The 288,358-nt window shown below is 38.0% G+C and overlaps 5 protein-coding genes across 21 annotated transcripts; 4 read left to right on the top strand and 1 right to left on the bottom strand.

Annotated features, from left to right (window-relative positions):
- The first annotated feature begins 86,593 nt into the window (after positions 1 to 86,593).
- col8a1a (collagen, type VIII, alpha 1a) lies at positions 86,594 to 93,790 on the top strand. 5 transcript variants are annotated; one of them, XM_088913658.1, is made up of 4 exons: positions 86,594 to 86,891; positions 88,227 to 88,232; positions 88,792 to 88,808; positions 89,526 to 93,790. In XM_088913658.1, exons 1-4 carry the CDS (start codon positions 86,594 to 86,596, stop codon positions 91,419 to 91,421), a joined length of 2,217 nt encoding a protein of 738 aa, XP_088769784.1. In that variant the 3' UTR covers positions 91,422 to 93,790. The 5 variants fall into 5 exon arrangements, with proteins under 5 accessions (XP_088769784.1, XP_088769782.1, XP_088769783.1 ...); XM_088913656.1 differs by having other exon boundaries at positions 88,224 to 88,232; XM_088913657.1 differs by lacking the exons at positions 88,227 to 88,232; positions 88,792 to 88,808 and adding an exon at positions 89,111 to 89,119 and having other exon boundaries at positions 89,512 to 93,790.
- A 7,656-nt stretch (positions 93,791 to 101,446) lies between these two features.
- LOC148835744 (protein jagunal homolog 1-B) lies at positions 101,447 to 103,605 on the top strand. The gene is made up of 3 exons (XM_088913450.1): positions 101,447 to 101,596; positions 102,010 to 102,114; positions 102,629 to 103,605. Exons 2-3 carry the CDS (start codon positions 102,026 to 102,028, stop codon positions 103,089 to 103,091), a joined length of 552 nt encoding a protein of 183 aa, XP_088769576.1. The 5' UTR covers positions 101,447 to 101,596; positions 102,010 to 102,025; the 3' UTR covers positions 103,092 to 103,605.
- Positions 103,606 to 114,800: 11,195 nt separating this feature from the next.
- LOC148835743 (adhesion G protein-coupled receptor G7) lies at positions 114,801 to 128,624 on the top strand (the record flags this gene model as incomplete). The annotated part of the gene is made up of 15 exons (XM_088913036.1): positions 114,801 to 114,936; positions 116,124 to 116,240; positions 117,726 to 117,835; positions 118,889 to 119,038; positions 120,226 to 120,320; positions 122,111 to 122,244; positions 122,699 to 122,812; positions 123,841 to 124,001; positions 125,011 to 125,163; positions 125,320 to 125,432; positions 125,610 to 125,944; positions 126,331 to 126,412; positions 127,118 to 127,276; positions 127,739 to 127,895; positions 128,158 to 128,624. Coding segments are annotated over 15 exons (2,205 nt in total), but the record flags the coding sequence as incomplete, so codon positions are not given.
- Positions 128,625 to 130,738: 2,114 nt separating this feature from the next.
- On the top strand, positions 130,739 to 193,010 carry tfg (trafficking from ER to golgi regulator). Of its 5 annotated transcripts, none has more exons than XM_088915014.1 (8): positions 130,739 to 130,939; positions 138,238 to 138,451; positions 139,360 to 139,443; positions 159,861 to 160,007; positions 166,990 to 167,157; positions 168,887 to 169,030; positions 191,437 to 191,526; positions 192,047 to 193,010. In XM_088915014.1, the coding sequence occupies exons 2-8, from the start codon at positions 138,268 to 138,270 to the stop codon at positions 192,442 to 192,444; spliced, it is 1,215 nt and encodes a 404-aa protein (XP_088771140.1). In that variant the 5' UTR covers positions 130,739 to 130,939; positions 138,238 to 138,267; the 3' UTR covers positions 192,445 to 193,010. The 5 variants fall into 5 exon arrangements, with proteins under 5 accessions (XP_088771140.1, XP_088771139.1, XP_088771138.1 ...); XM_088915013.1 differs by having other exon boundaries at positions 130,740 to 130,903; XM_088915012.1 differs by having other exon boundaries at positions 130,740 to 130,919; positions 192,044 to 193,010.
- Positions 193,011 to 194,910: 1,900 nt separating this feature from the next.
- Positions 194,911 to 240,591, bottom strand: LOC148835741 (target of Nesh-SH3-like). Of its 9 annotated transcripts, XM_088915000.1 has the most exons (26): positions 240,419 to 240,568; positions 230,891 to 231,070; positions 225,835 to 225,903; positions 223,833 to 223,965; positions 222,305 to 222,337; positions 221,113 to 221,300; positions 220,077 to 220,186; positions 219,144 to 219,189; positions 217,483 to 217,563; positions 216,776 to 216,850; positions 214,211 to 214,438; positions 212,992 to 213,066; positions 211,360 to 211,545; positions 210,540 to 210,596; positions 208,228 to 208,314; positions 205,924 to 206,019; positions 204,739 to 204,807; positions 204,390 to 204,503; positions 203,898 to 203,987; positions 203,593 to 203,805; positions 202,826 to 202,934; positions 200,915 to 200,994; positions 198,882 to 198,911; positions 197,537 to 197,695; positions 197,006 to 197,128; positions 194,911 to 196,210 (listed from the first exon to the last, which is right to left on the bottom strand). In XM_088915000.1, exons 1-26 carry the CDS (start codon positions 240,495 to 240,497, stop codon positions 196,095 to 196,097), a joined length of 2,826 nt encoding a protein of 941 aa, XP_088771126.1. In that variant the 5' UTR covers positions 240,498 to 240,568; the 3' UTR covers positions 194,911 to 196,094. The 9 variants fall into 9 exon arrangements, with proteins under 9 accessions (XP_088771126.1, XP_088771127.1, XP_088771130.1 ...); XM_088915001.1 differs by lacking the exon at positions 222,305 to 222,337 and having other exon boundaries at positions 240,419 to 240,591; XM_088915004.1 differs by lacking the exon at positions 208,228 to 208,314.
- Between the last annotated feature and the right edge of the window lie 47,767 nt (positions 240,592 to 288,358).

The raw sequence follows: 288,358 nt of genomic DNA, 5'->3' as shown, positions 1-288,358 counted from the left end.
CTTACTATGTGAGTGTTCATTGATCGATCATCCCTTCCAACCATCAGAAATCAAATTGCTGCACAACTGTTCCTCTATCGTACAATTCACTAGAGGTGCAGCCATGCGTGAACTTTAGCTGTTCTCACTTATGTGAAAGCTTTGTTAATTTGTTTTTAGGATTTAAAATACCCAGATATTAATCTCATGCAAGCAAATAAAATGAACAACACAAAGTGACACTTTTGTGATCACACCAGCTTTGTAATCACAGCTTTATAATCACTTACATACATGACTTGAGAAGGCATTGTGCTAGGAATATTACAGCACAGGGCTTTGAAGGCTTTCTCTAGCTAAACCCCTTTTGCAAGTGAATAAAGCCATGGATAACTCTCTAATCAAAAACATTCATCATGCGTTCGTAATACTTGTTCCCACCGGAACTCTGAAAAATGTATTAGAATCTCCATGGCAACCGCGGAGCCTGTCAATCAGCAGAAACTGTCAATCAGCCGGTTGCCTTGACTACGACTGCTGGGGGGAGATCTGTTACACCTGTGGGTAATTAATTACCATGCCTACCTCATTGAGAGCAGGCTATTTAGGTGCTCAGGTGCTCTGTCTTAGAGTTTGATCTCAAGTCTTGGTGTTCCTAGTTCCAATTCAGCCTCTTGTTTTCTAAACCGTGTTTTGCTTCGCCCTTGCTTGTGGCCTCCCTGTGTGCTTTGTTCCCGTGTTTTCCTGGCTATGAATTTGGTTTTGCTTGCTTCGACCCCGCTTGTGGATTTTTCTGGAGCCTTCTTCCTGTGTTAACCCTTGTTATTAACCTGTTAACACTTCTCACAACGACTGCAACAGGTCTCTCCCCAGTTCGGCTACCAGGAGAATATGTGGAGTCCGTCGACGTCTTCAGTAAAGAAAACATGCACAACCTGCCCTCACACCGTCCCTATGACTGCCCCATTGCTTTGCTGCTACTTATTTGCCCTCTGGCCCCTGGAAATACAAGCTTTGAATGAGTACGTAGAGCAGAATCTTCAAAAGCATTCATCGTCCTTTATCTACACGTGCAGGTACAGTTTGAACATGAAACCCTTCGACCCTGTATTGACGACCATGGACTCATTAAGATCACTATCAGGAATGGCTATCCCCTTCCATTGATCTCGTTGTTGGAACAAGCTGGTCAGGCCGAGGTATTAACCAAGGCCGACCTCCATTCTTGCAGGGGCAGAAAGTGTGGTTATCAACAAAAACATCTTCGCTTTTATTGGACCCTTCAGGATCACGGAGCACATGACACCGGTCACTTACCGCCTGGCTCTGCCTTTCTGTCCTGGGATTCCACGTCTCTCTGATGAAGCACTAGTCCTCTCTCACCTGCTTCTGCTGGACCTCCTGGCCCTGCCCCTCCTGGCAGTCTTCAAGGACCTGTGCCTCAAAGGATCCTGGACTCCCGACTGATCCAGGATACTGTCCAATACCTTGGTCCATCCGAGAGGTGGCGGACTTGAGAAAGGGGCCTGGGTCCCCACTAGAGAGCTTACGGCCCCCCAGCTGGTGAATACCTGCCATGCTCAATTTCCTGGAAAACACTTTAGAATCTCCATGGCAACTGACAGGGCCTCAGCTAGACCTGTCAATGTGCCGTGGCTTGGTTGCTGTGCTGTTGCACTTATATTCTCTTCACTGTCTTGGACACTGATGTAACCAAGGCATGAGCTCTGGTATGACAGTGTTTTTATTGTATATATAAAGTGATGTACAAATGTATGTTTTATTTCATTAATTCAAATAAATTACAAAAATAATATGGTTTTGTGAGGGGAGTGAAAAAAAAAATAAACATACTTTTGGGAGACCTGCACAGTTGTAGCAGATTGTTCAGATGGGAAAAGTTAATTTGTCAAGGGGCAGTCATATTAGCCATACAAACTGCAAAGGAAATAAACTTTTAAGAGCAAAAAAAGGTGTACATTTAACAGTGCGATCTAGTGAAGAAAAATATATAAAAAAGAGAAAACAGACAATAAGGAGTAGACAAAACAATTTGCAGGGTATTCACCAACTGTTTTGAATTAGACTTTTAAGAAATCCCAAGCTGTGGACCAGCACACAGACAGGTTTACCTACAGATACAACCAGGTCTAAATAAGGGAGTCTGCTACACCAAGAGAGCCAGGTTAAATACCCTAAGCTCTGCCGCAGGGTCTGTAGCCTGACACAAAACTGTAGAACAGATCGGAGACAGAAAACAATAAACCCCACAATGAAGAATTATTGTGGATCCACAATAACAATAGGTCATACGTACCTTTATAGAAAATACTAAACACAAGTGACAAGAGCAGAGGACAGCACCCAAAACACAACTAAGATAATCAGCAATAATAACAACTACAAAAAAGAGCTAAAATGTTATTTTGTCTTAATATGTGCTCCAGGACAATGAATTATGATAAAGAAATCAGTGTCAACAATACGGTGTACACAATATATGTATTTGTAGGTGTGAAGGACTTCACAGAGATGAAGCCATGAGGCAGCACTTCTTCACCGCTCAAGGACGGGTGGGATGAGGAATTTAGGTGGTTAAGAGAACATTGTGGGATTAAAACAGTACCAGGCACAGGCAGAATTACAAACCATTACAGACTATTTCTTTCCAACTGGGCTCAGGCTACATGCCATTATTATTCTAATGTCAATAAAAAGAAAGTTAGTGGAAGCCTGGAGATGGTAGACCTCTAATAATATAAATCAAAAATGTATTTTTTTTTACCTAAATCGCACTTGGCAATATACAGTGCGTATTGCACAAGTCTTGTGGTCTCATGAAGACAACAAGGGATTTTTATTTTTTTTTTAAACTATTTATTCTGTATTCTAGAAAATATAGTCTATATTAGATATTAACCTATCACAATGTGATAATTTATTATTTTAGTTTGTTAACATTACACAAAATATTTTGTATATTTTAGTCTTTCTCATGAAATGCACAGGATCACATGCATCACACAGAATATGTTCTCGGTTAGAATATAGGTGGTACTCACTGTTTAGTAAAGTAGTTAAAATTCCAAATTTAAGAAGAGCTCAAGTGGAGTGTGACTTAAGAAGCACTTCAAATACATTTTTTAAGTAGAAGAACGTCACAGAATAATATTTTAGCCCTATAAAAATGTTGACTAACTAAACTGTGTGGAAGGTTTGTGCTATAATTGCCATACATGCATGATATATATATACTGTATGTATTAAGAGCAGAACATAGAAAGATTATATAGAAAAGGGTTTCTGGAAACATATAGATATTTTTAAAAAGATTATATCTTTTCCTATGCACTAATTCACAATATAAGAACAGAATGCTCACCAGAGGTCAGTGTTGTGCAAGTATCACAAGGCCAAAATCTTTCATCTAACATAACAGTGGTCTTATAGACAGCCTGTTTAACTACCTGATTTAATCCCAGACAGTAACAAAAATATTTTAACAACATATTCTGTTAAATATCAGGTGTTGCATTATTTTAGGATGAGTCTTATCTTTGAATGTCACTTGAACAAGCCACAGACTACCATGTAAAAATCTGTGAAAAATCTTCCATTCCAAAGGAATGAACAGCCTGAAAATGGATAGTTGAACAATGGCAAATGTGAAGACTTATGATTTAGCAAGGCCCCCAAAACACCAATGGAGTCTTACTACAAAGGTGAGAAACGAATTTGCTTACTATGTACAGTATATATATAAAGTGAGATGCTGCATCAGTGTGCAAGATGCAAATGAACACAACGAATGTCGTAAAGTAAAAAGAAACAAGAAATAATAATTGAAACAGATTCTTTTTCTTGCTTTTCAAATTTTATATTTAGCTGCATTGATACTGAAATCATTAATGAACTTAAACAACACAGGATAATATTATCTTTTTCTTTCTTCCCTTTCAAATTCAACATACCAATGATGTACAGTAGATGGGGAATAAGTTACCACAGAACTGGAGAAGCAAAAAACAAGTATGTAAAAAGTTAAAACCCTAACGACTGCTTCCCAGGAGACTGAGGCTGTCTGACATGGTGGACACCCTTCAACCACACTGGGAAGAGAAGATACTGTATGAAGCTCTTCCCATGCTCCAGGATGCTACAGGGATATGAGTGGAAAGATGGATCTTTCTCCAGAAGATAAAGGATAATGGCACCTCCACGGAGAATACACCGTGGGCTCCTAAGAAATAAAACAGGGAAATTAAGGAAAGGAACCGTTTGTCAATTGACAATTTTAATTACTGATACAATAAAAAGATTGATTATAATGACTTTCAATTAGTGACGGAGAAACACTGCCAATTGAGCATATTGCCAATTCTATTGACCTTGCTATGTTTATGAGATAAAAGTTCAAATACTAAAATCCCCCAAAATATTTCCAATCTCTTTTCCTCCTAGTTATGGTAGATTAATACAGTTAATCTTGCTGAAATTCAAAAACAAGATGTTTTTATATAATCTTCTAATATGAAAATGTCACATATCCTTCAGATTAAGCAGTAGTGTATAACATTAGAATATTTTTTTAAATCTGTTTTTTACCTTTGTGTTTTCTGCAATTCGGTTAGATCCTAATGAATGTGACATAGAGGTTATTGTATTAGCGTCTGTGAAGACAGGCTGGCAGGCAAGATCAGGAGTAGTGCTGAGCTAACTAGCAGTACAGGTAATGTGGACAGGCAGCGCACAGTGCAGCTGGGCAGAGTTGAACAGAGAAGCTGAGCCACACAGTTGGGAAGGACAGAACAGGGAGCTCATGGTGCTGCTAGGAGACTGACGGGAATCCAGTTGGCAGACAAGTTCTGTTTTAAGATGAAGGTGTCAGACTGATTCAGGCAAGGAGCAGAGAGTAGTACTGGCAGACATATTAGTGTGAGAAGCACTTCAATTCACACGTTGGAAGCCCAGTGACAGAGCGTCTGACCACGGACAGGACAGGGTTTAAGTATCCTGGAGCTCGTGAGTATTGCAAAACGTCTTTCAGGACCCTATGCAGACGACACAATCCAGAAGGGAGTGAACACACACAGGGGGGAGACAAGGAACATGGCTGGTAGATGAATAGGGGGGCGTGGTCCAGGCGAACAGTCCAAAAGGGAGTCCAAAGGGAAATCCGTGGTGTGGCAAATGTCCAGAGCCGGGTGATCAATCCAAGACGAACAAGCCAAAGTTAAAAACCGGAGTGGGATCCGGCGAAGGGTCAGGAAAAAAAAGGGGAAACGGAACCAGGCGCTCCAGGTCCCAGGTTCGGCTGGTTCAGGACACCTAGGAAGCGAATGCCACCAGAGCCGCGGACGTAGGGCAACTCCGTGATAGGCAAGCCTCCGGGCGTCCGTGTTCCAATGCAGAGCCCAGAACAGAGTGAGCGTCTGGCTTATAAAGGTGGGCTGGAACAGGGAGCAGGTGCACAAAATCAAGTAAAAAGTGAACGAGCCGGAGCGCCCTTAAGAAGGAGGGACTACAGTCGTGACAGTGAGGTAGTTACCAGGAGACAGGAAGCACAGACAGCCCTCCTGATCGAGTTCTCACGGCACCAAGAGGTGTTTGACTCCACATGCCATTGAGACTGGGGTCTGCGAGCTCTGGCTTGCCTAGATGTGACACTTATTCCATTAGATGACGTGTTACTTATGTCTATCTTTATCAGAAAGCCTTATATTCCTGGTAAAGATCTCCACAAGCATGGGGCAAAATGAGAGATTACATCCACTTACAATATGGGGAAAAAATGAAGCAATTTAAGACTTCTTAACATATAACACACAGCAGACATAATAAAAAATATCTAAGATCTTCCACTAAAAAATATAATTATCTTTAATGACCAAAATTACTGCAATGGAAACTTTGACAATAAAATCTGGAAACAAATCTTGGATGTTTCCTTATACATTTTGTATTGTTAATTAAATAAAAAAGAAAGGCATAGAAGACACACATAAGAATTATATCCTTGCTGTGAAGTTCTCTGTGATAAACCAGGTCTGTAATATCTGCAGCTGAAACACAAAGGCATTCACACATCCCTTTTTGGATTGACTGATATAAATATTTTGCTGATAACGAAGATTATCAGATCAGTTTAACAATTAAAGACATAATGTGCTGCTATGAAGAGGATTCGCAGCAGGATTTAGAATTTGTGGTTATTCTCATCTTAAGAATCACATAATACTACACCCACAAAACGAAAGTAATGTGTAGTTCATCTCTAAATTTGATCATTTTAGAAGAACCAAAGTTTTATTAGGTGTATTTAAAGCAAAAAAAGTCAAGAAATGTGTGACAAAATCCCTTTTTTGTAGAAACCCATGTTGTTTCTCTATTTTGTGAATATATCTGGTGACTGATTAATTCACAAGCATGTTTTGCCAATTTTCATTAATGTTTCCTATTTCAGTTTCCTTAATGAAGTCACAGTCACACCCAACAGCCCTACCCTATGTGGTCCTGAGCTCACTGAGTGCCTCTGGTAGGACAATCGCGGTCACATTTGTGTAATGATACAATCCAGATTAGAACTTGTGACATCTGGATCATAGATGGATCATAGATCTCAGTTGCTGGTGGAGCCACTTAGGAGCCCCTCTTTCATGATCTTTTCATTTTATAAAGTGTTCTTCTATGAATTTGACATCAGCCTTAATGAGCATGAAAAGCACAAGAGTCTATTGTTTCCGAAAATATGTCATCAGCACAATTTTGTGCAGATTAGATCTTATCATTTTTGTGTTATTATATGTTGAATGATTAACAGAAAGTTGACAAATCTGTTTCAGGCTTCAGTGCATTAGATGCACTGGTGTGCATGAGTCCGTTGTTGTAAATGTTGTAAGTGAATAGATAAGTACATAAATACATACATAAAGGTACAATAAATCTAATTTTATCACATGCATGTGTCTTAAGGGTATCTGTATTATAATTAAGTCATAATTAAGATGCTAGCAGGTCATCAGGCCAGGGTCCCTGGTTTCTATAGAATTAAGAAGACCAGAGGGTTTGTGAATTCTCCCTTGGATGGGACACCTATCCATCACAGGGATTACTCCCCAGAAATGAGGATTCCCACTCATACAGCTGGGTGGACTGATGCCACTGGGATAAAGTACCTCATTCAAGAGTATAATAGCCATTCCACTTAAACCCACACCAACCCATACAGTGGCTTACCCACTATACCATGCCACCCCCTCTTTAGTCAGATGCTATATTCTTATGTTTCCAATGTATTTTTGGACAATTTTCAAATAAACGTCTTTGAAAATCCCACACTTATTTTGTAAAGTTATGAAGACATTTCTTAAGTAATGTGTATAGCAGGCAGATAATCTTACAAGGCCGCTTTTCAGAATTATGGTATTTTTAAAACATTTAAGACATTTTAAGTCATTATGCTGTATATATGCAGTGAATGAACATGTGTTAGCTCGTGTCCTTTCACAACACAGGGAAAGGAAAATGTTTTCTCTGATCTTGTTGCACATATAAAGTCAAGTATACAGTATACAGTATGTACCTTAGACAGATCTCATTTCATCGTTATGGTTTCAATACGATGCAACCTCTATGTCATGCTGATGAGCCCTAATGAAGGCAGAAGTGTCTGAAGCTGAGTACTTTGAGTTTACGTTCACAAAAAAGTGGAATCTGAAATCTGTTTAGGTGGTTCCCTTTCCCAGCATTTTGAAACAGTAGGCAATGACACTTCCAGCATCAAACATTTTATTACCATTCTTACATTTGAAATAAAGAAAGGTTAACTGAATACACTGGATGGATTTGATTAAGACCACATGCTTGTTATTTAATATTGGAAAAAAAGAGAGATTTAAAAGCAATTGCTTTTTAGACATTTGAGTATGTTGCCAAATCCAGGTATCAATGAAAAATAGTTTAAGCAGTTTCAAAACCACCATAATTTTATTGTCTGATTGTCTGAGACTTCAGGCAAATATACTGCAGAACTTGCCTGATGTTTGGTGCACTTCTCTCTGGCTGCAAGTCTAACCAATTAAAGAGACCTCATATTACCATCCTGGAACCACACACATTAAATAGCTAGTAGAATGAACGTAAGGTTGATGGTAACACATCTCAGATTTTGCCTACTTTAATGACTATTTTATCAACTCTTTTATTTTAGTTTTTCATAGGTTTCATGACTTTACTCTCAGGTTTTTGGGAAGCTATTTTCCTTCTTTAAGACAAGAAATTCCTTCTTGCAATGATGGCCACTTCCTTAATGTATTCCCTATCCTCCAGTTTATTCCTGATAGAAGTATCGGTAAAAAGTAATAATAATTAGAAATGTTTAAAACATCTTTACTTTTGAAGCTTCAGGGGAGACAGAACAGATCTAGGTTTGGATTGCATACTGTATCTACACGTATGTTTCACTGTTTCATATATGCTTCATGTACACTCTTGACTATCCTTTAATCACACTTTAGTGTGACCGTAGTGACACTGTATTATATTTCTCTAAGTCTGACTGCATAAGACAGCCAACAAACAAGAACACCACAATTTCAGTTCACTAGGGACAGCAACAACCAAGGATTGAATGCTTTGGGAATGTTTGGAATACCGGGTTAGATAAGTTCGGCTCAACCTGCTTGGTCAATGGGTTAAGGAGCAAGGGGCAAGGAGGAAGCTCAAACCCCATTCAGACAGAGTGAACCTACAGTAGGGGCAGCTGCAAGGTGGAGATGGTGGAGGAGGAATGCTTTTGCAGACGAATGCAAAGGGAGGCATTTTTCAGTTTGGTATATAGAGCTAATTTCATCATGATGGTGATTAGGTGCAGCTGTGCGAGGTTGACGCGTCATTGTTAGCCCTCCCAAGCTTCAGTTAATAACTCCCATTTATTGAAGAAAGACACACCACAGCGGTGGATTATATGTGAAGCCTGGCAACTCCCTTGCTAAAAATGATGAAAATGAAGACAGAGACTTTTTGGGGGGGAAGATATTGAATTCAATTTGCTGAAACACTGGCCAAATTCTGTCAGCATTCTGCCAAAAGGCTTGGCCGGAGAAAGTTCTTCTTTATCGGAGTGAAAGAAATGCTGTAAATCCACTTTCTTAGGGCTGCAGTATTGAGGAGAAACAGCGTTGAGAAGGACTGGGGTTAGGGGAACAAAGGAACAACAAATGGAGCCTATGGCTTCTTTGTGGTTTTATAGGCTGGCAAACAAATAGTCTAACTGTAGAACACATAGGATTTCACATTTAGGATTCCACTGTATGGTTCTGGACAGTACTGAAGCGTGACTCTTGCCTCACACCTCTTGTGTCCTGTTCGATTCCAGCTTGTGTAGAGTTTGCTTGTTCTAACCTTTGCAGTGCTGGGTTTCACTGGGTGCTCTGTTTTCCTCTCACTGTCCAGAGACACGCTATATCGGTCAAATTAGATCTCTAAATTGTTCCATAATTGCCTGTCTGAGTGTCCTGGACTGACATCTCATCCCATTGTCCATTGTCTGCCACGTTTGGCTTCAGCTCACCATGACCTTGCATTGGACCAAGTCATTATTGAAAATGGCTGCTTGTTTGTTTCCCTGTTCTGTCTCACTTGCAGTCTTAAGTAAAGAAGAGGTCTTGATAATAATTCTTGATGATAAAAGCAATATGTTTAAATTTAAAAGCACTCCTTAAGACATTAAAAATAACTATTTTGCAACAAACATTTAAGAAACTCTAATAACACAATGAATAAATTCAAAACAAAAACATATCCAGGCAGCTACCGAACCATTTGGATCATTTTGTGCTAATGTGCATCTTACCGATTTTAAAGAAACTGACAACTCTGGTGCTTGCAACAAGGTTATTAACAAGATCTTTACAAGATCCTCACCTATCACGTAGAAAAATAATGTAGAAGAACTTTATATCAGTTTTGGAGAGCGTGGGTTTTTGTACTCAACCTTTTCTATTTATCATGAACGCTGCACAGAGCACAAATTGAAGCATGAAATGCATTTTGCCAAAAGGAGAAGCCTTATTAGCTAAACATTTGTTATCCTTATCTTGTCATGGGAGTCTTTCTTCCCAGTGTCACGGAAGCCGGATCGGTCTCCCGTTGAGAGTGATGTTTTAGACCCTATGCAAGGCGGTGATTCCGGAAAATATCCAAGGAAGTTCAAAGAGAAGTCAGGAAGCAGTCCATAAGTCCATTGCCGGGAGATCCATCAGGAGACACAGACGAACAGGAACACAGATGAGACGAGAATCCAGGAAATACGGGGCTCCCTTCCAAGCCCCGGGCTCAGTGGGTCAGGGAGCATAAGCAGGCCTATGCTCACAGGCTATGGACGTGGGGTGACCTGGTACTAGAAAAGCCATAAAACTACCTGTTACGTTCCACATCCCTCCTCTAGAGGGCGCTCCTACCCCTTTCGGTTTTGATTAATTTCTATTATTTCCTGGTGCGTCTCGTTTGCTTTTTGGTTAAAAGCCTAGCCTCTCTGCAGTTCTGGGCTCAGTATTGGAAGATGGACGCCGCAAGGCCTGCCTATTTTCCGGGTTCTCCGAAGGCAGGCCTTTTCCCTGGCGTCCTGACCGCCTGGGTCCGGGATGCAGAGTACCTGGTTCCGTTATGTTTTTAGTTCCTGTTCCTGTTCCTGTTCCTGTGCCGGTTCCGACCCGGTTCCCCCTTTCAACCGTTTGTCTTGGATGGATCTCCTGGCTCTTGGATTATGGACTGCTCCCCGACTTCCCTTTTGGATTTCCTTGGACTTGGTTGCTACCTCATACCCCCCGTGCGCCTCCTCACTACAGTCACCGCCCCCGTCTTGTCAACCCATCCTAACCCCGTTGTACCTTCCTCTGGTGTCTTTTACGAATTATACCGTCCGCATAGGGTCTTTAATAACGCACTCCACGGGAGTTAAAACCGGCTGTCGTGACACTACCGTGTACCAAAGCTGAGCCCCAAAGGCAGGAAGGGGTAAATGTAAATAGGAAACCAAAACACCAGGAAATAATGCAGGTAATAATTAAAAGGGCTAACATGAGGAGGTTGGAGCACCCCCTGGAGGAGAGGATGGTGACCATAACACCCAGGAGTAATAGTGTAAGTAGGTGTGTCACTTTCTAATGTGCTGCCTGACAATCAATATAATACAGTATTTGGTAACATTTCATTTGAACATAAAACTATTAATTTGGAATATGTAATTTGCATTATATACTCACTTTTTTTCTGTTTCCAACACTGAATGTAGAATTATATGTAGACATAGCTCTAAACAGTTATGCCTACTAGGAATAACCCTTACATATACAGTATTAGCTCTAGAACGGTATGTTCGCTTCTGAACAACTTACATTTTTTAATACCATAAATGCAGCAGAATTGGCACACCTAAGCATTAAAAATGCAAAATTTGAAGACATTCACCTTTTAAAGGAGAGCTATAAAACAGGTACCTCAATGAATAGGTTAAGTGCTAGCAGTCAGGCTGAAGAGGAACACCATAATAAAGCATGTCAGACTAAACATTTACACTCTGTCTGCTCCTCCAAGAGTTGATTTCTTAAGTGCTGGCAGACAGTGGGATAGGAGCTCTGTTGCCTTATGCTCTGCCTAGACCCTCTCCCTTGGTCCTGTCAAATACTGTACTTCCTCAGAATGTACTTTTTGTTTAATTAGCAGAAAATATCAATACCATAAGGCTTGGTTCAAACAATATGCTTTATTCCAGAATTGCAGTCTTACTGAGTAGAATGGTGGTTTTGGTTTTTATGTGGTGGTGGGGTTGTATCTTGGAATTTACAAGGATACTATAACAATCTCGGGGATAGTCAGCATTAATTTAGTAAAGGTAGGTCTTGCTTAACTGCTTTACAAAAGTAAAAAAGCAAAAGCAGTAGTAGATACAAATATGGTATGGTATATTTAGATTTTCAAAAGGTCTGTTCTCATAAAAGGTTAATCCTCAAATTGAAGCTCATAGGTATTCATGGAAATTCAATGATATGCATTAAGAAATGGTTAGTGAAGAGACAACAGAGGTTGCAAGTAAGGGTTGAATGTATTCATTGGGGTGATATATTTAGCAGAATACAACTTGGATCTGTGTTAAGATCATTGCTATGTTATCTTAAATTTATATCAACGATCTAGATTCTGGAATACTAAACTATTAAAACACATACAGTACGTGAGGATTAAAAAACATTGTAGACGCTACAAAGAAATTGAGAAAAGATGTAGATAGAATTCATGACTGAGCAAATACCTGGAGATTAAATATCATGTAGGGATGTGCAGAGTGTTACAGGAAGTTGAAAAACCATAAACTTTAAATGCAAAATGGGAAACATTAAACTTTAAGAATCTAAATATCAAAAATACTGTATATACTGTATGTGTTTATGTGGAATAATCATTTTCATCTTCTAAACAATGTGGAGAAGAAATAAAAAAGCAAACATATCCTTATGAAATATAGTTAAAATTGCATTAATCAAGGAATTAAAATTGTGCAATGCAATATCAAGCTTATTTAGAAGAACATATTTAGAATATCATATACAGTTTTGGGCACAGCCACACAGAGAAGATATTTCTGCTCTGGAATCAATCCAGCGTAGAACAACCAGGTACATTCCCAGACTTAAAGGAATGTCCTACTCTGACAGGCTTAAAGAACCAAATATTTTTAGTCTCAAACAGAGAACACCACAAGGAGACCCGATTCAAGTATTCAATGCCACAAAGTTAATTAATTAGATAACCCTGTGAATTTTAGAATCAACAATGAAAAGTGAATCAGAGGACGAACCTCTGAAGAGTTAGTCCATGTAAATGGGCAGAATGGTCCCTTCGTATTTAAAAATTTTATATGTTCAATGGTGCATAAATCTATCTAGGGGTGAGATTTCTAAAAGGGATTCTGAAGATGTTTGACTGAATAAATGTGTACAGTATCATAGTTAATAAGTCCCTGAAATTGTATCTATCATCTTCTGGAATTCATTCTCCCATGACATCGAGTGGGGTAATGATCTCTTTCTGGGAGATATCCTATCCCAAGCACAGTGCTAACTCACTCTTGCATTCCAGACAATATTTCAGTAAGGGGAGGTGAAAAAGAAAATTCTTCAATCTCCAAACATTTAGACTCAACAACAGATCAGACTAACTCCTGGCAATATACAGAGAGCCTTGTAATAATAAATTAACCACAAAACAGTTTATGACTGTTATACCAGTTCCCAGATGAACTTTTTTTTCCTCCTTCTTACAATCATTTTTGGTGGCTGGAAACTTCAACACTATCTTCTTAATTAAATGCCCCTAGTCTCTTCATTCTCATTAACCCATTGGGGATCAATGAGTATAATCTAATTTTTCCAGATACAGTACATGTAAAGTGAAAAAAGCTGGGTGAAAACACCCAAACAATACTTATTCATGTTTTGTTTCTTTTTCAAATGGAGAAAATTATTTTATATTTTATTTTTTTCATGAACTACTTCTAAGACATTTATGACCAATTTTTTCTTTAGACAGATACTTTTTATTGGACAAAAATTTTGTATAGCCTTCAAATGTTTGGGAATACAACAACATAATTACGTGGCAGATTTCAAAATTATTTATTATTATTATTATTTCAAAATTTAAAAAAATGAATGATTTTTTTCTGGATGAACAGAATGTCATTATAATGTATCACCTTTTTTAGTATGCAGTAAAAAATGATATAGAAATAATTAACAGTGCTACAGCATGGTAACTTAATATTATCCCATTAAAAACATTAACAAATGTAAGTTTTTTAAAACAATAATGAGTGGATGGTCTTATGCCTATCCAATAATAGTAATAATATGGATTTAACTGTAGTCTATTAAAAGTACAAGTAAAGGTTTATTCCACGCTGAAAAGAGAAGAAAAGAAACACAACGTTTCAGCTGTGGAGCCTTCTTTGGGTGTGGTTTTACAGCCTGCACATGCTGACGCAGCTACCTACTTGAACTACTTCAGCCTATTAAAAGTTCCTTCTGAATTCATTTGTGATCTCTTCATAATGCTATCAGATGATCATTTTCAATACTGGATTATCATTGTGCATTACGGATAAAAACTGAGATTTTTAGACTTCAGTTTTGTTCCAGGATTTCACAGACCACCTTTGTAAACTGGGGATGTTTGGAGAGACTATGTTAATGTTTCCATAAATAAACAGTGACCTCTCTTGTAATGAATTTGAAACAAAGCCACCCAGTGACTGATGTGTATTTTAGCTGGTGGTCCTTCTTCAGAATGATATTCAGTGTGATCTGTACAGAAGGAAATGTGATGTTTGGTTTAACATTTACTTTAAGCACATGTCTTTGATGCTTCAGAGACTTCTATGAAATCTAATAATAAGCACCGGACCTAGTAAATTAGGGATGACCTTAAATGAAGTATAGAATTATGCTTGAACTAAATATGCTGTATGTTTACACGGTTTGACTAAACTAAGCCAAACCAGAACATAAAGATCACATTCACTTGTTTTACAACTGATTTACAACTGATACATATGGATGGCATATACATATAAAAAAACACCACTGTCGAGAATAATTCAACGATGAGTACATTTGCTTTAATCTATATACTGATTGGTGGACAAACTGGAAACGCTTTTAAGAAAACTACTCATGAATCTTCTAGTGTAGATTTCAATGTGTATTCAAAGAAAGAGTTTTTTTTGCTTAGTCAACATGTACTAAAACAAGTGTTACAATATGTGGTTAATATATTCTTAAGCTTGAAAAATTGTAGGATTTCGAGAAAGTGGTTTCTGTAGAACATAATATATGTTTTGAAAAGTGGATATTTTTGTATCCTTAACATAGCTTAAAAACATCTTAGCCAGATTCTATATTGTGATCAAAGCTAGACAAAATTTTACACAGAAGCAAAAAGCGTAGAAAAAATGACCAAAATAAAAACAGAAAAATATTATAAATATTATAAATGAGAGGCGGGTGTTGGTGTTTTGGGCAATTGTCTGCTCACGTAGTTGCAAGTAAGCTTATTTATCCAAAGATCTCACCCGGCCATGTCTTCAAGGTTCACAGGGAACTGGCTTGGCAGTTTGTTCTAGGCACCCACCTCACCAAAAACTTCTACTCTCCAAACATGTACTCTCTTACCTTTCACTTGTGCCCTGGCTTCTTTGCTTCATGACAACAGAAAACAAAAAAAAAACACCTGCTGGGTTCGCTTTGCCAATGCGTTTAAGATTTTGAAGATCTGTATAAGGCCTGCTTGTATGCCTCTGTGCAGAAAACTGTGTAAGACATTTCTTTTAGATCTGGAATTATTCTAGATGGTATTTCTTGAACCTCTTCCAGTAGCTGCAGTATCCTTTTATAGTGTAATGACCAGAACTCTACACAGTATTCTCAGTGAGATCTATCGAATGACCTTAAAAGTACTAACGAATTTTAAGTGTAGTCTTTTTACAACATATTCTGAGCTACAGTATTTCTTGACTTTTTAATTAGCTTCCCCGGATTGGGCAATAATGAGTCAATATAAGCAATTCCCTTTAATAGGTTGCTTTCTCAAATTCAGTGTTTCTGAATTTATATTAATAGTGTACATTGTACAGTTTTGTTGACTTATGTATTGGTCCTTGTATAGATTTTATTTAATTCACCAGGTTTCATTTGTCTTGCGTAATGCCTATGTCGTTTGTATATTGTTTTATGACTTCACAGTGTTCGTCACCTTTGGAGTCCAATGTCATTGGGAAACCTTAGAAATTTAACGTTTCATTGAAGTCACTGAACTACTATGAAATCATTGAAATATCTTACCCAATGGCAACTTAAACTTACAGAAATGGATCATTTGTAAAATTTTGCCACTAAGTTTGATAACAAAACATTTTGTAACCTTTAAAATGTTGAGAGAAATAGATTAAAACAATTCTACAATTATTTGCAGTGATTTTTTGGTTGATAGAGTGCTTGAAATTCAAATATCAGTGCTTGAAATTAAAAAAAAAAAGTAAATTCTGGATTCAAAGCAATATTCTTGAATAGTAAAAAATTGATCAATTGTATGCATTCTGTCATTATCAGGATGTAAATAAGGACAAGCTCTATCTGAAGATCTTAATAAAAAAAAATATTAATTGTCTTACGTCTAGAGAAGGACACTAGGAGATTCCCATGTATATCTGAATATTCCAATCTCAGTTATGGTTTGTTCTATTAGGATGTATACAGTAAGTCTGACAGTACTGTTACAATGCTGTCTTACTATGGAAGAAAGAAGTGTCTTGCACAAAGCAGAATTCTCAGGAAAGTTAAGAACTGTCTGATTTTGCCAAGAATGTGAATTGAGTTGAAAGTGTAACTGAGGTTTCCGATGCTTGGTAAAGGCCACAATGGTCACAGGCCAAGGAAAATATTTTGTGAACTGCAGAATTCAAGATTGTATACAGCATATATGAGACATACCGTGGCTATAGTTACCTGGCACAGCTTTATCACACATTATGTGAATGGTCATGATAGTAGTCCTGAAAGATGCCTGCTCTAAAACATTAGGTAAAAATTTAGTGTTTCAGTGTCAATGGCCCTGTGGCAATTGAAAAAAAATGTGGCATGATCAAAGCCATCTATCAAGGATAGCAAGAATTTTAGAAAATATCAGAGGTCAAGTCCCACAGAAATCCTGAGTTGTTTTAATCACAAGCAATATTTAAGTATTTAATTTTGAGCTGAGGATTCTATGTTTTATGTGAATTGCGAGGGATTAAAAAAATAACACGTCTTTGGGGAGAAACTGAATTGAGAATTGAAGTCTAAGATGTACAAGCAAGATTATTTTTCAAGCTGTATGAAACGTTTTTTGCAGGCGACTCCTTATATTAGACAGCCATAATAATAAATATGACATGTAAAATCAAATAAAAAAATAGATATTAAAGGTTAGTGCAGTCTTATTATTTTAGATTTCTGCCAGAATCTCCATTTAAGTATCATCTCACAAAAAAGAGCAAGCTGAATACCGTAAATGGTTTCAATTATGGTTGTTGTTGGAGGGAAATGTCTGAATGGTGTCTGCCCATTGGACCGAGTTTGCTTTAGCTTGGTTTGGAACAACACATGGTCTGCACAGTGTCTGAAGATACCTCAGAAGTGTCTGATCTAGAGAGGGTACTTGGATGGCAATGTGGATATCACTGTATTTAATCAAGCCTTGAGGGCTTTATGCCATTGTTCCTTCAACAAACACTTGGGCACTGTGTGCCAATCAAAACTTTGTTCTCAGTCTCTTTTCTAATGGAGAGTGCAAAGTGAGATATCAATCAAAGCTCTCCAAATATTCAATGGGGCTTTTATATCTGCGAAAGTATTCCCTCCTGGAGACAGAGAGTGGAAGCCTAACAGTCTGGTATGTTGGCTTTCTTTTTGTCTCACTGCTTGCATGCTATACATCATCAGCCAAGTCATAGGTTCCAAGCACAGCAGTGTTTTCAGTGAAACTAAAAGGCATTGGTAAAGCCTAATCAAGGTACAGGACAGGTCAAGGCACCTGACATTCAGGGTGGAGGTGAAAAGTACATGTGAGTGGGTCATCAGTTCAACATATGTCTCCTGTGGTCTCATATAGCACTTACAGTTTCACTGGAAGTGGAATAGAAACTGCAGCTCCTGTAGTGGATGTCAGTTATACACTGATGTTATGTGTTAAGAAAGCATGACATGTACACCAATAAACAAGTAATAAGCAGTCTGGTCAAAATGTCAGTCCATTTTCGATTCTTGGTAATTACTCGCCTGGGAAATGTAACAGATATCAGGTTGTCACCTGGGCATTCAGCCAAGTATTGTTTTTAATGGAGCCTAATCAATAAATTGTGTGCATCTCTAAAAGCAATTGGAGAAACAAATACAGTATCTCCCCTTTGGACCTCACCTCCATTGGAGTCATTTGCCTTAAATGTAATGTTCTGAAATTAGATACCTGTAGTATTCCAGGGGCTGAATTATTTTCTATGACCTTTCTTGCATTCAGAAGAATGCTTTTGTTGATTTACACTGAGTCTTGGAGGAATGCAAGGAATTATTTGCTTTGTCTGTCTCAGCGGTTCTCCTGGCCCGTTGGTGTTTGGTGTTTCCCTTCTGTCCATCTCGAAATTTATGAATTTGTATTTTATCTTGTCCATCTGTCACCCTGCCCTTCTGGTACTAAATGTCAGGCTGTAATAGATAAATTTGTCTGGTGAAAACGTTTTTCCAGACATGCAATTTTGGAAATGTTCCTGCATTTCTACAGTACGTGACAGTGTTGAGTGTTGCTTAACTGCTGCTGATATACATGATTTACCTGCAAATTGATTTGTCCCTGTTTTAGTGGAGCATAGACTGAGAAAAAAATTAAATAAGAACGAACTCTAGATTTTTTAAAATTTTCAGGTATCTGTGAGCTAATTCGAAACCTGATAACCATTCACTTAAATATACAGTATGTATTGTAAATACCTGAACTCATTTTCTACAAAATACCTTAAATCATAATAGAACTGAGTCCTGCAGAACCTGAACCAATTCAATTTTAAGATCAGCTTAAAGAACACATTTTACAAAAAATTGGGAACACATGTAAGTCATTAACCAACTGAGTAATTAATACCTTCAAATAAGGGAAAGTATAATCGGGTTTCGGGTAAGTGATCTGTGATTTATTGAATTTTACAAATCACCTGCTTAGAAGATCACAAATTGCTCAAAGACTTTAAAAATGGTTTTATAATTGTTACCTTTAAAATCCTTCTGGATTGGAAGTGGGACCAATTCTATGTTCAGCAAAGATCACAACTGTATATTGTAGGACTCTCAAGCTCACATGGGTAGGCACCCTCACCACTGCCACCTCAGGTAGGCCCCCCCCCGTGTTAAAAAAGCTCTGACATTTTAATCGAGGCCTTCAGAGCAAATTGCTCCTAAAACAGACAGACTGAAAATCTGCAGGTTTCTTTTCATTTGATCGTCAGCAGTGCAGAGTTCTGCAAAATGATCACCCTTTTTCATTGTCTAGACTTCAATATGCATTTCTTCCAAAACCAATTAGGAATGAGTGTCAGAAGCTAGTTTCTGGGGTGAGGGTACTGTCCAAACACAAATGGGACACACATTTATTTTGACAGCAAGCTATGCTATGAATGTGAAAAAGTGTGTAGTACTCTAGGTTGCTGTCAGTTTGTTCATAGGCCATTAATTGCTTAAAATGATGCTATAAATAAATGGGTTTTACTAGTTGAAATAAGGAATACCTTTAGGAAGCCCATAATATGCAAGGACAGAGTGTAATGTCGTCTGGACTCCAGGGTAAACAACCCTACCCTTTTGAAAATCGTGATGGAATTTTTAATGGCCAAGAATTCATTACCTCGGTTTAATGACTCACCTGAAGGCACCTTCCTGGTGACAATACAGGAGCGTTTTTTTTTTTCAAAATCCTGGTCCATAGGAAAGAGTATCAAGTGATGGGGCACAAACACTATTTGTAGAAGCAAACTGATTTTCCTTGGGAGTCTTTCATTCCAATACTAACCAGACCTTGCTTAACGTCTCAGATCTGAAAAGATCAGGCTAGTAGATATTAGTGCTGCATAATGCTTCACAGTTTTTCTAAGAAATATATTACCCTGACATTTTGACTTTTGTTTACTTACCACCTTTTTTTTTACATACACAAATCAGATCAACAGTGGTCTAATTCAAATGGTTCTCAACTCTTTCTCGTTAAGTTCTTCCAGTTTCAATTCAACATACCTGTAAAATAATTGTGAATAAAGATATTATAAATTAAAATACAAAAGAAGAATTGCAGATTCTTCTTCTCTGCACCCACTGGCAGTTAAAATCTGGTGTCCATAAAAAGGAATTTGACTACAAAGTGAGCTTTATAGAAAACATTTCAAGATCATTCTAGATCCTGTATATTTTAGTCTTGGGACCAGGGCAGCTGATGTGCCTTTTGTTTTCTAGATTTAAAGGGCTCTTTTTATATTATGTGCAGTGCTCAAAGCCATCACAGAGCTACAGAGCTTGTTAAATCAATGGTGCTACGAAGTTTAGCTGACCCTGTAAATAGCTCTCGTTCTGAAAGCTACTACACATGCAGTATATGTAGTATTTATGTACATACTATAAAAAAATGTACACCTAAAAAAAGAAGATAGTCAACTCCTCCGTTGTAGACTGTCCGTCTTACTGTGTACGGTTCTCCCCAGAACCTCACGAACATTCTTCATCCAGATGCTGTATATTTAGATTTCCAGCCTGCGTAAATTCTTTGTATAAACTCAAGGGCGCCAAATACATAGATTAACGAAATTCTTTATAAAATGTTTCACTTCTTGGAAAAACAACAGAGGTATTAAGGGAAACTTTGAGATCATTTTGGCTTTTGTCAAAACATTAAAAAGTCATTGATTTTTTTTTTCATTTTACATTTTTGCTGTCCAGATACCATAAAAACTGCTCACTGTGTTTTACAGAGCTCCACCAGTAGTTGCAAAATTTTAAAAAGGTTTCTGATTGTAGACAAGTTCAGCTTTGTTCCAAGCTTGCTTTATGTCGCCAAGTGAAAACTTGAAAAGGGGCATGGAATGTCTCAGAAGTACTCTATTCAGAAATGTATGCCTCCAACATTGCCTCAGATTTAAAGGTAATTTCAAATGTTTTTTTTCTGAGCTTTGCCATAATAAAGTTAAAAAATAAGAAATGTGTTGGCAATAAACAAAAGACGGAAGAAAAAATGAACGATATTGAAATGATACAAAACAGATTTTCTGTCTTAAAAAATAGCATTTAACAAATAAACTTCCAATCACCAGTGATATTTCCAAGATTAATAGACCTGACAATAAGGAACGTGTTTAATAATCTCCAGATCTTCAGTAGAGACCAGCAACCATTTCTCTAACATCACCACCTGTCTTTGGCTCTGGTGATAGGCAAACATGGTTACTTATTCATAAACGTTATTTGTGTTTGAAGCTGTTATTTTTTTGTCATCTGTTTCCAAACGTTTTTGCAAAATAAATTTTCATTTGATCCCCTAGGAAAATGTTCTTTTTGGGGCGATATATGTGTGTCCCAGTCAAAACAAAACAATTTTCAACAGCTTTACTTTCCTGGTATTGTTGTACATCCTTTTTGCATTCCACAATGCATTACATTTTGCTAAAAACACAACTTTTTAGAAAAATGTAATAAATAATATAATAAATAATCCTTACACTTATGCAGATCTGCACACTCCATTCAAACCACTTTACACATAGTAGTGATTTTCCACCACCACCAATGTGTAGCTCCACCTGGATGATCTGACGGCAGCCATAATATGCCAGTACTCTCATTACACATCAGCTATCAGCGAGGAGAACAGAGTGATAAGTCCAATTCATAGATTCAATAATAGGATTATTAGGAGGCCATGACTGGTAAAAGCCAGGGAGAAATTTGGCCTGGACACCAGGGTAACACCTCTACTCTTTTGAGCTTCAGTGGGTTGCCAGCTGTGAGTTACAGGGTGATATACAGTAGCTGCTGTTATTTCACATAATGTCTTTTTCTCTTCCCTTCTTCTCTGCATATTGAAGTAGCATTCCTGATTCAAAGTGTCTGACTAGAGGAGATACATTTTCCAATCAGTTGTTCAGATGTATTGTAGATTATATACTAGTCTGATGATTTTTGATCAAATTGTCTCACTTTTGGAAAAAAATCAGCACAAAACTCATGGATGAAATGAAATATTAAAATAATTTCAGTACTGCTGAATTAAAGAACAGGTAGGAATAAAACCCTTCCAGTGATCCTTGAATGACATAGGAACTTGTCCATAGAAGTTCAGGCTACAGCTCAAGAAGGATGAGTCAGATGTCTGGATTTACATACAAAACAGTCACATGAATAACTACTGTACATGATTGACAGAAAATTGGGTGAACATTTCAACACTCAAATATAAGATGCTATTTTGTCGCCATGGAATTTAGCATTTATTCTATAAAAGTATATTTGTAAAATTACTTTTAGCAACGTGCTGGGAAAACCATATTAATTACATTTTCAGTAGAGTATATTTACCTATGTATATTTAACCACTTTGTCCTTACTAACAAGAACTACAGCATGTAAACACTGAATATACTGTGCAGTATTAGTATTTTCTAAAATTCCTTTTTAAATTAAAGATGTTTAAGTCTAGAGTTAGAAAATAGATGATGTAATATGTGACTATACACAAAAATGTAAAGTATGTCTTTTTTATTTATCAATTAACTGTAATTTATAATTAGTTCAGGTGGGTAGCAGCGTCAGCATGCATAGGCTGCAAAGGAGCAAGTAAGAGGTTTATTCCATATTGAAAAGAGAAGAAAGACAACACAACGTTTCGGCTGTGGAGCCATTTTATGCTGTATACTACTGTTGTACCCGTGGAGTTCTTTGCAGAAACCCAAAGTTTAGCAAACGACTAAAAGCAGAAATGAGTACACCTGCTGGTAGCTCCCTATTCTAGGAGGTGCTAATTTCGAGGAATTTGAAAAGCAAATACAGTTTTTCTCCTTTCTCTGAAATTTACAATCTCGCTTCCTGCCACCTTCAGTGGGTTTCCATGGAAATTGGCACAGATGCAATATGAGAAGAAGGAAAGAAAAACAGAAATATCTCCAAGAAAAGTATCTTTCTCAGCTTGTAATGGGTTGAGTTCCATGTTACTAATGACCAATTTCGGGATTCATTTAGTGCAGAGACAGGTATGCCACAGAGTCAGCTGGGAGCACTAGGAATGATTAGACGGTGACACAATGTCTTTCATTTTTATTTGCATATCCCTAAATTAGACTGCTGCAACTTTAAATGTGTTCCAATCAAAATGAATGGCTTTCCACTAAACAGTATATTCTCCAACGTATTAAAACACTGCGAGCGACCCAGATGGCGAGCAGCAGTGTAATGACTTAGTCCTGGGATTATGAAACCAAATTTACATTCATCGCTTCATCACAGGTTTTTGAAAGTGTTCATATGGAAGAATGAGAACAACATGCTACCAAGCTAAGGACCTGATTCCAGAGTCAAATTTCTTGTACAGTATATGCTGAAATGATTCTAATATGAGTAACAATCCAATCATCTGCCTTTATTATCCTTTTATGGTGACTAGAAGAGTCCTTAAAGTTTTTTTTAATTGAAGTTCTGGAGGTATGACAGTTCTCTTTCACATCTGCTACTCATGACGATATTTCCCGAAAAGCTAAAAATACTATAGTAAGTTTTTCTCTTCCTTTCTGAATCTCTCCTCTACACCTTCATTCACCTGTGCAGCTGCCCCTTGACTAACCCCTCACTCTGCCTGGGGGTCCTGATGTCCTTGTCCTACAGCCAGGAGGCTAAACCTCAACTACACAGGTTAAGCGGAAGCTTATTTTATACTTATCTTCTCAAAAAACACCCCTAAACTTAATTTTTTAAGAATTGTTGTGCCTTGTGCAATTATAGAAAATTAAGGAATAAACTTAATGATCAATTTACAAAGTCCGTTCTCTTAAAAATGAAAGTTGATTGAAAGTGAAGTTCGCAGTTTTCGCCTCATGCAAAAAGGAACAGACCTTAAAGAAATCCTGCAGTCCTAGGCTCTCCTTTAACAATGACCAGAGCAGGAACACACAGAAAGGATGTTAATATACTGCAATGAGAAAAAAGGCCTTACACCAGCATTAATTAATTAAAAATCAGCATTAATTTTTAATAGAATTTACAAAACACCTAGTGTGAAAGCCTACAACAAATGGATAGGTCTAGCAAAATATTTTGGTATGGCCCTTAACAAACTAGCATTTTGAAATGTAAACAAACTTTACTATATATAATATATAGATTTTGCTCTTTCATTCTTCCTTTTTCCATTGCTTTAACTGAACTTCAGCACGCAGCTATGGAGCTATACCCAAGAGAGGAGGTTATTTGCATACTTGTTGACCACAATATTTGGGGTCATTAATGAAACGAGGTTGAGTTAGAAGTACTGAATGAATTACTCCCTCTGTCAGCATTGTTAAATCGAAAATCGCAGCAAAAAGTGAAGTGTTTGAAAGTGAAAAATTTACAAGTTAAAAAGTGTCACTGAAACATAAAGTAACGCTTAAAATGATTTATTTAGAAGACAACTTTTAAGAGGAAATTGGGTACATGTGGAGCATTATACAACCCATAGGAATCAGTACACTGTTTTGGGCTTACAGGTCAGCTACAGGAGGAGAAATGAATGCTTTCAAGAGAAGAAAGTGAAAGAAGTGCCCCTGACCCACTCTTTTGTTGCTCTTTTTATTGTACGTTATGGTTTAAATACACTGTTGCAAGCTTAATTATTTTTTTAAACGTGCTGTCAGGCATGCTATGAAACGGAAAATAGGATTTGTCATCTTTTCCATTAAAAAGAAATTTCATGGCCTTGTATTAACAGGATATTTTCTCAATCGAGTCTTTCCTGAAGGCATATTTACAAGGAGCGTAGGAACATGAAAAATACACAGTGAGGTAATCTGTCACACTTTCATTTCTGCATCTTGATCTGAATATTATTTAAATGTTAATGTGTTGTGACATTAGGCAATGTTCTGTACACTTTCCCTTAATTAGTGTTTTGAAATACTTATTGAGTAAGGAAAATGTATAAGCACTTTGATTTTGTGTATAATTAATAAAGAACAAATGAGGACCAATGGAGTGACCATTGGAGGATTTTCCAAGTATAAACCACCTAAGAAAATACAGACCGATGATCACTTGATGCAGAAACAATTTAAACAGTTATGCTTAAATATGCACATGAAGCAGCTAGGACCAAAGACACTAACAAATATAGAATATTTCTTAGAATATTTCTAAGAGATTTGAAGTATATTATAGAGATTTTGTCATGTGTTTTCTAATATGCTAAAAAAGTAGATCTAACGTATCATTTAGGACCTCAGGTATTTACCAGACTTTCTCTAATAATACACACTGTAATAGCTTTCTTCATTTGTAGGTTTGATGCTGTGAGATATGCTATACTGTATGGTAACATTTATTCCTGCAAAAAAATGAGTGCAACACTACTGCTTAAAAGGAAAACAGATGCATGTATGTGTAGCATGTACAGTTTTCCTTATTTTCTAGCTCATAATGTGTTTTGTGGAAGTGGAAGACAGAGGAGAGTGTAGAAAACTCTTTTTTCTTGAGCAAAACACAATGAAGGTCTACCACCAGCAGATGGCACACTCCCAGCTCTTTCAGGGCACGACAGACGTCGGGCAGAAAACCTTTGAATTCAATGAGAGAATACGGATGAAGCAAAAATATACACCAATAGGCAATAAAAGCCATTGATATTTGTATGTTTACACATGTTAAATGATGCAAACAACATAAAGTATTCTTTGGAACAAGTAAAGGTTTATTCCATGCTGGGAACACCTGAAGAAGGCCCCACAGCCAAAACTTTGTGTTTCTTTTCTTCTCTTTCAGCATGGAATAAACCTTTACTAATTCCTTTGCAACCTGTGCATGCTGATGCAGCTATGCATTTAAAGTCTTCTTTGTGAAATTGAAATAGAAGAACAGCACGTTGGTAGTTCCTATCATTCCCTTGTTATTAGTGAATTTGTATGACACCAAACCCACACCAGCTTCTGATGTACTGTATATGAATTCCCAGTTGTTCTTTTGAAACTAATATGAAATGGATTCAATTTCTAAACTGCTTAAGTTTGTGTTAAATGCATGAGAGTTTTCAAAACAGATTTTCTGCCTTCCCTTCATATGGGAAGTATATACCTCTTGCAGGCCTTTTCCACATAATTGGATGAACTGAAAATGTTTGACCTGGGTCAGTAGTGAGCTGAGAACCCATTCCTTACATCTCTTCACAGCCATGGGGAATCTCTTGATCTCCAACCTCCTCTCCCACTACTCATGCAGCGGTTGTCTCGTTATCACAGTGATATGTTCTGTAGCTGAAAAAACAGTCATAGCATGCTGAATTGCATGCTATGACCTAAACAGGTGTCACACTTTAACTAGTCTTATTTAATACGTATTATGTTTTACAATATATTTGGTCTTGATGGACAACAACAATTCCAAAGGTAGTAAGAGGCATCTATCCTGATTGACCTAGCAAAACAACTTCAAATTATATCCTGTATCTCTTCCCTGCAGGCGTATGCTTGCATTCAGAAAATACAGTGAACAGCAATTTGCAAGCTGCAGTTCCAGGTTTACAGGGACAAGCCATTACTGGGTTAAGGGTCTGTGAGCATTTTGTTTCTTAAATTGATGGGAATCATATTCACTGTAGTAGCACAACAGCCATCAGTAAAGCTTCTGTGGGCCTACTGTTTACACATCAATGTGAAGCTTCCCTTGCAGTGGAAATTATGTTCATTCATACGCTAGGTCAGACCAGCCAAGGGGAGCACACTCTTGGGAAGTATTATCACACCTCATTGCCTGTCAGACTATAACCTTCCATTTGATTTCCACATTCCTCAAAAGCACAAGTTCAGAAGTCAAACAGTGATGTTACTAACACCTTGATGCTACTGGTGGATGATTAGGCTGTATTTTCCATATCCTTTGGCTGTCCGTTCAGTCATTTCTTACACGTTTTGGTTCTTCTCAATTTGAGCTTGGAGTGAAGGCTTTGGATCAACTGCTGTGTTGTGGAATTCCCACACCTGGGAGTGTGGTCTCTACTGAGCGATTTCTTATTGCTAAAAAAGAACCGGTTTATACAACGGAAGGCATGCCAAAATACTTGTGATGTCTGTAAACTGTACAGTACCTCCATGACGTTTTATTAGTGACCGATGATTGCTGTTTGAATTTACACTAAATTTATTAGAAATTCAAATTAGGGTGTGAAATTCTAGGCCAGGTTCTTTTTACGATTTTACACCATACAGATATCTTAAGTGACTGTGACAAGACTGTACCCTTTTTTGAGTAATATTTCATACAGCAAATTTGCAACCAACAAAGACTTTAAATAAAACTTCAGTTAGGTCAATCTGAAATTTAAGTAATCTTTTTTTTTAAAATAATTTTACTGACAATTACAGTAAGAGCCACATCACTTCACAACAAATTCACAAAGTTATCATGACAATGAAAACATGTTTTTATAGCTAATGCATTTACATTTTATTGAATAGATAAGACACAGGTAAATTAATTAGAAAGATTAACATTCGTTGTTAACAGGGTTGATCAACAGGGAGTCTGTCGTATCTTCGCACGAGGTGGGTGTGGAACAATGAACTGTGTATTAAAAAAAGTTTTACGGCACATGACACTATCGATCTGAAACCTTTCTCTCATGCTAACTCTCCGAACTCTTCCCATTCTCTCCAGATCTCCGTGGTTTTTCTCTGTAGTTTTCTGGTTGCCAAAACTATAACATCCGTGTGACTCCTACAACCTAAGAAAATGGATAGAGACACCCGGTGGACTATTACATGTAATTACAACATTTATACATTCCTAGATCACTTTACTACAGAGTCAACTGTGAAAGCCAAAAACCAGGAGCAGGCGTGGTCTCTAAAATACAAGTACAGTATTTCTGAAGCTGTCTTGTGGGATTCTTTCTCATTCCTCTTGTAGAGTCTGGACAGGCATTTCCCTGCTCACCCGTCTCTGAACCCTAGATGCCACATGTTGTGCCAGAAAAGCGTTGGTATTTGAGTGGAGTATGTGGTTTGTCCCGCTGAAATGTTGTCATGTCAGGATGAGCCCACAGGAAGGGCAGCAAGTGAGACTCCGGGACTTGATCAAGGTAGCACCATACACTCCGGCTGTTGTCCATTATCAATGGTGCACTCGTGGCGAGAGTGTACACCCCTGCTCACTCCATCACTTCTGTCCTGCTCAGGCATGCTTTGATATGGCCTTGCAGACAGTACCCGTAATTAGCAGTGCAGCCAGATAATTTGTAGATAACAACCTATAACCCTCACTTATCAACTTTTGGTATATCAATGACACTCTAATTACTGTCATTACAAGAAAATATAACATTTTTTTGCACTAATGAAATGAAACACATAACATTTCAAAACTAATAAAGGGAATAGAATTTTATTAGGAGTTGGTGATTATTTTTTTTCTTGAAACCAACAGTATATTTTAAAGCAGTACAATACGCAGAGGCACAAGTACGGTACATCTCAGATTCCAAGGTCTCAATACAGCACAGCAGCCAGAATGAAAAACACTGTTGTTCATTTCAGCCAGTTTTAGATCGTGGAACTTCTTACAGCACTGCCATATTACCAAGCACTCCCTCTTAAGCAAACATATTGCAAACTACCTCATTTACAGCTTCCCTTCATGTTCTGCAACTACATAAAACTTACACCTCAGAAGAAATATCAGTGGCTGCCTCTGTTGTTTAACCTTAGCTGTCTAATGGAATTCTGACTTATTCACCGACAGGAAATGTAACAGGATGATAATTGCCAGTCTTCATGAATGGAATTGTGCATTTGGTTAACCCAGTAATTGCTCTGGCCTTCACAAAATGGGGTCATTTACTGTTTCCAAATGCAAATACAAGGCAATATGCATCTTTTGTGCATAACACAAAAATGTGACATTAAATAGACCGCTTTTAAAAGACAAAAACAAACTACGAATGATTCCAAATTTGGCTCAACACAAGTACCTAATGTATTCAATGCACTCCCAGATTTGGATTCGGTATCTAATATATTTCCTACTCATAGTGATTGTAATATGTATGGTATTGAAACCCAAATTGTCAGTTATGCTTATAAGTCAGACTTAGATGTAAGGGAAAACAGTTTTATTGTACTTCAACTCATAAACCCATATCCCATACAGTACAGGTTTGTTCACAGTAACTCTTTATTCTTCCCAGTGCTGTCGTAGACTGTTCCCACAGTCAGAGAGTTTGTGTGGTGTACTGGCATGAATTTACTTTAGCATTCCTTCTCTTGTGAGTGCATGTGGGGGTCTTAAGTGTATGATCATAGGACTGGCTGGGAGCGTGCTGTGGAGCACTGGGATTTTTAAACCAGATGAAAGATGGAACATAAAAGCAGGTTTCATTCATTCCTGATATTTCAACAACTTGGCACTGGCTATCCAAATGTCAAGTACAAAGTATAAACATGCTCACAGTTTCAATAAATCAGAAGCATTGTTTGCCTTATACCAGATGCACGCTAACTGGCCAAAATATCAATAACACCTTTGGCTTATTTTCCTAAAACAAATATTTTGTTAATAAGCTGTTCCCCGACAGAACACTGCATTTCTCAGTTGTTTTAAAGCTTTTTATAGCTTAGTTTTCCTCTCGAAATTTGTTTGTATACCCATTATATACTGTATCAAGGCTGAAGGAAAACTAAAAAACAGTTGTTTGATGGTAAAAAAGTTAAACATCAAATCTAGTTTTTAAGAGCTGATTTTAGATTTCCATGAGATCTCTTCTGGAGCAGAGGTTTAGTGTATAAATTTAATTTCGCCACATAGTCAAGTAGAACTTGAAGTGCAATTGCATTGCATTAATTGCATCCATCTTCTTGATTTTTTTTTCATTTTTGTAACTTTCATACAAAAATCATGTAGATAATGTTACTGTATGTACTTCGGTGACCTCTGTCTGAGTTGTAAATGCTGAGGAAAGTTTGGCAGGGAGGAAGCATAACTACAGTGGCTCCTCCTGGCAAGAGTTGATACAGCAAGTTGCATAATTTGTAGAAGAGCACTATTGATCACCTTAAAAGGCTGTATCTCCTACTTTGCCTTTAAACTTTAAAGGTTAATTAGTGAGCACAGCTTATATCTCTCATTGGGACGCATTCAGAGCTCCCAACACAGATTTAAATGAGTATAACAACGACATTCGCAATAAAATAAAAGATAGATCCACCGCGTTCAAATCGGGGGACAAAGAGCTGTACAGGGAATCACGGTATGCATTAGAGAAAGCCATAAAACGTGCTAAATGTTACAGAGTGCGGCTTGAAACGCAGTGCGCTGACACCCGGAGGCTGTGGCAGGGATTACACTCAATCACAGGCTACAAGGGCTGCAGCCAGGAGATCCACACAAACAACACATCCCTGCCAGACGAGCTGAACCATTTCTATGCTCGCTTTGATGCTCTGCTGAGAAGACCCCTAGTGTGCAGGGTGAGTTTGTTCTGAAACTCTCAGCAGGACGTATAGAAGACTCTGAGCAGGGTGAAAATCCATAAAACTGCAGGGCCTGATGGGATAGCACCCTGCATCCTGAGGACATGTGCAGCCCAGCTGACCACAGTGTTTACGGACATCTTTAATTCCTCCCTGTCACAGTCCATTGTCCTCACCTGCTTAAAAAAAAACACTATTGTTCTACTCCCCAAAAAGGCAAAAATGATGTGCCTAAATGATTACCGCCCAGTAGCATTAACATCTGTGGTGATGAAATGCCTGGAGAAGCTGGTGTTGTCACACATTAACTCCTCCATCAAGGAGTCCCTGGACCCCTTGCAGTTCGCCTACCAGAACAACAGATCAGTTGATGATGCTGTCTCCCTGGCTCTGCATACAGCCTTGGAACACCTGGACACTAAGAACTCGTATGTGAGAATGCTGTTTGTGGACTACAGTTCAGCATTCAATTCCATCATACCCAGTCAACTGGTGACAAAGCTCAGGGGATTAGATCTGTGCAACTCTGTCTGCTGGACTTTCTAATTGAGAGACAACAGGTGGTGCGGATAGGTAATAAAACATCAACTCCACTCACCCTGAGCACTGGAACCCCACAAGGCTACTGTCTGAGTCCAAGGTTGTACTCCCTGTTCACTCACGACTGCACAGCAAGACACAGCAACAACCGCATCATTAAGTTTGCGGATGACACCACTATAATAGGTCTGATCAGCGATGATGATGAGTCCACTTACAGGGATGAAGTCATACAGCTGCTTAGGTGGTGTCATTGCAATAACCTCGACTTGAACGTAAATAAAACGAAAGAGCTCATAGTGGACTTTCGGAGACACAGGCCACACACTCACGGCCCACTCAGTATTGATGGAACAGAAGTGGAAACAGTCACCAGCTTTAGGTTTTTGGGAATTCACATCTCTAACGATCTAACCTGGACTGTGAACACTGACTCTATCTTGAAGAAGGCTCAGCAGCGCCTTTATTTCTTGAGGTGCCTCAAGCGATGGGGGACGCCAGTACCTGTGTTGGTGAACTTCTACCACTGCACCATCGAGAACAACCTCACCAACGGGATCACCGTGTGGCGCGGCAACACCTCTTCTCGAGAAAGAAAGGCACTACAGAGAATGGTCAATATGGCCCAGAAGATCATCGGCTGTGGTCTCACCAAAATTAAACAGCTCTATGAGGACCACTGCCGTGGTAGAATTCTGGTCATCACAGAGGACAGTCACCAACCCGGGCATGAGCTCTTCACCCTACTGCCCTCAGACAAGAGATACAAGAGCATACAGACAATTACCACCAGATTTCTCAATAGCTTCTATCCACAAGCAGTGTGATTGGTGAACACATTTAGTCATGCCCCTCAGAACACACCTATACCATCTAACTCATTATGATTTCTTATTTATTTATTGCACATCTCCAGTCATTGTTTACACGTCTGCATTGTTCACATTCAAACTGTTTGCATGTTTACTTGTATATTGTCTACTGTTTGTTTGTATATGGTCTTGATGCACTGTCTGCACTTTGTGTTTTTGCGCTTGTTTTAACAATCGAGAGACTTTCTGTAAGAATTCCATTGTACCAGTACATGTACCGGTTACATATGACAATAAAGTTCAAGTTTAAGTTCATTGATGACTGCGTCGGTGCCCCCACATGCTCTAACAACCAGCTTGAGCACTTTCTATATCATTTCACCAACTTCCACCCATCCCTCAAATATACAGTTAACATATCTTCCACTTCTCTTCCATTTCTAGACATCAACTTCTCCATCAACTACCCTTGACTCTCTACTTCAGTTTTTTACAAACTCACGGATTTACACAGCTATCTCCTGTATAGCTCATTTCACCCCAACACACTAAAAACTCTCTCCCTTTATCACAGTTCCTTCGGCTATGATGATTATGTAGCGACGATGCTGATTTCCAGAACCAAGCTCTCAAAATGTACTCCTTTTTCACCAACAGAGGATACCCCAGCAGTGTTATTGGTAGGGCCTTTGCCAGAGCCAAAAACACCCCTCTGACCATCAACTCAATCAGGAACTCCCGCCGTAACAACTGCATTCCTTTGGTGCTTCCCTACCACCCCAACACACTTCCTATCCCCAGGACTATTAACGACAACTTTTCCATCCTACAGGATGATCCCTCCATTGGGGCCCTCTTTTCTGACCGCCCCATCATCTCATATCTCCAACCACCTAATCTGCGTAACCTCCTTGTTTACAGCTCCCTTGACTGCCCTCAGCAACCATCCACACCAGACACTTTCCCTTGAAACAGAGCTTGCTGTATCACCTGCAAGTACATATCTAACACCACACTCAATCAAGGCCCCTCAGGACAGTTCCGGATCACCCAGATGGCATCTTGTACCTCCAGCAACCTCATTTACTGTATCTCTTGCAGTAAATGCCCAGCCATCTACATTGGAGAAACAGGAAGGAGACTCAGAGACCGCTTCAGAGAACATGTTAGGGCTGTGAAGATGAAAGATCTCTCCGAGCCCTTTGTTTCTCATTTCACCTCTGACGGCCACGACCACTCTAATCTCTCAGTCTGTGATCTCAAAGACAGTTTTCCGAACTCACACATCAGAAAGACTACAGAAACCAAAATTTACTTCTACTTTTCTTCTACTTTCTTCTACTTTTCTTCTAAATTCTCTCTATTCATTGTAGGTTTCATTTCATACTTCTCTTCACCTATCCTGACTTCGCACCTCGTGATTGGCCGCTCTTTCTGTCCCCTGCTCCCGCCCCTCGCTCCTCCTCTCTCCCAGCTTTTGTTCTCCCACTACATTACCTTTGCTTTCTGCCCTGTCTTTCTCACACCTGAAGAAGGCTTCACGGCCGAAACGTTGTTTTTTCTTTCTTCTCTTTTCACCATGGAATAAACCTATTACTTGTTCCTTTGTATCTCTCATGCCCACAGTATTGTTTTAAACTCACAAAAGTGAAAGTGTTTTGTTTTCCACAAAATAACAGTTGAAGCTGAAGAATCCCAGACATAAAGGAATCCATGTTTATTACTTCTTCAGTCTTGATATATTGTCTATGTTGTGCTGCCCTGTTGGCCTTTAAATGGAATGATCTTGGTCACTGAGAGGTGGGGCTTTTCACATAAGACAAAGAAGAGTTCCATTGCGCTAATTTACAGTAAGAATGTCTGTGTTTACCTAACGTAGCCTACAGCTGTAGTTTCTATGGTACCCTGAAGGTGGAACCTAAACTTTAGCCCAACTTGAAGTCAAATTGGCAATTAATTCTCAGACGTTTTAAATTGGGGTGTTTGCTTTTCTTTTTTTTAAATTCATTTATGCTTTTGCACTTCTTGTGAAAAGCTTTCAACATACACCCATCCTCATCAATACGTTTTGATTCAAAAGATTTCATAAAGTCCTTCCATATCCTTTCCATCTACATCCTTTACAAAAAAAGGGATTTTTTCACAGGGTCTGTTCCTTGACTAGCTCATTCCTGCAGTGCTTTATCTGTCACTGGAGGACACGTTTCACTGAAAGTGTCAAGACAGAGGAGAACAAACTCAGACCACCCTGTCAGGGCTCTGATGAGAAGTGACCTCCCGAACAGCAGGTTGAGAGACAACCACAGATTCTTGTATATCAATGTAAGGTTCGCAGTTATTTTTGTCTGAAGCCTTATGGTAATAAAAGACCCCAATCCTACTCTTTACCAGAAAAAAAATGAACCTGATGGCGTTAGAACCGAACTGAATCCACAGTAAACAAAATTAATCTAAATAATAATGGTAAAATAGCAGGTTTCAAGGCCTCTAAAGGTTTTCTAGACGAAAAAGAAAGTTAATATTAAATATTATGCCAATATTAGATTTTTCATTTTATACTGGCATTGCCAAAAGCTTTTTTTTTATCTCTCATAAAGTATTAACTTGATTAAATAAAGGATCATCATTTTAAAATAACACATTATTGACAATGAATTACTACTTTTTACTGGTAATTTCAATAAATTCTACTGATAATTGAACTATTGAGTTGGAAATGTCCTCATTGTCAATTCCTCATCACCATTTTTGTATCACTTATACTTTAAATTGAGTAAAGTATTAAAATGAACTTAAATCAGGATACTATCCCTTGAAACAATAAGGTGATGTGATGTTTTTTTTTTATTCGCACATGCGTTTTTATTTATAGTATTTTAAGGATTTTCCCTTCCCGAAGAACTGTCAAATAAGAAAGCATTTAAATATATTATAAACTACGTTTTTTTACCTACCAAACACAGCTGTGGGTCCGTTATTGTTTTAATACCACATAGTACAGCCCTTCTGGAATGTTACAAGATGTTGATTCACATGGAATTGTGGGATATGTCCTTAGAAGCCTTCGGTCTTAACTGTGTCACCAGTGTGTGAAAACTAGGATTTATTTACAAGCTTGCTGTATTGGGAGGTCCCCATTTAGGTCTATACCTTGAAGTAAACATACAAAACTAAACAATCCCTCACACTAAGCAAATTCCCTGCCTGACCTTACTCCTGCCCACTGTCACATGTTGTTGGACTTTTTTCCTTCACTCGAAACACATCTTTCTCCTCCTCTTGCTTTTTTGTTGTTTTTAAAGACACATTTTATGTATACATTTTTAACAGTGAACAGAAAGAGGAAAATAAATACATGTTCTGCTCAACCGCTCTTCATCAGGTTTACAAAAACCATATGACCACATGAGAGTGCAAAAAAGCACACTAAAAAATCACTGATTTTCACGAGAAACAAACTGACAAGCATGTAAATAACATTTAGTATTTTGAACTTGTCATTAGGATAAACTCTCTGACGCTACTGCATAGTCACTTATTTTTTAGTATTTTCAAGCACTGGGCAAATCCACTTCAGTACATTTCTGAGGTAACAAATTAAACACTTTAAGTGCAAGAGGTCACCCTCTGATGTAAAATATTTTACAATATAAACATTTTCATCTTGTCAGAGATGTCAGAGAACATTTGGTTATAAACATATCTGTATTTTAAGGCCAGTAAAAATCTGATTTCAGAACTACAATATTATACTGCCTCTGACAAATTACATTGATTGGGCTAATTGAGTAAACTAACCAACCTCCTGCCTCATACAATAAGTCCCTAAATCTGGAGAATGGATTGATCTATAATTTCTGATGCTTCAACTTAATATGTATGGAAATATATTAAATAAATTGGAAAAGACCCCATTTTGAAAATGAAAATGGCCTAAATTAGTAGATACATTTAATAATAATTAAATGTATAATTTAAAAATAATTTACTATTTCACTATTTCACTACAGCATATCAGAATGCGCTATTTAATACCTAGCCATATTATAATTCTAATAAATGAAAAAGAACGTTAATTTCCTACACATGGTAATATATAAACATATGCAGTGTATAAAACATTTTTATACGTTTTTTTTTCTTACAAGCAATGAGTTAAACACATAAATTACATCATCTTTTATGGCCAATAATACAGATGATGAAGACATAGAGACTGTGTGGTTAAATTTATTCTCCGGAATACAGAGTTATATACAGTACAAATACTTTGTTATGTGCATCAGCTGAACATCCAATATCTATTATTGAAAATGGCATATCTGTTACCCATTGCAGTATCTGGAGCATGTGGGTATTCTTTTCTAGGTTTGCACATTGTATACCTTTCCCTATTCTACAGGATATAACAAGATGTATTTTAGGCTGTGCAAGTCGAGTGTAGATCCCACCTGTCTGGGATGTGGTTAGTATGAAATAACATTACACACAAAATTCGACATCCAGACACTCTGCACTATAAAGTACACTTTTGACTGTAAGTCCTCAAATGGATGAATAGCAATTATGGTATGCATTACAAGATGTCTTCCTGGCTGGAACGCAAGCAGACTCAATGAGGCAGTTCTTGGTAGGTGAAATTTGTGGAGTCCTGACTCATGCTCTATTAATGGAAATACTTTTCCTAGAACTTATTTTACTTTTTGTACTTCTTCGTTTTCTATAGGGTCGTTTTATCACTAAAAAAGTACTTGACAAAAAATATCTGGGTTTAATAAGGGCCTGTAGGATGTCTGAGGCAAGTTGGAGAACTAAGTCTTTTGCTTGACTTCCCCAGTCTTGAATTGAGACTCACAGAGGAGTTGATGAACCTTATAGTGACAAGTTGAATGACATGGAAAAATTCACTGTGATGGTTACAGAAAAAAAAATGAATCACCAGCACTCATCCAATACTGCTAGCAATACAATGAAATTCAATGACAACAGTAGAAGAAATTGAAAGAAATAACGCAAATCATATTTAATACTTAATACTACTCCTTTTCATTTAAAAATGTGTAAAAGCATATAAAGCATAAGCAGATCAGAAAGGGCTAAATCACTGAATGCATTCTCCTCATACTGCAATGAAGTTGACTTACTGTAGCAAGACATTCCAATAGCCTGCTCACACTGCACATTCTTTCACCTGCAGTGTCCCCTTGAACATCATTCCTTAGGATTGTTAAAGATGCTGTGCAATTGACTGTGTTTGAAGTGTTCTTTCACTATGAACACAAAAGTTATAGTAGCTTTTAAATTGCTTGGGATTAAAAGGAGAGTATAATCATTTAATTGAAAAGAATCTGTTTTAACATGGTAAAGACATCACCTGGTAACTAGCATTAAATGCTTCATAAAGTTATATAATATTGAAAGAACTGCTGTCAGATCACTTTACATGAAACAATGCAATAAAATAATGGTGATTTTTTGTTGGTTTACTTCCTAGGGTCAGCAAGTGATCTAGTTCTTCTTGAATTTTAATAACAAACAATGAAACAGATGTGGAGCCCTTCTGTTGGGCAAGCAAACTTCAGTGGAACATGCCTTTTAATTAGGTCTGCAGTGTTACGTGCTGTTCGCTTGCTAGGGAATTATTAGAATTCTCTGGATATTCGGGACAGTTTCCCCACAACCTAAAGCATAGCACAGAACAGTTATATTACCGTTTCACTTTCAATCAACACTACCTTGACACTAACAAAGATTTTTCCTTTAGGTTTTCATTATTTTTCTGGCAGTACAGTGTGTGTTAGATTTTAGAGCCACTTGAAATTTAGTTGAAAGGACTAGTAGATACGAAATACAAAATATGTATAAAAGACCATTTGCAGACATTACAGGTGGTACAGACAAAGAAAGCCTTTGAGAGAGTGGCTTGAAAACACATTACACTTAAATTTCAACAGACCCCTGACAGAACCACATTACAACAGAGACTATTTCAGTCATAACACTGCTTGGTGAATAAATTAGTACACAGCGTAAGGTAGTATTTAGTTGGCCTCAAATCAAATTGGTCAAGTTTGGTGGTTTTAAATTAATTGTTTCCAAACTGAAGAGTATCCCAGTCACACTACACAATATAAATACCGTAGCACAGATGTTATCTGCATTAGGATTTGCATTGCAATGTGTAGTGACATATCACAGATATAATGGTAATGCTCAATTATCTGTAATTGTGTAGTAGGTGGAACAGCAGTGTATGAAAAACTGAAGATTATTCTTTGTAAATGGATTAAATAATATGTTTCATAACATTTTAGACAATGGATCTTAATTTAATTAGAAATAAATGTAAAGCATTTAACACAAGGTCAAATTTCTTTCTATTCAGCTAAAAAAGGGAATTTTGTCTGACGTGTCCTTCAACAAATGGCTTTGAATAATTTAATTAAATTTTGAATTGTTGTAATAAGTTGCGTACAACATGAAAAACATGTCCTGTTTCAGTCAATATCTTCAGTCGTGCTTACAATAAAAGTTATTGGATTGAAATAAATAATGTCTGAATTCTAAATACAGGCAATTGGAAAGAGTTTTAACACTAATGTATTTAATATGTTTGAACTGTATTTTTTTACTGAAGAAATTCCGGTTTGTAAAATGATGTGCTAAAGCTTATAAAGCTGCATTTATCACATGAGCAACCCCCCCCCCCCCCCCAGAAATTTTAGAAATAAATACATGAACTTTACAAAAAGTGATAATTAATATTCCAAGTCTGATTTTCAAGGAAACAAATTTATTTAGCTACCAAAGTTATCTGAGTTAATAGTAATAAAAAAATATTTAAACAATGAGTACACAGCTGTTGTTTCAATACATGGGACTAAAAAGTGCACTTTGGCTTCACAGTATTATAAGTCAAGATCTGCGATGCCATACTTTTTCTGCACATAGGTTATGTGTTTAAGTCAAGTTTTGCTTCCAAGGGCAGTCATTACCCTCTCATTTCATCAGTCTGCCATCTGCCCATTTCTGTTTAGCTACATGTTTTTCTGTCCATGGTAAATCTGCATTTCTATTACAGATCTCAAGATGGACTTCATGCCAATAAATGTCACCATTAAATGATTAACATTATTTATGGGAGCTCCAGTGAAAAACAGAAGAAGGTGGATTTGTGCAAGCATTTGTCATGTCCGGGATAAATATATTTATATGCAGTTAGGGAACCATTAAAGCCTGACAAATCTGGCATTTAGTGTTAACCTGCACAGCTGAAATTGTGGGTTCCACTGAGAATTGGAGAACAAGAATATAATTTAAGCACTTGCAGTCAATCCTGTAAATATGACTACCTCTTCCATACTTGTGTGATTTCACTTCGAGAAGACAGGCCAACTTGCAGTCCGTGAACTAAACTTATGATGAGTCATTAGAACTCATAAGGACATGGATCTCAAGTGTGATGTCATTAGGGAGTCTGCATATGACAAACTGCCTGCAGATTCAATAAAAAACTTAATATTTTTTGTTCCTTGTGGGCGTATTCTTGACACAATAAACTATGCATAGTAATAAACTCATATGCCATTTTTAAATTTACACATGGATTTCACAAAATGAACTCCCTATGTGTTTCTGTGAAGTCTGGGAGTCAAATATTTCACTTTCTTCTTTTCATAAAAAAACTGAAACAGGAGCATAGCACAGTTATTATGATTTGAACTTCAGTGATCGATCAATCCTGTATCCTAGAGAACACGTGATATTGTTGAATCTGGAACACTCATCGAATGAGTTTACTGCACCTCATTTTTTCAGACACTCTCTAGAGTGCAATGAGTGCATCACTCGTGAACTTCCAGGTAACATTACCAAGGTCTGCCAAAGCTGTTTTGTAGCTATGAGATGGCTTTAAACATTTAATATGCAAAGGTTCACAGTAGCAAAGGACTTCAGCAATAGTAAGTTAGGTTGTAGTAGTTGTTTAAGTTTAGCATTATATAATGTGTAAATCAACAGTAAACAGGCAATTTCATTGATAGCAAGGTATCTCTGGTGAAATGGTAGGTAGATATAAACTGAACAATCTTTCCACAGTCAAAACAAATCTAAAGAACTTTAAGTATCCATTCAGAAAATATTAATCTGATTTCTTTCATAGTTTTAGCTACACTAGCGTTAGCTGATTCAAATATTCACTGTTGACAAAGGCTGCTGTAGAATCAGCTGTAAGACATGAGCCAGGTAGGTAGGTTAGACCCCCAGTACTCACTGGGAAAGCAGACTGAGTGGACCTGGGAGCTATAGTATCTGGAAGGAATTAGAGCAAGCTACATTGCTTGCCCCTACCTGGGATTGAACACAGGACCTTCAAGTCAGGAGTGAGACACCCTTCCCATCTGAACTACCACACCTCCAAGACACATGCCAGGGCGCATGTACAGTAAGTGGGAGAACAGGAGGTATTTCTTCACACAAAAGGTTGTGGGAGTCTGGAGCAAGCGGCCAAGCCATGTTATTGAGGCCGGAACACTGGCTTCGTTCAAGAAATGGCAAGATTTGATCCTAGGCTCAATTTACTGTGAAACGCACAAATGAACTTGATGTGCCAAATAACCACCCATGGTTCGCAAACTTTATTTACTTCTGTAGACAAACTGCCACTCCAACCTACCAAGGTCCATGTTTCTCAATATAATCCCTGCCTATTGTGTATGAGTATGCCATTTAAAAATGGGAATCGAATAGCAAGCAAGTACCTGAATAATACCAGAAACGGGCTAGCTGTTGAGCTGTTATGTGTGACTGTTGATCAATTGGTTGTTTAATCTAAAACATTTCAGTTGGTTGCAATTATGCATGACTTAACGTGTACTCTCTTGGGTTCTATTACAACTGGCAAATGCTTTTTTTGTGAATCTACTACATGTGGTATCTGAGGTCAGAGTACTATGTGCGGAGTCCCATATTGTAATACGTACAAGGACAGAGGAGCAAAGGAATCCAATACGTTTTGCCTACCATGGGAAAAAAGGACAAAAAAGGACTATAATAGTTATAGCCTCAATGCATCTTTCTAAGTAATGCTTTAGAAGGCTGTCGTTTAGACAGAGAGGCTTGAAGCCCCTGCAAGAGCTCAAGAGACCCAGTTCAAATGTTAAAGGTCACAGAAAGTTTGATCGGCAAGCCAACAATAGCCAATGAAAAAGTTGTGTAAACAGGTGGTGAGATAGCAAAAGAACTGGTTTATGAACAAAAAAAACAAAACAAAATGAATGACCCAGAAGCTCCCACGAGGAATCCTATAATCTGAGGAATGTGAACCTGGATGATTGTCTAAAAACACATTGTGATGAGCCCAGACTTTTTCTCCCCGCTTCTTCACAAAAGAGGGGAAAAAGCAACTCTGTCTTTCCAGCACATTCACTCCTGGCTATAGAGTCAGTAAAATGTCTTCTGGTTTTCATTGCAGGTATTAACTGAATGAAGATTTGAAGTTAGGTGTAGTGTCTAACCTGAACCTGTGGCTCTCCAGGAGCTGTAGAAAATATCAGTGCTGCAGATCCACAGTATGTATAAAAGCAAACTAAAATCACAAAAATGGTAATAGTGAAGCACAACATTTTCAAAATAACATGTATTTTTATTGAATGAGTATAAAAGATGTGAACTGCGTTAATGACATTATCGGTTCCCACAATGGAGTTATGGCAAACAATAATAAGACATTATATGGATTTGAAATAGTGTTAATTCCTTATTTAGAAAACCCATTTTTAGAGAACAAAAGTAACAATTAAAATTGTTTTTCTCTAATGCATATCCAATATTTAAATGTCAAAGGACACAGTACTCCAATGGGAAATCCTGCCGGTGTCCTGTACTAAAAAGAGAAATTGGACCTTAACTGCAAAGTCTTCATTAAGGTTTTAACTAAACAGCAGGAAGAAAAGAGAACAGCAAAGTAAACTGTCTTTCTCATTATAGGCCTCATTATATGTGCTTTTGACACACTTGTTCAAATGCATTTGTGCCAGCATTCTCTCACAGTAAACAATTTGGATGCTGCTGTTGGAAAACAAATCCTGAATGAGGAGAAAAAGCCAGGAAGATTGAAAACGTTCTTGCACAGACACAGCCTCCTGGGAAGATGTCAAGATACAGTACTTCATCCAAAAAGGTGTTTTAGTCTCAGTCGTTTTGCCTTGAGAAGCATCCCTAATGGTGTTTCTTAAATCAGACCAGTCAGTTAATTTTATTAGCCATTTAAATCTTTCAGCGATTGAGACTAGGGGATTTGGCACAAGTCAGAATAAAGAGAAATGGACTTAACAGTGTTTTCAAATGGCACTCGAGTGAATTGAAATACCAGTGAGCAAAGCAAGGCAGGAAACACATTTCCAGGTACATTGAGTATTAACATCAATAATCATTCCATAAATACAAACAGTGGCATTATCTCTGCTTTTTATCTATGAAAACCCAATAGGAATATGCAATATTTTTTAAAGAAAATAATAATCTGAAAAAACAATTTTAACTGTTGGCTACATTTTATTGTCTCCTTTCTGCATTAATTTGTCGAGAGAAAAGTCTTTGAGCAAACGAGAAGCTCTTTGTTACCTCAATATCGGCCCATATTGTATCTGTCTGTGTTGTTTTCCACTGCAGCTATTAATCAAATCTCTTTATGTAGGAAAACAAAACATGATACTTTTATTTACATGGGGGAATCCAACAGATGCAAATAATTATTGTACTGCTTTTAATCTTAGAGCATGCAAATAATGTGGTACTGTATAATTAGTAAGAGAACAATCAAGGCTTTTCCTGAAATTATGATATATGGTAATCTAAATATCTAGAAATGCATGTTTTTATTAGTATGTTTTGTGTTTTTAATTTGGAAAACCTCAACAAATACTTTCCAAGTTACAATATGCGGGAACTGTGGCCTTCATTAAAATGCTGATATAAATCTAAATATATATTGGAGAGCATGAATACTTCTGCCATGTTCCAGACATTTTTGTAAAAAACACACCTTCACTTTACAGGGTTCCTGAGTGGATAATTGTGCCACGGTCTACTGCAACCTAGACTCATACAGTGAAGTGCATTAATTCCCAAATCAAACTTAAAAACTCCATGTCAGTGTTCCCTGAACTTCCCTCACAGTGTTGCCATTGCAAAAGAAAATTAGCTTTACCCAAAAATGGAGAAGAAGAAATATATTAAACGAAAGAAAATTCTTGTCATTTGTGCCTCTGTTAAGTGAAAAGTCTATAAACCTACTTCCTGTCTATTAAAAATAATAGTGTCTAGGATACACCTCTAAAAAAGTACTTATTTCAGTTTTCTGCTGCAGCTCTTTTCTTGTCCAGTGCAAGCTTATGATTAAAGACAATAATAAATTAATCAGAAATAGGTTGTCCAACACTCAATGGAAAAAGTATCAGAACTTTTTTTTATAAAAACATACTTGTCGATTACAGTAGGTAGGTTTTTTCGACGCTTAGTACATTAGTCCAGACAAGTAAGTAACATTAATCACTTAAGATTTGTGCGTACTAGTAAATAAACTGTAGATTTATAAATACAGCAGCAAGTGAAGCATCTAGGGTTAATTTTGTGATAATTTACTTCATATTTCAACAGATATGTAACTATTATTCTTTAATTCTAAAGATAAATGCATTGTTCCATAACTATATAAGTGATGAGTTCCTTTGATGCTCAGTATACAATTCAGCACCTTTAGGTATTCAACAAAACCACAGGCTAGAAGCTGGAACTGAAAAGAAAATTGATTTGAACAGGAAAACAATGGTAGACTGACACTTGCTGCTTTCCTAGCAGGATACAACAGTGATTGACTATCACATTGCTGTTATTTAAACGTAAAGGCATCACAGTGGTACAGTGTTTAGTGTGGCTGCCTTGCAACACTGGGGCCCTGGGTTCAGTTCCATTTTATCTGTATGTTCTTGCTGTGTTTCAGTGAGTTTCCTCCAGGCACTTTGGTTTCCTCCAACAGTCCAAAGTCGTACAGCTCTTGTAGGTTAATTGGTTTCTGGTAAAAAAAACTGGCCTTGGTGCGATTGTGTGTGTGTGCCTGTGTGTGCCTTGCAATGGACTGGCGTCCCATCCAGAGTGTATCCTGCCTTGTGGCCTTTGCTTGCCGGGATAGGCTCTTATGATCCTGTACTGGAGAAAGTGGTTAGAAAATGGATGGATGGTTGGTAAGCCTATCCCAATACCAAATTGTTAGCCAGTTTGTTTGTCGTGGTGATTGACTATGTCCGCCCTGAAAAACTCTGTAATGTTGAATTGTATGACATGATTGTGCTGCCTTGCTTTTCATGGACCAACAAAGAGCACAGAGAGATTTATTTTCAAAACACTGTCTATTCCACTTAAAATACTTCCATGTTAATTTTTTTTTCTTCAAAATACTACATATTCCACTCAAAACTGTGAAGTGAGAAATATATTATCACCTGAAGAAGGCTCCACGGCTGAAACGTTGTGTTCTCTTTCTTCTTTTTTTCAGCATGGAATAAACCTATTACTTGTTCCTTTGCAGCCTACGCATGCTGACGCAGCTACCCACCTGAGAAATATATTAGTCTGAAATGGAACAAAACATTCCATTATAAATTGCTAAACAATTGTTGAACACTCTTTTTGTTCCAGGTGGTGGTGTATTCATTTTGTTTCTATTTTTTATAGTTCTGGTTGTGATTCAGACCTCTGTTGTATGTCCTGTAATTTTGTTGGCTTCTGTAATAACTTCTTTAGGTTGTCTAAAACACAATAGTTTTGAGACAAATGGTATTTCTCAGACAGTTATGTGAAACAAAGTGATTTGCTTGTAAATGGGATTACTTTATCATTTATTATGTTTTAGACTTATATTAGACTGATGCATATTGTATAGTTTGTTATTGGCACTTGACATTTCTTGATTTTTTAAAAAATATGAATTGTGGGGCTCCATTTTGATAATTCTTTTTTTACAGATGTTTTGTGTTGAACTGGATTCTTGGCACCACAAAACGGTCTGGCTATGTTTATATTACAAATATGCACAAAATCCATTTCACAACAGTCAAATGAAATAAGAAGTCAAGTTGTTTAAGAAGCACGTGGACATTCTTGTTTCCAGTCCGTGAGTGTGGGATTACAATTTTGGGGGATTTTATGTAGCCAAACGTTCTAAAGCACAATGTATTTATTACCACAATAAAAATTATATTACCATTTCAAATAAGTAAACCATCTAGGAGGTTACAAACTAACCTTTCATTATGTGCTACCATCCTACAAAATCTTTCTATAAACTCACTCTCATAACTTTGTGGTGACTTCTCGATAGTCATTGTACAGTATATTCCATCAACAGACATTTGAAGATAAGAAGTCTTTTCATTCTCCTGATTTTTGAGGCTAATCACATTTCCTGTGTTAGTCTTGTAGTGCATTTTAGGTAGCAAAAGTTTGTTAAGTCATGTCTGACATACTGGAATTCCATTTCTAATTGCTTTATAATTGATCTGTTAACCTTTAGGTGTGGTGCAATTATGTTAGTTTCAAGTGTAGCTTTCAATTCCTGAATTTCTGATATTTGGTATTTGATATTCGGTATTTTTAACTGGGGAAAAAACTGCTACACTTTTGCTTGTCAAGTGTACAAATATTTATTGCCGCCATTATAGGCTGTGTTGAACAGGTTGTTCTACATCGAACAACCTGGTTCTTTCAATGTTTTCCTTCTTTGATCATAAAAAATTCTATGGTAATGTTCTAATACAATATTAGCCAAAAACAATCTGTTTTATGTCATAAAAATGTAGTCTGTCAGTTTTATGGATGTGCTGTACAAGGAGGAACAAATGATGTTAATGACAAGAAACACCTGACAATGAGTCAATTTAATTTCTTTGGTAAATGTGACAGATAGGTTATCTCAATACTTATTGTTGGATGATCATATATTAAGGAGTTTTTTAAAAGTCTGATGCAGGCTGAGAAATAAGAACATTTTGTGATTTTTCTATCAACATGTACAGAACATGTTTTGAGGTTAACTGTGAGAAGTATAATGCATTTATCTTGAGAATTGTGAAGCCAGTAAGAATATGAATAAACATCATGTGCTTTAAGCAACATAACAAAAAGTTATGTAACAGTGTCCAGTCTGGTTAACCACCAATTATTAGATTAAAGACTATTAATCAAACAACAGGAAACTAGTATTAATTATCATGGTTCAAATGGCTATGGTTTTGACAAAGTACCAGAAAAGTATTAGGCTGGAATTCTAAGAACAAGTTTTATAAAGCAAACCACAGGTTGTTGTAACGGTGTGGTAAGAAAAATATGTAATATAATCTTGGTTTTACATATTGACAGACAATCAAAGTTGTTTTTTCTTACCCTTACTCTTGTTCCACTGGTGTCCCTCAAGGTTCTGTGCTGGGTCCCTTGCTATTCTTGCTATATAACTATGCTTTGGATTATCTCGTCTCCTCACATGGATTATTATATTACTTTTATGATGATGCTGCTCAATTCCTTCTTTTATTCTTTTAAGTGATGCTTATGTCTCCTCCCATATACCTGCCTGTCTTACACACATCTCTTCTTGGATATATACCTGTCAAATTTAACTGCACCTCATTTTTTTCTCACCTCTTTTTATCTTTTCCTTATCTCTTTCCCTCATGATTGCACCATCACCTACTTTGCCAGAAACCCACTGACCCATCCCTCTCCTAATCTCAACACATTTGCTCTCTGGCACATTTCACCAAAAACGTCTGGAGCAATGTTTAAGAAATCCTCCATTTCCTTACCAATCATTCCATACAACTCATAGCCCAGGCCCTATCACTGTCCCATCCAAACTTGTAGCTGCCTTTTTTGCCAGCCTCCTTGGTAATTAGATCTTTCCTCTCCAACTCATTCAGTGAGTGTGGGTCTCCTCGCCGTTTCTCTTCCCTCATTGTTTGGCTCCCTATTGTAGTGTACATCTGTTAACATTACTTCTTACCTACTATTGTCTCTGCTCCTATCTTCAGACTCTCAACTCCTACTCTCAGCTTTCTTGAATTACTCACAAGAGTAATTCCTACTCTTCCCCTCTCTTTGCACATGTCTCTTAGCCTGCCAGATTTTCTGGACACCTTCTTTGTTCTCACATTTCTGTTCATTCTTCACCCTCACTCCTCAATGGTGGAAAAAACTACTCAGAGAGATCAGAATTACACAATACATGCTCTAGACAATCTGTTTAGACAACTCCCGAAATTTCTCAGCTGTCAGCTACATCCTTCAGTATCTCTTAGTCTCTATCACAGTAAGGTTTTCTCAAGCCAGTGATGTAACTTGTTATTTACTATAAATATGGAATTCCCATAGGATGCTTACATTAACCCTACTTGTATACTGTCATAGTCTTTACTGTTTCATTTTATTTGCACAGGTCTTTCATTACTGCTCAGGTTTGTGCTGTTTTAAAATTTTATTTTTATCTTATTTTATGATTGTTTCTTGTTCTTACACAATTTTTGTATATACAGTAGGTCATCCAGGGTAAGAGCATCTGCTAAGCAAAAAGTGTATTTTCTTAATTACTTAAGAAATAAATAATAATTTATTGTGATCTATTTATTAGTTTCATGCAAACTTACATTAATCCCAATTCCTCAATGTCTATGAAATACAACACCCTCAGCAATGCAATTTGTGAGATAAGGGCTTGTGTACCTAATATAATTATATCATATTCTAATGTGATCTGAATCACAGGATCTAGGAGAAGCTTAGGACTAAACATTAAAGTTACAACACACTGTAAAATGTTGTATAACATAATATCCAGAGTATATGAAGCTGCAATTAAATGAGAAGAGTGAAAAACAAATATCAAGGTGGTCATACTTTTCATTAAGCTGTTGCTTATAGAGTATATGTTTTACACATAGGATCTATTTAAAAATGCTTTGAAATACATATTAAGCATTCCATGCAGGCTGTAAAGTGGCATGACTTCTCAATATGATTTTTTCAGTATGCAATGCATCCATAAAACACTAAAATGTTCTATAATTTCCTTACTAATCAGAATAAAAAAATATCAGCTGTATTTCTAATCAGCATATTAATTGTTCCGATGATAAAATCAAAACTGATGGCTTGTTACAACAAACCATGCTAATCACCCCTGATGAACATTTCCAACTTTTACACATTGAAGTTATAAATCATGAAATGTGCCAAACACCTCCAATGTATTTGAAGCATCTTTCCAGTTCTAGATATCCAGTGACCAGAAAACAAGGATTTGACTGAAATGTGGAGTGTTGGTATATTGTCAAAAAAGATGCAACAATTTCTAGTTATCTTTGATTTTAACTTAATTATGGACAAATAATCTGTTTGCTGCTTGCAGACTTTTTGGAGCACTTGAAGAACAATGGATCACAGCCTACAAACATTCATAATCTTTATCTCCCAACAGCCCAGAGAACAAGCAACCAATGTCAATCCTGTTTTCCACACAAACGTCTTATATCAACATTTTGATCTTTCTGCATTTCATCATGGACATCAACATATTTGTTTTTCAAATGATGCAGAAACCTGCTTAGGCTATGAACTAATGCCTGTTTCACAGTCGTTTAATGACAGATTTTTTTCAGACTGATTTAGGCTACAGCTGCTTTTCTAGAGCCAACCTGGAACACACTGAACCATGTCTGAGAAGACCATTATTCACTTTTATTGCAACGTTTCCCCAAAAACCATGCATGCACGGATACCTAAATACACACAATAATCAAATACTTCAGAAAATGGCACAAAAGGTTCTGACACAAAAGCTCAAGCCTCTGAACATTTTACCAGTCAATGATATGATTCCATGCATAGACATGTTGCATTGTTAACAATGGAGATATAGACCATGAAACATGTTTTTTGTTGACAGCGATACTGCATATGTTTTGGCCAAGTTATATGCTTGTTGAACATGCATTATTAAAATGGACAGGTGCGGACTATTTGTGGAGACATTATGCACCTGAATAAAAATTCAAGTATAAGTTATGCAAAGTAACTGACAAGAAAGACACTGGAATAACAGATCGCTGCAAATATCCTCCAGGATTCCTTTGTTTTGAAAGAGGTTACAGAAGATTCTAAGAGGTGACTCATAAAATAAGGCCAAGGGTAGTCTCTGGTTCCTTGTAAGGGCAACTGCATGTGTTCAACATAAAACAAACACTAGCAGAACACAAAAGAACTCATAACTCCATTAAAGCCCAAACTCCACTCAAAGCAACACCCTGTCTATCAGCTGAGACAAGTAGTCTGTTTCCTCAATGCCTTCATAAAGAAATATAGAAGCCTACATTAAGAAACATTTATGTACCAACATAAAACATTCTGGTTTAATGATTCCTTATGAACCATAGGCACTTTTTTTTTGCCAACAACCATCCATGTTCACATTTCAGTTCAATTAACAATTATTCAATTACTCACAGCTTTCACACTACTTGTAAGCTGATGCGTCCGAGGCCCCCTAGTGTTGGCCCTGTGGTCATTACAACCTCTGAGCACTTCAACTGAAGACCATCAATCCACCATGAGACTCCTGCCCTGTTGCTTTGCTTTTCTTTCAAGAAAATACTTTCTGCACTGTGTTTTCAGTGGTATTAGACATTAAAAAACTAAAATTAGAAATTGAAAAAAATGAAAGTAGAACATTATTCACTTCTAATGCCTGTAAGCTTTTTTCAGCCTTGGCTTGAACCACTGTTATGAGCTGAAAGTAAACAGTGGGCATGACACTTGCAAGTGACACAGCTCTTCTGAGCTTCTGGGCTCAGCTGTTGCATACAGCAATGCGTCACAGATGATCACCTTCAAAATATCCTGTCTTTAATCCAGGAATGCATACGACAGACAAGCAGAAGCCAATAAATTCTATAGCAAGTGTTTCAGGCTCAATTCATGGGGAAGGGTCCTGATTTGGTTGCACCTGAGCTCTCAGCTACATTGTTGGTCTATTTGCATTATTTAGCTGCATGGTTAAGCTCCTGACTTGGCTTGATAAAGGTGATTTATAGGCAACTGTAATTTACAATTGAAGTTAATAATGTATTTTGTAAGCAATCAACTGTATAAAACCTTAGACAAATCCTATGTAGGTCTTAGAAAATAATTAGGTTAACTGTTTAATTGACTGCTGATAGTTGGGGGAAAAGTAACTAAAAAACTAAACCAGGGGGCTCCAACCCTGGTCCTGGAGACATCCAATGCAGTAAGGTTTATAGGTCACTATTAAATCCCCAAGTTCGAAATAATTCTAACAAGGTTACTGTGACGAATTATACAGGTTATGCATAGTTTAAGTAATCCTGGAGTTATTGGGAGCTACATTCTGAGTAGGCCTACTCTTCAACCCTCAAAGGTCAAAGCTCTCATAACTAAACATATTACTTAGTTCATGAAGACTGTTTTCAGTCGTTATATACAGGTGCCCTATAAAATTTACTATAGTAGATTGGGACTTTGCAGAACCAGCAATGTAGAGCTCTTTGTTTGAGTTTGAGACCCCGTTTCCTAAAAACACCTTTATCAAGCCAAGTTAGGAGCTTAACAATGCAGCTACATAAAAAATAAGGAACAAGTAAAGGTTTATTCTATGTTGTAAAGAGAAGAAAAGCAACATTTCAGCTGTGGGGCCTTCTTCGGGACAGCAGAAACTTTGTGTTTCTTTTCTTCTCTTTTCAGCATGGAATAAAACTTTACTTGTTCCTTTGCAGCCTACGCATGTTGACGCAGCCAACTACTTGAACTAAATAAAAAATTGACCAACAATGTTAGTGGGAGCTCAGATGGAACCAAACCAGACATCACCAGGAACCTTCCCCATGAATTGAGTGTATAATTGGACTACATTTTACACAAGAAGTCTGGAAATACTATATTCCTACGTATATACAGTAAATGGGTTACCAGCAACTGTACCCTCAAATTCACCATTGGCTTGAAAGTATGATTCTCGAAGTTTGTGTCACGCTGTATTTAGTGTCACAGTGATTTTAAATCCATGAAAAACAAGACTAGACTAAATTATTTCAATTGTTTTCTTTTTATTGGACAATTTACCTGTTATTACAGGCTTTATTTCTTGGCAGTTTAAATTTGCCTATGAAACATATTAAAAGAATTTTACTGTACGTGAATGCCAGTAGGTCTTAGTTCAGTTTACTAAGGACTTTACTTCCACAAAGCTGACATTTGTTATAAAGGTCTTGATCATTATGGGTTACATATCTACAGATTTAAAAAAAACAAGTTTGTGGTGTTCAATTGGGCAAAGCAATGAAATCCAGCAAATCTGAACAAATTGGAGGAGCCACTGGTGTCTACCTGATGTGAAGATGGTAGACATACATTTTTGAGACACGAACTAAACAAGCTCAACTAAATACTGTATACTAAATACTAAATACTAAATACTAAATACACAACAGACATTCAAACGTGGCCAGAGAAAATAGGAAAGCCACACTGAACATCCAAGATTATATCTTTTAAAAAATGTTTTAGTTCTAGATGAAATGCAAACAAACATAAGTCTGCAATAAAAAGGACACTCATTACAAAAGAATCTTTAAAATAAACAAGAACCTCACAGGGAGTATATGGCAGACAGCAACATTGCTACACAAACACAACACTTTAAATAATGGATAAAATTTGAACCAGCTGTGGTTTGTGTCCTTATGACTTCACTTCAGCAAGGACTCTGCTGTCCTCAACATTTGCCAGTGAAGACAGAGGGCCCAGAGTGTCATTCTCAGATGTACCATAAAACATCACAGCCACTGCATGAATTGAGGCAGAGATAAGTAACTAACATTTTCACCTCAGATTATGAGCTGGAAATCAAATACAACACATTGTAAACCCAAAGAGACTAGTTTTAAAGCCTCACCCCAAACGGAAGAAAATCATTTCCTTGAGAAGAGGAAAGGTTACACAGCTCATCTCGGTTTTTTAGAAACTAATTCAAGGGTTGTTAAAACCAGAGTTTAAAACTGTTCTCCTTTCAGTTGTGAATTCACTCTTTTTAGGAATTGCAGTGCCAGAAATGTGATGGTTTATGGTCTCTCCCCACTGCCCCGTGTTTAAAGAATCCAGCTCCCTTGCCTAACACTTTCACAGCCTCCTTCTCCACCCCACTCACACCCCTTTTCATTTCCCTCGTCTGCGGTGTCTGCTACAGTGCCTGCCTGCCTGCCTGCCTCTCTCCAGGTCTACCTCTTCGACTGCCCATCTCCTAAGAAGGACTGGGAAGCTCCACCCACCTATTCATAAAAGCCAAGTACAGGCTGCCAGTTACTGATCAGACCGCTTTCCCAGTTCTCTGCTTGCAGTGATTGCTCCTCTCACTGGAGCTTGCACAGATCAAGGTAAGCACCTTTTTTTTTTTTAGTTGCCACCCCATGTGTTTCACAGAGAAACCGCCGTTTGCAATTGGATGCCCCAAAATTCCACCTGTTCCTCTTCAAGCTTTTTGTCTGCTTTCCATGTGTCTTTTCTTCCCAACTATGAAAAAGAGATCTGACTGATCAGCCTCTATACCAGGGTTGCCCAGGTAAGGAGATTCAGAGCTGCTTGCAATGCATTTCCATTTTGAAGACCTAAAGACAGTGCCTGAAAGTGTGCTTTATTCGGGAGTTGAGGTCAGAAATCACTTTATTTTTTGTTAACCGCTGAAAGCTGCTGTGGTTTAGTGTGAAAGTCATGCTTGAGTCGGAACTTGCTGGCAAGAATGTGTTCGTTTCATCTGAAATACCAGTATCCTCTGAGTGAAAAAAGAGGGTTTCCTTGGAGCTCTTTTCAATGACAACATTTATTTGTATGGTGGTCTAGGAATTCACAAATAGATGGCATTGTGATCTGTAAGCTATTGTGTTATGGGAAAGGAAAGGGTATTTAAAATTGCAGTCAGTAAAAAACTGATTTCCTGTACCATGAGTGTAATATGGATAGACATACAGTATTAGAACTACGCAGACTAATTAGTGAATCACCTGCCAATGTTAAAGGGAAGAATAAGAGATTCTCTAGAAAGATAAGAGAGCCTTTGCTTTATTAGATAATAAATTGATCAAGTGGTAAACTTAATTATGCAATACATTTTAATCAAATTCTTGCATATGTAGATTACAGATTTGATTTAATTTTATTGGTATTTTTATGTATAGTAAAAAATCAAGAATTAAAGGTAGTCTTGAATATGAGCAATGAGCCAAGATGGACCGAGATTATCACTGTCAAAAGGGTAACTACTGCAGTTGCATGTAAAATGTAAGCCCATGCCAGTATTTTTAAAATGTTGATGATACTGTATATAATTGCCATCACATGTATTTGCTGTTGTGTTTCTCTTTGCTGCTCGTAACAGTGGAGGTTTTGATACTATTGTTTTTCTTAGCCTCTTGACATAAATTACAGAGGCATGGCTGTCTCCCCTCTTTGCTTGCCAGAATTACATGGCATGTGACCTCATGTGTCTACGGAATGATATCTCTGTACCGGTTCACTAGAAAAAAAAAAGTCCCCTTTCGCATTCTTCTTCCACAAAGGTGCTTTTTTTTAAAGGTGCAGAATTTGAAACTTCAGTGTGGTCTCCCCTCAGCTGCACTTTCTCTGGGGGAAAGTCAATTTCCTCAGGAATTTTGCAGCTAAACCTTAACATGTGCAGCGTGTGAACTGGGACCAGTGTTCTGTTTGGTGCTTACAGACAGTATGGGTGTTAGAATCTTGAATAGTACCCTCCTACTGGATACCTCTGAAATGCTGTATCTACATATGGAGTGGATCAGAAGATTCTTGGAGACAGCACTGATCTCCCTCCATCAATGCTAATTAATTGGCTGAAAGCAGTAAACAAAATCTCTGTATCTAGCATGTGGTATACACAGCTTTTCTAGCCTGTGACTGCTTCATGTTACTGCATTAATATTGAAATGAATTAAGTATAGCATGCCTGTTACAGTAGGGGATCTGCACTATGATTTAGGGTATGAGAGAATGATTTTTGATAGAAAGTTTTATCTGTATTTAAAAAGATGCAGCTCTTCTTTTCTTCTGTACTTGCAACTATTATACAAATGCCTTTGAATAAATATATAATGCATCCAGTCTTAAGAAACAATGTGGCACACTTTTTTGAATTCAACAGTGATTCACAAAATTGCACAATCAGTCTTACAGGTTCTATTATTAATCCAGCAAATATCCTCATGCATCTTTGAGATTCTTAAAAACTGGTACATTGCATAATATACATATTAAATATTCTAAGAGTTATAATCTTTGGTATTCCATACTTTCTTAAATCATATTTTGTTTCACATACAGTTGTGTCCTTAGAATTTAACAAATGATGGAAAGAAAAATATTTTTGTGAAAGTCTATATGATAATGTCCCTTCATTTTATTCCTAACACAGTGCTCAGAATTCTCACTCTAATTAAATATATATATATAATAAGGGAGAAGCACACACAGGTTGTAATCAAAATAGATTATGTAGGATTCTTATTTTGCAATTCCAAATTATTGAGCTGCTTTTTGTAAGCAAATGTTTAAGTTTTATTATTAATTACACTCCTATATGTTCAAGGTTTATATAGAAGTAAGATTACCACTTCTCCCTCAGCATAGAACAGTTAAAATATCCTGTGTTTGGTGTAATTGATTATTTCTATGACGTTCACTATAACCCATTCTACATTATTCCCCATCTCATATTCTAGCATATGAAAAATGTCGACCTCATTTTAAAATTCTTCTGCCAGAAATATGACATGTTCCATGACTGCCTTATCGTGGATATTCAGTGAATTCTGGAACAGTGATGGCTGTCTCCACAACAGTCAGAAAAAATGTATAGCTGATGCTATTTTCAGCAAAGTTGCATTGCATAAAATCTAATTCAGTTCAGTGAATAAGCAGTACAATACCTAACTTATATAACAGTTCTATTTTCTGTCCTGTCCTTTCTTTCAAGACTCTGACACGACCACACCACATCCTTAACTGATCAGCCTGGATAGCCAAGGGAGATAAAAAGGTCATAGTGTTAGAGTGATAAACGTGAAGTACTCTTCTCTAGCTGTGAATCAGTCCTACATGTATTTTTGAGACAAGTTCAGACAAACTTACATAAATTGAATTTGTCCAGTGTTAGTTTTACTCTCAAGGAATACTGCTCCACATGCATGGATATATTACCAGACTGAAATGAGTTTACAGAGAAACAGAGTAATACCATCAAACTCCATCAAGAGCTGCAGACAGTTTGATTTCTTTTTCAAAACTCGGTATCAAAACAAAAGCTGCATGCATAGTTTTCATGCTTTGAAAATGTTCTGCTTGGTGGTAAAGCATACGCAACTTCATCTTGGGGTTTCAATTAATTTTACAAAGTTAAGGCCTGTCCAGTAAGTGCTATATTTTACTACTTATTTATGTATCTAAAAAGTTGAGGCTTTGTGGCTCAATCTATGTATTTACCATAGAGAGTTGTCTTGTTTCTGATTAGTTGCCAATAATTCTTTAAAGAAGTTAATTATAAATAAAACCATTCTTAATATTCCTTTCAAAAAGGCTATACTCTCTACTAAATCTTAAATGTTGGCAAAATAGGTTGTTGTTTTTTTTTTCAAAATACAGTGGTCGACAATAGTCACGTTTTACAATTACCTGATAATCTCTGAAAGGAAGTTTGGGTTCTGTTAAATTTTGTATCTCAGATATTACATATTTTGCTTTACTTTGCAAGAAGCTGAAAAGAAAACCATGCATTTCAGGCATAATCTCCATTCAGACAAGCTTTTGGCCCATATTAACCACAGTTCCTTTTCCAAGAGCTAAATTCCTAAGCGGGAAACAGGCATCTGGAGACATGATTGATGGAACCACAAGTAAGCGGTAACAGCACATTCTCAAGATCGAGCTACTGTTACCATAATATATTTTGTTGCCAAAATTGTATTTTGTTGTATTTTATTATATTTCCCACTTCCTACATCTTTATGATTATTTTAATATCTTTTTGGGTTTAAAGTTCTATTTTATTTTGACTTCATACTATAAGCCTATCAGCAATTTTCACAGTGAGCTTTTTTGCCAGTGACACATTTCTCATGTATTAAAGACTCAATACCAGACACGAATGATGAAAAAACAATATTTATATAGGTCACGCAGGATTCTGGTATATATTGAAATTAAACATATGATACCCATTCCCTTATATAGATTTTGTATTGTATATATAATATTCTACAGGACACTGATAATGCTTATGTGTGAAAGAATGGATAGAATGAAATAGGAAAAAAATAGGAAAAAGCATTTTTTGAGGACCTAACCTGTTTGTCTTAAAGTACCCTGAATGCTATGAAGTCAGTCTAGATTTTGGATTTTATTGAAACTGAGAGAGTTGTAATTCACACTGATCTTTTGCTGGAATGCGATAAGGCATACTTATCCATGTGCTACCCATTCTCTAGAAGTTCCAAGAGTCAAAATGTCTTTGTTAAAATAAGAAGAGATTTTTTTTGGAATTCAGAACAAAGAAACCAGGTGAGATGTGCACAGCCTTGTTTTACTGTCTTCAGCTGTGTTCTTGGCCCTGTAACAGTAATATTACCAGAACACTCTTCATAGTGTCTGGTAAGACTACTGTAGAGTATTAAATAATAAAATGAGTAACCAAGTGAGTATTGGTTTTGATGTTATATGTTATATGTTTTGATGTTATATCTTGTCAACATATAGAATTCCATTAAAATAAACATTATTATCTTTTGCTGAGTTATATTTGAACAGTTAAATTTTGAACAGCAAATAATATTAATGTTAGTATTCAAATTATTTCATTTTCAGCAACAATAAATAAAAATATATTCCTTCATCTAGGGTTTCTTCTTGATTTGATAGCTAGCAGTGCTCACTTGCTTTTCCTGGATGTAACTCATTTCTTAATATCTCTGATCCGCATGTCGCTGCCATCAAAGCTTTGTCAAGAGCAGGTTCACATTTTTACATATCTCACAACGTAGCACTTCCTTGATCCAGTGGCAGCTTGATGGCCGACAAATCTCCCAAAAGTACAGGACCACGGACAACTGTCGAGTATGTGTCTTAGCCGAGATCTCCGTGACGTTGTCACCCATTCCAGTGTCGCCCAGGGGGCAGCCGCCTTGGTGTGATGGCGGCTGGCTTCACTGGTTTCTCTTCATGCCCACTTCTTGACGAAGACTTGGGGGTTTTGAGGATTTTGATGAAGGCCACTCCAGATGGAACCAGGCATGGAAAACCTCCCAGCCGTTCCCCGCCTTTCCTTGATGATTCACACTGAGTTGGCCGGGCGGCAGTGTACCGAGAGCTCGGTGGCTGTAGCCAGCGCTCTTCAGCTCACCCTCCTCTGCCGTTTGCGTGTCAGGGTTGGTGTTTTCAGCCTCTCTTCCACGCTCCACCAGTTTGTAACTGTGGGTAAACTATAGTCACTGACACGTGCTTTCTCCGTCGAATGTGATTTTATCACACTAAGATTTCCTAAGTGTGCTTTATATCTGCTCTGGCTGACGCAGGTGATGACTACAATGACTCAAAAGATTTATTTTCTAAATAACACAACTCCCCAGAACAGGGTGGCATGAAAGTAGTGTCTTGGTAATGTGTATGTGTGTGTGTGTGTGTGTGTGCAGTAGGTACTATATGTTTTTCCTCTGCTCATTTGGGGTTTTCACCAGTGGCTTTTAATTGGCTTTTTATGAATCCAAGGCCCTGTGGTGGAGTGCTGTTCTGGCCAGGAGGAGATCAGTTATATGTTCTTAGTCATTGTGCTGCTGGGGTAGCCTCCTGCTTGCTGCGACCTTTACTGGGTTAAAAGGCTTGCTGATAATGACTGAATGGACATTTAGTGTTTAATCACACATTAAAATATATTAACATTTTGTACAACCTATTTAAAAAGCCTAGGGCTAAACCACGCCAAAACTATTTCTGGCTGCAAAATTGTATGAATTAAATATGAAGCATTTTCCTTCCCTTCAGGAATTTTACATATAAACAGAAAGTTTAGTTTAAAATAAAACTTTAAAAATAAGCAATATATAGAACATATTTATAGTGATAAGGCTTTTACCTCATTTTTAATCTATAAGTGATACATACAGTATAAGTGGAAAATTATTTTAGTTTTTTTAAGATGGTGGCTCCTCGTTTTTAGATTTATTTTAGATATGGACTTTTTTGCAGTGTGAAACTATGGGTTCTCTGAAAAGGGTGGAGACCAGGAATTTCCTGGACAGCTGCATTAACTTTCTTTTCACACCCCTCCACTATATTAATACAGCACTGCTTTCCACCCATTTTATGTAGCTTTAAGATTTTAAGATACTATTTAATAAAGGTAACAGCAGCATAAATATTAAGACAAATTTACTGGGGTACATAAGACAGTTACAGTTCCATCTTTTCCATCTATCCATCATACCTTTAGCATAAAAAATGTTTAGGAATATAAGAAAAGATACAAAGAAATCTTGCTCATTTTGATGTAAAGTAGTTAAGTGAAGATAAAATTTCATCCAGCCATTTCTTCTGTGTCTCAACCACTTGGCTGGGATGTTTGTTCCAGCAGCTGACAGTCTTCGCACTGTTTAAAAAAAGTGTTTCCTATTCTCTGTCCCAGTTAGGATTCCCTGTTGCCACGGAATGGGGAGCCCTAAATGCAAGAACTACTTTTGTTAGGTGGCGTAGTAAGAAGCAATTATGAGGGTGCTAGGACCTTTTTTCACTTTCCACAGGTTCTTTTTATGTCCCAGAACCACGAATACACCCACAGATCACACAAAACTGTTAGCATTGATTAATGCAACCTTGTTGTCTTAGTATTTTCAAAACCCTGTCTCCCCAACATCCAGAGCTCATGACACAAAACTCTCTCCAAAGATTCATCCAAACTCTTCTTCTCCAAAGACACATTCCAGATCAGCACAAGTGCCCATGTACCCCAGTTATCAGAACAAATGTCCCAGAAGAGTGCAGTCCAGCAGTTATGTCCTCTGTGTAGTTCTTTCTGTGGTACTTAGGCATCACCTTCAGTCCCAGGCGTCATGAACAAGGTGTCCCTGGTCTTCCCCTCTCTACCCTGTTTGTCTCCATGTCCAGTTTAGGGTAGAGGGAGGAGAAAGACAATACTGGGGCTTTCCTCTTGTGCTCTCAGTCCCTGGTGTTTGAGTTGGGTCCTCTCCTGGGTCCAGCCACTATAATCTCTCTCGCAATCCATCCTTCTCCAAAGTCCTGATTTCTCTCATCGGGCTTTTCCAAGCCTTCTTGACAAGCGCCCATGACTTCTTCTGGGGGGAGGGGTAAAGGCGTTCCTTTGATGTCTGGGGTGTGGGCAGAGCTACCAGCTCAGGGCTCATTGAGGAGCGAACCCCCTTCCTCGTCACAGGCGTAAACATCACTTCTGAACAATGTATTATTGCCCAAAATCTATGCTAAGAGGGCCTTTGATCAGAGCAGGAAACTGGAGAACAAGAGAACAAGGTGCAAATCTGCATCAACACTTAGGGTGACACTGGTCCTTCAATGCAACTTAAGAGCTATACAGACATCTGTCGCTCCACACCCATTATATCACTGTGTGGTACTATTAGGTTCCAGCTGTGACACTGCGACCTTGTTTTAGTACTGAGTATGCAATAGTCCAATGGGTTGACTATTTTGGCCTGTCTACTCTAAATCTCCTTTGTTCTAGATTGGTCTGAAGATATTTAGCTACTTCAATCGGTCTGTATATAAGATTCCACAGAAACCAGGCATCATTCTTGTTGCTCTTCTTTGAAGGCATCCTTTGGGTATAATATATTATTTCTGGTATGGTGACCAAAACTGAACACAAAATTCTAGCGGGCATCGAAGAATCTCTGTAGTCATCCAGATTCCTTTCCAGTTCAGAGTGACCCAAGTGATGCATGGGTCATTTTACAGTACAGTTATTTTAAATGGCATTGCCATGTGTCCACCCGATTCTTTTTTGTTTTATAAAAATCGTCTTATAACTGTTTGGCTTCTGTTATTGTGTTTACGCCCTGTATTTTCTGTATCTACAAATTTACTTGGGCGACTATATGAGAATCTAAATCATTAATACGAATCATAGTACATACATACAGCATAAAGATATAAACAAGAAGTGGCCAGTTGGCCCATCTAGCTCTAGCATCTAGACCCAATATCTAGATCAGAAAGAGCAATGGGCCTTAAATGAAACCATGTGGTACATCATCACTTACATTAATGTACATCTGTCCAAATAGAGTTTGCCTATTAATATATTAATTAATTATTATTGCCCATTATTGTAGCTCTTTTTCCTATTCATTAACCAGTTCCTAGTTCCTGATACCTGTGTATACTGTACATTACCTTAGATTTCTACAGTCCATGTGAATAAGGGACCTTGTTAAAAGCTTTCTACAAGTCTGAATATACTTTGCATTATGTTGCATTATGTTTTAATGCAATCAGCTGTCCATATTGTTTATTTGAGGAATTATATTGAATAATCTATTTTATCTGTTATATCATTACCTTCTTTTTCTAAATCCATGTTTGGCTTTTGATTTTGAAATGATATGCAGGTATGTAAAAGAGGTAGTCAGTCTGTATAGTGAACTATTGAGTGCTTAGTATTGTAGTGAATTCGGGTTCCTGGGGTTTCTGCCCTTGCCGCTCCTGCCCCAGTTCGTCCCCCACCTCAGGATCGAAGCCGGGTCTCCGGCGTCGCTCAACAGGGATGTTGCTGGCTGAGCTACAGAAGGCCTTCGTCAGCCTGGGAAGCCAACATCCCTGTTGTGCGCAGGAGAGGGCGGTGCCGTCACTGCGCTGTAACCGGCTCGTACAACCTGTATGTTGGCCGTACGTTACACTCTCTCCAGCTTAATTTTCACCGTCCTCGGTGAAGGGCTATCCCATCCCGCCGCTGACACCAATGTAGCGAATTCGGGTTCTTGGGCTTGTGCTCTTGCCGTTCCAGCACCAGTCCGTCCTTCACCGCATGGACTCAAACTCAAGTCTCCGGCGTCTCTGGGGTATTACTGGCTGAGTTAAAGGAGCCCCTCGTCAGCCCGGGTGGCTAACATCTCTGTTATGCGCAGGGGAGTACAGGGTGGTGCTGTCACCGCTTTGTAACCGGCTCGTACAACCTGTACGTCGGCTGTTTCATTACGTTATAAATACTTTGATATTATTTACAAATTGTTACATTTTCTTACATTTTCTAAAAAGACCCCCTAAGGCTGAACATGAGGTAGTGAGGTTAGAAATGCACATAGGGTGTCTTACAAGGTTCAGTGTCACCAGTAAATAAAATATACATTTTCCTTTTTAGAATTATATTTCTCAGCTGACAGATGGCATCAATACTCCTGTGTCCTGGAGACACCAACTATTCAAAAAGGATTCCCATTCCTATCAAAGCCAAGCCTTCGTACAATTAATACTACAGTATTTCACCTCAAGAAACCTCAGACAACATCTGCGCCTCTAAAGTCAGTGCCAACCAAAAAGTGTCAATGTAGACCATATGGCAGTGTTGGATATGTAATAAAGCAGAGATGGAGTTTAGTTACAGTAAGTGCAGGCATCACTTTACCTTAATTAAGGAAGGAAAAGTTTGCTTTTGGTGAAATAAATGCCTATTCTTTTTCATATGTTTGTGTTATTGCCAAATAACTATAAAAACTTTACAAATAAAAGAGAACAAGTGATGCAATTTGTCCATTAAAATTATTTTTAGAAGCTAATGCTCCTTTATACAGTGACAATATAGCAAGTAACTTTTATTTTTAAGTATTTATATTGAATGTATATATTTACATTAGTTACATTACAGCTAGTACAGTCACCTACAACTTCCTTCATACCACTGGAAAAATGAGCCTGAAAATTGTTTAAAAACAATGTGCATTAGTATTTGTTGAACAAATACACGGAAATACAAAAGACTTCAAACTGTTTACTCCACAGTTTACTGCACTGTTTTGAAGTGGACCCTGGAACAAACTTCTCCATCTTTAGGTTTTCTTATGGGGAATAAATTAGTTTTTAATTTACGTGCTTATAAATTACAGTGTATTTTTCAGCAGATGCATTGTGTAATGTAATGTAAATCGAGAACTTGGAGAATTCAAGTCCTTTAAGGTCAGCAGCAGTATTTTGAATTTTATTCTGAAATAAATCCATTGGCAGCCAGTGCAAAAGGGACTGTAAATTTAAGGGCCGAATTCTAGACTTTCATGATTCACTGATAAATTGCGTATCAATGGGACAGCGAACTGCAAAATGTGAATGCGTAAACATGAGAATAAGATCAAAGAAGCTTAGGGTTCATTTCATTTCAGTGATCTATTCAGACAGCTGCAGATAATGTTCTTGATGCAAGATGGGATTGATTTCTTTCCAGTAATCATCAAGTGTTGCTTTTTACTACCAATACATTTGAATTAAAAGCCACAACTGACATCAACATGAAAAGGAATTTCACTTTATTGGATCACTTGTTCAGAGCTTCACACCTTGAACTTTCCACTCACTCATTACTTCAAATATTTCTTTTGCCAGTTGCACGTCTGTCTGACGTCTTACCCTTTCTGAGCCACCATGCTTCGACGCATTGACTTTGAATGGCTTACCAGTGCCAATTTCAACAACCAAACTCTTTCAGACTTCCCTGGATTGGTACAGCGTTTTTCACTGACCTTGAGAATCCTGACCACCGTGTTTAATCCAATTGAGTGCTGCTTCTCCAGAGTTATGCGGATTCACATCAAATCCAAACCCAACCCTCTTTAAGCACGTTCACCACCTTCCACAGTTAAGGGTTCTGTTTCTGTTATTACAGGGTTCTCATTTGTTATACTTTCTTACCCTTTTTCAAACACTTTTATTTCAAGGCCATGTGTCCAGAACCATCTCTCTCTGGTCAATGTTGAAATGCCATTAAGCTACCTGCAATCATTTCATTTCGCTCTTAAATGTTTGCTTTGTTAACCATACCTTCATTCATATCCTATTTTTAGTTTTTGTAACTTAAGAATTGTACGTTAGCCTTACGGGATCTTTTGGGAGTTCCGACAAACCTGTCCCCCTGGGTGGGCTGCTGTTCTCTTCAGTCAGGTGAGCTCCCCCAAAAACTCACTCGCGATTTTAATCGCACCCCATCTCTGCCATTCATAAGATTTGATCAAACTGACAAATACTGAAAGTGTTAGCTATTCTGCAAACGCAAAGACAGACTTTGGTAACTGTGAGAAACAGAATACTGTATAGAAAAACTGTAAATTCTATCAAAGAGTACACTTACTTTTGTTTTGTTTTTTCTGAAGCATGACTCGTTGCCCACCAGATATTTGTTGTGTAGCATGTTAGTTAGAACATTATTGAAATCAGCAGGTACTATCTCTTCACCAATTCATTCCCTCAATAAGGTCAAAGATCAGACAAACTAAAGGACCTCTGTGCCACTGTGCCACTTCTACACAATTTCAGATTTGCATTTTATTGCACGACTATCGGGGTGGCATGGTGGTGCAGTGGTTAGCACTGCTGCTTAATTGCCTTCTGGGACAATTGGCCCTGGTGTGAGGTGTGCATGGTTTTGTCCGTGTGTGCCCTGCCATGGACTGGTGTCCCATCCAGAGTGTATCCTGCCTAGCAGCCATTGCTTGCCACGATATGTCCCAGCTCCCTTGCATCCCTTTATTGGATAAAGCAGTTAGAAAATGAATGGATGGAAGGATGCATGTCTGCTTTGCTGCTGTAATTTGGACACCTACTGGCGTCTTCTGAGGCTTCTGTGGAAAAGAAAGTGGATTACAGATAATGTGAAGAAATAGAAAAGGCATCTTGTAAAGACCACATCAGAAGTACTTTGAGGTAATCTGCTCATGCGTAAAATAGTTTGGTTCTGTGCATGTATAAATCCATACAACTCACATTCCTGAAAGACAAATAAATCTCAAATACATCAGTTCTATTTTTTTGTCTGGCATACAGTATATAGGGCAGCACAGTGGTGCATTCATTAGCATTACTGCCTCTGAGCACTGTGGCCCTGGGTTCAGTTCCAGACATGGGGTGCTCTCTTCGTGGAGTCTTTACATTCTTCCTGTGTTGGCATGAGGTTTCCTACCACAATCCAAAGACCAACTGGCAGGTTAATTAGCTTCCAGGAACACTCCACTTTTTGGAGTGAGTTTGTACTGTATGATTGTGTCTGTGTGTGTGCCCTGCCATGGACTGGCATCCCATCCAGCGTGTATCCTGCATTGTGCCTCTTGTTTGCTGAAATAGGTTCTGGCTGCCCTGAAACCCTGAAATTGGGTGTACAATTTGTGTTACATTCCGGGCAATAAGCTATGATTGTGAGTATCCTTTTCAGCAGCTACTGTATGCTTATTTAATAAGTAAGTATGGCAAGATTTTCAAAGCACTAACAAACAGTATCAGGCAAAACAAACACAGCTGACCATACAATAAGCAAGAAACAAAATAAGAAGTTTATATACAGTATACTATTGTGTTATTACTCTTGTACCTGCATTGCACTTTCCAGTCCATTTAACAGAATGAGATTCAGATGGTCAATGTTGTGGTCTGGAGCTACGTCTCTAAAAATGAAAGGCAAGGAAGTTCCTTAATTGAATTAAAATTGGAAGAGGCAAGTTACATTTCATCCTCCTGAGCAAGTGCATTCTCAGACAAACACAAAAATTCAGACCTGATGTGCAGATATAGCCTACTGGAAAATGTGTCAGGCACAGTAACTATTCCAAGTGCTGTCTTCTCACAGATGCTGTGATAGTTTAGAAACACTCATACTGTAATTCAGCTGCAGCAAAGGGAGATTCGTCTTCAGGCAAAAATAAATATTTTTATATGTACCTGAAACTATGAGAACTTGAATTGATGAATAGGTCGCTGATTGTGATTTATGTTACTGTCTCTAATACTGTATAACAAATTGCAAATCTATTAAATTGCAAAAATCTGATTTGTGTTCTGGGAGAGAAATATAGAAAAGGAACCGGTTTTGGAAGAAACTGTTTGACAGACTCGCCTTTCTCTTCTTTTCATTTCTTCCACATGTTCATTGCACTGAATCTTGTTCCATTCCTTCTCTTTATTATTTCCGTGGGATAATATTTTGAATTTAAATCTTATACTGTCTCATTAAAAATTGCAATACCGCAGCTCTTTACCTTTAACACTATAACATTATAACACTATGGCAAATCCACCCCAATGGCATCTGAACCATCAGTTAGTGGTCACAGATGGTGAAAACAGAAATGATTTTGCATGAGCTCTTCTGAACCCTCATTAATAAGAAGCAAGATTATTAATGGCACTTCAAAAGGGCAGCTTATGTTGACAGTAGACATGTAAGCTTTCATACACACTCATGTATACCACAACCACTATTATAACTGTTTCCATGGCATGACAAAAATAATAAGGGTGCTTAAGTTCAACCTGCATACCATCTCTAATGGATGCATGGTTAAGTTACCCTATTTGTTCCAGCTTACTTCATTGGAAATTTCTCCTGATAAAGTAAATTAGTTTCAGGCCCTCAGTGGTATGTTCACATTTGCCTTCCTTTAGTTACTCTGTGTTCAATATTATATTGCAGGGAGAGGTCCGAGAATAACCCATATTGCTACATTATATCCTAGCTATGAGAGTCTGTTTTTGATACATAATTTCCTTGAATTTGAGAGATTTGGCTTCTTGTTTAATAATTTCTAATAAGCATCATAGGCACTAGGTAAATTATACGCCATGCTTAGTTAAATGAGTTAAACGTGAAACAAATGTCCATTTTGTCTGAAAAAAAAATACAAACTATAGTACACGTGTATGCATTTTCTCATTATAATGCTCTGTTAGCTTTTATTTAATTATTCTCCTACCTAGAAAATGCCTTTTTTCTCCAGCAAGACCATTTCAATTAAAGCTTTCTTTCCAATTGTATGCAATTAGTCTCCCAAAGGATACTCGTTTCTTTCCAACTTGAAAAATATCTCACAAAGAACTGTAATAAAAGAATGATAGAAAATGACAGTGCACATAAAATGCAGCTAGTTTTATCACACTTGCCAGTGACAGGATAGCATAAAGATGACTGTGTTTTTAAAATACCCTAGTAAATACTTATTGTATGCATCTAGAATTATTATATAAATAAAGAGTTTATATATTTATTAATGATTATAAATGTGTCCATTGCAATGGGAATAGAGGGGGAAAGCCCAACAAGGAAAAGATGCAGTGTAGGGATTAATTTATAACAATTTATCAGCAAGCTAAAACATTAGCAATTACATTATCAAGACAATAGAATTTCTGCCTTTCACTGAACTCTGGACTTGTTCACAAAGTTCTAACAAGACCCATATAATAATATAATGCATTGTATTTTTTACCCACTTCCAGTGATGTCAATAATATTTGTGTTTACTGTATATTGTGTTTATGTTTGTACTGTATATGTTTTTAAGGTAAATATGTTAAATCAAAACGTAAATGCTGAAACCGCTGAAACGGAAATGCTTAATGCGGAAATTGATTAATTTTCAAGCATTAAATGTGATTTGTATGTTGACTGAAATTAAATGTTGGTTGTATAAGTATCCTTTCCCCTTTTCGTTTGGCCAACCTATATCATATATATTATTTTACAGTATGTCTTCTAGCACACCAAATTAACTTGACAAAGTCGCAGATAAGTGTGCAATAATAGTGATTCACTAGATTTTGGAATAAATATGCCGGTTTCTGTAAGGTCCCTCATTCGGATAGTGAATTTCAAATGAAAACTCAACAATGAAGACTAAGATTTCAAAACATCTCAGACATAAGGATGTTAAGAGCCACAGATCAGGCGTATACACATTTTTAGCAGCACTGACTATCCTTTTGAGCATGGTGAAGTTGATTATTAAGGAATGGAAGGTTCATTATACTGTCCAGTCACTGCCTAGATCACACTGTCCCTCTGTACTGAGCAGCTGGGCAACAAGGAAATGAGGCCAATGTCAACTTTCAAACAGCTAAAAAGTTCAATGGCTGCAACAATATCTTGATCACTCCACAAATCTCACCTGTATGGAACAACCAAAACCTATTATAAATCCTGAATGGAGTTTGCATCAAAGCATTTAAGAGATTCTGCAAATCCATAGCGAAAGGTTTTGTGATTAGACAAGATAATGACGCAAAGTTCAATGCCAGTGCGACACTGGAGCTGTTTAACAAGATGAAAATGAGAGGTCCTAAAAAAATTATCATCTGCGGCAGAGGTTACAGATTGCTCTCCATGTATGGTTCTCAACCAACTGAACAGACCCTGAGGAAGTTTGCAAAGCAGAATGGGTGGCTGCACCATTCTAGAGTTTAAAATTGGTAGCGACATATCCAAAACTACAGCCCGCTACAATTGCACCATGTATTGACTCAGGGGGTGAATACTTATGCAATCAACGTATTTTTGTTCTTGATTTTTCTGTGCAGTTGTTACTGATATTTAATTTCCTTCACCCATAAAAGTGTTCGGTTTGAGTGGGAAAGTTTTCATTAAAAAAATATTCACTCGAAAATGTACATACATCATTTGTAATTCAACCAAATGGAACATCATTGGGAAAGACAGAGCTTTTTTGTACAGCGCTGTACATTAAATGATTGCCCTTTCACTTTGCTTTTGTTCCCGTGCTTCTAGAAAGTACATTGCAAATAATCTGAAAATAACGTCATCATCCTGCAGTTTCCAGGTATGACTGATGATATCAGACATCAGCAAAATGCCAACATATTAATGAGTTGGATGCAGAAAATTCCGACAGGTTTGATTGTTTCAAGGTGTTCTTCACTCTGGGATTTTTCCACATAAAACGGTGGAGAATGAATTCTTCGAACAAAGACAAAGCCAGACTTCATGATGTCTACCCACGCTTTTTTTTTAAAGCCAAATTGGCCCAAGTCTGCCTCACTGACAAACAGATCAGAATGGCCGAAGGCACCTCCAAGTATAATCAGCAGAGCCATGATATCATCAATGTCCTCGATGATTTCTGGAACTGAATATAAAGCGCTCAGCCAAAATGGAAATATCTGATTTAGTTTTGAGGTACTGTAACAGATGCTCTTTTTTCACCTTGGAGTCTGTCGGTCATTCTCAAAGACAGGGTTGTGTCAATGCTGGGAGACCTATTCCAATGTGATGTACCTGCGATCAATAGGTTTGCCTTCCAGACTTTCTTTTTATACCCTTCTCAAGCTTCTAACGAAAAGTGAGAAATTATTTGATGTTAAAGATTCCATAGCTTTAATTGGATTGAAGAATGTGACTCTTCCCTGGGTGGGAGGCTGATCCATCACAGGGATTACTTCCCAGTAATGCTCCACTTACACAGCTGGAGGGACTGGACAACTGGTGCAACTGGTGTAAACTAACTTGCTCAAGGAACATCAGCAGTGTGCGCAGCAGGGACATGAGCCCACAGCCTGGTCAGCTTTGAGTCCAAAGGCTTACCCATTACGCCATATGGCTGCTTATGTGGAATGTATCTTGTAAATGTTATTGCTTTGAAATAATGCCCACTGGGCATCCCAAGTGGCTTGTGTAAGAAAAGTTTTCTCCTTGAGAACAAACTTTTAATCACCACCACAGCCTGGAAATAACAGGCCCGAATGCAAAATGTGCAACCCTGAGTCCTAAGGCTGGAGCTCTCGTGGTAGCGCATGCTGTCATCGACCAACTGTCAGGGGGAAAGACGAAGAAGCGGGACTGGATAGGGAGTTGTGCAGTCATTGCAAGCTGCAGGTGTCCAATTAGCACTTCTGTTTCATTGAGAAGGAGTAAAGTAGTTTTCCAGCAGGTGTCTCTCTAGGGAAATCCTCTGCTAAAATGAGCATTAAAGCAGCTGAAAATCCCAAATTAGACTGCACAAAAGGGAAAAAAACAGAATGCCAACTTTAAAAAAATAGACTCCATGTTACTTAAAATGTCTGATTTTGACTTACCAACTCCCATCTAAAAAATTTATTTTATTTAATTTGAATACTTAATTCAGAATCTTATCACAACTTTATCATCCTTTGGACAGAAAAGACGGGACACAGAAAAATACTGTTCACTTGACATTAGTGCAATGAAAAGGCTGTGAACTAATTAAAAGCTTAATCAAATTAAAGGTTAATTGAATTGGCTGGTTTAATTAAGGCAGCACATATTGCCCCACACTAAACATGAATCAGCACATTGATTAAGAGAACATAATTGGTTTTAAAATGAATTAATAGATGCCAGGCCACTTATACACCCACTGGGAAAGATGGACAGTATCTAGAGCTTGTACAGCAGCTCGGGAAATCCCTCCCAAGGTGGGGAATGTGCAGAAAAGCAGCTCCAGCTTTTATACTGATCTGTCTCTCACCCACATCTGGTTTCTGAACTCTGGACAAGCTTGCTGTTGAGCTGCTGCGTAGGCAGACATTTTTTGGCCCAGTCCTCAGTTTTACAGAGTTGAGAGACAGGGTGGAGCATTCCTTCACATAAAGCAAAGGATCTGTGTTTCGCTTTGTTGTCCTGGAGAATACGAAGTGTTTCAAGATAAAATATAAATCAGCATCAAGTGAGAAGGCATGAAGGAAATACAAACATAATCCATAGTACCAAAAACACTTCTGGCTAGAGACCAGTCTTACAGGATGTAAGACAGTCTTTATCCCACTATTTGCCCACCTGATACAATTCTAGGTAAAATGGCTTTTGTTATACTGTAAGCCCTATATTATCCAGTTTGGCAGCCCTGCTTCAGGAAAATATTTTTTAGTTCAAATGAAGAGCATATGTTATACAAACCTATTTGACTGCAATGCAATAAATTCTTGGGTTTTCAGGCATTTTTAGGCCAACTTTCTCATAGCTTTAAAGGACGGTAAGAACCCTAGGCTGCGATTATGAAACATTAATACCACGTTCTCAGTTACTGTAATTCTATTTGAAATTAATTTCTGATTACATTTTTTCAGAGAGGACATTGGTAACCTTTTTAGGGATTGCATGATGTTCTGTAAATTGAGACTCTGCTACCTTTCAGCTCAATCCTGAAGATTCCAAAGGTGGAGAGAGCAGACCCTTTGAAGGTTTCTGTGTGCGTCAGTCTTTTCAAAAATGGAAAACATATTTTGAATCGTCGTATTACAAGATTATTTAAGGCCATTAGTTTCTAAGCAGCTGAATTGTGTTTTTACGAGATTATCTGAATGTTATTTGAAGGTTTCTGGGTTTGTAGTGTAAGATATTTGTGAAGGCTGATCTCAGTCAAAGCTGGCTTTTGGAACAAAATGTTTGATATTCTATACCTAATGTCTGTAAAGTTTGCAAAAGCTCTAGGAACTACAATTGGTAATCCTGAAAGACAAAATTGAAAGGGTTAGGAGACAGCAGCGTTTGGCATGGTGCACAGCAGATGAAACCCAAATGTTCTATAGTCAGATTTTCCTGTCTTACAAGATCAGTGTGAAAATAAAACATGTCTGAAGTCAATGATTATTTGGTCAAAGCATTGATATCCTGCCACAAAACTGTAAGATATGTCTGTGGTCAATACAGCTTTTCTTTTCCTGCATTACATTCTCCCATTTAGGACAAAATGCTGACATCTTGTTTTGCCTGGTTTAGCTGTTACTTGAGCTACAAAGAGAAAATATACAGCTCCTCCAATTTCTGATAGGCTGCAAAAGTTAAAACCCAATGGATGTCAGATCTCCTGGCATAACTTGTCTTCTAAGTGGGTGAAAAACACAGCAAATCATCACATTTGAAACACAAGTGTCTGGAAATCAAATAAAATAATGTGATTCTCTTCAGAACAAATATTCATTTGTCCTTATACACATTAGGAAAAGATTTACTGGGACACTGACAAGCACTGAAAAAGTTTTGCTTTTTTTTTGCCTCACTCCACTTGCTGTTTTCTGTAAATATTTTTTTTTTGAGAAAAGTAAAACATTTTTGCCTTGTTTATTTTTTATTATGGAATCCAATAAAAATTTAGTTGTGAATGTGCTCAACGCTTTGCAATTCAAATTATTTATAATGGATGCTAGATTCTTACATGACGAGAACTACTTTTAGAGTCCAGTCAACAAAGTAATTCTAAATGACAATAAATTCTCGCTTCTCAATCTGTAAATCCACCAGCTGAACAGAATTAAGGAGAAAGAGTTTCTGTGTTTCTAGAAAATAGTTATTCTATTTCCTAATGTGCACTGGTGCATTTTCAAGGGATTCCAGTTCCAATGTTGGAATTACCCATGTGTTTTATACCAATGGATTAGTGAGCATTCTAAGAGTAAGACAGGCATGAAACAATCATCACCAGGTTTTAACAAGGGGGTCATGTAATGATGCAATCTACCAAGCTCTAATAGAATAAGCTCTAATAAGCTCTAAACAGCTCTAAAGCTGTTTTTTTAAAATACAAAAGCTGTGAAGTGCTATGACAATGTTGAGCAAACGTTACAAAATGCAAGGGTTATTTTTTTCTGAACTTCTTAAATTGACAGCAACTAATGTTAATGAGTTAGGCCTGTCTTTGCAGGGAATTGTTATCTGTCAAAATGCCACTGAAGGCTAATAAAGGCCTATGGTATTGTAAATAGACACACTGGGTGCCGTGAGATACTCATTGAAGGGCGCATTCTCACAAGGGTTTGATGACCAGAAAGTCTGGGTACAAAAGGGCTTCATAGTGTTAGATGATGTTGGGGGGTTTAGATAGCAGCTTCTGTGGGCTGTGGTGATTTATTGCTTTGATTTATAAATCTTTTTTAATAGAGCACTGTCCTGTATCGTTCACTGTGGGGCTTCCCTTAGGCCTCCTTCATTAAGAAAGAGGTCTGTCACAATTAACCACTTGCTGATGATTAGTGAATGGTCATTAAGGGAAAAAAAATCCTGTGAAATAAATAAAGTAAATACACTGATTTACTACTCTCATTTACTACATATGATTTAGTACAACCAAAATAAATAATTACTAAATTGCTAAAATATATCACTTTCTATTTGTTATCAGTATGATAAGCAATTTGTAAATGTTCCTATACTTTTGCATAATTTGTCTATTCTGGTATAATGATGGATGTCAGAAGTGTGCCCTTACAGTATGTAAATATGATGTTAAGTTAAATTACTGGGGAAAAAAGGAACCAACATTGTAGTTCTTTCATGATATTTTTATATTTTTTGCTTTTTGGATTTAGTGAAAGTGTATTTTTGTTGCTGTCACTTACATTAATTCTAGTCGAAAAAACAAAGCTGTGGTTGAAAATTTAGACATACTCTACAACTAGATTATTCTTTGATGTCTTAAATTCTTACTGACAATACCATTTTGTAAGTTTAATAAGATTTTTCATTAAACATTTCTTCACCACTTTAGGGTACCTGATCAATTGATTATTAATGACCATGAAATTAATATTAAATTATGCATATTAAATATTAATTCTTAATAATAAAAGGGATAGAGAAAGGAATGCATCTGTGATGCAGAGTTTCTATTCCAAGACGCCTTGCCTGTACATCTCAACAAACAGCACTACATCTGACTGGGTTTATAATTTTATTACTGATATATATTTTTTTATCAAAATCTTTTTACCAAAACAAACAAATTATCATGAGAAAAACTCAAAATACAAACCTCCTCATTTTATTTCTACAGGTCTTACGAAACAGACATGATTCTGTCACAGTATACAGTGACAGTTTGAGTTACAGTCACTTGAAGTTAACTGGGGTCCGTATTATTTGACTCATTTTGTTTTGTACAACCTTGTTGTACAACTCACTGTGACAACTTGACGTGAGTTGTATGTCCAGGTAGGCTATCCTATTATAAGACAGTCTTGACATGGATCAGCTTTTGTCAATACAAAGGAAATATATAAATACACAAAGCTTGTTCATAAAAGCACAAATTTACTCTTACTGAAGACATGCTGAAAGTAGTTTTATCAGATCGGAAATAATTTCAAGTCCATGTGAGGCGTTGAGGCTGAACACTTGACCAAAGAACAAAACCTGCATATAGGCATTTTAAGATAAGACTGTTGTAATAATAATAATTGCTTACACTTATATAGCGCTTTTCTGGACACTCCACTCAAAGCGCTTTACAGGTAATGGGGACTCCCCTCCACCACCACCAATGTGCAGCATCCACCTGGATGATGCGACGGTAGCCATAGTGCGCAGGAACGCTCACCACACACCAGCTCTCAGTGGGGAGTAGAGCAGAGTAATGAAGCCAATTCATAGATGGGGAGTATTAGGAGGCCATGATTGGTAAGGGCCAATGTGAAATTTGGCCAGGACACCGGGGTTACACCCCTACTCTTTTCGAGAAACGCCCTGGGATTTTTAATGACCACAGAGAGTCTGGACCTCGGTTTTATGTCTCATCAGAAGGACAGCGCCTGTTTACAGTATAGTGTCCCCGTCACTATACTGGGGCATTAGGACCCACATGGACGGCAGGGTGAGCGCCCCCTGCTGGCCCCATTATGTTGAGATGGATTTCTGAGTGCAGTATTTTCTCAGGATATTTTTGTAATTATTTTACTGTTATTAAAATTATATTACTTATTCTTATAATTGGTATTAGTGTTATTATTGGTAATACTTCTATAACATGTTCAGTGTGTTTTTCATGTTCAGTGTCAAGACTGAAGAGATAACCAAAACAACCACAGAATTTTTCTACATTTTACTCATAGCATGTGAGTCACTGTTAAGTAATTAATTTAAGACTTCTTTTTCATGAATGAAATCTGCTCCTGCTGTAGTAAAATATAAATGCAAGTGTTTAATACCTTAGTGTATCTTCTGAGTCAGTATCCTCTGCATGGCCTTCAGTATTGTACTGTATATTACACACAGCTGATCATAAGAAATTGTTAAGACCAGTTTATTCCTCATTAATTGTCAAAAGAATGGATAAGGATAAAAATCTTTGCTTTGGCCATGATAATCAGAACCTTTTGATTGTTGATTTTGATTGATTGTCTTTTGATTGACTTGACTGCTTTTCAGTAATTTTCTAAAACAAAATGTTTACCTAATAAATTGGATAGCACTATACTTCTTCACCTGAAAAATTCCATTTTCTGCTTTACTAGTTTACAGTAGGTCTGAGGAAGATGAAAGAATATTTTTTTTGTAATCTCTCCTCCTGAAGTGCGGAAACTGCTGATCATATTTTCATGCTTTGTCAGTGATTGCATGTATGTATATTGCCAGCACTGGTTCCTTTAATGTGATGAACTGAAGTTCTAACCAGGAAAGGCTGGGAGACAGAGTGGAATTGTCTCACACTTTCACATCTGGAGTCAATGTTTCATTGTGAGAATCACAGGCACGGTCAGTTTGGTGGTTTTGGCTTAATTAGACTTGGATATTTTGTTGCACCACATGATTTCAATTTGGACTATCTACTTTATTTTTTTTTCTCAATGATCATATGGCATAGATTTGCCTAACCTTTGTATTCCTCTGTGGTGCTGTGTGTTGATATTCTGAATTCTTTCAGAACCCTTTCCTGAAAATAGTCATCAAAGATTAAACCATGTACATTTCTTACAATTACAATACAGACGACTTCACTTAATAGTTTTCATTAGGCCCCACCACCACCCCAGTCATTACACACTTGTTTGCAGTCATTCAAAACAAAACATGTCAGTGTCTATTTCCAAAAGCCAAATTAATTTAGGAAAGCCAGCAAACACAGAAAATGCATCATGATTGGTCTTTTAAAGCAATTATGACAGAATAAGCAAAAAAGAGTGAGAGAACCATTATGAACCTGTGAAAATAATAACATGGTATGCTTTGAAGTAAACAATGAAACTGTACAGGTAGAGTTCAAAAGGTTTACAATTACAATGTGTTAATCTGACAGATCAGACCATAAGGGAGTTTGATTTTGCTTAAAAGGTTCTAAAGCTCTCCTCCCACTTCATTAAAACCCGTTCATCCATTATTAGACAGGCACATATTCTTGGTAAGGGTAATTCCAGACATACAGTATAGACGCAAGGTGACCAAATGAACATGACTTCAGAAAGTAGGCACTAGGCCAAAATCCAAACGGGGAGAAAATGTCGAAGACCAACAGAAGAGAATCCTCTAGTTTAAAAAACTAACCCAGCTCTTGGCTGCAGTGCTAACTGCCACACCACTGCGCCACCCTTCACCAAAGTCCTTTCTGGGGAAACACTTTTAAAACTGTTTTTTAAAATAATACACAAAAGCTGTTCAGCGAAGCTGTATTTTTATGTAGAAAGTATGTAAGCAAGGACTTCAAAAGTGCAAATACAGGACCAAATCTCAGGCCAGCGCAGATGGCACAGGACTGTTATAATTGCCACAAATATGGGAAAAGTACAAGTATATTAGAGGGGATCATTAATCATTATGACAGATCTGGCCTAGATTAGGAATATAGCCAGCTTTTTAACTTACTCAACAAATGAAACAGATCGAGGAAAGACAAAAATGTCAAAATAAAAGCAACCCCCCCAAAATAAAACTTCTTAAGTTATGATCATACTCATCATAGTGGTAGAAAATGATAGGATATACTCCTGAAAATAATTTCAGTGTGTCAGTACATAAAGGAGTATTGAAAGGTCTAGTTATCACCTACCTGTCTTTATGTACAAGTCTTGAATTCAATACGCTACAGCATGCACTGTGGACAAAGACTGGGGGAAATTGTGTCTTTTCTTGACTTGGTACATTTGCATAAGATATCTGAACAACATTCATTGGATGATGTGAGTAAAGGTCAACTGGTTCAGAGAGGAAGGACCAAGTAAGCCATTTATTTTTTTTTCTAAGATCACTTTATTGGCAATATACAATTTCTTGTATTAGGAATTCATCTTTTCGCATACCCCAACTTGCTCTCCATGAGACAAACAGACAGGGAGAGAAGCTTGGGGTCAGAGCTTAGGGTCAGCCATTTATACAGCACCCCTGGAGCAGTTGGGGTTAAGGGCCTTGCTCAGGGGCCCAACGGAGTAGGATTCCTCTGCCAGCCACAGGATTTCAACCGACAATCTTCCAGCCACAGGCACAGATCCGTAGCCACAGTGCCACCGCACCGCCCATTTAAGCAGTAAGGACCTTCAGGCTCCAACATTTGCAATTTTGGATTAATTTTGGATTAAAACTAGATGTTAGTGACATTAATCATATAAACTTACATAACTCTGGCAAGGGTCCATTAAATTAGTTTTCTTCTAGGTATTCTACAGGATATAGAATAGACTTCCAACTGGTAAGACCAGTTACCACAGAAGAAAGATGAAGCCCACAGGATGCTGTGTCAATATGAGTTATACATTCCTGCAGAATTAAATACAGCTTCACCTAGAATTGAAAGAGAATCAGTTTAACACATTATATGCCAATATATTTGTTGGTTGTGGGTCAGAGCAGCTCCACGTTCAAGCATATGTGTGTTAGTTTACATGCAAGAAAAGGTTTTATGTTGAACAGATAATAACCAAGGTGCTGCTCCAATATGAAATAGTTAAAACAATCTATTAGATTTCTGATATACTGTAAACACATTAGAAAAGTTACAAAAAAGGAAGACTATCTGACCCATCTAGCCCATTCAGTTGTTAGTAGCTACAGTAATTGATCTCTACCAGTTGTTTCTTGAAAGAAGCCAGAGTATCAGCTACTGTACAACATGGCTGGGTATCTTGTTACAGAATCCCACACCAAAACATACATATAAATATGGCAATTTACAGTAGCTAAATTTGTTTATCCCCCATTTTCATAGTGACTGTGAGGTCCAAGTTTAATTTCATGCATTAAAGTGCCATAAACACAAGCTGCCGGAATGGTGTCACAGTTGCTATGGAATTGTCCTGGTTGACTATTGAATCTTATCAATTTTTGGCTTTTTTCCCATTGCCCACTCATGCATGGTTTCTTGCATGGAAAATGCCTTGGTTTAAAAAAATCTCTTTTTTGTTGCGGTTAGAGTGGATTACTGCATGGATGAGGCAATAATACGTCAGCAATTGGAACCGCACTGAACCAGTAACATCAATGGCTCAGGCTGGGCTGCATGATCCACTCATTGCAGGTTCAAGCCTGCAGGTTCATGTCAGTAGCCCACTGTGACCACGTTTCCTCAAGTGGCAGCATGTCCCTGCATGAAGGAAGGATTGGCATTACTCAAACAGCTAGACAATTAGATGAACTGATGAGTGAATGGATGGATGGATTGCTGGAAGGATAGATAGGTAGAGCTTTCTTGGCTGTCAGTAGCTCGACGATGCTGCGACTGGTACGATGCACGTGCTCCAACTGACCCTGAACTTCCTGAACGGGAGGGCATGGCCTGTAATGTGTTAAAAAAAATAGTGGCTCAGAGGCGGTTCGATTGCAGGACTCTGGCTATACATTCTCATTCTCCCCTATGTGCTGCTGAAAGGTTGGTAGTTGTGAGAGGAGAGATGAAAATACACAGCTGATGATTCCAAACTGGGTATCCTTAACAAAAGCGATTGGAAACAAATGTTGAAAAGAAAGTAAAATGGAGCAATGTTGCGTGAGCTCTCTTTTGGCTTTAAAAATTCTTATTTTATTTTTATTTATTCCACATGAAGTGGTATTTTACAAGGGGGTAACAAGCAATCAGCAAACGTATTTCAATATTTTGAAACCGGATACCATATCTTACATTATTTTTTGTCTGGAAAGAGTATATACCCTTATCATGATGGGACTTGGTATGGAAAATACTTAAAACATTTGATTCTTTCTTTAATACTCATTATTTACAAAGCCTACAAGTACGATAAGCCCTTAACAGAAAGAAGCATTCCATTATTTCATTGCAGTTTATCTTATTAAAAATATTTACTTGTATGACTACTCTATGATCATGAGTATCAATTCTGGCCTGGGGTGCCTTCTAGGTGAAGTTTTCTCTCTGTGGGTAAATGTGGGTTTCCTCCCATCTACCAGAGATGCTGGATAGGTTCAATGGGTCTTTATTGGTCCTGTGTGTTTGATCTGTGATGGACTGGAATCACATTCCTGATATTAAAGACTTCCTGATAATGGATAAATGGATGACCTTACCAGGGAAAATGGTATGGTTTCTAGAATCTGTTGTCTTGAGCTCTTAGTGTAAAATAAACGATTAATAATAATGGTGTTAATAGTTTCAATAATTACATTCAGGTTTCAGGATCAAGTTTGAACTTGCATATCTTACCGCATAGCAGCGGTCATATAATGAACAATTTGCTAAACCGTCAATATTGTCTCAACATATCACATTCTAGCAGTTTAGACTCCATTCTACAAAGTTCCATCATGAAACAAAGGTCTATATCGCTGTTCCCGAAGTAGACAAACTATTATTAAAATCTTTAGAGATACACTAACTCTAAAGATTTAACAAAGAAAGAGTTTTCTTGGCATAGTAGCCTTGTCTTTTATGAAAGCTACAAAGGTAATAGACGTTTTGTCTTTGAAAGAATAATGTGATTTAGGCATGCAATGCATGGATTGTAGTACTGTATGTATAGCTATTTCTGTGCTAAAATATTCTCAGAATATTTTGTAGCCATTTTGTGGTGTTAAAAATGCAAGTTTAATATGTTAAAAGTAATGGAGTATGACCACAGAAGGTTATAAAGATAATTTGAACTGAATTCCAAATTCTCACAAATGTGTGTAAAGATGTGTTTCTGATTCCCAGCTCCAAAACTAAATAGACCTTTTATTTATTTGTGTATTCTTTGTCTAAAGCAAACACAACGTTAGCCTTTTGAATCCTTTAAAGGGTTATGGATAGCTTCATTAAATCACACATAAACCTTTTTTTTCTTCCAGGCTTAACACATTATATTCAGACTACCACTGTAGTATATGAGCCAATCTAGGATCTGTGTGGTTTTCTGATGTAGACTCTTTTAGAGGTGCCATATGCAGACAGCAGTCGCAGCTGTAATTGTTGCTGTCAAGTCTCTGGCAGATACTGCATAGCAGAGCAATTACAAAACCTTATTACAAAATGGGAACTATTCGCAGTAACCAAAGTTTGAATTTCAGTAGCTTGTCTGTAACAAAAGAATGTATGGTTGTTTGTATTGGTTACATAGCTATTTAAATGTTACAAATTCTAATCGGAAATATTAGAATTTGAAGAATCTTAAATGAAGCCATATTTTTATTTATTTCACACAGACAATATAGTATTGGACTAAATTCTCGTCAGTCTTGTCTGTTAATAAAACTAGTAATTCAACCAATAAACTATGACTGAATGACATGCAAGCACATGCAACAACAAATTAACTATTCCAAATTACTGTGGTGCAGAATGTTGTTTAGAAATAAATAATTCTAATGACAAACTAAAGTAATTTTGTTTCTTTAGATTTGCGCTAGACACATGCCATTTACAGAATTTACAGTATCTAAGTTTGGTTGACCATTTTACTTAAAAGTTAATTTTATTCTGTTCTGAATGCAATTCATTTATCCTGAAAGAACTGTGTTACTGAAATGGACTTTTCCATCCCCAAAATTGTGCTATACCTTTAATTCTAGGACCTACCTCCTTGTGGTTATATTATTTTGTGTGCTTTACATTAAAGGAAAATACACTTGTTATAAATAATAAATATAAAAATACGGTATATAGTACAAAATAAATATAGTGTAACTGGATTATGTTAAAAACAATATAATTTCAAAACGGCATTCGTAACACCAGAATGTACAGATTTTTAATTAGACATACTGTACGTTTATGTAAAAAACAGGTAACAGGTTTATTCCATGCTGAAAAGAAAAGAAAGTGAAACACAACGTTTCGGCTGTGGAGCCTTCTTGAGGTGTGAGAAAGGCAGGGTACACAGCAAAGATTAAATAGCACAGGAAAACAAAAGCTGGAAAAGTGGAAGAGGATGGAGAGGGGAGAGGCAGAGAGGCCACTCAGGAAGTGCAAAGTGGAGAGGGGTGGAGATCCTAGTCCCCTTCCAGTTTCCACAACGTAGATAGCTGGGCATTTTTTTCCAAGAGATACAGTAAAAAACATATTCGTATCTTATGCATACTAAGTAGCGGGGTCCCCTCTACAGGACAGCTTTGGTATTGCAACCTGTTAAAAGCTAAAAAATAACAGCAGTATCTACAGGACAATTTGCGTATTCTGGCTATAAAATATTTCTGAAGCACTTAATTCAAATCCTTGTTGAGTGAGCGGTCAAATAGTATTTAGTACATAATGTCTGTTACATTGTTAAATATGTTTTCATGGGTAATATTTGTAAAAGATAAACATATTTATAGTTCTGTAAAAATACCTGTTCACTGACCCCAAACGGCTGAAATGATTCTGTCTCTGGCTGTTGACAAAGAGTCTGAACCATTCTTTCTCAGATACTTCAGTGCTATATTTTGAATATTCAAATGAAGACATAAATTGTACATCAAAATGGAAATATAACATTGCCCTGTCGCTATTATATAGTTATAGATGATAAAATATGTGCAATATATCTTTTAAAACTGAATCCATTTAGTGTCAGAAAGTCTGAGTTTCTTTCATCCATGTCTTAAAATATAAGTAAATGGAATTCAAATAATATTTGCAGTTCTTGCAGACATATGAGCTTTCTAATTATTTTTTGTCCGGTGTCTACTGTATGTACAGGTTAGTTTCGTTTATAAAATATGAACTGAAGCAGTTTCAGAGTTTAGGCTTTGCCATTTACAGTACGTTGTATTTCATGGTCTCCTGCTAGGTGTTTTCAGAGACATTCTGTTGGTGTGGGTATTTAACAGGGTCTAGTTTGCCCTGAACGGACCCTTTCACCTCCAGCTGTTGAATGTTACATTCTTCTGAAAAATACAGCCAAACGAACAAAGAAGCCGAGCAACAAATATAATATCCGAGACGACTGAGGAAGGACAGGAACAACAGTGCAGAGTGCACTACAGTACCAAAAGATTTAAAAAGGTAGAAAGATGAACAGATGAGAGGAAAACTGATGTAGCCAAAGTGGAAAAAACTCTGTGAATTTTCTTGAGGCAACAATGACACTAACGACCAGCACTGTTAATATCCATCTGGAGGAACTTTAGGTGGCATTCATTTATTTTAAGATTTATTTTAAAACGTACCCAGGTTTAAGCATCAAATTCATTTCATATTTTTTGGGTGGGATAACAACAGTAATTTCAGCATTCCAGATTGTCTCTCAAATTCTAGAAATAAGAGTGGGTTTATAACTCTAAGCACGCTTCCCATATTGTCTTTTGTTTCTGTGTGTGAGAGAATGAAATGAGCCTGTCAATGATGCAAAACAAATATGTAGGGAAGGCTGACATGGATGTTAGCAGGTGTAAAATATTTCTTGACATAGAAAAATCCCCCATAATCCTTCCTTAACATTAAGAGAAAAAAAGATGTATAGATGGTTTTTGTCAAATTTCTTGGACATCCAGGAATGATTTTGGTTTACCTAGTATTTTTTTTTAATTAACTGCAAAATATTAATACTTCTAATCAGGTTCAAAATGGTTTATAATGTAGGGAATTGAACCTATAATAAAGTGAATCTTACATGTATTATTTTACTTTTATTTATTAACTATAAAAGACCTTATGAAAATCTATATCCATTATTTAGTTAAATTTCAAATAATTTGGACTGACCTCTGAGATTTAAATGTTACTCATCAACCACGTAGGTTTTTCTGAACAAAAAGGATACGTTTTCATAAACTAATTTTGGGCTGCATTTTCAAAACTGAAATTTATGCTGATGTTGTTAAAACCCAAAAATCAAAACTAGTGGTATGTGAAAAATGTGAAAAATAGAGACATAGAAACAGATGAAAACTTCCAGAGGTGTATGAACACTTGCAACTATTAAATAACCATCAGGGAGACTATAAATTAAATTCCAAAGTCAATGACTTTAACAGTGTATCAGTCGATGTTGCCAGAAGTTCATGTGTCCACAGTGTCCTTAGTCTGGATTAATTTCCTTACTGCTTCTATTAAGATCATTGCAGCTTTCTTCCTTTCTGCTAAATTCATAAATGCATGAAAATGCAAGAACGTCTATAAATCTACCCATGTGCTTTAGCAGTAGCTCTATGCTGTATACTGTATGTCACCTCCTGTAGTTACAGTCGTAATTCAATTAGAACTCTTATTGTTGGAGTTTTGTACAAAGGTAAGGATGGCCCTAAAGCAGCACATAAGCACCTGAAGTCCTGCAGAAACTACTAAAAGATCATCCATTGAAGCACAGCAAATGTGGAGAAGATACCCTTTTGTATTTACAAGTGACGTTCTGGTCCAAGCAGTTTAACTTTTTTATTGATGAGTACCCCAATTCCGGACTTTGTCTAATTCTTCATCAATGTGATGTGGAGAAGAAACGGATTGAAGGTGTATGTGGCCCAGCAGAGGGAACCACAGCCTGTGGTGAGGACGAGGCCGACAGGACCTCCCTCTCTTCACGAGGAATGAGCCAGGGAGCCGCAGAGAGGGTGAAGATGGGGGGAGGGAGAGAGTGCAAGAAAGGAGTGCAAATCGGGGGAGGATTTATGAAAGAGATATTATTGTGTTGGAAAGCTGGGGGGGGGGGTAGATTGCTAATTTGGCCTTCTCCCGAACTTCTGTTTAAAATCATTATCTTGTGTGGCCTGTACCGGCACCAACCACTTTAATGTGCCAAATAAAATTCTGAAAACCTTCAAGACAGCCATTAAATTAGATTCTAGTCAAATACCTTAAATGACGTCTATAATTACTTTGTGGTGCTTTCAAGCAAAATTAACATGAGAACAGTCACAGTATGCTGACACAAACTGGAAACACAGAACTTTGTTAGGATAGTAACTTTGATCCATTATATGCACCAAAACTATGAATCCCTATCTTGGATGGTGGTACTGTTTTGGTATATCTAGCAACAGAGAAAAATGAGCAGAAATCAGAAATGGAATTAGCATTTTGTCCGTTTAAATACAGTATTAAAAGAAAGCTTATTTGAAACTGCAATGTACAGTACATTATTTTTTCAATAAACAATCTTAAGATACATAAGGATAAATATGTTTATAGGCACAATTTTTGCTTGCAGATTTTGTTAATATTAGTATAAAATCATAATCATGTTCAAAATTATCATCATATGCTTGATGAAATGATCAAGAATGTTCATATTTATTTTTCTAGTTGAATTATTTCTGAGAGGGGATTGAGAGGTAAAACTAAACCAAATTACAACATTAGGTAGTAGTAGCTAGGCTTCTGAACTCATAACCAGAAAGCTGATGGTTCAAATGTGTTGTACTCTCGAGCAAAGCACTTCATTTGGATTGCTACAGTAGAATTGTCTGTTGTATAAATGGGTAAAAATCTAAATCACTTTGGAAAAAAGCACACACCAATTAATGTAATAATAAGCTTTGATCTGATTTTACTGGGTGGGATATTTTGGGATGTCCAGTGTGCTGGACATGTCCATTCAGCTGCTGTATATGCAGAATCTTTTCTATACTGTCTTTTCAAAGAATTATTAAGGGAACAAAACAAGTTGAAAAAATGACAAACATTGTAATGGAAGCTCTCTGCAATGAAAACCTGGTAATATGTTTTTAAAAATAACTCATTATCCAATTTTAAAAACATGTCTGTTTTGTCTGATGCGACCTCAATAAGTATATCACTCAAAATACAGCATAGCTCATAGTCCATTTGACAAAATACAGACGTCCCCTAACACCAGCACTGAACAGTCTGATGGTAATGTGAAAAAATGTAATAGATGTCCATTCTGAAAACAATTAAATAGCATGTTCACTGATGCCTAGAACTGCAGTGTCCAAAGTCGTTCCCACAAGAGGGGCACAAAGACACTTGGCTCTAATTTCTTAACCTGCAACATCTGGCAATTACACTAGCTCAGTCTCGAAGCCTCCATTATTGAACAGAACAGATAATGACCTTCTTCGGGGATGAGATCTGGCATCTCAGGCTGACTTTTCTTCTGTACTGTAATTTAAAACCTCCTCAAAACAAAATATTTTTATTAAAGTAGAAAACTAGTGTCCTTGAGAGAGTGCTCAACTATCCAAGTCTGCAGTTTTTGGCTGGAGTGTTGAAACGATAGCCTGGATGCATATTTGCGAAAAGTAAAATTAATCTTCATTTATTGCAAGGTCATTTACATAAATCACATTTTTATTGGTACCCTTGAACAGTATGATATCAAATATTCAAAGCTACAGTGGTAGATCTTTCATTTGATCTTTTTAAAAGAACATTTTGACTCAAGGATTAAATCCAATAAAACTTGTGATTATCAAAGATCCAAAACATTTTCTAACCCCTTCTTCCAATTCAGAGTCGCGAGGGAGCCAGAGCCTATCCCAGCAAGTTTTAGGAGCAGGGCAGGATACATTGTGGGTGGGTAGACAGACACAAATACACACTCACACCAGGGACAATTTTCCCAGAAGCCAGACAGTATGTCTTTGGATTGTGGGAGGAAACCCACATGAACACTGGGAAAACATACGAACTCCACACATAGCACCCCAGGCCCAGAAACATCCAGAGCGCCAAGGCCTCTATTGACTTTGGCCTACAGTATATGCACTATATAATTAGAATTTCAGGTATTATTGAAAGGGATATCTTTGAGAGGAAATTGGTACAAACGTTTTATTCACTGCAGTACTAAACCCAAACAATTATTATGTCCTACTGTTAAAAAAATGATTGCTGATACAATATACAATGACTAGGCACTATTACAGTTATCTGCTGTGCAATTCAAGGCCTATGAAAGATTATGAAAGATATAATAGTGAGTAGTCATGAATATAAGGGAAAGTTCTGGCATGATGTGTTATTACAGTGCCCTCTGCTGGTATGGGGCGGTGGTGCACAAAACAACTGGAAATGTACGTCAGGCCAAATAGTCATATTTGGATCGCTCAAACTGTATTTTAAAATATCTCTAATATTTAGTGATATATCAGAATCATTCCTATTTAATTTCAGAATCTTTAAGCTTCCCAGTCGTCATGTTTAAGCCAATGAACTGGCTTCTTTCAAGAAACAGTTGTAAGAGATCCTTGGATCAAGTAGCTACGAACTGCCAAACCGGGTCAATGTTACCATACCTGTAAACATTTTGAGAGATCACATTTAGCATAATTTAAAAGTAGATTCTCAGGCTCACTAAAACATGCAGTGTCGAAATCCATTTGTCTTAGAAGTCGAGCGAACTAATTCAAAACCAACATAAATTTAGGATTTAGGACTCATTTGTTTACATTTTAAAATGATCCTGTGATTCAATATTCAATAATTCAACTTTTTCAGAAAAACTATTGACCGATACTGTACGAATTAATAATGACCTGCATTATGGTACAGTGTCCACTACAAATACCTCATGAGACATGGGCTATGAAGAAGCTTTACAAAGCCTTCTTAACAATTACAGTATATGTGAAAGTGAAAGGGCGAAGTTTTATACAACGGTATAACCCATGACACATAAAAAAGTGTCAGAATAATTGAGTATCCCTTTTTGTATTCATTTACTGAGGAAAGGTCCTTTATTTATAGTGAAAAAATGTAGAGCACTTTTGTCATTTTCGCTGGCCGATGGAAGTTGGTTTGTACGCAGCCAGTGATGAACTGACCCCTGGGCTGCTTTGCTCTGTTGAAGCGGAAGCGATTGAATAAACAGCCGCCAGCAGCCTGAGACCACAAGCACAGGGCAGTTCCTGTGCGGACACTCTGCTCTCCTCTGCTGCTTGATCTCGTCAGCCGAAGAAATGTTTTTTGTTTTTTCCGGGCGTTGCGGCCTTTCTCGTACACGCACAGTATATGTATATACGTTTACGCAAGACCGTGAGAAGTTATTTCGAGAGTGAATATTGTAACGCATACAATATTCGACAGGCACTGTGTAAGAGCCGGCTTACCAGTCACCGCCCTTCCCTGTAATAGCAGGACCACAGCCGCTGGGCTGTAGCGAGATCTCTCTTTAGCTCACCGGGCTGGGTCCCTGTTGAGTGACACGGGAGTCCTGGGTTCGAGTCCCCAACGGTGCGGGGCCGACCTGTGTAGGCAGCAGGCGAGGGCGCCCACTTGAACCCCGTAGCGTTACAAGATGTTAGGAACGTAAAACAGTTTTTCCAAGTTACTTCCCAGGAGTCAGTTCGTGGCAGACTTCGTATCATGGTCCTTAATAAGTGACTATATTGTCACTTTTTTTAATGAGGTTAAGCATGTCGAGTAACATTACAAGAAAAATCTTTTTTTTAAATTCAAATTACATTATACACTGGGTTTACTGCTATGTTTCTCTCTTTATTTTGGCATACAGTTGTGCGATGGACAATGTTCTTTTAGATATTTTGATATCATGTACATGGGCTGATGGTGATTAATGTACATGTTATGTAACATCATGTCATCAAAGATTGCTGTGCGAACATCATGACAGGGGCTGTTCTATGTACACCTCTGCCTCTACCTATCGCAGTTTGAAACCGGTAAACATGAAGGGGAATTGGTGGCAGTTTCACTAGTACTTGTGTACTAGTTGAAGTCTCTGTCAAGGGCTAGAGAAATTCCTGACAATGTCTGTTTACTCTCCCCAGGTCATGGCTGTACCAGTGCTCCCTTCACAGCTCCTGGCTGTGGTTCTTCACCTGGCTCTGCTCCGCTCTGCCTACTCTGGAGCTTATTATGGGCTAAAGCAGTTGCCCCAGCAGCACCAGCCCCTGCAGCAGTTACCCCACATCCCCCTGGGGAAAGAAGGCATTCCCATGCAACACCTGGGGAAGGAAATGCCCCACATGCAGTATGGGAAGGAAATTCCCATGATGCCCCAGTACAGGAAGGAAATCCCCCAGATACCCATGCATTTTGGGAAGGAGCTACCAAGAAAAGAAAGCAAAGGTAAGCAGGAAAACGCTGCACAGCAAACCTGTTTCACTACTGTATTACAGTAGGATGAACTACAGAGGAATTCAATGCAAATCTAGAGGTTATGCTTTGAATGCAACATGTGTCAAACATTTATGAAAAGGGAAAAACAAGTCCAGATGATTAAAGGAAAGGACTGAAGGACAAGAAAGGTTATAACTATTATCAGCAGCCATATCACCATGCAATTCACAACTGGCAACCCACTTAGTGTGGCCAGCAGAGGGCGCTCACCCTGTGGTCTATGTGAGTCCTAATGCCCCAGAATAGTGACAGGGACAATATACTGTAAAAGGCATCATCCTTCGGTTGAGAAGTAAAACCGAGGTCCTGACTCTCTGTGGTCATTAAAAATCCCAGGGTGTTTCTCGAAAAGTGTAGGGTTGTTATCCTGGTGTCCTGGCCTTTACCAATCATTACCTCCTGATCCCTATCTATGAATTGGCTTCATCACTCTGTTCTCCTCCCCACTGATAGCTGGTGTGTGTCGAGAGTACTGGTGCACTATGGCTGCTGTTGCATCATCCAGGTGGGGCTGCACACTGGTGGGGGTGGAGGGGATCCCCATTACCTGTAAAGTGCTTTGAGTGGAGTGTCCAGAAAAGCGCTATACAAGTGTAAGGGATTATTATTATTATTAGATATAAGAAATATATCTTTCTATATACTGTATACTCTATTTATACAATATCCATCACGGTTACATGTTTTGTTAATATTCAGGCTGGAAAGAGAAATTGTTTGAGACAAGAAAACACCAATTTCATGCCACATAACTTTCACGAGGACTAATGACACCCAGGATTCAGATGTGTTTGAGATGTTTAATGGGTGCTTAAGTATAGAGAGGTTTGGCTTAGGCAGCTTGGCTGAGGGCCTGCCCCCTGCCCACAGGGCAGGGAGGCTGGGACCCCCATGCACTGTGAGGATGAAGATGGGGTGGAGTTGGGAATTTTGTCTGTCATAAATGTACTGTAGCTCCAAGAAATAGCTTGGGAAATGTATAAGATTAAGAACAATCGGGGTGCGACTGGCCTGATTGTCATCATCCCTCTGGAACTTCAGTTAAGACATTCGATTCATTGTAAATCCAGGAAAGGTCTGTTGTGTTCACTACCGAGATCTTATACTCCTCCTACCACTTCAGTACTTTGCAGCTCAACTTTGCACCCCATTTCCAGCTCTCCTGACTAACGAGTGTTCAATGAATGAGCAAAGCACTCTCAGCACAAAGACATTTTGGGAGATGCTTAAACAGAACGTAATATTTAAGAAGGAATCAAGGGAAATTCAGAATCTGTGAAGGAGATGTACGTATCGCTCTTATACCACCAAGCTTCAGAGTTGACATATTTAAAGTGATTGTAATTTTTGATTAAACAGTTTCACTCCTCAATAAGGAACTGGAGACATACAGTATCTCCAGCTGTATTTCCTTTGTTGCCTGAAACCCAAAGTATACAAAAACCATAAACAATGGTGTTTCACCTACATTAAAAAAATGGAAACCATGTTTCTTCATACAGTGGTGGAAAGCATCACAAAAAACACTTGTTCTGTGACAAAAATCACATTTTTCAAATGACAAACCAAGCCATCATATAGAAGGAATTCACAGTGACCTGAGAAGAAACCAGCAGTGCTTTTAGAGCTATGATCTCAATTATCAGAAAGAAAAATCTGCTGATCTTGACAATAAAAATTGAGCTTCCTTGAGAAAAAGTTCATGTGTAAAGCTAAAACCAATAAGAATACAAAATCAAGAAACACCCTGGGATTTTTGATGGCCACAAAGAGTCAGGACCTCAGTTTTACTTTTTATCTGAAAGACAGCACCTTTTTACAGTATAGTGTCCCCATCACTATACTGGAGCATTAGGATCCACACAGGTGTTAAGGTGTGTCAAAGAAAACTCTTAATCAGCACTTAATTATTGCTGTATCCACCTTCAAAGTTGCTGGTAAATGCTTTACCTTAAAATTAGCTAGCAGTGTTTATGCAATAGACCAGCTAACACCTCAGTTATATGTCATATGGAAGGTGAAGAATGTATGAATATCAGCAAGCCAAACTTGAATTATAAAGCATTTAAGGAATTAAAAGCCTGGTTAAAATTTATAGAGAAATAACAGATTAAATTGTGAGAAAAAATCAAATCAATATAAAGTTTTGTCTTGCGTCAAGATATAAGATAAAGGTAGTCTTGAACTCGTGGTTTGAACATTTCAAAACAACAGCCTGTAGGACAGGTGAGTCAAACATAAGGGCCTGCATCTGGCCTGACAAATTAATTTGTTTGTCCCACATAGCAGTTACAATCAGAGTCATCATTATTTGTATTTTAAAAGGATATATTGTGCTGTAAATACCATAAAACCTACAAATAAATAGTAATATGTAATGATTATGCCTTGTGTTTTTGATCATTTATGGTTTGTATGGCCTGCTTGGAGTACATTTAAATATAATCTGGCCCACCTTAGGGTGTGTTTGACCTTACTGGGAGCAGTGCAGATCCTTCGCTGTGCGTGATCATGGATCTGAAGTGAAGGCGGCACGAAAACGCGCTGTTGCATTATTTTTTTTCCGCAGAAATGCTGCAAAAGGGTGAGAGAGGTGCCCCAGGAGATGTGGGACCACGGGGCCCTCCAGGTCCTCAGGGCCCCCCCGGACAGCCGGGCCACGGCTTGCCAGGACTCCCAGGGAAGCCCGGCCCCCCGGGTCCTCCAGGATATCCAGGAATGGGCAAGCCCGGCATGCCAGGAATGCCAGGAAAACCAGGAGGAATAGGCCTTCCCGGGCCGAAGGGTGAGCCTGGTCAAGGTGGAGCCGAGGGGCTTATGGGGATGCCGGGACCCCAGGGGCTTCCCGGCCCGCCAGGTTTGCCCGGCATTGGGAAAGCAGGTGGGCAGGGTCTGCCAGGACAGCCGGGGCTCAGGGGTGAGCCGGGGCTCAAGGGGCCACCAGGCCAAGCGGGGCTGCAGGGACTCAAGGGTGACAAAGGGATTGGTCTGCCTGGACTGCCAGGTTTGAAGGGCCCAGCTGGGCCACCAGGCCAACCGGGGCCAATAGGTCTCCCTGGAGTAGGGAAACCCGGGCTCAATGGGCTCCCTGGGGCCCCAGGAGGACAAGGAAAACCAGGCCCCCCCGGAGAGCCAGGTGTACAAGGGCCGCCCGGGCAAGCTGGACAGCCAGGACCTGCTGGCTTACCAGGAGCCGGTAACCCGGGCCATGACGGATTACCTGGCCGGCCAGGGATTCCCGGGGGGAAAGGGGAGCCGGGCCCTCCTGGTTTGCCGGGGGCTCCTGGGCTACCCGGGTTTGGCAAGCCAGGATTTCCTGGCCCAAAAGGTGACCGCGGGTTAGATGGCTTAGCTGGTCCTCTGGGGCCCAAAGGAGAAAAAGGCCATGCAGGACTCCCCGGGGTGGTGGGTCCCCCGGGGGCAATCGGCCCACCTGGTTTGCCTGGTCCCATGGGTCCACCGGGAGGTATTGGCTTCCCGGGTCTGAAAGGGGAAGAAGGTGCAGGGGGACCTCAGGGGCAAATGGGTCCCAAAGGTGAACCGGGCCCTGCGGGACTTCCAGGCCAGCCTGGATTTCCGGGAGAGGCCGGCCAGCCGGGTCCCAGAGGGTTACCGGGGCCTACGGGGCCTAAGGGGGAAATTGGCCACAAAGGCTTGCCAGGCCTTCCAGGTGTCCCTGGCTTACCTGGGGTGAAGGGGGAGGCGGGGCTGCCGGGAGAGCAAGGCCAACAGGGCCCCAAGGGTATCCCTGGAATAATGGGCCCTGGTGGTCCTCTTGGCCCTCCAGGGCTACCGGGATCAAAAGGAGAGATGGGGCCGCCTGGTCTGCCGGGCATTCCCGGGGTAGGAAGGCCAGGGCCCCCAGGACCTGCTGGGCCGCAGGGGAAGCCAGGAGCCTATGGGCCTCCAGGACAACCTGGGCAGCCTGGGCAGCCAGGCCCCCCAGGTCCACCTGGTCCCCCGGCACAGCCCCCAGGCGTCGGCCAGATAATGGGCCCAGGCTTGGATGGTGTGAAGACCCCCCCAGGAGGGTACAAAAAGGGGAAACACGGGGAGGTCATGGGCGGAAATGGGGGTCTCCTGGAGATGCCAGCCTTCACAGCCGAGCTCACGACACCATTCCCGCCCGTAGGATCCCCAGTGAAGTTCGATAAAATCCTTTACAATGGCCGACTCAGTTACAACCCCCAGACAGGCTTCTTTACCTGTGAGATTCCTGGAATTTACTACTTTGCGTATCATATCCACTGCAAAGGTGCCAATGTCTGGGTGGCACTTTACAGGAACAGTGAACCAGTTATGTACACGTACGATGAGTATAAAAAGGGCTTCCTTGATCAAGCCTCAGGAAGTGCTGTTCTCCCTCTTCAACCAGGAGATAAAGTGTATATTCAGCTGCCTTCAGAACAAGCAGCAGGACTCTATGCTGGCCAATACGTTCACTCATCTTTCTCTGGGTACTTATTGTATCCAATGTAAAAAAAATGTACACATTCATGCATTTTTTTAAGTAACTTGTTTTTATACTGTTGAAAGCTACGGTGACAAGTGCACAGTTTGGACCGGCTCTTGCAATGTAAAAGTACAAGTGTGAGTTCAAAGGTTCATGTATGCGAAGTGTCTTATAATCATGCTACTGGGTACGTATTTGCAATATCTCAAACTTGTTCCCCTCCCATAATAAATAAAAATAAACGTGAAATATTATCATGAAAGCTATGTTATAGGTTGAGTTCACACATTATAAAAAAAACAGCCACATTTTATGTGGATTTCATGTCATTCCTAATCCTGGTGTTTAGTCATCTTCAGCATACAAATAAATCAGTAAAAATTATTCTTGAAGTGTTTTGGGAAAATCACAGATTGCACTGTCGTGCAATTACCAGCATATGCTTCTGTGTTAATTTGGCAGCTGCACTCAGAAAAGATTGTAATGAAAAAATGTGAAATGAAAAATTGCAAAACTGGGTTTTTTTTAGATAGTAACGTACAAGAAACAATGTTTTGCGAAGGTTCTAGGATTAGTTTATAAGAGACCATTGAAATAGAAGACATAGCTATCAATAGAGAGGTACCTTATGTGGTACGCATAATGAATAAACGAGAATCTGCTAATTATTTATTTAAAATAGTTTTAAAAGACTTTCAAAAAATGGTAATCATAAGCAAGAACATTTAAAGTTTCAATACAGGGTACAGGTGAATGTTTTCTTTAAAATAGGAGAGACTATTTACAAATCGGAGAGGCGTTAATGCGAAGTGAACTAAGTACAGGAAAAGGTGAGCTATTGAAATGATGAAACAATGATTTGGCTTAATGAAAATGGAGAGTAACGGGATATCTAAAATATACCTAAGATCCCAGAAGCAGATAGACATGGCTGTTTTTTTCAAGAGCTCAGGTGAAGGAGCCATTTCATAGTGCAGAATAGCTGAGAATCTTAATTTATGCCGGCAAGCGCCATCTGTGATTTTATTTGCAGAAGTAAAAACATGTGTCTATACCGGGTCTCTCTCAGTCTTCCCATCTCAATGTATTATCTCTAGGGTCAAAGCTACAGTAAGTGGTGTGCATCTCGTGGTCTGATGTTGCTTGGCGGAAGTTAGTTACTGTCTTAAGACACCCATACTTATTTTTGGCAACTGTGTTAAGAAAGGCACATTGAGGACACAATTTTACATTTACATTAAATATACAATAACATTTGCCTTTCAAATATTTTGTCTTATTTTATAATAAGACATAATGTATTATACACATACAACACTTTTTTTTTACTCATTGTAGAAATACTTTCTCAATACTGGATTAAAATAACCCACTATCAAAATGATAAAAACGTAGCCATAATTGCACACTGTATTTATTTCATACTAGTCCTGTTGATTTTTTGCCAAATTTTCAATTGCACTATTTTTTTCACATACTGTATAAAAGGTATCAGCTAAAGGCAGAGGAAACTTCCATAATTCCTCAGCACTGTAATTCGACGGAATATTCAGTGTTTCTGTTTCACGGTATAGTAATGTTTGAGGAAATGAATTAATAAAATCATCCTATCCCATTATGCACAAAAAAGAACTCTCTTTCACTTTTTGTCCTCAATGATCCAAGATAAATAATAACAGCTTTCAATTAGCTGGGAATTCAGACGGAACTTTGCTAGGGATTTAGACATTCCCTAGTACCTCTAACAAGAATTCCTATGAGGGAAATCACAACAGAGTTTAGAAGTAATCATTTCCTCGGAATTACACTGTTCTGCAGTTCACGACCATACCAAAACCAGCTACCTATTTCTGATTATAAATGAACCCCTTTGGTATGGACCAAGATGGCATAAATACAAAAGGCTACCTACACCAAGTTACATAGTGGCATGTGCTGACTGCTGTTGTCAGGAAGGTGTGGAAGTTATGGTGGGCAGATATTACTGGGTGTGATGGGAGTGATGCTGGACTGGTAACGCAGAGATCAGAGTGTATGGGGGAGGGGTGGGTTAGGTCATGTGAAGGGAGGGGTTGTTTTACTGTGCCTAGAGCAACAGAAAGGGGGAATAATTTTTACAGTGATACGAAACAATCCAATATTCTAATGAAAGCCGCTAGATCTGAAATGGATTTGTTTCAGCTTTTGTCTCTGTAATTTATTTGTTTGACTACTGATTGCCTAAATTTGTATATGAGCATAAAGGCAGATGGGCCTCATGAAGAAAAAAATAACCATGTATAAATTCTTTTTTTTTTTTGTCTGACAATGGTGCTAATCACATAACCAAGTGGAAAACTAAGTTTAATGTTTGTTTCTTGTTTTGGTTTTTTTTTAAATAAAGGTGAATTAAAAATGAATGATGTGCATTTTTTGTTTTCTTTCGGTCTTTCATTTCTGTGAGAACAGTATGTACCATAACAACAAGGGAGACTCTTGAAATAACATGATTTGAAAAACTTTTGAAAAGTCATAGAACTAGAAGCAGAATACAAGGAAAGAAGTGCACTTAACTTTGGAATTCATTAATCTTGTCAAAAATCATGGCTTGGTCTGGCCATGAATAAATTCTGAATCCAATCTGAGATCTGAATCCAATCCCCAGATTAAATAATGACAATTTTTTTTAATGTTGCACTGGAATGTCTATATCAGGCTGTAGCGAAGCGTTCTTCCAGAACCCTATGCAGACAACACAATCCGGGGAGGAGTGAGGAAAACACAGGGAAAAGGCATGCAAAGGGGCTGGCAGGAAAACAGGGGGCGTGTTCATGGTGTGCTGGTGTTCGGGGGGGTGTGGCCGAGGCAAACAGTCCAAGGGAGCCCGAGGCAAATCCACGGGTGTAGCAAAAGTCCAAGACCGGGTAATCCATCCTGACAGACGAACAGAGTTGAAAGCCAGAGCGGGATCCGGCGGAGGGACGGGGGAATAAAAGGGGGGTCATGGGACCAGACGCTCCCTAATCCCGGACTCAGAAGGTCAGGACACCGTGATGAAGCCTGTGCCATCAAGTCGCTCCTGGACTCGCGGATAGGCGGGCTTCCGGGTGTCCATCTTCCAAAGTTGATCCCAGATTGGCAGGAACGTCTGGCTTTTATAGGACGGGGGGCTGGAACCGGAGGCAGGTGCGGGAGATGAGTATAAAACAAGGAAGGGCTGGAGCGTCCTTAAGAGGAGGGGTTTACGAGCGTGACACAGGGACTCTCTGTCATTCTCTAGGGATCTGGAAAGGTTTTTCCAGTTGCTAAGTACTGGTTTTAAGAAATCATCACTTTTACTGCTTTCACGAACCCTTGAAGGGATTTCTTGACACATACAGTGAATGCTTCATCATTTCACATTGCATCTTCATACTAATTACGCATTTTGATGGAGCCTAATGTTTAAATTGGATTTCTTGTCTTGTTTGGTTGGTGAGTGATCGTATCTAGTGAGATTCAGTGTCTTCTTACTACCTTTCTGGCCTCAGTCCTGTTATATACTGACTTGAAAAAATATATGGAAACCAGTGAGGAGATAATATGACTACTAGTGCTGTACCTGCACTGCTGACAGACAGAAAACTACGGAGCATCCAGCAAACTTCTCTCCCCCATTTTTCATTGTAAAACAAAACTCCGCATTCACTGGTAAATAAAACAGGAACAATGAAATAAAGGAATAAACAGTATACGAGTCAGTGAGTTGATGTGATGAAGATAGAAAGGAAATGTTGAACTTTGGGAAAAACTGATTCTTCATATGAAGGTAAAGTCAATACCAGAACCACAGTGGCACATGGGGCCAGACTCCAACTCGGTGTCTGTAGCACCAATAAGACTGCAGAGCACCTGACTTCACACCTAGGTAGAAACTGGACTGGAGCAAGTGGGAAAAATTCCTAATTCAAGAGTACATCCACAGTGTCTATGGTAGGGTCTTAAATCCATAATCTTTAAGTTTTGAGTTCAATGCACTAAGTCTTGATTAAATAAAATAAAATCTTATCCAGTCCTATCGCAGAATGAAGTTCTCCGCCATCAGGGACTGGGCATAAGTCAAATGCTTTTCTACATTTGCTTTAATAAAAAAAAGGCTTTGTTGTGTACAGGTCCTCGTAAGAAATGCAAAACTCAGGTCTAATGGATTAAATCAAATACTGTATGTTCGTTTGAACACAATCACAGAAAATCTGAATAAAATACCGATCCAAGAACCATGAATTGTGTTCAAATACCAAAAATGGCACCGTCAAAGAGCAAACATGATAAGACCATTATCGAGTCGTGACCGTCCTGGGTATTAACACGAGCCTGGCAGAAGTGACGCCTGGACTCAATCAGCCTCCGACAGACTGCTGAGGGATTTTCCACCACTCCTCCTGTGGCAAAGGTTGGTCGTTAGCAGTTTCCTTTTGTTGAAAGCATTGGCTAGGGTAACGCCTCAACACGGATTTTGTGAAGTCATCCAGCAGGAATTCTAACTCTCTGTGGGCCCACCGCAAAGATCCCATTTCCAGTCTGGCTTGCAGGAATGGTAAAACTGTTGACTGAAGGACTTCATCAATGCATTCTCAGCACTAGGATTCCCTCAACCTGAACCTGAGCTGTCCTTGCATTAAAGGAGATTCATTGCTTGAACAATGCCTATGGAAGCCTGTTTCCGCCAGGGAGTAAAAAAAATATGCGCTATGGTATCTCGCAATTCCGACTTTGTATCTCAGAATTCCGACTTTAAATCTCGCAATTGTGATTTAAAATCTCAGAATTACGACTTCATAGCTCGCAAATACGACTTTATATCTCACTGTTGCGACTTTTTATCTCACATTTGCGACTTCGAAATAGCCCACATTTCATTGTCTGTCCTTTTGTTATTGTAACGGATTTGGGTTCTAGGGCTTGTGCCCTCGCCGCTCCCACCCTAGTTCGTGCCTCACTGCATGGGCTTGAACCCGGGTCTTGCCAGCTAAGCTATAGAAAACCTATATGGCCGTTCTGTTACACTATATTCATAAATCGTACAGTATCTATAGGCCCATAAGACTTGTCTTGTCAAGTGCCCTGATAAAAATCAAATTACACTAATTTTTTGGAATCCCATTTCCACCAGGGTGGGCTTTTTAAAAAAGTTTTTATTTAAATACCAGAAATACAAAAAAGGAGACAGAATATTAAAAAAAGATACAGAAATTGACACTTCACATCCAGAGGAATTCACAATTATTAAAGCTGAAACTTATACTTTTTACATATTTCCATTGTATGTCTTGCCTTTTGATTCTTTAACTTTCTAATATAATTTAAGTAAAAAAGGAATTGTACTTTAAAAGCATTAATAGGGGGAGCAGTATTAGACCATTTACTTTTGTGGATGAAGTATTTCGCCAAAATAATTAACAGATTAATAATTAGAACATATCCTTTATCCAAATCAGATCTAAATATAAACATATAAAATATCAAAATCTTTAAATTTTAAAGTAAAAGTTTAACATTTACCTTTAAATGTTTGACAATAACATTTTGCAAATCTATCCAAAACAATTTTGGATATACTGTATGCAATTAACAAATGAATGTAACAAAGATTCCTTCTCATTATTACAAAATACACATAAGTCATCTTGTTCATGTTTAAATCTAGAAAGTGTCAATTTAATAGGATAAAATCTATGAACGATCTAAAATGAAATTTCTATAACTTTATTTGTAAGACAGTATCTATCAGCAATTATCCGACTAATTTCCAATGTATATCTCTAAACATAGCATTCCAAAAGGAGACACAAGAAGGTATAAGGCCACCGTGGGCTTCTTTTGCCAGATGAGCAACCTGGCCTGGCTACGTTCATTGCTGGCGCCAGAAGTGACGTCAAAATTGTTAGATACGAAGTCGCGATTGCGAGATATAAAGTCGTAAATTCGAGAAATGAAGTCGGAATTCTGAGATTTTAAGTCGCAATTGCGAGATGTGAAGTCGTACTTCTGAGATTTTAAGTCGCAACTGCGAGATATAAAGTCGTACAGTACTTCTGAGATTTTAAGTCGCAATTGCGAGATACCATAGCGCGTTTTTTTTTATCACTCCCTGGCGGGAACCTGTTTCCATAACAACCGTGATGCACGCCGCTGAAGTCCTTGCGTGTGTGTTTTGGCGTGACGTTTTAATGGGCCGCTGTGTTCGTTAACTGCCAGCAGGCGGCGCGAGCGAGTCAGCTTTTCGCCCAAGGCGCGGGAGCGTCAGTTACAAACTGGACTTAACGGCCGGTGTGGCCGCGATTGTGGAGAAGCGCTGCGGCCTTAATTACCGAACTTTGTACATTTACAGGTAAGCTGACGGTCTGAATTTCATATAAGTTGTGTAAAGACATTAGAGTCACTTGGGTATGTTTACTTTTTTAGTTTTTTTTCTCCCACTTAATTGAAGTGTCTGTTTAAATTTTTAATCTGACGGGTCAGGATATAACAAAGGAGTGGGAATTAACCAACTGAGTAAGCGTTGTTGTGACACATGACTCATGGTCAAATGTTAAACCAGTTGCAGAGTGTTAAAGAGTTGTACTTGATATTTTTGAATCGGGTTGTGTGTACATTTTATGAGGAAATTGGGCAAGATTCCACAGGAGGTCTAGCAATGGGCATTGAAGCGATATCATTTTATACGGAAACTACAGAAGCGCATTGCCGCCATCAAAGAAAAACATATTTCACGTGGTGACTCGTAATTAACAATTAGATCCTGTCATTGCATGGTGTTGTACTAGGCTGTCAATACAATCAGTGGTATCTCTTTATTATTTAATTCATCGTAATAACGAGGTACCATAGGAAATGTATTGTAACGCTACGGGATCGGGTCGGGGGCTCGAACCCGGGACTGCCGCATCACTCAACAGGGACCCAGCCCGGTGAGCCAAAGAGAGATGTCTCTACAGCCCAGCGGCTGTGGTCCTGCTATTACAGGGAAGGGCGGTGACGTCACCGCTCTGGTAAGCCGGCTCTTACACAGTACCTGTCGGCCGTAAGCGTTACAGTATTTTATCTTGATGGAAGCAACGCGCTTCCGTAGAATACAGTCGGTATTGGTTGGTTAACAAGTTCAATATTTTATTCCATATAGCATGGAGCTAAAACGTGCTAGTGATGGTACAGTGTAGACGGACATAGTGGGAGATGTTTAACTGTATGTTTATGAGGAAGTAACCGATTATAACGACAAGAAACGGCTGTGGTAAAGCGCAGCAGCTTTAATTATCAGTCTTTGTAAATGTACAGATTTACAGAAACCTAAATGTGTGAAAGCCTGGATGGACACGTCTTTTCATTCCTTAAGTGCAACAATAACTCTCACCACAATGACCCCACTCACCTCGCCTTGCGTTTGGAAAGGACAAAGCAGTATTCATTGGTAAAGAAAACTCTTAACTCTGCTGCTTGAGCGCTTATGCACGAACTTTTAATAAAAAACAGACCTATTCACATCACATAAAAGAGCTTTGCAAAGGGGAGGGCGAGAATGAAACAATCTTTTAACACTATCACAGCAATATACACGTGCAACATACACAAAGGTTTTCTTTATTGTGTAATGTGACTGGAAATTATGGATTAGTGCCTTCAGAATTTATAAATCATCTTGTCAGCTCTTTCCTATAGAAACCTTTATGTTTTGAATTACTTTGTGGTCCATTGTTAAGATTAGGGATGTTACTGTACATTGGTAAAAACACCAATTGAAGTATTACACACCAGTGAAATATTGCCTGACCTTAGTTCCTCTTTTGTGGGATAAGTTTTGCAATTATTAAGATGCAGAATAACCCTGGGGCTCCCAGGCTTCCCTTGTTCAGCAGGATGTTTTTCACTGAAGGAGCAAATATATGAGGCAACCAATAAAGACAAATGTGTTGATCCATTCAGGCGTTTGATTATGCCATGTAATGCACAGGTGAAAGAGCAGTAACCTTGAGTATTCTACATCACATATGTTTTCCAACCATTGGAGGCCTAATTCTGTGTGTCCCAGACGATTTCACACAAACAAGAACAATCACTCAGTACTTGTTTTATTTAAATTCTGCAGCACAAATTTCATTGGCACTAGCTAATGTAGTTGTAGGCAGACACTTCTAAGATGGCAAAGGAACACATAAAGGTTTATTCCATGCTGAAAACAAAAGACCACAAGATTTTGGCTATGAAGCCTTCTTCAGGTATCACATGCGTACTGACGCAGCTACTGTACGTACTTGAACTTCTTCAACCTCTAAGACAGGCCAGTTTCATCATCATCATCATCATCATCATTATAAATTTAATTTGCAGTCAGTCATTAGTCATCCAATAATTTCTGGAAAATGTCATAATAATAACAATCACAATATAGTATATTTTACTAATGGCTGGTAGTACTACATACTATATTATGAGTTCATTTTTTCTGTTTTTTTATGCTATTTTTTCATGCTATTGAATGCACTACCTGTATTTTATGAATTAATAGAATAGAAACCAAATTTTGAAAGACTTTTCATAGGTAAAACTCCATAAAACTGATTTCTGATCCTGCTAATAGTCAAACCTCCTAAGAAAAGGTAATCAAGACTGCTGATTTGATCAAATAGAATCTCTGGTATTAGGCCGATATATCAATCAAAAGTAATATTAGCAAACTTAAGACCTGGGCAACTGCAAAAAACAAATACTCCATACGTGTTTTTAATGGTTTTAAGATATCACAAAATACCACTTTATAACAATATAAATTAGGCAAAAATGTTCCTTACCAATGTTCCATACTTTTCCTTCATTACTTCAATTAATTACTTTTACTTTAGAATATTTGTCCTATTAAAAAACTTCTAAAATCAAGGGGGTAGGAGATGACTTTAATAAAGCATAAAGTGGAGACCAATTATTTGATTCCAAATTAAAATAATCATTCCTTGTCATTCTATCCATTCATTTATCTCAACGTGTATGTTTAGAAACATGTTAAGATTCTAAAAAAGGTTTACCAAAAGGTGCTAGGACAAGTGTGATTGTCAAATTTTTTCCTATATTTTCTTGGGGGGAATGTAGACAGTAGTTTCATAACCCTTAACTAGCACAAATGTTAGCCTAACTAGTCTTACTCTGTGAAATCAGTCTTTAAGTCTTCACACCCAGTGTGCCTCAGTGTGAGTTTAATATATACAGTACAGCCTTAATCAAAAGACTATAAATATCACACTACTTGCTGCCTATCTAGTTCAGAATTTAACTAAAACAGTTATTTACTTCTTAACTTTTCATGTCGTCAACTGGTTAGACAAGTTATGGTATACTGTTTATGCCTCCTGTTTATTGAGTAGCTCCATGGGTGCGAGCAATCGTGGTTGTGACATATTTTTCCAGCAGTTCAGTAATGTGTCTGTCTATTAATGTTCAGATAATATTCACTTTGGAGTAATAACACTGATCACGATTTTAGCGTTTTAATATTAGTCATACTATAATTGTAATGCACTTACACGAGGAAAGGTGTTTTGTTCAGTAGAAAACCGATACACACTCTTTTACTGAATCTCTTCGTAGTAATTGTTTTTCCAATGTGCAGCTACCAACACCAAATTTTTAAACAATTACATAAGTGCGCTATTTGAATAGCTTGTCAAATTATTCTGAAGTATTTTGACGTGTTACAATGTCGCTGTTTCAGAGTGAAAACAAATCCCAGATTTTGACTGGACATACACCGAACCTAGTCCCTGAAGATGTACAAAATCAGATTAAAATGTTTAAAAGAGTTTGTAATTAAAACATTGTTAGTTCATGTTGTGTGTCGTCTGTGCATATTTAAAAATAATAGAAGCATGCATATTTGCTTTTGAAATTATGTACAAAGTGCTTGTTAAATCTACTGTATATGCTACATTTTATGACGATCCCTAAAGTGTTTCTTAAATTGTTATTTCACAGACCATCCCTAGCTCCAGCGGAAGTGTCGTCACTGTCAGACAGCCTTATGGCCAATCAGCGACTGACTTATGTGTTTCCGCTATCCGCATGCCCAGAAAGTAGTTTTTTTCTGGAGCGAATTGGCTAAAAAGGAAAACAAGGTTCTTGTATTGGTTACATATGTATAGTTTATGTCACCGAATTATTTTTGTTAAAAATATCAGGCGAAATTAAAGTAACAGTAAGTACAGCAGCAGTTTTATTAACTAGTTAACGGTATCATCCAAAACAAGGATGCACTGATGTTCATTCCAGTTATATTTACAGCATGAAAATCACGTTGTTCATGGATCATGAATTAATCAGTGAAACAGACGCATTCTTTCCTTTTTCTCCGCGTGGTTCTAGTCGTAGTTAGCATGGGCTGAAAATCACACACGTTTTCTGGATTTTTAGTATTTTATGTAGAGGTCCCCTTTTTGTGCTTGGTCACTTCTCATTGAAAATAACATTTTATCATTCTCTAGCATTATAACTCTCTTAAGATATATATATTCTCCTATCTCGTTTTGTTCCTTTAGTTTAAAATGCTGTTGTCTTTGAAAAGAAAATTACATTTTTTTGAAAAAAGGCTGTATCTGCATGCTTTCTCAGCCGACAGCTCATCGCCATGGCTTCGCGAGCAGGACCCCGAGCTGCAGGCACTGACGGGAGCGACTTCAAGCACCGCGAGAGAGTAGCGTCGCACTATCAGGCGAGGTACACTCATTGACGCCTCGAAACTCACCCAAGCACTGCTAGAAGTACATTTTAACATTAATAACGCCTTGTGTGTACATGTAAACGGAGGGTATGGATGACTATTATTTTCTGCATTCATTTTATAGCGATATTTTTTACATTGTTTACTTTATGCATAACAACAGGATCCATTGCAATAACTCTAATACCGATCATGTCCGTATCTGTACGTTTTTCATTTACCAACAGATTAAGATGAGAGAGAGTCTTTATTATCCCCGAGGGGGTAATTTGTTTTATAGCACCAGTGTTGGTATACAGAAGGACAGAAAAAAAAACACGACAACATCAATACACATATATATTTCCATATAAAATCAAGTGTTAAGTATGGATATGGCTACAGGTATGAATGAGAACTTAAATCTATTGTTTTTGGAGTTGGGGAGTCGATATGTGCGTTCTGATGGGAGTCATAGGAATTCATTCATGTGAAGAAACGGGGGCATCACTGTTTTTTTTTCTTTGACAGTGTTTCCCTGAAGTCAGAAATTCGGAAGTTGAACTTGGTCCATGTTCTGATCTGGGTCCTTGTGGCAGCACAAGTGATTGTCAACTACCTCAGCCTGGTGTCTCATGATGTGGTGGCAACTCCATACCAGTGGGAGTACCTGTACCTTCTGAGCATCTTCCCCTCCATCTTTAGCTTCATGTCCATGCCTCGTAACAACATCAGCTACCTTGTCATCTCGATGATCAGCGCTGGGCTCTTCTGTATCGCACCCCTCATCTATGGGGCAATGGAGATGTTCCCAGTAGCCCAGCAGCTTTACAGACATGGCAAAATTTACCGCTTCATCTTCGGTTTTTCTGCTGTGTCTGTCATGTATCTGGTCATGGTGATTGCAGTACAGGTGCATGCCTGGCAAATCTACTACAGCAAGAAGCTTTTGGATGCCTGGTTTGTCTCCACTCAGGACAAGAAGAAGAAGTAAAAGGATAAACAAGGGCAAACCTAAGGCAAATTAAAAATCTTTATTTATTCTTTTGAAAGAAAAGACAGTTTAGTAAAGAGGTACACCATGTAGATTTTACTATGTTTATGCCATGAGATGTCCTACCCATCATCTTACCTCATTAACTACGTAATAATCCAGATTTAGACACTGATCTGTGTCTGAAAGTAAGCATGCACCAAGGATTGACAGAAGTTCAAACTGGGGAATTCTGGCTTGTGTTATGGCCACTCTCGTTTATTTAAGACTACGGACATATGAGACAGGACAATTCTATTTGTTTAATAGTTCCCTTTTTTATTATTGATACAGTTTGGAGGACTGGTGAGTGATGTTTGTGAATACCACATTTTGCTGAGGGTAATGAATTTATGTGTCTGAAGTGAAGCAGAGATAAATAATTTTTCGTTTGAGATACATCTGGTGTATACACAATGTGATGCTCATAGTGCTACTGTATTTTCAACCTCAGACAATAAATTAAAAAAAACAAGACGTCTTGTGTTTTCTATTTGAATATTCCAGTAGTTTCCTTAGGAAAAGAGATTGCTGCATGTAAACTCCTGTCTCAAGACTCTCCTCTGCTACTAACTCTTTGTTACACCCGTGCAGGTTATTATTCATCTTGTGCTCTGTAGGTATGATGAGACCTAAAACCAGATCCCTATTGTAAATGACTACCACAAAAGTTGTTCTATGTTGTTCTTATGCTAATCTGAATATATTGCTTTGTGTCTCCTAAAGGACTTATTGTAACTGAATATCATGTTTTTAATAATGCAGTGAACTACCCCTTTTTGAAAGTCCTTAACTATTTTTTTACATGAATTCAACATTCCTCCTTTCATTGTCCAAAGGAAATAACATGTTTCTGTATTGGTGCCCTCAAGAGACTGTCTTACAAAGCACACGTCACACATACAGTGTGCAAGGTATTTGTGAGCACCTGGTTTGATGTTACTAAATAAAAAAACTGCTTTAAGAGCAAAAAAAACCCTAGATGCATAATATGTGCATAGGTGAGTTCTAAAATTCAGCATGTTGTTGTTATGTTTTTTACTTTTCTTTCTATTGTTAGTCACAAACTGAATGAGGAAAACTGTGCTTTGAAAAAATAAGAAAAAAAAACTGAAGCAATTTGTTGAGGCTCCTCTGCATCAATAATGTGTTTGTCTGGGACGGAGGAGAAGTTCCTGTTCATTGAACACTTCTCTACTGTTTTCTAGACATGCCTTTTCTGGGTACTTTGTACTCTAGCTCAAACTTAAACTTATTGGAACAGGACTCAACCCTTTTTATCTTTAATTGTAGTTATTGCATGGGATTAATTGATCTCTATGAATAATTTAAAGAAAGATAGGGATTATAAGAAGGGTCCCTTTCTGTGTTACTGTATTGTTATTTGATTTCATAGACAATGTCCCCACTTTCAGCAATCACTGGTTCTAAACAAAACTGAAACCTTATTTACTGCAGGTACAAAGTCCATTAGTTAATTTAAAAACAGAGAACTAAACTGCGGAAGTATTAAATAAAGTTAAAGTGGGTAATAGAATTCCATTGTTATTCAAACTCTGCTCTGTGGTCAGTAATACCTATATTCTGCTGCCTAATGGCTGAAGAAATATGGTTTGTGTTACTACCTGTGTTCTTCATGAGGGGTAAGAAATTGTTTCTTGATTTCATCTAACGATACTTTGCAGTCTATAATGTTATTTATGGTATAGCTTCAATGATGTTTCATTGTAATTGAACCAACATATTTTCCTTTGTTATATAATGGAACAAGTAGAGGTTAATTTCACATTGAAAAGTAGAAAGTAAACAAAAACACATTTTGGCTCTTCTGTGCTTTGTCTTCTGTCTTTAAACTTTTCAGCGTGGAATTAATGTCTACAGCTCGCACAGTGATGTAGTTCTCTACTGAGAACTACTAGTTTACATAATAGTGTTCAAATGGGGGATTACGAAAACAGTGAAAATCAGGATTTGACCGAGCTGTTTAGCTGTTAAGTGAAATAATTATTTATAACACTGAAGAGATGAGAGCCGCCCGGGAAGTGAGATAATAATATAATTTCTTGTTTTTCTATTTTTTTGCAAACTATGCGGTCTAGTGGCTTGAAGTATGCTTTGTGCTCAAATATATATAAAGATGCTGCCTGTCCTTGGTCAGTAAGATAAAGGGCATGTATTTGGTTAGTTGGCTGTATGCCCATAACATGAAGAGAACTAACTGTTGTCTAGTCTGCAACTTAGATATAATTAATTGGCATGTGTTGCTGTCTTATAATTTGTTTAGAATGTGTCACAGTCTTTTTGTTTTAAGGTATAAAGGACCATCTTCAGCTACTTAATTTTAAGTCTGGTGATTGCAAGCCAGACTTCCATATGCATATGAAATAAAGAGACCTCTGCTTCACAGACACCTGAACTTTGTCATTTGAATGACACAACAATTTGGCACTGCGGAGCAGGGTACTCCCAGCTGAGGGAACTCTGACAGAGAGGTGGAGAGGAAAAGCTAGGCGGCCGCTTCTAAAAAGAGATAAGGACTCCTCTTTTCTAAAAAGTCCCTTATCCTCTCCATGTTGCTGTCGAGGGTTTTTCTGAAGCTGAAGCGAGTACAAAAGAAAAATGAGTTTATGGTGTATGTGTTTCTAGACAGCTGTTTTGTGAAGTTGGGGTAGAAAAAGAGGGATTGCTGAAGGAATGAAAAAAATCCTGGTATGAAAAAAAATCCAGGTGTTGTATCCTGGTCAGGTGTTGTTTCCTGATATGCGGAAAAATCCAGGCGTTATATCCTGGTCAGATGTTGTATCCTGATATGGGAAAAAACACAGGTGTTGTATCCTGGTACACGACTGCAGTACGGCTGAGGGTAGTACCTCGAATTGTACTCGCAGAAGAGCCGAGGGTGGTAACTCGATTCAAGTGTGTTATTAAAGCCAGGATTTGGAACCTGGTCCATGTTCCCGAATTGTGATAGTTCGTCAGTTTGTCTCGACTGGGGGATTCTGCGGGGCGCATGGGAGACGAGAACATGGTTTGGTGTGAAAAAAAAAAATATTATTGGAGGTGTCTGACTGGGTGTCAGAAAAAAATAATAAATTAGATTAATGTAAAGTGAAACTTAAAAAGAAATATGGACTGTCAGACGGAATTTAGGCTGAACAGGAATGTAGAAAAGTGTATGAACAATGAGCTAAAAATAAACAGAGAAGGGTTTTATTTTAGAGGAATATTTGAAAATTCAACAGAGTATCATAGAGAAAATGGAATGGGATGACACACAAAAATTCCTGACGGAAAAGCTAAAAGCAATGGCTGAACGAAACGAAGTTATATATGCAGAAAAAGAAAAGGCAAAAGGAGAAATAGAACGCCTTAAGAGAATGTGGGAGAAGGGTGGGAATTAGTGTGGAGATTTTTGAAAGAGCATTACCCACCGAAAAGTGATTACAGAAAAGTAACAGCATTTTTACAGAAAGGTTTATAACTATGGATAGTATACTCGGGGTTAGCCGATGAAAAGGAAGTGAATGAAGATACACAGTAATAAAACAGATTTACTTGAGTGGGTTAAAACTGATGTTGATAAGAATGTACAACTGGTGTTGAACCAGCAGACCGAATGAAAAGATTTAATTGAAACTTGTAAATATGCTAAATGAAAAATTGTAGCAATTTATATAGACTCTATATATACATTTGGTGTATGCCACAATTTTGGATGGCGGTGGAGGAATAGGGATTTCCTCAACACGGCAGGGACTCCAGTTAAGAATGCTGGGTTTGTCTCTGAACTGTTAGAAGCTTTGTAGCTACTGACTGAAGTAGCTGTGGTAAAGTGTAAATCACATAATAAAGAAATGTTTCTGGTAACTCGAGGGAACAACTTTGCAGATGCAGCTGTCAGGTGAGCAGTCCTGGTAGAGCAGGAGTCTGAGACCCCTGTGAGACCTCTGTTGGTGAAAAGGGGACAGCTACAGGACATTCAGGCTGAGGCCTCTAAAGCAGAGAAATGGACATGGTTAGAAAAGAATGTGGGGCTGCATGATGATTGGGTGTGGTGCTGCCAGCTACAGTTCAGGTGCAGGTGCTGCAGCACATAAGGCTTGCTCCTGAAGAACCTTTCATGCACTGGCAAATTGACAATTGTAAAGGGAAAACCTGGGCTCTTATAATCTGTTTTCCCAGTGGGTTGCTGCCACTGCCTCTGTGTCTACCAAACACTTGATGACAGAGATAAGCCCTCGGTGGGCATGGGTAAATAGTTCTGCCTTTAGTCTGAGTGTAACTTAAATGTATTAGAATGGAACGAACCGTATGCTCCCTGCTATAATCACAGTTCTATTCCATCCTCTATTAGGGTGATAAACAGGTGTTTAGGTGAGTGAAGAGTAAGTGTATTCCAGACAATTCTGAGCACATAAATGACTTAGCACAGCACATCTATGATGATGAAAAAAAAAATCATAATTATAATCCAGATGATTGGGGCATTGGTGCGTGGCTACAGTCTGTGCTAGGAACATGGAGAGGGTCTCTGGTTCAATACATATTTGTGGGTCTGGTATTTTGGACCGATGCTGCTGCTTCTGTGCTAATTGTACGCCCTGAAGGGATCACGGAGGTCAAGAATGATTTCATGGGAAAGGTTTCTAGATCTCTTATCTAGTGGCAGAACCTGATTGGTAGAACAATATGGTTCTAAGGGGGGAATGAAGAGATAAGAGAGCTGCCCGGGAAGTGAGATAATAATATAATTTCTTGTTTTTCTATTTTTTTGCAAACTATGCGGTCTAGTGGCTTGAAGTAGGCTTTGTGCTCAAATATATATAAAGATGCTGCCTGTCCTTGGTCAGTAAGATAAAGGGCATGTATTTGGTAAGCTGGCTGTATGCCCATAACATGAAAAGAACTAACTGTTGTCTAGTCTGCAACTTAGATATAATTAATTGGCATGTGTTGCTGTCTTATCATTTGTTTAGAATGTGTCATAGTCTTTTTGTTTTAAGGTATAAAGGACCATCTTCAGCTACTTATTTTTAAGCCTGGGGGTTGCAAGCCAGACTTCCATATGCATATGAAATAAAGAGACTTCTGCTTCACAGACACCTGAACTTTGTCATTTGTATGACACGACACCCAACAAAGTGATGTCTAGAAATATACCTGAGCGGTTGGTATAATTAGAGGCACGTGAATTCTTTGTTCTCTGGCACAGCTTTGTTGAGAGGAGTAATAATCCAGGCACACTTTATAACCATAAAGTAAATCCTGTACATGTGCACAAGTCTGTAAAATATCCTGGTGCTCGACTGCATTCATTAATCTATCTGGGCTACTAGTTACACATATGCTTATTTATTGTGTTTAGATATAGTTGCATTTTAAAGTACCTGTGTCAGGCTATTGTTAAGCTACTTTTCAGGCCTTCTTTTATGGGTTTCATGTTCTAATTGTGCTTTTTCTATAGGTTCAACCAATGATATAATCCGTCTGAACTTGCTTGCCTTTACTTCTTCATCTTACTTTCTGTCTGCCTCTTCTTTTTCTACTCCCATCATATCCTCCTCATCGTTCTCTACTCCCTCTGATTCTACCACATCACTGCCCTCACAATCTCATCTGTATCAGTCTATCACACCAGCTCGCTCTTACTCTTCTTTCTCTGGCTCTACAGCATCACTGCCCTCCTTCTCCCTTCCCTCTGTAACAGCCACCTCTGACTCTCATCCCTCTGATGCTACAACACCACTTCCTCCCATGTCCACTGTTTCTGCCTCTACCCCACCAGCCCACTATTTCTTTACTCCCCCTGAGACTCCAACGTCACTCTCTCCTCCCTCTTCCTCTGTTATAACAGACACCTCTTTCTCTCCTTCCTCTGACACTCCAGCAACAACCCCTCCTGTCTCTACTCCCTTTCTTTCTACTACAACAGCTGCCTATCCTCCATCTCCTCCCTCTCTTTCTGCTACAACAGCCTCTACTGACTCCTCTTCCCCTGAGACTCCAACATCACTCTCTCCTGCTTCTTCTCCTGCTATCACAGACTCCTCTGACTCTCCCCCCACAACCCTCTCTCATCCACCTGAGTCTACACCACCATCCATCACTACCTTTCCTACCTCTGCCTCTACCCCACCAGCCCACTATTTCTCTACTCCCCCTGAGACTCCAACGTCACTCTCTCCTCCCTCTTCCTCTGTTATAACAGACACCTCTTTCTCTCCTTCCTCTGACACTCCAGCAACAACCCCTCCTGTCTCTACTCCCTTTCTTTCTACTACAACAGCTGCCTATCCTCCATCTCCTCCCTCTCTTTCTGCTACAACAGCCTCTACTGACTCCTCTTCCCCTGAGACTCCAACATCACTCTCTCCTGCTTCTTCTCCTGCTATCACAGACTCCTCTGACTCTCCCCCCACAACCCTCTCTCATCCACCTGAGTCTACACCACCATCCATCACTACCTTTCCTACCTCTGCCTCTACCCCACCAGCCCACAATTTCTCTGCTCCTCCTGAGACTCCAATATCACTCTCTCCTCCCTCTTCCTCTGTTATAACAGACACCTCTTTCTCTCCTTCCTCTGACAATCCAGCAACAACCCCTCCTGTCTCTACTCCCTTTCTTTCTACTACAACAGCTGCCTATCCTCCATCTCCTCCCTCTCTTTCTGCTACAACAGCCTCTACTGACTCCTCTTCCCCTGAGACTCCAACATCACTCTCTCCTGCTTCTTCTCCTGTTATCACAGACTCCTCTGACTCTCCCCCCACAACCCTCTCTCATCCACCTGAGTCTACACCACCATCCATCACTACCTTTCCTACCTCTGCCTCTACCCCACCAGCCCACAATTTCTCTGCTCCTCCTGAGACTCCAATATCACTCTCTCCTCCCTCTTCCTCTGTTATAACAGACACCTCTTTCTCTCCTTCCTCTGACACTCCAGCAACAACCCCTCCTGTCTCTACTCCCTTTCTTTCTACTACAACAGCTGCCTATCCTCCATCTCCTCCCTCTCTTTCTGCTACAACAGCCTCTACTGACTCCTCTCCCCCTGAGACTCCATCACTCTCTCCTGCTTCTTTTCCTGCTATCACAGACTCCTCTGACTCTCCCACCACAACCCTCTCTCATCCACCTGAGTCTACACCACCATCCATCATTACCTTTCCTACCTCTGCCTCTACCCCACCAGCCCCCACTTTCTCTGCTCCCCCTGAGACTCCAACATCACTCTCTCCTCCCTCTTCCTCTGTTATAACAGACACCTCTTTCTCTCCTTCCTCTGACACTCCAGCAACAACCCCTCCTGTCTCTACTCCCTTTCTTTCTACTACAACAGCTGCCTATCCTCCATCTCCTCCCTCTCTTTCTGCTACAACAGCCTCTACTGACTCCTCTCCCCCTGAGACTCCATCACTCTCTCCTGCTTCTTCTCCTGCTATCACAGACTCCTCTGACTCTCCCACCACAACCCTCTCTCATCCACCTGAGTCTACACCACCATCCATCACTACCTTTCCTACCTCTGCCTCTACCCCACCAGCCCCCACTTTCTCTGCTCCCCCTGAGACTCCAACATCACTCTCTCCTCCCTCTTCCTCTGTTATAACAGACACCTCTTTCTCTCCTTCCTCTGACACTCCAGCAACAACCCCTCCTGTCTCTACTCCCTTTCTTTCTACTACAACAGCTGCCTATCCTCCATCTCCTCCCTCTCTTTCTGCTACAACAGCCTCTACTGACTCCTCTTCCCCTGAGACTCCAACATCACTCTCTCCTGCTTCTTCTCCTGCTATCACAGACTCCTCTGACTCTCCCACCACAACCCTCTCTCATCCACCTGAGTCTACACCACCATCCATCACTACCTTTCCTACCTCTGCCTCTACCCCACCAGCCCCCACTTTCTCTGCTCCCCCTGAGACTCCAACATCACTCTCTCCTCCCTCTTCCTCTGTTATAACAGACACCTCTTTCTCTCCTTCCTCTGACACTCCAGCAACAACCCCTCCTGTCTCTACTCCCTTTCTTTCTACTAAAACAGCTGCCTATCCTCCATCTCCTCCCTCTCTTTCTGCTACAACAGCCTCTACTGACTCCTCTCCCCCTGAGACTCCAACATCACTCTCTCCTGCTTCTTCTCCTGCTATCACAGACTCCTCTGACTCTCCCCCCACAACCCTCTCTCATCCACCTGAGTCTACACCACCATCCATCACTACCTTTCCTACCTCTGCCTCTACCCCACCAGCCCCCACTTTCTCTGCTCCCCCTGAGACTCCAACATCACTCTCTCCTCCCTCTTCCTCTGTTATAACAGACACCTCTTTCTCTCCTTCCTCTGACAATCCAGCAACAACCCCTCCTGTCTCTACTCCCTTTCTTTCTACTACAACAGCTGCCTATCCTCCATCTCCTCCCTCTCTTTCTGCTACAACAGCCTCTACTGACTCCTCTTCCCCTGAGACTCCAACATCACTCTCTCCTGCTTCTTCTCCTGCTATCACAGACTCCTCTGACTCTCCCCCCACAACCCTCTCTCATCCACCTGAGTCTACACCACCATCCATCACTACCTTTCCTACCTCTGCTTCTACCCCACCAGCCCCCACTTTCTCTCCTTCTTCTGACACTACAACAGCACCCCTTCCCTCCACTCCTTCCAGCGCTGTCACTGCCACGCCCTCCCTCCTTCCTCTCTCTTCCACTCTCTCTGCCTCTCCGTCATCTTCTGCTGCCCCTCACATTTCCACTCCTGACGCTCCATGTGAGAACAACGGGACATTCCTGAATGGAAGCTGTATTTGTCAAGGTGGATCATATGGGGATAAGTGCGAGTTCAGTGAGTATGTACTGTAATTCTATACGTGTGATTCCATGCTGAGCTATTAAGAGAGTATATTTGTATATACTTTTACCCAAATTTATAATTGCAGATGCACAGTTACACTTTGCTGTGGATTGCCTAGTGTGATAAATTAAACTAAACTTGGTGAAGTGTTTTTTTACATTCCTTTCCTAGAGACTGATTTTCACCAAAATGCTTTGTGATGCCCCCCCCCCCCTTTTTTGCAAAGTATTTGGGCTTAGCTGAGCTCGCACAAAAGTGGTACTGTATACACTTTAGAGCAGGAAGGATTGTCAACCCCTAAAGCTCAGTGCAACCGTGTTGTAAATTATTGTCAGAATTCCGGCGACTGTCGGTCAAATTCAGTCACTTGAATTATAACAGGAATTTACAATATGGTTGTATTGTGCTTTAAGGGGTTCACAACCCTTCCTGCTCAAAACCGTGTAGCAATTTATACTGTATATCTTTCCATTATCTTTTTAGAATTGTATAATATTAAACTTTCCAAAGAACCAAACCTAATCATACTGCACTAATTAGAAAGTAAGTACACTGAAAAGTATTGCATTAAACCAGCAGTGATTCATTTTCCTGAACTGTGCATTTCTTAAGCCAATTAATCATTTTTCATATATTTTTGGATTATTTATTCTTTCTTTCTAATGGAACTGTTTCCCCCCAGTATAGTAATACATGATAACATATTTCTGTTTCATTTCATGTTATTAAAAATTGCGTAGGCTATCCTTTTCTAGAAGCACAGTGACGTGAGCACTGCCGAGATTCTTTTGTTAAGAATCGCTTTAAGGGCACCCAAAGGGTTTTGTAGGACAGTATCTTATTTCCGTTTTACACCATCGATGAGTGTCGGAAGATTTTCAAAATAAATTTCCATCATCGAATCTACTGGCCTTGTATGATCAACAAAAATTAAATCTGTACGTTCTTTTTATTTTAAGCAATCCTCTGGGACGTTTTATTTGTTCTAATTCCCAGTATTTTCAGCCAATACAGTCTGTCATTGAGCTAATCTATTATGCAATATTTATGCTTGTTTATATCTACCCCCTCTCTTTCTACTATAACAACCTCTATAGCCATCTATAGACTCCACCCAGTTTTTTATGTTTGTTAATGTGTAAAAGAATGGACTGCTGTACCTGTGAACACGAAAGTGTTTATTGATCTGTTCACGATGTCTGTGGGATACAGGAACGCAAGGCTGTCGATAGGCACACTATTTGGAGTAATTACTGCGGCAATCTGGGTGGCGTTTTGTTGGCAATTTTATGAAAGGTTCAAGCCAGGTAAGGCGTGTGTGAGATGGTGTGGAGGAGACTGGCGTAGTACTGTTATAGTACTGTCAGAAAGAGAGCTCAGTTACATCTGTAAAATGGTTCCAGTTGTTAAGCATATATTTGATAGATTTTATCACACAGTAAAATATAGCTTGTATGTAGCTCTTTTTGAAGGAATACAGATCATTTTGTTTGAGATAAGATCAATACCAGGAGATTCCAAACACAGAAATTAAGAATATACAGGTCTACTGTATATGAACTAATTTAAACAATTGATTGTGAATTGTGTTTTTTTAATATACTGATATTCAACAGCACATTATACTTTCTTGCAATCTTCATAATATCATTTTTTACACAGCGAATGTGGTTAATTTTTTAATTTTATTTTATTTCAACTTTACAGTATGCAAACATAAAGTTATAAACATCTTATAGCTTTACTTCTGCAAGAAAAAGACTTTGGAAGACTTGTGCTCACTATATGCAACATCTATTGAATTATTAACATTAGATGCAATTAGAGGTTTAACTGTAAAAATTAGTTTTAACACTCATCAATGACTGGTCTTTCATGGTTCCACTTGTAAAAACACATCATAACACATAAAACAAATCTATAGGCTATTTTATCCAAATCCTGGTATTGCGTTTACTGCTGCATTGTGCATTTCATTAATGAATCTGTAGGATGCCATGGTAGAACAGTAGTTTAGGACTACGTTCTTGGTCTTGTGTTTGAGTTTAGATTGGGTTACCTTCTCTGTGGAGTTTATATGTCCTCCCTGTATCCTTGTGGGTTGTCTTTGGGTACTTAGGCTTCCTCTAACATTCCCAAGTAATGCTGAAAGGACTGAATTGTCAGTGTGACTGAATTGTCCCCGTGATACTCCAGTCTTCAGTGTTGTGTGCTGTTCCATTCTGTGCTCTATTCTTCTAGGACAGATTCCAGCTTGCTGTGACCTTCACCAAGTGGCGTGGCTTTCTGATACTGGAATATATATATTTTTAATTCTCTTACAATTCACGATCTGTACTTGAAAATGATTTCTGTTGTCATAAATAGTTTTATCAAGAAGCAGATGATAAGACTGTCAATAAATGTCCTGCTGTGGGACAACATGCAAGGTTAAACAGGCTGCACACATATTGTTTATTTACTGTAGATTACCTACAAAAACTTCCAATTTCTGTTGCCTCCAAGATATCATTTTAAACCATTTATAAATTCGAGCTTGATTTGTGAAGAAACCAGAGGACATTGCAACCCTACAAAAGATGGTTTTGCAAACCTTGCTATGACTGAATTAGAGATAACGTAAATGTTGTCTCAGAAATGCATCTTGTAAAGCCAAAAATAATCTTGCATGTTCTCATTAATCATTGTGTTTGTTTTTCTTCTTAGACTCATCTACTACTGTAACATCTTCTACTACAGCATCTCCACTCACTTCTCCCTCTACCACTGTAACCCTGCCATCTGCTCTCTCTACTTCTGTCTCAACTCTCTCTTCTTCCACTGCCTCTTCCACTGCCTCTCCTGCTACGTTGCCTGCTACAACCCCCCCTTGGTGTGAGAACAGTGGAAGATACCAAGATGGGATCTGTGTTTGTCCTGATGAATGGTACGGGGATAAATGCGAAAAAGGTTAGAATTTTGATGTGTAGAAAATGTAACCTCATAAACAAAATACAGGGAATGGTTTTAATTATATCTGGAAGAAAGGTTAAAGAGTGGGGTTCATGCAGCTTGTCTTGTAGTTAGTAGCTAATTGATCCAAAGAATTTGTGCATGTATTTCTTGAAAACAATCAGGTATAACAGCTTCAACAACAAGAAGCTGTGCAGCTTCTTCTGTCTGACAGATGTACTTGCTGACATTTACTAACAATTCCAACACATTTTTCTCCAGGTACAGCTCATATGAGAAGTAACTGTCCCACATCTAAGATCACACAGGATTCTAGCTCCCCAGCATTTCAGTAACTGAAATTAAGAAGAATATAGTCATGCATCATGATAGTCATTGTCCAGGATTAAAATTGTCTCATTTATTGCATTTCTACATTCGAGCCTGGGTGCGGTTTCAAAACACTGTCCTGCTTAAAAAATAAAATAACAACCTTAAAGAAGTTACTTTGAGAAATACTTTTTATTTTGTCAAAAGACTGTTTATTGTTACATTTTCTAAATCATGTAGGGAAAGAATAAAAAAGGCAAACAGAATGTCAGGATACTGTATAAGGTTAAACGTGTAGAATTTCAAGGTCAAGGGATATTACTGTAGGTTAAACTTGAACTATGTACTAATAAGACCTCATTTGGAACATTGTGTATAATCGGGTTCACCACGTTACAAAAAAGATATCGCTGTTCTGGGATCTGCCCACAAAAGAGTACAAAAGCGACCACATGTAATCCATTAAAAACTTGAAAGAGTATCCTGTAATGATAGACTAAAATAATTTAGTCTTTTAACAGAGAAGACTACGACGGGACAGAATTCTCACTGACACTGACGCACCAATGGATTTAATCGGAAACAACAGTGAAGCACAAATGTTCTTTCTCAGCATTAATACAGGAAGTTTTTGCTATCCAGGCATGTCGATTATGCTAATTTGCAGGCTTCTTCCAAGAAGAGACTGGATGAGATCCCTGGATCAATTAGGTTCTAGCAAACAAACAAGCCAGATGAGCCAATGATGTCCTCTTGTTTGTAGCTTATGTTCTTATAAAAACATTTATAGTTAAAAAACGAACAGCGTGCTTGTTTCATCCAGTATTATGAGGTAACAACATTTTGAGCAACACTCTTGTGTCTTCTTCTGTTAGCTTTTTTCTGCAACAGTAGTGTTGTCAATTCTGCTGGTGAAATCCTCACGTTTGATGCAATTGTGGTTGGCTGGTTTGGTTACTCCAAGGAGCAGTGTGGAATAGGAACACCTAATGGTATGTGCACCTCTTTATAAAATGTTTCTATTATAAAATAGAACAGTAAAGCACAGTGATAGTGCTGTATGATGAGAGTTAATTAATTGTGGTAAGCACCTTGCAGAACATATGAATGTACACTCAAGCATTGTAAAAGCAAGGTAAATGATGTTAAAATGTGTAGGAACAAACGTGGGAAAACTGTGAAGTAGTTATGACAAATCACTAACTCTGCAAAGCTTCCTTTGTGTGCATTTGTTTTACTGTCAGTGAAATAGTGTAAGCAGGTGACAACTTATACGCGCATTCACACTTTACGATGACGTAATGTGGCAAGAAGCAGTTCCTTCCCAAGAAAAAATACACATTAAATACGTTATTAATATTATTACTACAATATATTTAAATTAAATTCCAGACTTGAACCTTATTGAACATTTGTGGGTTGAAATGTGATAATCTGTGACATTGAGGGCTCAAAGCCCAGTGAACAGGCACATGCCTTTCAAGTCTTCATGACAGGAGTTGCACAGAATCCTGTTGTTGAACAGTGTTAGCCATTTAGGCAGGATTAGGAATTACCCATGTCTGTCTGAACTATAATCACCCTACTCCCCATCTCGCAACCTTCGGTCCTCTAATTCTGGTCTCCTAACTGTCCCCCAAGCCTGTCTACACTCTATGGGTGACAGGGCCTTCTCCTGTTATGCCCCTAAGCTCTGGAACTCTCTCCCCAAGGATATCAGAGAGTCACCTTCTCTAAAATCCTTCAAATCCAGACTCAAAACCTTCTTCTTTAGAAGAGCCTGTGCTTAACTGGTTCCACTCTTTACCCCTCTGCTCCTACTGTATTTAGTACCACCATCCACTGTCTCCTCTGTGTATTCTCATCGTGTTTATCTTGTGTATTTTTTATTGTTTAATTGTTGTTGTTGCTGTTGTCATTCACCTATAAAGGTGCTATATAAAGTAAAGTTTATTATTATTATGTCATGCCATTTAAAAAAATAACAGAATGCCTACTACAAGAAAGATTTTGTGATTTTCCTGATAACTTTGGGAATTTGTTGCACTTATAAGGGATTATAACAAACAAAAGAAATTATAAAAGAAATTTCACAAAAAACTGTCATTTTTTGTTAATAATGTTAATGTTAATGTTTCTTTATTAGCCCTATACAATTTCTTGCATTAGGAATTCATCTTTTCGCATACCCCAGCTTTTCTCCATGAGACACAGACACACAGACAAGGAGAGAAGCTTGGGGTCAGAGCGTTTTTAATGCATATTTGCATTACTGTACAGACCCACTTTTTCTTTAGTTTATATAACTGCAATATTCTATGTGCAGAGAACACATTACAAAGGTATAATGCTTAATCTAATGGGTTTATTTCACACATTAACATAAAATGACTGTAGTATTTTCCTAAAAAATGTTTAATCCAAGATACATCGCATCAGAATTGGAGCTACTTTAAGGCATTATGTATTTGTTCTAGCTGGTATTTCTAAGGCATCTCGGAGATGTACAAATACTACTCTGGGTCCAACATTAGACAAACCCATCTTCGTGAGCTGTAGTAGGACCCTGGGTAGCCTGGCAGAGCAGGTAAGCAGCGAAAATCCCCCTGCAGAGGGGGTTTTGCAAGACACAGCACAATTCCTATGCTTTATTTGCCCTGTGAATAAAACATTTACAGGTATTGGTAGTGTTTGTTGGGCTTTTTATTTATGCACAGCACATTGTGTAATTAAAGATGCAATACTGTACACAAGAATTACGTTAAATAATTTTGTTGTTTTGTGTGTTGTAGGCATGACATTTAGTCACCTAGGTCAGAATGGGCTTTACATCTTGGGTAATGCTATACCGTGTGCTGTGAAATTTATGTACTTGTTAATACAAAAAAAGTACAATATCTTTTATTTTAAAAGCCACATTGACATGGCAGCTTTGAAATAATCTGGCAAGATAGGATACAAGAACCAGACAGGATATGACAGTTGTTAATTAAAGTTGTTAATTTAGTTGTTAACAGTTAACAACTAACTACTAAACTAAATTAACAGTTGTTAATGAAATTCATGCCCTGTGAGGTATTAAAGCCTGGCTAAAGGAATTATACGATAGCTGGGGTTTATTGGGTTGAATAAAACTGTGGAAGATTAATGTTTTACCTGCTTGCACATTTTCATGCTTTTTGAAGAAAGAGATATACTGTGGGTTGTGCTACAGGGTTGTAACTGAGCCAATTAATTAGGGAGTAGTCCAAACAGATAAAAAAACTGATATGCAAAGGAGATGTTTATTGCACTGTAAGAGGTTTTACAGTTTTTAACCTATGGACTAGATTTAGAAAAAATGTTGAATGTGTTGTTGATGCTTTTCAGTGCGCAATATAAATGCTTCTGAAGGCTGGAAAACAGAATTTATCATTGTGAATATATATTAGATTTGTATTCATCTCGTGACACTATGACAATGAATTCCTTCTTACAAATAAATAGTCTCCAGAGAATGATCTGTTAGAAAATTAAATTTTCTGAGTATTGGAACTATTAACAATATTATGTTAGTTACCAGTAGGATTCAACGAATCAATGGATATCTTATCTTTTTAACATAAAAATAACAGTAGCGATTCTTGATTTTTCCTAAAAGATCAAAAACAACCAGACGGATTTGCTGGAGATTGCCAGCAACACTCAGATTATGACTTCCCAGCCTGAGAAGTTAACTGCTCAGGAGATCTCCAGTGCAGCAGAGATCATGAGGGTGATTCTCAATGCCTCCACCACAGCCTTCACTGAGGTAAAGACATAGGATTGAACACAGAGGGAGGCAGGGAGAAGGACTGATGTTTGTACAATACGTCCATTTTTCTCAGACCTACCTGAGCTAACAAGTTAAGCTCTGACTCACACTGTTGTCCCCACTCTGCCAGCACTGCAATAATGAGAGGCTAAGGCAACACGGACCTATCTACTGTAGCTACCACGTTACACAATAGTCGATAATGTAGAAGAATATGACTTTACATTGAACAGGCATTATTTTAAAACCTCTTCAAGTACCACATATGTGCAGTGCCTTCTAAAAGTATTGGAACAGCAGAGGAAAAGCTGTCATTTATGTTTTGCAGTCAAGAAACATATTTCTTTATTATGACAATTATCATAATTACTGTGATATTCAGGAATGTGATTATGTAAATAATGTATATTTTATTTTAGGGTCCATATATTTCATCACGTTAGAACAGAAACATACTTTGTATTCATCCCAGTGATTTTGCGAGGCCCAGAGTCCACCACAATTAATTTCAGTTAATTTCAAAGTAGAAAAGTTGGTATTGTGTTGCAATAATTTGGGGGAATAACTCTATGAAGTACACAAAGCTTTAAGCTCACCAAAGCAAACTCTTTTAAAGATGCTTTGCCATGCCTTTGCTACAGGCATCCTGAGTTCTTGTCCATTACTGAGAAACTTTAATTTTTTTCTTCAGCATGTAGAATGCATGCTCAATTAGATTTAAATTACACCTAGAGAGTCCAAGGATTTCTGCTTTTTTTTCTACTGATGCATTGGCTATATGGTCTGGGACTTCTGTCATCCTGTTTCGTGCTGCACGGTGAGGTGACCACCCAATACATTTGCAAGTATTTTCTTTTGCAGAATTAGACAAATTTATTTTGTTTATCAGAATTAATTCTACTTCTGCCATCATTTGTTCATCAACAAAGAGCAGCCAGTTCCCTTACCCAGGTCATGATATTGCTCCTCCTTCATTTAGGTCAAATATAAAACTGCTCAGCAAGTAATAAATGAAAAGAGAACTGTTAATGTCGAAGGGAGTTTATTCATGTCAGGCTACTGTTTTTCTTGATGATGTCACAGCTAAATAGTTGGACATTCCTGCAGCAGTTTCTTTGGAATTAATACTGTGTTTAAATTAAATATGTATCATAAACGTGGTCTGGAATTTTTTATTGTTTTAGGATATAGCTGTTTTTGCTGTGACCACTGTTAGTCAACTACTGAATGCAAGTGATGCTGAGTTGTCATCAGACAGCGTTATGAAGAACCTAAACAGGTATGTTACGGTCAGAACATGGTAACAATTTGAACTGCAAAATGGGCAAAATACTAGCGCACCTCTGTAGCATTGTAAAAGATGGAATTTCCACATGTCTATGACCACAGACAAATGAAGGTGGAGTAAGAAAAAAAGAGAAAATCACAAAAGGGAGTAATTGAAAGAGTTTTCAAAATTATTTTTTTTGATAGATTTATTTATGGGTGTCCCAAAGCTTATGCTAAAATGTCAAATACTTTATAATATTCTTGCAGATAATGGGGGCAGTTTTAGCTGGGATTAGCTTGTTTGCACTTCTCATCTTGATTGCCTTATATTAAAGGTCTGGAAAAATGTGTATTGTTGTCCCATATTTTCATCTGGGCCTTGAGACTATTAAATCTTTATTGCCATATTAAATGATAAATAAAGGTTTATTCCATGCTGAAAAATGAAGAAAAAAACACAGCGTTTCTTTTCTTCTGTTTTCAGCATGGAATAAACCTTTACTTGTTCCTTTGCAGCCTACGCATGCTGACGCAGCTCCCTACTTGAACTACTTAAATAATAAATGATAGCTTTTAAATGAGAGATTTAGTCATATAAATCTTTGTATATATTGTTTATCTATATTTTTAATTGAACAATACACATAAGTTCAACTGTGCATTAATACATCAGCTTAATTAAGCAGTAATAATTTACCAAACTACATCTTTAATTGCTTTTAATCAACCAAAGCCTTCGCATAAAATTAATAAGAAATACAGTATAATCAGGCATTGGGTGAATTATTATGAAAGTTAAAATGCTATATACTGCAGCATATTAAGATATTTAGTTTAATTACAGTTATGCTGCCATAAAAATCATAATGATGGCTGACATATTTATATGTTTCCAATGATGCTACTTTGGAACTTTTTATTGAACTATTTAAATCTTTTCAGAAAAAACAGTGAAACACAAACCAGAAAATGCATGTGAAAAATACATAGAAGTAAAGTACATTTAAACCAAGAGTAGGGTTGTTTTTTTATTCATGGCGTTGTAGAAAAGAGGAAGAAGCAATTCAGGCATGTTGCTGGTGTCAACCCTGGCTTCTTTCAGGAAATCCGTCCATGTCTTAATGGGGAATCTTGGAATCATTAATTATCAAGCAGATGCTTGCTGGGTTAAATGGCACTTTCTCATTTGTAACCTTTCTTATGTTGTTTTAGAAATAAATTGATTATCACAGAATGAAATACTGAAGAATGTTTATTTAGCTAAATAAACTGAGACTTTAATTATGTGAAATGACATGCAAAATTGTTTTAGATGTCTTTATTAAATAAGTTATGTGATGTTAGATGTATTACTCTAAACTTTTACCTGTCTCTGCCCTTAATATATAGTCTACTTTTAACTTTAATCCCATTCTTAGCCCTAACCTGAGCCTTAAACCTGAACCTCTGTCTAGTCGTAAGATTTCTATTATCCAGAATCCAAAGCTTCCTTAGAAATACTTTAATTTGCTAATTACCAAACAAAAACTAAACACATAGAAAGGATAACTGTGTTGCACTCATGAAAGAAGAAGTTGAGGGTGCAGTGATATTTAATATGTAATGATGTAAAAACAGAATTTGCAACATAGCAATAACAGGGAGAAATTGTTTGAGCTTGTTTGAATGTTTTAGTGGTGCTCTTTCCTGATTATACAGTCATACTTTACTTATTTTGCCTCCGGATTTATGTTTCCTTCTCTAGGTAATTGCTTTCTTTTATTTTTAAAACACCGATCTTGTGTTTTTGCTCACCTGCAGCTTAACAAAGTCATTGGAAGATTTCTCTCTGGACCAGCATAACATCTCGCAAGTGGTTCAGCCAAATGTGGCAGTGCAGTCTCTGAATGTGACTATGGGCTCCACACAAGGGGTTCAATTTACTGCACTTACAGGTACTGTAAGTGTCACAGTATAGTCACCTCTGACAAGAACCTACATCTCCCTGCTGCACCAAACCTGAAGCTCAGCATTGTAGGCAGAAAATAAATCAGGTCATATTTTTTTAATAGTGTACAGTGTGCTATACAAAACTAGCTGTGTTACCACCTAGTATTCTGATCTTGTCACACCTCAGAAACCAAGCAAGACTGGGCCTGGTCAGTACTGGAATCGGAGATGCTGCACTATAGTACAGTACTGTACTGTAGTATAGTTTATGACATTTTCATATCTTTAATGGCATTCATACGAAAGTAAAGTATGCCTTTTTCAGGGAGCTAGTGGGTATTTCCATTTGTTGTAAAAATGAAGTGAAAACACTCCAGTGCAAGTTTCAGTTCCAGTTGAAGGCAGTGTTAATGTGTCATGGTGATCTTATCAGATGAACTATTGCTTTTTGTCTTGTAGGTGACACAAACAACTTGGTGTCAAACCGCATTATACTCAACACAAATGCTACCCACCTGAGTGTTAACAATAAAACCTCTGTAGATGTCCGAATTTTTGTCAATGTTTCTGCAGGTGAGTAAAGAAGAAATGCATACTTGGAAAGAATATATTTTCTCTTCTAGAGTCTACAGATTCTGAAATGATTTGAAGAGTTTTTGCAGTAAAGCCCTATCTTGGCCAAACCTGCACAATAAATTGGAAAAGTCACTTTTATTATGGTAAGGATTCTATTTCAAAGAGCGCCACATAACATCTAAAAATTAACCTATGAAAAGCTTAAGCAGACATAGAAAGGGTATGTTCTCTAATCAAATTGGAACAGGAACTCTATCAGACCAATTTACAGTAATTACTATTAATAAGAATTTCTTGCATTTATAGAGTAGTGTATGTAGTGTAACTCAGGGGTCTCCAAATCTGTTCCTGAGAACCTCAATCCAGTTAGTTTTACAGGTCTCTGTTTTTAAAGATTGTGATAACCTGTAAAATATTTATAGATTAAGAAAGTAATTTGTCCAGTTAAGATATCTTTAGTCCTTAAGGGCTGGAGAGTACTTAGATTTCACTCCTAAATAATTGCAAGGCATCTATAATGTACCAACACTACGTAGCAGAACAGGTGGAGGACTAAGAAATTATTTTATCAGTTGAATTAAGGGGGGTTTAGTTCATTCAGACTGTGTAAACTCAGAGTGGATTACCTAGGACATCAGATTAGCAGTCCTACTCTTATGAGTTGTGCCACTGGATCTTTAATGACAAAGTAGTTAGGACCACAGTTTAACTGAATATAACAATAAAGGGTGACACCTCTATCAGCAGAATATCCTCTCATGTGAGTTTGAAACTCCAGACTTTGAAGTGCAGAAAGAAGCAAATAAAAAGTCTGAACAAGCATGCAGATAAACTGAAGACAACAGTTGGTGCAGGTCACTCCGGGCCTTGTTTTGCTTGCAAGATCTGACAAGATCCGGCTAAAAATTAATAATGCTGATGACCAGATTTTTTATAACAAATCAGGCACTATGCCTTGATCAGAGAACATATAGTCTGAGACGTTTAGATTGGTGTCACTGAATATACTTCTCTCTTCTCTGTAGAAGCAAAGATGAATGGGCAGATTGGCTTTGTCCTTTATCAAAACGACAAGTTCTTCAGATCCAAGGTTTACAGAAGCACCTTCAATATAAGCAGGAGAGTGATCTCAGGAAGTGTCAAGGGAGGAAAGATTAACCATGTAGATCTTCTCTTCAGCTCACGTGTAAGTTTTCTCTATTTCACTCATTCTGTTCCATAGAAAAATCATGTTCTTCATTGTTCTTCTTTTCCATTGCCAATTATATAACTGGCATTCAAAATTATAGGTAGTGAACAATCTGAGGTGGTCATCCCTCAAGACACTGTCAAAAATGGAACACAGCTGCTTCTGAGGAACTGTCTTCATACCCGTTAGTTAAAGCAAAATCTAATTTTACTGATGCTAATCTTTTTCTCTGAGACAACCTGTTGACAAAGTACAGTTATGAGATTAAACCACATCAGGTCAAATAAGGATTAATTAAGAAAACAAAACTTAAAAGACCCCTGATATATGATATGTCACATTCCCATCCCAATTAATGACTGCAGGTGAAGCTTCCAGGCTGACTGTATTATTGGTTACTGCCTTTTAGGCAGAATCAAGACAGCTCAGCCAACAAAATGCTACCTGAATAATCGGAAACTTAGTTTGTGAATTTGAGAGAAAATACTGGCATGTAAACGTATAGTAATGTATTTCTTGAAAATGCCATTGTAAAGTGTTTAGAGGTTAACCGTTAAGATTGCAAAAGAATGAGAATCTCTGTATGACCAATTTTCAACATACACACACATTATTTAATGTTTCGTAAACCTACAGTATAACAATATGGCAATATCTTCTTACTCTTTGATCAAGCACTTGTTCCTCTGGAAAAAAAAAGGAATTGTGTGGTTTGATTTGTGGTGTTTTATGCTCTGAATTGAAATCATGATGACATAAGATAGGCCACAAATCAGTGGAAGCCATTCAACATATGTTGAATGTTTTTTACTTATTTATCCAACAGAGTCTTCTAAATGACAATGGAGATAAAATTCACTTCCTGGTCTACTTCTCTGGAAGCAGGGTTGTGGTCCATTCACAGTGCAATGGGCAATTGATAGTCTTATTAGTATTCAGAATGTCTACAAACTGTTCTTGTTGGTCAAAGCCTTAGAGCTTACACCTTTGCCTGGTGTTTGTGCAGACTGTCCCCAATGCCACCCTGCATGACCATGCCTGTGTATTCTGGGACTACGATCAAGAGGTTTGGAGTACAGCAGGCTGCACAAAGGGAACAGATGAGTTTGGGAATCTGAGGTGCCAATGCAATCACACCACTAACTTTGCTGTACTAATGGTAAGAACGTTGCTTTCTGCTGTTTATCTCTTGTTAACTTTTCAAGGTCTTCAGCAACATGCCAAAACATCCCTCAGGTTGAATAACTTGACATGTCATGAAACTAAAGCACAGCTTTGCACATTTAAAATCAAATCTTATTCCACTTTTTTATAGACTTTCAAACACGATTACAAATATTCAGCACCATTACAGTGGATAACATTCATTGGATGTGGTCTATCTATTGCAGGACTTTTTCTGACCATTGTAATTCAAATAATAACCAGGTAAGCTCTTTCTGAACTGTTTTTTGATGATAATAGTGCATTATATTATAAAACTTGTAATTTTGAGTCGCATTACAGTTCACCCAAGTATGACAGTTTTCGAAATTATTTTGGATTTAAATGGATTAACAGGACTGAACTGTATTTTGTTTAAATTTGCGAATATTCATTCCGCAGGAAATCTCGTAAGGCCACCCCTACTCTGCTTTTGGTGAGCATCTGCTTGTCAATGCTCATTTTCAACATAGTCTTTATTTCCGGCATCAACAATCCAAATGCCAATAAAACGACCAGGAGCTCGAACACCAGTGAAAACATCCTGCTGGACTCGGACATGCACATTGACAGAGACGAGGGGCCGTGCACAGCTGTAACAGCCCTGCTCCATTATTTTCTTTTGGCTACTTTCACCTGGGCTTTGCTCTATGCTATTCAGATGTATATCCTCCTTGTCGACATCTTCAGACACCCTCCGAAGCACTTCGGATTGATCATGACAGCGATTGGCTGGGGTAAGTAAACTCTTCACATCAATGTCATTGTTGTGCAGTTGCTAAAAAAACATCTCTTGAAGAAATTCAGTATTAAACTGCACTTTTTTACAGGCTTCATTTAATCATGCTTTTTGTGAGATGCTTTGCAAAGAAGCCTTTACCCTCTGATTTGCAAAGATTATTGTGCTTCATCTCAGGAAATGTTTTTTTCTTTATTCGCTTTTTGTTCTTTAATGCATTGTCCAAGTGTCCAGTATTGTGTTTTAAAACGAAGTTTACAAAACTTGGTTGCTTATGTCATGCTTTATAAAAAACAGTAATAGAATGAGTGTAATTGTAAATAGTGTATCACACCATGGAGAGAAATGCACTTTTATTCTCAAAAATAATGTAATTCTGTATAGGTTTCCCTGCAGTGGTGGTGGCTGTAACATTAGGAGCACTATACAGAATTGAGAACCCTTTAAACTATCGCCAAGAGGAATTGTGAGTAAATTTGATGCTGGGTATTTCTAGTGAGTCGCAAAGGAATCATGAAACAGGTTAAAGTTTGACTTGAGTCATGTTTACCTTTCCCTGAACCTAAGAAAAGTAACTTTTCTTGTTTAAGTTGCATATGAATGTGCTATAAGGTTGTCAATCAACCAACTGCACAAAATAATTCCGTTTGTATATACTTTAAAGTACAAAGTTAAGACAGTAAGTTTTTGGAAAGTTTTGTAGAAAACACTGTACAGTCATACATTCAGTTGTATTCTACACACAGTAAAAAATGAAAAGGGAACATACTTTTGGAAACTGACTTTTTAAAATTTGAGTAGTTCTTTGTCAGGGTATTGCGTTCTTGTATGAGAAAGTTGTGTTGTGCTGAATGTTGTGAGAAACAGATACAACAAATTGTAATGAATAATAAACATATTTTGTGAAGGCATTGGCCAAAAATAAAATCTATGTACAGTTCCTTTGTTATCAGAGGAGCATATCTGCTGCTATTCCAGTTGAAATTAGTTAATTATAAGCTGTGTAGAAAATGGCTGTATATCTGAGATGTCAGTGACAATTAAGTTTAATTAATCATATTTAATAAAGTACACCACGGTTGTTCATCCAAAAACACCAATACTTTTGTACGGAACTTTAAAGAACAGTTTTTTGTACTTTAAAGTTTGTGGTTCAACTATTGTTTTTCAGCTGCTGGCTGGCTGCTCTGGACAGTCAGGGAAGATTTGACATCAGAAAACCAATGTTATGGGCATTTCTTCTCCCAGTGGCCTTAATCCTATTATCCAACATGGTAATACTGGTCTGTGTCATACTCACTTTGTGCAAGAACAATCCTGCTTTAAAAAGGTATTTTTCATTGTGGCAACAGCAATAACCTTGATACTGTATTTTGGATACAGTGATCTAGCCTTTTCTGTAAATACTGTATGTTAGTAGTTTTATTGAGTTTGGGTAGCAGTGTTAAATGACTGAAAATCATTGTACTGTTACAAAACCTCAATTTCTCCCATTTTCGTCTCTTGGCGCTTTTGCTAATTGATCTTTATTCTAATTAACAAAATAGTTGACAGTTATTTGAAAACTTAAAAAGAAATGAATCTCACCTCTGTTACTGTTACTAGTTTTTAAGATGTCTAAGAATAAAAAATCACTATTTGAACCACTGTTTCATTAAAATAAATAATGAGCTCAGACAGCGGAATTTATAGGGGAGCCCATCGTTTTAAAGCTCTTGGATTGGACCTGATTATAGTGGAATAACCTCCATGGAACAAAACCATAATCATATGAATGCTCTTTTTTTGCCAGCACAAAGAAGAATTCTTACCTGAAGAAGCTGCTCAGCAGTCTCTCTATTGCTGTGGTGCTGGGTATATCCTGGGTGCTGGGCTACCTGATGTTGATAGACCACCAGCAGTCCCAGAAGGTCTTTAGTTACATATTCTGCATTCTAAACACCACTCAGGTATTTAAACATAAATCATATATATATTTTACATCTGTAGCAAAATTTACAGTGGGAATAACAAAGTAATATTTAAAATGTATCACTAAAATATATCAATATTTATCAGAAAATAAAATACTTGGCTCATCTATTTACATTATTGTAATACAGATAATAATTTTAAATTACACTCTTCCTGAACTGTCTTTTTGCAACTACTACAAATGTAGATTAGTAAAAATCTAAACAAATGCATTTCACTGACTTCTTTTCACTACAGGGGCTACAGATATTCTTTTTGTTTGTGGTTCGAACACCTTTCTTCAGGAAGAAGGTGTCAGACATCTTTTATTCTATCCCTGCTCCTGAAATTCACCTGCACTCAAAGACGTTCATCTTGAAGTACAAACATCAAGGTTATGTGGGAAGATACAAGAAGACTGATACTTCCTTTACTTCTGTTTTCTAAATTCTGTTGTTTAAGTATCCCTTTTCCCCTTTTTTTTCTTAAAAAAACTAAGTGAGTTGATTTGGAGCTGACAGTCCTTAGCTGAGTATATTCTCCTATTTATTTCCTAAAGCCCGTTTGTCTCTTGACTACCTGCAGACACTGTTTACTGTAATAAATTATTTAACATTTTCCATAATATATGTGCAATAGAACTATTCTTGTCTATGCTCTCTTACTTTTTGCAATTTAAGTTTCATGTACCACATAGTGAATATGAAGTGTTTGTTTTAAGAAAATCTTAATGAGTGCTTAAGAAAAAGAAAGATATATAATAATATGTTTTAACATTTTGAAATATCTATTTAAATCATGTTTGTCCTTAGCCTTTTCTAGGAAACAGTTTATAAACAAATGGACAGAGTTGCTGTTAGTTGTTTACTGTAATTATGTAGAATAAAACTTTTTGTGTGTGGTATTTTGTCTAACCTGAAGAGGGATATGCTGCACTATTACTGTCACCTTTAAATGTAGGGCTTTTGCTTTGTAGCTGACTGTGCCACCTAAGAATTTTAAGGTTTCCAGGACCCTTTTTATCTCCAGTGACATGTTCTTTTTATCTCCCAGAACCACCAGTGCATCCACAGACCGTACAATACAGCTGTGCTCCATAATTACACCTTTGATTACAGTTTATCAATCTACCCATCATATACAAGCATCCCCATTGCACAGTTTCTGTAACTGACTAGCACAGACACAGACAGGTTGTGCAGCAGACATTTCACCACAGAAATGTTCCAGCATTATCTGCATGCAGAGTTAACAAGTAAGTTGTATTTGTAGGCAAAACCGTCTCGGAGTTGAGAGCAACACCTCCATGGGATTAAAAGAGAGGCTTGTGAATACAAGCCTGTTTACAATTAATAAGGTGGTTTCATGTCAGCAGAAAGTTTGGTTACATCAAAATATGGCGCTGCGCATACCTGGATATTTCGTCTATTTTGTGATGGAAATTGGAGGTTTTACAAGTTACTGTGCACATTTTACTCTCATTGTGGTCTGAAATGCAGTCATTGACGCTGATTCTTTCTAATACAGAAAATATAAAAATAGTAGCGCAGTTCCCCTTTAACTGCTTGGAGCTCATCGATCTGCTGGCTACTGTATGTACATTAGGCTGTTGGCCAGGGGTACCGATGCACTGTGTATTCACAGGTTGCTCTAGCGCCCCCTCACCTCAGGAGGAGGCCCAGTTAGACCTGTCACACAAGCCCACGTCACCTCTGACCTGGGTGGTAATTAAAGTGTCTGGGCAAGGACCTTTGACCAATGGGAAGACCCAAAACAAGGAAGCCAAATGTATCAGCCTCACTGACACACTGGCGGACTTTAAGTCAACATAGTCCTTGACCTCGGTTGACCCCCATACCCATTTATTCCATTCTATGACAGAGATTTTGAGTACCACCTCTTGCAGTCACTCTGATGATCTAAAATGTTGTGATTATGTGTTTGAACGAGGTTATTAGGGGGCGGCATGGTGGAGCAGTGATTTGTATTCCTGCCTCACAGTGCTGGGGCCCTGGGTTCAGCTCCTGGGTGCAATCTGTGTGGAGTCTGCAGGGTTTCCACCCACAGTCCCAAGACATGCTGGTAGGCTCATTGGCATCTAGGAAAGTGGTCCCTGGTGTGAGTGTGCGTGTTTTGTATCGGCGTTTGCCCCCTGATGGACTTGTGTCCCTTCCAGGGTGTGTCCTGCTTTGTGCCTGTTGAGTTGTTGAGTTGGGCTCTGGCTCCACTGCGATCTGTCCATGTTCATAAGCCCCTTTCTGTGTTATTGTTACACATGGTTCTGTGCAGAGAAAAGTCACAGTTCCTGCAGTATTGACTCAAAATAATGAATTAACCTTTATTGACCCTGAGGGAATTTGTCTTGCACATCAAAAGCTAATAAACATGTAACATATAGGGCAATAATACAACGCAACAACATAACAATGCCATTATACAAAACAGCCTTTGACAACACTGCTCAGCCAGAACTGAATATAATCAGTTGTACCACTTCCGAATGGTTAATAGTAACGTAAAATATATCACAGACTTGAAAAAAAAATCACATCTTGGAAAAAATAGAGCCGTAAAAGTTGTGATACGACCGACAACTATGATGAACATTTCTGCAATTTCTTAAATTCATTTTGGGCTGAACACCTCAGAAAGAAAAGAGACTTCAGTATAAACAAAAGTAATTAATCACCCGCTTTGGGTGTGTTCTTTTAAAACTCTTTTTGTTTTGTTTTTTAATGAGGCGAAGGAAAGTACAGAATGTATCCATAAATGTGTCAGCCCCCCTCCCGAGCAGAGCGCTCCTGACTGCAAAGCCTGTGCAAGCCGTGAGTCTCCTGGATCACTTTGTCGCTTTGAAGTCTGGGAGACCGGGGGGCGCAGTGCGGCTGCGCGGCTCTGTTTGCCACGTCCAGTTCAGCTGGAAAGATTTCCTGGTGTGAAGATCTGAAAGTTGGCCCTCGAGAAACAGCAGCTACACCCGGGCGTCTGCAGACCACAGGCAAAGGTCGGGGGCATCACAGGTCTTTCATAAACCCAGCTTGTACGTCCTCAGCTTTTACACGTGAAGAAAGTCAACGGGGTGTGCACGCCAGGCGATCTCTCCCTGCGTGCGGTTCATGTGAGGCGTGATGTGGCATGTTTGCCGTGTTGTCACTTTTACGCGAATTTGTAACAGCCAGCTCAGTCAAAGATTTCAAACCGTGCAGTGTACTCGCCGTTGGTTTTGAAGGTTGAGTATGGCTTCTTGTTGTGGTCCAGCTGTAAATCTGGTGTCATACGCCGCCGGTAAGAAAATGAAAGGCGTGGGACACCTTTTTTGCAGGAAGTGGATTTGCCTTCAGGTCGCTTTTGTGAGCCGTGTGTTTCTGAGGGGGTGACTATTTGGCAGACGTGAATATCCTGTAGTGACACAGGGAAATACAGGCCTCTTGTTACCAGCTGGAGAATAGAGAGAATCTGGGGTTTTCTTTCGTTGATATGTTTTGTCCGGTGCGTGTGCATACAAATTTACTTTGTAAAAACAAACATATTAATATTTCGTTCTATACGTATTCGAATAAAGAGTGCTGCAGCTGGAGATGTGAAGTACAATCAGACCATCTTCCTCTCTAAATCTCACCGGTGTTGTGCAACTCGCATATACTTTATTTTTTATTCAGGTGTGTTATATAAGCGATGTTTAAAACTCATTGGCACTCTGGTGATGATCAGATTTTAAAATTGATTTATTAATGTTAGTTTTTATATCAATATTGAAATCCCACCTTAAAAGCCGGCTAGATGCTGTATTTGAAACAAAAAAAAACTTCAGACATTCAAGAAGTACTGATGGTAGCTTCTTAATCACTTTGGAATTGTTCAGAGGGACGTCTAAATACTGTAAATGTGTTAATGTCGAAATCTTAATTTTTTTAAAAGGGTTTACAACATGTGTATTTTAAATAGAAAGGGACAAAAAACCGCATAAACAGTTAAACAGTCCGTCTTTATTTGAAATGCATTTACCCAGAGATGAAATGCCCAGTGATAAATTTACTATTTATCCATTGTTCTGCATCAGCCACTTTAAATCTCCATATTCTGCGTTATCATCGTGTAGCTGCTGAGTCACCAATGACAAAACAAGACGTGTAATGGTGTAAAAGGTAATAGCTATAAAACAAGTGTGATAAAAATTACTGACAGGCAGAGCTGAAGGCTTATGTTGATGTGGAGAGAAGATTCGAGCTTTGGTCTCTGTACCGTTACTTTTCACTTTGTTAAAACGAACTGGTGTTGTGAAAGGTTGTGCTGCAGCAAGGCCAGCAAAACTAATGTCCTGGGTCGTTCTGTAACTCCCCTCTTTTCATGAACTTTACTACTCCACCCTTGCAGTCTGATTTGAGCAGGTTCTGCGGTGACAAAGTTGGAAACGCAGGACACTTGTGAGCTGTAGCCAGTTCTGCAGGTTAACACAGGTTGAAGTCGAATTGTGAACAGGGCAGCAGCTGTAAAGTTGTTCTTAAAGTGAGTAACATTGCCCCTGTCTGTACTGTATCTAGTTTTGTAAACTGTACATCAGCGGGATAGTATTTTAAAATACTAGTCCTATATTTTTCTCAGAGCTGTCACAGTAGGGTACGCTCGCCACATCAGCATCTCGAGAATGGATGGGTATGAGAGGGTATCTGTCTCATTGCTCAGTTTTCCTTTTCTGATAATTAAGTGAGCTACCGATTACATCAAGCCGTTGTTTAATGGATCGCATTGAGTCGGCTTCCAAAATGTGTCAGTGAATGTGAATTTTCCACGTTTCCACAATCATGTACATGCAGTGTCTGCCGTTTTCCTACCTGAATGCTCCCAGCCTTATTTTCCACATTATTTTCCTTAGTCCTTGAATTGCGGCTGTTCCCGAGTTGACCTGTTCGGCACCTATCGGGATTTTGAGCACCCGAATCAAGTTCCCTGGATGTTCTTTGTTCCGTTTGAAATTTCAGTAAAGCTGGCGACATCATTTTGTTGTTGTTTTTTTTTAGTTGGAAATAGGGTGATCGGTCAAGCTAAATTAACTTCATTTCTGATGGCAGTGGTACTGTTGCTCTTGGAATTTTGATCATTCATCCCTTTAAACACGCTTGAAACTAATATACAAGAAACTGGTGGAGAAGAAAGTCATTGTAAGAAGATTAAAAGTAGACAGACTTTTTTTTAAATAATCCAAACTAATCTAAGTGGACATGTCTAAAAGCAAAGTTAAAAGAAAGTCACTATAGAAGTCGGTGTACAGTATAAAATACTTAAATACAGTATAAAATGCCATATGGAACACTGAAAATTGTTTAGCTGCTCACTCATTTACATCTGAATGCTTCAGTGATAGCTGTTCAACAAGTCAATTGGCATGCTTTCTGTCTTCAAGTAGTCGCGTGTAAAGAGTTTCACACGGCTTAGCTGAAACGTCTGTTCCCATCAGTGAGAACCAACAGATAATGAGCTCTGGCTTAACCTGACAAGCCAATTCCCCTTTGACACTATCGGCCATTTGCCTGATCTTCTCTGCACGTTGCAGTTCCCACAGAGATTGTCTTACGCAGAAGTGCCACGTAGCAAATTCTGTGAAAGTATTTCTTGTTTTGAGCGACAAACAGGCCACGTGTTTTGCCTTTTAACTACCTGTTAGCCTCTTCGTTGAATAGCGTTGTCTTCTTCAGTAGGCAGACCCGATGGCGTATCTGTTGACAGCAGACTGCGGGGTGCTTGAGACGACCTGACTTTCTTTTCTTTACGTGACTGGTGAAGATATTACCCCACTACCTGCTGTTCTTCTCAATGTTCATTTCTGCGCACTTTTTTTTCCCCTTATTGAAATATAGTATTCTTTAGATTCAGTTTTCTTGCTTTATCTGCTGTAGACTCTGGAAATGAAAAAGTTTATTTTGATGATGCCTTTTTGCTGGTTTTTAAAGCATCTTCATTAGGAATTTCCTCACTGTCTTGGAATTGGGAAGTATTTTTTTACTTCTTTCTGTACAGGCAGGTCTCAGATAAGCTCTTGTTGGTTGCTGACGTATACTTGTATTGGGATATTTTTACTGCAAATGTCAGTGTACCCTTATACAATACACTCCCAGAGCACATTGCATGTAAACTGCAAGTAAGAATTTAACAGTTGGGTGCAAGATTTTTTCAACAGAGGCTCCACTGTCAAAGCCTAACACTGACTTACATTTTTAATGGATAGTTAACTTTGTGTGCTGTGGTGGAATATCTGTAAATAAGCATCTTTCCCTTATTGTTATAGGGAATTCATTAATATATGTGTATGCACGGTCCCGAATTTCTATTTTTTGGCACACCAGAGAATTTGCACCCAAAACAGACCCACCGTAAAGGCCTCTGTCTAACCATAACTTGAAAACCTAAGATTGATAAAGATGATGATCATTTCCAAATTCACTCCAGCTGGGCTTTCCTTATTAAAAATGTTTCCCCCACATATGTACTGGGGTGAACTGCACTTGATAGAATATAGATTTGTGTCTCAAATCCCATACATGAGACACCTTGGGTGTATGATCTCTACCGAACTTCAGTTTTTTTTGGCCGATGGTATTGCATGTGGTCACAGTCTGGTTTAATACCGCAGCTCTTATTTTATGGTGACAGCTAGAATAAAACGTGTCCTTCCCTCCCATGGTACAAGATCTCATTTATTCTGGCATTTCCCTGCGATCGATGTAAATTACAAATCGGTTCTGTTTTTATTGATTCCAGTGTGGTAATTGCTGGACATTAGAACTGCACACCCCTTATTCATCAGGGAAAACCTGACAGTAATGCCTATAGGAAGATGTTTGTAAGGTAGTGGAGTCATGAACAAAGTGGCAAACAGTTATTTACATAATTTGACAGACACCAACCCGCAACATTTACTCCTGTTGTATACAGATATTTACAAGGTCTGTGAGTACCTGGTCCTGTCTTTTAAAGAACCATGAAGCACATTTTCAGCTTTGCAGGGAAGGCACTAATAGCGCAGGGAACATGGGGATCATGTTCCTTACAGTATAAAACCCCTAATCCTGGCCTGAATTACACTCTATATGGATCCTAAACAAAAAAAGAACCTTTCAACATAAACCCAATACAAAATAACAATATAAGGCAATGATTTCCTTACCCTGTTGGATAATGCAAAAATGGAAAAGCAGTCCAGACATGGCCAGAGGACAACACCTGCTTTCCCAAGATTGGGTTCTTCATTGCATTGGAGCCAAATTCTCAGAATTATTGGGGATACCCGTCTTTAAATGTATTTGCATGAAGTGCATCCCTGACCCCCCACCTTAATTATTGGTAGGAGATGGTAAAACATTCAGATCAAACATCATGTGGTTACGTTTACCATTTCATTATGATAGATATGTCGACTACGGAGTCAAGAGTTATGCCGACAAGCCTTAATAATTATTTTCTCAGTCCTATGGTAATCTTCCGAACACCAACAAAGCAAAAATCTGTTCACCCTTACTTAATTATAATAATAATTGATAAGAAATACAATAAAAGTTCCATGCATTATTAAATATTATTAAAATAGGAATAGTAAAATTGCCTGACCACCTTGGCTCTAGAGTGACTGCCTGCATCCTAAGATAAGAGACAGCTATTGAGCTCCAATCGGCTTAACCAAATGCTCCCAAAATGCCATTGTTTTACCTTAAAGATAAGAACTTCTGTTGGGCACCTTTAATTTCTTGATAACCCAATTGCACACAGCAGTATTCATGGATGCTGACGTAGTTCCTTTGGATACAGACACATTGTATGCAAGTTACACCCCTTGCCCAGTATATTGAGCTGAAAGAGTGGCACAGTGTTTCTGATCTTATTCTGTACTCATTTGTGGAGATCCTCAAAAACCATGGGCGATCAGTGTGAGTTGGAAGAGGATCATTACCCAGATTGTATCTTTATTCCCCAGGGAGCAAAAAGCATCTTTTTTCATATGTGGGAAGGGCCAAATATGGCTGCTTTCTAAATGCAGCTCTCTTCAAGCTACTTTTCTAGAGAAAATCATTCCTTGTTTTCTGGCATTTCTCTGGTTGTATGATGACTCATTGCCTGATTTATCTCTGCGTCACAAGTTGATTTGACTGTGTGTATTACTGCTACTAAGAAGGTCATTCTGCTCTGACATCCTTTGTATGTATAGCAAAATCCTCTTTTTTTATATTTCGGGGTGAAGGAAAGGGTTAAGAGCACATTGTAGCTTTTAGTTGTCCGGGCAGAAAAACTGCCTGAGGAGTAACAGGAGCAATAGATAAGGTTATGCAGCACTGAAATTGCGCCGGGCTTAAAAAATAATGTTCAGGGGCTAGTAGAGAGTGGATGTCTGGAGCTGTAAATAAGCTCTTTGTCCTGCGATATCTTTGCTTTACGCTTTACTGCACAAATATGTTAACTATTCCTTTTTGTGCTTGTTTTTGTAGCTGCTTGTCTATATAAATGGGAAAAGTTACAGCTGGTACTTTGAATAGCCTGTTGCTCCTGTGGCAATTCCTGTATCCATACACAATAAACTTACTGCGCCTTTCTCAGTGAACCCGACTAAGATAATTTCTTTTCTACCGGGGTTAGAAAAAATCTGCATTGAGTGCATTTCAAACCACAATGAAAGTAAAATTGTGTAAAACCTCCAATTTACATCACAAAATAGATAACATTTCCCAGTATTTGCAGCTCCATATTGCCGTCGTAGTCTGCGATTCACGATAAGGCAGCAAAACTTCCAGTGATGCGTTATATACAACCAGGCTTGTGAATACGTCTCTTTTAATCCATTACCAATATCGCTCTAGACTGTGAGACGGTTTTGCCGACAAATACTATGTGTCATGTCTGCATGCAGATCACATTGGAACATGCCTGCAGTGAAATGTCTGCTGCACAGCCTATAGTTTTTCACTTGTACATCACAGTACATTAGTCATTACAGTGACTAGTGAGCAGGAAGGGCCGGCTTAAGTCACAGTTCTCACAAAGTTGCGCTCTCATCTGTGGCGAGACCAGTGGTTTGCAACAACATGGCGACCATACAGGACTTTCACAAAGTTCACAATTTTTTGCTTTATTCAGAATTTGTGAAATTGGGACTGCAGTTCCCCTGTAATAATATTGCGGTTTACTTCTGCCATCTGTAGGCATAATGTTATAAGGGAGTTTTGCTGAAGATTTCCCTGTCATTTCAACCTGCATGCAAGTATACAATAGAAATCTGCCATTGATTGCAAGATCAAAGTGGATCAAAGTTTTTATTGAACTTGATCCACAGTCTGTAAAATAAGAAGCTGCTATTCCTTTGAACTGTAAAGTTAGTGAGTGGACATTTCCTTTCTGCATGTGCCTCAAAGATAATAGTGCTAGGTTAAGGCCTTTTGATTGCATTGTTTTCTTATTAGCATGTACAGTACCTGTATGTATAACTGCTATAACTATAATAGGATATAACTATAATAGGATGATACATTTGGTCTGCTTTTGTCTTTTAAATGAATCAAAATTAACAGGGCTCATGCATTATATCTGTCATTGGGAGATTCAGTCCTTAGAAAAACACAAAAGAAAGTGAGACATTTAATCTGATGTACATGTAAAGAGGTGGGATAAAGAGTGGTTAGAAACTCTTGTTTTTGTTGGAAAGTAAGTGTAAAAAATACAGAAAATGTTTTTGGAAAATGAAAGGAAAATATCTCGTGTTTTAAACTGAACTAAATGTTGCAGCAGATTCTACCGTCTAGAAACGAAGACATCCCTTCCTCTCTTTACTTTGTCCACACACATCTTGGAGCGAGGGGATTGTAAGTACTGTATGGGTCTCTTCCAGTCACACCTTTCAGTGCAAGGAGGGATACTCATTTTTGTAGGTGTCTGAAGATAAGAATGCAACTATCCATCTCCATCAGGGTTTGAAATTGATGGAATGTGAAGTACTTATTACTACTGTGCTGATGTGCTTCTTACTGCAGACTGCTGGATAGGACTTGAGTTTCTAGGACATCGTGCTGACGGAAGAGTAGGCCGTGACACAAACGATGTGTGCCTGCATAATCGCAGACCTCATCTCCACCTGCACAGCAGCTGGAAAAGAAGAAGGGAAGCCTCGCTGCTTTGACTACCCTTTGCAATCCCATGAATATCCAAAAATATTTTGTTTTGAGCAAACATAAGGAAACTGGTTTAGCGACAGTGCTAAGACCCTGATATCCAAATGCAATGCTGATGGCAGGTGCGAGAATGGTCCTCCTCTCTGTGCTGTTGTAGCTCACCCGGCGTGTGTCCGTGTGTGTTCTCCAGGAGCGCAGGCAGGCTGAAGAGGGGAGCACCATGAACGGACAGCTGGACCTGAGCGGGAAGCTGATCATCAAAGCTCAGCTGGGGGATGACATCCGCCGCATCCCCATCCACAACGAGGACATCACCTACGATGAGCTGGTGCTCATGATGCAGAGGGTCTTCAGGGGCAAGCTGCAGAGCAGTGACGAGGTCACCATCAAATACAAGGATGAAGGTACTCCTGACGTTTCTGAGCCGTTGACCACTGGTCACATGTTGAGCTCCTGTTAACCTCCAGGAAGAGGCAGGCAGTGTCACAAAGTAGTTTCATTTTGTTTCCTTAGGTGCCACATGCATGCTTTTCGTAAGCCCGGTGTATATAAAAGCCAACCACCTGTGTAACAACTAAAACGGTCAATTCAGTAATAACGATGCTGTACACCTTTGTTCTTGGTATCCAGTTGTGTTGTACAAAAATTGACGTTAATGACTCGCGAATGTTAAATCTGTTCTCTTTGCTTACAGTAGCTGGGTGGTGGTTTGTAAGAGTTTAAATGGCGTGTTTGTGTCCTGCTGCATGAGAGGTTCTGGGGTAGAAATCTCCAGGACCCAATCAGGGTGCAGGGGGAGAGGAAAGCCAAGCAGAGGGAAATGTTATTCGATCCACCTGGTCTTGTATTTCCAATAGGAATGAGCAGCATTGACAACCGGTTGACTGAATAAATCACACTGTGTCTGGGGAGGCAAAGTGAGGCCTCGCGTGTTGACCTGAAAAGCGTGATGGCAATAACGGGAGGGTTATTAATGAAGACGTTGCTTTTAAAAACTAGGCTGTCCGTAAAACAAAGCAGCGACCAAGTGCTAAGTGTTGGTGCGAAAACGCCTGTATCTGAGGTTTTTTTAAATCTCGCCCAGTGTTGGCACAAGAGATATCTTTGATCTCAGTACTCACAGAACTGCAAAACCGGTTAGTTTGTTCCTGGTAAATTAAGACTTCACATGTAACCTTACTCACAATACATTAAACCTTTTAATCTGTGGTTCACGGTCTATTGACACTGCTGCAAAAACTGTGCTCGACTACACAAGGATTGCACTGCGCTTCTTTAATTTTCTGTCTTTATACCTCATGTTTCCTTGCAGACGATGATCTAATCACCATTTTCGACAGTTCTGACCTCTCCTTTGCCATCCAGTGCAGCAGAATACTGAAGCTCACTCTGTTCGGTAAGCAAGAACTAGGACATTTACATAATGAGATATCTGATTTTGCCACTGGAGGGACCCATAACTCCACTGCAAACAGAGTACTTGAAAGCTTTTTTTCAAATGGCAAATTCCTTTATGTAGAAGTCACTGAATGTCCATACTTTTGAACGTTTACACATTGAATATTTAATATTTACATAGGAGTTATTAAAACTGTTTCACACATGACTTTTTAATATACCACTTCTTAACAAGCTTTTCTTGAACTTTTCAGCTAACTGCCTTAACTACGGTTGCAGTGCCTTGTGCGAAATTACTTTTAGAGGAACCTTTCCGAATGCATGAAATTAAGATTTGGGAGGTAAATAAATGTTGTGAAATGATTGTGAATCATGCAGTGCTGTATATACGGGTAGTAGTTTACACTGTTCCTTTAATGGCAGGTGGTTTTCAGAGTACTTTAACAACAGAACCCAATGGCTCATCATTTGCCTTTGAAGTCCCTTCCTTTTGTCTTTGAAATGCTACAGAAATGGCTTCTGTAGTATTAGCCTTCCAGTCACTTAGAGTAAGGATGAAAAGATTTTGCTTCAATAGAATTGGTGTCTGTCGTCTGTATTAATCACCGAAAATTACTGGGAGGGAATATAGTGACTGCGTCTCCGCCCCCCTTCCTCACTGCTACACACGCTGTTTAAATCTGTACACTCAAACAGAAACCATATTCTGCCAACAAGCTAGAGCTGTCTTTCCACTGCAGGCCCTGTGCTTGATGGAAACAAATATCTTGCTTAAAGCGTCAATTCAATAGAGACAGCTTTTGTTTTTCAGTAGCATCTGTGTGCCATTTGTATTCTTGCATTTTTGGTCTGACTGTAAAATAGTGCAAATAAATAGCTGTTATTGCAGTGAAGGCGTGGCATTTCATTTGTAGCAATATGTGCAGTTGTTAGTATTTTAATTCCTTGATTGAAACATTTGTTCCAGGTTAATAAACCAGAGATAGATAAATGGGAAAGACTTATCTCTGGATATAGTTTGCATAAAGACAACAGAATTTAGCATTAGTTTTCTTCTGTGTAGAACAGACTATATATGAATATTTATATATATTTCTTATTGCATTTGAGTGACAAATATGTATATAAACGTTTCGTAAGATAAAAGTTTCGGATCTAGACAAAAAGACCATTTGGTATTGACTAAAACTACAGTACTTTCACGATCTTTAGAGTTTTCATCTTTCAGACAGCAGCTTTGTTCCGCTATCAGAACCTGTAGGGTTGATTTAATTTTTTGTTTTTCCATTACGAAGTTTACCCCAGTTATCTTGAAAGCTAAACTAGTAAGTTTTGTTAATAGAGCCCTGAAGTTTGCCAGGTAATCAAGAAATCATTATACCTTAACCTAAAGTTGCTGAATGTTATAGCCCATTATTCACAGCTTATGACTGACTATGAAAGGTGCCACAAAAGCTGAATCTAGCACTTCCACAGTAGTGTCCATTATTAAGATGTTTTAGGAAAGAGGGTGCAATTCTATCTTCGCAACACAGGTTGAGACAACTGTAAATCACAATGGTAACAGCTGGAGATCTACAACACAAACTGGCATTTTAAGCATACAAAGTATTGAAAACTGAAATTCAGTATCTCCCTCATCAATTCAGTGTCATTTTGCTTGAAATGAGCCTCTTCTGAAGGCGAACCATAAAAGAGCCATCTCAAATTTGCCAGACTACACCAGGGTCATAATTTGAATCATATATCATGGTCAGATGAAATGAAAATTGATCTTGATCAAATGCATGATCGGCATTTTGTTTGGCATAAAAAAGGTTGAAACTTATGTTGAGATAACATGCCTACTTAGAAAGGAGGTTGATTATGTTTTGGGGTTGTTTTGCATCAACGGGCCCCAGAAAATCTGCTATGATAGGGGGAGTCTTAAACTCCAACGTTTAGCAGGACATTTTGGCCAAACACCTTGTTTCTACTGCCGAGAAGCTCAGGTTTCACCGAAATTGGACATTCCAGCATGACAGTGATGTAAAGCATACTTCCAAATTGACAAAGAAGTGGTTAACTGCACATCAAAAAAAGTTCTGAGCTGTTTGTCTCAATCTTCAAAATTCAGTCTAATCAAACGTTTGTGGTTTGAGCTCAAGAAGACAAAGAGTATGAACAATCTAGAGCAATTTTGCTTGGATGAATGTTCAGAAATCTCCCTCAGATTTACCCAAACCACATAGAACACTACTGGAGGAATCTTTTCAGTCTTTTGCCTGCCAGAGAAGGATTTACAGATTGTCAGCTATAGGAGTGTGACCCTCATGTTTTCTGGAATTAAATTAATTCTGACAAATATGACTGTGCTCTATCTTTGGCTTTGATTTAAGTCTGCTACTAAGATTAAGCTATAACAATTTTAGGAAAACAGAATACAACATGTTGTTTTTTTCGTATTTCATCAGAGAGATGGATAATTCTGCAGGGCAGTACATATCCTGATATTTAGTTTGCCTTTTTTGTTGTTTCTCCTCATTGTCTAGAAGATGAAATGATGTGACACCAATGTGTCTTTTTCATAAGCAGCTTTGCCAGGATATTCCACTTAAGAAACCTTTCAACCATTAATTTCTAACATTTTATTCAAATGTGTTTTGATTTAGAAAACTTCCTTTTGTTGGGTAGAAAAAAGTTAATAAACTGCAGGTGCTTCACATATATAAAAAGCAAAATGTTTATTTTTTCTGGTGTATGTATAGTATGCACTGTACATTAAAATGGCAACATATGTGCACTGACTGCTTGGATGTAATGTTTTGGGGAAGAATTTGTTAAATTATTTTAATACTGCTAAGCAGGATATATCCTTAAATTATAAGCACTCAGGGGAGGTAGGCTTAACAGACATACCAGCTTTTTCTTGAAGTGTTTTAATGTTTAATGTGTGCATCATGGAACTATTAAAATAATTCCAGTTCTTATTAGTAAGGTTTAATCTCTGATTGTTAGCAACTTGAGTCAAATGCTTCATGACTATTTTTCTAAATCTGTTGAGGAAATTTGTGACTCAGTTGCTGCCATATCTCGGTATAGGCTTAAGCATACATCAAGAGTGTAGGTTTGTCTTTGGTTTGCTGAGCAGCCTCATTAACAGATCTCCAACAGATATGTTCACATTTTTGTCTGTATGTTTTTGACTGATATTTAGGAATTTACATATTACATATTGGGCTTTTGCCTTGATATATCCCTGTGGAATATTGCCTCTGTCTGGGAAACCTTTTTCTTTCAAGAATAGTACAGTTGATACAGTACATCAGCTTGCATAACCATGATACTTTTTTTAAAGCTTGGGTTTTTCTTGTACAGCGTGCAAATATTTGATCAAATACCTTTGTTCAATTCTGCTCTCTTAGCCTATTTAAGTAATTATAGTTTTTTTTCCCCAACTTCCGTGTCAAGACAGGAGAGAGAAGCGCTGGTTTGGTGCGCTCAAGTATCACCTACTTATATCGGGGAAAATGTGCAACTGCAGTAAAAGTGCATTTCTCACACTGAGATGTGATTTTTCCCTCTCATCCCTTGTCTCAGTGTTGTGTGGAGGTTCTGGTTTTCAGGTAAGGAACACATTACAGTGTGCGCCAGGTAATGGCCATATCCTCATAGTGTAGGGATTTATCCTGCTTTATTATGATTGTTAACATTCTCGCAGGAAACTTTATTAGTATTATTGCGGCAAAGCGATTGCTGCTCCAGCTGTTCGCCGTCTGACGTCACTAGCATTTTTCAGAGAAAACCTTTTTTTCCAAGCCGTCCTGTACAGCTGAGAAACAGAGGACAGCGCTCGGCAAAAGAATCTTTGATTTATCTTTGCCTTCGGCAATTGCAGAGCTTCTAGAAGTTAGGACCATAACAGTGCAAAACCAAAATAATTGAGTAAAGAGATTTTGAGGTCACTCCTATAGCAACCCTCCAGAGCTTTCCATGGGCTGTGATGAATCTGTTCAGATTTTTGTTGAAAAAACTTCATGACATCATACGGCAGTCCTTGAAGAATGCTGCAACAAACGCAGCTATATAAAGCAAACCTCATTAAAAGCAGAGTGGAATCAACATATTCGTACAACTGTTATTACAGACCCCAAACTTTTAACGAGCACCGTTTTTGTCAACAATTTGACAGCGTAGGATTAACGTTCTTCTATTGCTGCCATAAATTTCTGAAGTCTATTTTTTTCCTCTTAGTATGCTCTCAGTACTAAGTACACTTGTACTTAGGGGAATGCCATCTCCCTATTGCAATAAGCTTTCAGGCTCTGCCGCTTCATAGTTTTGTCTTTCTGTAGGTTTGCAGACCACGATTCCTGTACAGTCTGGGGCCATCATAAATTAAAAAAATAAGAATTTTAGTAAACGGGTTCTGTTTACTACAATTTGTACTAGTTAAAATCTCGCACCTCATTTTGTCATGTAAGCTGCCACGTTACACCCCTACTCTTCTCGAGAAACGCCCCGGGATTTTTAAGAACCACAGAGAGTCAGAACCTCGGTTATAGATCTCATCCGAAGGACGGCACCTTCTTGCAGTATAGTGTTCCCATCACTATACTGGGGCAGTGGGACCTACATAGGCGGCAGAGTGAGCGCCCCCTGCTGGCCCCACTAACACCTCTTCCAGCAGCAGCCTTAGTTTTTCCCAGGAGGTCTCCCATCCAGGTACTGGCCAGGCTCACACCTGCTGAGCTTCAGTGGGCTGCCCGTTGTGAGTTGCAGAGTGATATGGCTGCTGGCCATAAATGTAATTGCTGCACAAATCAAGATGGCCGCCTCTCTGATCCTTGATGTTGCTGATATATGACCTTTACAGCAAAGTACTACTGTTCAACACTTCCAGCTTGTTACTGTTACTTTATTTTGTTTCAGTGTGACTTAGAAGTCTTTGAAATTCCTTACATTTTGCTAGTTTCTCCTACTGACACTAAACCATTTTCCCTGCAATTTTGTTTAGTTTTGTCAAATACTAGAAGTAATTACAATATGGGAGTCTGAGATAATGGAAACTCGGAACAAGTCAAAGTCACTTGCATTTCCTTGCATGGCATGGCATCAGCAAGAAGCGTTTTTAAAATTTATTCCATGATGTTTGATAGGGAAACAATTTTCTAATCAGTGGATTACATCAGCCTGTTTATTTTGGAGGAATGGGATGATCGATTAGGTTGAAAGACTGCCTACTGGAATCGGTGTCTATAGCCACTTTGTTTTAGCTCATGTCATTTAGGAGAAAGCAGATGTTTTTTTTCACTGATATGTGCCTATTTTCAGTTTTATTACTCATTTTTAACAACAAACTCCTACTTATTCCCCGACAACACAATCATCTTTCCTGGAGTTTCAGGAGTTCCTGAAAAATTTTACCAACAATGGAATTTACCCACTTGTCTTAAACACGAGATCAGTTCTGGTAATGCATTGCATTCTCATCACTTGTATGTAATAATTAAATTGTCTGGGAAAAACAATTAAAAAAGCCTTATATTCACAAAGTTAACTTGTAGGATAATTATTTTTGTTTTTCTATTCAGATTGTGTTCAAGTGGTTTCTGTTAAATGCTCTAACAGAAGGTACAGTGAGTTGTGTAGGACTGATCAGCAACAATTTTATATTGTTATGCAATAAAAAAATAACATAAAGGGACCTGCGTATTTAATGAAATAAAGATATTGATCAGGTGCGTTTTTGGCCCTTGTGAGCATGCCTCTTAAGAGATTTCTGTTGGCAGGCACCCACCAAAATCAGTGTTTTGTGTCCAGATTCAAGTACAGATGAAAAATACATATGCTGGAGATTCTTGAATGGATTCTGTATTTGGATGTTTTTTTGGTTTTAAAAGAAGTGTTTCCCAATAAACTCATCGAGCCCAAGCATCTGGAAACTATTATCAGTTAGCAAGAATAAGCAGCAATGTGACACAAATCACTGCCTCTGCTGCCTTTAAATTATTTTATATTTTTAGAAAACAAAATTAATATGTGCATTGCAATCTTAATGACCTCTGAGGTACGGTCAAGTCCTTACTGAGTGAAGCTCTGGGAATAAACCCCTGGACACCTCATCATCTCAGGTTGAGCTCTGCTTTAAGTGATGTATTCACTTCAGTAATGTAACATCTTAAAATTCAAGAAAATGCCTATAAGTAATAGTTGCAGTTCAGATCTTGATTAAACCATTAGTTATTAAAGACATCGCATGATACACGAGCAGCACAAGTATTGGACAAACTATGCTTCTAAATTCTCAGTTTTGCAGTGTAGATGAACCCATGTGATACATCAGCCTTTAAACTGAGTGGAGAGGACTTCTAGACAAGCAGAGTACAGACATTCAGTAGAAGAATGTGGAACATGTTGTGTGTTGTAGTGCTTCTTCTCTGGGAGTTCTGTAAGACACTGGGTAATCGATTTCACATGCTGAGGATTCTGTTCTGTGTCGCTGTCATTAGTTTTTGGCTCTGGAACTCAGCTTATCCATATCAATATCATAGCCAGATGTTTCTGTTAAAAAAAGAATATCTCCCTCTTTGTCCATAAATTTATCCAAATTCATCCTCCAATGCATGGAGAAGTACATACGAGTGGTCTTCATTTATTTTTGTGTGTAATTATTATATTGCTAATATGTAAAATCAAATGTTCTGAATTAATTTATTATCAGTCATGCAAAACTTTATAACAATTTTGTTTTCACTAAAACCAAGCATAAAAATGTAGCATAAAATGTGGAAATGTGTTAAATCCAGCAAATATGAAATTGAATGTCTTGGTTGTTTTGCAGTTTTCTTCTGTTGTTTTGGTGAAGGAAAAACTAAATTTTAAGACAAAATGTAGACTTTAACTGGTGCTACCCTAGTTTTAACTGTTATGTTTTTTTAGTTATCATGGAATAAGATAAATATTGCCAGTTGTGGTTTTACTGAAACATTCTCAAAACGTTTACTGTGTTTACAAGAAAGTTGGCTAATTTTGAAGCGCAGCTGAGTGGGAAGTAATTCTCTGTTTAAGAGAAGGCCCTGAAGGATATTCCTGTACCTTTCTTTCTGTTCATGGTGTAGGCTGTATATGATATTACACATTAATGTAATTCAAACTTGTTGGTCTGTAATTACTTGGTTCCGTTATCATTTCAAGGGTGGGCCACTACTTTAGTCATTCTTGAGCTGCTGCTGCTGGAAGAGTTCTTGAACACCTGAGTGAAGTACTCATTTACTGTGTCAGCCATTTCTTTTTCATTTAGTCTCCATAGTAGTATTCTACTGTAAAAGTAGGCCTGCTTTCTTGTGAAGCCAAGAAGGCTAAATTTACGTGTATTTGCTGCAGTTTCTACCCTCTTGCTTAGTTGCATCTGGGGATAATCTCACCCCTCAGTAATTTAATGTTGTTCAGTAACTCCAGTAACTTAAGAACATAAGAGGATGCCACCGAGAGGAAGCATGCCGCTCGTCCAGCACATTTGTTTGCTGGTAGCTGAGACACTTCTCAAAGGAAGCAAGGGTATCAGCATGTACACTGCAGTATCATTGGGTCGCGTTTCCCGGCTGCCCTGTTTGGAAAACATTTCATAAGTCGCATCTCGTTTTGATTATGGGTTTGAGAAGTGAGTTCTTTGGTTACATGGATAAATGAATGAAACGATCCTTTAATCATTCCTAATGATTCCCTTCCGAGATCATTGATTTTAAAAAAAGAAAAAGATATGCAGCCGTACGTTTCTCCCCTTTTTTTTTTTTAGATGTGACTTGTGAGCTTCGAGATTGTCTGCTTCGGATTACTTCACCCTGTCTACAGTCCTTTCGGTCTGCTTTGATGCAACAATCTCTCCTTTTTCCTCTAGCCGGGTGATGTCATTTCCTTCACTGTCATGGATTTGCTCTATCAGTTGCCGCTATGCTATCCACGCTGGTATCGGGGAAAAAGAGCTGTAAAGGAAGTTCTGAAAAAAGTATGCTCCAAAACCCCTTCGCACACATACTGTCTTGAGCAAAAAGCCCAGCATGTGGCTAGTAACCTCACGTGGGAGAGCGTGCTCAAGGCATGTGTGGCTGTAATGTGATTTTTTTTTTTGGTCTGCTTTGGTTGACAATTAATGGTACACCATGCCACAGCAAAAACATGATAAAACACTGGAATTAGTCTCTGTATCGTAATTAATACCCCGCTAACAAACCTGAATATCTGTCAAATGTGAAACAGGGGAAAGTTTTTGGTTTTCACAGTCATGAGATGGAGTTCCAGAAGCATATAGCTCATCTGGTATGAGTGGTTCTCCAGCCGCCAGAGCCTTTAATGGTACTTAAGTCCTCTGACAGTGAAGGAGAGGGTGACAGACAGCAAAACAGTCTTGTCAGTCTCGTGGATAAGGGTTTTGTTTTCCTCTGTTGAGGAATTCAAGTTTATGGTTTCAGCAGAGGGCTGTTTGAGAACATGAAACAGATCCCAGCAGGCTGTCATGTACAATGATGCATCTAATGTACATGCAAGTCAATTTTTTTAAAAGTCTTTTATGTTTTGCTAGTTGAGAATTGATCCCCCTGTACTGTAAATTACCCTCCAAGGTTTTTTATGTTTAAAAATGGACCATAGTCCGTTTATTCTATGCGATATTCGTCCAATATTTGTTGGATTTTGTATGCCACTGTTAGAGACGATTTTTTGACAAATGATTTTTGATTTTGCAAAAAAGTTAATTTGGTATTCCAAATTTTTGCATTTTATAAATTCCGGTTATACGCAATATAATTACAAACAGCAAATGAGTTGGGTGTGAAAATATGCAAACCTGTCGTTTTACCTGTTTTTTTTGTTTATAAACACTCATTTAGAAGTCATTTTTAAAACTCAGTGTTCTTTAACGACTGTATTACAAAATGGGGATTGTGAGAGCTTACAAAACAAATTAGCTAAAGGGATCTTGGAAGAAAATACCCTGTTACCAGTTAAACTAGAAGTTGCAGGCCTAAATGGCTTTAATAAAGATTAACAGATACTTTAATTTCCAAGGTTAGATTACCTGCCCCCCTGTGCACTCAAGCGTGGTGGATCAACAGATGTAAAGTCAGTTTCAAAGAGTTCAGTCATGAAAACTAAATGAATCATCAAGCAGCATTTGCGAAAATGCCTAGTGTACATTTTGTGTAGACTGTTAACTCTTTCGTAAGTCACCTTTATTGAAGAACCTTATTAACTTACAACCACAATGCATATGCTGTGCTACAGGACAATCTGAATCTCTCAGTCCTGTTCTGCACTCACTGTGTTTGAAAAGAACAAGGTGATTATCTCTGATGGAGATGCCGAGTGAAATAGTGAAAGACTAAATGTGAAAGATATTATTATCTGTTTCTAATAGTTGTTTTATCTTCAGGTTTCACTACTGTACATTCGAATTCCAAATTATTCTGACAGCATTAGGTGCAGTATAGTGTAAAGCAGTTTTGCAGATTGTGTTGAACCATGTAGTGTACTATATACATCATTACAATGTGATTCTGGTAATGTCTGAGAAAACAATGGCCGTGCTTATTACACATGCTGTGTTTTATTCCATGGGGGACATAACAAGGAGTTTTGTGATGCCAACTCTAACAGTAACAGTATATATAAATGGTCAAGCACCTCTCCCTCTACAGAAAGAGTGACACTTTCCTTGCTGCTGGTGGACGCAGAGCCATACCTGTAATCCAGAAGGCACTGGGCAGGATCTGTTCAAGTTCACGGCATACAGACTGATCATGGGCCTTGTGTTGTCTGAGAACGGTACAGCCTGAAGGTAGTTTCTGTGATAGCAGAGTTAGTTGGCAATACCAAAATGAGTTGTAAACATATGACAGGAAATCATGGTATGTAATATAATATTTGAATATTTGCAGTTTCTTTTCACCACCTTGTGTTCTTACACGTGTTTGGTGTTTTAAAGGCTGCCGAACGCTGACGTAAACCTTGAAGTATTGACAATAAATGTGCCTTTTTCATAAGAAGAACATACATCTTGTGCATTTTGTTATCTTTATCTCACTTTGGAACAGAGGTTTTAGTAGTTAAAACACAGTATAAGTCTAGAGAAGGTAAACTGAGACATATAGATCTGGAATTTTTAAAGCTTATATAGATATAACTAATGATTAGTTTTCCCTGTAAGGAGAACTGATCAACGAAAACACAGGTCATAATGAACATTACATTGGGGAAATACTTTACACTGACCACCAAATCAGAGACAGTTTATCCTCTTTCACTGTGCATTATGTTGGGGGATACCTGCAGTTAATGGTGTATGAATTACCAATCATGATGGGGAATAAAGCTACACATTGAAGTATTTTGAAGCCTCTCAAGCTTATCGTAGGTTTCCGACCTAGTTACTATATGAGGTCAGCATGCTTTTCGCATAGGAGAAAGTGCTACATCAAGTAGGTTTGCTTGACAGTGTTTTATATGTCCCTAAATAGTTCAAGATTTTCATTTGATGAATTAGTTTCCATCCAGGCTGGGATTTTGTGGAAGAATGGAAGAAATTAGGAGCTGTGGGAATGACAGCTGGTGTACATAGTGTGGTTCCTGTGGGATTTTCAGTTTCAACCTACACGGAGTACTTCTGGCTTTTGGTCATCTGTTTAGCTGTTTAGCCGTTACGGTATGAGCTTTGTGCCTAATCTTGGAAAGTTGGCAGCAGACAATTTATGACACCGTGAGTTCCGAAAGTGTAATGCGTTCTTTTGATTTAACTAACATTCATAGTGATTTCCTTAAAGACCCATTAATAGGTGAATTTATGCATTTAAAACTAAACTGCTAAGCTCAGTTTCTCTTTCTCCATTGGCATTATTGCCTTTTGCTAGGTATTTCAGAGTCAATTAAAACAAATACTGGTGTTGTAAGATGGGCAGCAACAACTTCTTCCATATTCGCATGTTCTGTGATACTATAGATTTTCTGAGAGCTCTGCTTACAGTACTTGTTACTAAGGATTCAATTTCTCATTTTTTTTCACATATAAAATGATTGCTGGTAGTTGCTGGTTTTCTACCTGGATTTCTTCCATGGGTATAATTAAAACATTCAGTCATTTTTGCTTGAATTGATATGGTGCTTTTCATCCTAAGGAAGCATTTTATATATATCAGCCATCAGGGAAGTTGCATCACCACATCTGAATTAAGGGGGAATCTTCAGAAAAGCAGACTGTACAAACCCAGAGATTAATTGATGGAATGTATAATGACCAAGCAACCAGGACCTCTGTTTCATTCTAAGGATGGCACCACTGCACGCTGACCCCAGTCACCAGCCTGTAGCATGGTTTGGGAATTCTCTTCCAAAGGGAAGAGCTTCACCCACTGGCCTACTAGCACTGCTTACAGCAGTGTGATGGTTTTCCTTCGGGATACCCCAACCTGGTTCTGGTCAGGCCAGACCTTGTTTAGCATCTGAGATCTGACAGCGTCTGGCAGCAAGATGGTAGTGCTGCAGCATTTTAGTAGCATTCTCTGGGGCTACAGCATACATACAGCTTCTTGGTGATTTTGCATTTTTGGCTGTTTACTTAACCCTAAGGTATTTAATAAACTTAACAGCATGTTATGCTTGAAAAGAAAGTACTTTACTATAAGATACAGTTTTCAAGTCTTAAGCAAAGTAGAAGCATGTACAAAGTAAATCTTTGTGTGAGTTGTGACGGTGGTGTTGCTCATGTTTACCATTACTTTGCTACTTGCGTGCAGCAGAGTCTTTCTGAAGTGTAGGCACATTATGTGCCTGTGTGAGCATCTCATTACATCATATGACCAATATTTCTACTCTGTGGTACAATTCTGTACTGAAACTAGGTTGATGGATCATCCAAGAGTGCTGTAAATTGAGACGTAAAGAATTACCTTCATGGATTGCCTGTAACATATGTCAAATCTACCATGTCAAACAAAAGTGCAGCATTTTTGGCAGTACAGTTGGACATTTCACAGATCAGCTAGTGTGGGGAATTGGTTCTGTTGCTGTTCAATGTACAGTAAGAATGAAGTTGTGAATATATATGTTTAGTTCATTTTTTTTTAGGTTCCCTCTGCAAAAGAATGTGCTCTGACATTCCTGTACCCTCCAGGAAAATTGAGTCAGTGAAGTAATTAGGCTCCAAACAGTTTAACAAACTTTTTCAATACCCGTAACTTTTTTGTGTTTTCACATCCTGTTACAGTATGGTATTGCTGCAGTTTACATTTCTGTGGCAGAGCAGATTCCGGGTCTTGAACGTCTTCCTAGATTACAAATGAATATAATTCCGCAGACTTCACACACACAGTCACAGCATAATTGCAAATGTTTGGGAACATCCAGATGAGAAGTTGTTTTGATCAAGTAACCTTTGAGCTCTGTGTCTTGTGTCAACTTCAAAATTCAGTAGCTGTTCTGTGCTATAAACCTGTTTTCTCTGGTCTTTTTAAGCACACAGTCATCCTTTGAATTTAGCCTTTTAGTACTCCCATGTGTTAGAGACCTCCAGGGGCAATTTCTGCCTGGAATTATGTCCCCTTAAACATTTTGTAATACCTTTGAAAGTATATCCAGTAATGGGCTGGTTCAGGTCTTGAATTGATACTGTACAACAGAAGATGTACCTCAGAAAAAAATAAGAGAAAACAGGCAGTTTTTTATTCATGTAACATAAAACTAAAACAGTGTTTACATATGATATTTATGTGCAATATTTTGTTATTTGTATGTGATATGGTTCTGTCTTCCTGTAAAATAAAAATTAAACAATGTATATACAGTATAATTGTACAGTTAACCCTCACATTAACAAACTTTAAACAGACATTAGGTTTAATGGGCAAAATTCCCTGAATTTTTCTACTCGGCAAATCTTATTGTGACACTTATTACTACCCATTGTCAGCCTGGTCCTTGAAGTATGGGTTGTAGTTTGAGACTGCTCATCGGATACTGTCCATCAGGAGGGTGGGGGAGAGGAGGTTATTGTACTTGGTCTTGATTATCTTTGTTTTGGACAGCGCTGCCTTAAACTTCAGAAGCACATCGTGAGAAACAAAGGAAATTCTCAGTTTACTAATCCCCAGAAAATACTGTCCCTTGATCTGTTTTGCTGCTCAATGTCTTTTTTCATCTTTTTTTGTCTGCATATTAACTCCACTGTTTTGAAAATCACAACCCTGATAGCATTAGTGTTCCATCACATTAGTTTTTTCCATAATATTTAATTGCTATAAATTCCTGTTGACTTCATATGCAAATTTGTTCAGACAGGGAAAAAAGTTTTTTGTTTCTGGTGTTCTCTACAGACTTAGAAAATGTTGTACAATTAGATTTTTGAATTGATCTTGTTTAGTTTTGATTTAAATATATACAAGTATAAACTTATTTAGAACATAAATTGATTGATTGCGTTGAGTATCTAGTCTAGCCATTTCTTGAAGGCTCTTAAGTAAATGGCTTCAACAGACTGGCTTGGCAGCTAGTTTCAGAAAAACAAAGTCCCTTCTGTTCTCAGTCCTAAATGCATTTCTTAACTTTCACTTCCATTTGTTTAATAAACTTGGTCAGTAATACACATCAACAGAATCAAGTGGGCATAAACACGTCATGCCAAATGCATTACTGAAGTACACAGGCTTTAAACTTAAAGAAATGTTACAAGTGCAGTGTGAGGTTTGGAAAGAAACTCTGCAGGCATCTCTGGACACATACGGACAGATTTTACAGGGATGTCAAAACTTTAGAAAGAAAAATGTCACAGGTGATTTAATAGTGTGCACTTGTAATATTTCAGGCAGGCACCCTCTTGGTAATAGAGTGTTCTGTATTTTTAAAATAATTTTGCATGTTTGTTTTTGTGAAGATGCGTTGCTCTTTGGGATCTTCCAGGAGTAGAAAGCATGAGACAATTCTCCAGTTAACACTTTTCTTAGAGAATTCACAGTTTTACACTAAACTTTGATTTTTGCATGTATCTTTAATGAACACAGCAAATGTAATATAGAAAAGAAGATAATGTGCTAACCATTTTATCGACACAAGCATTTCTTTTATGCTTGCCATTCACATTTGTATTTAATTGATTTGGGTAGCTGTAGTACTCATTTGCAACAACACTAGCAGATACATCACAGAGTTAAGTATAACATTTCTTGTTCTTTGTGGATCATCAGCTGACCATCGGCCTGTTAGCAGTCCTAGATATCAAGCATCATTGGATATATGTCTCAAATTGTACATACTGTATTTGTTTTTAATTGAGGAGTACTGACTGTTAAAATGTGCAAAGTGAAAGCACAAATTCTAAGAACTAATTGGTTAAATGAGAAGTACAGCAAATATATTTATTCCTTAAATAATAGAGAAAGAGTTAAAAATAACTATTGTCAGTAGATTTTTTTTTCTGTTAATTTTTGGCAGAAAATTCTTAAACAGAATATTCACTGTCCAGTTGCCAGTAGAATGTTTAGTCCTTTTAAAAGGGGAAAATAAAATGGTAATTGTATTTTTTCCTTATTTACTGCTAAATGTAGACGCTAATGATTTATTTGTCTGAACTTTTGTAAAATGTTACCAGAATAAAATAAGAAAAATAAATTCCTTTTTTGTAGACCAAAATTGGTTACTGTTTGATGTAGTTATTAAGCTACTTGACATAACTGCTTTCCCTGTCTTGCAGAGCAAACTAGAACAGAAATGTTAATAAAACTGTGATCATCAAAGTCCAAGGCATTTTCAGAAAAGGCTAGGAGACTAGAAAAAAGATGGTTGTGAAATAAACTTTCCTTCAACTTTCTAAAGCCCAATTACTACAGAATATATAGTCCAGGTTTAATATGTTGTTAATTGTGAATGTTTATTAAATGTGTTCTTGGTCAGTAGTGCAGTTTACAGGTTCCTATTAAAGTATGTCTGAAGAAATATTGTAGTAATTTTTTCCATTGTTAGAAAAAAAAACCTCTGGAATTTAATTTTAGTTTCTCTAAGGATTATTACAGCCTGATGTAAGACATCTAACAGAGTAAAATACTTTATTATACTGTAGCGACAGGAATACAGTCAGAGTTCAGTCTAATTTTAATTTTCAATAATTTATTCTGTAGTGCATTATACAGTTTAATAATATAACACCTTCGAATAGCAGTATACTTTGCAATCTCTTGAATTAAAATCAGCATGGCTAATATCTATGATTTGCATCTCCACATGCTCATTCTCAGACATCTGGGAAACTTTAATATAACAGCCTGGCTTGCAAGAAGAGTGATGTTATAATAAAAGAGAATTATAGTAAGGCCAGGTTATCGCAGTTAGGCGAAGCTGATCTTGCATACAGAACGACTGTCCGAAACCCAGAGGTTTGTTGCTTAATAAACTCATGGCAGCTTGTGATGCCTAGATGGAAGTTTGGAACCTTGGATGGTAGACAGATTGTTTTTAACTCGTACATTGACCTGAATCCGTCAATGTTGGTATGAAAATTGTACATAAACAAAGTTATGAGTGGGGACTGGCTGACTCTTAACAAGGAATTTAAGAGCTTGGCTTGTTCTAAACCACTGAATGTGGTGACTGGTAAGCCTTCCTCTGCATGTGTAGTGGTGGTTTGTTTGTCTTTTGGTGAACACAGCAGAATACTTGCACTTGATCTTCAGGTCGTCTGTTTGCTTCATTTGTTTTTCATGTGCATTCACAAGGGATAATTATACTTCCCTTTTTTTAAAGATTCGTTGAGTTGAAATGCAAGACTATTTATGCAGCATATGAGTTATTGTGAGAGATTATGTACTTGGCAAGTTTTACCTGCTCCATAATGTAATATTTAACTGGTCTGAAATTTTAAAAGTGGGCGATTATTTGTAAGCAGCTTTGGGCTGATCTGGGATTTCCCTTTACTGTTCTTGTAAAGTGGGTTGAGGCTGAGATTCAGACGTGATGCTCAGTATTATGCTTTTGCAGTGATTTGGCCAAACCTGTGTTTCCAGCAATGTGGATTTGTTGAATCATTTTTGAGGTCACACAGATAGCTGAGTGAATTGGGTATTAACTGGAGATAAGATGCATGAGTTCTGCATTGTTCTTCACTTATTCTTTCAGTCACAGCTCAGCACAAGGCTGATTTGACATAGTTAAGGGATATTGAACTCCCTTTCCATGCTGCATGATTATGGATTAGGATCCTGGATATACAGTATAAGATTGATAACAAACTATAGGATGAATATCAGGGCATCTTTTTCCCCCAACAAGTTCTATAACTCAGGTTACATTGTAATTTATGGTGTAATTCAGAAAGTCACTTGTCACCTCGGTTTCATCCGTTCCTTCCTTTCCAAGTTTCGTTCTGCGGCTCTGCTTTCACATGGGGAGGAGGGGTACTGAGGTGTTAACATCTCAGGGTTATTCAGAAAAGGAACCCATTCTGAGCGCATTGCCATTCCCTTGCCTGGCCTATGTTATTAGCTGATGACTGGGATTCTCCAGAGCTGAATGATTGCAGACATGCTATATTTCATTAGCCAGGGTGTCATGTGCATCCGCTGTGATTTGTCAAGTGCCTCTGCTCTTGTACCACTTTTCCAATCCATGCTAACTTGCATGTGGGCAAATGGCTTTGGTAAATGCTCCTTTAGGAAAGATTACCCAATCCTTACGTTCTAGTGCTGTTGGCAGGGCTATATCAGTGAGCTGCCATGAGCATTTGTAACTGTCAAAACATTGACAGTTACTAATTAAAGAAAAAAATCAATAAATATAGCAGCATGATTCAAGAGATGGCCATGTGCACACTGATGTAGAAGATAAAAAAGCATTAACTAAAGAAACTGGAAGGAAAGAGAACACTAGCTTACAGTACTGTATACAGTACGTTACATGGAAAATTAATGATCAAAGTAAAAACTTAGAATCCTGAAGCAATGCTCTCTGTGCTTTGCTCTCTGGTAGCATCTCAAAATCAGACAATTCAAGACAATTTATTGGCCTTCTGCGGCTATGCTTTCCAGTAAAACACTTGGTATTTAGCTGGACTCTTCACTGTAACCAATACATCTGCATAAAGGAGTGAATATGAAACATACAGTAGTGAATCTGGAAAAACCTTAAACCAAAACAGATAAAGAAAGTCATCAGATGTAAAATAAGCAGACTTGGCTGTTTTACTTCTGGAATGCCCCAAATAGACACCTTTTTGATTACAGTATTTTTAGAATCTTAGGAAACCTTTAATGATTTGTTTTAAATTACAGCTCAGGAGTTGCAGAATTTAAAAGTAAAGGACTGTAGTGTAAGCTAAGAAATGAAGTGCAGTTTCAGTCCCCTTGCACATCTGTGTATCTTTGCTTTTTTGTTATTACAGTACAGAATTCCTGAGTATTTAGGTATAATCTTGGCGTGTAGAATATTTTTTGCCTTTTTTGAAAGGCTCGAAAATTCAGTTGCCTGGCAAGTAAGATCATGGCAGTAAATCAGAAAGATTAATGGCTTATTTGGCGAGTTTCTTTGCCTTTGAGATCAAGCACTGTTGATCTAAAACTTGATTTCCTTTTATTTTGAGGACTGGAAAACGCAAGATGTTTCAGCATTGATTTATGCACAAGCTTCTTAACCTACATATTCATCTGGCTCTGCAACGTGTAATTTTAAATCGCTACAGTAATTTTTATTAATGATATTTCAGTTGTACATCACAGCAGCATTTGTATTCTGATAAAAAACACGAAGTTGATCGTTTATCACGTCGGCAGCGTTGTCTCAGTATTTCTATCCGTTTTGTCTTCCTCTTTGGAAAATGCAGTCATATTGTGACTGAACCAGTGGTGGAGGGGAACAGTAAAAACGTCTTCTGCTCCGATTTAATTGAAACTTACACCCATCTGCCAGATGCCGGTTATTAACTCTGTACTATTCAGTCGATTGCTAGAATTAGTCTCTTGCAGCTAAAAGCAAGTAATAACGACTGGTTTTAAACTTGGAATTGGTGTTGAAATGAAGTGTCAAAGGTGTCCTAGCCCTAGTAGTATAAGAAAGATTTGATTTGAGATATTACTTTTGTCAAATCACTGGAAATGATCATATAAATCCATTATTGGCTCTGTAATTATTCTGAATAGAATACAGAAAGCTTAAAAATGGTCATTGCCCGTGTTCCTGAAAAAATAAGGGTGTAACATTGGAAAAGGATATTACACTCACATCTAGTAATCAGAGAATGATCTGATAGATAGAGTAATTTACACTACAGTGTTTTTGTCATCAGTGCAGAAAAGAGAGAAGCTATTTAATGTGATTAAGACTTTACTCTGAACTCAAGTACAGTGTGCAGGAAATTATAAAGTATTTAATACTAAGGAAGCATTGGCTTCATCAGCCATTTGTGATTAAGGCCATGTCTGGGGAAACTGAGGTGTACTTTTTTTAAAGTTTTTGAATTCCATATGCTGTTCTGTGTAATGATCTTAAGTTCTCATTTTAACTACCCCAGCTTCTGAAAAGAAGTCCCAGTGTAGGTTGATTGGAAACGGTGTGACGGGTTGTATCCGTATTTATAAGTGGCTATGGTACAAAACTCCTACCCTTTCCTGTGTACATCCCTTCATTAAAGCCTAAAGACAATTGTATTCTGCATGAGTAACTGACATGGCCAAGAACAGTCGAAGGAAGAAACACCATAAGAAAAATCTAAAACAAAAACAGAATTTCAGGATTATTTAAGGGTCTTTAAAAATATGCACAGATTTGGCAGGTCTTTCTTTCAGATCTTTTATTTCTTCAGATACATGTGCGTCTTTATGATTCCAAAAGTCTTCCCAGAATGCCCACCTCAGGACTCTGTTTTGCACTCCTTCAAAATTTAGTGTTTTTTTAGACTATATGCAAAATGTTCTGAGTTCAATACTGATATTGAGTTAGGCAATTTATGTTTATTGGTGAAAAATAAGTGATTTGGTTGGAAGCATTACAGTAGGGTCTCGGCTTCTGAAAATTTAACATTCAGAAATTCGCTTTTTCTCGGTTTTGTCTGGCTGATGGAAACTGGGATGGAAGAAAAGCAGAACGGGAGGAAAATGAGCTGAAGGTTAACTGCAGCTTTTAAATCAGCAGCTCAGCAGACTAGAATCCAGGGATTGAAACCCTGCGGTAGTTTGCTTGATATGCAATGAAATGCAGCATTCCGTCATTTTGGATCTCCAAAAATGACAATGGAATCGGTTATTTAAAGAACAAGCCAAAGTTTCACATTCCTGGCTCTTTCGAGGTAAGAAGGATACCTGACCATTTAAAGGTCAGTTTTGCTAATGCCATATAATAGAAAATTCAAATGCATTCAGACAACATTTGCCTTAATTTTATGATTTTACCTTAAACGATTGGGCTAAATTTGCTTGAATAATTAGCCTGTGAATTAAGTCTGTATTGTTCGTAATTGTATTAAGCATAGAAAAGCTACAGCACTGCAGTTTTACCTAGTCAGCATACAAGTAAATAAAAAACATGAGCGATTACAACAGACAGGGAGCCATTTGGAACCCTGCACTTTTCTGTATTACCAAAAGTCATCTGCCAGGTAGGTGTTTGTCCAGACTTTATCTAAATCTTTATCTAAATCGTTGAATTTTCTTTGCTGTGTTTGCTAATCCTCTTGATTGGGTATCATCTGTTTACTTGACTAGTTCACTAACCATCCCAGAATCTAACTCACTGATATAAATTAGAATGAGCGTGGTCCTAATACAGATCCTTGTGGTACACCGCTTATTAGAACATCCTATTAATTGCATTTACACCCTATCTGTACTCTGGTTTCTGTTTCTCAATTCTCAGTCAACCAATTCTCAATCCAAAACCCTTGTTTCTCTGAATTCCTACTGCCTTCAATTTGAGAAGGAATATTTTATGAGAAACTTCGTCAAAAGTCTTCTGAAAATCAACAAAACACCATCATATATTTTGTGTGCATCCCTTACTGTTGCTGTTTGTTCAAAACACGTCTGACAGGTTAAGTAGGCGAGATCTGCTTTTTCCAAATCAATGTGGAGATTTGTGTTTCTCAAGCTAACACCATGGCAGTGAAGTGTAGATGCTTTCCATAGTAAATGAGACCATAATGTAGCATCAGTGGACAACACATTGAGACAAAGGGCCCAGAGAAGTTCTCAGAATCAATTTAGCTTGGAAAGTGTGTCTGAGCAGATGCAATCTTAACCTCATGAATTAGGTATCGCACAGTGAATTACTAGTATCAGGAGAATATAGTGATAATGTGCAGAACCTTTTGGTAAGGCCTTTCATGTGATCCCAACCAATTTATTTTCCTGCTCTTCCCGATTGTGTTTTTATGAGCTGTTCGTTTGAGGTTTTCCTTGTGCTCTGTGTTGGCAGTGAACGGACAGCCGCGGCCCCTGGAGTCAAGTCAGGTGAAGTACCTTCGGCGGGAGCTGATAGAACTGAGGAACAAAGTGAATCGTCTGCTGGACAGCCTGGAGCCCCCCGTCGAGCCCGGTCTCACCTCCAGCCTGCCAGAGAATGGTACAGCAGCACCTGGGCACCGGCCGTCGTCTGTATTTAACTCCATATATTTGAGTCTCGTAGAGTCTTGTCAAAGATTCCCACTTCACAGTTAAAGCACACAGTACCTCTCACTCCTGCTAACAATTCCTAAGTGTATATAAATGGGTTTAGTGGAACAGGTGTGTTTTCCTATTAGGCTTGATATGTGCAGATGTCAACGTCGAAAATGCAAAGGTCAGTTGAAATCTGTTTCAAGAACTGTAAGCTGTTCACCCAGTACTGAGAATTTACACGGGTGTGGTTTTCTGCCTCTTCTTTGTGGTCACCTAAGCGTTGCAGTAAACAACATTGCAGTAAAAATCCACATTGCTGGGAAATGACATCATTTTCAGGTGGGGTCATGAAATAGCTTATCCAGCTGTGAGACAAAGGATGACTACAGCTCTCAATATGGGGTTTGTGTAAGATTCCATGGTTAGGTTAGAGCAAGTGTCTGGCGCTGGCTGACATAAAGGAAATTGGGATAAAGCTCGTTTTGCTGTCCTTATTTTAAACACGTTTTACCAGGTGAGTAGGGAATAGAAAGGTTGGAAATTCTGTTTTAGGATTTTCTGAAAGCTCTCTAGTTATGGGGTTAATTGGCAATTTTAACCCCATAATGTCCTGCCATGAAACAGGCTAGCTGTGCTTGGCGACTTCATTTCTCTTGTAGGTAAGTGAGTGTTCTCGTTCGGTGCTACAAAACCTGTGACACCTGTGTGCTTTTGCACATACTTTGCAGCCATCTCCTGCTCAAGGGTGTCCTAAGTCTGGGCAACAACACTGGCTTAATCTGGTCCTGGTTTTGTGCAAGTTCATGAGAAAGAGATTCTCCATATAGTCTTCAGAAGAGAATCTTCATTCATACATAGTGGGGGACTGCAGTAACCACCATGCACTCATTCATGCAAAGATTGTTTTTGTTTAAAAACACAAGAAAAACAAGAAACAAGAAAAACAGAAGCTAATTGTGAATCATGGAATTTTCTTGGAATCTTTCTGTGAGGAACTTTGAGTTTAAGGAAACATATGAATGTCATGAGTCATACAATATGAAAGAATCTCAAGAATATGTTCTGTGACTAAGGATGAACTAAGAAAAAAGAAACAGCTGGTTTTCTACATCAGATCACATCCTAGCATGATATATCTGAAAGAGAACGATAACCGTGCTCCTCTGAATAACTTAACACTATTGAAAAGCAATAAATACAAATTGGGCAAGACTAGTTCACCAAGGGAAGAGGACGTGTTCTCAGAAGTTGTGCAATGCTGAAGAATTCAAGACTGTTTTGAGAAATGTTACTTTCAAAGAGCCTGAAGACCTGCAAACACGGATGGTTAAGTGCACCAGTGCCTGCCTGAAATCTAGAATGGTCATCAGCATGAAGAAAAATGTGGTCTTATCACAAGACAGTTCTATTTATGCCACCAACCAAGAGTTACAAAATGTGTTTCATTTCCACTGTCTTGGCTACACTGTGAACCTTGAGAAGAAGCTTGATGCATGCTGTTGGAAAGCCTCCACGTTTTTTTTGCAAGATAAAGGCACATGTCTGCAAAGCCAGGCTTTTCGGTTCCAACCACAGTTGATATTTATAGTATAGATCTTGATCCTGGATCTTGAATGCATTATTCATCTGAGTCCTGTGTGACCTGCTTGAGACGTGCATCAAACTGTGTGTGTGTGTGGGCGCGCCTCCTAAAGGACTAGTGTCCCATCCAGGATGCAGTCCTGCCTTCAGCCCTGTGCTCCTCAGATACGCTGACCAGGAATAAGCAGCTTTCTGCAGTAATAATGAAGGGATACTGGGATCAGTACACAGGGGTCAGTCTGTGTACCAGATGAGTGCCTTTTTCTGGTTGAGCTACTCTGCAAAATCATGCCTCATTTAGTTTGAGTTACTGTTTGTCATCACTCGTTGTTGGTTTTCTTAAATGGCTTAATTAACTAATTGTAACTCTGACGCCCTTCAGCACTAGGGAACTTTGTTAAATTTGGTCAGTTTAAAGATCTTTCGTAGCTGCGAGGTCTTCACTGCTCAAGTCAAAATTACATTAATGTTGCTTTGTTTTTCATTGTTTGCAGATCAAAAGGGTTTTCTATTCCCTATGATTACATGTACTGTACATATGCCATATATTAAGAGAGACTCTGCTGAAGGTTTTTTTGGGCATGTGAATTCCCAAATCGCAGTGCAATTATTGAGCTGTACGAAGATAAGTAAAAAGTTCCACATCTGGGCTACAGCTTATTGTCAGTGGAACGTCTTTAAAATTAAAGTTTTCTTAATTTAGTGGTTTACATTAGGATTCCATACCAGCAGCATAGTCCTTCAATTAGATAAATGCATTTATTACATGATGAAGTGCTATAGATTGATGCATATTGTAATCCTGCATATTAATTTTACTTAAAATCCAGAGGTTTAAGTTGGCACTCCCAAACAGGTGACTGGAGATACATGACAATGTGCCAGGTATGAAGTGTAGATTAATTGAAAACAAAACCATACATTCGACTTTAATTTCACATTGGTGAAAGATGAGCTTTTAATGAAGTATGCAGAAACACATGATTCCGTAACCATAATGTGCTCACAGGATTTTTCCAGGTTGAACTAAAAAGACACAAGATTTTTTTCAACTTGAGAGCTTTCTTTGTGAGCAGCAGCAATGGAACATTTTCGCAGCTGTGTGTTTTAGCAGCCCAAAATGAGCAGTTTAACAGCACAGGAGGGAATGCATTTGCAGGGCAGAACGAGCAGATATTTTAACCAGTCTCTGCTACAAAGGATGTTTGAGTACAGTCTGTTACTCAAGCAGCTCCCCCCCATTTTTCTCTCCAAGTGCTTTTTAACACTTTTCATTCTGGAATGGATAAAGAAGCAATCTACTCACAACAGTGTGGAAAAGCCTGAAAACGACTGAGCTACTGAGCATAGTTTTCTTGCACAGTTGCAACAAGGTAACTATTTCGTTGGGTGTCGAGGCTGAACCTGGTCAGTTTTGCAATGGGAGATTTTGCATGGAAATCAAGTTGGCTGTTGGAAGTGGTGTTGGTGGACCAGTAAGTGACGCTCTTTCCCCTGGATCAGAACTTGCAAACCGGAGCTCCGGTGTGATCGGGGACATCGTGCTGTAGGACGTGCCTTACGTGACTTCTTTCTCAGTTAAGAATCCATGGTGCATTTCAAAAGGGTGGGGGCGTTAACCCTGGCTACATTCTGCTCTGGGATTGTACTTCTTAAAGTTGCCCCTTGAGTCCATTGATGGAGCAATTTTTCGCTTCCTCTCCTGACCTGCTGTGCAGTGGGCCTGCTGGCCCATTAATGGCTGCCATATGTCACCCAGGTGGGTCCTGCACTTCAGGGGTGTAAAGCACCCTTTTTGATGCAAAGCACTGCATAAATATAAGGAATTATTGTTCTTTTCTACATTTTTAGGGAGTACGTGATTAATGCCATTCAAGAAATAGGCCAAGTGACGTTTTAAGCTGATAGCCCCACAACACCCCTTTTGCAGTGTTTCTGTTATTTAAATGGAAGAGATAACTGATCATCTGATTCATTATGCAGGAGCTTAATGAATTGCAGTGTCCTTTATATGGAAATTAAGGTTTTCAAAAATTAGGTGCAGCTGCACCTAATATATTTTAGTGAAGACCATGTATATCTGCTTTCCTATTTATACGTTCTTAATTGTGCAAATACACTTCACATAAGTATGCACTTACAGTATGTTCATAAATGTGTACAACATGTACCTGTGTGTATGTTGTGTCTGTTATGAATAAATACTGCTGTGATTTAATCATGTTTTTCACTGACCAAAAAACATATGTTGTCAATGTACAGATGGTGTTTATGTGGAATATACCCAGGCGGTCTTCAGATTCACAGGCAACTCTGGACTCTTTCTTTTTTTATATGGCTGCGCCTAATTTGTTATAAAGGCTGGAGCAGGTTTTTATGCCCCTGAAAACTGCGGTACAATTTCCAGAATGATCTCAGGTTACTCTTATTGTTTGTTACCTTGGTTCATGTAATGTCTGTCTCATTTAATGGCACGGCCAGGCAGCACTCTGGTGGTCCGTTGGCATTTATTTTATTGTTTTATTCATTTGTCCCAGGAGTAGAATATGTTTATTACCCCCAGGAGGGAAAATTCGAGGACGTTTTTGTATTTTGAATTTAAGACTTGACAATAAACAGGAAGAACTTCAAGTGAGTTCAGCTTGAAGAAAGAAAAAAAAAAGACAATACCAACAGCAGTAGTATCCACACAGGAATACTAACTAGCCCAGGAAAAAGTTTACGGTATTTGCAGAATAAAGCCCAGTATTTTATATGCAATGCCAGAAATGCGTTTTAACAGAACATTTGGAAGTGTAGAATATAAAGTTAAAAGTGTTGACTTCACTTGAATCAGGTAAATCAAGGGATGCTGCCATGTTCACCCTAACAACCACTTGCGTCGTCATCTACCTGCCTCTCACCTGCAGACTAGGAACACCTGGAGTAGGTTTTTGACCACGCCTGGTTCAGGTGTTCTTCGGTATAAATACCCAGGTGTGACCAAACTCGGGGCGTTACTGAGTTTAGACGCTGAGAACCTCCAGCTTCGTTTCTCCGTTTTCCCGAGTTACATGTCACTGAGACACTGACATCCATTTGCTTGCCTTTTACCTCTCCTCCAGGTCACCCCCTTAGCTTGGTTTGTTTCCTGTGAGTTCTCGGCCCTGAGCCTTGCTCGTTTTGTACTGGGATCATCCCTTGGCTTCGTCTACAGTGTGTTGTCTTGGCTCTGACTCAAGCTCATCCCTTTGACCTATCTCCCGGATAACCCACGGCACGTTACCCTCCAGTGTCCACCCGTCTTTAAACTTGGACTGACACTCAGGCCGCAACTCTTGAATTCAATCAATCAATTAAAGTTAATTTATTAAATGCACAACAATACAGCCTGCAGTAGCAGTTGCTGGCAATGAAATGTCTTTTCTATGAGCTCGCTGGGGGGGGGATAAAAATCACAAAATTAAAGTTACAAAATGAGGTTACATAGCGATAGATAAAAGTGATAGAAATTGAATGAGATAAACTCAGACAAAACTCAATATAATAGAGCTGCTATGTGTCTAGGGTATATGCAATATATTATGTCCAAGTAGTGCAGTATGCCGAATACAATGAAAACTGTATGTCCATGTAGCCAATATTCATCTTACAGCAGGCCGAGCTTCTCTAGTTCGTGGTTCTTGGTCTTGGTACTGCGCAGCTATGGGCAATTCCCTGTATGCTGCTTGTGGGTTCCCCAGCTCGGCTGCCTCTCACCTGGCAGAGTGGGTTCTCCCGTGTTTCTGGATCGTGCTACAAGCCCCACCGCGGTAGCGCATCATTACAGTAAACTGAAACTTGTAGAGCACTAGCGGGACCTCAATTAGAATATTGTGTGTAATTTTGGTCAACTTGATGCAAGCAATAAATTGCTGCCCTGGAGTTCATCCATAGAAAGGCAACCAGGTATATTTCTCATTCCTCATTCCCAAGGAAATATACTCCATTGACAGACAGGAAATAAATCTTAGATACTAGATACTGCAAGACTACTAGGGTACCTGATTCAGATACTAATAATGTCAACCTTATGAACGTCTTCACAGTGAACAGTAACGTGAACATGAATCAGATGGCACGTATAGAAACTAAGGGAAGTGTATTTCAAATGGAGAACAGGAGGCTCTGCTTTACATGAAGGTGTTTGGGAATCTGGGACAAGCTGCCCAGCGATACTGTTGAAGTGGATACCATCATTTCTATCGAGAAATAACTGGATGAGATTCCCAGATCATTTAGCTTCTAAAAAACAAATTAGAGACTGACCCAGTGGTCTCCCCTAATTTGTAGGTTGTTTTCTTACTTGGTCTTTGTTTCCTTTCCACCAGCTGTTGCTCAAGCATCCGCCTGGAGGCTGCTTCACATGGACCCGTTATTATGCCCAGTACCCCAGTATTACCCTACTGAGTCCTGCCTTTGTAAAAGGCTTTACCCAGAGCAGCTCTGAGAATAATGAGAAACAGGTTTCAAACCAATAAAAGTCCTCTGCAAGAAAAAAAAAACATGTTTAAAATGCCTGGCTACAGTAAAACCTCACATAATGATATGTCAAGTTTTAGCTCCTTTTGCTTATTTTATAAAACATTTTAAGTGGAAATTAGTTTTAACTTGCTACGTTGCATAGGCAAAATTCCTTTGTAAGGCTATTCCACTGCATTATTTCAATCATTTAGAAATAATGCACAGCAGTCAGTCAGTGTAAGCTGTAAATGAGCTGTGCAGATGGCATAACTTCATTTCAGTAAGTCTGGTATTTCTTGTTTTACCAATCGCATTGTTATATCAGGAAATGAATTTAAATGCCTGTCTCAACTGTTTTACCTTTTAGTACCTTGTTGTGCGTCTGTTGTCCCAAACATGGATACAGTTCTTACCAGCCGCATTGCTCTAGGCTGTTGCCACTAAACATTATTCACATGTGGCAATCTGTTTGGAATAAGTGAAATAAACAGGTGTACTGCAGAGTATTTTGTAATCAATTCCCTAATGTTGATGCAACGTAAATGAAGAAATATCCAAGAAGGGTCATACATATTCTTGTATATTTTTTAAAGAGGTCTGCAGTATTTACCTGGATATGCTTGTGCATCTGTTAAATACACTTTCAGTAGTCTTCCACTCTGAAAAAGAAGTTGTTTTGCGAGATGCTGCGTTTGAAGTGACTTGCACTTAGGGAGACGTTACCAGATCTGTCAGACTCTTGTTAACTGTTCGAGTAGACAGTACCGTGGAAAGTGGGGATCGGCCTCTTATCATGAGGTGAGTTAGCCCACAACCTCCTTCACGGACCCCGTTTTTGCAGTTGACCGATCTTGATGTCCCCGTGTCCTTCATGCTCATTTCAGAGGCGGTAGATGGCAGAGAGGGGAAGCAGGTGGCTCCTGACTCCACAGGCAAGCAGCCCATCCCCGTCAGTGCTGCCAGCATGTCGGCCTTTGACCCCCTGAAGAACCAGGATGAAATGAGCAAGAATGTCATGTCCTCCTTCGGACTGTCGGAGGACCAGGCCTCAGGTAGAAGCCGCTGCTTGACCTTTTTTACGCGTCTTCAGACGAGTCATGCAAACTTTATTTTATGCAAAGTTAATTGAGTCAAAACCTGTTGAAAACGGGTTCAGAAAAGAACTTACAAGCTTGGAGCTGTGACTTCGTATTCACCCATTTTGTTTTTTCAAATGGTCTCTTTTTGAAAGAGCTTTACCAACTAACATCCACAACGCAACCTAATTCGTATATTTATAACAACTATTTAATGTGTATTTTTAATTTGATGAGAGTAGCCTAAAACCCTCCCATAATTTGGTGGAATGGTGATTCGTTATTAGCATAAGGATGTTCGAATACAGTCCAATCTTGACATTAAACAAAAGATCCAAAACAATTGTGTAATAAAATGGACCCATTTCACAAGGATTGTTTGTGTGCGTTGTTGAGAGTTGTTTCCCCCATTTTGTTGGATTTGATTTTCACAGCTCAGTGAAGAGGAAAAAAGCTGGTAACAAGTAGAGAGGGACGGGAGAGTTCTTGTTTTAACACTAAAAATATATTTTTATTCTGGATTTCAAAATGACACAACGGAGCTGCAAACAAAATGAGGCTATTGGGACCGTCTAGCTTGCTGGTAGTTCGGGGCTCTGTGGATCCCCTCCAGCCAATTCTTGAAAGGAGCCAGGGTATCAGATTCAAGAAACATGGCTGGGTATCATGAAAAGGTTCTATAAATGTCTGAAAAGACTCTTGGAGCATGTTACCAGAAAAGCGATTTTGGGCAAAGAAACTTACAGGTATGGGTTTTTATCTATTTGAAACTGTAAAGGACTTCACATGACGTCTTCTGCAAATTGGGAAACTGGTTCAAGTTAGACGTTTGCCTTGAAATAACCCAGTATCTGGGGATGTTACATTTCAAGTATATTTATAAACCTTTGGTACTGAGCTCCTGCATGCTATTTTCCTTTCCTTACCCACATGGATTCACTTTTCTTCTCTCTCTTGTTTCTCCAGTTGGAAATTGTCATGACATCTTTTTTTATAGAAAGAAAGCATACACTTGACAACGTTGCAGTTTGCCAGCAGTACTCTTCTTTCGGAATTTGTAAACATTTTGCCAGTTCCACTCACACGTTTGCTTGTTAAAAACCTGCTTGACTGATAAAACTGTATTCTATTAAGATCTGCTATTTTTTTATGGAGTACCACAAAAATAAGAAAAAAGTTGATGTTTTAAATTATTTTTATAAGACAATTAGTTGGTACAAATCACACCTTAAAAGTGCATTACAAACAGTTGTTAAAGTAACAGACAAATGTCTGACATAATATAATAACCATGCAATTAATCATTAGCAATGGTCACTTAATTTCTGTCTGTCTTCATGATCTCTACATGTGTTATGGGCAATAAAGTATTTATATATGGTTTTGCAGTCCCTATACTGAAGTGTTACAGAGACTTTTCCTTTGCAACTTAGGCATAGATAAATTGCATAGTTCAGTTATTGTATACACAAATTTGAAAAAGGCAGCAGTACCATTTTTAGTAATGTCGAATGCTGTAGGACGAGACTCAGTGCAGAAGCGATCTGAAGCTTTTTCCTGAGAAGAGAGGCGAAAAGGTTCTGCCAGCTCTCTGTTAGAGGCGTGCTGTTATCATCATCATGAAGCCCGACGAGGGCTTGGCAAGGCTCGGCAGCTAGCGGTGGTCTGGACTGTGTAACTCACCCCTGTGGTCTCCATTCTCCAGGCCCCCCCAGCGCACCAGTGGAGGAGCGATCGGGGACTCCCGACAGCATCGCCTCCTCTTCCTCTGCTGCCCACCAGCCTGGACACCCCCCTCCTCAGCAGAACCAGTATGGAGGAGTACAGCCTTCGCCCGCCACCATGGACGGTCAGCACCCTTGTCTGTACTGGTTCTCAGCATTACTCATGTTCAGAGCTTGACCAAAAAACCCACACAGAGTGGGACTCTGGGTAATGCTTCAGGCATTGTGAGTCTTCGTTACTAAGGCTTACAAAAGGGTTGTTTTTTTGTTCACCAACATTTTAAAAGAATTTAATATTATATAAGTAGGTGCCAGTCCCACTGCTCTGCATTATTAATTTACAGACATCTTTTAATGTAATTAAATTAAATTAAAAATCACAATGCCACTTGACAGGATTTTGACAGAGTACACAACAGCAGGGCAGAAAGCTGCGCTGCCACAGTTTGAAATATTTCAGAAAGGTCAGACGTAACTCTGAAGTGTTAAGGAAAGTGCTGCATTTTTGTATGTCTGTGAATATTTGTTATTTAATGATAAATTATTGAATCATTTCAGAAATCATTTTAAATATAGTCTCTGCAGAGCTTTAATACACATTTTATTTCTTCTTAAATTTCCATTTTTATGTAATTCAAAGTTGAGGCCAGACAGGCCTTTCTTGTGCATTGTTCACATAGTGTAGTCTACTTCAGTGATCTCTATCTCTTTCCATTAAAATGCAATTACTGACTAAATTTCCATTCAGTTTTCAGCACCAAAATAAGCCCGCGTTTTGCTTCCATCTGTCATGTAATGGAAAAATGCTTCATAGTCTGTTTGGCTGAGTGTTTTATCCTTCCCATTATTAAGCTACATGGTGTGTGAGGAGTTATTTTGTCTCTACCTCATTCTTCGTTTTTTCCACCGGAAAATGGTTTGCTCTGAGGCAATCACCTTTTCCTTCGGACGAGAATAAGGTGATGAAACAGTTAGTTTCTACTGTACAGTATTTTGGGACCTTTTTTAACATGTTTTTAAGAATGATGTTTTTCTGTAATGGGTCAGAGCTTGCAGACCTTAGTGGAACACAAGTATCGGATCCAATTTAGTGTTCCTGCACTGCAATTGTCTTAGAAATTTTTTTTTAATTTCCAGATAATTGCGTACAGCTGCTGTTGTTGAGGAGTAGTGCTGAGCTTTGGGGGTTGATGCAGGGTTTTCATGCACTCTACCGTATCTTGTAACCACTCCATATTCTATTAAACTGGCAGATCAGACTTCACCCTTTTGAGATGAATACCAGTTGGCACAGGGTGTTTTTTTATAATTGAGACTGTCCTAAGACTGTAGCAGTAATCACTACTGTGCCGTGTTTGCACCTTTGTCTTTGCAAACTTTAAGCTGTTTGTTGCTGCAAGATTGTCCCACAGCCTTAGTGCCATACATTTCTTGTGCTGCAATGTAGAACATCTGTGTGGAGTGGGATTTTCCAGAAGAATGACTTGTTTTGCAGTGATGTGAAGTATTTTGACAATGAGTAGATGTCGTGTTTATGCTCAGATTTGCACACTGGAGAAATGTTTTGTGTTTTGCCGTTTCAGGCTTCATAGAAGAAAATGTATTGAGAAACATTTCAAAACCCATTATGAGCTACATTCCCTTTTTGTACTCAGATATAATTTGTATAGTATATTCAGTGTAAAGACATAAATCAAATTGAATGCAGTAATAATGTAACATTTAACACCTACACTCATAAACTTATTTTATTATTAGCTTTTTTGTAGTTATATAATTTGAAGGCTTGTTTCATGAAACACAAATTTCTTTTAAAAAAGTAATTTTTGAAACCAGTACAAAACAGATTGAGATTATTTAACTGCTGAGGTCAAATTCAGACTTTACACACCATACAATCCTCTAGTATGAAATTATCTCCTAATTGAATGATAGTGTCTTAATTATTTGAAATATTGCACAGGAAAGGATTACGAACAGAGGCCTTTGCCCTTGTAATTGTATTCTTGATATTTGAAGCATACCATGGTTTTGAAGATCCAGTAATTCTGTCAATATTATGTAATAATATTGAAGACTAATAATGTTTAGAAAACCTGTAATTTGTCTACAACCGAAGAATGAAGTTTGGTGACTCATCTGTGCTACAGATTCCAGAAAAATGTCTGTTTTGATAGTGCTTTTAAATATAAGCTTGGCTTCAAATATGGATTCTTTCACCAAAAAGCCGAAATATTGCAAAAGAACTCCAAGTGATGAAGAAAAAAAAGAAATTTGTGACATCCGTGTCTTGTGCTGGCAGTTTAATGAGGTAATAATGTCCCCCCTACTGGAATGAATCACGCTGATTCACCAAACACCTGTAATTCAAGTAAATGCATCCTTTAATTCTAAACAATTTGGTTTGCTTTTCACTCAATGATTGCTCAGCTTTTGCTAGGTTAGGTTTGTATGACAAAGTATGACACAGCAAGTATAAACTGTTATTTTCCATAAAATATTGTGACAACTGATGATATTTTAATTTTGTGGGGCCTTCTACGATTTCTGTAGTTAACCTAAGTATTGTTAGTTCTGTTTTTTTGTAGAGCATTATGACAGTGTTAAAAAATAACTTATTTGTTCAGCCCCCGTGTTTTTGAAAGCAAGGGCAGGATAATTTGTTCATATTGTCTTCAGGGAAGTATTTGATGTGCAGTTCAAACATGATCTCTGTAAGCAGTTTGACATCCTGTTGCCCATTTACGTGCATTAGGTGTTCCAGGGAAAGGATTTATTGAATGCTATATGCTATTTTGTTTTTTGGACCTCATTGCAAATTTTTATTCTATTCTATTCTGCTCATAGTTTTCATTTGCCCGTTAAACACAATAGCTAGGTACAGTGCTGCTAGAAAGTTTTTTTGTAATGTTCTGAATTTCTGCATAAACGTGACCTAAAATATGATCAGATCTTCATCTAAGTCATAAAAATAGATAAAGAGACCCCAATAAAACAAATAACACACAAAAATGACATTCATTTATTGATCAAAATTCAGAAAATTCTAAAGGGTTCACAAACTTTCTAGCACCACTGTAGTCAGTTAAGTCCAAATCTGTAACATACATGACTAAATACATCTGTAAGACAAAATGTTAATCAACAGTGTCTTATGTCAATGAGGATGAATCATATAAGGCTACCACGTTATCAACCTTGGACAATGGAGTAAAGGAGTACTATTTAAAGACCATTACAGGAATCAGCACAATTTGTGACACCCTGTTCTTAGAGAAACTGCTGTCCACTTACCAAGGAAAAAATGTTCAAACAGTTTGTGTAAACCGTATTTAAGGTCTTATTAGGTATGAGTCACTTCAACTGGAAAGAAATATTTGCAAATGTTGCAAATGAAGCTGCTGAAGGGAAAACACAGCCAAGACTGAATTAAAAAAAATAATTTCTTTACATAGATTGCATTTGTGAAACGATGTAGTTTAAGTGAAATTTACCAGTAGACAAAACAGATCATAGACTTTTTCCATTTTCAGTTTTCTACAAGAGCTTCCTTAGGACTTTCCAAAAAGTTAGAATAAGGTATTTGCAGTCACCATATTAGGGGAGAAAATGAGCTCTTAAGAAATATTATGTTACAGTGATTAAATATACTTGATTTCAGATTTTCACCATGTTGGTCTGAAACCCGTCCTTCTAATTTATGGTAAGAGGAAATGTTGATTTCAGCAGTTTCATAGTTTCCAGGGCTATGTATTATCTGTCGGGTTTTAAAGCTCTAAAGTTACCATTACACCTGTTACCTGGCAACCAATGTGGCCATGAAACCCTCATCGAAAAAGTTTTATGAGCAAAGTCTTAGAATCTGGATGGATACTTTGTTTTTACAAATACCCTAGGTGAAACTAGCACAGTTTATTTTCCAGCTCTGTGTTACAGCAGTTCATTTATCTGAAGATCTGCAAAGTGACTTCAGAATTGCCTGCTGAGTAATTCATTTTCTAATCTAATGCTTTTCAATTCTTGAAAAAAAAGTCTGTTATTCCGCAAGGAATGATTATGATGGGCATGTAATGGCTTCTTGAGGGATACCACATCTGAGGTTACATCCAGAACAGGCAACATAATTCGTTAGTTCTTAAGGCACCAGTAAGGCAAGATGGCTGGTTTTCCGAACATATTTCTTTGGAGTCAATAGACCACTCTGTACCGCAAATTTAAACCAAAATGTAAAATGGCAGCTTAAGTTTCACAGTTTTTGGAGCTCGGTCTGTTGGTTACAGATTCATATGTTCATTTTTCCAAAATAGTCCATTTTGTTCTAAGGCAGGCCTTTATAGTAAATGAATTTCTGAAAGCTGGCAATATACCCCAGAGGATTAAAGTGAAAAACAGAGCCCTGAGGTGAGGTAAGGGTTTTGTGGTGAGCTTTTATAGTCCTTTAAACAGATGAGAACGCTTGGGCAGATGGACAGAGAAGAAGGGGAAGAGCCAATGGCTGATTAGACCTGTTGGAAAAGTGAATCTTCATGTGAAACACTAAATTAAAAACATGTACACGTACTGTATGTATAGACACAGATTAGTAAGGATGGTAACTGCTGATAACTGAAGCCAAAATTTTCCTAGTTAATTGCAAAACAGACCTTGAGTGCTTTGGAGACAACATTGCCAAGTGTTGTAGCCGCACAGCTGTAGTTAGGTTACCCTCTCTCCAGATATGATTAAACCCTATTCCTTCAGTGTGTGCTGTTATGTTGTTGTTGCGGTGATGTAATTGCTACTGTTTCATATAATTTTATTTTTATTTACTAACTGCCAGTGACATGATAGTATTTTAGATGGTAGATTCCGGTTAACCTTTAAAAGATGTTTTTTTTTCCCTCAGACTAGATGCTGATGGCTAATATACAAGTCTGGATTTATTTTTTTTGTGGTAACTTGCTGCTGGTTTGATTGTACTAAACATTAGTGTTTCAGTTTCTGAGTTAAGCGTCAGGTGTGAGTGTGATTCCTGCCGGCAATTCCATCATTACCATCTGAGTTTTGGTTATGTTTCTTGGAGCTGTCAGTAATAACAATAGATTGTTTTACTTGCAGCTCTGGCCATTTGTAGTACACAGGAAGTCTGTTTCTTTCCACAGTTCCATCCAGTGTTCAGTGTTGTCTGTTTGGCATAACATCACGTAAGAGCTGTTTAGAATATAAAAGCAGCATGGAAAGGCCAAGGAACGTTATTTAGTCTTCAGAATCCATAAGCTTTATTTCTGGCTGAAGTATCCAGTTGATTTTGAGATTAAGATTTAAAGACCTGTGTTAAGGAATATTTTGTAATCAAGTGCATTTTAGAGTGTTCTTAGCACGTTGCATGTTTTTAACTGGTTTGCAAGTATACAAATGTGTGGATAAATACAGTAATCAAAATCACTGCCGAGTGATGTTAGTAAGTCTTGAGTGAGAGCCATTCTGAAAATGATGCTTTCAGCAAGAATTCACACATTGCAAACAAGGCAGAGGTGCCAGTTTGCTAACAATGATTATTACGTTCATATATCTATGTATTTATAAACCCTTTAAAATAGCAACCGGCAAATATGAAACATCATTCAGATTACATGGTATATGAAAACACAAATGGAAATAGATGTTTAGTAATATTTCTTTCTTTCGAAGAGCAATAAGCAATAGTACTTGGTCTTTGCAGAATGCAGCAATGTTTGCAGATACTGAAGATTCCACATTTGGCTGGAACTCCCTCTGATTTCTTGTGCTGTCTTCCCACTGTTATAGCTGTCTCTTAGCTGTTTTTCTGTGTTTGGTTTGCCAGATTTTTGCAGGGGTCAGCTACCTTTCAGAAGGGGCGCGACCAGAGTTGGCGCATGTGCTTCGATTTTACGGATTTGCTTGCCTTGGATTTTTTCATGTCTTTAATAGCCCTACTTACATTTTGATTAAGAAAAAATGTATTAAAATACATGAATATCCAAAATGATAGTTAATATGCATTTTGTACCACTGATCCTTGCCCTTCCCGATGCTTTAAGCTGCACACAAGCCTCTGAGTGAGCAGTTATTAGCCAGCTATGGGAGGGACAAGGAACTGAGTTCATGTGTGAAAACACCAGTTCACACAGGTACCATACGTTGATTCAAATGCTGAAAAAATTCTCAAATTGCAGTCTTTTAAACATCAGTGATTTGAAATATCTTAGCATTTTCCTTGCAAACTGAAACACTTTGTGTTTTAAAAATAGATGTTTAAATGAAAACAATCACAAATCACCCTCAACAAAATGCAAAAAGTTTGTCATCTCCAGGTGGTTTTGTTAAAACTCTTTTGAAGTTCCAAAAAATTAAAATTGAGCGAATATCAAACTTCGAGCTGACTTAACTGTGGTGCATTTCAAAATCCTCAACACCCATCCACTGAAACACTGAAAAATCCACGTCCCTGTTAGCGAAGCTGTCTGGTTTAGTCAGAAAAAACACTGGGCCCAAATGTTAGAAATCCTGATATCTGACAAAATGTAACCCCTTTTTCATTGTGCAGTTTGGGGTAGTTTTGACCTTTTTTTTTCTAGACGATGTCCATGCATCAAGACAGTCCACAATGAAAATCGGTCCCTTCCACAGCTTTACCATGCTTAACTTTACACCTCAGTGTGAAACATGTTACCGGCGTTACTGATTGCGAGCTTTCCTGTGACAAGAAGAGTTTAGCACTGCTAAAAATAATGCAGTAAATAAACCAAGTGAATTGTTTTTTCTTTTTCAAAGAGCTTTAATTGGGTAGCATGTTGTAGAGAATGACAGAACATCCAAGCATAATTATTAACATTTTTTAACTTACTTTCTTTGTGGCTCCCTAGACTTTCATTGAACGTGCCATTAAAAATCCCTTTGCGTGCGGATAATGGACCATGTGCTGTAGGATGCCGTCCCCTGCTCTATGCAACAAAGCTGAGGCTTAGCACTCATTTTCAATTACCATGGGTCTCAGTGAAGACAGTCTGGACTTAGTTTTCATTCAGCAAGCTTTGTCTCCTTGCCAGATGTTTGCTTTTAGGAGTAACAGTCTTATAACACCTTCACGTGTCTCATGGTTTCTCTCATTCTTGATGATCTTTTCAGTGTTTCAGTGTTTGTAGTGATGATTCAGATGATTAAGATAGACCCAGCATTTAGCTGGTTTCATTATTTAAGAAGCTTAATTATTTTTATGCCAAGGCTTAATTCAACTTGTATAACCATTAAGAAATTGAAGTTCCCTCATTTAAGTAACCTAACATTTACAAAATAGTGCCTTTTTCCTAAAATAGATCCACTTTCTTAATCAGTATAGCAGGTTGTGATGGTCTTTCCCCCGAGTTCATCCCCACTTGATGTATTTCTGGTGTAACTTGAAAAATGTTTTCACGTGAAGACCGAACCTCTACATTTGTCTTTGATAACATGGGAGATAGTTTTAGGTCATTTTTTCTGGGTCCTAGTCAGTCACAAATATACACACAGATTGTGGGACTGAGTGGCTCCATCCAGTAGGAACTAATTGCTTGTCGAATACATTTTGAACCTCTTTTTGCTGTCATGGTATTTAAACCTGGCACTGTTGGAACATTGTAAAGCAATGAGCACTTAACTGCAAAGATGTTCCATAAGAGGAAGTTTGTTGGAGCTGCACAACTTATCAGTCTTTTCCTTCTTGTTCAGGCTGAAGGGTAGAAGTGCCATGGAAAATATTACATCCGTAATTTCCTGAAGTGTCCATGAAGTGTTGGCTGTTTTGCATGTTGTACAGCATCATGGCAGACCGTCCAAGCAAACTTTTATTTTTGGGAGTTCCAATGTCTTGCTGAAACTCTCAAAAATAATTTTCTTTCCCTTTACTATGGAGATTCAGACTGACGTGCAAAATTCCGACCACATGAAAGATGATGCCATAAATCTGCTACATGGAAATTGCTTCAATACAGAAAATAATGATGGTTGGTGAGTTTTACCACCGTATAGAAATGTGTAGTTAAAAACACATAAATCAGGTCTGACAACCATACACTTTTACACTGAGAAAATGCAGTAACAGACGAGAGAGACTTCTGACCTAACTTATGATGGGCTTCTTGGGGAGAATATGGGACGGGTATTTCGGGTGCTGCATTTATCAGAAACTAAAGGAAATCTGCTCACACGTCATACACGGCATGTTAGAAGAAGACAGAAATTCAAGGTCAGTTTTCGGTTAGGTTGAAGTTGGATGGACAAACTATAACTGTAACTCAGCTGCTGCTTTTGCCAGTTAAGACTGACGTTCTTCCCTGTATTCCTTATAATCATATGCACTGTATTCAGCTCTTGTTACGCATTCAAAAATATTTTTTTTAAATCTCATTCATGTTTTATGTGACAAATATTATTGAGTTTGTGAGTTTATTGGTTTTAAGCCCAAGACATTTAAAAAACTAAGAAGCCTAAACCAGAACCCTTGACAAGAATATGGTTGTCGCAGTCCAGCATGCATTCCACCTTCAAAAGTCCAATTAGCTTTAGCCACACAAGTAAACACAGGAATTAATAACGGGAAATAATAGCATCCAGCATAAGCGCAGTGGATTCTTGGTTGTGTAATTCTGAAAATTCCCTTATTCATAAAGAAACTGTCCAAATTCCCAGCAGAGGTTCATTTTAGCGTGTATAGAAGGGATGTTAAAGGAAAAGAAAACTTTGAGAAAGTTATTCTGATTTTGGATCTCTTAATGCACCTGAATAGTAGAAGTCTTATTCAGAAACTTTAGTTAGGTCACACATTCAATGGCTTCCACTTGCGGTGGTGTGTTGACACAGGTATCTAGACATCTGGTAATTATGATTAAGTATTAAAATGGGCTCCATATTAGCTGTGAAGAAGTGGAAGCTGTCTTTTTTAAATTGTTATACAAGATGGATAAATTTCCCAGGTAGAGCTTGGGAATAAAATGAGACATTTCATCACCGAGCTGCTAGTCAAAACACACAATCTTGCAGTCCTGTTTAAACAAACCGGCTGGTGTTTACCAGTCTTTTATTTTCTTAACTGTTCTTTTTTTAAATGTATATGAAGTTTTTTAAATACTTTGTCCAGGCAAAATGATTTGGAGACCTAAATATACAGAGTAAGGGAGTACTGTCATCTCCTCTTTAGTTTGCCTTCTCTTGGACTGAGCTGTAAAAACAATTTGGCAAGTCAAAAAAGTTGGGACAAGAGAGAGGAAAATTTAGGCCTGCAAGTTTACTTGGCTTAATAATATTCACTAAAGGCTTTTTTTAATTTTGAAAGGGTTAGTTTGAAATTGTTTTCAGTTTTTTGAACCAAGGTATAGTTTGAACAACAGGAGTCCTTCAGAAGTATCCAGACTCCATAGCAGTTCTCATATCTTGTCATTTTAAAGCTTGCGGTTAAGACAGTTTGAAATGGTCGTTAACATGGTATATAAACAACCTACTCCACACATTCAAAGCTCCAAAGAATGAAGAAAACAGGAAATTTATGTGAAAGAGAAATGGAAAAGTCGTGATTGCAGAAGCACTGCAACCCTTTGCCTGTAGCATTTCCTTAGCAATCCACACAAGTAGTTGAGTGGCTTCTGTCATCTGTGTGCAACAGTAATGGTTTATATGACTTCAGAACACAAAACAGCTGTTGCTGCGAAGTTCCGCGATCAAGTAGTGAAAAAGGTTCAAGTCAAGGGTAAAGTCATTGAAAAGAGCAGCACAGGAGAAGGGTACAAAAAATATCAAAGTCTCTGAATACCCCTGTGAGCACAGTCAAGCAATGGAAGTTGCAATGTACCGCACAGATGCTGCCCAGATCACACTGCCCCCCCCCACCAAACGGAGGAGGCTGGTGAGGGAGGCCACTGGGAGCCCAACGACAAGTCTGGACAAGCTACAGAGTTCAGTTACTAAAATGGGAGGAAATGGGCATCTATGAGCAATATCCAGAACATTTCACAAAACTGCCCTGTATGGCAGGGTGGGTAAGACACTTTCTTCATTCTTTTGAGCTTTGAATGTGTGGAGTAGGTTGTGTATATAACATGTTAACGGCCATTTCAAAGTGTCTTAACCTCAAATCTCAAAGCCCACATAGGGATTGCAGATTCCAAGTGACCTGTAGGCACCTGGAAAAATGTTGCAATTGGTGTCACAAGAGACCAGATTGGAACGTTTTGTCAAATGTTAGCTAACACAGCACGTCTCCCTTTCAACGCTATCCTTACAGTCATGCCTGGATGTGGCAACGTTATGCTTTGGAGATGCTTCTCCTCAGCAGAGACTAATAGAGTAAGCTTGTTAGGCTTAAAGAAAAAATGAACAGAGCAAGGTACAGGCAATTACTAGGGGAAAACCTGTTTGTCTGCTGAAGGTTGAATTTGGAACTAAAATGTAGCTTTCACCAGGGCAGTGATTCAAAGCACAAGGCTAAAGCTTAATAATAAGAAAGTTAATGTCTTTGAGTGGCCCAGTCGCAGTCCTGCCTTGAATATTATTAAGAATCTGTGGAAATACTTGAGGACTGCTGTCCATAAACAGTCTTAACAAACCGAGCTCGAGAGAATGTGGGCAAATCTACCAGGGAGAATAGGCAAAATAATCAGATATTGTAACTTCTGTGCCAATTACCAACAGCAATTTTAATGCCATGTGCCTTTTAAGAATTTTGTGGTTTATGACATCTTACTTCCTAGTCAGTAGTATTTTTCTAATTAAAATCATGAGTGAATAAAAATACTTTAGATATGGTTAGGTTAAATAACAGCATGGTCCTCTCAACGCTTTTAAAATGTAGTAGTGAAGCATTACTTAATGTGGATGTTTTGCTATTGAAGTGCAGAGCATTTTCTTGTGGTGAACAGTGAATAAGTCCGTAGTAATTTGGTCAACTTGATTTTTTCATTGTAACCAAGCAGCCACTTGTTTTTCCAAAAACTTTGAATTTGAGAATCATACAGGCATTTCTGAGCTCCTAGATAACATGTAAAATTCTTTGAATCTGCCTCACTGGGTATCCATCTCTAGACTGTTTAGCTTAGCCACGTAAAACACAGAAAAATTGTGCAGACGCCTTCTGCAATTCCCATTAGTTGTTGTGGTGCAGGATTTTTATCAGCTTGCGTGTTGGTGGGGAAACATGTTTTCATTAAAATTAATGTTAATCCTTTTCTCCCAGACCATAATCGAAATGACAGTGATGTAATGCGATTCCTCCATGCCAGGCATACCATGCCGGCCCAGAGAAGCCGCAAGACATTCCTCTACAGTCTTAACTTTAAAAGCTGATGAGTCACATGACGTCCTGTGCAGTCCCTTGCTTCTAGGGGTTTGCCACCCACAAACTGTAGAATACGTTTCTCGGCAGTGTGACTGCTGGAAATCTGTTATTTTTTGTGGAACTGAAAAACTTTGTATCTGACGTGAAGTGGGATGTTTGGTTTTTATAGCTGTTCATTAAGCAGGTGTGTGTGTGTTTAATTTATATACTGAAGTACCTGTGACCTAGCCTTGCCACAAGAGTGCCTTCCTTTGTAAAATATGATTTATTGTGGCTATTTGTTATAGAAATACAGCTGTTCGTGCTACTGCTAGTTGTCAGCAAGGAGAACAACTCCATATCTGACGTTTTTTTGTTTTCCTGCACAACATTGTCATTGAATTTTGCCCATTGTTGCATTATGGTGTCTTGTAGGAACTGTAACATGTAATCTTGGCTTCAGTTTTGTATATTTCAGTAGCGTTTGTGTGTTGCGCTGGCGTCTGCCTAGGTTTGCCTTCTAACCTAACCTAACCCTAACCTAACCCTTCTACAGTCTTTCACGGCAAAATTTCCGTTTTCATGCAACCCTTTAAAAAGCAAGTTTATCCTCACTGTACACACAAGCTAAGTCTCCATTTAATAGTCCAGGAATTCTGTTTTGTGGCTGACTGGCCCTTGGGAGTTCTGGGAAAGAATGTGGGGGGACAACAACTCCCAGAGAAGCAGGATGCTCGGACAGCGCTTTCTTGTGAGGTTGTCACGAACTGGAAAATACTCCCCTGGAACTAACTCCAGGCAGGTAACCACTGGCAGGTGTTCCAGGAAGTCCTCGGAGAGAGAAAAGCCTTGGCGTGGGAGGGGATCAGAGGTGCCATCGGAGAAGACAAGACAAGACAACACTCTGACAGAGGGTGGCACTGCTGCAGGAGAGGGAGCGGCTGTGCCCTGGACCGACTCAAGGCGGGAGGTGCTTCCTGGGTAGGAATGGACGTCATGTGACCTGAGGGGACAGGAATGATCTGGAACCGACAGAGGAAGGAATGAGAGATTCCCGCGCCAGCAACTTCAAAGGAGGTACTGGGCGTGTGAGGAAAGGAGCCCGAGGATCAGATGGGGAGAGCGAGGTCAATCCCGGAGTCCTGGCTAGCCTTACTTCCCCCTGACTCCGGATGGGCGGAGAAGAGGAGGCAGTCTCTCCCCTTGAATGGAATGATGTGGTATTCTCTCATCCAGAGGGGTTTCGCGCTCTTAGGGCGGAGACACAGGGAGATGCCCCCTTGAAGAGCAGATCCACGGAGCGAAACAAAAGGTGATGGCTAGGGCTCAAGACTGAGAACAGATTTGTGTTCCCAGGAGCTGGAACATAAGGATGGATCCTGTAAGGCAGCCTGGAGAAGGAAGTCATGTCTCAGCACCAAACTGAGAAATTTCCCCGGAAGTAATCCCCAAGGGAACAAGAAGGAGAAAGACAAAGATTCCTCACAAGAACTGAGAAGTGTCATAAAAGGCTGGATTTCTGGCTCTGAAGGCAGAGTAGCTCCATGCCTATGGCAGGACTGGAAGAACAGTCTTCCAGAGTCACGATGCCTCAGGATTGTGAGTGAGAAAAATATCCACACACAGGTCATTAAAAATGATTTAAAATTCAGGTAGTTCGGGAGCCATTATGGGGGATGGGCGTTAAGCTAAAGGTGGAGAGTGAAATGTCCGCGCCTGCTGACAAGCAGGTACCCTCCTACAGGACACTTCGATTTGATTCGAGTCGAGTCAAAATACTTTATTCATTCTCAACATACACCACAAGCCGAAATAACCACAAAGCAGAAACAAACTTTGCTACGAAAAAGGTATACATTGATTATAACAGCAAAGGGACAATAGAAATTAAATGAAATGTTGTATTTGGGAAGGTATTAGTACTTGTGCATGTTCACGCGTCTTCTTCGGGGATGTGTGAAAGGCATGTTAACATAGATAATCGCAGGAATAGGTCTTAGCTTTTGAACCATGTTACTGATATGATCCAAACACTATGTGGAGCAGTAAATTTAACTATTTGACCATGTGTTTGTGCAAAATGGAACAAGATTTACAAATTGTAGAGAATCCGAGAGTTGCCTAAGTACACATGCACCTGGACATGTGTGTGCTGCTTGGATAAAATGTTTTTGAGCCCTAATTATCTGCAACACGACCGCATGTTTTGAAAATATGAGAGCAACAGTACATGCTTTGGAGTGAATTACTGTTTATGGAAAGGCACAAGACGAGATATGGAAAAGCTGATTATAGAATTGCAAACCAGATGTGTATTATTTGTATATTTGCCAGTTCTCAGAGTGAAATAAGCAAAACAAGCAAAGAGCAGACAGTTCAACTACCATTTACTTGACTTGAAGAAATCCAATACAGATAAATACAAAGTAATGCAAAAGTAATTAATTTGCAAACCAATAGGTACACTGTGCTCTGATGTATAGGTTCAACATTTTGTGCTCTGAAAAGTTTGTACTTTAGATGTAGATTGTATTTTATGGTGTTTTTACTTATGTGTAGATCAAATTATCGTTGCTTCCTCTGATATTTTTGTGTGACTCTTCTCACAGATTATTAAAGGAATATGCTCATTAAGACTTTGTGGGGTACCCTTTTCATGCAAGTGCCAAAAGATCAGTATCTTCTCTGTCCTTATTTCCTTTGCGCGAGGTTTTTCTGGTTACTATTAAATTACTAATTTTAACATTATTTAGTTGTTTGTTCTACAGTTAGAGGGGTACCTGTCTCGATTGCAAAATGTGAAGGTTTTTTTTATGTATGCTGTGGATTCCAGTTTTAACTGCATCTTACATTTAACCCTAACCCTAGCACTGATAATTAGCAGAGGTAAGCTTGAAAATTGCTTTGCTGCTAACAAATTGGGAACTGCAGATTCTGAGTTATTTTTTTAATTATTTTCTTTTGGCTTTACAGTGGTTATTTCTTTCAGCCAGGCAGACCTTCAGCAAGTTGCTAGCAGGGGTTTAAATACCATTATGATGTAACTTCTATAATGTTCCCTTGTTCTTTTTTTTTTGTAAAATTAGAAACACTCACTCAGTGATACCTTGGCTGCAACCTGTGTTCCCTATGCTTTTGACTTGCCATTCGGTATCAATAGATTTAAAACGTACACTATCCAGGATCTTTGCCTAAAAAGATGGGTTCCACGGAATTCCCTAATTCATTCCATATCCACGGAATGAATCAGCCAATATCCTTGGAACTCCGATTCTAAGAATGCGAATTAGTCCTTCCTCTGGGGTTTTCTTGTTTTTCATAATCAGTTCTTCCTTTTTCTGCAGTGTCATAGCTAAGATAATTAGTAATTACTGTCATTACAGATTGTGTTGATTTTAAATATTGTATGTGTCTGGTGCCGTTTTAAAAGATTATAGTCCGACATGGTAAGTTCCTCAGAAATCATGCATTTAAGCACGACGCTTATTAAGTGTAAAAAGATCCTTTTAGTTTTATAAATTTTACTTTTTTTTAATTTGGAGAAGACTGTCAAGGAATGAATTATCCAAAATAAGGTCTGTCCACCAGACAGTCCAAACAAACACTAAAGGACAGGGGTGATTATCTTGGGCACTTCATTTCATTGTATTGAAAGTCCATGCCAGTTATATCAGAGTGATTTAGAGCACCTGGTTTAATTAAGCAATCACAGATCGTTTCAGTAATTATTTTATTGGAATGGCAAAGCTGGCCAGCCCTGCTATAGGAGCTGAGCTGAGCAATTGTGAAATTCTGCAATATGGAATGAAAATATATGTTTCTCTCTGATTTAAAACATAAATCCACTGTTGCTGCCAGACCTTTAGACATCTGTTGTACAACTGGGATTGTATTCCCCAGCTATGAAACAGAAGTTGACAGCAAAACTTTAGTTACCATTTTTGCTGTAGAATTACACGTTTGCTGTGGAATTAATCAGATATCGAATATTAGTAGATGTCTTTCTGTCTATCTCAACAATAAAGCCCTGAAAATGTCAGATAGTTGGAACAATACAAAAAAGTATCTTGTGAATGATCTTTGTCCAGTGCTGATTAAGTGGTGTCATTTGGAAATTCAGCAGTATTTCTTCGTGTCAATTTCCAAGGAAAACACCCTGAAAGTAGCTGTTTTGCACAGTTTCTAGGTCAGTCAATGCAGTTTTGATATTATTTGTCATAGTCTTAGGTATCTGTGCAAGTATGATTAAAAATAAGAAAAATGCTAAATCAAATTGCAGCTTATCATATTTGCAGAAGTCTGTATGTGAGGGTTCTCTCGGCAAGTGAAATCGTAAACATCATTTTGAAAACACACAGATTTCAACTTCATCAAATATAGATTAATCATTATAATTTTCAAACGTGTCCAGATGTGCTAATAAAATATTATAGTTTAGAGGACATGTTAGTGGATGTTATAGTTATAGTTGAGGAGTTATATATTCATAGTGCCTCAAACCTGGGCACTGAACAAGCAGTGTTGAGTAGGAAATGAATAGGTAAAGATGTGTATCATTTGTAAATCTGATATTATAAGCCTGATAATGATAATATCAAGGCTTAAGCTTGCAATGAGAATGTCTTTAAAGCTTTTTTAAAGAGCAAATTCTGACTTCTCATTATTTAATGTGCAGTATGCTTTGCAGACACTGCACAATTGCTACTTCACCTGCTCGGTTATTCTCTGATTTTGTTCTGTCCCCTCATCACATTGTTGAGGATTTTGGCTCATGGACTTTTGCAGACAGAAAACAGATTCTTAAGAGGCCTGCATTTCCAATTACAGAGATCAAAACCAGTACAAAGCTGGGTGGACATTTTCAGGAAATTTGGTCACGGTATACAAAAACCGTAGTCCTAACTTATTCTGCCAGTGCCCTTGCTTTTCATCGTTTTTTTTTTTCCTTGTACATCTTTTACCCAGCTTTAACTGAGACACCCATTTTAAATTTCATGTATGTGCATGGCAAGTTATTTTATTCATGCATTTAAGATTATACCCTTTCTGTCCTCTGTTAGCTATGAACTTCTTTCTTATAGAATATTCTGTCATTTTGTAATTGGGTAAGAAGTCCTTAAACCGTTCGTGATAGGGTTTTCAGGACTGTTGAACTAAGATCCTGGTAACTTGAGCAATAGGAAAGCACCTAGTGTGAGGAGGGATGTTAACCCAGTGTCTTGGCAGTTCCACTCTGGGCTTGCACAGTTGAGCAAAGTTCCCTCTTATTTCGGTTTCTCACTCCTCAGGCCTATTTTGCCCCTAGATTATGGGGGTTTTGGCTTCTGTTTTCTGCTGGTGTGCTTGGGGAATAGAAGATTAATGTGCTGTCACACCACTGTCACTAATACCATGTTCAGACTTATTACAGTATGGCTGGGAGATGAGGGAGGATCACACAAGTCTTTTTTCCTCATCACATATGGGATGAAGCCTGTCAGATGTAGGAGAGAGGGATAGCAAACATGTCTTAACTGCATGCTGAATTTCTTTTACAGGTGGTTTTCCTTTTCACATGATGAGTCTGTCTGGGGATATCTATCCTTTTCCAAACTTGTTTTATGAAATTGAGAGCAAAGAAAGATGAAAAGTGGATTAGGTTGCAAAGTATCTCACCATTGTTATTACAATGGGGAGAATCCCTGTCCTTGAATGGTCTTATCTCATTTGTATCTAGATATACAGGTTATCTTGCAGATGATTTGAACTTATGTTCTAGTGGTCTCCTCAGAGAGTTCTAAAACCAAATGTTTTGTGCAGTCTGAACACACAAGGTGGTCATTAGATTTATTTCTTTTTCTGTTGTTGTGATTTGCATTTCTTAAGGGAAATGCAGTATCTGGTTCACCGTCATCTTGTCTTGACACAAATATCGTGTGTTGTTTTTTAAGCATTACCGTACTTTCTGGGGAGCGGTTTTTGGTCTGTTTGGGTAATCTGTGACAGACCCATATTTCTCCTAACTGTTGGTGTGCCAGCTGTTACACAAGCATGGTCCTTTATTAGGTGTCTGTTACTACTAAGCAGAGTCTCATTTAACCTTTCAGAGCAGTGCTGGACACTGAGCCGGCCAAGTGCCAGCAGCGTAGTTCCATAACCAATTATTTTAGTGCGTCTTTACCAGGGAGTCAGTTCCTTTCTTATTTCTTCCTAGAATACGTTATCTGTTTACATTTGTTTATTGTGGTATGTCACGGATGAAGAGCTGTTTATTTTTATTTGGTATCTCAAAGAAAATTGCAGTTTTTCCATTTATTGCTACCTTGCTTTGAGAGCAATAGTTTTTACCTTTGCTTGGAAAACAGTTTGGAAAAAGATGTCCAAATTTCATCCGTAACAACTTTTCCATGACACATTTTACTTCTTCCAGTTTTCTACAACAATCCATCAGTTTCAGACATTTGTTGTCCATGCATCGGGTTAGTACCACTGACTAACTTATGTTAATGCCACGTAATGTTAATGTCCGAGCTGTCTCCGGCAACAGTCGTCATTAGTACACTGCATAATGTCTTTGACTTGTTGTTGTAAATTAAATGTTCTACACCAGTCTGTCATTGGACAGACAATGGGGTTACTTGTTGGTGCATCTTTCCTGGAGAATCACTGTTTCATGGAATCCTAATCCCCCCCAGGTAGTGTACAACACACATGGCAACACAATTAGGTCTTCTGTGGGCATGCCACATTAGTAAATTGCACATTATAGAGTATGAAAAGTTGGAAGTTAACCATGACGGGCTGTGGTTTACAAAGCAATATTGTGAGCAAATTATCACCATTAACTATTATACCAGGTAATGCGCACACTAAAAGAAACTCGGCAAGTAATTTGACATCCTGATGAAACGGCTGACATCCTGTCTTGAGAGTAAATACACCATCAGATTTGTGGTTTGTTTCACTCCATCGCTTGTTAGTTTAGAATTTTTTTTTAAATTTTTTTTATCTCTGTCAGTTTTTTTTTTGTGTGGACTTTATAGGACATCTGCTCACTCAATAATTGGCTGCTTTTGCCTGAATAAGCAAGTAGAGGCCTTGTGGGCTGTACGTTACTTCTGTGCCACCTTGGGTTTTGGAATAAAAATGCTAAGCATTAGGAGACATTGCATTGTGGCCAATATTATATGAAAATAGTAATATTATAAATTGAATGAAGAAAGAAATGATTGTGCGCACACTGTCACTAACCTGAAAAGGTGGTTAAGAGAAGACAAGTTCATTTTTAGGCAGGTGTGGCGTGATGACTATTTAATAAATCAAAATATTATCCAGGAATCCCCAGTTCTCATAACGAAGAGCTCTGGTCAACCATAGCCTAGGTCTGTACAGTACATGAACATTTAAAGACAAGAAAAATATGCCTCTGGCATGGGGACTATGCACAAGATTTTTTGTTTTGTATTGCTCTCATGTTCTGAACAGAGCTTTGTGCGTTGGTCTTGAAAACTGTGTTGTGTATTTAAAAAAAAAGAAAAGTCTTTTTCTCCCTCCTGTGTTTCATTAAAATTTAGGCCTCCATCCTGAGTACATTAAAGTTTTTTTTTCCCCCAGACTGCAGCAGGAATTTTCTCTTTTTTTCCCCCCTGGTCGTCTTTCTCCTATGCTCTCTGTTGACAGATGAGTTGCGGTCAAGAGGAAATTCCGTGGTAGTCTCTGGGTAGGTTTCTGTACAAGGGTTTCCCAGATGCAAAGCAAAAAAAAAAAGGATGGATGGATGACTAGAGGGAGGGAGAGAGCAGGACCTGCTGGTCCTGGACATGAAGCAGACGGAATGAGAATCAGGGAGATCAGTCACCCTGTTTTATATCACCAAGTCAACAGACCAAAATGGTCATGCTGGCTGGGATAAGTGAACAGAAATAAGAAGGCCTTTGTGAGGAGATTTGTTTACAGTACTGTATGTCTCAAAAAGTGATACCCTGCACTGTAAGCAGAAGTGCTTACAGTACAGAGAAAAAGAACCCCTTAGGATTGTCACATATTTCACATATTTGAAGCCTAAAATGGTGTTAGATTTAAGTCCTGATAATATGATGAAATACTGTAAATGACAAAAAAACATGATGCACTTTTAGCATGTATATATCCTTCAGTGATGCAGCATTTAGTATCCATGTGTGACAAGAGTATGTGAACCTTGAAATTCAGTAATTCACTGGCACCTCCTTAAGCAGTAGTGACTGCAGCTACACATTTTGTGAAACCATTGGTCAGGCTGTTGTATCATTTTTTGGGTAATGTTGGACCGTTCCTCCTTACAGAACTCCTCCAGTTCTGACATTTAAGGGCTGAATTTACAGCTCACCGCAAGGACATTTTGATGGGGTTTCAGTCCGGGCTTTGACTAGGCCATTGTGAAATGCGGAATTCCTTTTTGTTGCAGCCATTTTTTTCCCAGAAGTGAGCATTTGGAATTACGGAAAAGTACTTGGAAAATTTTAAATGGTGTATCTTTATAAAACACCTACATCTTTCCAACAAGTAACTTCTTCACGATAGGTGTTTGCAGTGTTATGGTGCAGTTAGTTTTTGCAACTCTGCACTTGCCTTCGTTACAAACATACAAACAGGAAAATAAAATTGCTGAATTAATAAAAAAAAAGTCTTGTTTTGACTGATCTAGAATGTTTTACACAGGAATTCATATAGAATTCCTAAGAAAAAAAAATAAGGAATTGTTGAGGTAAAATATTTACAGCATAAACAATCATGATACATTTCTCCAATAAAATGTTATACATGTTTTGTGAGTCACCAAATGAGGTAATTGGGAAGGTGTAGACAGTACTTTAATATGCATGTCAGGCTTGTTTTGTTTTATTGTCTTGAGAGAGGTTTCTGCTTACATCATAACTTGAAATGTGCTTTGTGTTATGAAGCTTTATTTTCCATATTTTGTATTTAGTTATGTGAAGGTAATGTTAGTATTTGAATTTTCCAGTGTTTATTTTTACATTTAGGTTCAAATTAGAAGTACGTGTTTCTTGGAGTCTGTGGTTAAAAAAGCAGTCAACTTTAGAGGCAAATTACAGTCTTAAACCCCATCTATTGTAAATGTGTTATTCTTATAATGTAAAGTATAGAGAGAGGATCCTGTATCATTTTCTTCATATGCATACCAGACATACACCCCAATTTACACTTAAACTTAATTTGTAATTTCAGAATGGATATCATAACATTTATACTATAATAAATTATTTTGTAATATAATAATAAAGTATTTTTTAATACAGCCAACATCTGCTTAAGAGCAATTGAGGTGTATCAAGAGGACAAATTTGGTTTCTTTAGGCGATTATTTTATATTTTGTATTTAATATATATTTAATATAATATTTTATATTTTACACAAATTGCTGTGCATTTCAAAATCCTCAACATGCATCCGTGAAACACTGAAAAATCCACATCTCTGGTACTGAAGCTGGTTTAATCAGAAAAGAAAACATCAGGCCCAAAAGTTGGAAATCCTGATATCTGACAAAATGCAACCCATTTTTCACTGTGCAGTTCGGTGTGGTTTTGACCTTTTTCTTACAAAACGATGTTGATTGCATCAAGACGCACTTCGTCGACTGTCTGTCCCTTCCACAGCTTTACCATGCTGAACTTGACACTTCATCGGTGACATGGATTGTGAGCTTTCCTGTGACGACAAGAGTTTAGACCCGCTTAAAATAATGCAGTAGATACAGCAAGTGAATTGTTTTTTTTCTTCTCCAAGGAGCTTTGTTGCAGAGATTTACAGAACATCCAAGTATAGTTATTAACATTTTTTAACTTACTTTCTTTGTGGCTTCCTAGACTTTTATTGCAGTGCCGTTTAAAATCCCTTTGCGTGCCAATAATGGTGGTCATGCTGTTGGTTGCCGGCCCCTGAATTAATGCTTTTTTTTTTTCTTGAAGTGTTTAAACCTCACAGCTGCCTGGCCTGGATTCTCATGCCAAACCTCTGCAACACTAATCTTACCCTGGGCCCTTTCTTGGATCATTGCCATTTGCCTGTGGAAAAAAAAATAATTTATATATAAATAAAATGCAAAATAACACAGAACTTTTATAGCACTTGAAACACACCTGTTATTAATGGCTCAGTGTTAGTAGGGCCTAAAATGTGTTGCAAACACCTGTCAAAAACAGCAAATGCAACGATGCTGTAGAGCTAAACCGAACCCCAATGATGAGATTGCAGGGACACCGATTTCGCATCTGACTTGTACTGTGATTTCGGCCATACGATAATTTTTTTTATTGGGTATTGCAACAACTGCTTTTGATTTTCTCAAATCACAGCACAGTTGGTCTTCGTTCTCTTAGAACAGAACAGCAGTTACAAACGAGAGGTCACTTGGCCCATCTAGCTTGTTTTACAGGTTCATAGCTCATGGATCTTGAAAGAAGCCAGAATATCAGCTTCAGCATCATAGCTGGGTGGCTGGTTTCAGTCTCCCACAAGCCTTTGGGGGAGGAAGTGCTTCCTATTCAAGTTCTAAAGGACTTGTTCATGGTTTCCACTTGTACCCTCTGGTTCCTTTTTCAGTGTTTATTCATTTTTTTCAGGTTGTTTGAATCATGTCCTCACATTAGGCTAGGAATTGCCTTAAAATACGTGTGTTTATCCCTATCCCTAAAGGTGAAACAGTTTCAATGATACATCATACAGGGTTTAAGAGGACTTGCACAAGATATGCGTCACAGCCCTGTTTTGTTCTAGTGAGGTTTGCTCAATTTTTTCTGGCCAGAATCATGGCTATTAGTGAGCCTAGTCATCTGCTCACCATGGGGTCTGTTCTGAGCTAGCTCATCCTGCTGTAAGTAAAAATGGAGAAACATGCTGGCTGTGATGCTGTTTTAGCTGCTAACAGTACTCCTCTTTCAAGTGCCAGCTTTGTGCTCATGGGAAAACTTTTAAAGGAAGTATAAAGAAGCTGACAGTAAGATTATATATAAACAATCAATTTTAAAAGCAAGGCTCTGTATTCATATGGAAGTGTTGCTTTGCGATTTGTGATTTCTTTCTGGCAAGCCTATGTACTGCTTTCATCAAGAGAACAGAAACTTAATTCTGTCCCTTCACTGTGACTGTGAAGTTAAAGTGGCACCATCACAATCCCCTGGATGTGCAAGGTCTGTGTTTTGCAGGAGGGGGAGAAGTTAAGTCAGTAAACCCTGAGTTTACTGTGATGTTCTTTCTTTGAGCAGGCCAGATGTACCAGCAGTACCAAGCCCAGGGTGGCTATGCACCTCCTCAGCCTGCAGCCCCTCAGCAGCAGTACGGAGTGCAGTACCCAGGTTCGTACGACAGTCTTTCATCCTTCTCATTTTAAACTTTGATTCGAGTCTTTGTCCATCGGTTTTCATGAGAACCACTGAACCTATTATACTGTATGTACATCAGTCACAATTAGGCCTTACTGACCTCTTTGCTTGTAGAAATTAGACATTATTCTTTATACACGGTCAGGCTCCGCTGTGCTAATATGTTTGGATAATATTTCATGGTTTGTAGCATATTGTTATTAACAATGCATAACTTTGCCACATAAATATTGGCATTTAAAATCTGGAGAGCATTTATAGTGTTTTTTTTTTCCTAAACAAATTGTGTATGTCGAAACAGCTGCTTATAATTTATGAAGGGGGCAGGGATATGGGGTATAGGTTGTTTGTGAGACGGCCACAGTCAAAACGCAGCCACTCCTAACCTGGTATTGGTTACGGGATTATGTAAGTGTTGTGCAGTCTAAAAACCCTGACCTCCCACAGAGAAAAGGCATGTTTTTGAGCGAGTCCTTCTCTGGTTCTCCAGCAGGGTACAATCCGCAGGCGGGCCCCCAGCCGACACCTCAGCAGCCGCAACAGTTCCAAAGTTATAACCCACCAACGTCCCAGGGAGCTGCCCCCGCGCCCGGGTTCACGGGGCAGCAGCAGCAGCAGCAGCCCCAGACTGCCCAGCAGTACCCACCTGGTACTTTCCCTCCCCAAAACTATGCCACCCAAGCGTCCCAGCCAGCTAACTATAACATGCCCCCCGCTTCCCAGCCAGGTATGGCCCCTGCCCAGCCCGGGGCCGGCTTTCAGCCCCGTCCGGGATTCACCCCCCCTCCGGGCAGCACAGTGACCCCCCCGCCTAGTGGCTCCAACCCTTACGCCCGCAACCGCCCGCCCTATGGCCAGGGCTACACCCAGCCAGGCCCTGGGTACCGATAAGGCACGGCGGGGGTCCTCCACCGACTGCAAGAGCTCAGAGGAGAGCTCTGACAGCGCCCCGCAGCCCTGGCCAAGAACTAGGAAACGTCCCGTCCCCATACTCACGCAATCCAAAACGCAAAGTTTTGATTTTTTCCTCTCTCTCTCTTTTTTTTTTAATTGTATATGGTTGATGCATAAAAAGTGGGCACCTTTTTTCACAGTTGCATTTAAATAAAAAAAGAAACAGCGAATGTTGGCAAGGGTGGGAGACAGACAGAACTGGGTGAATTATGTTGATTTTTTTTCCTTTTGCCACTATCCAGTACATTGGTATAATACGTAAGTAAAGTTAAATCAATCTTTTCGGAAACACTAAGTATATATCATTAATGGAAGAAGTAGATTGAACCTTCTGAAGGATATTACATTGTTAGCTTTAAGTTTAGATTACCTGTATTTGTTGTTTTTTTTCTCCAGCTGGTTTTTACTAATATCTGATTGAAGATTCCACATGAGTGTGTCATTAGATGTTCTGTACAAACTGTAACATTCTCTTAGAAAGCTAATAAAGATATCCAGATCCACCTTGTCATTTTTTTTCTTTGTCCTGTCCTGTGCTTGTGAAGAAGGCCATGTTGAATTTGACTTGTTTAACCCTTCTCTCTAGGACTGGAAAAGTGTTGTAAATCATATTTCTGTTTTTCTAACTGTGGTTACAGCTGACATGAAAGGAAAAAGACACAAGGCTTTATTTATTTGACTTGCTGGTCAGTAGTCTGCGTTTTTCGGACACAAAGGGATCACTGAATTCAGAATTTCAGACTCAGGCACTACTTGGTACTTCTTGTCTTTAATGCCGAAAAAGCAATTTGTATAAACCAGAATGTGAGTGAAGTAAGATCTCGGCAGTATCATAGGACACACAAACATATAGGACTAGTGGCAAACGTAAAGGGGAACTGCCTTCCCAATTTCTCAAACTGGTTATTACATCTGGGTAACAAAATAAATTAATTGACGTTATTGGAAAAAAAATGACAAATTTCAAATTGCTTACAAAATTATGAACTTTGTGAAAGTGCCCTTCCTGCTCACTAGTAACAGAAATGTTCCAACATGATCTGCATTTAACAAGTATTTGATGACAAAACCACCCTGAAATCGAAATTCTATTGGATTAAAAGAGATGTATTCACAAGCTTGCTTGTTTACAATGTAAAATGGCCGCAACATGTCACCGGAAATGTGTTGCCTTGCTCTGCATCGCAGAATATAGCATACCTGGAAATTTCGATTTTGTGGTGTAAAATGGAGGTGATACAAGTCACTGTACATTTTACTTTCATTGCGGTTTGAAATGCACTCATCAATGCTGATTCTTTCTAACCTGAAATATGAAAATAGTGTTGCAGTTCCCTTGTAAGAATAAGAAAGTGAATATCCAAGAGTCACATAAAGTCCTGAGTAGAATCCTATTAAGACTCTGTGGGAAGGCTTGAAAACTGTTGTCCATAAGTGATCTCCGAGCAGCTTGAGAGGGCGTGAGCTAATCTGCCAAGAGGAATGGGCAAACTTTGCCCCGAGTCAGTGTGTCCTACCCCAACAGTCCAGCTGCTGCAATTGCTGCCATTAGGAATGGTGTCAATGCTTTTGCAGGGCACTGTATTTTTATATGGCTATGCCCTTACTGGTTTGGAAGATTCTGCCTGAAGAGATGTACATACAGTATGTATTTGGCTCTCTTTTTTCAGTCTTATGCTTGCTGAATTCCCTTCTATACAGTTTCCTTTAAAATGTCCTTTATCCTTTGACTGTTTTAGCAGTCATTTGCTTTATAATTGCACACTGAGGGAAAAAGTCCCACAATTGCATATAATAAGTAATAAATTGTCCTAAACACATCATCCTTCCTTACATTTTTAGATCTGTATGCAGTGTAAACAAAGCAGAAAATCACTTGCACAAAACAGTACATTAAATGGAAGAGATTAAGTCGCTGCATAAAATATAAACATCTTAATGTGTTGCTTAATGTCTATAGCCGAGCTGTCTTTAATTTCAAACACACATGGTGAGATTGTTTTTTCCAACACTCTCCTCCTTTGTATTTTGGATGCTTAAGGTTCCTTTCCAGCCCTGATGTTTTCAGAATCTGTTATTGTGCCAAATCAGAAAAGTAATTTGTGGTATGCTGGCACAACAAATAAGGTAGCAGGGCAGTAAGACTGCTGCAGCTATGCATTTAAATGGGCTGATGCTAACCATTTATTAACCATTAATATTTTTTTTAGACGGGCTGAGAAGAAAGAGTAAAAAAAATGCTGAATAGTAAAGAATCTGTCTTAAATCGAAATTTAAAAAATCTGACAAATTCAAAAGTAGTAGTTTAGTATCAATCTTTTCCCCTTGGACTACCATTGTGATACTCTAGGTTGTATGCCATGCATGTGGTAATAAATGAAAAATACTTACAAGACAAAATCTTAAAAAAGGAAAAAGTAAATCTTTTCTTTATTAATGAAAATATGTATTGGAAAGATCATACATGTCAAAAAATTACAATTTAATGTTACAAAAACTTTCAATAAAAATAATGACAAAAAAATCTTAACCGCTGTCGCTGCTTGCGAGCTTTGATTTCTGTACAAATATAGATTCTAGACAATGAAGTACTCCTTTTGCACTGACAAATATAGTATGAAGTAAACCCTTCTTTTTTAGAATGCATAAATACCACACCCTTAGTTAATCCATGTATGAGATTATGAAAAATAGCAGGACGTATGCATGAAGAGACTGGTGGTTCACAAGCTTAAAGGGAAATGATTTATTCCAAGTTCATGTTAAAAGGGCTTATTATTCTCCATATACATATAAATACATATTGTGCAAATTGCAATTGTAAACCCCTTCAGACTACAGCCACTGACTGACGCAAGAAGGAATTGAATAGGTGTGAAGGCTTTGGATATAATTGAGAGATCAAATGCTAATTCCACCTCTGCATCTGTCCGACAACATTGCTGTTTGGCTGACAAAGTGTTTCTTTGTAAAGCACCAAAGTCAAGAAAATGAACAGAATGACACACCACGATTCCTCTATGTCCGTTCTTCCAGGAATCTATTTCAACGTTATAATACCTCTGTACGATATATAAACGATAATGCGGCTCATGGAATCTGCATCCCTTACTGACATTTCTACAGCGGTTTCAGGAAGAGACGCATTACCGCTCTTCCTGTGAAGCCCTGTGCCTAGGTCCACTCCCTTGTCTGCAGATAAACCACCAGAACGAACATTTTAATACAATGCTTCGATAAATAATATACAAGTTATCAAAATACTTTCAGGGAGCCAGCTTCCCATTATTTTATTCTATTTTCTTATTTATTTCATGATTCCTTTGACACACCCTTTTTCGGTTGAGTTTCTCTGTCACCTTTTTTGATAAATAATGAGATAATTACTATTACATATTACAAATATACTCAATAAAATTCTTGATTGCGTAGGTCCTATACACATTTTATACATGAGAAAGGCTGAGGTTTACATGTAAGGGGATGCTATATTAATACTAGGTAATCATCCTCCTCTCTCCTGCCTCCACTTTGTTTTCCATTAGCCCCCCCACCCTCAATCTTCTCACCAGACTCCCCTGATGGTTTTACCACTTCCCTGGTATTGTTGTCCCACACTCATACCAGGGCACATAGGTAATATGGGAATTTCCTCCTATTTGCCCAAAGTTGACAGGTTCCTGGCGGACAGCTCTATAATATCCTGGGGAGAAAGTAAATGTAATTTAATTTTTAGGGAAAGAAAACTAGAGAAAATGATCAAGCTCAGACTGTTCAGACCATATAACATCAGCACCGTCCTCTAACCTATTGTTTGTGCAGCTAAAACATTCAATCTACAGCAAGCGCGGGTGGTTGCTTCAGTTTTGCCAGGCTCGGTCGCTATCCCTTCAACATAACTTTTACATGAAGAGCACAGATAGGATGTAAATGCTCAAATCAGGCGGAGATGGTTAGCGAAGTACCACAGGAATCTGTATTACCAGCACTGAACTTCCTAGTTTATATATCAATGATCTTCACTTGGCAGTAAAACACAAGGCAGAGAACCCTTTTTGAAAAGTATTGTGTGGTTCAAACGCAAGCCAACTGCCGAAGCTGGCAGAAGGCAGAATGAGCTCCTTAGATGAATAACCTCCGAGCAGCCACTCCGAATGACCTCCTCTTATTTGTACTGTAGCCTTTATTGCATCGTAGTGACTGTTAAAAGTTTGATTTGAGCATTTCTTTGCTAGTTTTGTTAAAACTTGTTCTGTCCTTAAAAAGAAAAACAATACAGATTTCTTTTTAAAAAGGAGAGTATCTTTTTGTTCATTAAAGGACAACTATTATCTATTAAACTGAAATTTGGAAATTCAGCTTAATCAGCGAGTGACCACCCAAACTGCATATTGAGTTTGTCAGAGTAGCGTTAAGTAACGTTTTAGCCAAGCGTAATGTGAATCTGCCCTGAGATCTCATTATGAGGAATGGCTGAAGCTCTTAAAAAGTTACTCACCTTCTCTAGGTGGCAGCTGGTTTCCAGTGAGTTGATGTCCTGTCCGCCCATCCAAAAAGGAATCCACAAACTGGCAATGATCTTCTCCATGTCCTGTCTGGTCTCCTATGTTATAGAACTTTCCTACAGGTGTGAGAAGATGTACTGTCAGGAAAGCAATGCATCAGTCTGGTACATTCTCTAGTAAATGAAACAAGTCCCCCCCCCCCCCCAATAATTATCTTTCACAATATTTAGATTCACAGAAGAGTCAAAAATACATTAACCTCATTCCATGCTGGACATTAAAGAGTACATTTAGAAGACCCTTTTTTACAGTACACAAATATAGAAATGTTTAAGTCTCCCTTCAGTATAAACTTATTTTCCTGAAAATGTCAGGAACCTGAGCTCTGTGTTTAACAAAGAGTTTAGTGAGGCACAACAAAGAATGGTGTGTAGACCCTGATAGAGCAAAGTTGTCCCGAAATGTGGGGAGGAAGTTCTGTTTTTTTACACAGCACATGCAGACGGGGATGATGCAAGCCTGACCTTTGAGGGAGTCGCTGAGATAAATTTTATATCTCAAGGAGTTGCAGAGCTGGACACCAACAAACTTTCGGTACCATGTTCTTTTCACATACTGTTTCCCGTTGCACTCAGAGTACGCGTCGGGCTTGAATGGGAACTCTGTCCATATTGCGTCTTTTCCTGTGTGCAACAAATAATTCCTGGTCAGACAGAAACACATCAGACCCAACAAGTTCCATTCTATGACATATTAGGTCTGCGTTCAGAATGTGTGTTTGGGCAGGTTAAAACAAATATTACTGGTAATCATTTATGGACCTACAAGAGTTAGTTTTGAATCTTTTGGTGAAATCATAACTACAAAGTAATACAGATAGCACTTATCTGAGTTCCTTCATATGAAACAATACATGAAGGGGTTTTATTGAGATGCACAGTTTTGGGGAGGCTACTACAGCATTACAATGCTACTTAACACCCAAACTTGTGTTTTCTATTCATGTAAGTCAAAAAAGCATCATAACAATAGAAGTGAACTGATATCACTTGTGCGTAGACAGGTATTGAATTATTCTTTGAACTCTAGGCTGTGGTTTATTTCATTTAATAATTATTTTTTAATAATTATTAATTATTTAATAATTATTTTCTAGTTACATGTTCTATTTCTGTTAGAACCTTTCTGATTGTAAATGGAGTTGATTAAAGCAAGCAGTATTTTCTGTGTTCCAGATCGAAACAGATCCTAAACAGAGCTGTGGAGGAAAGGACAATTTCAAGTACCTCAAATATCAAACCCAGGCAGCATGTATGGGGGAGACAGGATGGTACTAGACCACCAGAGCAAATCACATGGACATGGGAAAAACATGCAACCTCCACTCCGATACATACTAATGGTAGAATCAAACCCAGGACTCAGCAGCTGTAAGGCCACAGCAATACCTGCTATGCCACCCACATTTCTACCCTGATGGATTCATGAACGAACCTTGGATTATATTTTCCTTAGATGTAAAATAAAATAAAAAAGCAATACGTTTCTCGTGAAAAATAACACCTATTAATACCACCCCTATTAATTTTTTTTTCTTTCAAGTACTATTTGATATTGTTTCCCTGTAAAAAAAAAAGTACTTGTTTCATTCCATATTCTTTCTGTATAAATATTTGGACTGGCAAAATATCAGGTGAGCAGCTCTGAGTGGAAGAAGTGAAATCATACGCAAAGAAAAACCATTTCACGGTGTGTTGAGCCTCAGCAGACTGCCGGCTTGCCAGGCTCTCGTATTAGATTGTCCATTAATTCATTGCAGAAAAATCTGTCACATGGGACTCCTGATTGAAGGAAGCACTAGCTTCTTACCTGATAGATTTTCACTCACACGGGGGTCAGCTGAAGGGGACAAAGGGAAACAAAACACATGTCATTAGAAATTTGTAACATGGCCTGAGAGACCTTCCTACACCCCCTGTGAGACCTTTCCAGTCAGGCAACAGAAAGTTCATATGTTTGACATGCAGTCCAGGTAGGCTACTTAATGAAAAACTAATGGGATTACAGTCTTGAGCTTAGAGTTCTTGTTATATAAGCAATGGGAAAAACAACCTTTCAAGGTGAGTAAATTTTTGTCTGAAATGAAGTGCAGACTTTTGTCCCAAGAAACTGTGATGGAATTGCTCCAGTTACTAGTTTGCAGTTTTCAGCGTTACCATTTAATAATTCAATCGGTAGATCCCTAAGCTCTGAATATTTCTCCGGATAGCACTGATGCAAGTAATTTTTGCAAGTTGTACAGCTGGTGAATTCATGCACATCTGAGCTCCTTATTAATACTCCCGAAAATGTTTGTGTTTCTTAAAGCCCCTTTGAAAAGCACAGACTAAGCTGGAACGGCTCAGGGAGGCCAGGTGTAAAGGGCTGAAGCAGAGCTCAGTCCCTCAAGACACAGTGGTTTGCCAGCATCCACCGGTTGGGTTTGCCAGGGGAATAAGTGAAGCTGGCTGGACAATGCAATTGGATGAAACTCATCTGCTTTCAATCTCCTTTTGCTCACATTAATTTTAATAAACTGGCATTGCAGGAATTGGATGCTTCAAAAAAGGGGTGAAGAAATTGGGGGGAAATTAACTTGACACTCAAATAAGTGCTGTATATATACAGTATATAACTATTATATAAAAGTTAGGCGAGCTAAAAAAGCACTGAAACTCTCCAGATCAGCATCCATCTGGCCTTAGCTGTTAGTCAGGGTTAAGAAAATGGAACGACATGCTGAAATCATTACGTTAATAGCACATAATTAATTATACACATCTCTTGGAGAGAAAGTGAGGGTATAATTTAATAGCCACTGCTGGTAAACTGCACTGTGTGTATGGCCTAGCATGAGGTTGGTCCCCTAATGTGGGCTTTAGGTAACACTGAGCATGATAATAATAATCATACTTTCTTGCATTTGATATAATACTTTTCATCCTGAACGATCCACAGGAACTTTACTTGTAGGACCTGACTCATTTTTCCCATTGCTGAAGTGCGGCTCACACTATAAATAGAGCAAGTTCGCTCCTACACACAAAGCATTGTGGGATCCTTCTCGATGTGAAGTAAATGCTTCAAGAGTGGAAAGCTTTTACTAGCTCTGGCACAGCACACAGGGATCACCCATTCTTCCTTCGGATTTAAAAACGTATGTTTCTGCATCACAAGGTGGAAGATTTCTGAGCTCTGAGGGCTCAGAAGATAGCTAATAATGCTGGTCAAGGCTTTTGAAGGACCTAATCTGTTCTTGTAAATATCTGTAAAATATAGCCAGTATGGGAATTTAATTTGGTGTCTACAGTCTGCATGTAGTGCACAGGGAACAAAGTTATGTGTTGAGGGAAATATAATACATTTTGGTCCTGGCATACAGCCCTTATGGGTGAAAGGGAAGTAAATTTCTGTTTAACTACTGTCATTAATAGCACAAAAATTCGAATGATTCAAAAGTGTCAAAAAGCAACATGCAAAGACTGTAAATCTTTTTAAACATGGAGTGCTACTGGAAGGTGATTTAATATCCTCTTTGGCGGCGGGGGGTTAGTCTTCTTAATGAAAAGAGCTGGGAAGGAAAGCGTGTGGCCCTTTACTTTATTATAGCACTTTGGTTCTCTGCTGCATCTGAGTGAAAAATGGCAACAAAATCAGGACTGACTGAGCTTTGAATACTAATAGCACATCGTGATGTTTCTGGTCTACCATCGAGAATTTGTTAAATAAAGTGTTAAACATGTTCAGGAGTTCAAGGTCATCATTTATTTCACAAACTTTAAGTTCAACTGGAAATGCATGTATGGTGACGTTTTATCCAGCTCAATAAATAATATGCAATTTGAAGTGGTTTAAAATCTTACCAGATTCAGTGGAGAAAGTCACTGGATCACTAGGTGGACCAGTTCCAAACTCATTTTTGGCTTGTACTGTAAACTCATAACTGTAAAGGAAAATATATAAGCGTTATAGGTCTATTTATATACAGAGAGAGAGAGAAAGCATTAGCCATTTGCTTATCTGTTTGTATTTTAATGTGGTTAAACTGTTTTAATTATCTCAGATATTGATTTATTTCCTGTTTTATATTCCTTTGTTATTTTTTTTCCCGACTTTCCTGATTTTTCCGGCATAAATATTTTCCTGGCCAGTTGCAGGAGGCCTATTGGTCTGGTGACTGTTTTAAAAGCAGGAAGAGGACGCATTCGTCGTCTGTCTGTGAGGGTGAGTGGTTGAAGGAACAGAACCTTTATAGGCATTTCTTGACAGAGTGTCAGGAAAACACATATTCTTGTTCAACATGATAAAAACTCCTTGAAAAGTCAGTTTGCGTTTGGTGTCTGAAACACTGATGCTTGATATTTTACTCTTCAGACAGAACCTGCAATGAAAGCCAGGTCGCTGCCTTAATGGCTATACCATGTGTGTGCTGCTCAGATGTTTTGATCATCCCTGAGCCAGGAGACTCAGTTCATAGGAAGCTCTGGTTTATATTGTCTGTAATATTCTGCCAAATTGTCCCTTATTCAACCACAAAACAGCTCTTACAGGTCTGTCTCTAAGCTCAAGTCTGCTAACATTTTTCACATGAATATTCTGTGGGGGTACTTGGTTAATACAAATAATTCTAGGGATTCTTTTAGGAAAGATTGAAAGTGAAACTGAATTTTGTTCATGACAAACCAGTAGGAATGAGACAAATAGCGTTTGATATGATAAATATGATTCATTATAAATAAAAGTTTCACATTGTCATCTGCTGTTAACATCTATTATCTTGGGTTACATTATGTGGGTTCTAAAACGACTGAAAACCAGTTATTTTCAAGATTACGGTTTGGTGTTTGGTACTGTATGTAAAACTGATTGTCATGGACAATGGATGATTTAACAATTAAGGCAATTCTTGAAATCCTACAATTTGTGAAATTAGCTATTTTGATATGTACAGTACAGTAACATACAGTAGGAAGAATTAGGCAATGGATTTAAATCTGGTTGTCGTTTTCTGGGTTTGGGCTCATCAGTACAAGTGGGTTGATTTAATATTCATCTTTGACTTTTCTCATGTTTCACTTAGCCTGTCAAAGAGGTCACTTAGTAAACTTTCTTCTTTCTTAATTGTAAAGAAAAGCCTTGTCATGTGTGAAATTGTGATCATGGGGAAACTCCCTGTCAAATTACAGTAATTGAGAGCTTTGTGTCCTAATGGAATTACTGAAAATATGACTGGTGGCTTTGATGTAATATTGAAAATTAAAAACACATTTGAGGTTACTTGAGTGGAAGTGTTAGATATCGTGCTTGCAACTGTCCTCCTTCCTACAGATATGCCTCTTCCTAAAGATATGATTCAAAGAAACATTTTACTGAAAGAAATAGAAAACCACTGTATTAACGTTTAGAACCGTATCGCACTGAAAAAATGCTTGACTAAGTTGTTTACTACAAATAGTTAAGTTCAAATTAAGCAGTTCAAATGATCCACTTCCCAGCAAAACTAAGGCATGCAGACATTTTTTTCAATAATTGTGCGTAATCTGGACAGAGTCCTTTTTACACATTGGTCTTCACAGTATGGATTTTAGTTACCTATGCCACTGGCTGCTACCTTCTTTGCCTGATTTAATGGACTGAAAGTACTAAGATGTGTTGAAACAGTATTTTTTTTTCCTTTTTAATGATTGCCAGTTGGTCATGCACATGGAGTGAGCAATCGTCCTGTAACAGGCCACTTTTCTTAATCTCCATTCCTTTCTGTTCAAGTATTGTACCTGCTGTTGGGTTGCAGATTTTCCACAGCAGAGTGGGTCTGGTTGGTCGTCAGAACCGATTCATCTTGAACTCCAGAGCTATTTATTTGTTTTGTGGTTACTTGATATTCTGCATCGAAAAAGGAGAGAAGTTTTAAATGTTTGTCTGGATAGAGCAATTTCAAGAAGATGCTGCTTGAAGCTATTTTGGCCCCTGAAATCGATGTTTGTGCTCATTTTTCATGCAGCTATATGGTTTACTTTTAAGAAGAAAGCTTACAGACAATAGATGGGTGTACAGTATCTGCAGGAATGTGATTGAAACTTCACATGTAAGACCTGAACCTTTATTGTCTTTAACAAAGACAACTAGGAGGGAGAATTATCCCAGTATTCCAGACCCACAAAGGCACTGACAAAGTCAGCCCTGCCGGACAACATTTAGAATCACCTGTGAAACACACCCGGAGGACACAAGTGGGACCTGTATAGGTAGTGAGTTTAAAGCCACGGACAGGAAGTCCCTTAATCAAGGGGTTGTAGGAGTGAAGGACAAATCAGTATGTTGAAGCTGATACTATTCAAGAAAGAGATGGATCAAACCCTTGGATCAATTGGTTTTTAGCTACCAAACAGACTAGATGAGCCTAGTAGCCTCCCTTTGGGAACCTGATTTACTGTACTTTCTAACCCTAACTCCACCCTCTGGAAATGAATACCAGCGTAAGTTGATACGGTTTGCCTGCTCTTAAATCAGCTGTGCACCAGCTGCATCTTCCACCACCAACCTGTGGATGTGTCATTGTCGGGCTTTTCCCAGTCCAAGATGATGAAGGAAGGGCAGCCCTCCACAGTCACCACAGTCAGGTTTGTAGGAGGATTTTTGGGAGCAGCAGTGGCATTTTGGTCACTAACTTCTTCCTCAGGAAAATGGCTGAGGGAGTTTGTGATGGAACAAGGCTCATCTGGCTTCTTATCCACTTTATATACAACATGAGGGGCTGAAGGCAGAAAGGAACAAGGAGAAACTGTGTTAGTACTCTGTAAATACAAAAGGGACTGCGTGGGGCTAAGTGGGATTTGGACACTGTACCTGTAAAGCGCCTTTGTCCCATTGCATCCACATCTGACAAAGGAACTGAGCTAAAGACTGAAGAGTTGACGCCAATGTCAAACCTGGAGGCTGTAAGAAGGAGGTTGGGGTCATTCCATAAAATTACAGAATGTTTCAATCATATTCTCTAATGGGATTCCTGTTTTTGGCAAGCAATTTAGACTTACAGTAAATTAATTGCAACACTAATTAAATCATTATTGTAATGACTGCAATTTGCATCACAGCAACCAGAACTGAAAAATTAGAAATTGACTCAAGTATCATTGCTTAGAATCCTGCGATTCCTTAAGAGCAGGTTATGATGGTCTCACACCATTGCTGCCTACCTACCCTTGAACACTGGCTCTTCAGAGATTTGCAAAGTGAATGGAGCTCATTTTTCCACCCTAGCACATGAAAATAGCCAGTGCCAAAGCCACATTCCCTGGGATTCTCTAACCATATTCTCTAAGTGCATTCAGTTCTTACCATTCATTGTGGGAGGACTTGTTGTGGTTGTTTGTCTCCTTTCTTGTTTGTTAGGCTTTGGAGTCACCGAAGGTATGACTACCTTCAGAATTTTGTCATTTGGCTTTCTTGAATCTTTAACACAAGAAGAAATTTGTTTTTTTTTAAAAATATAATTACAATTAATGGTCAAGACCACACGCATTTATTGTTCTAGCTTCAGAGTCGTGATAATGTCTTATAAATAGCTTGCAGTTGCAGTTACTTTGCCTTTTTGTCTTGTATGGTAGGCATTTTAAACACAACTTTCCCAAAGCTTATTGTAAGGTCAGAGGATGAGCTGAACCTAAAAATGAAATATCTATCCTACCTTTCTTACCAGTCTTGTCCACTACTGTGTTAGTGGTGATTTGGGATGAGGATCCCTGTCTGGGAATTACTGTGAAAGACAATGTAAAAAAAAACTTTGAATGAGGCAGTATTTAGTCAATCCTTGCTCATTGGCAATAAAAAAAATGATTACCCTTTCCAGAATGACCTGTATTTTATGATTTTTCCTTTTAAACAAATGAGCATGTTCGTATACAATAAAACAGCCAAAATAACTCCCATATTCTTAGTTCATGCAAGACTTTCAGGGTTGCATTAATTGATATTTGTCAGTAGCACTTACATTTAGGGTTACAGGTTACAGTACAAGCTTTATTACTGAAATGCTGCTTGTTGAGTCCTAGTGAATGACTAATACACTCCATTTGTAATGCAGGCCTTAATTAAAAATGTGGGTATTATTAATGACTAAAGGTAATGAGTACCTAACCTTTTTACTGGGTTTGTACACCGTAGAACAAATGACTTACAGACTACCTATTAACATAAAGTGTTAGTGGTTTGTCCTGTGAAACCAAGAGAATTTCACATATTACAGCAAGCTTTGTTACTGCAAATACTTTAAAAACAAATCCTTTATAAATGTTTAACTATTGTTTTTAGCTGGAGCAGGAGCATTATACTGGAAGCTGTGTTTATAAAAAGGAAATCAAAATATCTGTAACTTGAAGGAAGAATAAAAAAGAAAAGCATTATGGCATAGTTACACCTAAAAGAGAAAATACACACTTTATTGGAAATAACAAAAATATACTGCCAACAGTTTATATGGGTAATGAAGGCAACAGTTATTTGTCCTGTTCAACATCCAAAAACTTGAAACTGCTTGTCTTGTGGCAGTAAGCGTTGTTAAATAACCAGAAAGCAGATGTTAACTTCTTTGGCATATATACAGTATGTTTCTGTTGCCTGCAGTTAATATGAACACATTGTTTCTACAGTTGTGCAGTATGTAGTGATGCAGTTATTGGCTTGTTGTTCCAGGCCTCATGGCTCTGCTAAACAAAAGAATTGGTCCCAGAAATCACTTTAGTGCATTGATCTAAAGTTGTGCAAATTCATTTTTTATTGCCAATTGTGGCTTTTAATTAGCTCTGGGTTCTAGAAATACCCCCATTCAATATGAAGGACAAAAAGAGACATCCTTATCTTTTTAGCTATATACCTGTCTGATGAGGCTTAGGAACAGTGCCAGGTTTTACGGAACCATTACCAAAACTCCCAGGGTGACTACCACTGCCAGGATTTGAAGACCGATCTCCTATTAGGCAAAATAAGAGAATAGACATACTTTTTAAATCCTGGGATAACTTTCTTTTCCTTTTGCACATGTGGGATACTTAAACCTACAAAGGAAATTACAGTGAGAGTTATGTTACAGTACTGGTGTACCATAGGTTTTAATTCAAAGTACAATTCAAGTCTTTATGGTGTCAAACAGAAAAGCTTCTATGAATATTATGTATAAAGAACTAACAACCAATGACACTGTAATGTCCATTAATTGCTATGCCATGAAAAACATGTCAGCACTAAAAATAGAATCAAATGTTTTTAGTGTATCCAGAGGAGAAAAGGGACAAAAATGCACAATTAATGGAATGCTGCCTCGCAGTCCCTGTTAAAAAAATGACACACATCATGCAAGGGGTTAGAAATGTTTTTTTTTTCCACCACTGACAGAGCACTGCACAGAAGAGACATTTAGAATTTCCTGTTTCACCTCCAGCAGTGAGGCAGTCTTAATACAGTCTTGACCCACCACATAAAATATCTTTCAGAGAGGAACAAACATGCCTTTCTGCAAATCCCAGAACAGAAGATTACATTTGAAATTGTGCATTCAAGTGCCTGTCAGAGGCAAAGAAAAATAACCAGATGAATGATGAACAGAGGCTACTCCAATTCCTAGAGACCAATAGCACTGAAGACCAATTAGACCAAAGCACTAGAAGCTGGAAGCAATATTCCTAAAGGAAAAAAATAAGAAACCTTTGTGTAAATCATTTTATATTAGAATGGATTATGGTGAAAAAATACATTCCTCAATGTAAAAAAGAACTAAAAACCTGCTAGGAATTGGTTTGTGTTACAGCAATGCCAAATACATCACAATCAACCTATTGTTGCAGCTCCAAAAACAGTTCTTTAAAGTCTAATTGCTGTGTCATTGTTATTTATTTCAGTTCAACAATCTGAAGTGTTTAACAAAAATGTCTTTTACCTCACAAATTATGCAGGAATCATATTGTTTTTAATGAACAACTCTGGCTGTATTTATTATTTGAGAAAGTTGAAATAGAAAATGGGATTTGCACTGTAAATGAATTAATTTTCTTCATATAGTTAAGTTTCATCACCTGAGAAAATCTCAGGTAAAATGTTTTGTTGTGTTTAGTTTATAATAAGCAAAATGCAAAGGGTAAAGAACACTTTTTAATGACCTTAATATAAAAAAAATCCTTAAGTAAAGAAGTGAAAACTCAAATATTTGTAAAAATCTTGAATTCTTAAGTCAGGAATGCAAACTAAAAAAAAAATTAAATTTCATACACAAATAAAAGTATATGCAGATTATTTCAGTGGCTTAACATGATGTTTGTACCATAATATTCTAATAAAACTGTCTCTCTCTATTTTGTGTGTAAAATGTGAAGCTACGTAATTAACTTAATTAAAATGTACACTAAAAATATAGTTTCAATGTATTACTTTCCACTGAAACCCACTTTTGATCCAATCATTTTATTGGAATAACACTACAAGTTGGAACAAACTAGAATTTACCAAGCAGTAAGCAGATTGCAATTATAAAATTTAACAGCGGAAGGATTGTCTTTAGCCTAGCCTTAATTAAATTTTCTTAATATTTTTGAAACTCTGAACCCTTTTTAAGGCTAAATATTCTGGACAGTGCAGTGTTTTTCATATAGTATGAGAGAATTCTAAATACTGGCACCCTTTAATTTGTGGTGCGGTTAGAGTTCACTAGCTTTTGTATTTTTAATACTCGCATGTGAGCAAAAAGCAAATAGGCCCAAAAAAATGAAAACCACCCAGTCAAAAATAAATAGTTGTAAAGTTCCAAAAGTAGCCTCAAAAGCTTTCATAATTGTTGGTACAGTACTTTGTTCTTTAATTGACAAGAAATCAACCATTTTGCACAAAACATGAAATGCAAAGCTTAATAACTCACACAAAAGAAACAAGCCAAAATAAGCTCAGATGATGAGACAATGTACTTTCCAACTGAAAGTACCTTGCAAAGGCCCGGACAATGCCTTTGGTAAATAGACAAGAAAATACAAGTGTTCTTATTGAAAATGATATGTGACTGGAGTCTCAATGGAGCATTCAGTCTCATGCAGTTTTAATCAGATTATGGCGCTGTAGTTGCTGTTGTTTTACAGTGACGAGCCAGCCTTGCGTGGAGAGCAAAACAAAAAATGTTCAACAGTCATGCCATTACCAGAGAAATTGTTACCCAGTGTCGACTCTGACCATTCATAATGATCAGGGATTGCAGGTGCTATATCCTCCAACAATGAGTTGTTAGCTGTAGAAAAAGCACTTCAGTTAAAATGAGGTAGAACATTATTAAGACGACTCCTTTCTAAAGACACTTTCTCAGGAATCATAACATTGATGTTCAGCCCTGAAAGATGTACAGTACAGCATCAGTTGTATTAAAATCTGTTCAGGCACAGCGCTTGAAGATATTGTAAACACCAATCCTTTTATCACTGCAAAAAAACACACATTAGAGCACAGAGAAGGTAGTTTGGGGCTCCAAATACTTTTAAATTGCCAAGATGAAGTAAGGTAAAAACTGACGCAAACTGGTTTCATATACAGTAGCTAGAGGGCAGCATTTTATGGGATTCTCCTTAGGTTACACCCATCCTAGTGCAGACATGAAAATTCATCAGTGGTATACAAAGCTTAACCTGAAGATATTTTTGTATTTTAGTTCAGCCCAAAATAAAATCTACGTAGAGCCTCATGGAACATTTCAAAACTTAATCTGAATGGCAATTGTGAGTGCATTTGACATAAATACCCCCTGTGTTCAATAATGTTATTTCTTTCCATTGTTTTTACTATGCTGACAAATAATTGCTCATGTGAAGTACACCTGCTGACCTGTTATATTGGTATTAGATATTAATATTTGTCTGTGTTGTTGTTTAAATATTTAAGTATACTCTACACACCCTTGCAATGATGCAGTTGACCAGAAATCGTAACTAGGGTACCATTTTCTTGGATGAGTGACTTTTCAACAGACTGTCAAATCACATAGTTTAACAAACAATGTTATTGTATTTTAAAGGAAGTGTACAACACTGATGGAGGTGGAAGGTAGCAATATCATTGACTATTTAAGCACCAACATTTATCTTTTCATGTGATAGTGCTTTAATCAGAAATGTATTTCCTAATATTGAATTTGCGTCTATCTGAATTACAACTGTTTTGTAACGTACTGTCTAAACAACACAATTGGTTAATGCTACGTGTTTATTCAAGGTCAACTAAGAAAATTGAATTCTCTCAACTTTTAGTTCAGTAGCATAAAATGAGAATTGGTCCTACATTTCTTTGTGAAGCTAAACTGAAGGTTTCTGAATCTTTGTGGGACTGCATGTGTATTGCTGCTATTTCCAAGGCATTGGAACATGGCCAGCTGTGAGCTAATCAGTCCCGGAACCATTCCAGAGTGGCTACAGTGGGCCTTCTGTGGGGAAGAAGCTGAAAACCACAACATTCTGATAGAACATTGCCTGGTCCGCCCTGTACTCATCTCTATTCCAAAGGATGAGGTAGCCACTAAGAGACGAAATCCTGTGAAAAGTGGCACCTACAGTTAGAGAACTTTGAAAATGTGGAGTTTTGAAAAAGCATGTCGCTTCTTCCTGAATCCATGTTCATGAAACCAATAAACATCCAATATGCTGATTCACATCTGGACTTCTGGACTATAAACCCACTAGGTTCTTAGTGCAAAACCACTGGGCATCCAATGTTTGTGTAAGTAATATATACAGTAAAAGACGTTTTTATCTATCGGTGTTCTCTGTAGTTTCTGGCAGTTCTGTTCAGCTTTCTATGAATCATCATGATAGATGTTAAATTCTTCCATTACTTTTGTTGAAAACTTTTTTGTTTCTTTAACTCTGTTGTTATGAAGTATAATGCAAGTATAAGTACAAAAATCAAGAATTAGATACTGTATACAATAATAAATAATAACTAAAATAATCTAGAACACATCCTTTACCCTGCAGGACTGAGACAAATCACAAACTGATTATGAGCAAGAATGATATGAACCCAAGCCAGCTTAGCACAAAAGGCTGTGGCTTTCACATCACATGCTTGATGTGGATGACATAATCAGACTTTAACATGCAGCAAATATCCATGCGCACAGTCCCCCAGACCTGTGTGTGTTTTTTGAAAGCCCCCACCACAGACAACCAGCAGCAAAATACTGTGCAACTGAACTCTACTTTAAAATGACTGAAAAGAGGCGCTTGCTGCTTTGAGACTCGCTTTTGTCAAGGCAACAACAGCATCTGATCTGCAAAGCTTGCATGCAGATACTTTGACATCAACAGAACAGACTGGCGAACAGACAAAACACAAATGAAAGGCAACATACAGTAGGCGTATGACTCAGGTTAGCCTGGGCTGGAGCTGAAATGGAATGGAGAATGCTGTACAGCAGGTTAAGGTGAAAAAAAAAACTCAGCAGAAAGTAGTAATCATCTCTTTTACCTATGCTGCTTTGTTGCCACTTGGGCCGCACAGTTCCCTTATGTTGTTCTCCATTTACTGTGGGGAAAAAAAAACTTGTCTTGTTAGCAGCCATTGACAACGAATAGATATTTTTTTTCTATGGTTGTATTTCTGTGGAAAAAAAAAACCCATGAGAATTATCTAAAATCTTTAAATTGTTAAACTTTAAAATCAATGGTAATAGTTTGTATCATACTGGACCAACAAAACAGCTCTGAAAGTGTAAGATTTAAGTTACAAAAATTCATTGCAGCCACATCACAAAAATACTTTCCTCAGAAGGATCTTCAAAAACTCCATGGAACTCTTGAAAACATGTCAGACTCAAATTCAATTTAAGACCGAAGGCTCGCTATGAGCAAACCACACTTAAGTGACTTGATTATTGTGGCTTGCAGATATATTTTTTATGGTTTTTGTTTTTTTTTATGTAAAGACTGGGAAAAGTGTGTTTCTAAAAGAACCTTATCATAAATAATGCTTGTAATCTAATGTAGATCAGAGAAATAATCAAGCAGGGAAAAAAAACAAACAAGATTTCAGATCTTGTAGAAGAGGACTTGACAGCAAGTTGGAGCTGCCAAGTAAGTGAACAGGCCAAACCAAATTATCACATCATTTAGCCACTGATTAGTGATCTGAAATTGCATTAGTCCTGCAACGGAAAAAGCCAGTGTCAATATACAAAGCAAAATTCCTGGGAGGACTTGCATTTCAGAAGCCCTCTTAAAAAAGCTGACTACCTGAAAAGTTTGGGAAGAGTTGGAAACCACTGTAAACAGAAAATAGATTCCATTACCGTGGCGACGGTTCTCTGTCGCTTGAGCAATATTAATTGGCCTGGGTGGGACATGTCCAGGGCGTGTTAATCCGTTAGATGAATTAAAAAAAGTTCTCATTGAAGGTTTTCTATATGGCTGGTGGATTGAGGGGCCTGAGGGATTTGCCGTCGGGGTTGTGAAGTTACGGAAGGGATTTCTTCTATCTAAACAAATGAAAAACAAAATCAGGCTTGGTTAGAGCTTCTTATAGTTTTCCTGATAAAAGCACCATTTTCGTCGCACAGACGAATGATCCCGTTGGGTTAGAAGGCATACAGCAGTGAGATGTAGCATGACCATTGATGTCGTGTTAGCTGTGAAGAAAAAAACACGATGGCGTGATTGTGTTCAACACAGTTTTGCTACGACGTTAAAGCATACTCCTTTGGATGAAGAAGTAACTTGCTTTCAATATTTGCGTTATTTTGAATAGGCTGAAGACTAGATGGCAGTTTTCCTTTTCCAGAATACTTATGACAAAAGAAGTCCTAGGAGGAACAGAGACTCATAACTGTGAGCCCCCAAGTGAAAGAACAGAAAAGTAAAAGAAAGACTTTGATCAGCTCATTCTCATTGACAACAGAGGAAAAATGTCAGATTATGCTTAAGCTTAGCATTCTGTATATTTTATACAGTAAGTGAATAGATGGTGTATCTTGAAACTTATCAAAACTTAATAACATACACAGTTTTGGGTTTAAAATAAATGACCATTAATACTTGCTAGTTTTTGCTGTATTCTTTTATGGATGAATTGAACATTTGATCTCATCCATTCATCTATTTTCTAACCATTTCTTCCAGTTCAAGGTTGTGGAGGAGCCGGAGTCTATCCCGGCAAGCAATGGGCACAAGACAGGATGCCAGTCCTTTACAGGGCAGACGCAGACACACTCACACCTAGGAGCAATTTTTCCAGAAGCCAGTTAACCTTACCAGTATGTTTCTGGACTGTTGGAGGACCCTGGAGTACCTGAAGGAAACCCACATGAACACGGGGAGAATATAGAAACTCTGCACAAATAGATAGCACCTCATGTCCTGAATTTGAATCTGGGATCCCAACACTGTGAGGCTAGGTCACATTGATTTTAATTTAATTTTATAATTAGCGTAAATGCTAATTAAGTTTGAAAACTGAGCTATTTTGGTTCAAAAGTGCTATTGACTTATTTTGTATTTGTAAAAACTGAGGGCTATAATGTTTGACGTTTCACACTGTGGGCTTGTGTGCTGCAGACTTAGTTGTGATTATGTCAGATAACATACTTGAACAAAAGCCTAACTTCAAACAAACAGAGATCTCAGTTGCAAGAGCTGATGAAGCCAAACCAGTCCACAAGCACAAGACTGAAGCTAGTTCAGAGTTTGAAAACATTCACCTTTTCACATCAGGGCTTTTGAGTTGCAATGAAGTGCAAAATTGTTCCAGAGAGAATTTGATTTATGTGATAGGAAAATAGAAAAATGTGAATCTAAAAAGCAAAACAAATGGTGAAGGCTAGCAATTGAACAAGCTGGAAAGCAGTGGAGCTGCAGGAGCATGACCTAAAGCCTGAATAAAAAAAGGAATTAAAATGAAGTGAATATAAAAGCAAAACAACCATTACCCCAGATAACATTTGGTCTGAGAGTAGCAATGGATGGTTTGGATACAAAGTGTCCTTGATATGTTTCACCTTTAGCTGTAGAAGAAAAAAGAACACATTTACATAGGCAGCCTGGGCTACATAGAAACACCAAAGTAAACTTTAGAAAATGCGGAGTATTTGAATAAATTCAGTTCATTGACATTTTTAACATTTATACTCTATGTACTGTACATGTATATGGTCATTAATACTTCAGCATGATTAATGAATTGTGACAAAAGCACCATTGTGTCATTAGGGGAAAAATCAATTAAGAATCAATGAAAATGTTGCATTAAACATTGTTGAATATTGTTAAAATTAATGGTAGAAATGTAATTTTTTTTCAGGGAGACACCTAGTCGGACCAAGTCCCCAAATTATTGAATGCTCCTGGCTTTCATTCGAACTGATTCAACATGATATGAATCATGGTACCGTATCTATAAATAACCACATGATGCAGATTTATAACTATTCAATCCCAACAAACACGGCTCATGTATTTGAACCTTGTAATTAATCACAATCCCATATTTGTTTTTTAGACAGAGCAAATTGCTCTTGGCCACAATTTATTTGTCATCAGCTATCAGCAGCAAGATATTCTAAAATTTCCATGAACTAGAAGGAAAGAATATGAACTACAGTAAATATTAACTTAAATCACATTATTCACAAAAATCTTTTTTTACTGATTACTTTACTAATTATCTTACAATTGATTAGATGCTATTCATTTTCCTACATTTTGCCTATAACAAAGCGACTTGAATTGCAGAAATCTAAAAACATAATTGGCCGTAGCTGAAAAGAAGTGAACAGCTGCTTTCTATAGACCAAATGAAGGATCACTACAGCCAACAATAACTTAAGCGCTGGAGCTATCAAGTCTCTAAATACTTCAGAACTATCAAATGTTTTGGGAAAATTACAAAACCTGTCATAGAACACAACAGTTACTGAAATTAAATTTCATGCAAAAACTTATCACTGTTGCCCCTTTCTTGTCCCTGTAGGCTGGATCCTTTCAGTTGCCGAGCTTGGCACTGACAGGAAAGTACAGCTTACAAAGGCAAAAGGATTAAGCATTGCTCGAGAAGAAGAAAACGCCACTGAGCACTTCAACTACTGCGGCGTTGGCTAAGGCCCTGATGCCTTTGAAGGAAATAAAAAAAGTTGAAAGAATCTCAGTTACCCAGAGAAATCTGATGTCTTTCAGTTGTTTTAGTTGAGGAAATCTGTGGTCTTGTGGTTGGAGTATCTGCTCTGGGTTGAGCTTGCCCTTGATGCTTTTCATCATTTACAGAAGGAATTACAACTGGAGTGGCAGATGTAGTGAGGGTTTTGGAAGGAATGAATTGGGTAGTGGTGTCTGGCACATCAGCAGATGAGGACGGCACTTTTGTAAAACTGTTTGCTATACCTGGATGAAAAAAGAAATTTTATTCAAGTGACCTTCATGGTATCCATAGTGTTTCATCAGTGGATTTCCTTTAAGTAGGGAACCAGAAGAAAGTTTGCAATTAATTCTAAATTATTACTGAACTCATTTTTTTTATTCGTTCAATGCTTTGATTTGGACATTTGTCAGTACACAGTTTTAAGAGGATAATAGGCAAACAAGTTTGTAAGATGAATTATTTTCAAAAGATGCTCTTTTCCTCTGCAGGAAGAATTAGAGACAAAATTAAAACCATCTTCATGCCTGATGTGAGTACTAGTGGAATGCAACATCTATAGTTTGTACTGTAATGAGGGAAAAACAATGAAGCCAATTATTTATACAAAGACTTTGATAGATTGTGATCAATCATTTTATACTGTGGCATAACTTATTGCTTTTTCAGTTTTAAAGGCCATGACTAATGTCAGCTAATTAAGCAATGACTAGACAAATAGTAATTCCTTTTCATCATGTTTTTCTGATGCTATAGGCATTATCATTCACTGAACTTAAAAGTTTAGACAGATCAACCTCTAAGATATAAAAAGTATCATCTGCCATTGTTTTAATAGTTGATGCAAATCATTTACAAGGAAATGTAACTAAATTCTCACAACACTGTGTAAGAATTTATTTAAAGTTTGCTTAAACTCAGAGTAAGATACTAATGAAGGTTCTTAAAAACACTATTTCTAGACCTTTTTAAAAATATATCACAAAATGATGGAAAGACCAGTGCTTGTGTGTAAATCTGGTCATATAATATGGTCAAAAATGCTGATGAACTACATACCCATCTGGTTTGGTCATTTACAGAAAGTGAAATTGATTTATTAAAATTACTATGGAGGCAAATTGATGATGTAAGGGTAGATCAGCACATTTTTCCTTAAAAGATAAAAATGAATTGGACTTTCCCAGCATGCAGTTATGTATCAGACACTGCACATGCAGTCTGGATGAACCCAAAATGTGCAAATAAAGCTTGGTTAAACATCTGCTGAAAGCACAACCTTGAAATAAAATCTTAAAAATAAAAAGAAGGAAAATAATCTGAAGAAAAAGATGAAAGAAGTACATAAAATATGGAATAGCATGGCACACAAATGAGTTTACATCTGAGCAGAAAGTTGACTTGTAAGGACACATGAAAATAAACAATAATCTAATAATAAATACATTTTAAAAAATCTGTATTGCAGTCCCTTGTTACCGAAAGGCACTGATATTAAGATATTAAGATTATTAAGATATTAATACCATTGAACTTGATTTGGAATTCTACTGTTGATTCAGTGGTAAAGCAATTTTTTTTGAACGGGTATTTACATTACTGGTCTCACATACCAGGATACCTACTGTATCCTTACACAGTACATCCATTACATATCATCTATGGAGGAGCTCATTATATCCTGAATTAAGTCAAAGCATAAATACTACATTAAAAGAAGGTTTTAATTTTCAGGAAGCTGCTTAGTTCACTTGCTGGAATCCTGGACAGACATTTTAGAGACCATTAACTTCATTTGAATTTTAAAAATAACCCTTGAGAAAACTAAGCAACATGAATAATACCTTTAAGTAAATTATACTGGGTGAATCATGCCTAAATTAATGATTTTCCAATGAATTTAGCCAAAGTCCACTAACTTAGTCCTGGTTTCAGGCCCATTTGGCATTGGCTTAAAGATAGTGCCTTGTTCTTAGTGGGATACTATAGTGGCTCTGAATCATATGAAGTAGGAGGACTTTTAACAAAGGAGAGTAATCGCCAACACAGCTCAAGGAGTGGACACCGTTAAAGACATCAGGAAAGGGAAGAAATGTTTGGTCAGAGAGACAACCAGAAGAGACAGACAAAAAGATAAGTGAATGAAACACAAACCACAAACAAAGACACACACAGCACAACAAAGACAGGAATGGATGAATAGATATTGTGTGCAGAGCGTGAACGGGCAATATCTCTTCAGAGCGCTGAGTGTCATTTTTCCAGGGCATACCAGCAGCTGAAATTCAAACAGGACACAGCAAAAAGAAGAAACCATGCGCAAACCTTGGACTGGGCAACAAAGTCTTTCCACTGCCCAGACAGACTTACACATCTGTTTCTCCGGGAGTCATCTGTCTCACAGTGGTGTTGGCTCGTGACTTTAAAGAGACTCAAGACATGCCAGCTAGCATCATGCACTCCAAAACAGCTACATACTTAGACTCCTCCAATAAAGCAACAGTTTTTATGTAGCCAAGCTTGGACCAATGGCAAGTAAGCTGCGTGATAAGAAAAAAATAAGAATTGTCTGTCACTGTTACCCAGTGTACCCTGTGTCCTGTGAAGTAACTTGGATGATGGGTCTGTGGGTGTGTCCGGCTGCTTTCTGTGTGATGCTGCAGAAAATAATAAGGTTTCAAAACTTCTTAAAAAGATTACAAATATCGTAGACCGAAAAAAAAACATCTGAGGCAGCTGGAGCAATGACAGTGTAAAAACACAGAGGATCATATGGAAACAATGAGCAGTGCTGTGAGTTATTGATCTCCAATTGCTCTCCAGTGATATGCCATGTAAGATATCCCATGTAGGAACAAAACTCTTTCACACTGTAAAGCAAGTCCAGGCATCATGTATTATATTTAACCACAGTAGAGAGAGCTGCTGATATATGAGCTGCCATATAGCGGCATTGTGAATCATTTTAAAATTTGAAACAAAAAGAATACTGTGACTTATCAAAAGCACAGCTGAAATGTTTTACAAAGCATCTTACCAGGCTGTTACACATTGGGACAAATGCATTTTTCCCAGTGAAAATTCAAAGAATGTGTTTTTTTTTCCCACAGCTGCAGCAGAGATGATGTCTTATACGGAGTAAAGTGCTTTGCGTTTGTGTAAGTAGTTTCCAGTCATTGCATATACAGTAATTACATCCACCTAATAGCAGCTGCATAGAAGATAATGTGAGTTAAAGCTGTGGAACAACAAAGAGAACCAGAATGTTAGCAGAAAAAAGGACAATTACCAAGAGGTCTCCTGGTTGTTGAAGGAGAGCCAGGATGATTTGTATGGGGAAACACTGGTGGTTGGGTCTTGTCATGAACCGCTGGAGGAAAAGTCAACAGATTATATTAACTGCATTTCACGAAAGTCACAATGAGCTCCCCATACCACAACATAAGATTGATTGATCACAGTTCATGTAAGTCTGGAGTGTCTGTGATTTTACTTCAACTTAGACTTATTTTTCTTTACAAATCCTCATGTAAAGAAAAGTTGGTTATATTATAGTGTTCTTGGTTATTCCCTATCCAAATATCTGGGCTGAAGTTCTACATATTCCTGGTCTGGATGGAAATGGCTCCTTCCATGTAGCCACAACCATGAAGTAGCAACAGCAGGACTGGCCATGAATCTAAGCTCATTGTGATATTATGGCTCAGCTGCAGCAAAATAATTAGTAACACTAAGGCAAAACTCAGACAGCATTCATAGCCTTACATGTTAAAGCCTGAAACATAAAAACACATTCTTCAGCGAGTTTAAAAACCTTTTAGTTATGAACATGGCTCCATTGTTTAAAGAAACTACAGCAAAAAGCACTACTTCCAACACATGTTGGCTCTATTCAGTGGAGCTTTACTAAGACAGTCGGATGTTGCCTACTGTATGTCATGAGTTACCTTTCAGAGAAAGTTTGAAAGATTGACTTAATAATAAGAGTGCTACATTATATAGTATGTACATATTACTGCAATGGGTCCTATACCCTGTAATTTACTGAAACACACAAATCCGTGTGAAGAAAATAGAAATTGTTCTGTGTAGTGTTAACCTCATTCCTGCTTTATTACTATTACTGTGTCATTCACTCGTACTCCACTAGGGGCTACAGGGACAAGATGCAGTGAGCTGGTCATTGGCTTCACTATAAATTGCCATCATCCCACCAGCATGAGGTCCACATCAGGACGAGGAGGCTGGGACCCCCCTGCAGGGTGAGCAGTTAAACAAGGGGGAGCTGGAGATGGGGCAGAGGAGGCTTGAGTGAGGCGAAAGGTGGAACAAAAAGGGATTTGACTATTAAATACTGTATATAGCTTCAAGAAATGACATGGGGAATGATTACGATTTAGAACAGCTGGATCGAAAGGCTTGTTGTCACCCCTCCTGATCTTCAGTTAAGAACTTCCATGAAGCTGTTTAGCAGCTGTATCCTATGAGCTAATGTGAGGGACTTATTTCATTATAATATGCTCATTTATTAGGAGCACCAACAGAGACTGTGTTTTTAAGTCAGTTATCTTCTAACGGTTGCAGAGTACAGCTATAAATAAACAACAGTTATAACTGCCCAATTTGTGTTTTTCTTTTGTCCTGCTAATATACTTTCAGTAATGGAGAAAAGAGTGTTCTGATAGTAACTTTAATCTTAAATATCAGTTTTCATTGCTTAAAATATGCAGTTATCTTGAAGGATATTTAAGGAGTGGAGAATTTTATAGTAAGTATTGCAGTAGGTGAAGATTAAAGCAAAATGCTTGGTGGGTTTAAAGATCAAGTCAGATCAGCTGAGGTCGACCTGCAATTGAGAAAGCAGTTATCCATTTGGATAACTCAGTTCATTTATTAGACCCAAAATGAACAATTCCAAAATATTTGTTTCTCGTGAAAGTAAATACTTACTGATTTTGGGCGGTAATGGATCTTTGACTGATGGAATCACCGGCTTCTGAAAAAAAGCAAGAATATTAAAAATAAAAAATACTTTTAAATACCTCTCTAAGGATTTGTCTCATTTAGCATGATCTGTAGCAGTTTTAAATGTAATTATAACTGAGCAGCCAAAGCAGAGAGAACAAAACAATCATTTTCATATGTACAGTACAAGTGCAACTCAGTATTATTACAGTTGCTGGAAACAAAAAGTTATATTTAGGCAGTGCCTTCTCAAAAAGTCTCTTTGGATCCTCGCTTGGGTTCTCAATAGTTTAATGTTTTCTCAGGAGGATCAAGAGTTTCTGTGGAGTTACTGTATAAGGAAGGTGTCAGAATGAAATCATGGAAAATTGGGCACTGAATTTACTGTTTGTCATATCGGGCAGAATCGATATCTTGTTTCTCTCCTGTGTCTTGCCAAGTCCAGTGACACTGCCGTGGGTAACAGGAATATCAAACGTGAAAGGTGAAGTGGTAATAAAGTTATGACTGCAGAGGAATGAAAACAGTGCCATTCCATAGCAAGCCAGTAAACTGAATAGCAAGGTGATTTATTTTGTGTTTGTACTTGGTATTCTTACTCTCTGGAGAGGTGTAGAGACATCTTGGAGACCTGTACAAGCAAATGCTGACCGTCCTAATTTGTCCCACCCACCTTCAGTGGCTCAAAACATGTTTTTTTTTAAATTCTTTTGCCTTGTTAAACAGGGGAGGATAAAGATTTTCCTTACTCAGATTTCCTGTAGGAATATGCGCTCATCTCCTTCATTGAGCTCCACCTTGAAAGTGCTGGATCCATCCAGCTTTACAAATGTTATGGCTGCTTTTCACGTGACTTGTCAGTTTTCAATGACTGTGTGCATCTCTGCAAGTAACTTAAGAGCTACCAGAAGTACTTACCAAAAGCTTATCAGTTTGAGGCTTCTCTTCTTTTCTGGGGTTCATCATGGGTCCATTTGGTTTCATGTGTCCATTTGGTTTCATGGGTCCATTTGGTTTCCTGGGTCCATCTATAATTTTGCATACATATGCAGTACACACGATAAGTACATAACATCATATATTGTCAGATAATGCAACAAAAAAGTCACAGTATGAAGGGCCTAAACATAACTAACATATCAGAAATTTTAAAATAACTACTGTATATATCAGTTACAAAGCTATTAACAAAATCCACTGATAGTAATTTGTACTTGAGTACAAAGTGATTCAAGTGGCAATGAGAATGAATAGATGAAATTGTAGCATGAAACAAGAGAACAAATGAGACAGTAAAAAACATAAAGCCATTTGTCCCCAGATTCAAGCAGAAAAGTGTGTGTTAAAAGGTTAAAAGTTTAATTATTGTGTTTTCTGGGAAAGGGCTTTTCTTGATAAAGTTTTGCTATTATCATACAATATGTTAAATATTATGGAAGCGCATTGCTGCCACCAAGGGAAAAAAATGTGCCCCCTTATCTCGTATTTATGAAATAGCAATGCTTATGTCAGTGTTCATCCTGTTACGTTGTGCACTGAATGCATGTAGAAGCTACCGCGAACTTGGCTGCCACTTTCGGTTTAATGATCGTGTCAATGTCCAGTGCTGCAGAATTTGTTATTTCACGCTGAAAAGAGAAGAAAAGAAACACAACGCTTTGGTTGTGAGGGCTGTTTCTTTTTTTCTCTCTTTTTCAGCATGGAATAAACCTTTAACTTTTTCCTTTGCAGCCTACGCATGCTGACGTAGCTACCTTCAGTACTTGATATCGGTACTATATGACAATTGTGCAATTGCATGATCACATAAAGTACACGAGAATTACCATCTCGTAACAGTGAGATAATTCGGGGCGAGAAAGTTATCTCGTAATTATGAGATAAGGGTGAGGATTTTTTTTACCTTGGCGGCAGCAATGCGCTGCCGTAAAATATACGATGAGTGGTTCATTACCTTTCCCATTTGTTGAATAAACAACTGGCCTGCTCCACACTCCATCTTGTTTGTTCTTGCTGGGCCTTACACCAAACTCATAAGGGGTGTTGGGCCTCAGTCTGTCAATGACAGTGTCTCTGGTGGGGCAGGTCTGGTAGGTCCACTTCTTGTTATGGTGTTTTGGCCTGTACCTCACAGTGTAGTGTCTGAAATATATAAAAAAAAAGGTTTGGTTTACTTATTTTTTTTATTTTAATAGGACCACCTATAGATCAGAACAATACTTCAGTATATTTATGGGTTATCTATTTTTATTCCAGCTAACTTAATATTTTATGTTAATTTCTGGATGCGAACACTGCAGAACTGGAATTCAGACAAAAATGAGACCTGAAGAAGGCCCCACGGTCGAAACACTGTGCTTCTTTTCTTCTCTTTTTAGCATGGAATAAACCTTTACTCGTTCCTTTATTCCATTTATATTAACTACATTATTATATTTGTTGTATGTACAGTATGCTTATGTTTATTCAGTGTAAAAAAAGTTAAAAATGTAGCATATAAAATGGGGCATAACTGCGTTCTGCAGAATAAATACTGTAGCGCCCCCACCGGACGCTTTAGTGGGTGTACCTCTGTATTAGCTACGTGCCAGCATCATTGCTCTAAAACACCTTGGAGGGAAATGAAAATACTGTGCTAAATCGCAGCTTGTCCCCTACAGCCATGAAGCAACATGTAGCAACACATAGCAACATTGTTCTACAGAACTGAGATTGATGGGGCTCAACAACTGGTGCTAAATCAGACACCTGCAAAGCATCTAGTGTAAGATCACAAAAAATATAGCTGTCTGATCACACTGGGGCTCATTAAAATCTAACATGAGCTGCTACCTTGACAGTAGGGCTGTTGTTTTGCCTTGCCTTTTCAAATGCAAAGATTTTTTTTTAAATGTATTATTAATTAACTTACACTAGAATAAAAGACACACATAGACATTGACAAGAGTGTCATGTGTTTGCCTAATTGTAAAGTTCCTAAAATATACAAAACTGTCAATTGCAAGCTTGCCTGACAGTCTGGACCTTTTTTCTGATGTGGACTGGATTTTCTGTTGCGTAATTGTGTCCAATTCATTTCTATATTTCCATCTTAATGTCAGATATTTCACCCTGCTGATGGTTTCCAATATTTAATTTTGAAGTACCTTAAAATGTACAAGAGTATCCACTCTTGAATTCTGAAATATAAAAAAAATAAAAATATATATTCAGGTAGCAAGCATAAAATAGTTTGTATTCCAAAAATACTTCTGTTATACAGCATAGTATAACAACAGGCATGAGAGAACAGAAATAAGATTTGTGAGAGATCCCAGTATGCTGGATTTAGTCTTGTCTTATCTTATTCTAGATTCTAATTCTGTTCTGTAATTGATATGAGTCCCAGCGTGATCAGACAGCTCTAGTATTTCTGTCTGAGAGCTGGTTTTCATATCCTTCTCAAATCCCACCTCTCCTCTAAAACACCTTGGAGGGAAATGAAAATACTGTGCTAAATCACAGCTCGTCTCCTAGAGCCATGAAGCAACACGTAGCAACACGTAGCAACATTGTTCTACAGAACTGAGATTGATGGGGCTCAACAAATTGTGCTAAATCAGACACCTGCAAAGCATCTAATGCAAGATCACAAAAAATATACTGAGAATGTATTTCCTATGTTTAAAGAAATATTTTTACCAAGATGATAAAGAAGAATAGTTTTAGTGCTAACTGATCCAGCCCCCTTTTTTTATTAAACTCCATATGCAGTACTATAAGATTGATACTTGGAAGATGTATACAGTAAAAGAATGAAGGACTGTAGCAGCAAATTAAGAGTGAAAGAGCCATACATTTGTTAACTTATAGCAACTAAGAACAAACAATTATATATTTGTGCAAATGCATTTCTCCACTGTTATGCACAGTGGAGTGCTAAATAGGTGTTAAGACATAATCACAAAGGTCTTATGTCAGTCTTGGAAATATACCTGACATATCTGCACATTCTTTCTCCTCTCTCACTGGACAGGCACCATGAAAAAGAAGAACTATAAATCACAGTTTGGATTATAAAGGAATAAATAACAGCAGAACTGCGATCCAATAGGATATCGCCAAGGCCGTAACTACTGGGAATGGAAGCAAGCTGTTTGCACGGAGCAAATCCTTCTATCTGTTACCTTGCACAGGAAACTAAGAAGACACTGTAATAATGTGGGAGTACCAGGCAGGTGGATCAGAATATTAAGATCAGGCATGCAACATTTATAAAACGCTATTTATTAATTTTTTATGTTTAATTCTTGTCTTTAGGTTATTACAGCACAAAGACAAAGGCATGTCTTGCTGGTGCTTTCATATTTTTTCACATGTCCATTTAGTAAATTTTCTGTTGAGCACAAAGTGCTTAAAAGTCCAATGTTGGCATTTGTTGAGTGAGTGGAAGTATCTTGCATGGTTTCTTGTGTTCCTTGTACTGCAGGTGGACTCCAGAAACAAAAAATATTACATGAACCTTTGCTACTGACTCTATTTTTATTGCTACTGCACACCTTTGTTAGATGTGACTGCATTGCTCTGATGGGAAGAGAAGCATAGATTACTACTATTTACTGCTCAGGCATGATGTCTTACGTGCTACAGCAATAGCTTCACGTGGTAATATTTCAGAGAATACTTGTAGCTTACCCATCTTCCAGGCAGTCATTCATTATGCTTCCTTCATAAGGCATTTTCAAGAACATTCCCCAAGACAGCAAGACGGACGTGGGTGTCACAGAGCCGATGACAAGATGAAGGGGTTTCTCAAGGTTGACTTGGCCTGTATAAACATAGAGTGTTTTTTTTTTTTTGGTTGTTTATAATTCTGCTTTGGTGAATTTCGTTTTGGTTCTGAAGATGCCAAGACGATGCATGGACATACGTGGCTTTGGTCATTAGAGAACAATTTCACGAGCACGATATTCCAGTGCGGCAGCCACACCACTGGCGTTAAGAGGGGGTTTCTGTGAACCCCGCCATGGAACTGGATTTAATTTCTTGTTTCAACAATGTGCTGACAATCCCCACCTTCCTCTCCTGTGATAAGACATGCACCCCGGTCACACAGCAAACAGCTTGAGTAGCTTGAGCAAGTGTGCACAGTTAAAAGAATGCCAGCACCAGCATGTCATCCAGGCCCAATGATGATTTAACGTAAGAGATGTGGTAGATCTGTGTGGCACAAAGTTTCTGAAACCCGTAGAACTGTGTAGACAAAGAATTGTATACAGTAAATTGCTATAGAGAGAAAATAACCAAGAAGCAGGAAAACCACTAATCAACAAAATAGACAAAGGTGTACTATGATTAATTAAATAGTAAATTAGATAAGTGGCTCTTTCCAGGTGAGTTCAACAGACTGAAGACTGCAGGCTTGAATCCAGCCATCTATGTCTCTCAAGCAGAGTGACAGGGAGTCACTTTTGATCACTAGAGGGACTGGATTGAAAAGGGTCTGTGGGAGGATCCTTCTCTTACCACAGTGACTCCTGCCAGTAAGTCTGTGGGTATCAGACAGACACAGGCCCACCATCCACATGAGCTTTAACACAATGAGCCCTGTTTCACCCTTGAATCTCAGAAGGGGAAATTTAGGCTTTGAAATCACATTGTGTTGTGAACCACATTACATTGAGCTTTGCTAAAAAAAAAAAAGGCAAAGCCTTGAAAATACCGACAATGTGCTAGAATAATTTATAATAGGTTGTAGCTGCTGGTAATTACTTTAATAACATCCTTTGAGTAGTGTTGATCACTGTGCTCACAGCACTAGTTTAGAAATCATTTAGTCACAACGCTACCATAAAGTAGTTATAGTGTACTCAGCTGCTGTTACTGGCATTTTGAATTTCTATTTATTATCAATTCAGGAAATATTATTGAAAGTAAATTGGTCAGTATGAAAAATAATGTGCATTTCCTTTCTGAAGCCCACTAACTGATTAATGCCTTGGCAAAGATGACTGTGTATTGCTTGAAATGTCTCTAACTTCTTAGAGAAAATTCCAAAACACGCCAAGGACAATAACAACAGCTCATTCTTCTCACACCACACACGTGCTTTCCATATGCAGCATATGGAATAGGACCAGGGATGTGAAAACACAGAGCCCCTGATAAACCTCTGAATGGCCTGTTTGAAAAGCTCCACCTCACGACATCAAAAGAGAGGATATCCAGTGCAGAGCATTTGAAAGTTGTTGACGGGCAGTGGGAAGGTTTTACAGTAAACAGTTTTTAGAAGTAAGTATAAAACCCTTTTGTCATTCTCTAATTGACATTAACCCCTTTTAATCTGCATAATACTTAACACAGTATAATAAGGATAACATCATAATTTATACATGGAATATGCTGGAGTATTGCCATGATAATAGTCCTTCAAATTGACATAATAGGTTGCTGTGAGTTTTGTTACGGCACAATGCCAGTTCGAATTCTTTTCATGGGCCCCCGAAGTTGAATGCAAAGTGTTTCACGTACTGTATAAGGTTTCCATTTCCATTTTCAGCACACACTCAGCACAATCAGTTCAAGAAGCAGAATATTTTTGTATTTATTTACATGAAATCCATTTAAGGAAACAGTCATTTTTCTATTGAGATATGAAGGTGAGGATGTCAGTGCAATAGTATGGCAGTCATTTTACCTGTGCATTGCTTCTTCACGTCATTGGCTGGGATCGGCTGCACTGCTATCAGATACTTGGGTTCAGCATCTAAATGAACAAAACCAGTTGTTAACCACTGGTTAACACACAGAGAAGAGTATTTTTAATGGAAAAGTGAGAAGAAAACTGGAATAATCTGGCTCATTGATGAGGGTGGGGAAACAAATAGGAGCCAGCACAATGCTGTAGAGAGTCTCTCTCAGTTTCCAAGGACAGCTGACCATAGAACTGGCAATAAAATTAAAAATAATAGCTGAAAATGTGTTTTGCAACAGTCTTTAATCCCTGAAGGCAAGTCCTAGTAATGAAGCATATTTTACAGAAAGCACACATGAAAAAATGATTAAATACATATATATATATTGCACTATGAAACAGTTTTATGAGAATTTAAGCATCATAGCCCATGTTGCAACATACTGTATGAAAACTTAGCATCTGAAACAAGTGATGATTTGAAGTGTGAAACTGATTCTTGTGGAAATAACAGAAAAAAATAAGGTATCATCGTACATTGTACGGGTGAGCTCTATGACTAGCTGACTCTGACCAGAGCTCCCCAAGTCACTCCACATGAGTGGCAGAGCACCACGAGGGCAGGGCTGTGATTAGACAGACAGGGTTATGTCAGCCTTCCAGCTGGCGGCCACCCCTGGGATTGCCAGGTGCCTGCAGGATTGCAGAGCCATCGGCGACCGATGTCCTGCTCCTGCGGTGGGCGCCACCTCTCCCAGAAGGCGTTGAGACGTCTGCGATGTGTCGAACAGCGAGTGGCTCGGGGAATGGGGGTGTCTCCCAGGCACCGTGGGAGCTGCTGCCCGGTGAGTCAGAACTTAAAACAAATCGCAACTCCGAACTGGGTGGGTGAGCAATTAAAAAAGATGACATGATGAAAGTTAATGTGCAGAACACGCTGGATATTTGATTCTCATTACTGAGTTGATGTCAGCAGACTGTGTTCTCTATAGAGGTTTCCCTGCTCTGGAATTTGTGTGAGAGACAGGCCTGCAGAAAGGAGCCGCCCTCTCAAAATGGATAGATAATAGAACCTTTGATAGTAAAACCGAAATGAATTAACTAAAAGCCAGTATTTGATGTTAGTTTATCATAAGCTCTAGAATACTAGCTGTGTACCTAAGCAACAAACAGCTACCCAACAGACCTTCAGTATTTCCAGTGTTTTCTTATGATTCATGCTAGAACTTTGATATGATTTAACAATACTAAAGATTTCCATAGAGATAATGTGGCTGTTTACAAGGACTCTTGGCAGCTTTTCTGTTTTGCTATTTTGTGTCAAAAGCCTCTGTCCCAAACAACTGAGTCATGAAAATTAACTTTTTTCACATCCAACACATTTCAGAGAAGGGTGGGTAGAGGAAAGCCTTGCAAAACGAATCGTTCCAAAGGATTTTCTTTGGAAAACCAAAGGAGCCGAGTCACAGATGTTCCTACATGAGTGAAATGGGAACTGGTATTAGTTCAGAAAGACAGAGAGTTTTGGGAAGGAGTACAGTAAAGCAGTATTAAATACTAAGTTTTTATATCCTTTATATTTATGACATCACTGTTTCCAAATTAAATACAAAACTTGAAAAAATCTAGTGTCGTTGGTGGCACAGAAAGTCCAATCTCTAATCCTTTCATCTTCTCATTTCTTAATACCTTAAAACCCATTATTAATCTAACCCTATCTAGCCCCGATCAATTGTAAAGATACCCAACTGTGCTACAGATAGAAAACTGTTCTCTGTGGCAATTCTTCTAAACAGTCTGGAATAATTAAATTCCATTAAATGAAATGCAATTCAGTTGGATAAGGAAATTTTGCATGACCTCACATTGTTCTATTTAAGTAATCTCACTCCACACGAACAGCAATTTCACAAAATACTGAACTACAGGAATTATAACCCCTATCATTCTCAAGTAGAAGTTAACATAGAGCCAAAATGGTTTAGGAAGCATAATAGCTTTCTCTGTGTGGAAGCCAGTGTGATTTTTCTTGACTGGTATTGGCGTCAAAAGTGTGTGTAACAGAGTTATCATCAGCAGTTTGCAAGGCTGAGCCAAAAAGCAAACCACAAGTCAGAAAGACTTTAGCAATAAGCCGGTTTGACGGTGCAGTGGACTGCTGAGATTAGCTCTCCCACGTGGCTCCATGATTCATCGCTGTCTAATGATTTCATATCAGCATCCTTATTTTTGTTTTCTGTTTGATTCCAGTGCATTTTAAAGATGCTTTGTAAGAATGACTGTTCTTTATTGACGTACTGTATTGGGAAGCACAAGGTATGCATGTTAGGAAGCAACACCAACAAAGATTTATTGTGCATAATACTACTGTGGAACAGACAGATGGGTTTGTGGATTCTGGGGAACAGTTGTTTTTTTTTAAGCAATCCCATGTGCTTTGATGAAACCGTGCCTTTGGTTTTACAAATTAACAGTTTTTCACATCCATTTTTCTTGAATGGAAATGCTAACTGGTGGCCCCTCTGCATTCTCTTAAACTACAGTACTTCATCTAGGAAATGATGGCAAATTAGTGGAAAGCCTCTTGTTGAGGTGTTGATATTTTTTGCAGAGCCGCATTTGTAAACCATTATGTTTTTTTAATGGCAGAATGCAGTATATTTATTCCTCATTTGGATCATTTATAGAAATTCACACATTTATGAAGAGAATTGTGACAGACTTGATTTATCATTTTAGGAAAGTAATGGTTTTTCAGAACCTACAGGCTTGGAAGACAGTAGTGGCTAAAAATGCAGCATCATTCTAATATGGCAAGCGATTTTAAAACAAATGCACATTTTTCTGTGCATGTGGGTGAACACAAGAAGTGTGTGCACCTGTTTGATAATGCTGTGCCCATCTGTTTTCTTTTTAATAACACCACAAATATTTTGGCCAAAGTAGTTTCTACCTTTCAATAAAACTGTATTATATGGATAAACATGTAACATGTAAACGCACTAAACCCTAGCTTTAGGGGGACTGGTATTCCTTTTTAACCTTTGCTTGACTTGCCAAGGTAGTCTTGGAAACTATTTTAGAAATCCAAACAAAAGGAGTTTCTAATAGCAATTAATGCAATGGAGAAAAACCCCTCAGGGAAAAACAAACATCGCAGTGAGGTCTTTAGGTATTCTTTAAACCCTTTCTTCAAGTGTTCTGTGCAAGCCCATAACCCAGGAGGCCAGAGTCAGGAAAATGGAATGGAATTATGGAATTCACTGTTTTTATTCCCCTTCAGAATATGAAATGTAAGTTTGTATCTGCTTTTCCTTCACTATACAGAACCAATTTTGCTGTGGGGAAGTGTATTATTGTCCAAGGAATTCCACTGCTATCTTTCAGCAAGATGACCTGCAGGCATGGCAAAGCACATGGAAAAAGAGAACCTGTGGAATATACAGTAGCAATTCAGTGTAATTCAATAGGTATTTATTTCATATGAGCATTTATATGTATATACCTGTATAAAAACATATTTATACAGTATATCTATGTGATGTGCATTTATGGTACTTTACTGCTACAGACAATACAGAAAAAATGCAGCACAGGATCTACAAATCATTATGCACTGTTTAACTCCAAATATTTATGAAACCCTTTCAGTGTATAATATTTTCTTACCATCAGCACTGAGTACATAATTAATTATTCACTTAAGACATGAACTATAAACATTTATTTTTAACCGACTGCAATATCCTAAAAGGAACACATCAGCAAAAACGGAGTAACCATGGTTATACTATATTATGATTGAACTGATTTCAAACTCACTGTTAAAGCAATCCACATCTGGAGGCCCAGGTGTGTCTGTTAGTTTTCATTCCAACCCAACTCTTAACAAGCTAAACCAGCTGGTTAATGGCTTAGCTTAATGTAAGCAATTTAATAGCTTCTCCTAGCATTTCAGGTGCTGTTGGTTTTAAGTGAACTTGAAAATCAGCAGACACATTAGCTCTCCAGGGTGAAGACTGGACACTCCTGTATTAAAGGAGAGAATTAAGATGCATGCAATGAGGCATCACTGATTGTAATACAAGATGACCAAAAATATAATATATTTTATAAAATATCTCTGAGTTTTTTTTTAAAGAAAGAAAGTAAACAGGATGTAAAAATTTGGTTAGAAACTATGGCTATCTTACCTGTTCAACTTTGCACTTTTTCTCTTTGACTGTAATAGGAATCAAGGAGAATGTTTTGGCACTTATTAATCTATACTGTATATTATTCATTTTCACTGTGTTTGTCATGAAAATCTGACTTAATTCCCCTGATTTGGATAGCTCCTGTTTAGCAAGAACTGGCAGCACATCTCAATAAATCAAACATGGCCTTTGTTAAAGAAAATTTTTTTCAGATGTAACTAATTAAATAAGGTGCCAGATGCATTATTAATACACTGATCTGAACAATATGTACTCTAGGTGAAAATAGCACATTGAAGTGTGATAATGGCTGACAAGCCCCTTCTCCAAATGATCATGCCTTGGCATATACAGTTATGTAAGGCTTGCTTTGAATTGTTCTTTTACAGAGTATGCAGATACAATTCTCATTCATCATCAAACCTTGCCTTCCAGCAAACATGAACTGGGCTAAAACCTTCAAAAATACATCTCTTGATTTCCAGCTAAACCTCATATACGATAATTGCCTGCAAAATAGGAATTTAACCCATGCTTGCCTTAACTAGTTTAAGAAAACTCAGACATTTCTTAAGTTAATTAATATTATAGTCAAGCAAAGGATGCCTAATTAATATTGCTCATCAGGAGAACAAACTTCTAAGAGAATTAAATTAATTCTTTTAAACATCCAAAGTAATGAAAGCCAATAAAAACGGGATATCCCAATAAAAATAATAGCTCATTATAAAAAATAAAAAATAACAGATGTAAACAGATGTAAAGATGACAGGCTAAAGTATGTAACTGTTCATCCAATGTATTGGATTTATTGCCATTTGCAATAAAGTCTTCTTTTCCTGGGAAAAAAGCAAGGATCTTACCGACTTCTGTTTCATAAGGCACCCCATCTTCTGGCAGCTGGATGAACTGTTTGGAAAACATGCTGCTTCCATATCCAAGGATATAACCTTCCAGCTTGGTGTTTGGGCTTGGCCGAACAAACTTGAAGGTAATGGTGTCCCCTGTGGCATTTATCCGGACCTTCAGATTGTGTCTTTTGACTGCAGTGAAACATAAAAGGCAAACTGTGAGGTGTTTTCTTCATCCACTATTTGCCAATAATGTTCTTGTTTCGTGTTTAAAAATTCAAAATGTCACATCTATTTTTTGCACAACACACCACAGCCATATACCTTACACTATAGTGCTAGAATTGTAACAGGTTTGTCAATAAAATGCTTAATATTCTCATTAATATTGCTCAGCCTCTCATTCTGGTAGCATTTGCATACAGTATCTCCCACGGTATCTTGTTAGATACACGAAAAATGTAGACTTTGAGATTTAAGAAACAACTTGCTATCCATTACAACCAAACAGATTAAATGTTCACTCGGCCCTTCTTAAACTGGATAGCAGGGACCGGCAAAGAGCCTGGTTCAAATGTAGATAATAAGTTGGTGAAACAGTATATTGCATGTTTGATTAAGTCCATGTTTCCACTTGCCTTGATGAGATTGATTAAACTGTTGCTAACTAGGCTTGAAACTGCAGTTATTTAATGGAAGTTAGTACAAGTTAGTTTTAGTTTTACACTTGATGACATACCACTGTTTAAAATGCCTCGTCAAAAAGTGTCTTACAAAAGAAAGCGAAAGGGAAGCAACTGAAAAAAGGGATCAAATGCTTTGCCTATAGCAGAGATTACTGCTCTTTTTTAAATCCGTGGCTTGTACAACGGAACTGAAAAACACTCTTCTTCCATCTTGACAGGCATAGCAAATCCTGAAAGCACAGCACTACAAATCTTCTACAAGGAAGAATTGCAGGACATTCATCAATGCCACTGTTCAAAAGTTCAGCCAGTTTCGGTATTCTATGAGCTGTGCAAACACTCCAATATTTATCTCCCACATCCCAAACAAAATACAGGACTAATTCCAGAAATGATTTCCAACAGAGAAGTATCTCATACAACCACACACAGACAGAATAAAAGAGTTTGAGATCTGAAGTTTGACAGTCCATTCCAACACTTCACCTGCTGACACCAGTGTTTGATCGTGTTCTTGCTTTTGAAATGATTGATAGTGGACAGGTATCGAGCCTATCGGGCTCTATCGGGCTAGAGTAGGCAAGCACTCATCCAATGTGCCATCTGGCACAATCCCATGTTGAGAAGTGAAAAAGTGAATAGTCCTAACAAATCTGAGCACCAAAGGGGTGAGGGAAAAATGTCTTTGAGTATTCTCTACATGAAAAGGTTAGTCATGCAGCTGCATTATCTAGATTGAATTCTGGAGTTTGCCAGTATGGTTCAGAACTACACTCTTAAAGATGAAAAAATGTCTAAGCAAAAACTTCCAAACTGCTGTTTCAGATCTTGTCAGTTTTGTCTGGTGATTTTCATTCCAAAATACATACTGTACACATATACACTATAAAGAACAGTACAGCTAAGGTAAGCATGAAGTCAAGGTAAATGTTAAATGTTTTTTTTCTTTAAACTTTGCCTTTGTTAGTACTGTCAGAATATATATGATGTAAATGTGTATTTTTCAGTAGAATCAAGAAACCTAAATCTTCCCTCTGTAGAAGCAGGTTTAGAGATCACTGACAAGAAAAGGGTTCCTGATGGTTTAAGTTTATGAAACATTTAAGCGAAGAAATCACACTTTTTTAAAAAAAGGGCAAAATTTCAGTATAGACAAACCATAAGCACTAGAAAGAGTATATTTGCAGTTATATTCTACATTAAACTATACAGTATTTCAATAGTTCAGTTAGGCCCGAAATATTAGGTTAGGAGAAGAGGCGTGATATACATAGTGAGCTTAATTGGGGTCACCTGGCTGAGGACAACGACACCCCATCTGTAAGGATGGGGCTTTGTTTCCCCACCTCCCACCCCCTGGTAATGAGGAATGAGTTAGGGAGCTGCTGTAAGGGCAAAGATGAGGTTGGAGAAAAGAGTGCGGAATTGAAACATGCAGGGGTGTCAGTCAGAAATGGAGGTTATAACAAAAGTTCAGGAGAAAGGATAGACGTTAATCTCGCACACTTTCTCTCACCTACATGTAAAAGTCTCACACCCGGGACTTCCTTTCTCTCTCACATTGTTCCCCTCCTTCCCATCTACACTCTTGGAGCTAACCCCCTGGTTCAATCCTTGCAATAGTAAAGGGGGATGTGGGTTTGGGCAGCCTATCCAGCCTCAGATAGGCTGCCATTCCCTCAGCTACAGTAGGTGAGTCAAATACTCTGTACACATTCATCTCTCTATTGCATTCATTAGGATCAAACCAAACCGCTCAAGTGATATTTATACATAAGCAGGTAGAAGTAGTTGAAATTTGAGCTTGACCTCCTTCTGAACTTGTGTCTTCAACTCCTTTTTTGTATATTTTGAGGGTTCAAGAACGACTATGATTAATAACAATTTTCTAAATTTATTCCTGAAGTGTGTAACATATTAATTGGATTTGACTGAAAGGTTACATTATATTCATTGAGAGAGGCCCATTTTCATCAAGCTTCAAGCAGAATTCAAGCAAAATAGTGATGTGTTGAAACTCTTAAATCACCATTCAGACAGTCCAGGTCATATGATCAAGGCATAGTTAACCTGAGCAGAAGAAATTACCAGGTGGGCAGTCAGGATCACTGCAGGACTTACCCCTTAGGACCCATGCTTTGACATGTTTGTACGCATACAGCGTTTTTTACAAGAAGGAGTTCATAAAGGGCAGAATTTGCTTCAGGGATTTCATGAAGGCAAACAAATTAATGACATGGAATTGAGCCTTCTGAGCCAAAAATATCGGGCATTTTCTCCAACTGATGCCTAACCTTTCCTTATTATCACTTATCTTAACTTATCAGCTGTATATAGAGATAAAAGCACATTTAATGGTGCTACAGTACCTTTTCTTTGCCATTGCCCATTTCTATCACAATACACCTTACCTTAGGGTATACTACACTTTGTACTTACTCTAGTCTAGTCAAGAGATCTTTTAGACCGCATCGAACATTGCTCCTGAAAAACTTAATTGATGCCTTAATTCCAAAAGAAACATAAAGAGAGATACTCAGAAACAGTACCAGAACATATACTGTAATGTGTGTTAGTGATAAAATTAAAGCTACAGGTACCCTCCAGAATTCATTTGCCTTTTAAAACTACTGCAGCAAAACTGAGCTACAGTACAGAGCAGCTTTCAAGTGGGATAACTTGATGTCTGTATGCACTGAAAAGTGAAAAGGGTAAATACATTTAATTATGAGTGTAATGCAGAAATTGCATGCTTAATCTTTTTCTTTATATTTTTTAATCAGAGAACTACTTAGCAGCTCTATACTGCACGTGGTGCAATATTCCCAAGTGATTAAACTAGTACACTAAGAATTTCTTGTTTTGTAAAAAGTGCATTATACACTGTGTTTTCAATTAAATGTAATGTCAGGATCCATTTTCTGTAAGTTTTTTTCTGCTTTTCATATTTATACTGTGAAGTATAGCTTCAGTAGTATTCTGGTTCTGATGATTTTGAATCCATCAACAATAACCTCCTGTGACCGACTGTACCTGGAACCCATGTTGAAGACTGGATTTTGTAATATCATCATCATTCCAAGACAGATTGTAAAAACTTTCAAAACACTCGTCAATACAACACATCACCAAAAATGTATATAAAACAATATGACAAAATTTTAGAAAATGTGACTATAGTGCAAAGTTAAAAGAAGCCAGTTCAAAATTTGCTTCACTGTAGATGAAATCAAATAACAGCATGGTTTACTGTAAAATCCTTGCATTTCAAATGGCCATTCACAAGCTACAGAATGCTCCCCATGTAACACAACTTCAATAAGAGTGAATTCACTGCTTCATAGCTGGCAACATATGCTACTTAGTTCATTCAAGATTTATGAGCAAAGGATGTGATCAGTTATGGTTTCTGTTTTAAGATCAAGCCTTATTGAAACAGAGGTCATTATTCTAAGCTACGTCTCGTGTAAGACATATAAAATACTTTATTCCTGTTGTAAAATAAGGATTTGTGATATTAAATCTACAACAAAAAGCTTTCTCAGACAATAAAGGGATATGTAGTAAGGAATTTTTTCAGAACAAAATTATACTTGCCCATGCTGTATACCCCTGAAAAATGTCCATTACCATATTCTGAGGTCTAATGTGTTTTGTGGCATCGATGATCAGTGAACTGTTTATCACTAGAACATCTGCATATGATACCTTTGCTTTCCTTTATTAGAAAGAAGGTGACATGCACAGCAGTGATACATAGGAATAAGAAATGCACCCCAATCCCATGTTTTACATATTCAATACATATTTGAAAAAAAAATATTCAATGAACTATGAAATAGATTTGATTTCCTGAGTGTGCTGGGAAAATGGATTTGTTTTGCCTGCTTCATGGCATATTTGTGTAAAACCACTCAAAGAAAAGCAAGATTCCTTTCCTCTACAGTGTTTTCCCAGGAGCTTTTTTGTGTATTTCTTTTTGGCATCTGTTTGATTTTTGAAAAGAGTGTGTCATGAATTTTGACATGTGTGACATTTGGAATCATGTGATCTAATACTTGGCTCGGGTATCTTGTTCTGCAGCTGAGAAGTTTCCAAAGCGTGAAAAATAACAAAGGGACATCAGGTTAGACATCTTGAACTTGCCATGTCACTACCTGTAATACCTGGAAAATTTTAATTTTAAAATTTTAAGCAAAAGGTTACTTAAGGAGCTAAAAGGTTTAAAGAAGCTAAAATTGAGCTTCTTTTTCCAAATCCAGATGTCTTTTGCAATATATATTTTTATTTTTTAACTTTACATACTGCATGAGTAATCCATGAGATTCATGCATAGATCTATATCTGCATAATCTTGTTCTTTTCTTTATGAAAATTTCCAGTAAGTCAAAATAATGGTGTAGTTCTTGACTGAAACTCTTCATTGCTTCAGTGCTGGATTGCTTGTGAGATGTTTCATGTTGATTTGTGACAGTTAAATGAGGTAAAAAATGTTTTAACCTATCCAGATTTCTTGTCAAGATATACAGTATTTCAAATCCCCTTTTCAAAAGAATGCATCTGAAGAGAATAAAACAAAATTCTTGTATACGGGTTTTTTGTCTATATTTTTAACAGGCTCACTGCTGACTAATTTCAGGTGATCACATTCCTCAATGCCTTGGTTCAACACCATCACTGAATAAGACTATGTTTTTCTATTTTCACTTCCCAGTTGAGGAAAACACAGTATGTGATGGATAAAAACATGTGGACACAGTATAGGACTTGATAATAAAGTCTGTTCTCTGCTATAAACACATTATAGTTGAAAGTGATCTACCAGGCTGATGTTTGCAGCATTCTCTTGGGTGAAAAATCTAAATTCCAGACCACTTTTCCTCCTTATACATTCAGGACAAGACTCTCTTCCACTAGACGTATTCACTGTGATCTTACTATATAGTATTTTAAAATTGATTTAAAATTGATTTAAATGTATAATAAACTGGTTCATTGTAGTTATTAGTTCTTTATTTCTTTATTTCTTTCTATTTCTTTCTTTTTTTCCAAGGACACTTCTCCATGAGACACTTGGTGGCCTGTCCTCCTGTGGTTTTCCAGAAATATTTCTAAGGATCCAACGAAGAACAAAGGTAAATTTGTTTGAAGGAACTGTTCAGGTATTTCATTAACACAATATGCACAGCTAAAAAAAAATCAGATGTTCTATTAATAAGAATAATTTTTAATACTTCCATTACTATCATTTTTAGTCATTCATATTACAGAATTGTTTCCAGTTCTGATTCGAGCATGTTAAAAAAACAACAATCAAGGCAACAATCTTTTACTTGCAGCCCTTACAATAGGCAGTGATTCCCTTACTTTTTATATGAAGATATTCAGTGACAGAACGGACGGAAAGCCATATGACTATAGAGAATGTAAGATTTTTTTTTCCCTGCTTTTGAAAAGTCACATTATAATTCTTAAAACTCCAATCAAATTTACAATTTTTACAATGCCAGAACTATTCAGTTAGCCGTTTAATGGCACTATTCCATCTGCAGGAGCTGGTGAATAATTACATCCATGTGTTCAAGCTGGGCATCAAAACAACACTGGTAGACAGTATGTCACTCAGCTAATTTTAATCTTGGAGCCACATCAGTCCCTATGCTATAAAATATAGTTTTTTAATTAAAACGAAACTGAAGTATGAAGAATATTTTACAAAGGATCTATGAAATGCTCTTTATAACCTCCACTCTAAGGGGGAGACATGTTTCCAAAGAAGGATCTTTTGTCTAAAAACCTTGTCCTTTGATGTTCTTGAGACTCTTATGCTGTAGTGAAAGTGAACTATTTACTGCCTAGTAAAGTGCTAATACAGCCAGAAGTGGAAGCCATGCTTGGTGTGATTAGTTCCTAATGGTGTTTCATTGAAGCAAACTTTTTTTGACCAAAGAAAGTAGGCTCATTACCTTCCTGTAATGCTGCTTTCCAATACTAGAGCAAGGATTTTCTTGCTGAACTATCATTTTTCATTGTCAAAGGAATTCCCATGGAAAAGCTACAATAAACAACAATCCAGTCAGTACTGGCCTTTTGGCAGAAAACATGGATTTGAGGTAAAACAAGGAGGAAATGCTCTATCAAGTCCTTGGCAGTAAAAGGATCTGATCTTAGTCACTACTGCAATGTTTTGAAAGATTAAAAGCTATGACATAATTTAAAAGACAAATGTTGAGGCTCCCTCGTCAGAGCAATGATCATCGTTTCTGTGTAACTACTGTAAACCTAAGTGACTTACTGTCCTGTACAATAACAACACAATAACATTCACACACCTTTGAAGTTTTTACATATACTCTATAAGACAAGTTAATCATCAGTGACGTTTGCATATTATATGGCAATTCAGTACATCAGTAAATAGGCAACACAAAATAGAAAACAACCATTGATAATAATGAAGAAGCAGATTTCAGGTGGGTGGATGGAGTGGGTCACCTTCTATGTGTAAAGTGCTCTACAAATGAAATCATTCAATTCTCCTACTTTGTAGTCCGTTTCCAGATCACATTGATTCTTCCAAATCATCTTTTTGTGTGTATACATTACACTGCTTTCATAACGTCGTTGAATATCAGCTAATTATATGATAATAGTAAAAAATATTAACTAAATAATAAGTACTAAGTATAATAATAAAATTAAACCAAACAACCCCACTCCCCATGCACTACAAACAAAAACACAGGTATTGATTTCATTGCACTGTAATGCAAACAGACAACAGGTGTACATCAGGAAGTACACACATAAGACAGAAAATTTGTTATTATGCATTTACTTTTGGTTCTAACAGCAGGGATGTGATATTGAGTTAAAGCCTCTGGAACCATCAGCAGCAGCAAGGAAAAGAACAGAAGGCACTGTAGCTTGACTATATATATATGCATTATATACTGTAGTATGAACATGTTAAAAATGACAGGTATTAATTATCAGCTCTAATCAAGCACAATAAGTAATAAGTAAAGAATAAAGCAATGTGAAGACAGTGAAAGGAAAGCACTTCTATTTAATTAAATACTTGCTTTACTACAGTATTTTGAGAGCTTTCTAGGGAGATGTTTGGCTAAAGATTGGCCCCCATATCTTCAATTGCTCTGACTAAAACTCTGCAGCTGTTAGCATTTTCTCAATAAACAACTCATTTTCAAACTGTCTGTTTATGGTTACGGGCAGATTTAATGTCAATACAGATGGGGCAGTAGAAGTGTTCAAGCTCCTCTAATGAGAACAAATTGTATCTGCACATCTCAGCACTATACTGGGTTAAATTTCCAACTGCCTCAGCTGGAGCTGAGCGGATTGCTTGTGGTAGTACTCTATGCTGCAAGCAAAATTTTCTCCAGGGAGACGGTGTTTTGATAAGAATGACATCAGTTTCTTTTAAACAGAGCTACATGCATTTCTTGGCCAGTCTTTAAAGTAGCACCGGTCCCACAGTGAGGGGATAGCAGAACTGCTGTTCTAAGATTGAGAAACGTCTGCATGGTGAACAGGCTGCAGACAAAACCCTGCAGACTGTGCAAAGTGCCAGAGTTAAGATTTTTGATCAATCTTATTTCTTCTTAACTCTTCATTTTTTGCAGTACAGGATTTTGCATGTTACATATGTCTCCAAAATAAAGGAAGCAAGAAGAAACAAGCCAAAGCTTCCTAATTTATTAAAATTAAAATTTTTATTATCTCAGACTTGAAATTTGCATTTGCTATAAATTAAAATCAGAATAGCCCTTCCTGCCTGCAGCTGACACAAGCTTAACTACCAGTTTAGTAAGTGGAAACCATCCATTTGAATATGCAGCAGTTAAGTGTTCAAGTGAAGATTCGGTGTCAATACTTATGTCTACAGCTGTATAGACACCCATACAACATTTGAAGTTCAGGATCAGTCCACATCCTTTACATCTTTTTAGAATAAAAAAAACAGCCATAGAGGGCAAGTAACTTTAACTTAGTAGAATTTACGGAAAAATATTTTCTTGCACATACAGTATGCTACACAGATATGCATAGCTTTTAGTAAACCAGTCAGTGCAGAGAAGGAATAACAGATATGTAGTAAACCTATTCTGAAGTCAGCCTTCACTTCACCATTGTTTCTTCCAAACCACTTCTGAGTCTATGTATGCATTCAGCTTTCATGACAGCTTCAGACAAGATCTGAACCACACTAAGCAAACAGACAATATAAGACTAAGATACACTGCTACCCCTCAAGAAAGAAAAGGTGATTTAGACTGGATTTTACGTTTTAACCAGTGTCCTCAACTGAGAATCCAGCAAAAAGCAAGAACAACCCTCACCAGCAGGTATTTCTGCAAAAGGGTGTATTTCTAAGTCTTTTTTGAAAAGGAGAACAAAATGAATAGACTATATAAGATAAACTGAAGAAGCCTCCGAAACAGGTTTCTACAAAAAACATTATAACAAAGCAAAAAAAAATACCTGAAAGCAATCTGTAAAGAACATCATAATAGCATAACAGCATAGCAATACATGATTGTGTCTCAAAATACCATCCTGAAAGAAAAATTCTAATGCCATAAAAAATATTTCTTTATCTGTGAAGATGTACAACAGTACTGTTTCACAGACCCACAGTGGAAAGAATTAATCAAGCAGAAAAACACTGGAGTCCAATAGGACACCCCTGGTGCACCTTTAATATGGAATGTTTCATGCACTGTACAGATTTTTCAAAATGAACTGAAATCTTAAGAGACGTCTAAAAGTTCTTATCACACTACTTCATTACTCATATGCCTGCCGGCATGACCATGCTGTGCCCACTTGCCTCTCGGTATTCTCTGTGTTGTCCCACAGCTCAGGAGTACAATCCCACCGAGGACGAACAGAAACAGCCTGGGGAGCATTTTCTTGCGCTGGCTGTGGAGGGTGCTGGAAGATTTCACTAAAAGGTAACAATTGACTTAGACTTCTTCTCACTGTGCAAGACTGTTGAGTGATAGAGAGAGCAGGTCCAACATGAATCTATATCTGGGGAGGGAGGGGACTTATGACATCATGCCCCACCAGCACACTGTGGAAGCTGGCAAGTGTGGAGCTTGATTTTGTTCCCTCTCTCTCTATTTTTCTGTCTAACTCTTGTATAGATTTCCCCTGCACTACCAATCAAACGCTTGGATACAGCATGTACTGCAACAGGGAATAACATCATTCATCCTTCTTTCATTGTGATCTAACAGGACTGTTCTCCCTTCACTAGGAAGGCTGTGCAAGTGAAAGGATGCAAGATTTGCACCAAAGAGGATCGTTTTCTGTATTAATCAGGTTTGTTTCTCAGCAGACACAGTTACAATGACTGACAGAGGTATTAAACTAAATGCCTGAAAAACCTGCTCTGTATGCCCACCCAGTTTGTAACCTACTGTGAGCACATGGAGAGATAGCAAATGATGGGGAAGTGATGTAGATCTCACTGGTAGCAATGCAAGCTCACAGACACCTGGCAAGCCAAAAGAAAGGGTTGCTGGCATTCAGCAAGCTGACGATTTCCTGCCTGATGACAAGCACAGCCAGCTCCAGCAGTGCTCAGCCAACACACCACAATTTGGGGAACCCCAGTAACAGAAAGTTCATAGCATAAGCCTTATTAAAAACAGCAGTCTCTGCACTATAAGCTCTAAACTGCATGTAGTATATATCTTTTGCTTCATAGTGTATCATAGTGTATACCTTTTATAAAAGCCCCCAGGCACAATATGATTTTTCTTCCAAAATAGCTCCAATGCTTAATACTGTATATACTTGAGGTTCTGTTTTGGGATCTATACTAGTGCTATGCCTAACTATTTTCTGATCATTCTTAAGTGGTGTCATTCTGTACAAGAGCGTACTTTTGTGGAGACTTGGCTTGGCTGTGGTCATATTTAATCAGTCATAGAATCCATATTTATTCATAGTCTTTGAAGTTTTGCCCATTCTTTCATGAAACAATGTCTATAAGAACTTTTACAGACTTGGATACATATCCTGCCAATCTATTTCTCAATGCAAAATAAAAAATAAGGCAAGCATTGAAAAGGAACTCGCCAAAATAAGCACTGTATGTCATTTCCTTCTCTGTGAAAACCCATGCTGTGATGTTTTTCCTCTTGCAATGCGAAGGCACAGTCTTATATTAAAAAATGAAGGCAAATGGTATCACTGAACCTCTATACTTGAATTGCATGACCCACAGAAAGCAAAACCTGTTACAAAGGTAAAGTGATGTTGAAATCAAGCAGCAGACGTCATTGAAATATTCTTCACAATCCTTGTTTCCACAATCAAAACATGAATCTGTATTCAATTTGTCAACATAAAAAATTGCTATTCAGGCTACACCACCTAACCACAATTTATTGTAGAAACATTGTGTTTGCCGTATTATGATACACAGGAATTTGTTATAAGCATTGCAAAGAGTACAGCATCCTACTGTACTGGGAACAATTACCTAAGAGCATATGGAAAGTATTGGTGCCAATCGAAACTATCAAAAACATAGTTTTTAAACATAGTGAAAGAGATAAGACCTTTGCAGTGTGGTGTTTCAGGCTATAACTAATACTACAGCTTTTCAAAATCTAAGTGCAGCTGTGTCAGGCAGGGGGCAGCAAGTCCCTAACCACTTAAGACTCCACTTAAGCCAAAGTACCCTGTGCTTTAGTCAACCAGCAGAGTCAAGTTAGTTTCTGTAACTTATCATAATGATGAGTGTTGAAACTGCAGGGAAGGAAGAACCCAGCCAATATGTTAAGAAGTTTGTTGAGCTTAAATAACAATCTCTCACTGCCTGCTCTGTAAACCCAATCCTTTCAAAGGAAAAAGCATTTGTTTCACAATGCACCCTTTGTTTCGGAGGCCTGGGCATTGATGAAAAACCAAAAAAAAAAATATATATTTATTTTTTGCTATGTCCTGTATGACTGTGGAGTTAATGTAAACATTTTGATCCCTGGCCTAAGGCTAAAAGAAAATTTTCAGAAGTATCTTCACCAGAAAATAAAACTTACAAGCAATGATTAGGTGAAATTACAAACATGTTGTTATGTTTTTAAAAGAAACACGACAACAAAATACAATAAATGACATACAAATGCAAAAAAAACACTCAAAGGAAAGAAAACATTTGATAACAAAAATGAGATAACATATCTGATGATACTATCACAGTTTATGAATTTGGAAAGTGTAAACTTTCCATATTTATTTCATATTCCGTCACCCAGCCTTGTAAGATAGATTTTGTGTCTAGCATTGAACAGTAAAAGAGGACTGATATTCATTTGGGAATTGTCATTGAACAGAAAGAGTGATCTCCATCTGGAGTCAGTACTATGGTGGTACACTCTGTTCACAAGTTTAAAAAGGGAAGAATATTGTGCTATGTTTTTAGAGGAAGAGATAATATTGTCCCAGACTGCAAGCAAATGCAGACTACAGCTCATAACAGTAATCTAAACCTCTAACCCAAATAAAAGTAAATTATTTCAGACAAGAAATCATACAGAAAAAGTCATACAAAGAAGAGTCTAAAAGTTATTTTAACCTGTTGTTAAAATAATTTGATTAGCTACCGGGCAAGAGGGGCAAAGCTGTGTCTGATGATGCTCTGTAAGTTCCAATGGCTAAGCTGAGTCTGACATACAAAAAGCAGGAAAAGCCCAAGGAGCAAGTAAGCACTCCTTAGATCTTGAAATATGCACAGGCCATCAAAGCTGCTATCCTACAAACTTCTCTTACAGAGCATGGTGGGTAGGCAAAAGACTGAGAATCTGTCAGTGTGATGAAATTATTCCAAATCAGAGAGAGATTAATTAATTCTGTCAAGAAAACAGCCGACAATTTCCACATTACAAAAAGAATTTCCAATTAGGCTCATTCCACCACAGACTGTCCTGCCATCAGGTGCAGAAAATGAAAACTCCTTGTGTCTAATTAGCTTAAGGAAAGCTTCCTCTATGGGTTGCCATGAAGCTGATGCCCCTGGCTCCAACCATGTCTTAAAAAGCCTCAAGCGAACAGCCAAATTGACAATATTTTAAAATAGGTACATCCAGGCCACCAAAGCTTTGGAGTGCTGTAAACTCAACAGCTGAACATTTGGCGGCTCACTCCTCCAAATGAAAGTAGTTATAAAAGAATTAATTTGTTCTAGTTAATGTGGTGGGAGTGAAATGAATAATATCCACCTGCTTTCTTTCTCCGCTGGCAGAGGACAGAGCAGCTGCAGTCTTCTCCTCCAATTTTGGAGGCAAAGCTGGATGGTCCCCAGAGTGACACAGATAGCTTTCAGAAAAGAGATCTTTTCTTAAGAAAAGCAAAACGAGAAACTCCCAGATGTCAATTCTATTGAAAACTGATGAAACCCAAGAAACAAGCAGCTTAGTTCCATTTGCCATTACTCTCGTCAGAATCACATCTGAAGGTGATAAGATACAGAAGAATTTGATGGGATTAGGCTACAAATAATCCAAAACGTTGTTATATTATAATCTACTTCAGCCAGTACTATGAATTTAAGTTTTGTACCGAAAAAATGAAGTAAGGAAACTTATGCAGTACTATAAATGTATTCTATTTATTTTTTTCCATATTAACATATATGATAAATGCATCCAATCAGTAGAAGGCTAACCACAGACCTGAGTACCCTCAATACAGGTCAAGCACCTGTTTCTAAAAATTGAAATATTTTATAGTTTTTTGATAAATTAAGAAAATATTTTGGTAAGTTAATTTATTAATACTTCTAGCAATGAGGGCTAAAAGATACTCAGAAATATGTTTCAAAATGTGATTAAAATATCTAATTACATAATGTTACCTACTATACCTACTGGATTGTGACTACCCAGTACTGCGGTTAAGGAGTGATTAAGACAACCAGGGCTATCTGATTCATTTCTCTGTCCTGGAACAAGAAATTACTGGGAAGAGCAGCTCTCTTTTCCTATTGGTGAACGACAGGGAAGACCTAAGGGTCATCCTAGGTCTTGCAAAGGAAAAGTAAACAGTTATGTCCATGCCTTGAGAGAAAGAGTTCAGTTTGAGATTGTTACAGCTCCTTGGTGTGCAATTATAAGAAGCAGGGATTCAGAGCTTTCAGAGGACATACACGAGAGGTTCCCAAAGGGAGACTCCAGGATCTTTATTTTCCACTGGAAAAAGGTTGTTACTGTGTCCACATTTCCAAATCAACCATGCAAGCTAAATGCCAAAACAAACAATTATGTGTCTTGTAGCACTCTTGGCAATCAACACAATTTTGAACCAATACATGTGAGAGTCTGCAATTACTATGCAATTACTCTAGCCTCCATATCCTGTTTGTGAGCAATTCCCTTGAGCTACCGAGCCTCAAGGTAATTTAGTATGGAATGTCTATCGCTGCTTGACATGTCAGGAAAAAAAGAAGGCATGGATGTCCGCTGTTGTGGGTATTCAGTACCTTTTTGTAAATTTTTGTGGTTTAATATCAAAGCACGTCGAGAAGTGAGGTGAAGAGAGAAGGGGAGCTTCACTAGGTGGTGGTTGAGACTGGTATTATCCAGGTGAAAGACTTGAAGTAAAGAACTGTCTGCTGCAAGTAATTAACTCATATCAAAATTAATTCCATATTCTATCTGCAGGCTGGTAGTGAAATTTCATCCATTGTTTATAAAGAAGAACACTGGCAGTATCTCAGCCTTTAGCTGAGCGGTCACCCTGACCGCTATTTAATATCAGTTTATTTTCCTGTTCCACTGCTTATGTGTGAAAGTTCAGGACTGCTTTCCTACAGGTACTTACTTTAGATTAGACCTTAATGAATCCAGCCTGCTATGCAGATGTAAGAGGTTTCATGATACTCGTTAAAAATGAAAGATGGGAATGACTAGGAAGCTCTATTCAAAATCCCTAGGGAAATAAGTTCACACACCTGGTATGCAGAAAGTGAAACCAACCAAAACCTACCCCTGGGTTCTTTTAACAGCAACATTTTACAGCAAAAGCTTGCTTCTTGTTTCATGGCCTAAACAGATCAGAAGTCTCTGTGATTATTTGTATCTCTGAATTTCTTTAATTTCTTTTGTGTGTGTTTGGGGTGGTGGTGGTGGTTGGGGGGGGGGGGGGGGGGGTTGTTGAATTGGAATCTTATTATTTATTTAACTTATTTAATTATTTTTATTATTAGTTAATTATTTAACTGATTTAACCATTCAAAAGTCTTGCAATTGGAGTGTAGATAATGCTTTTCAAAAGAGAAAGCAAATTAAAATACCTCAGCTTTTCACATAACGTTGCTTCACCTAGTTATCACAAGAGGTTCTTTATACCTTCTTGGTTGTTTGGTTGCTGATAGTTTATTGATCAGTGTATTAGATGTACAGTACCTTTACTACCATTCCTTAAATACCTGTAATAGAAAAAAATATATCAAGAAGGCTTCTAAGACTCTATAAGAGATAAGATCACCTTATTGGCCATATACAATTTCTTGTATTAAGATTTTGTCTTTTCACATACCCCAACTTGCTCTCCATGAGACACACAGACAGGGAGAGAAGCTTGGGGTCACAGCGCAGGGTCAGCCATTTATACAGCACCCCTGGAGCAGCTGGGGTGAAGGGCCTCGCTCAGGGGCCCAACAGAGTAGGATTCCTCTACCGGCCGCAGGATACAAACCAGCAACCTTCCAGCCACAAGTGCAGATCCTTAGCCACAGAGCCGCCCCACCACATGGGTGCGAACCTGGGTCTCCGGTGTCGCTCAACAGGGGTCTTGCCAGCTGAGCTAAAGAAAACCAGTATAACCTCTATAAATATAAATTGTATAAGAGTTATACAATGCCCTCAAGTCCATAAATGAAGTGTTGTACCTATTTATTACCAGAACTACACATCCTTTGGCATTTGTGTTGTTACTAAAATAATGTCACTTGAAAACTTTCTATCCCATAAAGGTTTTGAGGACAAGTGTTTTCTCATTTACAGGTTCTTTTAATTAAGGCTTGGAGAACAGGGTTGTGAAAATGATCAGAAAAAAAGAGTAAATTACTGTATTTGTTGCAAATATTAATAGAACCATATAATTAAAGTAGCATTTTCTACATGAGATCAGTTTCAGATATCATATTTCCCACCTTAGTTCAACAATAATTTGTGAAAACCTTGCTAACAAATGTCTACTAGTAATGACATAGCCCACTATGTCCATAAAATGCAGTTTCTGTCCATACATTGTTAAAAAAACAACTATTCCTTTGTTCTGGTAATAAAGGATAGTGTGCAAAGTGGAATTAGGCCCTAGATGGGACACCTGTGAGTAACAGGGTACAAATGCAGGTAAACTTTAGAGACACAAATTAAACTAGCCAGGACGTATTGGGTAGGTGGGAGGAAGCCATGCAGATAACCTGCAAATCCACACAGAATGGAGCAGCAGTTCAGAATAGAACCTGAAACTAAAGAACTGTTGAAGCAGCAGTATTACCCACCAAACCACTGTGCCCTTTTGCACTTCATTTAATTCAAGCAAATCTGATTAGGTGAAAATCATCCTTCCAAAATAAATACAGTATGTGCGAATTAGAAACAAGGAAGACTGAGCCTGCTGCTCAAGTATTGTGCAATGATGACAGATGTGGAAAACTGAAATACCTCCCTATATCATATTCAGTGATGAAGAATATTTTCAAATGCTTTCTTCTGGAACAAATAATGAGAATAACAACCACATCAAGGACAGAAGAACATTAGGAACACATTTTAGAAAAACAACACATAAGCAACATAAGTACACATAAGCAACACATAATCAACACAAAACAACACATAAGCACAAATGTATTACAACAGTAAGTCCCAGTGTGTTCCTGGAGTTCCCCTGTCTCTTTTGGCTTTAATTCCAGCTGTGCCTAATGTAGATTATCCAACTTTTAATTTAACTTTGTTCATCATTTTAGCTCAAAAATAGCGTGACAATGTTATTACAAAATAAGCTCAAACCTTGAACTAGATGCTCTATTTTGGACTTAGCATTTTAAGACCATTTAGGGCTGTTTAAATGACTTGGTAGAATTTAACTGAGTTTAGTTAAGATTTAACTGTTGTCACTAAGAATGCTTATAGTGTTCGACTGTGTGTCATATCCAGATATTTTTGTACATAATTAACTTGATAACCAATCAGGAAAACTTTAAAAACATTTGCAAGAGCTACAGCTTTAAACCAAGATTCAACAGATATCTGTTTTCTAGGTATCTTCTAAGTTATGCAGAGAAATAAAGATCTAGAAGCATGGAGGAAAATATAGAGACATTAAACTAAGGCCTGAGTCCAGCGAACAGTGAAAATTAAGCAAATGGTTAAATCAGATGTTTAATAATAACAAACTAATAAACTGGCACAGAACCCATAAGGCAAAGGGCCAGAAATGGGGAAGTACTGGTTTAAAAGAAAGTGTGTAATTTGTGTAAAATTTACTTACAGTAGGTAAACTGGTTTTAAAATCTCAAGCTGGAGTACTAAATTCAAGCCTTTAATCTTCATATTTCCTGAGTCTGAGGGTCTGAGTCTAAGTATTTTTCAGTCAATGCCTACAGCGCAACAGGTTAAAATGCAAGTTAACAATCCATAGAACTATTTTTAAAAATGTTGCAGATATACACCTAGAAAACATTGACGAATCTTTGTGTTTTTAATATTTTAATATATGACTGCCAGGGTCATGACTTGCTCTCATTTCAAATGTCACAGACTTAAGAAAGTGTCACAGGGCTAAGAGTGCCAGTTTTAATATTAGGCATAGGACACCGCACAGTATGAATGAAAGTGAGTTCACACTCTCATAAACTCCCCCCTGTCTCTCGAAGGTGTTAGAGCTTGGAAATCTGTTTTAGGAGGTTGTGTGTCTTTTTTTCTTGTCAAAACAATGAAAACCCCAAGCTTGGTCCTGCATCAATGACTTCATGTGACATTTTCCCCTTCAGCTTTTCCTGTTATTGGCAGGAGCAAACGATGGCCATCCGCACAGATTTATTGACTTTCACGTAACGATTCTCAAGATGGATTACCTTGAATGAAGTGGAAATATGGCATGTGAGCTAAATGTAGGCGATGCCAAATACCTCACAATATTAAATTAGAAAGCTCAAGGCAGATTTTTTTTTTGTCAGCAGGTTTAGTGATTTGGAAAATGTTTGCAGATGTGAGCCATATGGGACTCATGGCTGTGCTTTCAGAGTGCACCCTTGCTGATTACCCTAGTTGGACACTTTTTATATTTGGATAGTAGAAAAATACAATTATCTGATATTTTCCATTTCCTAATATAATACTTCTAATGTATTTATTGATGGTCTTGCTTGGGAGTGCCCATTTTCTCTTTTGGAGTTTCTGGTTGTAGGAGCAGTTGAGAATTTGTGACGTTCTATCACATTTGTGTCAACACTACTGAATAATGTGCTTGAAATAGAACAGAAAATAATTCTAAGTATATAAGAATTGTGTATTTATATGTTATTTCAACTATAACAATGCAATACCGCATGCTTCAAGGAAACTTGTGCATTGCATAGTAAATATTTTAGCTGTTGGTTAAGTCATTGTTTTCTTTGCCCATTATTAAGTATTCACCTCATCAAACATGAAATATTTTCCTTCTGCCTGTTGAATCATTTGAATGCAGTTAATCATACTAACATAGTGATCCTATGGAGAGAAATGTGATTATCCAGGGAAACTTAGAGCTGCAGAGAATCAAAGTGGACAATATTGACACAATAAAGCAAAGAAAATCCAATAAATCAAACAAACACAGTGTATTAGTAGCAATATAACACCATGCAGGACCATTAGTGCAGGTGTTGTGTAGGGGTGCGATTACAATGCAGTTCTACTGGGAGAGATGATTCAGCATTGCAAGGTAAAGTGTGACACAGATAAGTACATACAGTACTGTACACAAGACAAACAGTGTGTGATGAAAACCATTAGTACACTGGTGTCTCTTACCTTCTGTCTGTAGGAGCTGTAATTGGCAGCACTTCTCCATTGTACAGTTTATCTTAAAAAAAAACATTTGATCATTAGACCCTATGGCATGACAGTGGGCAGCCAGTGTTTCTCTCTCACAGCTCCTGGGCCCTGGGTTTGATTCTGGACTGGGAGCATGCCGGAAAAGAGTTTTGGAGTTTTCTCTGGGTGCTCTGGATGTCTCCCCCTTCCACACACGTGCTAGCTAGGTCAACTGGCATCTCTAAAATTGCCCCCTGCATGTGTGTCATCCAGGGTGTGGTCCCACCTTGTGTCCTGCACCTGTGAAGTGCAGCTTTGGCTTACAGAGACTGTCACAGGATCAAATGCTTACAGAGTAGGGGAGGGGGGGTTGTTTTTCAGGTTATGAAGACTAATTGCCAGTTACAAAAGAAGTTTATTACTAATGTATTTTGTAAATGGCATTGAAATACAAGACATGAGTATTGGAACAAAAGCATTTGTGTATTTAATCTCCATAGATTATTATATATGTACTGTACATTTATATGTGTGTGCAAAAGGCTTATGCATCTTAGACTCAAAAAGCAGTTACAATAGATGTATGTCATGAGCAATGTAAGAGGGTGGTAAGCTCAGACAAGATGGAGATCTTTATCTGAATCACTGTCCCCAGTATGCTGTGAAGAGGAAGATGTTGTCCTCAGTCACCTGGCCAATCAGAGAAAGGCAAGAGGTCAGGTGATGATTTAAAAACCAGGAAGCAGAGGCTTCCAAGTCATTCAATATTGTCTTTATCAGAACATTAACAAGACACCTCTAAAGTCCCTCTCTAGTAACCTCTCTGGGTAGCTAAAGCTGCTTACTGGTTTTGCAACAATTTCTGTCTCGAGACCGTTCTCTAAACTCTGTCGCCCCAAAATTAAATCTCTGTCTGAGACTCATCTCACAAATGTACAAATGCTCCAGCATCCATCAGCCAAGCACTTCCTTCCTTCTCTCCCCCTGGAGAAGTTGCACAGCAGAGGATCTGTTCTCTGTCAGACACAGCAGATGCTGAGTTACTTAAAAGCCTTTGCTTCCTGGTCTTTACATTGTTACCTGATCAGGTGGGACCAGCCCATAAAAGAACAGCCAGATGCATTCTGGGGGTTTTAAGGAATGTCCTTCAAAAGAAATTAACATTTTTAACGGAGCTGAGAGTTTTGAACAGAGAACGTTGCTAGTGGGCAGCATGGTGGTGCAGAGAGTAGCCCTGGGTTCAGCTCCTGGGGTGCTATCTGTGTGGAGTTTGGCGGCTCTCCCCGTGTTCACATTTCCTCTCCTCTCCTTTTATGTAATACAGTACTTCACTTCTCCACACTTGTATTTCCAACAATATTTCAGGTGCGTCACATTTTTGAGTTTTTAGAGTATACCTTAAAAATAATATTGCCCTAGATTTTAAAAGTACTTTGTAAGACACTTCATATTGTATATGAACCACAAACTTATAAAACAGACATAAAATTCTCCCTTCTTTATATCAACACTGGACCATGAAAGCAGTATTAAGTGAACAATTGTCTTATAATTGTCTAAAAAGCTAATTCCTTCTCATCTAACATTTATATGTGAGGGCAAAAATCTCGGCTAACAATAAATCCCCTGAAGTTGTGAATGAATACATCATTCCCTTCACTTTGAAGGTTTCCTGTTATTTTTCCAGAATCATATTACAGGGTACTTTGACATTACTAATGTAGTGCTTTCATGTTTTATTGTGTTGACCCCTCGCTTTGTCTTTGTGGTATTTACACTCTCCATTCATCTTGTCTGTCACGGTAAACTGGAATTCTGCACCTTCTCAACTTAAAGAGAAAAATATGCATCCTACTGAATGCAGGTGATGCACATCTGCGTTCACATCTGGTGCCAACACTGATTCTTCTCTTTTCAAAAACAAAGTGAAGTGTGCTTCCTGATTTTTTACTGTTTTACTAATTTCTTGCACAGTAGAGGGGTTTACACATCCATCCATTTATTCAATTTTCTAACCACTTTATCCAGTACAGGGTCACGGTGGGGCTGGAGCCACAAGGCAGGACACATCCTGGGCAGGACACCAGTCCATGGCAGGATACACATGGACACACAAACATACACACCTGCACTAGGGCAATCTTCCCAGAAACTAATTAAACTACACGATTGTATTTGAACTGTGGGAGGAAACCCACACAAACACAGGGAGCACGTACAAACTCCACACAGATAGCAGCCCAAGAATTGGCCAGAGCCCCAGCATGGCAAGACAGCAATGCTATCGAGTGTACAACCATGTTGCCCAGGTGTATACCTACAGTATCTTGAGTAATAATTACTCCTTCAACAAAATGAAAAGTGTATGCCACCTATATCAAGGCATTATGCTGCTCAACAGAAAATCTGTTAAGATACCAAACAACGCCAGGTTCAATGAGTCCAACACCGCGTGTAAATATGATTTTAAACTTATACTGTATATTAAGTCTGCTGTTTACTATTTTTTGTTTTCTTTAACTTTCCTGATTGTGCAAGGCATTATCATAAATTTCTATGAAAAGTGTGAATGTTTATTAATAATTAGCAGCAAAATGCGGAAGCACTCTCACATAATTATCAGTTTGTTTCTCAGACATTAAGATCCCCAGAGTTGCAGTTTTTTTGGAGTCTTAACCCAGGATCCCAGCTGCTGTAAGGCCTAATAGCCAACTGCAGAATACCTCTATAGTAAAGAAAAACCTGAAGTTCAAAAACGTAACTATCCAAATGCTATTCAAACACTAGTTCCTAATAAAACACTAGCCAACCTTAACCTTGTACTCAAAGGTGCTCTGAACCTTGTAATTCTAAGGAAACAGTAAACGTAATGGTGCCACTGTTTTCCAGAGCAATCACAACAGTGAAGGGGACTGAATGGCTCAGGGGGTTTGGCACTGGCTGCCACAAGGCCCAGGGTTTAATCTCTTTTGCCCCAACAAAGGAAGGGTGCTCTCTTCACCCCCCAGGAGTAAGTGTACGCAATTAATGATTACGCTTTTGGTAATAATTTAGACTTTACTGCGAAACATTGTTTTCTGTTGTTTCATTCTCATTACAGCTGGAATAAATACCTAATAAATGGGTAAAGACCAATAATTTTCAGTTTTGTCTTATTTAAGTGTTTAACATCTAAATGTGAAATTCGATGGAGGTTCTGTAATGTTTTATGTTATTGCACTGTTACTGTTTGTGCTAAAGTTGTAAAACCTTGTCTAAATAACCACGTAACCACTAATAAATGCCAACTGGTTTCATGGTTTCATTGTACTTATAACTGGAAAAAACATACTTGTGAGTAAAGACCAGAAATTCTTTTGGACTGAAAGCATTATTATACAGACTTTCTTATTTTTCCCGATGTACACAAAGTTGTGATCGTTCTGCTGTATACATGCCAATTATTTCCATATTGTTTCACATAATTACCGCAGGAATGCATAATTACATACATATGGTCTGAGTATTCCTATCAAAACTGCGTGGTAACCTTTTGTTATATTAAAAATATCTCAAAACAGATATTGTAGGGTTTATTGGTAAAGTTAAGATGCAATGAAGCATGCACAACCATTATTTAAAATAATGTCTACAATATGCCAGGTTTAATAAATACTTAAATATACCCATTCTTCTTAAGTCCAGTTAATTTGGAGATGTAACGGAGAAATTTTAAGGAACAGAAGTAAAAAAAACAGCATATAAAATATCTCTGCTGTTTTGTTTTGTTAGCATTGTGTTGAAAATATTACCATGGGTCTACTCATATATTCACTTTTGTATTCTAGCTCAATAATTAGTGTTCATCCAGCAATTGTTTTTCCAATTTATAACTAATTAAATGGAAATCGAGGTCGTCGCTGCATAATCATCATAGCCGAAGGAACTGTGAAAAAGGGAGAGAGTTTTTAGTATGTTGGGGTGAAATGAGCTATACAGGAGATAGCTGTGTGAATCCGTGAGTTTGTAAAAAACTGAAGTAGAGAGTCGGGGGTAGTTAATGGAGAAGTTGATGTCTAGAAATGGAAGAGTAGTGGAAGATATGTTAACTGTATATTTGAGGGACGGGTGGAAGTTGGTGAAATGATGCAGAAAGTGCTCAAGCTGGTCGTTAGAGCATGTGGCAGCACCGATGCAGTCATCAATGTATCAATGTCATCAATCGCTTGCAGAGGTCAAGGACATAGCCAGTGTAGGAAGCAAAGAAGCATTCAACTACCCAGCCGACAAAAATATTGCCATAGTCCCATTCTGGTGCCCATGGCAACTCCACTAACCTGTTGGTAAAAAAAGGTTAATGAATGAGAATGCATTCAGTGTTAGAACCAATTCTGCAAGGTGTACCAGGGTGTGGGTGGGTGGATCAAGCACTGTGTGTTTGTCCAGCGTGTGCTTGAGGGCTGTAAGGCCGTCATTATGGGGAATGACGGTGTACAGAGATGTGATGTCCATGCCAAAAATGGAGCATTCAGGGCCTTGAAATTGGAAATCATTAAAAAGTTGGAGAGCGTGGTTGGTGTCCTTGATGTATGAGGGAAGACGTTCAACCAGCGGTTGAATGGGTAATTATTTACCATGGGTAAGAAAATGGGTATAGCTGCAAAAGGAAGTGTTGCAAAAATTAAGTCTTAATGGTGTGTAAGAATTCAGTCAAGCTTTTAGTACCTATTAAACCTGCAACAGTAACCCTGATTTATCCTAACCAACCTGTTGAATCAACTCTAATATTGCTACCAACCACAATTGATCAGTACCATTGACAAGTTTACATGTTGCATGTTCTGCTTTTCTTCTGCATAAGGACACATGCTGCCTGGCTTACCTGACATTTCTAGCTTAGGTGACATCTCTAAACCTCTTATCCATATCCTTACGCAGGGGCAGGTGGGTTCATCCTGTGATGGACTGGCATCCCATCTGGGGTATGTAGGCTCTTCTCCAGCACCCATAGTTCTCTGCAGCTCTGTACAGGACAAGTGATTATGGAATGGCTAGATATACTGTACTGTACGTATACAGTAAATATAAAGTATCTCACAGTTAAGCCCAATGGTAGGTGGTCAAGTGAAAATTATTTCCATTCCTCTCACGTTGCAGCATGCTGCACCAGATGTGGTTGAAAGCATACACTTTGATAATTTGCCACATTCTGATGGTGTATCACATCTGGGGCAGTACACCTGGGTGAAAGTGTGTCTTAATTCTAAGAAAAAGCAACAGTAAAATTATTTATTTGGGGGGGGGGTGGGCAAGCAAGAAGCAAAAGATTTAAAACTGTTGAAGGAGAGCCAACATATTCTTTTGTCTCATGTGGCTTGATCTCTCACAGTTTGCCGCTCAATTTCTCTCAGCGAACGTGTAAATTGTTATGCAATTATGTAACTAATTACATAATAAATTACACTGGAAACCCTCCATTCAGAAAGCTAACATATTGGATGCAGCCTAGAATTGTTTTTGGATTTTGTCTTCATAAGCACAATCCATGCGGGTTTGCCTAAAACCTTCACCTTCACCTCCAAATTATGAAAACTGAGAAACAATTTTACAGATACGTGAATGATTTCAAATATTAAAAAAACTACTTTAACGGAGGACTGTAAATTTACTATATATTCAGTTCTGTTGCTCTATTTTAATGAATACATTTTAGTTCTCTTCAGTTCTTCACTAAAAACATTAGGTTTATGATGGCCTTTTTTATGCTCCCAGGGAAGCTTCTAATTAAAGAAATAAGAAATTAAAATAAAATCCTTGACAGGGTCATGAGAACTTAGTTTAGCTGAGCAGGTTCATGCAGTTCAGACATGCTCCCACAATGAAAACATGGAGAGCCTGCTAAACAAGACTGAAGATACAGTAGCTTTCCTAATCACTGAGCAATGAATGCTGGCAGTTGCATTAAGGGAGTTTTTGTTTTTCTTCAGAGCTATTTGTTGTCATTTTCTTGTACAATACTTAAAGTTAGGCTGACAGTTTTGCTCATTAATGCACACAGCATTTAATTACAAACTCTTGAATGAAAGAGGTACGGGGAAGAGACACCATACTGTATAACAAACCATGAGGTGTTAACAAGGGTCAACCAGAAAGATCTATTACTAAGTATTAAAACGAATGCAGGTGGCATAATGTTTGTTCTTTTGTTTTGAGCACAGCAACAGTGACATGAGTTTAAAAATGTTTAACCTTTATCAGCCTTTTACATTTGAATCTACTACAGAATGTATATTATCTTGTTTGTATTTAAAAGCACAATGCTCTCAAATATATAATTCAGACAAATGTAACATACAACACGCTGGAAACATGAGCATTGATGAAGATGAAGACTAATAGGACAGTCCATTAATGAATAAGATCCTTGTACTATTTTTGACTGAAAAAAACAAGCAGTTTTACAATTATAATGCAGTACTGGAATAAGAGTGCCCCATGGTCAGAATGGTATGATAATGTTAATTCAGTGTTTTCACAGAATATAAAAATAGTTTGTCAGAAATGGAGAACTTCAGAGAAAAGCAAATGTATTTGAAAGCTTTCAACACATTCCATAAAACACTAAAATAACCACTAATATTTTAAAACAATGGTAGTTTCAATTCAATAAAGCTACTTACAAACATGGTACGCCTTTATTTTTAAAGCAATGTATTTCAAAATAAAACAAAAATAAACCAAACCATATTGAAATCTGTAATTGAGCTGAAGACTTCAACAGCTCTCTCACATAACTGATAGAAATAAAAAATCTATGAAAGAAAGTCCCATCTATGGCAGGTACTGTATACGTTTACTGTAATTAGTTATACTGTAATGTTTCCTGAGTCAAGGAATTCATTTATTATTTCTCACGACTACCATCTATGAATATTAAAAACACAGAGGAAGAGATGGTATTTTCTATTATTTTTGTGAATTCCTATCCTTTTGAAACAATTTCACTAATACACTCTTAATGTATTTTATTTATATGGCAGCTCAGATTGTGTGTATTGCAGACCCAGCACTCCATGAAGATAATCTGATTAAACATAAGAAAACCTTGATTTAAGAAATTAGGAATCCAACAGTAAATATCTTTGTGAACAATGTGTTCCTCTAGATTCAGTAACTGGAGGCACCTTCGTGAACAGCAATTTCATCAGCTAAACAAACTACTGTAGATGTTTCCTGTTTACTGCTCATTGTACCTTACAGAAATATAGCTGGTGGTATTTGAGGGTTTCCTTGGATAAACATCTTGCTTCAGGTCCTCCCATAACAATTTCAACAGGAATTAGATCTAGCCTTTGACTTCCCCCGTCCAAAATGTACAATTCCTTCTTCTTAAGCCAATCTGTTGTAGATCTGCTTGAATGCATGTATCAACGACTGGCTGTATGACTCGCTTTTAGAATAGATAAAGCCGACAAATGGATGTCCTGACATTCTGCTTCAGAATTTGCTGATACATCAACAAAATCACAGTTCTTTCAATGACGGCAAGCCTCTGGGTCCCTAGGCAGCCCCAAACCATGATACTCCCACCATTATGCTTGACGGTTGGGATGAGGTACTTCTGTTGGAAGCAATGTTTGGTTTTCAACACACATATGTTTCTCTCGTTACATTTCTGACTCATCCTTCCAGAACACATTCTTGGTTGCTTGGTGGATGGTCCAGGTGCTCTTTAGCAACATTCTTTAAGGCAGCAATGGTTTATTACTGGCTATCTTCTCATGAAAACCATGTCTGTTCATTTTGTTCCTCATGGTAGATGGCATTAGCCACAGTGAGAGAGATCTGCAAATCATTAAATGTTACTCTGGTGTTTTCTGTGACTTCCTGAATTATTTTCCTGTTACTCTCAGGAAGATTCCAGCAGGAAGAAAATGGCCTGGGTAGAGTAACTGTTGTTTTGACTGCCTGACAGTGGATAGGTGGAGGCCCAGGTTGTGTACCCCATACTCATCCTCATCCTCACTATTTTTCCAACTGTGGCATGACGTTTCCATGTGCCTCACTAACCTGAATACTGAAAACCAAACTCACAAGTTTTCGACCATTGAATAAGGACAGAAACACCCCCAACTCAGTCCATCTTTCTTGTAACCCAATTATGTAACCATCTGATTCTAATTAAACTTGAGGGCTCTTATTATTTCAAGTGCACTGATTGTTAATTAGTCATTGTTTTCTATTTCATACGCCATTGCCTCTAAAAAAACATCGAATTTGTAAATATTACCACTTTTGATTATTTAACAAAAGACTGTTTTTGATTAAACAAGATTTATCAAGGCTTCCATTACAAGAAATTCCCATAAGTATACTTGAGATTCATAAACTGTTTCTCAGCACTATATCTGCTCAAACCATCGGATGTATAAGTTAAAAGTTAAAATGGGCAATTTGATTAAACTACAGAACTGTACAGAATTCTAGTCGCCTCTGTTACTATAAAAATAATTACCACCTGTTGTTTTGTGCAAATGTAGTGTAATGAAAAAAAACAAAAAAACGGATTGTTTACATCAAGGATTGCAAATAGAGGAAAGGTCTGAGATCTTTATTAAAGGGATGTTTTCACAGCATCTTTTTTTTTGCAGGTATTTTCTAGCAAAAGTGGGGTTTTGGCCAGTTTGTAAAAACACTAGGGCGTGCTGTGGAGCAGAATAGAAAACATACAGAAAGGAGATACTGTAGTTACTTAGTGCAATACTGCATTTGGAATTAAACTGGCCCAAAAACATAAATCAAATATATTTCACAGCCATTAATCATCTTCCCCTACATAATGTTTGACAATTTGTATCCCAAATAGCTTACAAATGTTAAAGCAATATTAAAACCATATACTGTACTTATATATTTCCAAAGAGCGCTAGATCATACTTGAGTGTTAATGACCACGGGAAATCCTTATTATGTCATTTCAATTTTATTTCATATTTCCATACCACCTGTCAGTTCAACTATAATATCTATGCTAAAGGACAGAACTAATTTCCACTTAAATTGTATCAATTACAAATGTGAATGCATTTCAAAATATAAATATTAAAAATATAGAAAAAATATCCAGTTCTATGATTCAATTAACTTCAGATGCATTAATAAAGGAATTTCAGCAATATATATAAAGACACACATTTTACTAATCATAATTTTACCTGTCATATCAATGGACGATTCTGTCTTGACAGAAAATTATTTTATTTGTGACTCAATCAAAAATTCCATATTCAAGTTACAACCAAAAGAAAATGTAGGTAATATTTTCTTGTTTAAACATGTTTAGCAGCTGTAGTGATACACAATAATAAAAACAAATCTGTAGTAGAAAAGTTATCAATATATTTCTTGTTTATGCACAATTTAGCAAATATAACTGATTAATAATTTGATTTCACAGCAGATACAAAAAAGTGTCCACCTGAATGGAGTAAAAATAACAGAAACCTTTAATTCAGCAGATATTGCATAGCTAGGATTTTACCTTCATCTTCTTTGTCAAGTACAAGCCTGGACCACAGTCACTTTCTTGTCCCTTATACTTTAAGTATAAGAGACAAGAGTGGTGGCACTGTGACTAAGGATCTGCACCTGTCGCTAGAAGGTTGCTGGTTCAAATCCCACAGCTGGTAGAGGAATCCTACTCTACAGGGCCCCTTAACCCCAGCTGTTCCAGGGGTGCAACATAAATGGCTGACCCTGTGCTCTGCGCCCAAGCTTCTCTCTCCCTGCCTGTGTGTCTCATGGAGAACATGCTGGGGTATGTGAAAAGACAAATTCCTAATACAAGAAATTGTATATGGCTAATGAAGTGATCTTATCTTATTTACCTGCAGTCCAGGAGCTACACTGGTTGGTGTCCAATTGGTGTGGTGTTGGCCCTCAATCTCCCCCCTGCCAAAGTTTCCAGTTGCATAAGTAGCTGATATTATTTCTTCTTTTGGGGGTTTCCTCTTGGAATACATCCCCATTTCTACTTTTGTTCCTACACTCTCTTCCTACTTCTGTGTTATGCAGGTTGCTACTGCTACTGCAGGTTTGTTGACTTGCGTTCTGTCTCCCACATTATAAGTGCTTCTCATTCACTTCATTTGTCTACTCTGAAGCTCTGCATATCCAAATATATCAAATCAGACAAGTTTAATCCTGCATCACATCTCATTAATTTCATTCTGCCCAGTTCCTTCAAAACTGCAGCTGAAACGGCTTGCTCAAATCTCAGTATTCAAAACATGCATCAGTAATATGGGGATTCATTTGTCAGGATGTGACAACAGTGATCTGAAACCGACACTGTTATTTCCTCAACCCGATGAGTTAATGCCAAAGTTTTAAATGCTCTATCTCTTTATATTAATCATCTAATTCCATTATTATTAGAGCTTGACCGAACAACTGAAAAATAGAAATATTATTCTAGTCATCATGGATTTATAAAAGGTAGGTTTTGCATAACTAACTGGTTAAAGTTCTTTGAAAACATAACAGAAATAATGAATACAAACAGGGTGTATGATAGAGCATATTTAGAATTTCAGAAGACTATTGATGTGAAGTTTCTCATATAAAATGAATTCACAATTTACAGGGGGTAGGTGTGTTCATGTATTGGGCTTAAAGTCTGGTTAATAGAAAGCAGAGAGTACAGATGAGGGGTGAATAGTCAAACTAGGGTGGTGTAATTAAGAACAGTATCACGGGGATCTGTATTAGGGTCACTTCTCTTCCCAGTTTATATCAATGATCGACATTCTGGCATAGTTATAAATCTGGTCCAATTTACAGATAATACCAAAATAGGAAGATTATCAAACATTGGTCATTTGCATTTAACAGAAAACTGACAATCTTTTAAACATTTTCTTCTAAGTACCTACTTAGCTTTCATGATTCATAGGTGGGCATACAAGGTAACAAAAGCTATGGTATGTCTTTTAGGTAGATTTGGTCCATTTCTCAAACTGTTTATCACCTACAGAGCTATTTATTTTCTAAACAAAAAAGAGCCAGTCTAGCTATATTCTAAAGTAAATAACAATAAAATACAAGAAGTAAACTTGGATGTATCTCCTATACACAGAGTGTAGAAATACCTGTACAAAAGTAAGGAAATCTGGCAGCAGTTCCTGTTCCCAAACTGCTGCCATAAAAGAGCTCCAGACCTCAGCCATGCAAAGCAGAAATGGTCAATGGTAATTCTCAAAATTTTAAAGTAAGGTAGAATAAAAACAGCACAGCCCTTTGAGACTGCAGTTCAGAACGAAAGGAAGCATTTTTCCATAATTACATGCAGGTGACTGAAAAGTGTACCTAATGTTGCACCACTACTCCATAAACCTGTAACAGTATCTCCAATGGGGCCTTTGGAACCTTATTTTGAAAGCCATTTTGACCTTCAGGTCTCTCCAAGTCATTTACAACATCTATCAAGGTAGTGTCTAAATTGTGAGACAATGTAAGAAAACACATGAGAATGACAGATAGTACTGTGACTTCCATGGTAACAGACATTATGAAATGTCTTGACAGGTTAAAGATGGCATTGGCAGCAACCAAGAAAACAATTGCTTTAAAAATTTCACATTTGTACTACTTTAATATGCTTCCTTTAAGAATGGTAAATAAAAAGTAGTAAATATTAACTGTGTTTAGCAAAGTCATATCATCGTGTTTAATTATGTTTGATTAAGATCTGTCATAGCATATAGGAGCACCATAAAAAAGGCAAATGTATAAACCTATACTAATACCAGAACACTAACTGCATATTCTATTTTATAGTGTATTCTATTTTATATTAGATTTTACAGTATCTACTATAAAAACTATTAAGACAAGCCAAAATCCATAATGTCAGGAGAGGAAATGCAAAGGTTCCCATTTTAATGCCAATTAAATGGAGAGGACAACCAACAAGAATCATTTCTGCTGAAGTGACCAATATGGAGTCATCACTTAACTGAAGCACTGACTGTGTGCTTAGAATAGTTTTATATAAGTATAAACTACATTATTATAGTTTTATATAAATAGCTTTGTACAAAACAATGGACAAGGAAGACGAAACTTGTCTCCAAAAACTGTGCTTATAGAACCCCATGGACAGAGGGTACAGAAGGGACAGGTTTTATGTCATACCATCTCAAGGAGACAACAGCACTGTAATGAACATTTAAGTGAATGTTTGGAAGACTATGTTTTTTGGAAGAAAATGTATTTTATCGCAGATTTACAACACAGAAGAAACAAACCCCTTTGATTTGCCCCGAAAATCTCAGATAACACACTGGGTGTGTAGACAACCTCACATTCCTAAGGGACACTACATGCACACACTTTTAAGTACAAAATGAAGGAAGATCTAGGTAGAACATATTCAGATTGCATATCCTAAAAAGAACAAAAATCATTCTTTTGATATTTTAGTGTCTCTTGAATGTCAATGATTATTTTCCCCTAAAGTGGAAAAGAGAAAAAAGAATTACCAGCAAAGGGTTTAAGGTTATGCAAAACAGAAGAGTAAGGATGACGTGTCTTCTGGGATTTCATAAATCTTTCCACTAAATGACAAGTTGTAACTAAGTATGTAATTATTGGGCCAAAGTGCATTCTGCAACAGTTCAACACAAGACTATAAAAACTATATGAAGAGACCAAACTTTCTTCAAAGTGATGCCAAGATACTAGAGTGTCAGCACTAAACCAAATAGACAGTGATCTCAAAACAAAGGAGCAGAAATAGAATTTAAAGTTTGGCAGGGCTTGACCCCCCACAGATATTTCATGCTGTATTATAGAGAATTTAATACATAGTCACTTCTCTTTGCATGTGAATCTAGAAATTCTAGCATGCAATCTAGATGCCAATCTAAGAGGCATCTTAGAACTAAAAAATTAAATGAAAAAGTTCAATTGTTTAATTTTCGTCATTAAAGTATAAATCTAAGGTCAAAGGGAATTGGAAAAATGGGTTGATTTGGTTAAATCAGCTTATACCTGTTTAAAATGTTATTAAAGTGTCTTTCAGTGATAGCATGTAAAGAGAGTGATTCTTAATTCCAAAGTATCTTTAGTGAAATCAAGCCTGTTTTTTTCTTTCAAAATTCAACAATGCCAAATCAGTACTTGAAAAGGATTACTTAAAAATCAGAAACAACTATTTTAAGCACAGATTAATTAATTTTCTAAGAAAGACAACATCAAAACTTAAGCAGCTATGTAGCAGTCATTCAGTAAAACTAAGCTAGATGCAAGACTGAAGTTGATTAATGGATAAAATGGACTAAAAAAGCAATGTCTGATTGCACTCATGACATAGACTTAACAATGTAAATAATCTCTGTTTGGAAGAATTAAGATTGTATCAGAAGGGCTATACACCATCCGACTTGGTGTTAATAATGTGCTTAGCCAGTAAAATAGAGAAAAACAGGTTATTACAGAGAGATTTGTATGTGTTTATATTTTTCTGGTCTTTTTGATTTTTTAGTTGAAACGTTTTTATTTTATTCAGTCATAAGGAGCATGGTTCATGTCATATGTTAAATTACACATGAAACAAGTAGAATATATTTCTTTTTTGCATTTTGTAGCACGCTCCACTTATTAATGAATAATGTATATACTGTAGCAAATGCAAGACTTACAAAATCTATTTTTCTTTGTGTCATGTTTTCTCTTTCATTCTTCATTATTTGGAGAAAAAAATCTAGTTAATGCAACAAAATTACAAGACGAGATGTGTTCAATATGTATATAGTGAAAGTTGGTAATGACTGGTTTGAAACAGCAAGGCAAGAAAAAACTTCTATTCAAAGACATGACAGAGGTGTACTGTACATATCAACTTTTAAAACATTGATAATTTAATATAAAAGCAAATTTACTCATCATATACATTTTCTCATAAAAGAAGCATAGTTGAGAAATACTAATTAAAAACAGGGAGTTGCCCTTAGATTAAAAAAAATATTAAACACTTTAGTGTGGTTTGAATGGTTTTAGAATGATGAGTTAGAAATACAGTAGGAGATTCAACAAAACTGATTTAAACAGATTTTTACGAAATAAACACCTACGTTATCATACTATATATGGATGGCAAAATAAAGTAAAATTCTATGTTGAAAAGCAACTATGGGGCTTCTTCTATGCTTGTCTTCAAATGTTGTGTGTTCTGTTTTCTATGTAGAGATACCCTGTACTACTTTGTTACAAGTACTTACTGTTTATTTTTGGAATTTCTATGGTTCTGCAGGAACGAATTTTCTGTCTGTGCTGAAAAGAACTGTACTTTTGGCAAAGCACAGAACCGTAATAGATTTCAGGTCAATAAACATTCTTTATTAGGCTCAGTGCCTTCTATTCCACTATGTCACAGTACAAATACAAGGCAAATTCTCTTACCATTGTAATGCAAGCTTGACGTTTATTCACAAGTCTGTGAATAAATTCAAGTTTATATGCCAACAAAATATCAACTTTCCTATCACACATTTCACATGCAAGTATACATTAAAAGAAATAAAATCAGAACCACACTATTATTCTTTGGGACATGATCTGAAACTCATTTTGAATTTCCCTGTGTGAGTCTGTGTAAATCTGGAGATATGTTTGTGTCATCATACAGTACATTGCATGTGTGTATTGGAATTCAGTTTAGCCCTAATCAATGTGATCTACAGAAGAAGATATATTAAACACTTAAATTAATTAATTATTAAACACAGTAATTTACCTGGCTGACAGAATGGTAGCCTGCCCCTCATAACAAGGATCCCTAAAAAATATTATGGAACCTCATACCACCTATGCAAAATTCTTCAATGACAGGGCTTGGGGTGCAAGGTTCAGATACATGCAAGACTTGCAAGAAATATGCAAGAAAAATACAGATCTAGGGTTTGGTGGAAGAGATCTGAATTGCAATGCAAGTTACAGTACAAAGTTTAGCTCGGTAGCCTGATTCAGGATTAGTGCAGGAACCAGTAGAGATAAACCACTTAGCAATGCTTGTTGGAAAGGGACAGAATAGCTGAACAATTCCAAATTTACCACAAAGAGAGAAGGTATGGGATACAGTGCTCTCTAGAGAATAGTGTTTCTAGAGGGCAAAGAAGGAGAATGAATGAGAACCCATTTACTCTGAAGCAGAGCCACGGTAAGCATTATTAAAGTTGATGAGGTCTGAATTTGATGTAAAATCTAAAACTTCAGGGAAATAATTCTCAAATGCTAAACATGATGATTGGGACTCCTGAATGAACAGTAGAGAACATGTCACTAATAAAGGGAATGGTCAAAAAGTCTTTTCTGTTGAAGCTGACTGAGTGATTCAAGGAATGATGTAGGAACCTATGACAGATGTCACTTTTCATCGATTTCTTGATGAGTAGTGGATTGGAAAGCAATTAATGCTCCTTTAATTATAATGCATTAGATATGACTGAGTGGATGAGGACACATTTTGGTTTCAAGTTATGGAGGAAGCATCGTTATCAAAACAAGAGACTGTAGACAACAAGGGATGATGCATTTAGTGTGCATTAAGTGACTGAAGATGACACATTGAATAAGAGGAGAAGGAAGTGGTGATAATTGTCTTCAAGCAGCCCAAGAATGACTTCTGTCACAGAGGGGCAAATGGTTAATTATGCATTCAAATCAGTGACAGTCCCATAGTTTAACTGGTGGTCTGTGCCTTATGGAGTCCATAGTAAACTGGAGGTTAATTCCTACGAGCAGGTGGAAGTTAAAGATCATGCAATTGATAACAGCATCATGATCATGCTATTGATAACAGCATAGTATGTTGCTGGCTGAGAGAAAGTACAGGGGAAGAAGAAAGAAGTACAAAGTGGGCGCTCAGTGGGTGAGATATTTATGTGTCGGAGAGCAGAAGTGGGAAAGATTTGAATTTGCCACCCTGTTTAAAAGCACTATTTGTCTTTTATAGCCTTACTGCTATGGTGTCTAAAATCGAGATATTTAATAGGCACATTGTTTATTTTAACCAGTTGTAAGTTATACTAAGGATTTCTACTGACATCTGGGAAAAGAAAAAGATGTTAGGACCTGGCAGTTATTATTCCACATCAATACCAACTTTGCCATCATGAATTCATCAATTCATCTTGTTGCTGTACTTCACGACTGACTTGTTGTAACTGGAGAAGTACATATTTTCTCAAGACCCATGCTGGCCTAGCAGGCTTCACAGAGCAGTGTGACAAGGAGACAACAGAAGCTGAGTATTCCCTGAAAAATAGAGTTTGAAATGATCAAACTGGCATTAGGAAGCCCAATGAGGTAATGTTTTTAACATGTATTCTTCAAAGGTTTTTGTTTTCTCAGATTTGGCAGATCTTTGCACAATCATTTTTGCTTGAGGTTGGAACAGGAGCATCAAGAAACAAGCAAAAGTGAAAATGGAGAGTCACACAAAAGAAGTAAAAGGGACAAAAAAACAACAATTGCAATAAAAGTAAAAAAAGAAGCTATAAGAAATTATTTTAATCTTTTACTCACAGGTTACACATCGTGGTTCTGTGCTTTCTATTTCTATGTCCTTGCACTATTGGTTCAGGTTGGGCCTAATGCCATCTGCCTGCCATATGCCTGTCAGAGTAAACTGTAATCCATTGCCAAATATTCTTAACGGACAGCAGCTAGCTTCGTATTTGCTAATGGAAACTAATTGCACTGCAGAGATTTTTCATCTCATGATGCATGGAAAAATGTTCTCTTAAATCAATTCCAGGAAGTAAGTTACATGGAAAATGATTTAAGAAAGACATGCTATATCTGAATGACCATGTCAATAACAGAATACCATGGAGAATTCAAATGATAGCCTATACGGTACATGCAGGGCTAAATTGGATACTGTTTCATTCATTTTGCTGTCCTGATTGATGGACATCTGTTTACTGGAGTGTTTTCAATAAACTTCTCAACCCAAAAAAAGACAAATATGTGAACTTGGTTTTGTATAACATTTTTTAAATTTTATTTTCAAGTTCCTGATGACCTTTGGTATAAAGCGAGTGGTATTCTAATCTTTTTTAATGCTTGGTAAATTTTTGCCTTAGTTTACCACTTACTGTAAGTGTTTCTTGACTTTGAGATGTTGCACAAGAAAGAGATACAATGTAAGATTTTTCAGACCTAAGGTGTTTTATGCATCCAAGCCTCATATAGGCCAAGGAAACATCACAGTTCACAGCTGTTACTACTAATCGTAGTCCATGCTGATCATAGTTTCTAAGTGAGTTAGAGGGATTGAATTGCCTTCTATCAATTGGAACCTTTCTTGTGCTCTTAGACTGAAATAGCTAAGGTGTAGTTTGCTTACATATGCTGTATATTTTGCAGATAAAAGATATCCAAGAGATGTTAAAAGTGATATTTGAAACAATCAGACTTTGACAGGCAGTCAGCTCAAATCACTGCATTTTGGAGCCAGCTGTCTGTCCAACTGGATACCTGACAGCTGGCCTTCTTCCTATTCTAATGTATGCTCCCTCTTATCAGGGGTGTGAGGTAGCCAGCAAGAGTGAATGCTCCACAGAGAGAGTAACCGAAGAAGCTGAAGGTCCCAGAGAGCCAAGGGGCTGACAGCATGACAGGAGAAGGCCGGCTTTCAGACCGACTAAACAACGAGCCAAAAGGTCATTCAGAGACAGCCTGGGAAGTTGTTGTGCAGCTGAGTTGATTGTTTTCTTTCCCGTGGTCTAAGTTCACACTCTGAACAATTTCTTTTGTTAAAAGCAGAAAGGGCACTCTGGCACTGTAACCTAATGGACCTTCTACTGTCTCCATATTATTCAGGCTAGAATAATAGCCCAAAAGCATTCTTTAACATAAATGTGTTCTTTAACATAAAAAAAGAACACAGCGGTTAAAGTAGGTGCAAATGTAAAATGGAAGGTTAGATAAAAGTCCACATGTTCATTCACAGAGCACAAAATACAGATTTCATTTATGTTTGTTTTTTTTTTAAAAAAGCGATGAAGAGACTCGGACCACCACGCAGTGTGGGGAGAGACCCAAGGGGGCAGCTGCAGAAGTGGAGATGGGTTCACAGGAGGGATGCAAAATAAGAATGCGAAGGAGAAAGGGCTTGTGTGTAGTAGAGTATGTTTTTTTGTTTAAATAATTATGGTTAGATCAGCTGATCAAATGGCATGCAGTTGCTGTCATCCCTTCTTCTTGCACATACAATATTTCAACCATGGAAAAAAACGTACCAATTCCCCTCACTACTAGCATCAGTGGTGTTACTCTCCGAGTTTCTGTCAAAAAACCCCTAAAACAAATTCAGACAGTCCCGATAGAAATACTACTAAGGGTACGACTCTTTAAGCAGAAGTACTCTACGGCTCCACTATCGAAACAGGACAGCATCTACAGTAGTGATGCCAGGAGAGGAAAAGAGGCTTAGAATAAAGAGCCAATATATTTTCTGCGGTGAAACCAGACAACCAGATCAGTTTCTGCAGGTTTGAGAGGCCAAGAGTCATCATTTAGAAAGAGTACTACAGTAGGTGAGAGCAAGAAATATTGTACAGAAGAGTGGGCAAAACAAAAAAACAGAAGACTGACATCATGGGACATTAGGTGGAAGCACTTTAAAAATACATTTTCATTAGGTATACAGTATGAGCTTTATTACTCCCATACAATTCTATCGCTTTTTTAATTTCTTGAGAAGTGAAAAGAATAAGATGGAAAAAAAATGACTCTGGCTAAGAAGGTACAAATCCAAAATATATTTTTGGAAGAAAAATTCCAAAAGAGTGGAAATCTCCTGAACTCGAACTGTGATGGAGCACATCATGAAAGTGTCCCTTTCATCTGCTTTAATCACAAGCAGACGGGAGGCGTCTCGCTGTGCCAGAATCAACGTGTCTGGTTAGCATTGGAATAAAAACTTGACAAAATAGGCACTGTAAATATGAAGGACTTCTTTCTCTGTGGGATAAAGAAGTTTTAAAACTTCTCCCCACTCTGAGGTGCCAAAAAATGTTTTACAGATGATCTCACTGCCGTGTCAATTGTGGTATGGCAAATAAAACATTCAAAGATTTTGTCATCGGTACCACTAAAGTCTCCCAAAGGACAGGATTGGGCAGATGGGATGATGGGGGCATTTACTTTACTCTAGGCTTTACTGCAATCCATTACAAGTGCAGCTGCACACTGATCCTTGTTGGTCATGTCTGAATTTTGCATTGCTTCACCGCACTGTCATGCAAAATAAATTTTAGACAATTCTGTTGTAAACAGTCTTTTGAAGTGCTTCAAAAAAATAACCTCTATAGGGTGCAAATAAATGTGGTTAACTAAATCAGTGTCTCTCAACCTTTTTTGTACCAGAGTCCAACTTCCTACAGTCTTCCCTAAGGAGGTCTGAGGAACACTTAAGCTAAAATCAAAACAGTGGAAGGCAAAATGTTGAATTCACTCCATTGCATCATATGGGCCTGGTCTTGGCTTTGTCTTTCTGCATGAGCCCCTCTCTGCTGTCACGCTGTGCTGTCTTTTTGTTGTGTCCTCACTGTGTCTTTCTGGTGTCTCTTGTGTTGCCTCTTTTTACTATAGTACCTCTCTGTGTCTCCCTTGTACTGTCTCCCTGAAATATATACAGTTACAAAAGTAAATTGTCAAACATACAATTTTATGGTATATGAATAGCACAATTTTACAGTAGAACTGGTTCTTCCAAAAAGCAAAACCAAAACACTTGATACTGGATTCACATCCTGATTCCAGATAATTGTTAATAGAAGAGAGGTTCCAGCTTAGAACCATAAACATGCAATGGTTCTCAACCACATTAACACACTGAAATCCTAGAGTATAAAAAATGTTCTACAGATGCTTTATATATATATAACAATTCCACTAACCTTTCATGGAGCAACTGGGTCCAAAGACTTGCACCTTGCATCAACAACTGAGGACATTACTGAGGTAATTTGCTGAATTATAACATACCTGGTTTTTGGAAATGTGTTGGGAAAGCAGGTATGATCCCTTCAGCAAACTCTTACTGGCAGTGACTGGTGTTCAGCATTCTTTCGTGATTTGTCATCGCCTCCTTTTTGGATTGGAAAAACTCTTCTGGCTTTTCCTTGAGCTCTGGATGATATACAGTACCATAGCTCCAGATGCTGAAGCACATTTGGTGATCATAGTATCACTGCTAAGAGTGGTCTGGCAAATAATCTAGACAGGTTTCAGCAGGTAGCTCTCAGCAGATAGAAACCCAAACTTAATATATGGCAGATTGCATTTCTGGGTGAAGGGATGATACTGTCACACCCTCTGCAGCCAGAGGGCGCTCCTACTCTGTCCTGTCCCTAGTTTCCTGTCCTTTGCTCTCCTTCCGGTGTCTCTCTCTTTGGGGCTATATATTTCCGGGTCACTTTATCTGCTTGGCTCAGCATTGACGTTCAGATGTCCTGAAACCCGTCTAGCACCACGTCACCCCACGTACGCTGCCTGAGGGCACTGGTTTCTATTCGACTCCAGAACTGCTGAGCCCGGGCTTTTTCCCATTCCGCCGCTACGCATAGGGTCTTTTTCCGCTCTCCTGCCATTCCACAGTTCGTCCCTTCCAACATCTGTGACAGATACCCCTTCACGATTGTTTGCACGATCATTTCAACACCGTTCTTTCTTTTTTTGGATTTTGAATCAAAATATACAGCACCTCAAAAGGGGCTGTGCATGGACCCAACCATGGTTAGTCATGGGTAGGAGTCTTGTAAAAGTTGCTTTGTTAGCTACTAATAAGTGTTCAAAGCATAGTTACGTACATTGTGATGACAACGCTGCCATGATTCAAACCGAAAAGTAATGTCCGAAAACTGTTCAGGCGCTGTCCAGCAAAAGCTGGTAAAGGTTGAGAACCTTTGCACACTCATAGCTCAAAGCTGGAACCTCTCTTCACTTATGTCTATGGGACATGCAAAAACAAAGAACAGGAATACGATTTAATCGGCAACATTATTTAAGGTTATGGCAGCGATTGCTCAGCATTGTTCTAGGGACCCAGTGCCGGTCCACGGACCAGGGGTTGAGACGTGTGGAGTTACTTCCTTCTTAGAAAATATCTTTAAGTTACCCGTTATTTACACATTGACATCCTAGAGCATAACTAAAAAATGTTCTACAGGTGCTTCAACAAGATAGAAGGTAATATTTCCCTGTTTTGAGGAAAATGGTGAATGTTCTATTTTTAAAAAGGGAGTAAAGTGTCTCACTCAATGTAGTTCACTTGTGGCTTCATTGTTTTTCTATCAGTTAAAAAATAACTGTTTCACATATTAATTAAATTTTTAGTTATAAATATTTAATGAAATGACCTTCTGGCTTACTCTATCCTTGTTTACTCTTGTTGTGTTTTTAAATCCCTCTCTCCACTCCATCTTTGCCCTTGTAGTAACCCTCTGCTATATCACTCATTAAAGTTGGGAGGTCCAACAGCCCAGGTTTACAGATAGGTTATCATTGCCTAAAATGTAACAAAAAAGTATTGGATTCCAAAGAACGTAAAAACTGGAAACAAAATTACCAGAGGAATCTCACCCAGATGAATAGGTTTTCTCTGGATATGCAGGCTGCACATGTAATCCAGACTGTGGCAACATCCACTGGAAGAAAGGAAACTAGTTGTCTCATATGAAGACATCAACCAGTATTGGCTGTATTCAGAAAGGCCAACGTCTGTACCAAATAACAGTTGACTTAAAAGAAGACAGGCTCCCACGAGCTCAGGCAAAAACAAACCTGGCAGATGATTTTAAACAAAAATGGCACTTACAGTGCTGCCCACACATTCAGACCACATTTGAAATATTTCCCAATTTACAATTTTAAAAGGAAGGGAAAACAAAGTTCTTCTTCCCATTAAGTAAAACAAACTTCCCATGTCTCTTCACTTGTACTGTATAAACTTACATAACAGCACTCTGCAGGTGCCATAAATTTGTTTGGTGAAGTCTGGATTATAGGGCTGTACCTGAACTCCAAACAAGCATCTTTATTCATTTCTTCACTTAGAGTAAAACGTTTTGATAAAACCTTTTTTTTGACTGAGGCATTACAGATCATTTGAAATTGTGAAGTAAACATGTTGCTTTTTTATATCTGTAATCAAAATATATGGACCATAAATTCTATGTGTACTTAAAAACTTAAAATTTGATAATTTTGTAAGGATGATTGGAACAAATCTGAATGTTCCTCTGTAGAGGATCATGATTTTTTATTGTACCGTTGGATGCTTTCTAATTAATTTCCTGTTTTGCTTAAGCGTTCTGCTTATGGATAACCAAGAAAAACAAGGTTTTCCTTCTAAGAGCTAGAGGCTAGGAGTTTTAGGATTCAGAGTATGGTTAGAGTTAGTGTTGCTTCTACGGCTAGGCTTTGGTGTTTTATTGGGGCAAAATATTTCGTAGTGTAAGACTGTTATGGTGACATGACAGTCCAGGAATCGCAACAATGTTTAACCCTCAAGAGACAAAATTTTAGCTTTTTAGCATAGCAGTTTCTCGGCTGCTTTCGAGGTCTGTGTGGCTCAGTCTCCAGGAGGTGCCTGGATAGATGGAAGATTGAATCCCTGGGGTCCAAACTAACAGGTTATGTTCGGATTAGTATTAGGAGCTTCTTGGGGTTATGGACAGGTTATGGACAATTTGAAAGGTTTGAATTCTTGGGATCAGGCATAGGGCTGATCACATTAGAATGGTTAGATTTGAGGCTGTGGTTGAACCTTTTTGTTAAAGCTAGGGATTTATTGTGAGGGATAGAGATGGGTTTGTACCAAGACAGGGGTCTGCTGGTCAGATCAATCAATAGAGTTCTGGAAACCGTGTCAAATCTTCCTAATTAAGAAACTGATTATAATCAATTTAAGCCATTTAAGCTCTAGAATGGGACGACAACCAGAAGGCACTGTAGATATCACTGTAGTTAAAATGAGGGTATGAAAGAATGGAATATGATGTCACACTTTCATACCGCTGTCTTCATGAAAAGAAAAATACGATTTGTTTTTCATCCCTGGCCCTGAACAGTGCTCAATAAAATAAATGCTGAAATATACTGGCAAATGTCTCCTTACCTTTTAATATTTCATAGATTTTAGGCCAAACTGCTTGAAGTCCTGGATGAAATGGGTTCCTGTGTATCCTTTTGCAGAGAAAAAGCATTTAAAACGAAATACCAGAGCAGTGCTTAGTTACTCCATAACTCAAACAAATCGGTCTCTGTGGCACCTTTGAATCTCATCAGCTATCGGGCAGCAATATTGCAGCTTAGCCCTGTCAAACATCTTCTTTAAAATCCCCCTGTTCCTTGTGGAGAATGTGGAGGCTACAAAGAGTATGTACAGTATGACTGCAGAGCACCTCAAGTAAACCAGTGCAAGGGGAATCTTACTTTTGACTGAACAAATATCAAGTCGTGATGCTGTTTACATGATTGATTAAAAATCTGGATTGTTCTCATTATAGTCTCACATGAAATAGCCTTTTTATATCTATTTATACTAACTACAGCTTTAAATTATTTGTTTAATATAGCATTAAGGCAGACACTCATCTTCATTAACATGACCCTGAAATTGTAGCGTGTGTGCACTTCAAATAGAAACTTGGCTTGCTTGATGAGCATTATTAATAGAGTGTGTTGCAGACCTCTGCCAGATTATATTAAACTCCTTTGTTTTCTGAAAATTGGACTTTTATAGCCTTGAATAGTTCATCACACTTCCAGTTTTAACATGACAGGGCCACATTTAATTGAACAGAGCACTGATCATACAAAGTTTTAAAGACCTATTTTCAAAATGACAGTGATATCATATACTCCCTACCACATACCAAGCCTTCTTGATGTATGGCATAGTTTAGGTTTAAAACTAATTTCATTTCATACTAAGTCAAATGAAAATGATCAACCAAGGAGAGAAGCATGTATAGAACAAAAAGGCCAAGTAAAACAAATTGTACTGGAGGCAAATCGAGACACATTTTAACTCCAGACTTGTTGTATTCGGTTTCAGTCACATTCATTCCAGAAGTCTTGCTAAATGTGGACAGTATTATTGCATATTTGTACAGCTGACATTTTTTCTTCATGCAATTTTATTGCGCTACAAAAAAATATTTGCACAGCTGATCCATCATCTTTTTTGTGTACAAGTGTACTTAGGCACTAGCTGTAGGGTTAAATCTAAAAGAAAAAAAAAGATAGGTTCATGTTTGCAGCCAAAATGATGCATCCATGGAAGTGGGTTTTCAATAGGAAATCAAATTTTATTTAAAATAATGAAATTGTGGCAATTTAATAAGCAAAAATTAATTAACATTTTTAAAAATCTTCAGACAAATGTTTTCATTCAATAGGCTTAGACAGTATGCACAGTAGTGTACCAGCCACTAGATCACGGGACTAGATGGACCAACAGGGCTCTTCACATTTGTAATCTTTCTTGTCCAAAGCTGCAAGCTCATGCAAGACAACAAGGTTGTCATAAATAATGAGAATTTGTAATACATGTTGATGTAACAGTAACAGCTGTTGATATAGTCAAAAACCTCTCACAAATTTAGGCTTTTGTCATTATCTGCTGGATACCATTCTGCCTCCGTCTTAGGCTACAAACATAAATCACACTAACTTCAAAGCTTACTAAAACAGAAAAATGAATGAAAGTATCGTTAGAGGTAAGGGCAAGTGACACTGAATTCCACCATTTCTCAAAATGACAAGGCCACACATGACTGCACCACCTTCTAGAATGGGCAAGGGTAAGACAAAAAAAGTCAATTACACTAACAGGAGGGAATTAATGATCACAGTCCCGGTTTTTATTAGTTCTTTTCATTTTTTCATACTTCCTCCTGCTGGAATCAGTTTTACATGAAGTCAACACGTTCTCTGAGTATTCCCCAAAGGTTTACAGGAAGAAAAAAACTGTTGTGCTGTATTTTAAAAGCACTAGTGCCATCCTCAAAAAAAGTGTGTGTGGTGATTACCTCCAACAGGTGAATCAAAGAATGAAAACTGGAAAGTAAATCAGAGCTTAAATGTTTAAATTAGTTCATGCCTGTTAATTTGAAAACTATATATAACTATAACGGTCCCAATAAATATAGATATAACTTCCTGTAAAAAATGCATTTCATTTTTCAATCAAACCAGGAAGGTACTCATAGCTTTTGTTTATCTGGCTGTTTTTTATAGGAAAAAAGGGGATTCACATCTCCCAGAGTGTCAAGCTGAATGACTCACAATTAGAAAGAAAAAACAATTAAATGTCAAGGATGATTTTAGTCAAACCACAGGGTAAATCATAAAATAAAAACATCTCTGGTTTCAACACATGCAAATCAATATTGGCTGATGCTGTCCCACACTGGGGTTTCAGTGGTCTACAGAGAGTTCTCGTCTTTCTGTCAACTCCAGTACCCTTTCCAGTAATAGTTTCTTGACAAGTTGACAAAGCTCCAGCTTAGGCGAGTTTTATGATGCGCAGAAGCTCAAGAGATTTGGCTCATGCTGAAATACAGTTTATATGAAGCCTGTAAGAGCCATTAGGCCTTTTTGGTTTGGATAAGGATCAAACTTAGTACTTTGTGGTTCAAAGGCTGTTATACAATGGAGTAATTCAGTATGTCAAAAATATGGATTTTTTATTACACAAATAAAAGCCCCAGCTTGTACCAACCATACCTGTCAGGTTGAGGTCCTGGAAAAGTTGCAAAACCAAAGGCAGTCAATTTTTATCAACAAACACTTGCAAGGGGTCTTCAAAAAGTTTGGACTGTCAAGCCTTTGCCACTGAAGAACGTCAGGTTTTCAAGCTGCAGTAATAAAAGCAGCAGGTTAATCTAATCCTGTGTGTATACCATGAAGTAATTTCAAAAGCATGACGTATGCTGTTAATGCTAATCTTATTCTGGGGTAGTGTTTCACATTTGTTCACATTTTCAGCTCCCTCAGGATGGAGACAAAGCTGTTGCATAAAAATATTACTGGAACAGGGAGAAGTAACTGAAGCAGAGTGGTAAGATGATATTTCTCAATAAATAAGTACTATTTTTTTTGGTATTATAAGACAATAAATGCAAACCTTGATGGGCTTGCCTTAAGGATCGCTCATGAAATGTTTTTTGTTGTTTGTACAAGTAGGGGGGTTCGAAAATAGAGAATGACAAAAAATAGTTCGAGAGAGCTAATCGATAATTAAAATAAATGATCATAGGAAACAAATTGAAAAGATTGTGCCAAGAATATTCTTAAGAGATTAGTATAATCGGAGGCATCTAAGTTATTTGCTCTCTGGCACAGTTTTGGTGAAAAGAGTAATTAATCTGTTACAATGGGACAAAAAATGTTTATTAACAATGACAATAACACATACAACATACAAGTAACTTAAACAAGCTGTCTCAGAGGCCCATCTTCTACTCAACCAGAAAAATCCCTGACTGCTACTAAGTATTTAGATCTTATATAACACCTACACAGGCCAACAAGAGAGATAAACCTGTCTTCTAAATTAAACAGAATACAAACTACAGATAGCTCTCAATGAATATAAATATGGATGCTACAAAGTGAGTGAAACCGATCTCTCTGTTCTAGAATTGCACAAACCAGGGGAGGCTGTTTTTAACCTAGGGATTACCTATACAGGAAATCCGAGTTTCCTATAAACAACACAATGGCAAGCTCCCTTAACAAGGCTCAAATACCCAACTCAAATTTGGTCTTAAAGGCTGATTGGAACAGGGACCTCTTGTCTGGCACACACTTTTCTTCCCTCTTCCATAATGTCTTACGGCCCCTAAAATGGGAGGACTATATATAAAAAGGGCTGTAAGTCCTATTTGATTCACCCAATATAGACGTAAATACCCTCGAATTAAATCTGATATTCTGCACTTTAAACTCATAGTCATTGTTTCATTTCAAATTCAATGTGCTGGAGTACAGAGCCAAACAACAAATTGTCACTGTCCAAATACTTACGGACTGCACTGTTATGTTACAAATATGTTCCTATGTTCATAATAGGTTTTGTATGACAAACTTTTTTGTACACCCTATGAAATTCCCATTTAACATCATTGTTATAGCTAATTGATATGCAGATAATATGCACAATAGGTAAGAAACTGTTAGGACAACAAAAAAATAATAATTAATAATAATTGCTTACACTTATATAGCGCTTTTTCTGGACACTCCACTCAAAGTGGTTTTTAGGTAATGGGAATCCCCTCCACCACCACCAGTGTGGATTTGAGACAATAGAAGTATTTGCAAATTAAGCCTGTTGTTCATGAAACACCGTCACAATGTTTGTCAGGTGAAATAAAATCATAATTTTAGACAACTAATTATAAATGACCAAATTGCAAATAATTAAATCCAATTAAGTCTGCTAGTCTTGTGTTACCCTAGGAATGTGTTACCCTAACAGAATGAAGGAACTGATCTATTTTGAATAGAGGAGTTTGTGACTTTGTAGATGTATTCAAAATTGACAAGGGCACTGACAAAGTCAATCCAACAGACTTCTGCAGAATGAGCAGTGAAACACAAAGCTGAGGACACAAGTGGAAACTATGATGAAGTGCATACAAAACTAAAAACAGGAGGCACCTCTTTACTTAAAAGGGTGTGGGAGTATGGAACAAGTTAACCACCCACGTTGTTGAAGCTAGTACCCTGGCTTCTTTCAATAAATGACTGGAAAAATATTCTTGGATCAACTGGGTACTAAATACCACACAGACTTAGTGGGCCAATTGGCATCCTTTGAATTGCAACTGGCCTTATGTTGTCCTATAACCTTGAGAGTGCAGGCACGTTCTGATTGGTACACAAAGGAAAATTCGCAATGTGATACTTACTGGTCTAGAGCTAATTACTGCAAATCTAAAATCTGAAAGAGCAGCTAACCTGCTTCTAGTGTTGGACACTGCATGAAACACAAAACACCACCATCGTTTTACAAGAATCAGAGAGAATGTTTGGATTGAAAGGTCAATAACCTTAATAATTCTTATGGGGTTTTCCGAGTGTGAAATGTGTTTCCGATAGTTTGATGTATTTCTTGGCTACTACTTAGGCAATTTTTTTTGAAAAGACATCCCTTCTTAAGATACGTTCCAAAACCACAGGACTTCATCTAAAGGCTAACCCAGGGTCTTCCCCAACAAGATGCAGAATTAAACCATATTTAAAAGATGCAGTAATGACTGTAATATTTCAGATTGCAGAAAAATAACATTTGGAACAGGATTACAAAAAACCTTAGCAATTGCGTTGTGTATAAACCCAATGACTCATTACTACAGGTTGTAATGAAGCGCTCAGAAACACGATCCAGGCATGTTAGAGAACCCACTTGCTGGATGAACAGGCGGCTGAGATGGGGAGCCTGCAAACAGCACACAGGGAATTGCCCAGAGCTGCTTGTTACGGAGAACGGAGGGAGCAGGGAACAGGCACCCTGAGATCGGGGAGCAAGCTGCTTGCAGACTGGTGAGCTGAGTGGCCACGTATGCTGGCAAATATGGTGCTGTGGCAGTGTGTGGTACAGGTCCACACACGGCCCAGATTTTCTAAATCCAAATTAGGTGAGAACTGTAAATGGGGGAGACACGGTAGCAGACTAAGTCAAGGAGGACCCCGAAAATGGGTCATTGTTTCAGCCCGAGTTCAAAGCCATGGTCCAAAGTCCAAAACAAAGTTAACAAGCTGAGGGGTGAACTGGGAACCGGGTCTGGGTCAGAGCACAAACGAAGCAGAGCACGGGAATAAACACAGAGATGACGCTCAAGGGGCTCAGTGCCCAAACTCCCTCAGGTCCGAGGATTTATTCTGAGAAACACCGGGAATGGGTGTGCTTGTGAACCAAGTCCACCTGTACAGAGTGTCCAGGTGATTACTTTTCTGCAGCAGCTGGAGAAGGGAGAGACAGCTCGACGATGACGACACCCGGCTGCTGCACCACAGCTAGTTGGCCCAATAGTTCAACAGCTGGAGCAATCGCGGCACAAAGTGTGAGCACTTAGACATAAAGACATTGTGGCATAAAACCAGTGTATTTTAAGCATTCAAAATCATTTCAATATTTATTTACTTGGAAATTTTGATATGCTACAAATTCTTACAAATGCTGAATTTTGATGTCTCTGACCATTGAAGCCTTTTCTAAACAAACAATACGCTCACGCTAAAGATAATTTAAACAACAAGGGGAGAAGTTTAAACATCCGAATTCTGCTTCTGGATTCCATTATATATAAAGTATATATAAAGAGTGTGCCTGACAAGCCACACTCACACATAGTTAGTTTGTGAGGGGGGCCTGTATAGTGATTACCTTGACAGGCCCCCCTCACAATGAGAGCAATGCATGCAGATACATTCTCAAGCTGGCAAATGAGTCAATCAATTTATATGGTATATTACATATACAGTACTTGTGTGTACTGTGCCTTGGCAAGTGTTTTGATGACACAAAAGGTGGTAATTAAAATCATATTCGCGATCAAAAGAACTATAAAGAAGCATTTTGAAATAAAAAACGCTCTTTTGCCTTTTGTCTAAGATAGGGGTCCTGTAAAATGTTTTACGTTTTTGGCTATCCTACACATGATAAAAAAAACCTGTTTAATAAGAGAATTTGAATGTTAACAATATTTTTAGTTGCAGACTAAATAATGAGCAGAGGCAGACTGAATTGTTCAAAGCCGCTAATATCTTAAGAGTTGACTGAATTTAGAAAATAAAGCCTTATTTGTTCAGTTGCCAACATGAATTTTCAGTCTGAAACATATTGAAGTACACATGCCTATACTGTACATGCATCATATATTGGGAATATTTGAGTGGAACAAAATTGAAACAGTACTTGTGTAAAGATATTCAATACTTATAAATAGTTTTGATCAGATGTTGCTAAACTATTTTTGTGGAATATTCAAAAGACTAATTCAAACACAAGGAAAGAACACATGCTATACTTTAACCAGTTCACATTTCACCTCACACATCCTCTATATCCTACAAATGTATCATTTTCCAACACTCTGAATACATCATCAAGCCAAATTCTGTTTTTGTCTTCTTCCAAAATACAAATGACAGCACATACAGTATCAAAACCTGACAAACAGCTAAGTAGTGCCATTTTGAATATCTAAAGCCAATATCCTTATGTGAACTTCATCGGTGACCTTGAGAGGAATGGTCAGATCTTGTTCAAATGCATTTTCTCATGTGGTTTTCTTCCATATTACAGCATAGTGGATGATCAGGTTAATAATTTAATGATCCGGTTTTACCCCCATTGAAAGCAGACAGATGAACCAACAGGCTTGGTAGTTTCATTATTCACTGTCTGAGAAAATACTATGTTGTCAATGAAGGCAAAATTTCACATCTGTCATTCAAAAATTATTCCACACATAGGTTACATATTTAATGAGCCAAACTTGTATATTTTGATTATTATATATATGTAAAATATATATAAATAACCATTACCACTCACTTAAAACTATGGGTAAACGGTTTTGTGCATCAGAAAGCATGAGTTTTGTGAAAAAATATATCCTTTACTTTGTATCCAATCAGACCTTTCACCACACATTTTAAATATTTAATAAATGCATACTAATACAGTACATATAAGGGTTGCTTATAAAAGAAAAAGCCAAAGTGAACGTTTTATTTACTGCACATAGAAATTAAATATATCCATATAAATTAAAGAAACATTTTGTTTTAACAATCATGTCTGTTATGATATCTCTCATGGCAACACTGTGGTTTTTTAATTTATTTTTCTGCCAGCTTCTTTAACAGATTTGGGATTGTCTATTATATTATTATGCAACCCCTTTTGTTAAATGTGGTTTTCATTTAAATTCTCCTTATCAGGAGAAAGACTGTTTTCTGTGAATCAGAAATTCTCTAATTCAGTTCAGGCTGCTGCCAGACAGAATGTACATACAGGATGTGGAAAAAAGTATTGTGAGACCGTTGTATTAAACGTGTTTTATAAAATATATTAATTTTTGATAAAGTTAGTAATTCCCTAAAATGACAAAAATATGTTTTAGCTCAGTTCAGATGTTCTATTAAAGTGAAGGGAGAGACAAACTTATTGTTTGATACTGACATATCATTGAAAGGAATCTGAGCCTGTGTTAAATCAAGAAATGTTAAGCCCTTAATTATCATATTTTCAATGGTTATAGTAGTGCAATAACTGATTTAGTCTAGACCAATACTTAAAGAAGCTGCTCTGTGTAGGACTTTTCACAAGTGCTGTTTTACATATTCAGAAAACATACTGTAGTGTTCTATACTATCTCAAAAAAGTTATATACACAGAGAGGCATTTCAATCTCCAACAAACAAGTCGAGCGTCATTTTAATTAAACAAGAAAAAAAGACACTGACATGTCTTAAGCAGAAAAAATGGATTGCACATAATGCAGAAGATTTTATGACAAGTTAGTCCTTAAACCTAATATCAAATCAAAAGAAATTAAATACATTTTTTTCAGTGAATTAGTTCATTATCATCTGTGTCCTCTATTAGCTAAAAACAATGCTCACCCTCAATGTTGCACCAACATTACAGGTGCATATGACCAACTGTGTAAAATCATGTTCCACTTAACGAGAAGTATCTACACTTTGATAGATCCCAACAACACACACCAATCCAGTTCATCTCAATGGTTCTCAATTGGTTTCATACTGGATAAAAAGAGCGGCCAGTCCATTACAAGAACATTGCTCCTTCCAGGGAAAAAAAAACACATGTAGCCCTGAGATATTCCTAAATATAAGGGCATACGTTTGGCAAATTAAGGTGCAACATGTTGGCCGAGAACATCATGTATGTAGCATTGCACAATCAACTACCAAGAAATGCTTACTGTGATTTCTGTGCATACAGCATTGCTGTCCATACCATTACGTGTTCACCTGTGAACCAGTCCACATCTGAAAAACAATTGTTTTTCAAGTACTTCTCCCCTCTCTGTCTACAATCATGCCAGGACAGACTCATCACAGAACAATAAAATGTATTTTGGCCAATTTGTATTGGAATGCCTTCCTGCCTAAGCAAGAAGCATTGTGTAAATCAGACTTGTCAACCTTACCCTGTGCAAGCACGGTGGTTCCTGGCTGCCCTAGCTACTGTCAGACGAGAGCTGAACCCATCTGAATGTACTGTGACTGCAGAAGTGATCTTGTCAACCACTTCAAAGTATTTTGGAATGGATGACATTGACTTCCAGTTCTCAGGATCCCAATGGTCCCTTCCTTTCTAGCTAGCGGCAGTTCTGTGGCCCTGAGTCCTCATGGTCACAAGTGCAATAATGTGAGCATGATTACACCCTCCTTTGCACATGTGCAAATTGTTCTTCAAAAACACAGGGCATTACTAAACCGCAAGCAACAGAGATAAGCGTTTCATGTTGGGTTAATTTGGAACATAAGTAAATGAAATGATTTGCGAGTATATACTTTTGGGGATATATTGGAGCTAAAATCCGTTATATTTTAAGTGCCTCTCGAGTATATATATATGATAACTATATATACACTGTGTACTGCAACATTGTTTATCCTGCCTCTTCTGATTTCTAAACTGCCATTCATTTGCTCCCTTTGAAAACCAGGCTGTACGGTATGATTTTAACCTTCCCTGCTGGTTTTTAGATTGAGTACTTCAATCTGCCTTCCAGAAGGAAATTCCAAATGTCAAAAGCAATTTTTTTCAACCCTCTTCACCTGGTTTTGTTCTTAATTGCAAGTTATTTCCATGGACATCTGTGATTATCGCTGGGTTGACAAATCTTCCTTGTTAGTCCAATCACTTCCGTCTCACCAAGCATGCCCTGGTGTAATCTAATTCAGTTCTCTGGGGGAATGTCTGAAGTCAGTTCTTCATTCTATTCAAAAATAGACGAAAAAAAACTAGCCCATTATTCAAAAGCATCAGTGACTGCCGATTTGATCACAGCCTTTAAAGTTACTTTTTTTGTGATGCATGTACTGTAAGTGTCACTAATTTTGCAATCCATCTCAATGTACGACTACATCATTTAATCTGAATCTGAATTCACAGTAGCAACCTAATAAAAAGCACCAGATAGTATGAATGTAGAGAATGAGAAATTACTTTTTTTTCTAGTTACTGATACTTTAGGACAATCTGTTGGTATCCCATATAATTTAAAGTAGGCGCATATTGGTTAAAAAAAAGCTGTAATAAAAGTCATACTGAGAGGTGACATTTTCATTTTTATACATATTGGTATGAATGTTATATAGGTAACTTATATGTTTGGCAGTATTCCTCCCATTTTCAAACCTCAGGCACTTATCAAGCTAGTAGTTAGTCACTAGAGTCTTATTTATTTCTCAGATTTAGTTCATGGGATATCTTGTATCAGCATCCATTTACTATAAGCAGCAGGAAAAACATTAAAATGTTTCACTGGGTTAAGATTATCTTAGACTCCACTGTGCTTAAGATTCTACTTTCATTACAGTGGACATTTGAGAATTCCTCCTTATTGTGATCTCAAAAAAGAAGAGCAGCTCCTATTCCACATAAATGGTGTTTATATTCTTGTATTTTTCTTCTTTTGGTTTCAATCTCTGTTCAGCGCAGGAATAGTATAATTTGTTTGTTTTTTTATGATACAGCTGTCTGGGTGTTGAAGAAATATTCACCCATCCGAAATTGCTGTCCTCCAGGACACATGCTCTCATGACAAAATTGTGTTAGCTTTTCCTCTACAGAAAGCCTGAGAGGTTGAAGTTTAAAGGATGTAAAGTGCTATTTCTCTCTCTGCTCAAGTTGAGGAGACTGAACTTGCTCTAACCCTGCCTCAAGAGCTCATACACGTGAGTGGAAAAGGGAAACCGAGGTCCAGGCACGTGCTTGCAATGAAACACACTGGAAACATTATTGTGGGCCTTGTCTGCACTGCTCAATATCAGAAAAAAAAGAGAAACAAAGAGGAGGCAAGCTGAGCCAGCTAGCTTTGGAAGCAAGTACTCCTGCCCTCCAGGAACTGCCAAACACAAAATATTAGAAAAAGCCCTAATTCATTATTCATAAAGAAAACGGAATGAGAAATTTTGAAAGCAAAACCAGCAGAGGATTTATGTGAAAGACATAAAAGGAATTACAGATTTAGAGAGCTTCGATAGCATTACATCTGTGGCCAAGTGCACCATATTAAATGCAGTATCTCTGATGTATTAATGTATGCAACACAGGTGATGGCCAGCATCAGTCTTGCTTCATTTTTAAATAGCACTGCTCTCCTGTTTGTATTTATAAAAGCCATAATCAGAATTGTTTTATAGGAGTCTTTAACTCATCAGCTGTTAATGACTTAGAAAAAGCATCCAAGTGATTAATTTAAAGCAAAGTAGTTCATAACCAAGAACACAACTGAAACAGAAAAGACCACTCTTTTGGCACTGGAACTGAGTATTGCCGTTTACACCAATATTACAAGCAAGAAGACAACATATCATGCTCACGTGGCTGCCAATACCTAATTAATCAAAATAATCTATTTCATACCTTTTGAACCTCCTCCCTTTACAGCCACCTGAGGTCACACATCCCTAAATCTCTCTCACTACCACCACGATACATTTTTACCTCCGTTTTCATTCATTTAATGTTTTTGTTTAAAACATGGTGAGTAAACTTGTACTACTCCCTCATAAAACATGATTCAGTCATTGTTATTGTGGAACACATGCTGTTTACTGCAGTTATCTGCACTTGTTCATTCATTTTTAATGTTGTTTATGCAATTTAATATTAAATATTGAATTTTAGAAAATGTGAAAAAGTCAAAAAGCAGAAGTGGAACTCCACACAGATTTTCTTTTTATGGACATTATTTTTCACAGAGCAAACATTCAGTATATTGACAGGAATTGTTTCTCAGCCACTGTCTGGGAAGCCTGAGCGCAGCTGTGCCTAACAATTACTAAATGGAATCTTACTCTGAGGCCCTCAGACTAAGAAAATAGCTCCTTCCTGTAAGATCTGTGCTGTGGAAGATGTGAAATTTACAAAGCTTTTCTCTCACTCTTCTGGGGCTTAGATTAAGGATCAAGCTACACATTAAATAGTATGTACTGTAGCTGTTGCTGCAGAAAGAATGTCTCCATTTAATATTTCCTCTGAGCTTTGTGGATTGTGAATGAACTACACTAATAAAATGAATATTTTTGTGTTCATTTTTAATAAAGGTAGATACATTTTGGCAAATCGCGTGAAGATCCTTTATGGAAAAAGGCCGATAAATTCCATTACGGCTAGAAATTAGCTACACAAAACCATTAGAAAAATAAAAAATAAAGAAATAATTAATGTTGCGCTTGAACTGGCACCAAAGTACTGGCATCACAAAGAATGTTAGAGCACACTTTACTGACATCCAGAATACCATTATTTGAATTAGGAACATGTGGTGCCCATTGAGTCATTTCTGTAGTTGATAACATTAATGGGGATTTTGTCAGAGGAGAGCATTTTATAAAAGGGATTAATAGTAAACCCTAGACATTCTTCAAAATCCCTTATAGGAGCTTGACGTTTCTCCCAATTGTATTTCTAGAATGGCCATTATACCAGTATAATCAGACCCTACTGTGATTTAGGAATATTCATAACCTGATCTCCCACTACTACAGCTGCACACAATTAGATGCCTGGTGATGTTAATGAGTTAATACACAGAGCCTCCTTGTGGAGAAATGCAGCCTTGGAAAGTAAAAATGTCTGCTTTAGGAGTCTCAGGCTAGCACCAAAATCCTTTTTAAAGGCACTCTAAATCTAGGAAATAAACTACCATGCTTTAAATGATCTTCATGGTAAACTATTTTAAACCTATATAATACATATTGTAACACAATATGTTCTTCGGGAGTAAATTGATTTTTTGTTCTAGAAAAAGCCGTTCCCACAGAGGGAAGAACCAGCATGTGTTGCAAAGTACTTTATTACATAGTGCGTTGTTCCCTATACAGTACATTGCAAGTACATGCTTAATAAAAGCATCAATGCTTACAATCCATTTCAACTAACTCATATTCGTGAGTCTACAAGTCTTTCCCCACTCCCAGGCACGTTTCCTGTGAGGAAAATGTCTTCTTACGTTTGTCTTTTTTTCCCCCCCAAATGCATATAAATCCAGGGTAGTCCCCTGTTCATTTTTCCTAGACCAATAGCTCCCTGCTATTTGGTGACTGCAGAGAGTACGATGGGCTTCCCCCAGGACTAGCAAGAGGAAGCAGGTAGTTCCAGACAACAGTCTCTCATTCTTACTACTCTATCAATTCCTCCAACTTATCATTGGATTCATACTCATCTTTCCCATTGAAAGACTGGAAGCTGATGGGTTTCTGTTCATCTGGCCACCCCATTCCTCACTGGGGTGACAGTCATCAGGCTCTAGCTCCTTTGAGGTTAGAGATGGATGGCTCTTCCTCCTCTACTTTCCTAACCTACTAGTAGTTGTTCACCCATCTCTCCTTTCCATTTTTTCTCTTTTTCTTGTGCCTTTTAGAAGGGGACTTGCCCATTCCCTTCCCCCCCTTCTTCCTTTTGGAGCCCACAATCTTTGTGTCCTTTGCCTGGGAAGCAATAGCAGCCATTTTACTTTGGCTGGTTGACTATTCCTCCTGTTTCTGGCTGGAGTCTCTCCTACTTGCCACAACCTGAGCATAGAAAAAGCTTTTGTCCTTCCTTTCATTGTTTGAGCAGATATCCACTTTTGCCTCAATGACTGCCCTGCAGTCTTTAGTGGCGTACTTCTTGTCTATCCACATCTATCCACTTCAAATCCCTTTTGGGTCCTTCCTCACAGGGATGTGATTTGGGCACTTTCTTGTCCAAATGCTGTATTCGCACATCAGCTCACTTCAGCTCTTGTCTGAACCCAAGGTTCAGAGATAACAACCATGTACGGATCCAGGATTTCTGCGACTGCCTCTACAGGAACAAAAGGGTTGTACATGTGCACAATAACCACCTTGAAATTGTCCTTCCAAAATGGTTCTGGCTTGAAGCCCGCTAGCGAAGGTCTGGCCGTTCTCTCCTTGCACTTCTGCAGCACCCTCTGGCGACTTTCCTTTGTCAAATGCTAAGTAAGAAGCAGACAGAACTCCTCACACACACAAAAAGCACCCATTCGCTCATTGCCTGCAAGCTCTAAGCAGTCAGTGGGAATTCTAGATAGAATGACATTCAATCTCAATCACATTTGTCACAAAGGTCACAAGCAAAACGGATAACCAAACAGACACCGAACCAATACAAAGAAACAGCAGTTGATAAAACTAAAAGACCAGTATAATTCAGTCCTATCGATCTGAGGCCTCTAGGAGCCACAGTGACCCATCAAGGGATGAGCATCAAATAATCCTACCTCAACGTAGCAGAGAGACCTATGAGTCTCTTCTTCATGCATTAGCAGGGGCTCTGGGAAATCAATGGCACCATTTATCACAACGTTCAAGTCTGGTAACAATGCTGACTGCAATGCCAATGGATTGGAATGGCCTGACCCTTCCAATGATTCCTCATCTTCAACCCCCCCCCCCCCTCCCATCTTTTCATCTTCCACAGCTACAGGGTTACATTCAGTGTACAACATCTAAGAGCTGGCCAAGAATGATGTACGGATCTGGGATAAAAAAAATTCCCCGGACAAGTTCAGCATGGAGAGCACTTGGTGTGGAAGGCTTGGCCAACTTCATGTTATCTTAGTGAAACCAAAGTCAGTTTGTTACCAAAGATGGCAATGGCCATTTGATTCACTACAACAATGTCCATCTCTGCCTAGCTCTTTAATTTCAGTAGGTGAAAGATACCTTGGTCACTCCTCTTACTACCGTACCTCAAGGAAAAGGTATTATGAGGCTGTTTCCAGATCATGGTTTCAGAAACATCTCCCAATCAGCTGGCTGCCAATTATCTTCAGAGAAGAAGCACTCATTTCTCTGAAGGTACAGCATCAGCTTGCAGAAATTTAAGTATGCACCTTCTTTCTTACTAAACTGTGCTGCATTAAAAACCATGTGTGTCACAACTACAGGGGAAGATACTGTATAGCGAAGACTTTTATTAGCCATTTCAAGAAAAGAGGAATTGACATCAGGAAAACCTTTTACTGATGGTGCCCCTGCTGTGGTTAGAAAAAAGGGATTCATAAAGATCACTGTTGATCACATTGGCCACCCCACTGTGAATTCTTACCCGGAAAATCCCGGTACCAAGATTGTGAATTATGATCTTAACGCGATTACCGCAGTGGTGAAAAAATAAATTTTCTTTTTGCGAGGTCTGCCCTGATGAACAGGCAGTTTGGAAGTGATTGGAGAACTTGCTAAAGGAATGGAAGGTTAAGGATCACACTAAATGGTAAGATGTGGATTTTAATGTATTAATTTTAGATCTTATATTTTAACATTAATCAAAACATAATTATAGCTATTATTAACATTAAAAAAGTATGGATAACACGCAGATCCATAAAAACAAGTGCATGAGCTAACTCTTGGCATGCCCCTTGTGAAAGGTTGCCAACCCCTGC

This window comes from Atractosteus spatula, chromosome 4, assembly GCF_055471065.1.
Source record: "Atractosteus spatula isolate fAtrSpa1 chromosome 4, fAtrSpa1.hap1, whole genome shotgun sequence".
Classification (NCBI taxonomy): domain Eukaryota; kingdom Metazoa; phylum Chordata; class Actinopteri; order Semionotiformes; family Lepisosteidae; genus Atractosteus; species Atractosteus spatula.
Note: the sequence above shows the minus strand (reverse complement) of the source record. Positions and strands in the feature narration are given on the sequence as shown.

Excerpts from the sequence above, each read along its gene's own strand:
- col8a1a (XM_088913656.1), top strand. The coding sequence starts at position 86,594 with ATGGCTGTACCAGTGCTCCCTTCACAGCTCCTGGCTGTGGTTCTTCAC.
- LOC148835744 (XM_088913450.1), top strand. The coding sequence starts at position 102,026 with ATGGCTTCGCGAGCAGGACCCCGAGCTGCAGGCACTGACGGGAGCGAC. Across the intron at positions 102,115-102,628 it reads GCGTCGCACTATCAGGCGAG|TGTTTCCCTGAAGTCAGAAA; the intron begins GTACACTCATTG and ends TTTCTTTGACAG.
- tfg (XM_088915012.1), top strand. The coding sequence starts at position 138,268 with ATGAACGGACAGCTGGACCTGAGCGGGAAGCTGATCATCAAAGCTCAG. Across the intron at positions 160,008-166,989 it reads CTCCAGCCTGCCAGAGAATG|AGGCGGTAGATGGCAGAGAG; the intron begins GTACAGCAGCAC and ends TGCTCATTTCAG. Across the intron at positions 191,527-192,043 it reads GTACGGAGTGCAGTACCCAG|CAGGGTACAATCCGCAGGCG; the intron begins GTTCGTACGACA and ends CTGGTTCTCCAG.
- LOC148835741 (XM_088915000.1), bottom strand. The coding sequence starts at position 240,497 with ATGCTCCCCAGGCTGTTTCTGTTCGTCCTCGGTGGGATTGTACTCCTG. Across the intron at positions 231,071-240,418 it reads AACACAGAGAATACCGAGAG|TCAAAAGACACAATCTGAAG; the intron begins GCAAGTGGGCAC and ends GTTTCACTGCAG. Across the intron at positions 213,067-214,210 it reads AAGACATCAGATTTCTCTGG|CTAAAGGTGAAACATATCAA; the intron begins GTAACTGAGATT and ends TTTCTTCTACAG.